The 259,411-nt window shown below is 37.3% G+C and overlaps 5 protein-coding genes across 11 annotated transcripts; 3 read left to right on the plus strand and 2 right to left on the minus strand.

Moving 5' to 3' along the window:
- Window positions 1-14,556: 14,556 nt before the first annotated feature.
- On the minus strand, window positions 14,557-33,450 carry LOC131427296 (uncharacterized). The gene is made up of 8 exons (XM_058590357.1): window positions 33,016-33,450; window positions 26,649-26,927; window positions 26,336-26,593; window positions 26,210-26,275; window positions 26,067-26,141; window positions 25,889-25,948; window positions 14,909-15,031; window positions 14,557-14,751 (listed from the first exon to the last, which is right to left on the minus strand). The coding sequence occupies exons 1-8, from the start codon at window positions 33,448-33,450 to the stop codon at window positions 14,557-14,559; spliced, it is 1,491 nt and encodes a 496-aa protein (XP_058446340.1).
- Window positions 33,451-74,283: 40,833 nt separating this feature from the next.
- LOC131425271 (clumping factor B) lies at window positions 74,284-177,615 on the plus strand. 4 transcript variants are annotated; one of them, XM_058587020.1, is made up of 8 exons: window positions 74,310-74,630; window positions 119,276-119,533; window positions 161,779-161,883; window positions 172,253-172,473; window positions 172,538-172,607; window positions 172,962-173,123; window positions 175,780-175,962; window positions 176,062-177,615. In XM_058587020.1, the coding sequence occupies exons 2-8, from the start codon at window positions 119,372-119,374 to the stop codon at window positions 176,125-176,127; spliced, it is 969 nt and encodes a 322-aa protein (XP_058443003.1). In that variant the 5' UTR covers window positions 74,310-74,630; window positions 119,276-119,371; the 3' UTR covers window positions 176,128-177,615. The 4 variants fall into 4 exon arrangements, with proteins under 4 accessions (XP_058443007.1, XP_058443003.1, XP_058443006.1 ...); XM_058587022.1 differs by lacking the exon at window positions 74,310-74,630 and adding an exon at window positions 74,686-75,256; XM_058587023.1 differs by lacking the exon at window positions 172,962-173,123 and having other exon boundaries at window positions 74,316-74,630.
- A 9,923-nt stretch (window positions 177,616-187,538) lies between these two features.
- Window positions 187,539-189,124, plus strand: LOC131425272 (mitochondrial amidoxime reducing component 2-like). The gene is made up of 3 exons (XM_058587025.1): window positions 187,539-187,930; window positions 188,002-188,866; window positions 188,920-189,124. Exons 1-3 carry the CDS (start codon window positions 187,921-187,923, stop codon window positions 189,023-189,025), a joined length of 981 nt encoding a protein of 326 aa, XP_058443008.1. The 5' UTR covers window positions 187,539-187,920; the 3' UTR covers window positions 189,026-189,124.
- Window positions 189,125-193,115: 3,991 nt separating this feature from the next.
- Window positions 193,116-200,159, minus strand: LOC131425273 (mitochondrial amidoxime reducing component 2-like). 3 transcript variants are annotated; one of them, XM_058587027.1, is made up of 6 exons: window positions 199,976-200,159; window positions 199,773-199,785; window positions 199,447-199,576; window positions 198,701-199,384; window positions 193,528-193,602; window positions 193,116-193,410 (listed from the first exon to the last, which is right to left on the minus strand). In XM_058587027.1, the coding sequence occupies exons 2-6, from the start codon at window positions 199,780-199,782 to the stop codon at window positions 193,302-193,304; spliced, it is 1,008 nt and encodes a 335-aa protein (XP_058443010.1). In that variant the 5' UTR covers window positions 199,783-199,785; window positions 199,976-200,159; the 3' UTR covers window positions 193,116-193,301. The 3 variants fall into 3 exon arrangements, with proteins under 3 accessions (XP_058443010.1, XP_058443011.1, XP_058443009.1); XM_058587028.1 differs by lacking the exon at window positions 199,976-200,159 and having other exon boundaries at window positions 193,528-193,560; window positions 199,773-199,967; XM_058587026.1 differs by lacking the exon at window positions 199,976-200,159 and having other exon boundaries at window positions 199,773-199,963.
- A 4,402-nt stretch (window positions 200,160-204,561) lies between these two features.
- Window positions 204,562-218,233, plus strand: LOC131425274 (vesicle-associated membrane protein 7). 2 transcript variants are annotated; one of them, XM_058587029.1, is made up of 4 exons: window positions 204,562-204,812; window positions 205,363-205,586; window positions 217,315-217,611; window positions 217,674-218,233. In XM_058587029.1, the coding sequence occupies exons 2-4, from the start codon at window positions 205,383-205,385 to the stop codon at window positions 217,893-217,895; spliced, it is 723 nt and encodes a 240-aa protein (XP_058443012.1). In that variant the 5' UTR covers window positions 204,562-204,812; window positions 205,363-205,382; the 3' UTR covers window positions 217,896-218,233. The 2 variants fall into 2 exon arrangements, with proteins under 2 accessions (XP_058443012.1, XP_058443013.1); XM_058587030.1 differs by lacking the exon at window positions 204,562-204,812 and adding an exon at window positions 205,089-205,302.
- Window positions 218,234-259,411: the final 41,178 nt, after the last annotated feature.

Raw genomic sequence — 259,411 nt, forward strand, 5'->3', positions numbered from 1 at the left:
TTATATGGACCACTATTTCCGAGACTTCCGAAACCGAAATTCGGGGAACCATATAGCCAAAATCGGTTCGTATGGCCAGCAACTAATCTGACCTACAAATTAGAACAATTTTGAGGTTAATTCGATTTTTTTTTGCGTTTTTTAAATCGTCGCATTTAATGACAGTGTAAAACATCTAGCTATAATTCCGGAACCGGACGTAGGATCCGAATAAAACTCAACAATTTGTATACGATTAGAAGGACCGGCATAGCCGAAGCCAGTTCGTTTGCTTGATATGACCTGCAAATTTTAAAAGTTTTGTAACCCATTTAAATAAAATTGTACGGTTTATTGCATCGTGGATCTGAATCTGAATATTTCTCGATCAAATTGATCTCTGGTTTTTTCCGGGACCTGAATCCAGGAACCTGCACGAAACCGGCTTATTTGGCCAGCAACTGATATGATTTACAAATTGAAAACCCTTTGGAGCTCAATTCAAGAAAAATCACGTCTTTGGTATCGTCACTCTTAATAACGGTGTAAAATTTCCAAAGCACATCTACCTCTAATTCCGCAAACCGGAAGTCGAATCCGAATACAATTTTTGCATTGAAATGCCTTACTCTTCACTATACGGGGCCGGATGTCAATTAAAAAAATACAAAAGTAGCCGCGTAACCTTTTTCTGTCATAATTTTGAGTGATAACAACTCAATAATTTGTTGATGGATTTATATCATTTAACTAACAACCGTTTCGGAAACATTTAACTTAAGCATGCATAATATCGTCGTTTCAGAATTTCAATTTCTTTTTACGAACCGATCACAGCAATCCATAATGATGTCATCCAACTGATTTCTCTAGTCACGGCGGACGGCTTCGAGCTTCACACTTCGCATTTCATTCAGTAGCATTTCTGCTGCGGTTGATATAGGCGGGTTTTGCGTCATATGCATGAAAAAATACCACATAGTTCTGCGCAGTATGAACTTTCGCTCAAGGCGGAATTTATAAATATATGCTTTGTTTCATGTTGCTGCCTAGTCGGTGGCTGCCTACGGTGTGTAAAAAAAAAATTTCAGAGTTGTATACAAGATACGACTGAACACATTGACATTGAAAATGAATTAATTCTTAGGTTCACTTAAAAAATACAAATGTTTAATAACATAACTAGAAACTTATTATAGTCAAAGCGCTTAGATTGTTTGCGAATGAGAAAATTGACGGTTAGATTGTTTCATAATAATTGATTCTACCCATTCCAGTAATGCTTATATGACTGACTTGATTTAGTTTGGATCATTAAGCAATCATTTGTTTCCGCAATACTGCGATTTTTTAGTAGTAAAAATTGTAAGCCTACTTGTCTTGTGGTCGGGAATAAGGAAACGTAAATATACGTGAGTCTGTGCAACTCTTTTATATTAAACCTGTGAGCAGAGCTGCTAATGTCACTATCAACTAATAACTTTGCACGATGAAGATTGGAAAGCTTTTGTCACTACAAATCACCATATATTGAGTATCTGAGAGCCGGTCTGTCATAACTTAAATTCTCTTGATATTACACTCACCAGGACGCTCATTGATTGCCGAAATGATTGATAATATCTCGATTTCTCCTGTCACTGCTTAATTACGATGTGACGAAATATTAATCAAACAGCATAAACAGCATAAACATTGAATTATATTCATTTACACCAATAAATTCCGAACTCCGATGACTTTTTTCAAAGAGCAATGAACTTTATCAATTTATGTTTATGTTAGTACTCTCATTGAATTTTTTTACTTCAACAGGGAATAGGAGAATGAGACAAAAAAGTCACCCTTCTTTGACTGAGTATACTTCTACTTAGTCATAGAACAATCGAGTATCTCATTTGAACGACTGAATGCAAAAGTCGGATAAGAGCAACTTAGTTTGGAAAAACCGTTTAAGTATTTTTGAATGCAAAAAATCGGATAAAAACATTGAGAGGAAAAACCAAACATAGATTTTGCAATGCAAGAATCATTTAAAACCATCTTTTTTGCAAAAACCGGACAAAAAAATTTTGATGTCAAAAACCGGACAAAAGCTTAGCCGGTTCATTCAAACAAATGTATTTATCCGGTTTTTGCATTCAAATTTTTTACCGACTGTCGCTGTGAACGAAGCATGGTTTGCTTGTTTGCTACGGGTAACTTGATCTATGCTGCGTTCCCACAGCGGCAGTTTGTGAAAACTTTGAATGCAAAAACCGGATAAATACATTTGTTTTGAAAGAACCGGCTGACCGGTTTTTGCATTCAAAGTTTTTCTGTCCGGTTTTTTGCAAAAAAGACGTTTTTATCCGATTCTTGCATTCAAAAATACTTAAACGGGTTTTCCAAACTAAATTTCACTTATCCGATGTTTGCTTTCAGCCGTTCATTTGACAGTCACTTTCACTATACCGATTACAGTTGACGATGATTTTAGTCAGGCCTGTGAGGCCGCTTTAAGAAAACTGTAACTATTATATTCTGAGTCTTCTGATGCGTTTTATTCCTGGTAGTCTAAATTTCTTCTAAGTGATTTTTGAAAGCAAGATTAAAACAAAATATTTTTTGTGATCAGATCACGTCAATTAGGTACATGATCATGATTTAGTTTAACAATAGTAGTTATCGGCTTATTCTGAAAGATAGTTTTTAGTGTTTTTACCACATTTGATGAAAAATAAGCATCCACAACTTTGAACTGGATCCATTTGCAAACCACCTTGTTGCTCTTGAATGGAGAATCCAGTATGCACGACCCCCGATTCATGAATACTTTTTCAATCGTACACTATTGAAGTAATGTATTCAAATCAAGTTAAATGTGGCAATTTCATCAACAGATCACCGAGATTCAACCGCTCTAAATTAGGTTCGAAGAATCTATGGCATATAAGTTTACATTAGTCAGCTAGCCACCTGATAATCAAAATCAATATCTAATCGATATTCAATATACTCAAGCGAAGAGCGATACTGTTTCTTACAAGACGTAAATTCTACCTACATTGATCTAAGCAGAACTTCTACTGATTGAAAAACCGTGCTAGAGGAATCAGTTGGATGACATCATTATGGCATGCTGTGATTGGTTCGTCAAAACATAGGTCGATTCAAACCAATTTTTCAATGGCATGCTTTTGAAACACTGAAACGGTGTTGTCATACATATTTATGTTAATTGTTTCCGAATCGATTGGTAGTTACATTCAATGTTGCTCGAATATCAAAAATACAACGAATGCCAATGATCATCGCTCGCTTCCCTTCGCCTTTGTTCGATAATCGTTCTGGTATTCGGACTTGTCCGTATATTCGGGCACGAACGAAGCCGACGCTACTTCGTTGCTCGCACGAATATCTATTCCTTGCAGTTGTTATTCGCATTGGACATACCCAAGAATGACTTAACGCAAATATGGAACGAATATTCATACAGCGATCATCGCCAAACCTATTTCGCGATGATCGTTCGTGCTGTCTTTGAAACAAGCAAATTAAGACGTTTCCCCTCGCACTATTACCATAGGCTTATGTGTATGTGATGAACCATATTCCAGCACTCTCCCATTGCTGCTACCCAACGAGATATGATGAATTTATTAGATAAAGAATGCTTCGCGAAGAATGGAAACCAACGATCATCGCAGTGACGCTATTCGAACCAATTCGAAGAATAAAATAAATGAACGAATGTATAAAACGAACATGCACGAACATGTATACCAGCAGCGAAGAATGTATTAGTATATTCGGGTTCTCTACGATTATTGCTTATTCGTTTTCACCCTTCTCTCTTTCATGCAGTGAATAGTTCAACGTTGTTCGAGACTGGCATATTCGAAGGCAGTATAATCACAGCGAGGATGCTTGAATGAATTAGTTACACGAAGAATATTTGCAACATTGGTTACATTATATAAATCAATCAACAAATGACTGAGTTATTATCGCTCGACATTATGACAAAAACCCTTCTTAATCCACCTAGTGGTGTGATAATGCCTTTCTCTTTTTTCATAAAAGTCTCATGAAAATATATTTCATACTTATATTAAATAATTTCGGATTCCAATTTTGACACCAATTGATTCAGATTGATTCGAGTAGTTCACAAAAGCATGCTTATGTCACAAAGTCAGCATCATTTTTCCAAACTTGTGCTTGACATTTGCGTTGCCTATTTGTATGAGAACAGTGATGCTAATCTAAAATAAAAAAAAGCCTTCTCAGTCCACTTAGTCACCATAGGGGGGAATACATGAAATTTTCGAAATCGAAAAAAAAATTTTAATGACAAAAGGCTTAGAATTGCATGAAACGTCGAGATTTAGTGTCATCTCGAAAAAAAATTTTTTTGAAAGAATCGACTTTTTGGGACTTGGAAAAAATATCAAAATTTCCCAGTCCCAGAAAGTTGATTTTTTCAAAAAACTTTTTTTTTTAGATGACACTAAATTTCGATGTTTTATCCAGTTTTAAGAGTTTTGGCATCAAAAAAAATTTTCGATTTTGGAAATTTCATGTACTCCCCCCTATGGTGCTTTTTCAAGATCGAAAATTGTCAAACCTTTAACACCGGGCAGCACCCCTTACGCATGTCTGATTTAGCTCAAATTTTGCATGAAGGCTTTTTTAGAGGTGCTGGAACTTTTGAGCACTAAAGCATAACGAAAATAGAGGTGATCCCAAAATTTTGGCACCCTTATAAACATAAGAGCGGTAAAAATCAACGTGTTTTGTCGGTTACGTCACATATACCATCATATATCTGGTACCAAAAGTCACAGCCATTTGATCTTCGAACTTGATCAATGGCCCAACAGTAGCTTTCAAACGAGTCCAAGTTTGTTAAAATCGGTTCAGCCATCTCTGAGAAAATTGAGCGTTTTCTAATATCTTCGAAAAGTGCACACACACATACACACACACACACACACACACACACACACACACACACACACACACACACACACACACACACACACACACACACACACACACACACACACACACACACACACACACACACACACATACACACACAGACATTTTTCGATCTCGTCGAACTGAGTCGAATGATATATAACATTATGGGTCTCCGAGGCTCCGTTCGAAAGTCGGTTTTTCCAGCAATTCTAATACTTTTCTATAGAGAAAGGCAAAATGATTACGCGGCTAGTAATTGACCCCCGGCCCCGTATAGTGAAGAGTAAGGTATTCTTAACCCTCAGGGTACGGACTGGGTTACCGTAACCCGAGCGAAATTTGAAAGAAGCGCCATACGAAGAGAAGTCGGCGAGGGGGGTCCGGACCAGGGGGGGGAAAAACTTATAGGTACACACTATTAGAGGCCCAAGCGGCAGAGTCAGTCTCCGCTTTGTGTCCGAGCTAGACACATATAAACATTGTGCTCGGGTGTGGTACACCCAGTCCGTATCGAACGTTACAAAATCCAAAATTTTCAAAAATATTAAGTTTTCATTTTCGTCTGTTTGCCGCTGAGGAATAAAAAGGTAAGTAAGAATACGTACTCTTTACTTAATTTTGTAGATTCTAACCTCAAAATAACGCGTTGTACATGGTGTAAGCGAAGTATTGTAGTAGATCTCAATCACTTGAACGTACGTCTTATATCGAAATCTTTGCTGCTCGTAGTGAATTATAACTCGTTAAATTTTGTTTTTTTGTAATTTTTTGTTAAAGAACACGCATTAAAAACATGGCAACGCGTCGAATCACTCGAAGCGTTGCTGCTCAAAGTAATTAATTTTAACCTTTATCATCATAAATCAACGAAACAACGTTTCTTCGCTAACTCGAAAAAACGCGTATTTTCATTTTTCAAAAAAAATATAGTTTTTGGAATAAATCAAAAAACCGTTATGGACATTTATAAGAACTACTTTTTACCTTTCAAATGCGAGTTATACAATGTTAATATTTTTTTTTTCAAAAAGTTACAGCATTTTGAAAAAAAAAACGTTTTTTACAAAAAAAAATCAAGACCCGTTCACATTTTTCATTAAAATTTTTTTTCAATCAGTTAAATGATTAATCTGACAATTCTATTATATTTTTGAGACAATTTCACACAAAATAAAAAAAAAATTATTCAAATTGACAAAGTACAGCTCGATATACACCCAATCAAAGTCGCCGGGTTAGGCTGACCCTGTCCGTACTGAACGTAACTTTTTTATAGTCCGTACCCTGAGGGTTAATACCAAAAGCTATTGGGTCATTGATCAAAACTCATATAATTTGACGAGAATCGATTCTTTTTTAAGACCGTAGATACATTTTGCATACCTTAGATATGATTAAATGGAAGGTGGATGTGGCAAGTACCTTTAAAAAGGGGGGTGTAATTTTTAGTAACAGCATGACTCCGAAACTACTGAACGGATTGCCACCAAACTTGGCACAGGTACTTCTTGCTCTTCAGAGATGGTCATAAGAATATTTCTAGGAGGAAGAGTGTGTAGCAAGTGTACTTTATAGGAGGGGGAGGTCTTGACAAAATTCATCTTATTTGACGAGAATCGATACTTTTTTAAGACATTTTGTAAAACTCGAACATGGTCTTAAGGGTGTTTGTGGGGGTTGATATAATGAGTGCTTCTAAAAAAGGTTGTTTAATTTGAAACTATTATGGTGGAGGATCAGTTTATAGGATAAATTGTTTACATGATCGAACATAAATGCGAAACAACTCAATAGATTATTACCTAACTTGGCACAAGTAATTTTTTCTGCAACCTATAAAGGATATTTTAAAGAGCAGACATTTTTCAACAGACACACATATTCATAACAACTAAAAGATGGTCGTATGTATATGTATACGAGTGAAAGGATAGTAAGTGTCGCTAATAAATAAGCTAAAAGTCAAATTGTTTGTATGTATCGGCAAAGTTCCATAACAACTCAGTAAACTCCAAAAATCACCAAACTTGCAAAGGTACTTTTTGCAATTCAAAGGTGACCACAAAGGGGCGTTTATTTGAAATTTTTTTTTTCATTTATCGACAAACAAGGGAGTGTGGGGAATTTAGACTAGAAGGAGGGGTTTTTGAAAATCAATTTTCATCTTCCATTTTTTGTAATACTGTAGCATTACCGAATAAATTAAGTATTGTATGGCCCCTCGCGTTGATGACCAACTCTCAGTATCGCATACAATTCTAAATAAATTCTCTCGAGAGCGCCATTCGAGTACTAATGAATATTATAGTACGCACTCTCACTCCGGACCTGGTTGACTGGTTGGAACTGAGTTACGTTCGACGGGTGGTCGCGACGCGCCCTATTAGGTTTTGCACGATGACGACACAAATGAACTGCCGATGAATCAAGTTCATCTTTGACAGTTGCCGTGTACTTGTTTTGTTTTGCGACTGCAAGTTAAAAATTGAAAAAATGACGAAAAAGTGCCTGTTAAAAGCGTATTCCACAATGAAAATAACTAAAAAGATTACGCTGTATGTTTTTTCTCGTCACTGCTAACCTCAATCGAATGAACACATTTTGACAGTCCAGCAGTACTGTTTGTAAACAGAGAGTTTTCTGTTTGTCTGTTAACAATTTGGATTCACTTCCGGTGAAACTCTCAACGGGTGAGCACGTTGCATCGTGTTAGTCCGGGGAAAATTCGAGTATTTCGCAAGAAAGAAAGGATTTTCAGCCGTACTTTGACGATTCGACGCAGCCACACAGCGAGATTTTCGCTTGTAGTCAAGTGAAAAGAAAGTCCACTGGACTATAAACGAAAATTAACTGGCAATATAGCCTTAGTTGCTGTGCCATCATTTCGGCGTCATCTCAAGTGAGGTGACGCCAACCAGAAAGGAAGAAGAAGAAGAAGAACAATTTGGATTAGACCATTTACGGTCCATATGACCTAAATAGAGTTTTGAAACATTTGCTCATGATTGGATACGGTTCGTTTTTGAGATTTATTAAATAAAAGTGACTAGTTCCAAAGTGTAAAGATGATTGTTTAGGACGTGTTCTTCGATTTTTGTTTAAGCTTGTTTGTAAACGGTTCTGCTGAACTGTCAAGGATGAATACTTGTTCATTTGCGACGTCACGATAAACAAATCTAATTTGTAGTAGGTTTCTTTTTCTTAGCTTTTAAACTTGATAATGCGATATACGGAGAAGAATATGTCTTTCTCTGGGGTTTAAAAGGGATCGTTCGGACTGACTCAAACTTCTTTGTTAGGAAGTCAATGCCCTGGGAACATTCGGGGGAGATTGAAATCGTATGCAGGAGAGATTCGGAAAACTTCGTAATTAATTACGTAGTTCCGGAAGGGAATATTTTACTCACGCTTAATCTGAGGACTCCAAAGATCTGACCATCCACTTTGTTCTTGATCGTGGAAGAGGCAGGAGTGGTTTAAATTTGTTCCGCGCCTCGATGTGTAGTTTTAGTGCCAAGCTATAAGGCAAGTTAGTGGCTCCGAGTTTATTGGAGCATAGTTAGTGTCGGTATTATCGATTAAAGGTTCTTCGTGCTGCAAAATTCCCGTCACATCGACCAACCAGTATCAACGACATCTTTTGACCCCACCATCTAGCTACAAAGTTCCCGGTGAACCGACTGGAAGAGCGCTGATCGTCAAAAGTCAACCACGCGCTAGGCAGGGAGCAGTAACCATCGCTTCGATCATTCCCGACACCAGATAATTACCGCGTGGAACGTGGTGAACGCAAACCAGAAATCCGGATCTATGCGGGCCCGAATCTGCCAGCAAACGACAAGGAAATCGCGCTGGCGTCCGTAAAGCAGTCAACGTTCGTCGGTCTACAGCATTGACCCATAAACCACGTAAAACCATGGTAGTGTGAGTACAAACCGTTTTCTTTCCTTGACATGCGCATGATCAATATATATATAAATATATATATATATATATATATATATATATATATATATATATATATATATATATATATATATATATATATATATATATATATATATATATATATATATATATATATATATATATATATATATATATATATAAATGGATGTAAGTTTGTATGTTTGTAACGCGATAACTTCGGAACTACTGAACGAATTGCCACCGAACTTGACACAGGTACTTCTTATATTTCAGAGATGGTTTAGGGAGTATATTTATATGGGAGGGAGCGTAGCAAGTGCCATAAACAAGGGGGGGTTAAGGAAAAGTTCATATAACTTGACAAGAATCGATACGTTTTGAAGACCGTAGAATCATTTTGCATACCTTAGATATGACTATATGGGGGGTGGATGTAGCAAGTGCCTTTAAATAGGGGGGTGTAATGTTTAAAACGCCATAATTCCGAAACGACAGAATGGATTGCCACCAAACTTGGCACAGATACTTCTTGCTCTTCTGAGATAATCAAAAGCGTATTTCTATGGGGGGAGGGAGCGTAGTAAGTGTTCTTAACAGAGAGAGCTCATGAAAATAATTGTCTAATTTGACGAGAATCGATACTTTTTTAAGACCATAGAAACATTTTGCATATATTAGATATGATTATATGGGGGGTGGATGTAGCAAGTGCCTTCAAAAAGGGGGGTATGATGTTTGTAATGGCATAACTCCAGAATTACTGAACGGATTGCTATCAAACTTGGCACATGTACTTCTTGCTCTTCAGAGATGTTCATAAGCGTATTTTTATGGGGGGAGGGAGCGTAGCAAGTATCATAACCAAGGAGGGGTCATGAAAAAAATCATGTAACTTGATGAAAACCGATATATTTTTTGAAGATCTTAGAAACATTTTGCATACCGTAGATATAGTTTAATGGGGGATGGATGCATCAAGTGCCTTTAAAAAGGGGGGTGTAATGTTTGTAATGCCATAGCTTCAAAACTAATTAACGAATTGCTATTAAACCTGGTAAATGTAGTTCTTGTTCTTCAGATATAATTATAAGAATATTTCCATGGGGGGAGGGAGCGTAGCAAGTGTCCTTAACAAAGGTGGTCATTAAAATTATTATCTAATTTGACGAGAATCGGTACTTTTTGAAAACACTTTTTGCACAACTTAGATAAGATTGTAAGGATATTCTGTTAGGAGAGGGTGTAGTAAGTGCCTCTAAAAAGGAGTGCAATGTTTGTAACGGCATAACTCCGGAGCTATTGCACGAATTGCTATAAAATTTGGTACAGTTATTTCTTGCTTTTCAGAAATAGTCATAAAGGTATTTTTATAGGGGAGGAAGCGTAGCAAGTATCATTAACAAGAGGGGTCAAGAGAAAAAATTCATAAATTTGACAAGAAACAATAATTTTTGAAGATCATGCAAACATTTTCCATACCTTAGATATGATAGATATGGGGAGTGAATGTAGCAAGTGCATTAAAAAAGGAGGATGTAACGACATAACTCCGACACTACTGAACGGATTGCTATCACACAATCATAGCAGCTTTCTGCTCTTCAGAGATAGTTGTAAGGGTATTTTTATAGGGGAGAGAGCGTAGCAACTATCCTTAACAGGGGTCATGAAAAAAATTATTTAATTTGACGACAATCGATACTTTTTGTGCAACTTACGGTATTCGTGTGGGGTGGATGTAGTACGTCCCTCTAAAAAGGGGAAGTAATGTTTGTAACGGCGCAACTCCGGAAATACTGAATGGATTGCTATCAAATTTGGCACAGATACTTCTTGCTCTTCAGAAATGATCATTAGGACATATTCAGGGGGGAAAGTATGTAGGAAGTGTCCTTAACATGGGGGGGGAGAGAGTCAATGACGAAATAGAATCGACATTTAGACTAGAATTTCAAGGTCGTATTTTTCTTTGAATAATTTCAAAGGATCTGGTTCCATTTTGCCGGGGAATTCAAAGAGCCAAGGGAAAATAATCTTTATCTGTCTATGAACGCGAGTGTATTTAAGTTTCAGCATAACTATGAAACAACTAAACGAATCGCCACCAAGTTTGGCTCATGTACCAAAGGTGGGAATCGATAGATACACTGCTCAGGCTAATCATGGAGATGATCTGTAGTAAGTTCACTGACAAAAGGGAAGTTAAATCAAAATAAGGTTATTTTGAGGGTAAGCGAGAGTAGCAAGTGCCCCGAACATGGAAAGTGTAAGGGAAAATTGATCGGGTTTTAGGAAAAATTGGTACTTCTTTACGAGTACAATATATTTCTAGAAACTGAGAGAGGTTCACAAAAATATTCTCAAGAGGAAGGGGAAAGTATTCTCAACATTGATCTGAATTGACGAAATCATACAATCAATGTGCATTTTATTATGTAAATTGAGAAAACTGTCGACTCAAGGTGATGGAAATAGGATTTCAACAACATTTGTATTAACTGAATCATTATTATATAGGTTTTCCTCTCCGATGAACGACCAAAATGGTTAAAACCTTGGTAAAATAAATTATATAAAATCATCATTCTATAGTACGAATGTAGTTATGATGTTAAACAACCTTTCGTTATAAAATAATCATTATCAGATGAAAAATTTTGAACAATTCATGATGTCATGAAATTTTTATAAAGAGGAGGCAGTAGCAAGTGATTATACCCATGGAAGCCAAAGGTATTGTAAATCGATTGTGACGAGTAAGTACGGAAAGACGTTACAAGCACATATAGATATGAAACTCGGAGGTTATTAAGAAGGTATTTATAGAGAGAACGGTATTTTAAATGTCTTTAACAAAAGGGTTTAAATATAAAACTGACCCAATTTGTCGAGAATAACATGAAGATTATGATTGTTGTGAGATCTGAGATGGAACACTGATCATTCGCAATCTGAACATGAACGGAGTATTGTTGAATCGGGTTGCCATCTAAGTTATGTTTCACTACAGTCGGAGTATTTCACTAAGCAGGACAACTTCGAGAGTTTTTTTCGACCTTCCCTTCACGAAACATTTCCGAGCAACGCCGGGTAATTCAGCTAGTATATATATATATATATATATATATATATATATATATATATATATATATATATATATATATATATATATATATATATATATATATATATATATATATATATATATATATATATATATATATATATATATATATATATATATATATATATATATATATATATATATATATATATATATATATATATATGATAACCCCACGTAATTAGTCACAAGGGCTAAATCACCACGATTTATTGAAATCATCTTAAAGCCCGGGTTCGAAAACGTTTATTTTTTGTCTGGTGGATTTCCTTTGCTGCCACCTGTGAAAATCCTAGGTCGGCGATGAGCTCGCCGTATAAGTCTGTACAACTAAACGCACGCACCTTACCCCCCGTCACTCATTTTCGGATGAATACCAGTCTAGGAATTAGGAAGCTTCGACAGTATTAAATATGCACTGAGAAAGTAGAGAGAGAGAGAGAGAGAGAGAGAGAGAGAGAGAGAGAAGTGACAGTAGCCAGATCAGTTCGTATACCGCACGCAAAGCTAGCTAACATGTAGAGAGTTTGGAGTTCGATCCCTACCAAGATTGACATATATATACTTTTCGTTTGTAATAAAAGCAGAATTTCGTTTGAGTATTTAAAATAGTGTTTAATTTTTTGTTAGCGGTGACTATTTATGGTATTTTCTGGTGAGGGATTTCTCAAGATATTCGGGCGAATAGATTTCGGATAATTTTTGTAGACCTACCCTCCCTAATCCCCTCGCGAGCTGGAGCCCTGTGGCTGCTAAAGTCTTTACCAGTGATGAAAAGCATCGTTTGAATGAATCTTCATTATTCGTTTGGTCTTACTGTAGCGATTTCGGTTTTCAGCGGGTGTTTTCGTCGGGGTGTTGGCGGACTATCAAGATTACCAGAGCCACGTTGGACCGTCTCGACCGGAACTCAGAAACAGACAATACCCGCCCATAGGAAGGGTCTCAATTAGCTGGGCAAACAAACCAGGCGTTTGGTCTCCTTAGGGAGTGACGCAAAAAATCATTCGCTAAATTTTGAAACGGGTCTAGTTCCAACGGTCTCAGGTTACAATACAAGAGAGGGAAAGAATTCATCTGCCTATGAATGCGAGTGTATTTAAGTCTCAGCATAATTACGAAACAACTAAACGAATCGCCACCAAGTTTGGCACATGCACCAAAGGTGGTAATCGATACTGTTTGATAAGCACAGATACTTTTTGGGACTCAGAGTTTATTAAAAAAGCATTTATAGAGGGAAAAATGTTTGAAATGTTTCTAGCGAAAGGAATCAAACATGAAACTGACCCGATTTTACAAGAATATCATGAAAATTATGATTTTTTGTGATATTTGAGATGGGACATTGGCCGTGCGCAATCTGAGCATGTGCGGAGTATTGTTCAATCGGGTTGCCGTCTAAGTTGTGTTTCACTACGCTCTGAGTATTTCAAAGAGTAGGACAATTTCCAGAATTTTTTTGCGGCCTTGCCTTCACAAAACATTTCCGAGCAACGTCGGGTAATTAAGCTAGTAGACTCTATAATTTTAATGAACCTCATAATCTTCAAGTGATTTATGCTGTGTCTGGTTCGTTTCACGATTGGGTTCTTCGTGTTTAGCAATGTGATGGAGTAATTACAACAGCGAGTACATTAATGATTGATCTTGTTAAAACAATTGTTTTACATTTTTCAATCGTTCTTGGTTAGTTGGTCAATTGGTCAGTTGCTACAGCACTACAAAGGGTAAACAATTACCGCGCCATGCGGCAGCCAGTAGGCCTACTCTACTGAAAACGTAAACCCTATTTTACGCAATTCTTCAATCAGCTCAACCGTCCCGGCAAAAAAGGCGTATAATGGACTGATGTAACCACGAATAAAAACATGAGGAAAAAAGCCCACGAAGTACATGCATTTACACCTTTTTTTCGAATCACTCCTGCTCATAACTCACCGCCTTCAGAAGGCAATACGAATGTAGTTCTGTTTGTCCATTTTCGTCCATGGCGATTGCGATTTACTACATTTCTCCTGTCTCTTTCGTGAATTGTTAGAAACGCTTCTGTTTGTCATAATTTCGTGTTATTTTAAAAGTAGACATAGCATATCTGAAGCACTCCAGCAAGGTCATTAAATCGACGATTTCAAATCAAGCACACACAAAATTTAGACACTCCGAATCTTAGACGACTCTGTCACCGTGAATTTAATTCGTAAAGGTGAGAATTATTAGCATCATCTGTCCGGAGTGGTGCGGAGTTTTACTGTCTAGCAGCTGGTGCACGTTTCAAGTCGTTGCTTAGCGCGAAGGTCTGGTCCAGCGACGTTCGTCAAATCGAACAAAGACCAAAAATATTGACGGTTTGCGGTTCTCGCGAAGTCAGGTGTACCCACAGAAAATAAAAGCAGAAAAACAAACATTGCCTTGACTTTCACTTTTTCTTTCCGTCCGTAAGGTAATATTAAATCACTTTGAGGCAGCTGGTATTGGTTTTCGCCTTTAAGCAGTCGCAACATTTATTAATCAACCACACATTAAACTACGAGTCTAGTGGAAAAGTACCACCTCTAATGGGTCGCCGCTTCACAGGGATGCTTACAGTCGCTGTCGGTGCTGCTGCCGGCAGACGATGCCCCGGAAGCGTCAGCCGAGCCTTGTGATGAACCGCCCGACGAACCGAGGGATGCATTCAGCACTAGACTGGTTACGCCGCCAACGATCGAAGAAACGATGTTTCCGATGAAACCGAAAAAGTCAGAGCCCTGTGAATTGATAGAGAGGGGATGATTTAAATCGATTGGAAAATAATTGATGGAAATTATTACGACACTTCAAACGTGTTCTCCAATAAATGCAAGTACTGTTTAGGTTGCGCACTTCGGCACGGTTTTAGGATCTAGACATTCATTGAACACTCACTTTACAATTATTACCGCATCCCTCCGCTTCGGAATCACCCTTACGTTTCGCTTCCTCCAGCCCAGAGAAGAAATTCTTTATGAACAACTCTGGCCTCAGCGGCAAATCTTCGTCTTCTGGATCCTAGAATAAAAGAGGTGTAATAAACTAACCTGTAGCTTACGGGTTTAAATTGTGGGACAAAAAAATACTGTTACATAAATCAATCAATCTTCGACGGCATCAATAGCGACTCATCGTACGACTGCTAAACGAAAAGAGCGCTGTGTGAAGTTTTGCACATTTTTACAATTTGCCCCCTAGATAAAGGTACGCAATAATAACCATTCAAAACAGTCTTCAATTTCACTATTACCGCATTATTTTAACCGACAGCGCCTTGGCGCCCTAGAGCTAATGCTGGCTGACCCCAGTCGGTGCCACGTGCTTATTTCTGCTCAACGGGGATGACGACCAACGATCAAAGTTTCGTCATTCGATCGTAAATTATGAGCACTTTTGGCGGGCGTCTTCGTCAGATTACTGTTTAATCCTATCTAGACATTCGCATTTATCAAGTGAAACAACCAACAGTAGGCTGAGCAGCATAAAAGAGAGAAGCATTGCAGATCGCGCTGGGTACGATCGATGACAAAGTAGGACATCATTCAGGAGATAATTACTTTCGATTCCGAACCAGGTGAAAATGACAGTTGTATGCTTCAGTTTAAGATCCAACCAATGGTAAATAATTTGATGAATTTATTTACTAATTTAACAGCCTGGAACTGAATAAATCGAATGCGAAACGGAGTGATATTCAATAGCAAACCTTTTCAGCAAACAGTGCAGCAAACATCGGATATGTTACAGTGGAAGTGAAAGCTTACCATTTGCCAAGCCGATTTGTTTATTATGTGGCTAATAAACATTGAATAATCTGAAGCATTTCAGCATGTTTACCAGGTGTAAGACTTTGTTGAAACTAACTCTTGGAGGAAATCGATGAAGTAATCGAACAGACTGGATTTTGAGACTTAGCATCCGTTTTCTTATATCTAGGGTTACCACCTAGACGAGCCTCGCCTGGCAGTGTCGGGTCTAGAGGTGGGTGCCAGGCTGCCAGTGTTACAAAAAATCTACCAGAAAAAACTAGAAGGATCAGCCCCTTTGGGGCTCTCGAACTTCTGATGTAGAACAAGGCTACCCAAAAAATTAAATGACTGGAAAGTTCTATAAAACATTTCAATCAGTCGTTATAATACTTTATTATCGATAATTGTATATCGATCTGTGCGAGCGTCACAACAACACAAACCTTTCAGTTTTTGTGTAAAAACATGTTTTAATGTGACGTTTCTGAATATGAAATAGCGCAGAAGTAAAACATGTTATTTCGCTTAAAACATGAAATCAGAGTTAAAACTTGTTCATGTTTTAGTGTGATCATAGTATAAAAGTTCGAAAATCACCGTTGCACTGTTGACCATCAGAACAACAATCAGAACAAATTGGCTCAAATGGCACGTTCCCCTTGATATTTTGAGATTTGTGCCGTTGCACTGTTGACCATACTTTGCATTTGTTTTGTATACGACGAAATTTTATCAGTAGCCGAAATGTATGCAATTATATATATGCATAGTGCACGGGATTTGATTATTCAACCACTTTGCACTAAATTTGATTAAAGTTTTGCTTGTGTGCAATTATTTTTATAGCGTTAAGTTTCGCTTGGCAAACCGTTATTCAGCGATTACGCAGTGATTCTGAGATTTTGATGAAAGATATAAAAATAGCTTTCTGAAAAAACGTGTTCCTTTAATAAAAATTGGAAGCTAATCCTGAGTTGGTAAACGACTGGACAATGCGCAATTCAGGCCCCAATGTGGTTCTTAGCCTCTTGTCCAGTAACTCCTATCCCTACCTCCCCACGGTGCCGGCTGGAGTACGAGGAACCATAGGAAAGATCGGGTAACCAACCCCGGTGGGACCTTGGTCGTATGCTGACAAGGAAGGGGGGGCTTGTCTTCTCTTCACAGAGAGCGAGCCTACCTGAGCGTCTGTTCCCCATGTTGGGTGGCAGCCAAACAGTGGTAGAATGTGCGTATTGAAGATCAAGGGCCGTTTCTTCAATTACAGCATCATCAACGTGCACTGCCCACATGAGACTAGACCCGATGACGAGAAGGAAGCATTTTACGCGCAACTGGAACAAACCAACAACAGGAATGGTAGTTCGAAGCACCTTCTTCCCTCGCAAAGATATCCACAAAGCCACCTGGAGATCACCTGATCAACATACGGAAAATCAAATCGACCACGTTTTCATCGACGGGCGATTCTTCTCCGACGTCATCAATGTCCGCACCTACCGCAGTGCCAATATTGATTCTGACCACTACCTTGTCGCGGTTTGTATGCACTCAAAACTATCGACGGTGCACAATACTCGTCGCAAAGGAACGCCGGGACTCAATCACGAGCAGTTACGTAGCATTCGTACTGCAGAGGAATACGCGCAACAACTGTAGCTAGTGCTACCAACGGAAGAGCAGCTTGGCGCGGCGACTCTTGAAGACGGCTGGAGGAATATGAGGTCCGCCGTGAGTAGCACAGCTGCAACCGCTCTAGATACGAGGTTATCGAATCGAGAAAATGACGGGTTTGACGGCGAATGTCAGCAGTTGGTCGAAGAGAAGAATGCAGCAAGGGCAAGGATGCTGCAACACCACACTAGAGCGAACGAGGAACGATACAGACAGGCGCGGAACAAAAAGAACACGGTTTTCCAGAAGAAAAAGCGCCACCAGGAAGACCAAGATCGCGAAACGATGGAACAGCTGTACCGCGCAAATGACACACGGAAGTTCTATGAGAAGGTGAACCGCTCACGTAGAGGCTACACGCCACAGGCCGAAATGTGCAGAGATACCAGTGGTAACCTTCTCACGAACGAACGTGAGGTGATCGACAGGTGGAAGCAGTACTATGACGAGCATCTGAATGGCGAAGCACAAGATACAGAGAACGGTAAAGGAATCAATCTGGGTGCACGCTCAGCCGACGACAGATTCCCAGCCCCTGATCTGTCGGAGATAAGTGAGGAGATCGGCAAGCTGAGGAACAACAAAGCCGCGGGCAATGACCAGTTGCCAGGCGAGCTGCTCAAACACGAAGGAGAGGCACGGGCTAAAGCGCTGCACTGGATGATTTCTAGGATTTGGGAGGAAGATATTCTACCGCAGGAATGGAAGGATGGAGTGGTATGTCCCGTCTACAAAAAAAAGCGATAAGCTCGACTGTTGCAATTACCGCGCAATCACATTGCTGAACGCCGCCTACAAGGTACTCTTCCAAATCCTTTGCCGTCGTCTATCACCAATAGCTAAGGAATTCGTAGGGCCGTACCAAGCGGGATTTACTGGAGCCCGCGCCACTACGGATCACATATTCGCGATAAGACAAGTACTCCAGAAGTGTCGTGAATACAACGTACCCACGCATCACCTATTCATTGACTTCAAAGCGGCATACGACACAATCGATCAAGAACAGCTATGGCTGATCATACACGAATACGGTTTCCCGGATAAACTGACGCGATTGGTCAAAGCAACTATGGATAGAGTGATGTGCTACGTCCGAGTATCTGGGACGCTCTCGAGTCCCTTCGAATCTCAGAGATGGCTACGGCAAGGTGATGGACTTTCTTGTATCTTGTTCAATATTGCCTTGGAATGTGTGATTCGAAGAGCGAGGATCGACACGAGTGGCACGATCTTCCGAAAGCCCGTACAACTTTTTGGCTTCGCTGACGATATTGATATTGTGACACGTAACCTTGATAAGATGATGGAAACCTACATTGGACTGAAGCTGAAGCTAGGCGTATCGGACTGGCAAAAAATGCGTCGAAAACAAAATACATGAAAGGAAGTAGCTCTAGAGAAGAAACACTACGCCTCCCACCACGAATATTGATAGACGGTGACGATATCGAGGTGGTTGACGAGTTCGTGTATTTGTGCTCACTAGTGACCGCCGATAATGACACCAGCAGAGAAATACAGAGACGTATTTAGGCAGGGAATCGTGCGTACTTTGGACTCAGAAAAATCCTCCGATCAAGAAAAGTACGCAACCGCACGAAATTGACCATCTACAAAACGATCATTAGACCGGTTGTTCTCTATGGCCACGAGACCTGGACTATGCTGGCAGAGGACCAACGCGCCCTCAGTGTTTTCGAAAGAAAGATACTGAGGACCATCTATGGCGGAGTGCAGATGGAAGAGGGAACGTGGAGACGGCGTATGAATCACGAATTGCAACAGCTGCTAGGAGAACACCCATCGTACGGACAGCAAAAATCGGACGTCTACGATGGGTTGACCATGTCATAAGGATGTCGGACGACAGCCCAGTGAAAATGGTTCTTGAATCTAATCCGACTGGTACAAGAAGAAGAGGAGCGCAGCGAGCAAGGTGGATCGATCAAGTGGAGGGTGATCTCAGAAGCATCCGTGCCTTGAGTGGCTGGCGACGAGCAGCCATGGACCGTGTTATGTGGGGACGTATGCTTGATACAGCAAAGGACACCCCAGGCCTATAGCTGTTAGGTAAGGTAAGTAAGCTAATCCTGAGCATTGAAGAGACATGTTTGATTCTTCCAACCCCGAAGCTTATCGAAGTCAACAAGCGAATGAAAACTACATTTGATCAAAGCAAGCCAATCAGATCATCCAATCGTTTTGTATCACTTCTCGTGACGTATGCTGCTTGATAGCAACCTTACCCCAGCATGTTTCATGTGAGACTGAAATATTAGCTATGATTTCGCTTATATTTATAGATTCGAGTGCTTCCGCAGTCTCGCTTTTGCTTTGATTAACTATCGTCTCCGTTCGGGAAGCCACTAAGCCAACAGATGTTTAGCAGACAATATAAGACACTGCTCGCTATTGATAACAATTGCATTCATATGTGCATAAATATGAGTGAATGTATCCATTCAAATCGATGCGTACAAATATTTCCAATCAGTTGGTGAAATAATATTACAAATCAAAACAAAATTGACTGAGCTGTAAGAATTCAAAACCTGACCACTTTCTGTACGTCTACTCTCTTGAGTTTCTAATTTGCAGCCTTGTATAGAAAACAAATCGAAATTTGTAGGTAAATAATCATCAGAATTTGTAGGTTAATATTTGTAACTAGCAATGAAACTGCGGTGTAATAGGAATGTTGTTTTGCCGTCGCTTTTTAACACTGTTATGAATAGGTAAATAATTTTTGCCCAGTAGGGATGGTACAAAGTATCGATACCTAGGGTATCGAGATACCGACATTTTGGGTATCGATACAAGGTTTCAAAAGGCAATAAAGTTTCGATACCTGTAAGTTTCAATTGATACTTGCGCAGCAATCATTTCAAAAAACCGCATATAAAAAGACTGCATAAAAAAAGACCTCAGTGTACATCGATGAAAAAGTGAGAATTGAAATTCTGCTGATTGGTTTCGTGACGTTGGCAATTATACTCTCTCATTTTTTCTATGAGAAACGAAAATGCTTTTTCTCTCTTCGTTTGTTCTGGTACAAACGAGACAGTGAAAATATCGAAAACGAGGCTGTTGGATTGGCTTCTTTCATTGAGAATGCGTGGCAATTTTAAGCTCTGGTTGCGATACTGTTAGTATCGAGACCAAAAACACCCGAATCTTGAAAGAAAATATTGATACCTCAAAATATCGACTCGGCATCGGACATCCCTGCACTGTTGTGAATAGGTAATTAATTTGTGCCCTAAGTCTCGACGAATGGATTCTTTTTTGCCTATAATTTTACCAGTTGGTTGAATTTGTGGGTATAAGTCATGGAAGAATTTTCGTTAGCTTCCTTTTATGAGCTTTCATATTTTCTCCAAGCATAAAATGAAAATTGAACATTCATAACATAACATACCGAATGGCATAAAATCAACTACCTTATTCTGTTGTAGTACAACCGCTTCGAAACATGATAACCACAACGGGACCCACTATTAAAATATTATCGTGCGAAAAAAGCGATAGAATTGCGGATAAACTTCGAGAGTTGCCTAATCAATAACAAAATTAACATTTTACTTCTTCTCTTTACAAAAAAGACGATTATATTTTGTTCAGTGAAGATTTTATGACGATTCATGATGGGAAAATTTTAAACAATTTTGATTAAAGTATTTTGATTTTAAAAGACGACTTGAAAAAAAATGTCATTTTCTTTTCCTTTTGATTGAAACATGCGGTCAATATATGAATAAAATCACACATATAAATATTAAGGAAAGCTTTCGTTCCTATCTGGAATCAGATTTCACAGTTCAAGAGTAATAAATCTTTACTAATCAGCAGATTATTGAAACAATAACTATGCGCATCTCCTACGCATTGTGAAATTTCTTGTAACTAAATCTAGAGTTAGTTATGTACAGTCCAAAAAAGTGAGGATAATAAGGTTGCACTCAGTTACGTGTCCATCATCAGGGACAACGCAATGATGGTATGGTTTGAGAATCCAGAAAGTCAACTAATTAACTGCCTCTAAATTGAAGATCTTTGTTCCCAAATAAAATTGTTGCCGGGCGGGGGATGCATCCGACGTGGTAACCCTATTTGTATTCGATAAATAGACCCAAACCTCCGTTTACGAACACTTTTTTTACGTCATTTCTTTTTACGTAATTCTTTTTACGAACCAAATTCCAAATAATATAAACTTTTTGTACGAGCCTACTTCGTAGAGAGGGATTTTTGCGTACAATGGAAAAGATTTCCTGCTCATTTATTTTCCATGGAAATATTTCTGGAACGGATTTAAAGATATGGCGACTTCCGATTCATTGATATTCTATAGAAACCCTTACAATATGGGCAGTTTTGGAACGGGTTTAATGAGTAGATGTATGAAAGTGATGTTTGAAGTGGTTCTGAATTCCAAGATGGCGACTTCCTGTTTCCATGAATACCTTGATATTCCTCAATAACCTGTATAATATGAGTATTTTCGAAACGGATTTGATGAATAGATGCTGAAAACTTTGGAAGCGATAACCAATATGTCGTGATGAAAGTAAAAAATACTTTTTGCCTTTCTCATATAGAAAGGTTATGCAATCACTGTGAAAACCGACTTTTGAACCGAGGCCCGGAGGGCCGAGTGTCATATACCATTCGACTCAGTTCGTCGAGTACGCAAAATGTCTGTGTGTGTATGTATGTGTGTGTATGTGTGTGTGTATGTGCGTATGTGTGTATGTAACGTTTTTTTGCATTAACTTTTCTCGGAGATGGCTGAACCGATTTTCACAAACTTAGATTCAAATGAAAGGTCTTGTGGTCCCATACAAAATTCCTGAATATTATTTGGATCCGACTTCCGGTTCCGGAATTATGGAGTAAAATAAGCCAAAAATTGTGAAAATAAGTGCACTAACTTTTCTCAGAGATGGCTGATCCGATTTTCACAAACTTAGATTCAAATGAAAGGTCTTGAGGTCCCATACAAAATTCCTGAGTATTATTTGGATCCGACTTCCGGTTCGGGAGTTATGGGGTAAAATGTGCAAAAAAAAGATAATATGTGTTTTAACTTTTCTCATAGATGGCGCGACCGATTTTCACAAACTTAGGTTCAAATGAAAGGTCCTATGGTCCCATGCGTTATTCCTGAATTTCATGCGGATCCGACTTCCGGATCCGGAAATATAGGGAAAAGTGTGTTAAAAATTGTACACCATCACTGAAAATGGGGAAAAACCTTAAAAAATTGTCTAAATCGACCTCAAATCAATTTCCAATTTGATGGTTTTTATCAGTAGACGGTCAAACAAACCGATTTCGGTTATTCTTTTAGGAATCGAAGAAAAATTTTGTTTTGCCTTTCTCATATAGAAAGGTTATGCAATTAGTGTGAAAACCGACGTTTGAACCTAGGCCCGGAGGGCCGAGTGTCATATACCATTCGACTCAGTTCGTCGAGTACGCAAAATGTCTGTGTGTGTATGTGTGTGTGTGTGTGTGTGTGTGTGTGTGTGTGTGTGTGTGTGTGTGTGTGTGTGTGTGTGTATGTGCGTATTTGTGTATGTAACGATTTTTGCACTAACTTTATGGGGTAAAATGTGCAAAAAATGAAAATATGTGTTCTAACTTTTCTCATAGATGGCGCGACCGATTTTCACAAACTTAGGTTCAAATGAAAGGTCCTGTAGTCCCATACGTAATTCCTGAATTTCATCCGGATCCGACTTCCGGATCCGGAAATATAGGGTAAAGTGTGTTAAAAATTTTATACCATCACTGAAAAGAGCGAAATACCGTAAAAAGTTTTCTAAATTGACCTCAAATCTTTTTCAATTGATAGTTTTTATCAGTAGACGGTCAAACAAATCTATTTCGTTTATTCTTTTAAGAATCGAAGAAAAATAAGAAGAAAGAAGAATACCACAGTATTATATATGATAGTTTGATTGATATGAGAAAGGCATCATTACACCACTAAGTGGATTAAAACAGGTTTTTAGATGTTATCCCGTACACTAAAAAAACTGTGATTTGTGTAACACTGAAAATAAAAATACTTCAAGAACACTTGAAGCTAAGGATTTATGTTTGAGGTCGCTTTTAAATATTAGATTATTACTTTCAGTTGTTCAATAAAATATTGATACCATACAATACGACTGTAACAATATACAATTATAATGAAAGCCACTCGAACTAATTTTTTAAACGTCTACTTGTTATGGTTGTTTCGAAATTATTCAAACAGTACACTATTTAAACAATATCGATGAACTGGTATCTACATTATATTGATGTTTGAAATGCGCCTAAACTTCATTTTTCGGTTTCTAATTATCAAATCCGATCCGATAATACCCATATTGTATTAGCACCTCAATCATCGTTTTATGGCATTTACTCATCAAACCCTTTCCGAAAATACCCGTATTGTACGTATCAGTAAACCGATATTCACCATCTTGGAATTCAGAACCACTTCAAACATAATATTCCGAAATCTACTCATCAAACCCGTTCCAAAAACACCCATATTGTAAGTGTTATTTGAGTAAACGAAGAAAAATACCATTTCCAATTCAATAATCTGGTTTTATTACGGTAGATTAAACCACTACTAGAAAATACCAACTCGTAAAAGGAAGTTCAATTAGGCAGGGCTTGCAAATTGAAGCTGCGAATATTAACGAAAGAGTTACACCATTTGAGCTATTCATACACATTCGTATGTTAGGTAGAATTCACAGCGCAACCCATGCAAGGAGAGCTGCTTCGTTCGTTCATTAGTTCATAAAGATGTGCGCCAGCTGATGAGTATGCTTCATGAGATTAGCATTTGATGGATGGTTCTCATATTGAAGATGACTATGAGAAAACTAGATTCATAATTTTCAGTTCCGATGAATATTAATTGAAAAAATATTGCTTTTAGTGTTTCTAGGATTTATACACAGTGTAAACTCCTAAGAAACAAATTGATCGTTTTAAAAACGGGCTCAAATGCGAAATTTATGCTATGCAATTTTTGAAACAATTTTGAAATGTGATCTTGGAGTAAAAACGTTATGTTAAAAAGTGATTTCTGTAAACCTACACTGAAAAAACATCCCAAACATTGCCTATATGACCTTGCTTCGCATCTTGTAGCACGAGGTGAAGTAAATTTCTTCATTCTCGTACAGTACTAACGAGAGTGAACGCTTCATTTCATTGCATTGCATGGATTGCTTAGTTCATGTATTAACTGAGACTGAGAGCATAAGCAATTTTTACAAGGGAACTGGTCTGCTCAGTAGCATGTACTCTCATACATCCAGTTTCTCTCTAACAGAGGTCTCTCATTCAGTTATGTCAAGCAAAGTGTTCACAGCGGGTGTTTTTGTTGCTTCGTTCGTTTGAGGATTCACAATACAAGCCCTGCAATTAGGTTTATACAAAATGATACGTACGTTTAGTAATCTCCTTTGCAAATGACTATTATTTAATAATTTTTCTCCCATTTAGAGGGAAGACGGATTTGGAACAAATTAAGCTCTCTAAATAGCACGAAAATGTGGTCAGCAACCTAGCCTCGAAATATTGAGTCATAATTAAGCTAAATAATGTATTTTACTCTTATCGAAAGGAAGACGATCTATAACAGTATATCGTGCTAGTAACTTTTCTAATTCGGAAACCTACCAGCTTATTCAAATTAAATTAAATTTGCTCACACAAGCGTTTTAGTTACCGTTCCCACAATTTACTTTTGTTCCTTGCAATTCTACTAATATCATTGTTTCCAGTCGTTGCTCTTGTTAGATCACAATCTCGATGTTGTCGCGAAGTATGCTTTCTGAGACGCATATAACACGAGGTAGCGCTATCAACAGTAAGGGTTCCTATAAAATGTCAATAAATCGGAAGTCGCCATCTTGGATTTTGAAACGACCCCTTTCTTGCACCCACTTATCACATACGTTTTGATTAGAGTGCCTATAACCAGAGTGGCGACATCTCATCAGTAATGTTGGCAACAATTCAAAACATTCCATTAGCTTTACATTGAATTGACAGGTCGTTTGCTCGTTTGGAACTGGGAGCTGTCATTCCAAACGAACAGCTGTCGCCACTCTGATTATAGTCACTCTAGTTTTGATGATGGCCGTATGATTCCACATTCATTACTCAAAACTTTTTTTACGAATAAAATCCCAAATAACGTAAACTTTTTTTACGAGCTACCTCCAATTACGAGCCCCCGTTTAGTTCGTAAATGGAGGTTTCGGTGTATTAGAAGTAACAAATACATTTTCGTTTAGGAAATGTTAAGTTTTCGTTTTTTGTTGCACGCAGTCGATTCATACGATGAGTCATAGAGTGCAACAGGAGGATTTTCTTTGAAAATCCGATTACTCTATTTACTAATAAATCATAAATAATATCAACTTACTGAGCTAAAAGCAGCAATCATCGCTCCCAACAGATTTCCAAAGAATGCACCATTGTTGTCCTAAAACAAGAGATCACAAGATGTTTATAACTAATAATTCCACTCAATGTTTTCAAATCTACACTCTCTAGACAACACTACTATTCGATATGCATCATTTCACAGAAGAAATGCTTACAGCGCCTCCTCCCGACAGTCCTTCCACGGCAATACCGACGTAGCTTCCCAGCACTTTGCCGAAGTTCTCATCACCCTGTTAAAATATCAAAAAATACATTCATTGTATAATATCAGTGAAGAATAGTCAATCAAAATACAAACCCCTAACAAACCGGCAATGAGTCCCGTTCCGGTACCAAGCAGACCAGGCACATCCAAACCGTCAGGCTGTGGTCAAGGAGAGACTTGTTAGATGTTTTTTGTTCGTTGTGTGGATATTGTTCTTACCCCAAACAAATTGGTGATTGCGGCTGACAGAGCTCCGACCAGTGCACCTACATCCGATCCCTCATCACCTCCACTCAAACTTGCAATCAGCCCTACCAGTCCGCCTGGAGGGGCCTCGTCGTCCGATTCCGATTCGGACTCGTCATTACCATCATCTAAGGTGACCGAAATGTCGTTTTGACTATCGTTTTGTTTACTATTCTTCTCTGTATCGTCATTATCATCTTGCCGTCGATGAAAAAGGGCTTCAATATTGTTCTAAAATATATTTTTCGCATGATTTTCAATATTAATAAATTATTTTATCGTCAACCTCTAAATTTTGCTGGTAAACGTTCTCGTAGAAACTATAGTTCGGCAGTTGAATGCCAACCATTTTTTTCAAGACAATTTGATCTATACTTTCCAATCCATCGTTTGTCTCCAAATATTGGATCGTGTTTTTAACTTGATTTGCAAGATTCTTTCGCATATCGCTAATGTGTCGACTCACTTCTCGTTTGATAAGCACAATATCGTAGTCGGTTTTGTTGGAGTTCGAGAGATTCGTTCGAAGTATTGTAATTCGTTCATCGGTTAATAATTTTTGTTTCTGAAAAATAGAGAACATTTTTTTCTGATGATGATTATTAGGATGATTTATATTATCATATAAAATATCGTTGAATAACTCAATGATGAAATGAAAACCGCGAAAATGTTACCCCAGAGACGGGACTCGAACTCGTAGCTAACTCCTAACCGGGGAAATTGTTTTACCAATTGAACTACCCTGCATATGAAAACACATGAAGAGAAAGTCCAATTGATTGGACGAAACTAAGCATGCTTCGCTGTACTTAGCCACCACGGTATTCACTTACAGTCCCGTATCGACGAAAACAAATTCAACAGAAACACATACAATGATCACGAGTCTATTTCTATCCATCTACTTTGCTGCACGATACTGATTCGAGACTTTTGTTTTTATCTATTTCGTTATCTACGGGGTACACACGATAGTTTCATGCATCGATTTAATGAATCTAGGGGGTAGTTTAATTGGTTAAACAATTTCCTCGGTTAGGAGTTAACTATGGGTTCGAGTCCCGTCTCTGCGGTAATATTTCCGCGGTTTTCATTACATCATTTTGTTCACATGTCAATTTTCCAATATGTTTTCCCTGTTAGATACTGATCATATTAAAACTAGCTCAAGATGACTATACGTCTTAACAAAGACTAAAAACAAATCGTTGAATAACTATTAACATTCAATCACGGTAGCAGCAGTTGAAAAAATGCATTTGATTCCTATAAAATTTATTATCAGTGGATGAATATTAGAGATCGTTCTAAACCAAAATTAGCTCTTGAACTCTTTTTTTATAACTTCGAGAACAGGTTATTGAAATAATCGATAGACTTATTTTCGATGGTTAGATCAATATGATTTCGCAAACAAGTCTTTTTGTAAAGTCAACTAAAGGTTACATGGATTTAAAACGAAGAATCATAATCGTGTCACCTGTTTTCAAATAATTATAATATCGTTATCCTTAAACGGTATCATGAACTCTCAGTTTTTAAAGATAATCCTCAAACGTTTTTACCAAAATGTTTTGAACAAGAAGGATGAAGATGTTGTTTCTCGTGAAGTGGTTAAAATGAACAATTTTACTTGTTGGAGAATGTTTTCAAGTTCGAGTTCAGCCTGTGGATTTCTCAATTTCAACCAATTAGCTATTTCCAACTCGTTTTCTATGAGGTAGAACCTTGCTGATGATGGCTGCTCGTCATAACAAAAAATAAAAATCTGCTTAATCCAGCAGTGAGATGATACCTTTTTTGGTGCCCTCGTCTTTGAATTAAAATTCCGAGAAAAATGCGTTTCGAATAAAATTGTTGGGTACCTTCCGGGATCGAACTAAATACCGGTAAAACTGAAATAAATTTATTTGACCATCATTAAAATCAGCAAACTGGATAAACTAGATTATTTATGTGAAATAGATATATTTACACTAATTTCCCTGTATCTTCTTCATTGAATGTCGATTTCTGAAGAAGTAAGAAGTTTTCATGGAATTTTAAGACCTTTCATTTGAATCTTAGGTGGAGGTAATCGGTGCAGTCACCTATGATTAAAATGAGTTAAATTATTTTCTGTACACTTATATTCTATATCCTTCCTTATATTGATGAGCTAATTAGAATGGTATATGAGTATAAGTACACAGTCTTTTTGGTGTTTAGGAACAATTGCATGCAACAGAATTGAAAATCATGTTTCATTTTGCTCCCAAACATTGCGTTACAGCGCTCAACACTGCTACTGCTGGAATAGGGGGAAAAGACGCTTACACAAAAATATCGGTATCTCAGTTAAAAATGGACAGATTTCCAAAATAGCTATTATCGTGTGGGATCTAAGTCTCGAAACATATTTTGTTTACAAGATATGTTGTAACATATATTGTAAAAAACTGAAAATTTAGCATAAAACTTCGTATAACTCGAAAAGTAAACATCCGATCTCAAAAATGTTCAAAATCATTCACGCCGACGAAACACCGATTATGCACTACGTTCTGGACCTCTAAATGAGGCTGTTGTACCGGAAGTTCATTCCATCGTTATGGAAAGTCGAAAAGTGGTGTTTTGAGAGACCGAGAAGATGTCAAAAAGAAATATACGATCTGTTTATACAAAATATAAGTAGGTTTTATGCCTGTAGAAGGAAGAGACCAAGAGAATTTCAGCTCCAGTTGGTTTTTAACTACTCCAAAATAAATATGGAACAAAAATTTGAAAAAGTATACCCCCAATTTTGCATAAACACTTCGGTATGAAAATATTGTTTATAAAGTGGGTACAGCGTTTTGTCACAACCAATCAAATAAACCTATCGTTGAAATGACTAAATTCCATGCATAGAAATTCGAATTTCTATATCACTTCCACCATAACCGCCGGAATTAGTCCCATGAGACTATGTTCTCTTAGACTGAAGCGTTTTCAAAACTAAGGAAAAATTGTTGTATAGAAGTGGTGTGGAAAAGATGGAACGCTGCTTGAGTGTTACTCTTCAAGTAAAATACATTGATAAAGAAAATCGAAATTAAAAAAAAAAAGAAGTATTATTTTCTTTGTCAGATCAGAGACTTTCAACCCACGTGTTAATTGATATAATAAAACTTTCAATTATTTCAATATTTTTTAAGAATTTTGTAAAGCATTCGGAATGCCCCACAATTCCAAACATAATTTAACACTCAATATTCAGTTAGAAATTAGCTGTCAATTATTTTTTGAAAGTCCGCAAAATTAACTTTTGGAATAACTTCAACACTTTCAAACTCAATTCCTAGTTTTTTTTATTTGTGTGAATGTTTTTTCGCTTTACCCGAAAGTATATCTTCTCTAGCTTTCTTTTCACGTTAAGACTTGAACAAAAAATAAATTTTAATATTCGGGGAACGTTTGATCAATTGGATCTATTTTTCGTCAGGTTATACGCAAAGTTTAAGACGCGCACATGAAGTTTATAACTGTGCCGATATACCTTGCGACCGTGCTTAACTAGGACGTATATAAATATAGTTTAAACTGCGAGGAGAATCAATTTGGTGTTTTGTTATTTTGGTTAAAGACTAGATAACGACATACTTCATACTTTGTAAGGCGTTGTTGTACGATTTCACTATCAAGTGATATCAAGTGATATTTTGCTAATATTACGGCTGGCTATTGAAAATAAACGGAACACATTGATTTAAATGTATTTATTGATAGCAAACCTCCCGACAGTTTTATGAGCTTGTGAAGGAATTTAGTATTTTAATAGGAAGCACATATTAAAACAAAACACGATAAATTTGCAACGTATTCCCGGTAGCCGGCTACCCAGAGCAATAAACACATGATGAAATTATTCGAAAATTTACTAACAAACAACCCCTTCCTGTGGTGCATGTGGAAATGCAGAGGATTCCTCGGCTCCTAGAAGCAACATGCATTGAACTAACAATCTTTCCTTCCCAAGTAGATTTGCAATCAGACGGCGTCGTTATTGATCAGCATGCAAGGATCAATGCGGTCTCTAATGCTGATGCTTATGCTAAACTAGTCTTCTGATGTAATATAGCAATTCTTCAGGAACTCGATAATTTCAATCAATACTGTTTTTACTCTGAACTAAAACATGATGATCAAATGTAGTTAAAAAATTAAAATCAACAAACACTTTAATCAATTAATACATATTCGTTGAAAAAATCTGCGAGTAAAGTCTGTGAAACAGGATAAGCAGAATATAATGGATCTTTGTAATATGATATGTTTCCGAAAGCCTCGGGTCTGCTACCCGCCATTAATCAAATTAAAGCAGAAGTAGATTTTTTTTCCAAATATCTCCTCAAACAAACTTTTTTGTTGAGTAAGCTAAAATGTTTGAAAAAAAATGTAGTAGGTAATTTTAAACATAATCGCGAGATTGACGTAGGACTGGTGTCGATAGGACTTTAAAAATGCGCATTTATGTTGGTGCATTGTTCTACTAATAAATTATCCATTGACGAAAAAGTAATGTAAAATCACATAAGATCTTTGTAAAATGCTCTGAATTCTGAAAAGAATCAAAGGTTACCATTTCTCCAACTTTCAACAAGGATGACAATTATTTTGACGAGCAAAATTCCGAACAAATCGGTTGCCTCTCGTTTCGCGAACGACGCACAAAGTAAATCTGCCACATGCTTGTGTGCCCTTCCCTACAGCGCTAACGTTCCGCACCAAGTCGAAAAGTGAAAAGAGGACGTCGTATGGATTAGTGACGACACTTTTTCCGATTAAAAAAATCGAGTTAATAAAATCCAATTAATATATGAGAAAATCCAATTAACTCTTTGCTTGATTCCATGTATAGACACTGAAAATGGTTTGGAACTAAATGATTTGACCGTAATTGCGGATTATAAAACTATCATTTATGGCCCTTAGAACTGTCGATTTGTATATGTATTCTCTCCGTTGTGTTCACACTTTAAAGAATTCTCTGCACTTGTTTGAAGCGAAAGCCGCACTGCAGACGGAGCGAGCAATGAACATAACAGATCAAAAGTTCAAAAGAGCGGTTTTAACGGCTACAAAAATAATAACGTATAGAATTGCAAACGACCAGAAGCTGGATAATGCAATCACTTTTGTTTGAAGCGAAACTAACACTGCGAATGTCCAACAGCATATATTCTCACAGAAGAAGTAATTATTAGTTTTCTGCGATTAGGCTGGATGAACGGAACCTTATATTGAAGTGATTTAGAAAACAAATCTGGTGTAATTGGTTACACTTTCGTGTTGTGAAATTTTGAAAATGCACCCAGGTGAGCTTAGTAAAGAAAGACGTAGTCCTACGTCAAAATTTTCCTTGTTACGCACGGCAGTTTACGGGTTTGAACAGAGCATTGCTGTAAAAGTGGCCGCAATATAAAGACGACCAAGTATTTTTGATTCATGACAGTACAAGATCCTTTGTTTCGAAAGTCGTAAATGCTTATTTGGACAAGCTAAAATGATAAGTTCTGTCCATCCCGTCATACGTCCCGGATATTGCTCTATCTGATTACCATTTGTTTAGATCCATGACGCATGGTTTGTCAGAGCAGCATTTAGAAAACTATGAAACGACAAAAAATTGAACGATTCTTTCATACAACCCTTTTCCAGAAATTTCAGAAATATCAAAGAATTCGACTTTCAATCATGCCAACCAACTGAACACTTGCAGTTCGTGCTCGTATCGCATCCGACACAGTCGAAAATTTCTTACGGTCGCGACGACAGAAACAAAGACAATACAGTGCAGTGAACAAAAGAAAGTACGAAATGGGCAAATACGATTTAACAAAGCCTACAAGGCCAAATTCAATTTGTATTGATTTCAACCGCTCAACAACTTCACCATCTAACCAACTATCAACTGCAATCAATGTACAAAGCACATCTACAGCAACTGCAAATGAACCCAAGACTGCGATCAACAATGAAAACAAGGACACGGAAACCACTCACAACTCCAACGATGTAGCAATGGATGATATGAGCAACGGACAAAATGACCTCCAATCTTTGGTAGAAGGAAATGGAAGCTCCTCTCCTCCTAGAAGAAAGGTGACAACGAGATCCAACATTAATAAAATAATATTATGTAACAAAAACATGGGTAAATCGGCCACGTAAAGCTATACGCAAATTGGCCTGAATAAAAATTGTTTAAAAAAACTGAACACTTCTTTCCGAAGCTAACGAAATCGCCATAGAATTAGTGTCACAAATATCATGCCATCATATGAACTTCTGTGTAACTTGAAACAAATTGGATTTAAACATTTGAGCTCAATTTTTTTCGAACACCTCAAATGATTAAACAAACTATCGCAGGCACTACGGCTTTCATTTCACTTTAACCAATATTTACTGCATCATTGGCACATGATTTGTTGAGTTTCCAGCAATGCAATTTAAACTAATTAAGTGTCTTGGATTCGGTTGGTGGAGAAATCCAGCAAGCTCAAATTTAAGCATAGCCAATGACAGAATCTTTCTCGACATCTACCCTTGGTTGGATTTTCTCAATTAGTTTCCCCTCATTCACACATTGCAAATCCACGCTTACGAAACGAATCCTAACTCCATACCTCGGCAAGCCTGCTCATTTCACGCTTGTACTGATCGTAGGACATTGGTTTCGTTGCTAAACTTAATGCTCCGTTCAAAATTTCCATGGCCATCTTATCCCGCTCCATCGTCCGTTCCATGGAGGCAATCTTTCGTGATTTCACTTCAATCTTTGACACATTGTAGGTTCTGCTCAGGTCCTGCAGCTGTCGTTTGAGTTTTTTCTCCATTTCCGCCTCACCCTGAATGGCACCGAATAAAATTCCAATGGTGGCAACACGTTTCAAATCACCATCAATCAACGAACGAACCGTGGTGAACTCAGATGTTCGATTCACTGGAGTCACTTTTGGTGACGGTACTTGGGTTATCACAGTTTGGGTGTGTGGAAAACATAATCCTCCTCGAGGATAGGCACTGATCACAAAAATAACAATAATCCACAGAGAGTTCATCACGAGAATGTCAACTGGCAAGTACTGGGAGGTCAGCTAACATGTGGACACTTTTTATATACTCCTATGGAACCGATCAACTTAGCCATCCCCAAGGATATGTTGTAAGAAATAATCAATGGGATGCTACATATCATTGTGCTAAAAGCGATGTCTGGTACCATCTAGTGTACCTCAGGAATTGCCCAAGTTTTCTAGGGATTCGCATGATTGAGCGCTAGCATGCGGAAACTCAAATTATGTACATGAACCGTGCAGTGAGGGCTCGCTTGAGCAAACTTGAAGGCCGTTAGTAGAACCCTCCAGTGGATTGCACGTGTCTTTCATTCATACACTTACCCAGAACGAAGGTTAACGAATGCATGAAACTAATGATGTTCGTTATGCAAATTCGAAGCTTTCAAATTAAATAACTTATTTTCGATATGCTTCAACCCAGAATTTAGAAAATTTTAGTAAAATCGATTGGAACTGGTCTGCGAACAGTTTGGGCATTTAAAAATGAACCCTTCGCGATCTGGCCAATAGTTTCCATTTTCGAAAGTGCGCTTGAGCTCAAAGTCATTTACATGGCCTGCTAACCGTGACCCAAGAACCAGGGAGGCTCACGCACATTTCAGCGGTGCTGTATGGAGATAAATCTCGGAGCTAAACTTGATTGGCGTCTATGCGAGGGCCCCAGGGAAAAGCGTGCATGCACTTTGTTGAATGCAATTGGTTTTTCTCAGTCATTTAACCGACATCATCTCCAACTCATGTGAATTTCAGCACACACATTGGATTCCACGAGAATGAATTAAAAGAAAGATAGTTAGATAGCCTTAGTTAGAAATTTCAACATCGTAAGCAACGTCCACCGAAGACCCGTAGTTCACAGTCCACAGAACGCCACTGACATACACCTAAGGGTTTCCGTTCTCGATTGGCGATGTCGCGAGTTCGAAATATCACGCAAGTCGATTTATCACGCAACGATGTCAACCGGAACAGTAGCATAGTTTGTTATTTATCTACATATAATAACAGTTTCTCGCAGCAATGCCACCCAAGACGCGAAAGACCCTAGAGTTCGAGGGTGTAGATAAAACTATAGTGAGCTTAATTGTATCTAAAATCAATAATACCGGGAAATCATTTAAAGTGAAACAAACTGTCCAATGACAGCCCGTAGAATCTACACTCTAAAAAAAGTTACAAAGCTTTCTTGTCAAGTTACACAACCCTTTTTCCTATAACAAGAGATTTATTGTCATATTTATGTATTTTACTTCTATTACACTAATCTGCATAACGATCAATCAACGCGATTACACAATACTAACTGTATAATCATGAAGCAATGTAGAATCAACTACTGAGTAGGAAGTTAGGAAGCGCTGAGTCGAATGGTACTATTGGTTTTATGATAACATAATTTTTGTTTTTACTATGACTTCGTAAAATCGAAACGAGGCGATGGAGCGAAAATGGCCCCTGAGTAAAAATTTCTGAAGTGCCCCCCCCATTTTTCACGAGGTAACCGATTTTACAATTTTACAATTTTACAATTTCGTCGATATTCGAATTTTTTATGCTATTTTTGGTTACATTAACATTTATATACCTTTTCATTGTAATGCTTTCTGAAACTCAAGTTCTCTTTCGAATTATACGATACTTTGCAATTTTTGTCATAAAATGACGAGAAAATTGTTTAAAAATGTTCAATTTTACTAAAATTTCTACTTAAATTTTCTAAAGAAATCGATATTAAAGTACCTTTTTTACGCGATTTTTGTTTCTGTTAAATGCTAAAATGTTGCATATGTTATTGGATTTCAAAGTCAACAAAAAAAATTTGTGTTCAAATAGGGTTTTTGAAATATTTGAATTTTTGTATACGCGCGCTGTATGCAAAGTGCACCGCGCGAACAAATCGGTATGGTGCGGCAGGGTTCGGTAGGGTGCGATGTCGTCAGTGTGATTGAAGCTAGCTTCGACAGGTTTGGACAAGTAGGCATGGAAAGTGATTTTTTGCCTTTCTCATCTCAGCTCGACAAACAGATGTCTGTGTGTATGTATGTGTGTATGTGACAAAAAATGTCACTCGATTTTCTCAGAGATGGCTGGACCGATTTCCGCAAACTCAAATTTAAATGAAAGGTCTTACGGTCCCATAGATCACTATTGAATTTTTTGAAAAATTGTCACTCACTTTTCTCAGAGATGGCTTGATCGATTTTCACAAACTTAGATTCAAATGAAAGGTATTATGGTCCCATAGATCGCTATTGAATTTTATATTTATCCGACTTCTGGTTCCGGAATTACAAGGCACTATGTGCAAATCTATGAAAAAAATCGCACTCAATTTCCTCGGAAATTTCTTAACCGATTTTTATAAACTAAGATGCAAATAAAAGGTCTTGAAATCTATCTATCTATCTAGCTTGTTTATTCGCATTACCAGATTGTTTTTAATACAAACTTGGGTTTCTGTAACAACCAACAGGTACATTTTTGAACGATCAGGAAAAATAAGGAAAAATATAAAAACTCTAAGAAAATAACAATAACACTAGGAAAATAATAGGTATGTTTACATCAGAAAACTGGAAAACATATTTTCTGATTCTTTACGAAAAAGTTATATTGTCTTTCTCATATATTTGATACGTTCTTATATTAGAAAAACACCATATCACAAAATGAATACTAGCCTTCGATAAACAATTTATCTACTGTTTCAAGAAAATTTGCTTCTATGTTAACAAGATTCAAAGATCATTCAAAATCATCACAAAAATAAAAATTCCCCGATTTTTTTTTCCAAACCGCTGTATCTGAAGAATGCTATAGCAATCTATTTTATTGGAAATTTAGCGATTTTTCGTAAAATTTTAAAAAAAAAACATCTAACAAAATTTTACATTTTAACAAAATTTGATTAATCAAGTTCAAATGGCTGTCACTTACGGTTCTGGTGATATAATGGTAACAGTGACGTAAACGGCAAGCTTTATTGCTGACTAATTTTCTCGAATATTGATAAACCGATTTCAATAATTTTAGGCTTCTTCGAGACTAATATTGGGTTGTGGATCGAGATAGAATATATGCAGATGCAGATAGAATATATGCAGATATAATCGGAAAAGTGTCGCAATCGACAAATAATTTTTTTTCCAATTCGCATAATTCGCGTTCAAATACATTATTGCTACACTTGGTTCGAGAAATGTTGCCGAATATGTGACCTAAGCAAGGTTGCGAAAAAATTGACATTTTTTTAAACTGTCGCCAAGCATAAGACAGTCACTGCCAACCAGGCCTTATGCACGCGCGCTCTTTATTTTGCGCTGAGACAAATAAATTCTCATTCTCATAAGACAACCACGCGCATGCGACGTACTTTTGCCGCTCTCAAGAGAACTCTTTGGCACATTTACGTACCGCACCAGAAACTGATGCACGCTTCGTTGTAAAGTCTCATCGCATTCTGCCAAGAGCGAGGCTCAAGCGCTTTCGTCGCATGAGATAGCGCGGCGCGCTCGCTTCATGCGATCTACGAGTGGTTTGTACGTTATTTTCATTCTCTTCATCTCTTCCTTTAGGATAGGACACAAGTCGCACGAACCGCTCTAGGCACGAACAAATAATAATAACAGCAGCTTTTACTGTGGCTCACATAGCACACAAGCTGCGCTCATAAAAAATCTCGTGCGCTGTCTCTTGAGACCAAAGCGCACGAGTCGCGCGCAGAAGAAAATGCGATGCTCTGAAATTTCAAGCAGCACATCCCGTTTCTATGTGCCCGCTACGCGTCTCTTACTTGCTTTTGGTTTGCTCTTTGAGTCGGTGCTCACGCTCACAGCAGTCAAAGCCACAGCGTTCGCTTTGTGGTAGTGTACGTACACGTACTGGATAAATAGCTGCTTTGTTTATTTTCGGTCACGGGTTTCGAGAATGTCACGAGCTCAAAATGTCATGAAATTTTCATAACGGGACTTTCATATTCGCTGTGATCGATCTGTGACGATAAATTGAATGCAAACGGCGGTGTTTCAATTTCAGTTTTGAAAAAATTCAATCACAAGCTCGTTCATGCAGATGTTTCAAAAATATTACAACTATTTACTTAAATTTCATACGCGAAGTATCAGGAGCGCAGCTTTTGCCTTTCTAGTATGACGCAAAGGCAAGAAATCTTACAGCAGAGGCAATAAGTTTTGTGCTCCTATTACTTCTACAATTCTGGCTCATTCTAAACGGGGTTTAAATGCTAAATGCTTGATCGGAGAAATAGGTAAAGCGAGAAGACTAGTGTTTGATGTACAGAGAAGATGTTTGGAAGTAAGGTACCGGTCGGGTGACGGCCAGGATGTAGACCATGTTCGATGTACGTGCTACTGTGTCTGACTGGCGTTTTAAATGACTAAAACATAATTCAGAGTGGCGAAATGGTAGCGCGTATGCACGGAATGCATAAGAACGCAGGTTCGAGTCCTGTCTCTGAACGTATCTTTTACCAATAAATCATCTTTTCTGTTAGTTTTTCATTCATTTGGCTTCTCCAATATATGTTTCCGCTCAGTCATTGCAAAACTTAATAAAACCTATTTTATTCCACGTAGTGGTGTTATTATCCTTTTCAATTTCTAACAGTTTTGACCCAAGTTAATGGGAATACTTCGTTTTTTTTTTGCATTTTCGCTCTAATAACGATTTAAAATAACCAAAAAATCTCGCCCTGTTGTTCCGGAACCGGAAAAGCGGTCCGAACAAAAGTCAAAAGCAGTCTATTTTCATGAACGTTGGGCCTTGAATTTGAATTTGTGAAAATCGACTCAGCTGTTTCTGAGAAAATGAAGAGAGTTCCGGTACTTACAAAACTGGAAACTGGGAACCGGTATATCTGAAATCGGTTTATTTTGCCAGCAATTATTTATATCGCTTTTTTGCAATTGTAATTTCATATACACTATCCTGTATCTCCTGAACCGGAAGCCACATCTGGATAAAATTTTACATCAACTTATGGCAATGTAATACATTTCATTTAAATTTAAGTTTGCGAACCGATGTCTGGCCGTTTATTAGAAATTGAAGTGATTTCCGGTTTGGAGTGTACGATCACTTTCCCGGTATTTCCATTAACGATGATCCGGTGTACTCAAAATCAACGTACATGGTCATCAACTATCCATACCTGCTTAAATGAATAATTGTACGGCTATATGAAAGTCGGATTGATTTTTTCCGAGTCATGTCGGTTGAGCGGTCCCTGAAAAAATCGAGTGCGCTTTTTCTTCATACATTTGCACATTTTATCCCGTTACTCCCGAACCCGAAGTTCGATCCGGGTATAATTCAATAGTAACCTATGGAACTAAGAGACCTCTCATTTGAATCTAAGTTTGTGAAAATCGTTTCAGCTATCTCCGAGTAAATCGAGTGCACATTTTTGTTACATACATGTATACATTTTGCGTACTCGACGAAATGAGTCGTATGGTATGCGACATTCGGTCCTCCGGGCCTCGGTTTAAAAGTTGGTTTTCAAAATGATTGCATAGCCTTTTTGTACAAGAAAAACAAAAAATGTTTTAATGGGACTGTGTCGATGACAAGATAAAGACATTATCATATCCCTAAGTAGATTAAGAATAGGTTTTTTTCTCTACACTGAATTGAATTGATAAAATAATATTTAAGTACATAGGTCATGCTAGTCTTTTGAAATTATAATTAATATCGGTTTTTCAAACCATGACAGTTCATTAGAAAAAAAAAACATTGAACAGCATTTATTATTTACATATAAATGAAATATAAGCCACACTGATAGACATTTTACTGGCACATGACAAATCGTACTGAAAAGAGCTTTAATGGTCTGCCATAGAGACGTATAATCAGGCACTCAATTAATGGTGCATGAAGGAGATTGCTGTCACCAGTTCAACTTGCCAACTGCACCTCTACTAAAGCGCCAAAACAATGTCGTTCTACTTGAGCGACGCACCGAGCTACATGCGGTAATTTCGTCGACAGTTTCATTCATTTTTTTTCCTTTCGAGGGCTTAATTTACAGCAGCTTGACGAATCAATGTCAGATTTATAGAACAGGATGAATGATTGAATCTTTGCTTTTTCTATTGCAGAACAAATTAAACTCACCCATGCTTACAATTGCCCAAGTTGTGGAAAAACATGTTGCAACAAACTGCAAACAAATCGTTTCTGAATACTAGTTATGACTTATTCGTGAGTACAAAATTTATTTTTATTAGTACTAGAAACCCGTTCTAAGCTACAAAGCAACTCTTTCAAATTGCAACATTGATTCAAAAATTATCAACAATAAATTATTTCATTAGCGCACATATTCTAAAGCTACTACCACTTATTGTCTGATATAAAATATGTGCATATTGGCCCTTTTCACAACTGATGCTGCTAGATGTGAATGCAAGTTTTGCTGCTAATCGGCGTGTCTTTTCACATGCACAACTACCTAGCCTGCATTGCAATTAACCCCGTTTCGTGATCTATGAAGATGCCACCAACAGAACAGGTGACCTTTCTTTTGATCCCTCGCAGCCGCTTCAAGACAAACCAACAGAGCTAGTTAGTTAGATGGTGCAGCTCTTTAGCTAATAATGAACACCATGCCAGAGAATGAGAAACCAATGAAGGAATATTGCATAATCGAGATATGCTGCTAGACTTCATGATTTGGCGTCAGTAAAGTGATATGATGGAGGGTTATAGTAAGTTAATGCAAGTTACCTAATTTGGGAAATAATGTTATTAAATCTCTGTATACATAATTACAACAAAACAATTTAAAGTAATCTTGTAAAAATAATTGTTTATTTCAGGTTCTCGAAAACAAACAAAAAAATTAGACATTGTACAATTACAGAATTTTTCTCTATCATTTGATTTGTGCAGTAACGCCTATTATATTTTCAAATTCCTCCAAAAAGCTCATCTTAATCTACTGTCATCGTTCGAATGGTTTTACCCGTGTGGGACTACAGGGGAGATAGAAATGCATTAGTGGCTTTGGCGAACACAAAATTTTTGCAACACAATTACTACAAAAATCTCATGCATTTGCCATATAAAAACTGAATTAAATAAGTAATTTCATACATGTGTCAATCTCAGTTCGCATACTTTCGATAAATTATTGGAAGACATTTAGTAAAAATCTCAACACTTTAGCTTCACGCCACTCATAAAAGCCTATGCAGTCGTATCCGGTACCTTTCTCTCATTTTCCATCCGGATCCCAAGGATTTTGCATCCTTCTCTGTCTTAGTCTTTCTGAGTTTTCGCTGTGTTTCTTCATGGATCAATAGGTTTTTATTGGGCGTAGTTCAGGGCAATTCGATGTATTCATGTCTTCGGGAATAACATGCATCAAATTACTGTTAGCATTAAGAAGAACCTGTTTTTTGGGGACGGGTATAGCGTGATGGGATAGTCTATGTCTATCACGCAGCCCACCTGGGTTCGATTCCCAACCCCGCACATAGGGCCAAAAAAAATTTCTGGTCCGAAGAGGCGAATGACCTTAAAGTGTTAAAACCTCTATAATTGAAACAAAAAAAAACCTGTTTTTATCCACCTAGTGGTGTAATGATGTTTTTCTCATATTACTCATATCATAACAAGTCGGTTCTTATGACGAGCAAAAAAACCGACATACAAATTATAACAGTTTTGAAACTAATTAAAAAGACTTTTTCCCTCTTTTGCTTTATCGCTTTTGGCGGCGGTATAAAATTTTTAACGCTTAACACAGTAGCTCTGGAACCAGAAGTCAGATCAAGAAGAAATTCCAGAGCTTTATATGGGACCATAAGACCTTCTACTTGAACCTAAGTTCGTGATATTCGATCAAAGAATCTCTTTGAGAATAGACCGAGTTCCATTTTTGGCGAATTTGAACATTATTTTTGGTGCTTCCGGAAGCAGAAATCGGGAACCGGAATAGCCGCAGTTTTATTTACAGGTCGTCTACTAACAATGACTAGCGATTGGAATAGTTTAGAACTCAGTATAATTTTTTTTGCGCCGCATTAAGTAACAGTATATCATTTCTAACACTCAAGCAAAGCAAAGTCTCTGCATTACATTCCTTTTGTGGAATTTTGGCCTTTCTGTTTCAACAGACCTAGCAACCGATATATATATATATATATATATATATATATATATATATATATATATATATATATATATATATATATATATATATATATATATATATATATATATATATATATATATATATATATATATATATATATATATATATATATATATATATATATATATATATATATATATATATATATATATATATATATATATATATATATATATATATATATATATATATATATATATATATATATATATATATATGTATATATATAAATATATATATATGTGTGTGTGTGTGTGTGTGTTTGTTTAGCCTCTCCCAAGCCGCACTGGCTGGCAGCGGTTTACAGAAAAAAGATGTTTCCATGTGTTTTGTCTATACATACAAATAATTTTAGTCCAGGACTCAGGTAGGTGTTAACTCAATCGAATTCCGATGACCCATTTTGTATACAGAGTAAATCGTGTTCCACCGTTTCTCTTCGACCAGCCCCGCCTAAATGAAACATTTCAGAATGACTTTCAATTGCAATTGGCAAGAAATCGTCGCGTACTTAGTTTATGTTCTTCAGTTTTATATAAATAATTAACATTTTCTAATCTTACCAATACTCGAGTTTGCATCCAATGTTTTATTTTTTACCGTATCAAAACCTTCAGTCTTCTGAACCAGCCAATTACACACTAATAATAAGAATAGAATTATTATTTTTACACAAAAAAGTTATTCTTACATATTAATTTTTCTTTATGCGTCAAATTATACAAGGATGATATGCAACATGCTAATTCATGAACTGCAACGAATGCTGAAGACGGTTTTCATGAAAGCAAGGTTTCCAAAATAAAATATACTTTTAATTTTAAATTAAAGTTTAAATATACTTCAGCAATAGGACGCCAAGGCAAAATACTTTTCCTATATAAAGAATTTTCAATAATTTTCGCGTTTCAAATGAATTATTACATACAAACCAATTCGCACCCTCTCATTCTGCTACTAACGCAGAAGGCAATAGCACCCAGTCGACTCCTTTCTATTGACCAAATGTCATTATAGACACACGGAGAGGTATGAGATAGAAACTTGTGAGCACTTAGTCCTCTCACTTTTTGGACGACCAGCCATTCCCGAGAAAAGTGATCGCACAAAAATGTGACATACACACAGACATTTTGCGCACTCAACGAACGGATTCGGATGGTAGATGACAATCGATCCTCCGGGCCTTGGTACAAAGATCAATTCATTGACATTCTGTCGGTTGCACTTATCGTAAAATAACTAATATTTTTCTCAATCGCAGAACCGTGTTTTACCAAAATTACACACCAGTAGCAGACATTCGTAGCCGCACCGTGATGCTGAATTATTCAAATCGATTGAAAACTCCAGGTCATTTGTTTACGGTGCTGATAGCTGCAGTGTTGTGTTTAGTTTTCTTTATAGCGTGTATGACATTGAACAAAACACGATGTATACATCGTAAAGGAGTGTTATGTTTTCTTCTCCTGTACCAGCACTTACCGGGTTTGTATCATCATTATATATGACGGTTTGAAAGTTTTGACAGACGGAAGTCGAATCCGGATGAAATTTCACAATAGCGTTGAAGATAATGTGAACTTTAATGTAAATCAGGATTAGTGAAAATCGATTCAAGCATCCATGAGAAATCGAAGTGAGTTCTACTTTTGTAGTTTTTCCTTCACCACTTTCAGTGCTTCCAGTATAGAAAACGGAAGACCAGTAGTACCGAATTAAGATTATAAACCTACAAACCAATACGTTCTGCAAACTTGAAGAATTTATGGGATTTGTACCTGGTTTTGATCATCGTTCGTGAAAAAATATTAATGAAATTGATTATTTTCCACTTATCACGCTTTAGTTTCTGAATCGGAAGTCGGATCCGGATAAAATGTACTACAAATTTTTAGGAAACTATAAGGTCTTTCATTTGAATCATAATTTGTGGTAATCAGTTAAGTAATTCCCGAGAAAATTGAATCCACATTAGGGTGGGGCAAGGTTGTATGGGAAAAGATGAAAAGGTATATTTTCTCGTAAAATTTTTCGGGTTCGTTTTGGATCCCATGAAAACTATGCAAAATTTAAGCTTGATCAAAAAAATTATATTTTCGCGCCTGTGTACAGTGGGAAAAAATCTATGAAAACCCGCAAAGAATTCTGTAACTCATGAACTAATTAAGATAGGTCAACAAACTAAAGCGTTTCTTGTGTAAAAATGTCCAAGGAATTCAAAGGAATGGTTTACAATGGCCGCACGAATCGCAATCCTGCTCGTTTTACCCCAAATGTTCAGCAGTTTTGGGGTTTCCTATAACATTCGCTCTGTACCTTGAAAAGAGGTCGAGTGCGGTATTCTGGAAAAGCCTACTTTCATGTAAAAAGTCTGGAGAATCGATTAGAAAAACCCACACTGGCCGCACGAAACGTTTTGGTGACTATTTTACCCCAATTCCTCCATTTCATGATATCTTATTGTAAATCGTCCTTAAATCTCGGTAAAACTTATTGGAAGTTTACTGAATCCAGCTTAGCTTATGTAAAAAAGTCTGTAGAACCGAATGGAAGAACCTACACTGGCCGCACGAAGCAGTAAAACGAGCAGGATGGCGATTAAAAACCATTCCATTAAATTTCTTGGATTTTTTTACCTAAGAAACATTCTTGTTTTTTGCCTTTTTCCATGGTTCTCGATTTCTTTCCGGGTTTTTTTCCCACTGTGCTGTAGTTTAAAATTTTTTAATGGGATTAAGTATGGGGAAACTAACTCTTCACAAAAAAAAATCGACTGGAGATCACTCTATAGACTCTAAAAATCAGTAATGTATTGTTTTCGAAATTTAACGAGCAAGAAAACCTTCCAAGACCGTAAAATAATCCGACATTTGTAAAAAAAAAGTTAATAAAGAAAAATCGTCACAAGGTTCGAATAATGGCTCATTCCGTAATATATCTAGCACCCTTTGCGACTAGTGATTGTAATGTGATTTGACTTTCTTTTATTATGCTACAACGGTTGATCTGAGTTGTTTGATGTGTTCACGATAGTTACTCAGCTTAGTATGAAGATTCTTTCTAAGTGACAGACCATGTTCCAAATCTCACTGTAAAGACACAACTGACTGACAAGACACGTATTCAGGAATGAAAAACGTGCTTAATCCACCTATCAGTGAGATGATACCTTTTTTTATCAATCCGCATGTGTTTTTTTTCATGAATATTCTTCGGTTTTCATGACATTATTTTAATGACCGTCGTTTTAAGCTGCAATTTGACATTTTAATCACTCATTACTCTATCTAAAAACGTTACAATCGATTAAACTTTTCATGATATGTCGAAGTGAGTTCCACTTTAGAATTTACGGTAATTTAAGGTACTTCCAGAGCCGGTATTCAGGAACCAGCATAAACTAAACCGATTCGTATGGCCATATGGCGAATAAATTGCAATAGTTTTGAGTCCAACTTTCAAGCTTTTCGGGATTATCATCTTCTATATCGGTTTGAATTTTAAAAATTCATCCTCCTGTAATTCCAGAATCGGAAGTCAGCATTGAATAAAATTAATTAATTTTGTGTGGGACTATAAGTTTATTTTAATTTGAATTTTTTTCTGAAATTCGATTTGGCTTTATTTGAGAAAACGAATGAGCTTTGAGAAACGATTCGATACTGGAGCCGGAATTCGAAAATCGGTGTAGCCGAAGTCAGACAAATTCACCTGATTAGTTTACATTTGTTTCAATATGTTTAAAAATCAGTATAGACATCTTTGAGAAATCGTAGTACGAGTTAAATTGTTGGGTGCCTTCCGAATCGAAAACTGAATACCACTAAAACTGAAATAAGTTTATTTGGTTGTCGACTATTCAAATCAACAAATCTTAGATGATTCTTAAATATCATTTGAATCTTAGATCGGTGTAGCCATCTACGAGGAAAATAAGTTACACAATTTTAATTTCGTTTCACATATCATCCTGTAGTTCCGGAACCAGAAGTCGGATCCAAACATAATTTAGGAACCTTGTTTAGGAGCATACGAATTTTCATATGAATCTGAGTTTGTAGAAAACGGTTGAGTCATCTTCGAAAATAAGGTAAAAAATTGAGTGAAATTATTTGTCACATACGCATTTGCTGATCTCGACGAACTGATTCAAATGGTATATGGGTGTTTTGTTCTTCCAGCATTTATTGCTGTAAGCAGTTTAAATCAATATAATTATGAAATTGTTCAGAATTCGGAAGTACTGCCATCTTTCCAATATGCCATATTCGAACGATTATGTTGCCAAAAACGAACCGTGCTAAAATTGGTCCGAGGCAAAATGTCATGAAAAATAATGCTGTTCACAGTATTTTTGGTACTTAGAAATTATTGTATGTAACAGTATAAAAAATCGTGTTTTACGTTGCTCCCAAGCCTTTCTTTGCCATACAGCGCTCAGAACTTCTACTGCTGGAATATGGGGGAAAAGTCGCTTACACCAAGAATTCGATATCTCCGTTAAAAATGGACGGATTTTAACAATCTATTACCGTGCGGAATCTAAGTCTGAAAACATATTCTGTTTTCAAGGTCAATTGTGACAGATACTGTCAATAAACTGAAAATTTTGACATAAAACTTCGTATAACTCAAAATGTAAACATCCGATCTCAAAACCATTCAATAGCGTTCTGGGTGACGGGGAGACCTTTCATTTGCGACTAGTTTGATCAAAATCGGTCCAGCCATCTCTGAGATCTCGACCTCTTAGTTGACAACACACATACAGACACACACACATACACACACACACACACACACACACACACACACACACACACACACACACACACACACACACACACACACACACACACACAGAGACATTTGCTCAGTTCGTCCAGCTGAATCGATTGGTATATGACATTCGGCCCTCCGGGCCTCGAAAAATTTTTCGAAAGTTTGAGCGAATTCTATACCTATTTTTTATATATATAAAAAAAGGTAAAAAATAACCTATTTGCTCAACAGGTGCATCTTCATGACAGAGCAAACCGTTTGTCGAAAAGTCTAACTGGAAAGGGGTACAGAAATTCCGAAAGTAAAACTCAACCAACCAGCCCCGCTCTTCGCCATTGATTTCCACGGATTGCTGACAATTCAGCTAAAGCTCATTTGCTTAGATATTAATAATCCATCTAATATGGCAACACGAACAACAATCTAAAGAATATAATCAATGCGATGATTCACTGTTTGATTACTTTCCGAGATTATACTGTTTCAGTAATAAACACTGCATTTAATGTTTTTATCGCTCGAAAAAATTTGTATCTTTAAATCAATCACTACAGCATTGGCCTTTCGTTGGAAGTAATTGTATAGCATAATTATTTTATAATACTGAGTGTTGGGTTGTTTTTTTCACAAAAAACAAAACAAATAACTGCGGTTACTTTATTTCAACAAGCGTTGGAAGCCACATCTGGATGATTAACCAGGTTTCGTTCTCATCAAACTGCTAATAATTCTGAGCATCGTTATTTCTCATACCATACTGGCAGCACGAGTCGAGGAAAAAGATGATTGTTCGCATTATTACACCTGTAACAATTTAGCTAGACAAAGATCGAGTGATTATTTCGCAACTCATTGGACCTGAGGCAGAGGTGTCCGCACTTCCGAGAGATATCTTACCTAATCATGATCGTAATCGGCTGCTAGTAGGTAGAATATGCTCCGAGTAATTATATCGATGGTTTACTGTATTCTGGCTGATCTATTCTAATACAGTAGACTCGTGCAAAACCATGCAGGTAATTAGTTCGCAGAAGCAGACCGATGGGTTTGCATGTGACCGGTACCACGGATCAATTAAACCACGCTTTGGTACCGCATCGAATTTGGGTCATGAAGGTTAGCTACCCCATATCGCCTCGGTGTCTAGCTCGGTTTTGTTGGTCTTCAACTGATCAGGTGTAATTGCTTGCGCACCTGAACTTCGTAAGTACAGCGATCCAATTTGTACGCAAACTTCACTCATACGTTTATTTCGCAGGGGTTAATGAGCCAACATGCAATAATCACTATTCACTGGTCCGGTGGGATTTTTTGACCATGTCCGAGGAGGTATAATGATTACGATTAGACACGAACAGAAGATCGGTTGTATTTTTGATATCGGCATTCTGCCTTTACCCTCTAACTCGGCCATTAGCTATTCAGTTCAAGACCTACCCGAGTGTGCCTTTCGCCCGCCACCGACGAGTGCGTTTCAGTACACCTTCTTGTCCGTTGAAAAATCTAGATCAGGCTCATGCAAGTTCTGCTCGGTTGGACAAAATCCGCCTTCGGCAGGAATTGAAAGTAAAAGTTCTGAATGTGCCGGCTAGTGTTGGCGTCTGCAACCTGTTTGACAGCTGCTCAGTCACTTGTCACACATTGGTTCCATGCGTGATCAAACGTGGTTATTATTTACTCCGAAATTCACTTAATTATTTGAATGAATTTATGTCTAATCGTATTTTTTCAATATTGCCGCAAATTACGTAAGCCAAATACCTTCAATCAACGTTGCGGATTAAATATCTCTATCTATTTCTTTGAAACACGTTACAGATAATCTTTGAATACATTTTTTTGGGATATCCTAAGTTAGCTCAAAACTATATGTACAGTATTTGAGACCTGCATTAACATACATAAACGTGCTTAGTTCACTTTATTAAATGGCCTCCGAAACATGACCGAAACAATTGGAGATCTCTTGGACACTCGATCTTGGATCGCCATTCTCCAGTCACTTTGCACTCTCGCCGCACTCACATCCTTCTCGATTGCACACATTCAAACGGTGCGAGGTCTGCTGCTGTACAACAAATCGCCCGAGAAAAATGTTCTGAACAGTGCTTAATTTCGTAGTGAGTTCCACAATTTGGTCCTTCTGAAAGGCAGGAATGAATTCCGTACAGCATCCTGATAGTTTCTTTCAATGAAATGCAAATCCGAAATGAAATAATCGACATTAAAACTCTATATGCTGCTATTTTTATAGTTGTTAGGACCGCCCATTAGTGGAAAAGCTACAAACAAAATCACGTTAAAAGAAACTTTTTAACAAAAATTGGATCAGTTTGGATTCTATCGCCACTGCGAGCAGATGTATTGAGTGTCGTTTGCAAAGCTAGTTTCGCTTCCGACAAGAGCGATTACTTCACAGCTGCTAGTCGTTTGCATTGGTGAAAAAACAACGAAAAGAGGACAACGGTGGAGAGCATCACGCAAAATCAGCCGTTCTAATGGCTTTAAAAGTTTTCTAAAGAACTATTAGCATTTCTTCTTCGCATATCGAAGGTAAAAATCTTCAGTTTAGTGTAAATCTAGAACAGTTTGATTAGATTTGCGCACTTTTCGCTGTGTAAAATTCACAGTAATCGAGATCAAGTGAAGCCTTCTATGTTTTTGCCAAAAATGTGAACAAGGGGAATGCTTGCATAATTCATGCAATTGATCAACTAATTGATATTCGGAAGTGTTAAGGATCATGTCAGTTGTTTTCGTTTTCACGACATCCAGTTATGTCTCTGACATTACCCACCCGCTTTTTTTTCTATTTGATCAACCCGATTCACAAAGATCACTTCTAAAGATACATCAGATTGAGAAATGAACAATGGAAACGATAGTAGGTAACTTTTTGCAGATTTTACAAGCAAACAGCAAAAATTCAAATTTAATTTTAAACAAAAACTTGTTTTGAATTCCACGCATCCAAAAAACAATGAATCCTCAGTATTCTTTCACTGAAAATTATCACAAAAAAAATGCAGAAATAAAACAAAAAGAAGAAAACGGATCAACAATTCAGCTCACTTTTTCTAACTTCATTCCTACAGACTTCCGTTTGGAGACGAAAATTGATATCAGTGGCTTCATTGTTAATTCGGAATACATAGGGGAGACCGAGGTTAAACCACCAAAGTTATCTATATCGTTTTGTAGCTTCAACCTTGATTTATAGAAATATGCATTAGTTTTCGTATCATGTCGCTATGAAGTCATAAATCAAAAATCCAAATTTTCGTGAGTCTAAGCCGGACACTTTATGGTGCTAAATACTTTCACACAGAAATGAAGAGCTTATACAGGGTGATTTTTTAAGAGCTTGAGAACTTTTTTAAACAATAAAACGCATAAAATTTGCAAAATCTCATCGGTTCTTTATTTTAAACGTTAGATTGGTACATGACATTTACTTTTTGAAGATAATTTCATTTAAATGTTGACCGCGGCTGCGTCTTAGGTGGTCCATTCGGAAAGTCCAATTTTGGGCAACTTTTTCGAGCATTTCGGCCGGAATAGCCCGAATTTCTTCGGAAATGTTGTCTTCCAAAGCTGGAATAGTTACTGGCTTATTTCTGTAGACTTTAGACTTGACGTAGCCCCACAAAAAATAGTCTAAAGGCGTCAAATCGCATGATCTTGGTGGCCAACTTACCGGTCCATTTCTTGAGATGAATTATTCTCCGAAGTTTTCCCTCAAAATGGCCATAGAATCGCGAGCTGTGTGGCATGTAGCGCCATCTTGTTGAAACCACATGTCTACCAAGTTCAGTTCTTCCATTTTTGGCAACAAAAAGTTTGTTAGCATCAAACGATAGCGATCGCCATTCACTGTAACGTTGCGTCCAACAGCATCTTTGAAAAAATACGGTCCAATGATTCCACCAGCGTACAAACCACACCAAACAGTGCATTTTTCGGGATGCATGGGCAGTTCTTGAACGGCTTCTGGTTGCTCTTCACTCCAAATGCGGCAATTTTGCTTATTTACGTAGCCATTCAACCAGAAATGAGCCTCATCGCTGAACAAAATTTGTCGATAAAAAAGCGGATTTTCTGCCAACTTTTCTAGGGCCCATTCTGCCATTCACTGGCGTTGCTCGTTAGTAAGTCTATTCATGATGAAATGTCAAAGCATACTGAGCAAATAATAATGCATGAAAATCATAACCTCAAAAAATCTGAGCAAATACCAATGCATGAAAATCCTAACCTCAAAAAAATCACCTTTTACAAGAAGGCGTTAAACCTATAGATACATTAACGAGCGGAAAGACTTTTAGATTTTTTCACTACATATAATGAATGTTTCTCTAAAATTTATAGTGAATCCAGTTTTAATAAACGAAATAAAATAAAACAGATATATGTATATCAATATTGAGGCATGTTTCAAGAATCCGTTAAGAATTTCAAGTCGAAAATTATGAGTCTGGCTTCGACACACTTTTTTGTCCGGTTTAGCTCCGCGAAGACAATTCATTTCCGAGACGCAATAATAATTTCATTTTCCATGCAAACTAATCTCTGGATTCAACACGAAATAAACTTTTGAAGGCACTAATCAGACTGTCGTTACGATATCAATAATTACGAAATCAAATATAACCAAAAAATTAGGAAATTAAGGTTCCCGACCAGAAAAACATAATTAATTTCTATTAATAAAAGTTGTAGTTTGTTTTTATATTTATACCAAAAACGATATATAATTGGAATGTACAGTTTTCCAATTCATAGATAATTCTTTTTAAATTGTACCAAAATTTTATTCAAAATAGTGGTATTTATTCATATATGAAATTATGATAACAAAATTTGGTGTTTTCAATATCATAGTGTAATTATGATTATTTTTCTCTTACTAAAATAACTTACTGCCATTTTCAATACTCAAATATAAACCAATTAAAATTCAATAGAAACATTTTACATAAAAATAATCTTTGATATAATCAGATACAATCGATACAAATGTCTGACATAAATCTTGATATTTTAAAAACTTTTAATTATTAATATCAAATTCACATAGGTTTTGTGTTATTTTTAATATGAACATTTGATACAATTTTGATAATCATATCTGTTCGGGAAACGTGCACGTGAATGAACACGTTTTACGCTAAATTGAATTGACTCGGCGTCATCCGGCTAACTGACGTCTGCCTGTCACATGATAGCGCGTTTACGGAGTTAATCCATTAATCGAAATAATAGCTGGTTTGCTACTTAATTTCACCTGGAATTGCAAATGACTATTTTTCGTTCATTTGGCTTTGATTCAGCATTCATTCCCGAATTAAGGTTTCATGCTCATTCCCAATCGCTAAATTGAAAAGTTGGTGCAAGTTCCATTTCAAATCTTTTGACTACTATTTTCGGTACTCGAATTGTGAAGTAAATTTAAATAGGCCTTTGTTTTGGGCCAGTTTTAAATATTTATTTATCTCTTATTTCAGGAATCGGAAGTCGGATTTGCCTAAAATTTCATAGCAGATGAGACCATAGAACCAACGGTGTTTGATTTTCTTCACATTTTGCCTTCGGCATTCGAGATTAAGTTTAAGAAAACTGGTTAAACTATATATGAAAAATCAAAAAGAGTTCCATTTTTTGAGTTTCTGGATATTATTTCTGGTTTTTTTAGTTGGCCAAGCCATTAGTTCTTACTCAAAAAGGTGAAAACCCTCTTCATCTTCTAGTTCCAACAGATAATAGAAATTCCAAATGATACATACTTTACTTAACACTAATACAAGATGTATCTAGTAATACACTTAAATATAATATAATTATATACCAAGGCTTCAAAATACATTCAATAATAGCTCAAGTCAAATGTTCGAGAGCAACACAAGATAGCTAAGTTAGACAAGGGTTCTAGCCAACCGGAGGACGAGGAAAGAGTTTTGTTTTGTTAATGGATCATCCTTTTTCGTTGGAGAGTGCAGCGTCCTTTTCCATCCTTTCCCTTTGCACATCGTCAGTGTTGTTGTTGTCATACATACTGTTTTGGTTGGTTTATGTTTTCTTTTCGTTTTCATTGTTATTCGCAGTCTCGGGATCATCGCTAGTTCCACAGTTTGTGCCTCATTGAACATTGATGTTATTTGCTAGTTAGTTCGCTGATGGAAGTATATTTGAAACAGGATTACTAGGTTCACTAGTAATCCGTTGCTGAATGAGTTTCCTTGTCATTGGTTGAAGTTGTCTTGTTCACAGTTACAGTGTGAGATTTACCGTAGTGAGCAGGTATGTTCACTGTTATTATTGTAAGTAACAAGCGATCTACAAGGATGTCTCCAGCCCTGTCCAAAACTCACGTAAGATGGAATCGCCTTAGGTAGTTGCATACGTAATACTCGCATGCCATATACTAGGGAAAAAATTCCACCACGCTTCCCTTTCGGTGGAAAGAATTTCTCCATACTGTGACATATTTTCTCGAACGTAATATTCAGTGACCTACGGGAGAAGGTCATGTACACGCACTTCTATTGCACCGTCTATCACGTTTATATAGGAATTTTAGGTTTAAACATAATAGAGACTGAGTTACGAGCGTTTTTGAATTGTATTTCATAAACATCTTTTACGTCTAGATGCATGCGTTTTTTTAGTAAGATTTCAATCTCGTTCTAGTTTTGCAACGCTTGAAATTGGTTGAATTTGGTCGCGAAGGCCAGATTTCAGGTATTTGTTCAACGTTTTTGCTCATTTTGTATACACTATTATTCGCTACATAACAGATCGGCTGAAAAGTTCGTATCGTTTCTATAAGAGGGCGCCACTAGAATTAAATCCATACCATTTTCAGTTAGTACCAACCTTCAAAAGATACGTGTATAAATTTGACAGCTGTCTGATTATTAGTTTGTGAGATATTGCATTTTGAGTGAAGCTACTTTTGTTATTGTGAAAAAAATGGAGAAAATGGAATTTCGTGTGTTGATGAAACACTACTTTTTGATGAAAAAAAGTGCCACCGATACCAAAAAATGTCTTGATGAGTGTTATCCAGACTCTGCACCGGGCGAAGCAACAATTCGTAAGTGGTTTGCAAAATTTCGTACTGGTCATATGAGCACCGAAGACGATGAACGGAGTGGACGTCCAAAAGAGGCTTACCGATGAAAACGTGAAAAAATTCCACAAAATGATTTTCAATGACCGTAAAGTGAAGTTGATCGAGATAGCTGACACCCTAAAGATATCAAAGGAACGTGTTGGACATATTATTTGCGAATATTTGGATATGAGAAAGCTTTGTGCAAAATGGGTGCCGCGTGAGCTCACAATCGATCAAAAACGACAACGAATTGATGATTCTGAGCAGTGTTTGGAGCTGTTATATCGAAATAACCGATTTTTTTCGTCGATATATAACAATGGACGAAACATGGCTCCATCACTTCACTCCGAAGTCCAATCGACAGTCAGCTGAGTGGACTGCACGCGATGAACCGAACCCAAAGCGTGGAAAGACTCAACAATCGGCCGGTAAGGTTATGGCGTCTGTATTTTGGGATTCGCATAGTATAATTTTTATCCATGGTATAATTTTTATCCATGATACATCTTGTTATTTTTTACTACCTTGAAAAGGGAAAAACCATCAACAGTGACTATCATATAGCGTTATTAGAGCGTTTGAAGGACGAAATTTCAAAAAAACGGCCTCATTTGAAGAAGAAAAAAGTTTTGTTTCATCAAGACAATGCACCGTGTCACAAGTCGATGAAAACCATGCTGAAATTGAACGAATTGGGCTTCGAATTGCTCCCTCATCCACCGTATTCTTCAGATTTGGCCCTCAGTGACTTTTTCCTGTTCTCAGACCTCAAGAGAATGCTCGCTGGTGAAAATTTAGAAGCTATGAAGAGGTAATTGCTGAAACTGAGGCCTATTTTGAGGCAAAGGACAAATCGTACTACAAAAATGGTATCGAAAAGTTGGAACATCGCTATAATCGCTGTATCGCCGCTGATGGCAATTATGTTGAATAATAAAAACGAATTTTGGCAAAAAAATGAGTGTGTTCTATTAAACGATACGAACTTTTCAGCCAACTGTTAATATTGTGTTTGTTTTTGTCGTCTCGACTGTAAGCGATTTTCGATTGTGTCGGATGAAGTGTGAACACAAACTCGTTTGAATTGCTTTGAGACGATGTACGATATGTATTCACAAAAAGTTGATATGCTATCGAGCATGGTAAGAAACGTTGAACATTTTTTACTTAAAACTATATGATCCGGATCCAGATGAAGTTTCATATAAATCTGTGGGATAACATTTTTTTCATTTGAATCTAAGCTTGTGAAAGCGGGTCTAGCCGTATCCGATAAATCGAACTAAGTACCAATTCTGAGATTTTGATTGCTTGAGTTTGTTTGGCCATTAACTAACAAGTTCAGTAAATTAGAATATTTTGCTATGTTAGTTAAACCAACAATATTTTAATTGAAAGAACCAAGGCCTAAAACAACAATTGCAATATTGTAGTTTTGCGATCTGCGGGTTCTTCGTGTAAGCGTGAATTGCTCAAAACTCAAAACCAATTGCACTTTATACCAATTTTTTTTTCGCCAACTTTCATAGTTCTTCAACAAAATCAGTAATATTAAGATGAAATGATATTTTTCATGTCAGTAAGGCCAAAACATTTCATTTACACACAATAACTGACCATATCTGATTATTATCTGCATCGAAATGTGACTGGACATTTTCGCCCATCCAGTTGTAGCTTTCGAACAGTATGACATTACGCACAGAAAGACCAGCGATCGCAAAACAACTAAAATATTAGTTTTTTTTAAATTTAATTGGTAAAAATCTGGTACAACTAATCGATTGTTGTTTTAACTAAACTGCATTTTTTTTATTTATCGTGCTGGCAGTTTGCACTTTCAAGGAAATACAAATAGTACCACTTTACTTTAGAAGTAAATTTTTAAGCGTTAGGCGTTTTTTGACATGAACTGTCCGAAAATACATTACTCGCAGATGAAATTAAAACATTTATACTGTAGGAATATTTAGGAGATGAATATACAAAAAATTCTCGCTTTGACAAAAATAGGCGATGCTGGATGGATCGATAGTCCGAAACCCAGTTAATTAATGGAACTGCTAGCTAAGCTTCTATGTCAATATTTATCTTCAGATTTTCGTTAGGTTTCATCTCCTTGCGGATTAATGTCATAATTATACGAAGAAATTCTTCTTTTGTTATCTGGAATGATGATCAATGATTCAAATAAGGCTTGATTCAATCTTCTTTCTTTAAAAGCATGCTTATTGTGCATGAGACCTTAGGCGAATACTCTTTTCAAGTCAACTTCCTGATTGAAGCTGGTAGCATTAATGCTGGATTGAAGATCATCCATTTTTTCAAACGTAACCTTAACAAATTGCAAACACCGTGACATTTCCACATCGCCGCTAGAAACTTTTCACCCGTTAATGGGTTGAATTCTAATAATTTTATTTGCGGAACAATAATACTGAGATGAATAGTCTTTTACATATTCCCCCAATTATAAAAGTACTCATTTTGTGTCAGCTAGAACTGCTTCAAAATCTGGGTATTTTTGATACTCATTAAAGAGTAGTTTCATTTAACCGTGTACGTAACTGACATAAATACTCATTTGCCATTGAAAATTTTCAATATGAAATGTTTCTGGTGAAATGAAGAGGATTTTTGTTCTGCGTTTTGCTGTCTTCGTTCTCCGCCAAGTGACAGCATTTGAATACAGCAATTTCGTTTACCTGAATGGTTATGACAAAATCAACAGATATGTTAGCTAAATTAAGAACATTTTATTTGAAACAACCAGGTCGTGAAACAACAATTGAAATATTGTAATTTTGTGATCTGCGGGTTCTCCGTGCGAGTGAAAATATTACTCTCTGCACTTTTTTCGCTCAAGACCAAAAGTGGCCATTTTCGCTCCGGTCTCCCCTACTTTTACTTATGAGAGAGGCATCGTTAAACCATTAGGTAAATTAAAGCTTAGTTTTTATTTAACCAAAGTTGGAGGGTTTTCATTGTGACGAATACATCATTCATATAACCAATTTCTGTCACTTCAAATGAGAAACTATTTAACCGCTGTCTGTTACACAATCTTTTATTCAGTTCTGAATCAATATCGTAATGGAAAAACCCGCAGTGCATCCCCGTGGCTGTCCATTCGATTCGAGGTGCAACTTCGGTTGCGTTGCGTTGCCTTATATCTCGATCCGGGTGGCAAAATCCCGTTCGGCTGGTTTAATAAAACTTTTGAGCCTGCTCTGCTTCCACAGCTATTTACCAGATCACCAGTTTTATTGAGTCATATTTAGCAGAATCTTGCATTTTCTGTGTGCTTGTGGTGCAATGATTACAAATGAGGATGTTAATGCGACCGATTATACGAAAAAGAGTATTACAAAATACTACTGTTTCGCACAATGAAAGCACACAGATTCTGTTCAGGCTCATAACAATGAATACTGGTTGATATAACAGATCAACTTCACCTCAACCAGGAAGCGAAATGAAGGCAGTTCAACGAAACAAGACTATAAAGAGTCCATTGGTCTTGTCCACAGAGCGGTTGCTATGCAGCAACGACAAACCCATAATGCAATTTTTAGGATGAGAACACGCTGGAAACAATTGGGACAACAAGCGTAAATTTACAAAGTAGAGTAAATTTCGAAATCACCGTTGTTCTTATTTTCATACATAATGCATGTTGATATTGTTTAATTCATTGTTGTTAAGCTGTGTCACTTACCCTCTGCTAGTTTTAAGTTATATCACTCGCAATGTCACTCATCAGCTAATTTGATTCAATCATATGTCAATTTTCTGTCTTTCATGGAATGTCACTCATCGGCCAATTTGTTCCAGTCGTGTGTCTGTTTGCAAACGGAGATCCAATCTTTACTTATAGCAATGAAAGGATTTCTATGAGCTGTACGATTGTTGCGACGCTGATAATGTGAACTCTATTTGGATTTTTCGAAGGCTTCACGATCGTTAAGTGTCAACATTACGATGTTTTTTTTCATCGGTGCGGGTGTTTCATTTTGTTCTCTTTTGTGGTGAAGTTTTGCAGTGATCAGCTACTGCAACTGAAAGTGCACTTCGAAATGATCGGATGACTTGCGAAAATCCTAAATGCGATTCTGAAATGTTTACCTTATTGTGTACACAATCACGATCAATGGCCAATCAAATTGCAATTAATGACTTGGAACTAAATCTCATCTATATCTGTCTATTTTGATGTTAACGACTAAATATATGGGTAATACAGCCACTCTTGTTGAAACTATTTATATTAAAAGCTGACACAAGGAGAACGACAATCGTATTAGAATTGGTAGATCATGTCATTTTATTCTTTGATTGACACGACTTCTAACTATAGCATCCGAATCGACCTTCTTTCGACCTACACTTACAATATGCTGTAGGTCACGACGGATGCTTTCAAATCGAAATTAGTTTGAAATCGCTCTAAATTATTGATTTTTAATAGTAACCACTTGTTCAGTCCATAAAGACTCCTAATCCAATTTTCATGCTACTATGCATGTAACTGCGTGACCAGGCTGTAACTAGTAGCCGGTTGCTAATTTATAGGAATTACCAAACGAGAGATTTCCATTACCTCAATTGTTGGTTTTCGTCTATTGAAAGCGGATCAATTTTATGCGAGTTACCACTACTGACACTTTGGCATTGACAGTTAAAACCGTGCAGCAGAACGAGGTTTAAAAATTAGCGGGATAATTTAATGAAAAATGGTTACACTGGAAACGATGTTTTTTTTTAAATAATAGTTTTAGTTTTTTTATTAGGCCTAAATTTTGCGTAGGCTTTCCTTATTCTTTTAATATATTTATTGATGACGTATTCAATAATGCCTTACGGCCGGGTGTAATATAAAAAATCGAAAAAGTTTCCTAACATTTTCTTGTCACAATTTTGAAGGCTTACAACTCAGTCATGTGTTGATGGATTTATATAATTAAACTACCAATCGAGTCGAAAACATTTATCTTAAACATGTATTGCAACTTCGTTTTAGTATCTAAAGAGTACACTATTGCGGAATCGGCTTTAATTGCTTTTGTTTTTGAGATTTAATCACAGAATACCATAATGATGTAATCCCAAGGGGAGAGTCGCTTAACACGAACTATATTGTGCCTCTAAAAAAACACTTGATATACTGTGAGTCTAAGTGTGCCACTCTGTTCCACATGAAACAGCTATTTGTCAAAACTGAGCCCTTTCTGTGCCGCAACTGTGCAACTGCATGAAAACGAAAGTCCCAATATTGATAAATGCACCAACGCATTGTGTTAATGTGTGATTGGCACATTGTTCTAAGCGTCCTCCCCTTGTGTAATCCTTTTATTTTTTAGCATGGCCGAAGGTTTTGATCGTTGCTTCTAATTCTGTGGCAGTTCTGCTACGGTTGGTATAAGGAGATTTTGCTTTATGCATAAAAAATACTACACCATTCCGCACATTATAAACTTTCGCACGAAACGAAGTCTATAAATACAGACTCTGTCACATATTGCTGTTCAGTCAAAGACTACCGTCATGCTGAGCGGATGGGTGGAATATTCGCTTTGTCGTCTGCAGTGCGGCGTTGTATGTGGTTATGCCAAGTATGTTAAGCATGTTATCGTTTGCTGTGTAGTCAGTGCTAAACTACACCGGTTCAGCACTAAAACAAAAATGGCGTAAGTGATTTGTAGATGGATTTATACTATTTAAGTAAGTAATACGCTCGAAAACCTTGAGCTCAAACGTGTATAGTAAAAGTATGTATTATTTATTATAAATTTAAAGTAGTGAATTGGCCGATAAATAATAATAAATAAATTGAATTAACTGATGTTTGAACGTGTTATTCACCATGGAAAAGCCAGCGATCTCAAAACAACTAAAATATTAGTTGTATTTTCTGAATTTGATTGCTGTTTTAACTAAACTATCATTTTTTATTCATCGTGCTGGCAGTTTAGCAATGACACCCAGCAAATACACGCACCACAAACGAGTAAGGAAACGTTTCAGTTGAGCAATGACATACACCCTAATCGGAAAATGAAACGTTTCAACGATTTTTTCAGTAGGAAACAAAACACACCAGATATCTCAATTAAACTAGGCGATAAAATTGTATATATATTTTCAAAATTAGTATTTCTTATGCAAATTTTTCTGTAGAATCGATTTATGATAGTTAGAATATCCGCAAAACTCGCTATCATGCCCATTTTGCTCCAATTCCTCTTTTTTCTGACTTTACTTTGAAAACTAACTGTGAAACTCAGGAAAAAATTCAATTCCACCAATCGGAAGGTATTCCTGACATGCTCAGTTAGATAAATGGATTGTTTCTAATAAGATTGACCGCAAACAACTGTACTCTGTTTTACCCTAGTCATCTTCTTCCGTGAATTTACAGAAAAAAAAGTCCTACTGATCGGTGTTTGGACCAATTTTGGTTAAACAATACAGTTCCATGTTTCGCATATAACCTCAAATAATAATTTACAGATAGTGTTCATGATCGCATGCTTCGTGCTACATCGTTTTACCCCAATTTTCCGACAAATATAATTTTATGTTGAATTCAGATTTACAATCCCGAAGCAGATCCAATATGACCTACCAATATTGGTTCATATTACGTGCAAAACATATGTGAGCCTGTTTAACCCGTTTTACCCCAATTTATCTCATAAGTCGTATTTCTGGTTAAACTTTCTTTCGCATACCGAAAGCAGGCTGATTGCGGTTGATGAAAATCGATTGATATTACGAAGAAAGACCTGAAAATTTGATGACAAATGAATTCAATGTGGAGCGAAATCTTAAGACTCAGTTAAAGGATAAATTGGGGTAAAACGGTATAACAATATTCGTGCGGTCATTGAATTTATTTGTAATCCTATTTTCAGATCTTTCTTCGTAATATCAATCGACTTTCATCAACCGCAATCAGCCTGCTTTCGGTATGCGAGAGAAAGTTTAACCAGAAGTACGACTTTTGATATAAATTGGGGTAAAATGGGTTAAACAGGCTAGTACTGTCATTCCAATTGTGTTTAATTGGATCACAGATGTTTTGCACGTATTATGAACCAATATTGATAGATCGCATTGGATCTGCTTTTGGATTGTAGATCATATTTCAACTGAATATTACAACTAGAAAAGAAATGGGGTAAAACGGTGCAACGAGTTTTCTGCTGTCAATAAAACTATATGCAATCGATTTGTTAGACTTTTTTACATCGGAAACACTGTATTCGCTCTTCTGCAAGTTCTTCGGTTTCATGTTATAGAGTTAAGCTTGAATACAATGCAGTATAAAAAGGGAACTTGGGGTAAAATTAACATGATAGCGTTTCTTGCGGTCCTTCTAAATACATGAAATCGATTTTACTGACCATTTTACATCAAAAAAGTGCTTTGTGGTCAGCTGTATCCATTTTTCCCCACTGTGCAATGTTTTAATTCACTACGGTCCTAGGTCCTAGATTAATGTGCATTATAATTGTTTTAGAAAGTATCACATGTATTAAAGAATGTAATCAATGTAATACAATGACTTACTATAGTTTGATGGTTAAATAAATAAATAAATAAAAAAAAACAAATAAATAAATAGTCATATTTTATGCAAAGAATTAAAGTGTCAACGCGATATTCTGTTGAGGGACATCCTGTTTTGAACTGACTTCGTGTACATTTTTTAGGGTACAGGTCAAAAGTACGGCTTGTACTACGATCTTACTATCACTACGAATCCATTTAGATTGAAATTTGAACAAATGACAAGTAGTTTGCTAGACTAGGCCAGTGCCTGATACTTTGAACCACCATCCAGCTGTATCCATTTTTCCCCACTGTGCAATGTTTTAATTCACTACGGTCCTAGGTCCTAGATTAATGTGCATTATAATTGTTTTAGAAAGTATCACATGTATTAAAGAATGTAATCAATGTAATACAATGACTTACTATAGTTTGATGGTTAAATAAATAAATAAATAAAAAAAAAACAAATAAATAAATAGTCATATTTTATGCAAAGAATTAAAGTGTCAACGCGATATTCTGTTGAGGGACATCCTGTTTTGAACTGACTTCGTGTACATTTTTTAGGGTACAGGTCAAAAGTACGGCTTGTACTACGATCTTACTATCACTACGAATCCATTTAGATTGAAATTTGAACAAATGACAAGTAGTTTGCTAGACTAGGCCAGTGCCTGATACTTTGAACCACCATCCAGCCTAAATATATAAACATATTATTATGATCACTGACGGCTTTTTCAGTCACAAATCACTAGGAAAACAATTTATTTCTTAAATTACTCGACCATTTTGATTGTCTGTGACTGTTATCGACCACCAAATACAAAGTTTCGTGACATAAACGTTAAGACTAAATTTCCCTTAAAGTAGTCATCCGAAAACAACCATAATGTCGGGCAGTTTAAGTAATAAATCGATACTGAGAAAACCGTTGAAAGTTTATCTTCCAGTCGCTACAACCATCACATATAAAAGGTGATTTTTTTGTTGGTATCTTTTTGGCAACACTGTTTTTGACAGATCACGCGTGAATCGTGTCTTGTGTCTTCGTCAAACTTGTTCAGTTTGGTCTGTAATTTAATCGTGAATGAGGGCAGGCAAAGTTGAAGGATGATCAACATTTTTATCGGAAAATTGTGTTCAGCGAAGAAGCTCATTTCTGGTCGAATGGTTACGTCAACAAACAAAATTGCCGCTTCTGGAGTGAAGACCAGCCAGAAGCATTTCAAAAGCTACCAATGCATCCCAGTAAAGTCAATGTTTTGATAATGATTATGGTCTGGTGACATTATTCGTGAAATACCGGACGAATCTTCATCGAAGTCCATCAGGAATATGGAATGAAACCTAGGAGCAAATTCAGCAGCTGCAAGATTCATATGGGTGGTTTATAATATAACTAAAACTGAAACAAACGTATCCCCAGCAAGCCGTTCTAGTTTTATTTATTCGACCAGTTCTTCTGTCAAATTTAAAACTGGTCTACGATGCCGTTCTATTTTTTGGATATTTGAAACACGAGTAAAACGCTGCTGGGGCTGCCAGTTTTTCTTGTTATAAAATCCAGATTTTAATTTTGTAACTGACATAAATTATGTATCTAGAACTAGAACACTACTGAATATGCCCTAAGGAAGCGTTGGCCGACTTCGACTCTTATGGGAAATTTCGAATAAGCGAACACATCCGCTAACTCCAACTAAACTGGGAAGCCGAACACAATTTTACAAGGCCGAATTTTCGGAAATAACGACGCAATCTACTGAGTTAGTATCCAATAATGACTTAAATGGAACTCAACTTCAATCAAGTCCCCAAATTTCTTCTCATTCACTAAAGAATGCGGGTGAAACTCTTGTCTACTGTCAGAATTTTATTCGCATGAAGAGCCCAACCAAAATGAAGGAAATTTTCTAAAATATTTTATCATCTTCTTTCTCAGTTATTCTTGGAGCTGAAAGCGTAAAATGCGAAGAAATTTTTGGAAATAACTAAAACGTATTCCGGTATGATCATAACTTAGCACTATCCAACAAAAAATCAGGAGGTGGAGTCTTCATAGCAGTATCAGGAATCAGAACAAATTGGCTCAAATGGCACGTTCCCCTTGATATTTGGAGATTTGTGCCTTGCCATCAATTTGTTTTTAACATCATTTTCCCGATATATAAGAGGGAAGGATTGAAAGGAAATGGTAAGGGTTGGACTAGGAGGATGGGAAAAATTGACGACACAAAAACACATAAAAGCAGAAGTAAATTCTGCACCCATAAGGGATGCTGAACAATCTGCTGAGGATCACATTTAGTGGAAGCAGAAGGAAATTCTGAACCTCTACGAGGTCCCGAACAGTCTGCTGTTAATAAAACCTCCAACCCCCGAGAGGATTTAGAGATCTTACAAAAGCGACACCATTCTGCACTCCCGGAAGAATGCAGAACGACTCGCAGTATGTACGAGCAGAAGTAAATTCGGTACCCCCCAGAGGATGCCAAACAATCTGCCAAACCCTATTTAAGGTGAATACAGAAGGGATTCATTCACTCCAGGAAGAACGATGAACCCTTCTGACTATAGCTCCTTACCACATTGGGTGAGAAACGAGAGAATATCCTTCAATTTTAGCTCCGCATACACAGACTCAACCATGTATGGAGAACCAAAAACCCGGATACGTAGCTGCGTCAATGCGGGACAGTTACATATCAGATGATATGAAGTACCACAATCGCATTCACACAAATCACACGAATAATACTCAGCACGTTGAATAGTAGCCATGTGATAATTGAGTTTGCAATGTCCAGTCAGAGCTCTGACCAGAACACATCAATGATACTTGGAGAAATGCAGTAGACACTTTGACATTTTCAGATCTAAATCTGGTAGAAATGCTTTTGTCTGAGCGCAAGTTTGCAAGCTGCGCCAGTAGCTGGCATGTTTGGATGCAGCCCAAGAACGTATCTTGTGCTTTATCCAACTAGTTGAAAGTGGTAAAGCTGGTTCAGGACCAACGAAATCATTCGTTGCACCAGCTCTAGCCAACTCATCAGCCCATTCATTTCCAGTAATACCAGAATGGCCGGGTACCCATAAGAAGTAAACAGCATTTGAAATGCTGAGGTCTTCAATTTGAGTTCGACATGCGATCACTAGATTCGACCGTGAGTCATTCGAACTGAGTGCTTTTAAGGCTGCCTGACTGTCGGAACAAAAATAAATACATTTACCACAGATCCTCTGCTGAAGTGCCGATTGTACTCCACACAGAATTGCGTAGATTTCTGCTTGGAACACAGTACAGTATCTACCAAGTGAATGAGACTGCTCCAGCCTATTTCACGACAGTAGATACCAGCACCAGCACGACCATTCAACAGAGAACCGTCCGTAAAACAAACTATGTGTTCATCAAGTTGTCGTTCCAGACAACCAGACAATCATTCCTAACGAAGAGGATAGCTCACTTTGAATGTTTTAAAAGGAAAACTGCATGTGAGAGTTAGGTCACTAGGAGCGAGTAAATACTCATCCCACGGAACCATTTGAGACCACAAGCGAGTGTGACTGGTAGCATATTCTAATGGGTTACTGTTCCAAAGCCCTGTAACCCTAAGACGGTATGCACAAGATAATGCTTCTTGTTTTAGGAACACATGTAGTGGTTTAATGCACAGTAGCGCCTCTAGAGCAGCAGTAGGAGTTGTCGTGAATGCTCCTGTCATCGCCATTAGGACCATCCTTTGGAGATGATTTAGCTTTGACTGAACTGTCGCGACTTCTCCTTTCTGCCACCATACAAGACATCCATATGCTAAAATTGGTCTAACGATAGTTGTGTAGATCCAATGAATATATCTGGGTTTGAGTCCCCATGATTTTCCAAAAGCTCGTCTGCATTGGCCGAAAGCCATGCAAGCTCTTTTAATCCTGAAATCAATGTGAGCAGACCAATTCAGTTTTGAGTCAAGAATAACCCCGACGTATTTAACTTGATCGACCACAGTGACCCCTGAACCAAAGAACTGCAACGGACGAGCTCCTGTAATTATCCTACGATGAGTGAAAAGCACCATTGATGTTTTGCCCGGATTTACAAATAATCCAAACCTGACAACACCATTGTTCAACAGATCGCAGGGCTTGCTGCATTAAATCAAAGAGAGTGTTAATGCTTATACCGGTCATCAATATATGATAATCGTCGGCAAAACCATAAGTCGGAAATCCAAGGTTATTAAGTTTCCTTAACAAACTATCAGCGACTAGGTTCCATAAAAGTGGGGATAGTACACCACCTTGAGGACACCCACAGACACTCAGCTTTCTAATCTCTGGCCTGCCGAAGCGATGATCAAAGAAGTTGATTGCTAAGCATTGCGTGTATCCAGTAAGGGAAAAACCCAAGATATTCCGTTCACGACTGCAATGTTTAACCTCCTGCAGCCATTCAGCCATCGGCACGGAAATACACCTTGACTTAGGAGTTCCTATTTTTGTGGCCTTTTACGACATGGAATAGGAAACCAGTGGATCAATTCTTGGTAAAAAATAATTCCGCCGGATGCCACACGGCTTACCTGTTTGGTGGACTTATACCACCGGTACAGGTGGACCGTAGCGTTATTCTTAGCAGTTGGGAAACCGCTACCGACACTACACGGCTATCTAGGCTGCTCAGAGAGGGAAGTTAACATTGATGGTCAACTTCCATGGATGGCCGAGCAGCCGGAAAATGCGAAGAAATTTTTGGAAATAACTAAAACGTATTCCGGTATGATCATAACTTAGCACTATCCAACAAAAAATCAGGAGGTGGAGTCTTCATAGCAGTAAATGTTGACTTTACATCCGACATATTTAAAACAAGTAAACACAAAGTATTTTAAGATGTTTGAACCAAAGCAATTATATCAGGAGAAAAACATATTTTTACCTCTCCCTGAAAATGCTAACAAAACTATTTCCGAGCTGTTCTTCCAAACCGTAGAAAATATTATGTCGAATATGAAACCAGAAGAAGTTACACATATACAGTGACTTTAACCAACCAACCAACTCCATATTTATGCATAACATGTCTCTCCCTAACGAAATAGAATACGAGGAAGTGCCGGAATTCCACAAAACAAATTTCGACGAAGTAAAACGTATACTAAGCACATTAAACTGGCAAAATATATATTTAGTATAGAAGGAAACGTAAATGAATTAGTGCCAAAATTCTATCTAATTATTAACCCTCAGGGTATGGACTGGGTTACCGTAACCCGAGCGAAATTTGAAAGAAGCGCCATACGAAGAGAAGTCGGCGAGGGGGGTCCGGACCAGGGGGGGAAAAAACTTATAGGTACACACTATTAGAGGCCCAAGCGGCAGAGTCAGTCTCCGCTTTGTGTCCGAACTAGACACATATAAACATTATGCTCGGGTGTGGTACACCCAGTCCGTATCGAACGTTACAATATCCAAAATTTTCAAAAAAATTAAGTTTTAATTTTCGTCTGTTTGCCGCTGAGGAATAAAAAGGTAAGTAAGAATACGTACTCTTTACTTAATTTTGTAGATTCTAACCTCAAAATAACGCGTTGTACATGGTGTAAGCGAAGTATTGTAGTAGATCTCAATCACTACGTCTTATATCGAAATCTTTGCTGCTCGTAGTGAATTATAACTCATTAAATTTTGTTTCTTGTAATTTTTTGTTAAAGAACACGCATTAAAAACATGGCAACGCGTCGAATCACTCGAAGCGTTGCTGCTTTGGAGGAGTTGTACAAGGAAAACGAGGAGGACAGCGTTACAGAGAATGACAGTGACACCACAAACGAATTTCCAGACATGACAGTCACGATCTTTTTTTGGCGCACATCTACGGTCCTCCGTGAAACTGGCACCAATGGTGAAAAATTGGTTTCACTGCTGAGTTCCCATCATACATTCATAATGCAAATGTCAAACCGTGAGAACCCTTTCGATTCGGTAGCTCATTTGTATATATTGAGATTTTATGGCACACTTTGGTTGAAATGATAACAATTCAATTAATCTCGCGCTCCACCCAGCGGTGAGTGCGGTCATTTCAGAAGGTACCGGGAACGAACCACATTTTTCAAAAATATTTATAAGCACATACATGTCTTTATTATTTATCTTTGGTGACACCTCTGAAACGACTCGATTATCTTCGAGAGCTGGCGTTGCAATTAGTTAAACCTACTTTGAATAAAAGATTGGCAAAACCTACTCTGAGAATAGGTCTGCGAAATACGATTGAAGAGTTTTTGGATTGGAATGGACATTCGCGATGAGTTTGTCGATAATAGACTTCCAAAGCAAAAGAGATGTAACTTATGTCCAAGTTCCTTTGACCGTATTATAAGTGCCTTAGATGTCATAAGGCGATGTGTAAAGAGCCCGTAGCGAAACTGTGCTGCGAGTGCGGCAATATTATGTAACATGACTTGTGTAACTTTTTAATAATAAATATTCGCCTTTAACAATTATGTTTGGTATTTATTTATATGACACTACTCAACAATATCTGAGAAACAATTTTTTTACGCTCAAAGTAATTAATTTTAACCTTTATCATCATAAATCAACGAAACAACGTTTTTTCGCTAACTCGAAAAAACGCGTATTTTCATTTTTCAAAAAAATATAGTTTTTGGAATAAATCAAAAAACCATTATGGACATTTGTAAGCACTACTTTTTACCTTTCAAATGCGAGTTATACAATGTTAATATTTTTTTTTTTCAAAAAGTTACAGCATTTTGAAAAAAAAAACGTTTTTTACAAAAAAAAATCAAGACCCGTTCACATTTTTCATTATAATTTTTTTTTCAATCAGTTAAATGATTAATCTGACAACTCTATTATATTTTTGAGACAATTTCACACAAAATAAAAAAAAATTATTCAAATTGACAAAGTACAGCTCGATATACACCTAATCAAAGTCGCCGGGTTAGGCTAACCCTGTCCGTACTGAACGTAACTTTTTTATAGTCCGTACCCTGAGGGTTAACAACTTAATTTGTGTTATCAATCTACAGAGCTACTTCGACATTTGCAATGACCTGAAAATATCAATCAAAATAGCAAAATCTTCGTGTGCCGAGGAATAGAATCTGTAGAAAAATGTAAAATTATTAGAGACCTAGGCGTAATTTTATACCACGTTCACACTGGCCGAAAATAACATGTTTTAACGATAGTAATATAAAGTTAAAACCGCACTGTTCACACTAGAAAAATGGTTGTACCTATCTGCGTTGCCAGGCCATTTTTTCAAAAATTTGTATTCGGTGCATAAATCTTTTTGTATCATATCGGTATCAATATCTCTTCTACATAAGTAGTAGAAAAGGAGCGAAAAAAAAGGTCCCACGACAACCTTTTTTCATATCTATTCAAGCTAAAAAACAAAATCGGTACTTATCTGGGTGATCCGTGAATTATCGGTATTTTGGGAGTACATATCTGCATTGTGGTATAGAGGACAAAAATCTGTATAAATACAGAGAAATCGGTATACCTGGCAACGTTGGTAGCAGTTTTCAGTTTTATTTTATTACAGGGTCCGGCACTCGAAGTGTAACCAACTTCAGACCGCTCGCGCAGCTGACGCACGGGCATCAGCTCTCTAGAAATTTGCTAAATGACAGTTCGGAGTTGTATTGTTTACAAGCGCAAGAAAGCATTTTGCCAAAAGTGAACGCGAAAAAAAAATCTTGACTTGAGAGAGCGAAGGAGTTGCTTCGTTTGGCCGAAAGCGGTCAATTTCCGAACATTGTATTTTCTGACGAGAAAAATTTTCCAATTGAGCAATTCGTAAACTCTCAAAACGATAGGGTTTACTTGACCGACCGTTCATACGAGAATTTGAGTCATCGATTGGTCACCAGGAGGCAGCACCCGCAACAGATAATGGTTTGGGTCGCTGTAACCTCAGATGGGCGCTCTCCAATCGTTTTCATCGAGCCTGGCGTCAAGGTAAATGCGACATATTATCGGGAAAGTATTCTGGAGGTTGCTTTGAAGCCGTGGGCAGACAAACATTTCGGTGGCAGACCATGGACGTTTCAGCAGGACTCGGCACCGTCTCACAAAGCTCGAGTGAACCAAGAATAGGTGAAAAACAACGTTCCGAACTTCATCTCGTCCACACAATGGCTCTCGAATTCACCAGATGCGAATCCAATGGATTATTCTCTTTGGGCCATTTTGGAGAGCAAAGTCCGAACTAAAAGATACACCAGTCTCGAAGCGCTGAAAAAAGTTATTGTCCGCGAGTGGGCCTAAATACCTGCAAGTCACATTCGGCAGCTTGCGATTCGTTTTTTGACCGTCTCAAGGCCATAGTCAAGGCAAAAGGTGGTCATATCGAGCAAAAGTGAATTGATTCTGAATTTTGTATTATTTTTACACATTTTGTACTTTGAATTAAGTAAAAGTAATTTTCCAAACTGAATTTATGGCCTTTTTAATTGGTTACACTTCGAGTGCCGGACCCTGTATGATTACATGGCTACTTTGATGGAAAACTGCTGTTGTTGAACAGCTTGTCAATTGACATAGTCGAAAAGTGACGGAAAATGCTAGCAGGGTTTACAGCTTTACTGACAATTATATCATGTTATTTCAATAAAACATGTTTTAATGTGACGTTTCTGAGTATGAAATAACGCAAAAGTAAAACATGTTATTTCGCTTAAAACATGAAATCAGAGTTAAAACTTGTTTTAACTCATAGCAGATAGGTACAACATAGTATTAGACTCAAAACTTACTTTCGTGGTGTACAGTATTTGGAAATAATTTTAACGTATTCCGGCTCGACCGAAATTTATCTCTCTGTCAGAAAAAATCTGGAGGTGGAGTCCTCATAGCCATTAACTCTTGCTTTACTTCTGAAAAAATTATTACTTCTAAATATAAAGAATTTGAGCATGTATGGGCCAAAGTCTCAATATTGGGAGAAGAACATATTTACTGCTCTGTCTACTTCCCACCCGAAAACGCGAACAAATTCTCTTTTGAATTATTCTTTCAATCTTTAGACACAATTATTTCGAATATGGAACCTGAAGTAAAGCTTCATATTTTTGGCGACTTCAATCAACGTAATGCGGACTTCATTTCTGACATTGAAAATGAATCAATCTTACTTCCAGTCGTAGGAGAAAACGAAACATTGCACTACTTTTTTGACAAAATTTCTAATTTTGGCCTACATCAAGTAAACTCCGTAAAAAATCAACAAAACGCATATTTAGACCTTCTTTTCACAAATTGCACAGAAGACTTTTGTGTGAATGCATCAAACCTGCCATTATGGAAAAATGAAGCATTTCACACCGCAATTGAATATTCATTATTTACATACAATGCATCCAGTCCCTACGACTTGGAATATGAGGAAGTGCTGGAATACAATAAAATTGACTTTGAAGAAGTCAAGTGTAGACTAAGTATAATAAATTGACGGAACATACTGAGTACAGAAGGAAATGTCGATGTCGAAGTAAACAAATTCTATCACATTATAAACAAAATATTAGTCGAAACTTTGCCCAAGAAAAGAAGAAGAAAAATCATAACAGCAAATTACCTGTATGGTTCAATTCACAACTAAAACATCTGAAAAATAGGAAACAAAAAGCACACAAAACTTACAAACAAGAAAAAAGTGACAGTCATCTTCAAAATTACTTAAACTTATGCAGTCAACTCAAAATAGCCATTAACACAGCACATGGAGAATATAACCGCAAAATTGAAAATGAAATAAAGACTTGTCCTAAGAACTATTTTAACTACACAAAAACTAAACTAAAAAGCAACAATTTTCCATCTCAAATGCACCTCGACGAACATGTAGGGCAAAATAGTACAGAAATCCGCAATCAATTTGCAAATTTTTTTCGAGAACATCTTATTCATAAACTGACCGTGACCGTGAATACTTCTCTTTCATACCTGTATTTTCCAACTCCATCTCTGTAAACTATCTATCAGAACATGACATTTCAACAGCACTGAAAAACTTAGACGCCTTAAAAGGGCCTGGACCTGACAGTATACAACCAATATTCTTAAAAAATCTTGCTGAAGAACTTACACTACCACTACTTTTTAACTTATCACTTAATAAATGTACTTTTCCTAAAGCATGGAAATCTTCCTTTCTTGTACCAATATTTAAATCTGGTGCAAAATCTAACTTTCGGAACTACCGTGGAATAGCCATTATATGATGTATTCCAAAAGTATTTGAAAAAATTGTAAACGAAAAACTTTTTCATCAACTTAAAAATGTAATAACAATCAAACAACATGGCTTTTTTAAAGGCAGCTCAACTACAACAAATCTCTTAGAATTTATGACATTCACTCTGAATGCAATGGACGCTGGCAACTACGTAGAAACTCTTTACACTGACTTGAGCAAAGCTTTTGACCGTATTGACATACCATTACTTCTACACAAACTACAAAAATATGACATAGAACATAGCCTTCTGGAGTGGCTTGAATCATACTTAACGAATCGTGTACAGGTAGTCCGCTTCCGAAACATACTGTCTGAAACAAATTAATGTAACTTCTGGCGTACCTCAGGGTTCTCACTTAGGGCCTCTCCTTTTCATTTTACATATAAACGACATTTCCTTCATACTCAAAAATCTGAAAGTGCTTATATATGCAGACGACATGAAACTCTTCATGGAAATTAAAAAATATCAGCGACACTGTAATATTCCACAACGAAATCAATCTATTCCACATTTAGTGCTGCAAAAGTCTAGTCCCACTCAATGTAAAAAATGTAACTCAATAGCTTTCAGCAGGAAAAATGAAACTATATCTATAAACATACATCTATGAAATCAACTTGTAGAAAAATGTAAAATTGTACGAGATTTAGGCGTAATCTTAGACTCCAAGCTCACTTTTGTGGAACACTACAATACCATAATCAATAAAGCAAATAGCATGCTGAGCTTTAATAAACGCTTCAGTCATAACTTTCAGGACCCATACACAATTAAATTATTATACAGTACATATGTCAGACCTATTTTGGTATATTGCAGCCTAGTATGGAATCCATACAATATTATTCACGAAGAACGCATCGAATCTATTCAAAAACAGTTTCTATTATATGCACTTCGTAAATTAAACTGGACAGCGTTTCCTTTACCACCATAAGAAGCACGCTGCATGCTCATCAATATTCAAACACTTAACGAACGCCGCGACCTTGCAATGCTTTATTTTATCAGCGACATTATTTCTCAACGCATTCAATCACCTTCTTTATTATCGACATTAAATTTTTATACACCTAGCCGTCAATTACGAGCCAGGAAATTATTTTTAGAGAGAAACACTAGAACAAATTATGCAAAATATAGCCCAATCAATCGAATAATGCGCCACTACAATCAATATTGCGAACATCTTGACCTTGGTATGTCCAAAAATGAAATGAAATTCCAGCTTAGTCGTAGAAATAATGCGTAGTATCTAAGAAAAAATATTATAAACCATTTATATGTGGTCTACATTTACTTGACGAAATAAATTTATAATACAATTGTCAATAAAGCTAATAGTATGTTGGGCTTCATTAAACGTTTCAGTCATAATGTCCAGGACCTTTACACAGTAAAATTATTATATTCAACTTATATCAAGCCAATTTTGGAATACTGCAGCGTAGTGTGGAACCCATGTACCTCCGAAAACGAAGAACGCATTGAATCTGTCCAAAAACAATTTCTACTGTATGCGCTTCGTAGACTAAACTGGACGACATTTCCTCTTCCATCTTATAAGGGGCGTTGTATGCTCATAAACTTACAAACACTCGAAGAACGCCGCAAAGCTACAATGCTTTATTTGCTTTCATAACTAAAATTTTATGCTCCTAGCTGCAAATATCAGAAATCCTCGATATTTTCGAAAAAAATATAAAACAAATTATGCCAAAAATGATCCTGTTAATCAAATGATGCGCTTTCATAACGAAAACTGCAAAAAATCGATCTAACTATGTCCAGGAAACAAATAAAAGAAAAATTAAAACCAAATCGTAGAAACAATGTGTAGCATATAAGAAACCATTGTAACTGTTTTTTTTTGTTTGTAGTCTACATTTGTTTGATGAATAAAAAATGAAAAAAATAACAGAGTGTGTGCTAAAATTGGACCTTGCGCGTGAGCCATCTAAAGCGGAGCCGCGGCCAACATTTGCATAAAATCATCTTCGAACATTAAAATATATTGATTGTTCGATCGATTCTTTTATCAATTCCTATACTTCTTAAAAACCACATTTTATCCCAATAGCTTCTTGAAGGCAAAACTAAAACCACACGAAGAGGAGCTCTGTTGTTTGGCGAATAGCAATGCAGCAATGTTCGTTGCAAAATAAATTTTATTTGTCATATCGATGTACATCGATGCCTAGCCAAATCGAATCAAGTTAAATCGACCTCCAAATACGCTCAAATGCGTTGGAGATCGTTTCTGATTATTAAGTAATCGCAAGCTCATTCAAAAATTTATTTTACCGGTGTTTTGAACTACAAATCAACACCAAAACGAAGCAAAACAAAACAAAACAGAAAATGCAAGTGCTCATTCGATGCGAACGGTGTTCCATTGAGCAATCGAATTAAAATCAACTTGGATCGGCCTGCCCCGATCAATCCATTGATCCAAGATAACCAAACATTTCCTAAATATTTGCAATTTTTATATTCACCCTCTAAAATTTGCCTAAGCTCACGTATACGTGGTACCTTCAAGCAGGCGTGAAAACGGTCATAAAATAGCTTCTGCGTCGACACCGATGATCGTGGTGTGGTGAATAACTTCGGCGATCATCCCCCACCTGCTTCACTGTTTCAAACAAGGGGTGGGGTGAGATTTCGGAAAGCTCATTCATTTGCTCGAAAGCTTCGCGACGGTCGGGCAAAGAGTTTTGTTTCCTTGCTCAACTTGCAGAGAAGTTCGCGACTCGGTATACCGCGTGTCCTATCACCTCCGACGGCCGAAGGTCCTCGTTTCTGAACCCGAGCAAGGGCCGAACCGTACCGCTTCGGCAGGTCATCGTAACGCTCGGTCTAAATCACCAACGAGAGCAATATATAGCATATACTACTTGTTTACAAACTGCTATTATTTTCCGCGGTTCACGTTTAGCATAGCATTCGATAGGCAAGTGTTGTGGAGTTAAGTTGCGCGCTGTTGCTGCTGCTGCTCTGTGCTCCCACTCGATTCGAAGATAGCTACGAAATAAAGCGCGCGGTGTGTACGGCAGTGAACATCGACGGACAGTAGTAGAAGATCAGATCGTGTGTAGTGTTGCGATCGGTGTGTCCCTTGCTGGTTCGCATCGCTGGGATTACTCTTGGAGTGTTTCTTCGGTGAATAAGCCAACCTTTCCTGAGCCAACCAAACCCTGTTCCGGGTGGAGAAGAAACCAAAATTGATGTGAGTTCCGAAGTCAAAGTCAAAGTTCCGAATATTACAGTGCACGGGAATCGAAGCGATCAAACGAAGAAGAACCTGTAGTGTACATCGAACTTCATTACGGACAAACCCGGTGACCCATAGGTTGGTTGCGTTAGGAGTTGTCACCAACAGAAAAGGAGCAAAAGCTTTTTCACCAAAAAGGATTGTGTGTGAGCGAGAGAGAGAGAGAGAGAGAGAGAGAGAGTGCGAGAGTTTCAGGAGAGTGTGTAAGAGAGAAAGAGAGAGAGCGAGAACAGTATAGTAAAGGAGAAGTAAATCGGCTCTGATCGTTGGCTAAGGAGTGAGGGGGGAAACACGTACCACCCAACCTGTCGTGATTTCGTGTGTGATTTCGAAACCCTATGAGCTGGTTCGAAGGAGAGGATACACATATGTGAATGGATTTGCTAATAGGCGATTTCAGAGTATTATACAACGTTCAATTTCGTTACCGCAATTGGGTGCAACACTGTTTTCGCTACTAGTTCCTTCGTAGCAGCGCCTCGTATCTTTTTCCGAGTAGCTGTCTGTTGTGTGTAATTTTAGTTCGGTTCTTCCTCTTGTTCGACACAACGACGGAATTCCCTAGCCTCCCCGCAAACCATGTAAGTACACGTAACAAATTCATGACACTTTCGAAAGCGTGATCAAACCTCGGATACAGCCTCGGTTTCGTGTAACCCGGTCCAAATTCGTCAAGGTCGTGGCCCGCGTAGCCATGCAACAAACCTCATATTATTACATCAGACGAGACTAACACATACTACTATCAGGAGGCGAACATATTTCCGCACGGTCGGAAAAGTTGAATTTCCGAACATGGCTGGCGGCAATCATCAGTTTGCTCTGATCCGATCCGATCCGGTCAGACACCCAACAATTGCGGTTAGCGTAATCGAATGCCGTTTTTCCTATAAACCGAAAGGGAGCCCCCAGTCAGCAATAGTGACATTCATTTTCACTTTCTGTGTGGCGTGCCATGGCTGGTGCTGGTGTCGATGACGGAACTGGGCCAACTCAACCAGGCAGACAGACGACAGCAGTACGAGCAGTGAGCGGGGATTTGTGCGTGGTGACAATCGCCACGCGCGTGACCAGTAAGCTATCCGACGGAAAGGCTTCATGTGAGACGAGACGACTCAAAATCGAGCCGTGATTTATGAAAACTGAACTGGGACTTAACATTTCCAAAGGTCAAAGTACAACGACTTTGATAGCCGTTGGATGATGTTTGCATAACATGTTGGCGCAAGCCCAACTGGAAAACTAGAACGGTTAGCTCAGTCGGTGTGTTGTCTGAATGTTTCAACATATTGCGGTAGGGTAACAGTACCCATATTTAACTCAGCACCCTAATTTAAATTATAAATTAGAGTGACGCCTGCTACGTTTGTCCAACGCATTGGATTTAAGCATGAGATGAAAATTAATCCGTTCTATTTGATATTTTCATATTAAATTTTTTGTAACATTTTTTCTAAGAGCCGAAAAAAAGATTTTCGTTTCAACTACATCACAATCTGGCAATCTGTAGGATGAGTAATAATCAAAATATTTTTTTTTTGTATCGACCTGTTGTACAATTAGCTCAGTTACAATTGTGATTTAGGTAGAAAATGATTGTTTTCTTTATAAAACAACAACAACCCGGCAAAATTCAGTATTCTCATTTTCGAATGTTAATAATATTCAAATGATTTACTGCACTTTACTCAACTTAGATATTAAACTGTACTACTGCATAGATATTAAACCCTTGAGGTGCGTAATTAGACGCTGTCTATGGAAACAATTAGAGCTTCTGAATACCTATACTTGTTTCTATATCACGTTCTACATACACACACACAATAATCACTTTCACACTTGAATCGTTAAATGTCTGAATTTCGCAAGAATGACTTATAACTGTATCAAACAAACCCTGATTTTCTCTTTGGATCTAACATGGTTAAGCGCTTAAAAATATACCAAAATGCTTGAAACATGCAGTAAATTATTTGTTGAAATGAGTCATTTTAAACGCTCGAATGAAATTACAAGATTTTTGTAAAGTGTAATAGTATAAATTAGGTTCACGAACTGAACCGTTTTCAAAATTTGTTGAAAGCTACACTCTTAGAAAAAAATGAAATTTACGCTTGACGTAAATTCAAGCATGCCGTAATTTCTTCGGTGATGACACAATATTACATCTTCTAAGATTTAGAAATAAATTTTGAGTTTGTATCGATGTAAGCTTCAGCTAAATTAACTGTGAAGTTAATGATATGATGCAGGGGTGGAAATAGACAATTTTTTTGATTCATAGTAAATAGAAATAGTCAGAATTATCTTTTCATATCACGTATTTATTGTAGATATTATAATGAATTTTTAAACGACTGATTTTTGATAAGATAAATTTTGTTTTTACTTAGAATTTAAAAAGGTCTTCAATTTCATTTCCCAAAATATAAAACATAATCTCAATTTTAGTTTTGTTACCGAATTTTTTAATTCACAGTGTCCGGTTTTTCGATTCACAATCGGAAATCTTGATTCACATTTTCATGCGAAAAATGGGCTTATTTCCACCTCTGATATGATGTATCTTTACATGCTTTCAATTGTGAACCTAAGTGAATCACGACACTCCTTTTATGAGCATTTATAGAGATGTAAATTTTGCTAAGTACACTCCAAAAAAATTAGAATTCTACAGGTGACTCAATCCCTTTTACGACCTAATTTGTCAAATGAATTAATATTAGATTAGCTTGAATTTCACTGGCTTCGACTGTAACTTGCATTCTGCTAGACTGTATGAATTGAAATGCACCTTTTACCAAGATGTATGCTTCTGTGGTTCAGCTGATTAACAGCCGTACTTTGCGATCCAATGATTATCGGTTCAAGTCGCGGCGGTATTCATTCTTTTTTGTTTCAATGAATTGAATGTTATGAAATTTTAGACACAATATTGAATGTTCTTCTACGTAAACTGCGACGATCCATTTATGTGCATCTAATAAGATGTAAACTCACAGGGTTTTTTTCTCGAAGTGTCTACAGTAGCAACGTTGTGATAAAAATATTTTGTGAATTTACATTTATTTTCATGCACATATTTGGAGCAGGTAATAGAATGGAAAGTTACATTACAAAACTAAGCGGTTTGTAAATATATGGTCTTGTTCAATTAAAAACTAAATTAATCTTAATGTAATTTTACATCAATCATGGTTTTAAATCAAGTGTTTGTTTCAACTGATGTCTATTTCATAGTACTATCGGTTTACATGTCGTATAAGTTTCATCTTTTCTTTCTGTGAAGATAGAACGGTGCTTAAAAGGCATTCTTCCTTAAACCCCTAAATGCAGTGGGTATGTAGATTTAACAATCATATAGCGACTTAACGCAAGAATCAGAAAAAAAAAACAACCTATTTTGGAAGATTTTAGGTATTTTTGAATGCAAAATCGACATAACTTCATTCAGGGAAAACTTTGTATTTTTCAGTGCAAAAAATTATCAACAGAACTGTTTTCGGTATTTGTATTTAAAACTTCATTGACTGCTTCTAACACTAAAACATTTTTGCTCGCCTTTGGGCATCAAAATACAATTGCGTTTCTTGAACTCAATATTGTTATCCGGTTTATGCCATTATAATATAAAACACACCTACATATACAAATTCTAATACCTTTCTATAGAGAAAGTCAAAAGGCTATACAATAATTTTGAAAACCAAGGCCCGGATATACAATTCGATTCAGCTCGACGACATTTATGTGACAAATATTATCACTCAATTTTCTCGGAAAAGGCCAAACCAATTTTCACAACTTTAGATTCAAATGAGAAGTTTTATGGTCGTAAAAAAGGTGCTGAATTAAATTTGGATTCGACCTCTGGTTCTGGAGTTGCAGGGTTTTATGCACTAAAAAAGGAAAAATAATACGTCATTTAGGAGGCAGCCAAATTATGTGCTAGGGCACATAACCGTTTTTTAATATTTTTACGTTTCGTCTTTGACACATCGGTGCAGAGAAGTTCAAGCATTCAGCATTCGGCAGTTCAATTTGAACTACTCTGCACTGGTGAGTTAAAGACGAAACATGAAAAATATTATTACGTCACTTTTCGACGATGGCTTAACCGATTTTCACCACCTTAGAGTCAACTGAGAGGTCTACAGATACCATAACAATATCTCGTTTTAAATTCAGATCTACACGGTACCACCCGCGATCCCATTTCAACCAGAATATTAGTTGATTTTCTGAATTCGATTGGTTAAAATTTGGTACAACTAATCGATTGTTGTTTTAACTAAACTGTCATTTTTGTTTTTCGATTAGCAGAAACGATGGTTGAAACAACTAATTTAACTGTTTGAAAAAAGTGCTGTCAATTAGTGAGGACACATACCTTTAAATTTCAACAAATATTTTAGTTGAAATAACTGGTGTTGTTATTGAAACAAAATTCTGTTAGTTGAAAAATAAATCGGTTTTATTTGTTTTAGACATTGCAAATAGTTGAATCAACTCGAACAATGTTATTGATTGGCGAAAATAATCAAAATATACTTACTGATACACGTCATGATCTATTTAAAATAAGTTCGGTATGTTGAGATTCATGAAATAAATATCGTTGTTAAAATATAAACAGTATTTTATATTGACATGTAATATCATTAGGGCTGGGAAAACCACCGATCACTGCTAATTTCAAGTGATCTTAACCAAGGAACTTACTTATGATTCGATCGGAAATGATTGATGTAGAAAAACCTAAAATGAATATTGAAAGATAATGCCTTCAAACGGTTGAACTAAAGTTATGCACTGATAATTTTAGTCGATTTATATGAGCTTGAGTGCATCAACCGCTGGGAATTGGAATTTTGCGACGGCAATTCAAACGCGCCATTCATTCGCAGCGCGTTCTGTTTGAAACCCTTCGCTCCTGTTACTTTTATAAATTAAATTCATGTCAAAAAGCGTTTTATTGTTAATGCACGAACATCATCATCGGTATCAAACAGCTGGAAGTAAAACAGTCTGTTGGAAGTAAATCAATGATCGAATTTGAAAATTGAAGCAACAAATTTTTGCGCATACCTGAAAGATTACGAGATTCATTAACATTTTCTAATTTGTCACCAAATCTTTTTCATCTTAAACAAGGTTAACTTTATCACAACACCGCTGTTAGATAAACACTTGTTATGGAATCATAAATTTCTCAAATCAAATGAACTCAATTTCACCAAACGCTTTAACCATCGGAGTTTGTTTTCATTGACATTTTGAAGCGACGCGAACAGATTTCAACTAAAAAAGTTGTTGATTTTGCATTGCGATTATTGTTTTGCTTTCAACTGTCTCCGGCATTTGACAGCATTCAAAACAACATATTTTTCAACTACTTGAATATATGCAAATCAAAAACCATTTTTTGAAATTAGTTAAATCAACTATCGCAAAAATCAAAAACTGCGATATCGCAATGATCGAAGAGTTCTCCGTGTAACTTCCGGTTCCGAGGATAGGATGCTTAGATAAAAATGTCAATTTAAAATTTTTTAAAGTAGCGATAAGTAGAGAATTTTTGAAACTGGCTAATAAATTTCTCTAGTTTGCAGATAACAAAACTCAAATTGGCCTAATAAACTCATTTCAAATTTTCATAAAAGCCAACAAAACTAATACTCATCCGATGGTTGAATGATCCGAATTCCACTTTACCGGTATTTAGTTTTCTGCTCCGGAAATGTAAATGACCAAAATCTCTAAAATCAAATTCGCTTCATTTTCTCAAACTCACAAAATTCATTCAAATGTAGTATTATGCAAAAAAAAAACTTCAAACTGACTCAAATGTATTTTTAATTTGTAGTATTTTTGTATTTGTAGTATTACTGAAGGGATTAAAACAGTTTTTTTTTCGTTCCGAAATACATAAAAAAACTAGGTTGCACTTATCAGATTTTTGCTAATAACCACTTATGGTTAAATTTATTCTGTCTGTTTCTACTTCCGGTTGTGGAGCTACCAAGATAGGCAAAATCTGAGGTATAGTGTTTGATTTTCAAAAAAAACACACAAGCGATTTGAGAAAATATATGAAATCTTTATTGGAATCGATAGAACGATCAATATAATTCAATGTTTGAAGATGATTTCATGCAAACGTTGACCGCGGTTCCGATTTAGATGGCCTATGCGAAAGGTCTAATTTTAGAAAACTCTCTTCAAAATATAGACCGGTATTTCACGAATAATGCCACCGGCACATAATCCACACCAAACAGTGACTTTTTTGGGATGCATTGGTAGCTATTGCAATGCTTCTGGCTGGTCTTCACTCTAGATGCGGCAATTTTGCTTGTTAACGTATCCATTGAACCAGAAATGAGCTTCTTCGATGAACACAAATTTTTGATAAAAAAGCGGATCTTCCTTCAACTCCGTTTTTTACTCTTTCTTTTTGACGACTAAGTCAATATTTCTTTTTTTTCTTTTTATGTGATATTCACCTAACCAGAGACCATTTTTGTAGAAACAGAAAATGAAAATTATAGAATAATAGTACTCAAGAGAGAGCAAGGATGTGAATATATAGAACGGAAAAGGAGAGACGTGACAGAGGGTCATTTAAGCAAGCAGAAATCTTTTAGTAACTTTTACCATCTACCAGAGGAGTCGGGCTTAGGCATCTGAACAATGCGAATCGCCCAAGTCTCTGGTATGTCGGAAAGTAGTGATAAAGGTCTTTTACCATTTACTATCCGAACCGGCAAAAGAAAAGTTACTAGAAGTTGTCACTTTATAGACAAAACTGAACAAGTTTTAAATTGACACAAGACACGATTCACGCGTGATCTGTTAACAATGTTGCCAAAAAAAACAACAAAAAACAGTTTTAAAACCTATTTTAATCTATCATTTTTGCTTCGTTACTCTCAATGGCTGATTGAAAATATAGACACAACCTATCCTGTAATTCCAGAACCAAAAGTAGGGCCCGAGAGAGAGTGAGACGTTTAGACCTTTTACACCTTCTAGATCTTTAGTTGAATCTGAGATAATAAAAATCGGTTGCAACATCTCTGAAAAACTTAAGTAAGTTCCGTTTTGTAGTCTGTGACCACTGTTTCCAGTGCTTCCGGAACCAGAACCTGAGAAGTGATATATCCGGAATCAAATTCATTGACCATCAACTATCAAAGCGTGCACAATTCAAGAATTATATATCCAATTCGAAGGATGTTATTCATTTTAACATCGACATATATGGAAACACACTTTTAATCTCGGCGAACGGTCCATAGGATTAAAATCGAAATAGAATAGACGATAATAATTAAATGCTTGATTTTTTTACTAATCACCCAGCAATTTCGGAACCGCAAGTCAGATTCGAAAAAAATGTCAGCGTGCGATGGAGAGCTATGGGAAATAATGACATTTCATCTGAATCTAAGTTTGTGAAAATCGGATCAGCCACACGGAACCACCCGTGATCCCAATTCAAACCAGAATATTAGTTGCTTTTCTGAATTCGACTGTCTATTCATGCAATGTTAACGATTTGCAATGATAATTAAAATATACTTATACGCTATGATTTTTCCAAATAAAAGTTCGATATGTTGAGACATATGAAATAAATATCAATGTTTAACATAAATTGAATATTATATTGAAATATAATATCGTTGAGTATTGTTTTTCGATGTGGAATTACTAAAAAATATTCATGCAATTATTGCACCGTATGGGCAGTGTAAATAAATACTTTACATCGCATCCTTTTGGACGTAAAGAATTTATTTGCACTGCAGTATGTATTATATAATTTTATTTAATTCATCCGATGAATGGTCTTAATGAATATATAATGCATTCAAGTTATAAGATTGTGGATCGTAACACTTTCTGTGCAAATTTATGTGTAGGTTCACCGAAATCGAAGAGATGTTCAACAGAGCCAAATGTAGAACTGATAAAAATCGACACGTTGGACTAAAGTGTTTTATACGTAATTTTGCCGCTCTTGCTTTGACACTTCAATTACAAGTGTCCCCACTTCAAATCACATTGAAATCTATAAATAATACACTTTCATTCCAGATTGATTATAAATATATGACACTTTATATTCAAATGGCTTGGCACTTGAAGTTGAATTGTTGGACAAGTGATGTGATGTGATGTGAAGTGAAGCCACCATCAGTTCAAGGACTTGCCAGTGGATGCGGGTAGACTTACAGTAGCCCCGATATGACTCATCAATTCACCTTCTTACTATAGCTGTTACCGAAAAGCGAACAAAAAGGGTTGGGCGGATATGTAAGTAGAGTCACTTACTCGTATTCCGCGGGAATAAAAGATGCTCTTCCAACCATAATATCTAGTGCATGGATGAAGCATATCGCTATACATGCTTGAACCCGCCTGATGGTTTGTTTGAGAAGGGCGCGTCAGACTCATTTCAAACCTTAAGAAGGAAACAAGTTTCCTTCAAGTGACTTGGGCTGGCTATCCACAATCCCTCGTCCAGTCATCAATTCGTTCGATGCCCTGATGCTCCCTTCCCTTTACGCCCCGTGCAAAATGTTTTATATTGATAAATACAATCAAACACAGTGTAATGAAATTAATATAATATAAAATGATATAATAGATTACAAAATAGTATAATATAACATGATATAATATAAAATATTTTAATTTAATGTAATATAATACAATGTTATATAATATAATATAATATATTATAAAACAATATATAAAATAACAGTTAATGTAGAGTGTCAGTTATGCTCTTCTATCTTCGCAATACTGCAGGAAGTAGAATATTTCTCTTCTAATAACAATAATATCCACATCTATAAAAATAATATATGTTATTATTATTGATGACAAATTAATAATAATAACAATAAATAATATAATGAAAATAATAATAAAAAACAAAATAATATAGTACAATGAAATATATAATAAACAACAGAATGAATAAAATGATATGTTGCGATATGCTATGATATTATATTACTTGAATTTATATGTCATTTCTCATCCTCTCATTCTGCCATCAACGCATTCCCTCGACCAATTATCACCACAGACACACGTGTAAACATGAAACAGGAACCAGTGAGGATCAAGCTCGCCTTGTGACGACCTTGATAGTTAGTTAAAAGATTACTTTAAAAATGATAACTTATAAGGAAAACAAATTTATATTTTGCGCAGAGGTACGTAGTACTACTCATAATAAACCCTATAATATAATATAATATAATATAATATAATATAATATAATACAACATAATGCAATACAATATAACATAATATAATAGAATACAATATAATATAATAAAATATAATATAATATAATACAATATAATATGATATAATGCAATGCAGTATAATACCATACAACATAGTATATCATAACATGAAATAGTGTAAGACGATAATATATGAAACAATATGCTATGATATAATATAACAGTTAATGTCGCAGTGTAAGTTACGCTCTTCTAATAATAATAATAATAATAATAATAATAATAATAATAATAATAATAGATGATGTAATAAACAACAGAATTATATGTTGTAATATACTATGATAAACATTGCACTTTAGGATGGGCTTCAACCTACAAGCCATTTCGCACCCTCTCATTCTGCTACTAACGCAGAAGGCGATAGCACCCAGTCGACGCCGTTCTATTGACCAAATGTCATCATAGACGCTCGGGGAGGCATGAGATAGGGACTTGTGAGGACTTAGTTATCTCACCATTTGACGACCAGAAGTTGAATTGTTGAATTGTTGGACAAGTACATATAAACTGATTCGAATACTTAAATTTTATCTGATTTTACATTCAATTCTCTAGTAGAATACTTTTCATATCGAATGCATGAAAACTTGTTATTGGAATGTCATCTTTTGAATAAATTGATTAAAATATTTTCTTAACATAATTTACATATTGAATTTTTCTGCGCCGCTCCAGTGAGTCCAAACCAATGAGACGACAGCAATCGGGATACGGTGGAAGATTTTGCGGATTTTTCCAGAGAAGGTTTCTTAGAGCAAGTCGAACAAATGTTTTCTACACGTGTTCAATTCGTAAACTCCAAGCTAGCTGATACGGACTCCAATCCATGTAGCATTATCAAGTGTAGGTCGAGCTAGTGAGCAATATAACGCCTTCAAACAATGTGAGACTTTAAAATCACGTCCAATTTTAGCAATAAAACTTGGTTGTCGAGTCGCTTTTGTAATAAATTCCGAACGATGCAAATTAAAAATGACTTTAAAATGCAGCAAAACACCGAGGTCAGTAACTCGGTTAACTCTTTGAAGCGTTTGTCCATCAATTTCATAGTCAAAATGTAATGGATTCAATATTCGGTGGAATGGTATGACCTGACATTTTGCAATGCTGACGATAAGCCAGTTCCTTTGACACCAGGTAACGAATGAGGCTTTTAAATAAGGATCAAATCATCAGCGTAAACTAATAAGATTGGAGTATGAAGGTAAATATTTCGAGTCGAAAAAAAAGAAGAGCAAAACAACAGTACACTTGTATCAGTATCACTTGCATCACTGGCCGAGCCAAACTATTATTTAACAGCATTGATTTCCTTTTCTCGAGCCAATGCAACTGACAATTAAGATAAATCATTATTTGAGATGGACATTTATCTCCTAATATTCAAACCAATTGCTTAGATGAAATTTTGATGCATACCTTGAAGATTAGGTCATTATTATTCATTAACATGGATTTAACGAAAACAATGAAGTAGACTTTATGTTTGAATCTAAAATGCATAGTCTCTGGGCACAAATTTGGTTGAGCACATTTTGTTATTTGCAACCTCATTAGTTTATGTATCACAGGACAAAGTACTATTTTGAATGTATTGTTTAAGCAGTAAACGTTTTCTAATTTAAGGCCATCGTCCAAGTACCATGCGCGCGGGTTGTTTTAGGAAATTTTTGATGGAAATTTTGAAAAAATTGCCAAAACCAAAAACATACAGACCTTTGAAATACTTTTATCTATCTACTGGGTGAAAATGACTGGAAAATTCGGAGGATTTTCCGAGTCTTATCAAAAATAGCTTTGAAAAAGGAGTGTTTTTGTGATCTTTCACAATTCATCTGGAAAAATAATGAAATTCATTGAAATAAAAAAAAATAATCCTGATAGCCGCTACCGAGAATTATTGGATCGCAAAGTACGTCTGTTAATCGACTGAGCCACAGAAGCACACATCTGCTTAGCTGATAAAATGTGCATTTAAATCCATACAGTCGCACCTGCCAGCAGAATGCAAGTCACAGTCGAAACCAGTGAAATTCAAGCTAATCTAACTTTATGTCATTACAAATGAAATTTTCAGTCATTGCTCAAATTAGGTCTTTATGAAATACATCGTATAAGGGTTTAAGTAATCTGAAAAATTCATAATTCATTTTCAGCATAAATGATTAATTCATTTTCAGCAGAAGTTTATAACAATAAATATGTTTAATTTATTTTATAACCAACGTTAACGTTACTTTGTAACTGATTAAAATCTTTGGCATGAGTTGTGTACTGCTTGTTCGGTTATTAAGCGAGAGATGCGAATGCTGATGTTTCAGATACAACAATTTACCAAATATATTTTGACAATCTCCAAATAGTAAATTCTTTGAAAAATTGCAGTCGTTACTTTTCCATTTTTGGCAAAATTTCTTGGGGTGCCGGTAGCCGAACACCTTTTTTTGAAATTTCCAAAATTAGTCACTTTACTAAATTGATAATAAAGTTTTCGAAATCAAATAAATCAACTTAGTTGCTCAATCAGTTGCTATAGCTACCCAAGTAGCAAATGTAACTTATAGAAATTTCAAGAGGTTCTACAATTGTTTTAGAATTGTTTTTTATGTTAGATATGTTCAAAAAGATTTTTAAATATATTAAAATCGGTTGTGCAACTTATTACTGTTAAGTTTTACAATACTACCCAAAAAATCACTATAGAACAATTTAAGGTACATCTGAAACAATTGTGCAGCAAATCACAAACTTGTCCACGTTGCACTAGCTGTTATAGAAGCTCAGCAAAAATGTAAAAACGAAGTAACTAAAACAATTGTTCAACTTATCAAAAATTTTCCAAATGGCTGTCATAATGGTATCGGACTCAATATATGCCGAAATGGCTGTATATATCTTGTGAAGAAAAAAATAATGAAATTATGCTCTTCGCAAGGCAAAAACTGATAAGCCGAATTGAAAACCTCGCAGTAAAAACTATTTTGCTACCGAGTCCACATTGTCTTGACTGTCTCATGAAATTTTAGGTCAGTGTGTGCAGATTTCTTCATTTTTAGAAACACAATTCGAAACTTGCAAATAAATTGTACCAGATTTATCTGCTTGAAATGAACGCAAAACTTGCCGACATGAGAATATTATCATAAAAGTTCCAGAAATACAGCATTACATATGCAATCAAAACAAAAAACAATGAGATAATTTGTAACCGGTTTTTATCTCGCGAAAAAAAAATGAACAGACCTGACATCACTTTTTAAAGATATTGAAAGAAAAGTTAAGTTCATCATAGTTACTCTCCTAGTTATATATTACCGCTTGAGCAACTTGTTTTCGCAACTAAAGCACACCTACAGTGCGTATCACAAAAATCGGGTTCACTAAGATGAATGACTAAATTATATTGTTGTTTAAGTCAACTAGTTTGATAAATATAAAAACAACTGTTTTGATAAAAATAAAAACAAAAATTTCTCTTTTTAATATTTACACGTTTATATTTCCATTTATTTAGGTAAAATAAATCATTACGTTGGGTGAACCATTTTCTTTTCAACACACTGTTACCCTCGATGCCATAATGGAAAATATTGAAGAAAAATTTATTCCAAGATTTTTCAGATTAATTGAAAATCAATATGATTAAAATCGTCTGAAAAGGTGTTTGATAACTTTCTTATGCATATTTGAAACACTCTCCCAATCATGTTCATTGAAAAGAATATATTGTTATTTTCATAGAAATTGATGTGCAATCATCAAAACATGTACATTCAAAGGCGCTTGAAAATTTCATGCGTACGAAGACATGTTTCACCATAAAAATGCAGTTCGTTGTCGATTTTCTATTTACTAAAACATGAAAGATCAATTCTACAATATGTAGTATTACCATTTATTTATGTGCAGAATATTTTTAAAGTTCCATGTTTGTGTTACGAGCAGTTGTTTTGAAAATCAAATCTGAAACTTATTAATTAGAGATTATGTTTGCTATTTTTTTGTAAACGTCAATTCAATTCTTGTTTACATTACGTAGTAGTTTCACAATCGTTTTTTCGCTGATTTAATTGTAGCATTTGTAATGGGATCAATGCATGAGTTTTTGTATCAGTTGCACAATAATTGTGAATAAATGTTCCCAACGACGGAGAACTTGAAGATATGTTGCACAACAAAGAAAAATTGCGCTTTTTTCATAACACAACAGTTACTAGAATAGTAATATAAACTAATTTGAAAAATTGCACTATCAGTAGAAAAATACAGGACAGCAACTTAACGTGCTACTTGGGTAAAGTAAAAGAGTACCGGTAACCAAACACTCTCTCTTAATTTTTTTCCCATGGTCGTCGCCATCATTTTATTTAATGTATCATGAAAAATGCAATTATTACAATATAGAAAATGCTATTATTATAATATAGAACTCACTCAAACTAAAGCAAAATTTTCCTAAATCATGTCAGTTTTATTCGTATTCATGACATCCAATTATGTCTATGACATTACCCACCCGTCTATCATTTTCAACGAATCACGCTGTAATTCAGAAACCGGAAGTCAAATATTTTTTTTAAATGGATCTTTCATTTGAATCAAAGTTTCAAAGAATCGATTCAGCCACCTTCGATAAAATCAAATGATAAAATTCGTCCCAACCACAAATAGCCACACACTCACACACAGATACTTTTCGAATGTTTCATGACACTCAGCCTTCCGGGCCTTGGTTCTGAAGACAATTATATTGAAAAATTTAAAAAAAATTTAAACTTTCGTTCACGACTTTTCCAACTGGTAAGTCAGGTTAGTAGATGCATACTTTTATTCGGAAGATTTTGATGATTCCCTCGTTTATCATAAAAAATCATAGTTTCATGTTTCACATATGATCAATTGTTGGCGTGTGCAAAAAAAAATTGTATATTCTGATAGCTATCAAATAACTTTTGTCCTGTAAATTGAAACTTTACACCAAATTTAATTTATCTTCTATCGTATTTTGTACCAACAAATATAAGCAAACAAATTTGAGATCTCCCATATTGCTTACTTATTGAGTTATTCATCGGAGCTATTTGCAGTTGCGAAATGATCATTTGAAACAGCATGCTTGGAAATACCCCGTCGATTCACATTCTATAACCTGCATTGATGCTGATTGATACCGACGCAGGTCACAACCAACCGTGCGCAAAAGTTTGTTTTGAAAACTTTTGCGCAGAAAAATCCAAATGCGTTTGTTTTGTACTCATTATATGCTTTCATCCGGCTTTCGCAATTCAATCATGTTTTAATGATATTTTTAAAAGCTTGTTACATTATTTCGATTTGTTTATTCAGCTTTTCATATAGTGAAGAAAGAATTTGCAACTATTGTTGATGTATCTAATACCATGAACATATTGATACTTGGTGGCAAAACTTTCTGTCTGATGGAAATACATACATGGGCATTGAATTCTGTACGTGATTTCAACGCACCTCTGCGGCGGCCTTCTCCGGTATCAATGTGCATTGGCTGCCGCAGCAAATGTTTGACTTGGGTAATTACCCAATCGGCCTGAAAAGCACTTGAGTTCAATTGTAACACATTGACAACGCATTAGTAGAACAACATTGGTAGAATACCGTTCCTTTGTTCGCGAGTTCAAAGTGACCGGAATGATTAGCTTTGTTTTCATCAACCGTCTGTCTGCTTGCTACTCCACGAGCTAGCTAATGATAAATTGTACCGATGAAAAAGCCGGAGCGAACTGAAGGATAAACTTTATCGAATGTTGCACATTAACCCAATAATGTTTTCGATATGTTTGAAATAGCCATAACATGGTTTTCTAAAACACTGAGCGTAGGCTACTGTAGTGCGAAAAAAAAATCAAGGCTTAGTATCTGTTAGTTCATTGTTTATGTTTTGTAGGTAAGTGTGAGCAACAATGAAAAAATTTCAACAGTTTCTTTGACAGCATGAAACGCAAATTTCTAGTATTCAATATCAGCAAAAAAACTACTCGACTAGTGAAGCGAAAAAATTGTGGGTACCGTACCCGAACTGAAACTTTTTATAAGAACAATAGAACTGTTTAGCTTGGTCTGTTATAGAATTTCTATGATCAGTGATTGATAAAGGCATTTATTTTAAAATAATGTACTGAAAACCTATTCTAACCCACTAAGTGGTGTAATGATGCCTTTCTCATATCACTTACATTCTCATAGCATCAACTAGCGTAACTTACAAATTGAAACAGTTCTCAGATCGGGTAAGCCTCTCTGAGTAAATGAAGTGAGTTCCACTATTTCCTACGGTTCCGAAACCTGTATCTCGGAGAAATCGACGTGAGTCGAGCATTTATACAACGATCATGGAGGAAATTACTTTTACGATTTTTGAACAATGACTGTCCAAGCAACCAAAAGTTCCACAATGGTAACTTCCACGTTCTTGCTGCTTAAAAGTTCACGCGGAACGTTTGAGAACATGAAAGAAAGATGGAGAGGTTTTATGCCTGCTGGAGAGAGTAAATGTAAATTGCAGCTCCAGCGGGCTTTTCTCTGCTCACAAGTAAATACATAAATTCTGCTTTGAAAGTACAGAACATGTTTGGCGTGAACTTGCTCTCTTCTTAAGGTTCTACTAACAATCACAAACATTGTTAAAAAACGGAAAAACAGTTTCTCCGCTTTCAGAGAAAAAAATTATTTAGAAAATTGAACTGAATAAACCGATATTTCTGTTTTGAAATTCAGTTCAACGATACAGAAGAAAACTTGCTTCTGTGTTTTGCGACAATGGTTGTTTTCCTGGAATTGTAAATTTCCCGTTAAGAAAACACGTGGTTATTTTTGACAGCTGGAAAGTATAGAATAAGTTTCGCGTGAACTTTCTCGCTGCAGAGATGTTGAGCAATGTATTCAAGAATCTACTTTAAAGTTCGTTCGGTTGCACCGTGCGAACTTTTAAATGTGGATAATTACTTAAAAATGGGTTGCCTAAAATGCTGTCAGTGAACTACGTGAGCTGCTTAAGAAGCGGGTAGTGTCTAACACTTTTGAAACATCATTTATTTGTTTCTTTATATTTTCTTTTCTTTATGCGTTTTTCTCGAGAGCAGATTTTGAAAGTCCGTGTCCATCGTCATTCGAAAACTACTTCATCATTTTTTTTCAAATTATGCACATACTTTCTATATGTGAAATACTAGACCGTTCGGTTTTTTGTAACTTTGGGGAGGTTTTACAGTTACCAAATGACGGATTTTTTCGTAAAAAATCATAGTTTTGACTTTAAACGACCACCAAAAATTAAAAAGAATTGAAAAAGAAAAACAAACAAAAACGTTAGTATCTAGAAAAATTTTGGATGATTTTGTTAAAAGCATTTTCGCCCAATTTGTTACTGTATTTGAATGAGCATGTCATACTTTTGATAACTAGAGCAGAATCAGACAGCGGCTCTTCATCGAAGTTTGCTTTCATTTTTTATATATAAAGAATATGCAATCACAGTAAAAACAAACTTTTGAACCACAGCCTGGAGGACCGCGTGTTCCAGTTATACGGAATTCTGTTTTCGATCCCGGAAGGTGTTCAAAAATTTGATTTGTAACACACAACTATTGTACAAAGATGGCCACACTGATTTTCGAAAATTCGAATTAAATGAAGTGGCTTACAATCCCTTAGATAAATTGACCTAACTTCGGCTACACCGGTTGACATTTCAGAGTGGTGTGTGCTAAAAACAAACTATTGAACAATAATGAATTAATAACCTTTTCCTTCACAAGATGGTGTAACATGGTTGATAACTGCACAAATGATTTTGCTCAAAGGTTCTGTTCAATTAGGTTGAATTCTGCGCTCTGTTTCACATGCTGGGTGGAATGATTAGCGAAAAGATTTCCCTGGATAAACAATTGAGGAATTGAGTCCCGTCTCTGAACTTTCATTTCTGGTATTCCTTTCGTGTGTTTTATGACCTGTTAAGGACTATTGAAAAATAAATGCAGAATTTTAAGTCTAATCCATTGCAATTACATTTGCGGCAATATAAAACATCAGTAATACAACACGTAGCGAATGTAAATACATAAAAAACAACAAATAGTAATGTAATATGTAAGTGAGAAGCATACAGCAATGTTTTGATTATTTATTTTTTCTCAGAACGCGTCATAACTACTAAATCAAAATCATTATCAAAAATATCCGCTTCTCTAAAAATGTATGATGATTAATTTGTGCATTTTTTGGTTTTTATCGAACTTTGAAGAAGGGTAATAAAGAAAACTCGAAGCTGTTTCTTCGTGAGTTTCACATGCAGGATAGTTTAAGGACAAAAATATGTTTATTTTTAATTTCACTAATTATCAATATCAATATATCAAAATTATACTATAATAAAATCCATAAAAAATTGAATTCTTTCTATTATTCCAAGATGGCGACTCTTTCTTTGTAAACCAATGGTCAGAAAGCAAAACGCAAACCAACTTTATATTCTGTTTTGGAATACGAGTGTCATACAGTTGAAAAAAACGTGGTATCAAGAAAAAGTCGAACAAAGTTTTTATTCGTGATTAATCGTGCCAGAGCGCGATCTCCTCTCTTTCTACAAACTTTCCGGTCGCGTAAACCTTCGCGACTAATTCTTTATCATTTCTAGGAGTACTTTCTAGCAATTTACGAACCATTCTTTTTCGATTTTTTCAAAATTGTTTTGAGGAACCTGATCTTATTTGGCGAAACGGTTTTCCCAGATAGGATCTAGTTACGGGTTCGAGTCCCGTGTTTGGGGTAGCTTTTTCGTGGTTTTCATTACATAGTTCGCATGTTATTTTTCCAAACTCTTTTTCCCGTTAGATACCAATTAAATTGATTGACTTGTGTTGTTTATTCACCATTTTCATTCAAAACTCGTACTGTAAAATATACTGTTTTTCAAAATCGATGTACTGTATTTTCTTGATTTTTATGAAAAATGTGCTGTTTTTTATTAAAAGAAATGTATGAGCGTTAGGTATGATGCATCATTGTTGAGGGATGTGTTTATATCAATTAATTATCATCACTTCTACCGGAATGATTACAAATTATGTTCCTTCAGTAGTATTGCAATGAAATACTCACATTCTTGTGGAACTATATTAATATAATAAAGGGTGATTTTTTAAGAGCTTGAGAACTTTTTTAAACAATAAAACGCATAAAATTTGCAAAATCTCATCGGTTCTTTATTTTAAACGTTAGATTGGTACATGACATTTACTTTTTGAAGATAATTTCATTTAAATGTTGACCGCGGCTGCGTCTTAGGTGGTCCATTCGGAAAATCCGCTTTTTTATCGACAAATTTTGTTCAGCGATGAGGCTCATTTCTGGTTGAATGGCTACGTAAATAAGCAAAATTGCCGCATTTGGAGTGAAGAGCAACCAGAAGCCGTTCAAGAACTGCCCATGCATCCCGAAAAATGCACTGTTTGGTGTGGTTTGTACGCTGGTGGAATCATTGGACCGTATTTTTTCAAAGATGCTGTTGGACGCAACGTTACAGTGAATGGCGATTTTGGCCATTTTGAGGGAAAACTTCGGAGAACAATTCATCTCAAGAAATGGACCGGTAAGTTGGCCACCAAGATCATGCGATTTGACGCCTTTAGACTATTTTTTGTGGGGCTACGTCAAGTCTAAAGTCTACAGAAATAAGCCAGTAACTATTCCAGCTTTGGAAGACAACATTTCCGAAGAAATTCGGGCTATTCCGGCCGAAATGCTCGAAAAAGTTGCCCAAAATTGGACTTTCCGAATGGACCACCTAAGACGCAGCCGCGGTCAACATTGAAATGAAATTATCTTCAAAAAGTAAATGTCATGTACCAATCTAACGTTTAAAATAAAGAACCGATGAGATTTTGCAAATTTTATGCGTTTTATTGTTTAAAAAAGTTCTCAAGCTCTTAAAAAATCACCCTTTATATAACAATTTCCCCTATAAGAAAATAAAGTAAGCTCAATTTTAATGATTTTGATCACTATTTCCGGTACTTCCGGAACCGAAAACTGGTATAGTGAAATTCGGTTCATTCAACCATCAACTAATATTACCTACAAATTGTAACAGTTGTGAGATAAACTTATAAGTTTTTTCCTACGATTTTCTATGACGGTTTGATATTTTGAAAACTTATCATCTTGTAATTTTAGAACCTGTAGTCGAACTTGGATAAAATTTAGCAACATTTTTGTAGGACTCTCAGGCCCTTATTACCGGTGTCACTACACGGTGAAAACCAAGTGAAGTGAATGTAGGTCCTTATTACGAAAGTCGCTTCTGAGACAAAAGTAATTACTTGAATGAACTTGATGTCATTATGAACATCACGCCACCAACATTTTGTTGAAAAAATATGAATCAATATGAAAAATTCGCTGTTCATCACATGGTTGCTTCCAAAACAAATGCTCTTCAAGTTGATATTTCTACACTAAGCATGATGTAACTCCGAAACCGGAAGTTAGATCGGAATAAAATCGGGGTACTCTTAGGTTGATGTCAGAGTGAGCGCAAAACGCGGACCGAAGCGAAGTGATTCAATGTGATGTACTGACAGCAACCTTAGGTTGTTCACAACGCTGTTTTATTACGTACGAGTTGATCTATTTTAGATCTGCGACTAAACCATGTCAATCACAACGCTGAGATCTAGTTCTATTTTTCGAGCAGAAATTTGAAACAGATTTAAAACTGCTCGACGAATTTGTTTCAAATTAATGAAAATTTGAAACACGAATAGAACACTGTTTTAAATGTCTGACGTGAGTGTGGGTAGCGAGATCTGGCAGGCGAAATGTCAAAGTGTCGAATGACATATCAGAAATTGTCAATATAAGCAGGAAATGTTTTGCACTGAATAATACAGTGTCATTTGAAAGCACTGTAGCTCACTATTATCGATATATTTTCTCTAGTAATTCGGGACAAAACTATAGTTTTATTCTTGACAGTTTTAATTTATACGTCAGCCTGACATTTTAAAACAGAAATCCATCACAGCGTTGCGAATAGTCTTATGGCATCTTAAGACATTTCAGTTCAATCTATGATAGTGTAATTCGGTTGAGTAATCTTCGGTAAAAGTGAACGATATAATTTTCATTTTGTAACATACATTGTAGCTAAAGCTTCCCGTAGCCTATGATTCTTCATTAGGATGACTAGAAACTTTAAAGACGGACTCTGTTTAAAATCCTTAAAGCTTGTTCGCACTATCCCGGGACGACCGGGACGTTTTTTTCCTCATCGGCGATGACTGAGCTGCCGTTGGTGCAGGAAAAAACTCGGCGAGGAATATCGGTGGCAACCAAATGGATTTTATCCCGGATCCGGGATTCCAATACATACACACGCCGGCAGCTCAGTCATCGCCGATGAGGAAAAAATTGTCCCGCACGGAGAACTCGCAGATCACGAAATTGCAATATTGCAATTGTTGTTTCACGCCCCGGTTGTTTCAACTAAAATGTTGTTGATTTAACTAACATATCTGTTGATTTTGTCATAACCATTCAGGTAACCGAAATTGTTGTATTCAAATGCTGTCTCTTGGCGGAGAACGAAAACAGCAAAACGCATAACAAAAAACCTTTTCATTTCACCAGAAGCGTTTCATATTGAAAATTTTCAATGGTAAATGAACGTCATTTATGTTAGTTACGTAGTGGTCGTTTTATGTAAGTGAAAGTATGCAGAAGAATATAACAGTTAATTGTAATACAAGTTTTCCATGTGTGAAATAGATATTCCTACAGTATAAATGTTTTAATTTCATCTGAGAGTAATGTATTTTCGGACTGTTCATGTCAATGTAATTAAAGCTTAGAAATTTGCTGCTAAAGTGAAGTGGTACTATTTGTATTTTCTTGAAAGTGTATCTGTAGCATTAGGTTTACCAGCGAGCCATTCTGCAAGTGAAGGAAAAATTTCCTAATTCCCTGTGGCCATTTTTCTGGTGAGTTCCCTTTTCAGAATTGAATTCTTTTGATGCATTTCCATAGCCTTTGTGAGTTTAGTGATAAGGATATAAGCAGTTAATTGTGTTGTTCAAGCAGTGAACGCTTAGCTGCCCCCCGAAGAGGCTAACAGTAAAAAATATTTATCGCAATTAGCGTCTTAAGTTCAAATAACTGAATAATTGGTTGAAACAACTGAGACATTTTTTTGCTTTCATGTATACAAGTAACTTTGCTGGGATTGTGTCTTTGTTCAATTGCACGAGTGACATCTCATTGAAACGTTTCATTGTTCGCTCAGGGTGTTTGGCATTACTCGACTGAAACGTTTCATTACTTGTTTGTGGTGCGTGTCTTTGTTGGGTGTCGTTGCTAAGCTGCCAGCACGATAAATCAAAAATTGACAGATTAGTTAAAACAATAGTCGATTAGTTGTACCAAATTTTAATCAATCGAAGTCAGAAAAACAACTAATATTTTAGTTGTTTTACGATCGCTGGCTTATCCGTGCGGATAGTCCCGGATGGTCCCGTCCCGGTCGTCCCGGTATAGTGCGAACAAGCTTTTATACTGTTCGCTTGTACGTTCAACTATCGAATATTGCTCGGTATCTAAGCGGTGCTCATAGAATCGAGTCGATACAATGCCGATTTGTTTGTTTTGCTCTTCGTCGATTTCCAGTTATAAAAAGTCGCGAGTTACTAATCGATCTCGACACACCACGAGTGCGACGGGAAGTATAGCGTGCTTTAACAATAGCAAATATCTTCAACGATAGGATTGACTGTCTCGTTTTGCTTAATGAAGTTATTTTTTATGTGTGATCCAGAGCTCTCCGTAACAATACATTTATTCGACTTCCTATATGATATACCAACTAAGACGCAAACGGTACTATTATCGGAGATCGTTCAACCGTTTACCATCTGGGTATGATTTTAGACTGCCTTGAAAAAGAATACGTACAAATTTTCTGAGTATTATTAGGAATTATCATTAGAAGAAAATTGTGTCGGTTGATTGATTGTAAACAAATTAATAGTTCGACTAATGAGATTACTCCGCAACTAGATTAAAGTCAGATATAAATAAACGATATAAATTAAAATTAACGTCCAATCTCGTAGTTTTTATTGGAAGTCAACTCTGTACCATCATCTATAACACAACAAAATCCGCTCAACATTTTCAATAGAAGCTTCGTTGTACATATCTTGAAAACAGTTTTCAGGCTTTCTTCACTGCTTTGAAAGTTTTTAGCCTCTTGGAATAACAACCAGTTCTTATCATAACCTTTCGAAAGAGTAAGTAAATTTCTTTAATTGAAACAGGAGGAACTCGAGAAAAAAAAATCAAAAACCAACAAGTTTTCAGCAGTGAAAATAAAAATTAATATCGAAACTGAGTAATGCTTCAACAGAATCAATTTGTTGGTAGTAAAAATCAAGTACAATCATCGATACCCTCCATTGCAGCTTCCACCGCCTATGGACACACTGTGCCAATATAGGCCTTGCGTTTTTTTCCCGTAGATGTCTACCTACATTCACACAGGCAAGATTCAAGAGTCATTTATTTGGCTTTTCGTTCGAGCTATTAACCTCAACTGCAGTGCCATTTAGAAACCACAGAAAGCCTTCCAAAGTTTACCACTACTCGCAACATCCTGATCACGAGGTGCACTATATCGTACCGTTTTCTCGATTAAGTAATCGCTTATACTGCTCATACTTCTCTGCTGACTACCACCAACCCATCGCCCCAAGTGTCGTCACTGGTTGGTTGAAAACAGAAAAAGAAAACCAGCTTTATATCAACGTGTTCGCAGTGCCACGCCATGGTGCCGGGCATCGCTTGCAGTGCAAAATCAGCTGTGCGCGTTCCTTTCTGATCTTTTTGCTAACCATCATAGTCTACAAAGTAGTGCTCACATCCTAATGCATCTCGCCACAGTGACGTTCTAATCACCTGTGGCTCGCCTCGTATCCGATTGTGGAATCTGGTCAGTGTGAACTGGTCTGAACATACTCCCCCACACACACGTCACATATGTACATAATATACTAGCGACGAGCCTTTTATGACCTTGCTGAGGTAACCTGGTGAGTCCGGGTTTCAGACAGACACTGATGAAATTTTCCTGCAAGCAACGTTGCCATCACGCTGCAGCTCCGAAGTAAGAGTGAAAGGAATACCGGTGCATTTCAAACCAGTCTCGACAGATTTGAGTTTTACCCAGGTGTTTTATGGTTTCACTGACTAACGATTTGTCCGATTTAGTTGATGTGTATTACCGAAGGGGCAAAAACAAAACTTTACACCAAGTTGTTTGATGAATGATATGAAAAAGGACGGGTGAAATGTATTAAAGTGTTAGAGCTAACAAAATAGAAAAAATATGTGAACGTTGAGTACGATGGCGAAAATTGATCGGCATTGCGTAAGCATCATTTCATTGAGTTCACGATACATTTATTGTGACAAAGATAGCCGATTTTTCAATTATCATTCCCCATGTCTGCTCTGTCTGAAACAATAAAAGCAAACAATTTTTTTTTCTACATTACTTGGTGTGGCCGACCTTCGACTAGACATACATGAATATGAATAATTTCTGCGTGTGCTGATATGATGGAGTTGTATGGCAAAGTTCGGTGGATAATAATTAAGAATTCAGTTATTATTTTAATCGCTCTTGATGCCGATAGCGCTAGCATCGAAGCTTGTGTGGTGTGGAAAACGTGTTAGCTATGCCCACCAAACAACGTACCAACCAATCCGGTCAGTACGAATCTACATTCCCATTGAAACGGCCTTTGCGTCCCTGACTGCTGCTGCTGCTGCGGCTTCGGCTTCGGCTTCGATTGCTGCTTGTGCATGTGTTTGCGTACAAATGCCGATTCGAAGTTGGGTGCCGTAATTTATCGAAACAGGTTCGTCACCTGCTGTAGAGCCGAACGATGGTCGTTCAAATCTTTTCCAATATACCTTAGGTGCGGTTCTGATTGACAGCTTACCATAATCAAGTCATTGCTAGAGCAACCAACGCCATGCTGCTTGACTACTTCACTTGTTCTTAGCCATTGCTGGCACATACTTCCGTTTGTCGAAATCGAACTAAACGAATTCAAACGGAAAGTCTGAAGCATTAAAACCTTCAAATAAGGTCATAAGGGTTAATTAATCAAAATTTCTTTCGATTATAAAGATTTTTGGCTTATATTCGTTAAAGTTTGCGATAAAACTACAAAACGTAGAATAGAAAATTTGTTCGAATTGCTGATTTGAAGGATGAACTACTAAACAAAAAATTAATTTCTTACCACAAAAAATCATATTCCATTTATAATCCAACGTTATCCAATCTGATTACTAGAACTCTGAACAAAGCACCTATTTAATACAAACTCAGTGTTAAATTGTGAATAAATTCAAATATTCGTAATTCGTCGAACCGAAATTTTGAAATTGCTAGCAAGAAATTTTTAAATTTCTAGCAAGAAAGTTTGTCTGCAACTAAAGAATCCGGAAACTAACAGGTTAAATTGAAGCGATCCTCCATCCTTTAATCAATTTTAAAAGGCGGGAGGGTAATGTCAGAGACATAACTGGATGACGTGAATGCGAATAAAACTGACATGCTTTTTCCACCCTTTCGAATATCGAAAATCGCACGTACTAATTGATTGATTGTGTGAGTTTTGAAAATTTTCAATGCTTCACTCGCATAATTGTAACGGTTCAGTTATAAGGCGGAAACCACGAGAGCAATGAACCACGGGGTTGTGCAGGGGATAAGATCGATTTTGTAAAAAATCCAATGTTTAAATTCATTCATAACTTGAAAAGGAATTAATTAATTTTAATAACCTATTTATCAAGCACGTCTCGAAAATATAAATTATATAGCGATTCGAAAGAATATCCACATATCGAAAACCGTCATCTTCGATTTTGGGAATTTCAAAATATAATATTTCACTCGCCAAATGTGGTCAAAAAGTAAAAGTATAATTTTTCAAAAAGTCATGAGAAATGTTAAAATATTATTGCTTTATACACTGATATGATATACACTTAACAAGCCAGATATTTTATGTGAACGTCTTACAAGCCAGTTTCAATTCCAGAGGAAAAAGATCCTTTTTGAATATTATTCAGTTCTTTTATAAAATGACGCATAGTTGGAATCAGCTAGGTGATGTACTGTTCTCATGTAAAATGTTTTGATCTGTAGCAAAAATGAACAATTTAGCAATATGTGCACGGAGAACCCGCTGATCACAAAATTACAATGTAGCAATTGTTGTTTCACGCCCTGGTTGTTTCAACTAAAATGTTGTTGATTTAACTAACATATTTGTTGATTTTGTCATAACCATTCAGGTAACCGAAATTGTTGTATTCAAATGCTGTCACTTGGCGGAGAACGAAGACAGCAAAACGCAGAACAAAAAACCTCTTCATTTCACCAGAAGCGTTTCATATTGAAAATTTTAAATGGTAAATGAACGTCATTTACGTTAGTTACGTAGTGGTCGTTTTATGTAAGTGAAAGTATGCAGAAGAATATAACAGTTAGTTGTAAAAAATAAATTTCCATGTGTTAAATAGATATTCCTACAGTATAAATGTTATAATTTTATCTGAGAGTAATGTATTCTAGGACAGTTCATGTCAATGTTATTAAAACCGCTTAACACTTAAAAATTTGCTGCTAAAGTGAAGTGGTACTATTTGTATTTTGTTGAAAGTGTATCTGTAGCATTAGGTTTACCAGCGAACCATTCTGCAAGTGAAGGAAAAATATACTAATTCCCTGTGACCATTTTTCTAGTAAGTTCCCTTTTGAAAATTGTAATCTTTTGGTGCATTTATATATTCTTTGTATTTTTTGAAAAAAAAAATCTCTTTCCATCTAGTGGTAATGCCTGATAATAATGCGACATATTCTTAGAATTCGCTGCAAAAATCATTCATGAATGGCATGAAAATGAGTGGTCCGAGAAGGCTTAAATTTGTGAGTCATACTAGTTGATTTGTCATACAAACCTACTTCGACGGTTCCCAAATTCAGGTAGAGGTCGAAAACTCCAAAATGAAACTCACAGGTTCTTACACTCGACTGAAGACGCGTTTTCTTCAATAATTCTGTTTTATAATGTCTATCAATTGTTTTACCACAACGAATATTTCTTTATTGAGCCTGTCAATTAGTCAAATTCAACCTTGAAATTAACAATTTTTAATTTTGGTACATAATACTCCTCGAAATAATAGCGGATGGTAAAGTTTGAAGACCTACGAAACTTTATTACTGCTCACTGATTATGTATAATAGCCTATCAATTATCTATTTGAATGTAATGATTCATTTGAGATGAAGCTCCATTCCTATGCAAAACAATTTGAGAATCACTGCATTACATGTTGAGAAACTTATTGTTTTATTAGTTATTGAGAGGTTGGGTTATAAATTAACCTGAAATTATGCAAAAAGCACATAAGCAATTCTTCATTTACATTTCGTCTTGGACTTGGTAGTGTATTAGTAGTTTATATTGAACTTCTAGCGCAACTTGGTAGTTCCTTATACACTATTAAGTAGGCTCAATGTCCCTGGAACAATATAAACTGCCTCATAACAAATCATGAGCATGATCCACAACAATATTCAATATTTCTCATAACAGTCCCTTGAAATGTCAAAATAGAAAAGAAAATACAACAACTGGTTGATCCGGTTGAAAGCACCTATTAGAAGAAATTATTACTGATCGAATTTATGTAATGCAAATTACTGAAGAATGGAGCTGATTTACTTAGATGGACAATTTAATACCACTTCACCTTATACACGTACATTCCACATTATTTCCCAGTCCATATAATTTCAGAATATCTAAGCACGTTTACAAAAATACAAATCATAAATTATTGTTGAGCACGAAATTTATTCATCGTGAATTCATTCGTCCACAAATGCATAACTTTACAAATGATTAAAAGAACAAAGATCACACAAGATCTTATTCTCGTTCAATTGAAACATTTTTTTTTGCCGATCGTTTGATTGATGATTTTCTCACAGATCAAGCAGATCGATAAAATACGCTCACAAATTCCCATAGCAAGTTTAAATCACTTTGCTATTATCATTGCGGTGCAGTAATTATTATATTGTACAATGTATCTAAGAACAAGTTCCAACGTTCAAATACACCTCTCCTCCGCTGTTTCGGGATGTGCGCAAACACAATTGAAGGTAATGTATCTAGCTGTCATGCACCTTTACCGGCAACCGTGTTATATGAGGTAATTGGCGATCCGAAATGAGTTCGCTTTCGTGATGATCTGTCGACCTGTTATTAGTTATTACACACCGAAAGTTATTGGTTGTTATACACAGACATTTTGTTTGCCACTTAAAATAAAAATAATTTAAATTTTTTGTAATGAGTAGCTGTCATTAGTGCACACATAAAAGTGGATTTTGTTAAGCAAAATACTAATATTTATATTTGAGTACTGCATGCACAAAGTTTTCTTTCACATTGAAATTCTCGCAACCATTCATTGTTGCTAAACAAATGTAATTACAGATCTTCCAAAAATCTACATCCAGTACTGAGTTGTAATTAAGTTCCTTTCTATAAATGAACTCATACTGCATACATACATAACTCTAAGAAACTAGTTGTCCTTAAAATTCTTTAGAAATCACTTGGATCCTTCAAGATCAAATGATAAATTATACATCGTAACAAATTCATCGTACTAATAAATCTACTAATGAGTTACGTGATTGATGTAAGAAATTACATTTCCTCATAGTGCACTGATTAAGATGCATATACCAGATTTGCTAGTTATTAATGCGATATTTTTTAATGGAAACACATGTTGAAGGCTCGAAAAAATTCGTTCAAAATAGTTGCCTTTGAAAGCTACGTATTTTTTCATCTTTCCATCTTATTCCACCAACTCTCGAACATATCGTCGAAAGAACTGTTTATCTTTTGAAGTAAAAATCATAATTCTACATCTTCATAACTACTGAAGTGCTGTTCAGCAAGTGCATGAGACATTGAAAGAAACCAAGTTTGGAGAGTATGGTGGGTAGGGCTAAACGTCGCATCTGAGTTCAGCACGGAGAATCTGCAGATCGCAAAATTACAGAGTTGCAATTGTTGTTTTTCGCCCTGTACGTTTCAACTAAAATATTAACCTAACATATCTGTTGATTTTGTCGTAACCACGTAACGACGAAATTGCTGTATTCTATTTTTATTTTATGTTTCATGTAAGTGATAGCATGCATAAGAATATGTAAACCAAGCTTTCCATGTACTGAATGATATTCATACAGTATAAATGTTTTAATTTCATCTGCGAGTAATGTTTTTTCGGACAGTTCATGTCAATGTAATTAAAAACGCTTAATGCTTAAAAATTACTGCTGACGTAAACTGCCCATACTTGCATATCAGTCCCATATAGAAAATCGGCATGTCGAGAAAAAGACGATCAAAATTTTATTTCCGAATTTTTTGATTTATTGTACTACTTAATTCTAAATCATGGTACTATTACATGAAATATCGGTAATACACTTTTGCTATTCCAATATTGCAACAAATGAAATGATTGAAATTTGCACTGAATGGGACTGATTTGCGGGTACTTTGCATATGGGACAGACATGAATTGATATTTTTTTCACATTTTACTGAACAAACCCTCAACTTTTATTGCAAATTCTGAGAGGATATTGAAGATAAGGAGCTGGGGTCCACTAGGAGATTGATAGTACCTATTAGCTCTCTCCGGACTGTACCAGCCTAGATGCCGTGTGGAATCCGGCGGAAAAAAATGAACCAAGAATAGATCCACTGGGTTCCTGCTTCCATGTCGTAAAAGGCGACAATTGCAGGAGTTTCTTTTTCCTTTCAGTTATCAGATATTTTCAATGTTTTACTTCTGATTACTCTATTTTACTAAATCATCTCTTTATTCAACCTATCAATTTCCGTCTAGCTTCGAAGAAAAGTTTTATTAGGAATGATTTCTTCTTCCATGTTATTGATTGTCTTTCAGGATTATAAAATGAATGATAAAAATCAACCATTGCGCAAATCCGTTTATATTACAAAGTTAATAACAGAGATAACATATATCGGTATATTGAATACATAGTAAAAAACACTTGATATTAATATTTCAAACAGTAAATTAATATTTTTCTCGGTAGCCGGCTGCCCAGATCAACTGATATAAACAATTAATTATTTTTAATAAATAATTAAAATTATAAAGCGGAAATAATAAAGAATCAAGACGCGTGTGAAATCTGTTGACCTTTGTTTGGTGATTTAAAATGATTTTATAATAACTGTTTAGAATAGTTCAATGCAATGAAATAACTTTTTTGTCTAAATCCTATTCGCTCGTTTATTTTGTATCACGTTGTTTCATTTATAAAAACGTGCTTAATCCACCTAGCAGTGAGATGATACCTTTTTTTTATCAATCCGCATGTGTCTTTTTTGCATGACTAAAAAAACGCGAAAGGTAGATGCATAAACGAGTGACTGCATACTCGACAGCCGGCTGTCCGGAGTTTTGTCAATTTCGGAGATTGACTGTTTCGTGCATTATTCTGCCAGCATAAAGTAACACATAAAACCATAATACTTTAAAACATTCTTGGTAGCCGGCTACCCAGAGCAATAAACACATGATAACATTATTAAAACATTTACTAACAAAGTATCCTCTCCTGTGATGCATGTGGGAATGCAGAGGATTCCTCGGTTCCTAGTAGCAACATGCATCGAACTAACAATCCTTTCCCTCCCAAGTAGATCTGCATTCGGACGTGGCCGGCGTCGGTATTGATCAGCATGCATGGTTCAATACAGTTTGCACAGTGTGAAACAATGTGTTATTCCCAAACATGTTACTTCAAAAAATCATTTTGCAATCTCAATTGGTCCAGATCAATAACGGAGTAGCAACACACGGGCGGTCTCTAATGCTAATGCTAATGCTAAAATTCTGAGAGGATATTGAGGATAGATTTCATTCCTCAAGCTAACTCAAAATTGGCGAAAATCGATATGGGACAGATATGCGAGTATGGGCAGTAAAGTGATTTTTGAAAACGGAATCAAAAAAGCTCTTCCAGCGAGCCATTCTGCAAGCGGAGGAAAAATTTCTTAATGCCCGTGTTCATTTTGCTGGTGAATTCCCTTTTGTTGCATTTCTATATTATCTTTGAGTTTTGTGATGAAGCTATAAACAGTAAGTTTCGTTGTTCAAGCGGTGAAGCTCGCTAAAAAATATTTATTGCATTAGGCGTCTTAAGTTCAAATAACTGAATAATTGGTTCAAACTACAGATTCTAATAGTAACAGACTAGGAAATACTTCTTAGAGAGCCAAATGAACCGTCAAATTCCCATACTCTAACATAGGAATTTGAGTGTTCGTTTGGTTCCCTAAGAAGTACTCGCCCGTCTGCTACTATGAGAGTTTTTAGTTAAAACAACAGACATTTTTTGCTTTCATGCATACAAGTAACTTTGTTGGGATTGTTCAGTTGCACGAGTGACACCTCATTGAAACTTTTCATTTTTCGCTTAGGGTGTATGTCATTGCTCAACTGTAACGTTTCATTACTCGTTTGTGGTGCGTGTCTTTACTGGGTGTCATTGCTAAAAAATGATAAATAAAAAATGATAGTTTAGTTAAAACAAGAATCGATTAGTTGTACCACATTTTAACCAATCAAATTCAGAAAAAACAACTAATATTTTAATTGTTTTGCGATCGCTGACATTTTCGTGAGAAATAATGTTTTTGATCGGACACACGTGCGGGTCGTTGTCGTACTGCACAATGTCTTTTCCATTTTTTGAAGGGCATTCTGTTCATTTTTCGAGCGAGGGTTGATTCAATTTCATAATTTGTTATTGGTAGCGATTAGCATTTCATCTGATTTGAGAAGCTCGTAGTACAAGATATCCACCGAATGCACAGTATTTTTAAGCGATTAGGTATCGCAATTGGTATCGGTGTTTGGCCAGGGTCGAACCAAGATTTCCAGCGCTTGGGTTAGCTCTTGAAAATAATAAATACCAACTATCTGTCAAGCAGAAAAATGATTCTGTGGCTAAGTCAGCAAACGGACGTTCTTTGTGTTTGAGTTATCCTGGTTTCATGTCGCGGTCGCTACCGTTTTTTGTTTTGTTTTTTATTTCATTGAGTTTTAAGGCCATGTAATTTCTAAACCACACAATTAAACACGTGCTTGCATGTAAATTTGCGAGAACTGCGACGAATGTGCATCTTATATTATATAAAGATATTTTTGATCAACGAATGTCTAAATTTCGGAGTAAGCCTTACCAAAAGCTCGCCATAATAGAAATTTGTTTTCTTTAATTGCTGTTGTTCGTTTTATAATACAAATGAAAGGTTTCGATGCGGAATTATATCACCAGTTATATAAAAATATTTTGTCTGTGAAGGAGCTCAAACAAATAAATATTATTCTTAAACAAAATATTTTCAAAATAGATTTTAGCAATTGAATATCTAGGAGACTAAAGCATAAGAGAAAAACATTATTCGCAAATGTCACGAGACAACGCGGAAGCATATCAAAGCAATTTTACAGCGCCTGTCATCAACCAAGGCCCACTTGGCTGGTCACAATTGTGACTGGTAGTTGAGACTCCGCGGAGAGAAGCAATTCGTGTGTTCGCTTCATTGTCGCCACAAATTTCTGTGGCTGTCAGCTTCGTCTATGGCTATCCCTCACGCTTCATTGTCCCGGGTCAATCACATTTCACCGTTTCGTCATCAGACTACGGGTGGCTTATTTGATATGTGCATTCTTCGATGACAAAAGCGTGAAGATCCCACAGGGTCAAACTTCAGCAAGATCTTTGACCCTCTTTCGTGACTGTTGAGGGTGTTTTGCAACCTTGGTCGAGGGGAGTCATTGCTGTCACTGTGAATCGCATATTTAACAGTATTAGTGCTGTCACAAAGCAGTAGCTTGACGTTACAATGCGACTTGATTTGCAATGTGAGGCGATTATATGATTTTTAAATTTAAAGAGCGTGGTTTCAATGATAAGTCAAAAACTTGAAGAGTGTTTTTACAATTCATTTGTGCAAATAAACCAGATAAGTTGATAGTAGGACTGAAATAAATTTATAAAAATTTTCAGCCGTCAAGACTGTTTAATTCGCAGTATAATTGATCGGTAGTTATCAGATTTAAAAAATTAGGATTAAGACCTGTTGCCGTCGTAACTGACTTGTCGTATCCAACTTTTTCTTTTCCAATGAGTTCAGACTGCAGCTCAGTGATCAACTCGAACTTCCTTTGTCTTTGCTCCACTTAATGATACTAATATTTCAATTCGACTCTCTTTGCCTTTCTTATATAGAAAGACTGTTCAATCAGTGTAACAACTGACATCTGAAGTAAGTATCAACTTATGTCGTTTTTGGATGATCCGAACGTTAACTAATAGCGTTTTCGTTTTTAACGGTGACACTACACCGGTGTAGAGTGGAAAAGAATATCTTGATTACACCTGAATTGGACCGAGTCACTGGTGCAGCGCTAAAAATCATAAACGGCATAAGTTTCCACCATAACTGCACTAAAACCGCTTGTGTCGAGTTTTTCTTTCGAAATTTATTCAACATCATTGAACTAACAAGTGAGTCAGTTTCGAATCTGATACTTATGAATATTGGGTTTGCTCACAACACTGTTGATTAATGGAGGCAGATTCAGTTTAGTAAAAACTGGTTAGTTGATAAAAAAGCTCTTGGCTAGTATCAGGTTTTTTAAGCTAAAACGACATTTTAATCATATGATTTTATGCTATTTATTACAATTCATACCAATTTTAATACTCCGATTATTCATTTTTCCTACCAATCAATACCGGTTTTCGAATTTTGGGCTTAATTTTATTTAACAACATCGTTAAAGACGCATTTGATTTGAAGGTATATCTTTTTGTTCAAATTTGTTTTCCTTTCAGTCCAACTATCTATATTTTTTGGCATAGATGAAAATCCAATCCTCGAATTGGTAGTGCCGAAATCGGTAACTGCATGTAAGCCAGTGTATTTAAATAAATTCTCTGAGTAATTCGTTTTGTGTTATTAAAAATGCCTTACCCTTCACTACACGGGGCTGAGTGCCAAATCAAAAATACGAAACATTGAAGGTTACTCGGTACCTTTTTCTGTCACAATTCTGAACGCTTATAACTTAGTTTGTTTGATGGATTTATATAATTTAATTGCCAATCGATTCAAAAACATTACCTAAACTTGAACATGTATTGCAACGTCTTTTTAGTATTTCAATAGTGCACCAATGAAAAATCGATTTGAATCGACCTATGTTTTCACGAGCCAATCACAGAATACCATAATGACGTCATCATCTTGATTGCTCTAACAAGGCTGACACTTTTGATCGTTGTTTCACACCTCGCTTTTCGTTCAGTAGCAGTTCTGGAATAGCAATAGATAGAGAAAGGCTTCGCGTTATGCATGAAAAAAATACCCCACTGTTCTGCACAGTAACCACTATGAACTTTCGCACAAAACAGGATCTATAAAAGGTTTTGCCACATTTGTTTGCTCAGTCAACGTCTGCTTTCATGCAGAGCGGATAGATGAAATATTTGAAAATGTCATTCGTTCTATAAATAGTTTGCCAAGCTACTTGTTTGGCAGTGTTGACTTGCACTCGGTACAGTTCGATGCACTTCGTAGAGAAGATTGCTTTTGCATTTTTCATGTCATCGTGATCGGTCGTATCTCATACACAACCCAGTTTTTTTTTTCTTTCGCGTGTTTCAATCGTGTTGAAGATGTATTCAGGAATATTATTCAAACTGTGAGCAATTTTCGAATGAAATGACATTCAAAATGCACTGGAATCGTAAAAATGTTTAGAATAAAAATCCGAATTCAGCATTATTTTTCTAGAGTTTCTAAGTAGTTCTTGTTGAGAACAAATATTTATCGACCGTATTTTCTGAACGTTTCGTCTTCAACTGATCAGTGCAATATAATTTATGTTGATTTGTTATGCCAGCAAACAGTTCAACCTAAACCGTTAAGCACCGTTTGCTGTTCGAAAGACACTTCTTCGTTTTACACCAAAGTACAATATCTTCTTTGATGTGTCGAATCAAAACATGTTTTTAAACTGTTACTGTCGATTCAGGTTTGATCTTTTTTTTCGTCTTAGACTCGTCAGTGCACTACAGTTTATGTTATTCCACCTAGCAGTTCAGCATAAATCGCCAAGCAGACGTGAAGTTTCTGCAATCTGCAAAACATTTTTTCTGTTATTCACCGAAATGCAGTGCCGAACAAAAACGAGTTTTCAACGTTTACTGGTTGATTCTGGTTTTACGAACGGTTAGATCCATGCTGAGTTATTCAGCGCCAGTCGTCAGAAAAATGTTCGAATGCAAGAACGAAAGAAGCGGTTATATATTTGTACGGCTTTTTCATTCAACGTTTTATTTATCTTATTCTTTTAAAAATGTACAAGGAACAGCTCTGCGGGGTTATTCGAACTGTTGACGTTGGACTACACAATCATTGACCTAGTCACAGCAAAAGTCCGTTTTGAATATTTTAGCAGCAATTTTTTGTGTGTTCCATATAAACTTATTTGGTTATACTCGACAAATTTTTTGGAAAATGTTTCCTTGGGAATTTTGGATGTTTTGAAAAGCTTAGTTTAGAAGTGTTGGTAATGAAATGTGCTCCATGATCGAGATCGTTCTGCGTTTTACCCGAATGCAAAAAAGGCGAATGGGTAATGTCAGAGACATAACTGGATGTCGTGAATACGAAAAATCTGGCACGCTAACATCACTTTTCCGAATATCAGTTAGTTGATTGATTATGTGAATTGTGCACGCTTTCCCCTTTTTCACTACTAGAGTTTGAAGCAATGCGCCTACATTAAAGTACAGATTAGTTACGTTAAACAGCTACTATTCTACAACTATATATTCCAAACTTGAAACAATTTCTTTTTAGTTTGCTAATATAGGCTAGGTACGACAAATTTGTAGTTTATTTTTATTGAAGCTGTGTGCGAAATGTTTTAGAGAGCCTACGGTGAGTCTGCTATGAAAAAAACAAGTGTTTACGAGTGGTATAAGCGTTTCCAAGATGGCCGCGAAGACGTTGAACACGACGAACGCTCCGGTCGACCCAGCACGTCAATAATCGATGAAAATGTGGGAAAAGTGGAAAAAATGATTATGGATGATCGCCGAATCACTATTAGAGAGGTTGGCATATCAGTTGGCTCATGCCATCATATTTTTTCAAATGTTTTGGGCATGAAACGAGTGGCAGCAAAATTCGTTCCAAAACTGCTGAATTTTGATCAAAAAAACAAACGCATTACCATCGCTCAGGAGCTGTTCAACGACGTCAACGACGATCCAAATTTACTTGAAAGGGTCATAACTGGTTATGAAACATGGGTGTACGGTTTTGATGTCGAAACAAAAGCACAATCGTCCACGTGGAAGCACCCAACGTCACCAAGACAAAAATCGCCGAGCTCAAAAAAACACGTCTACACCAGCCGCTACAAGACAGAATGTAAACAATGAATACAGCTGAAAATTTCACCATACATTACGGACATATGTACCAACACAATAAAAAAAAAATTTTGACCACCGGACTCTCCAGACGCGCGCAATTAAAACATTCCGGGAACTTTTTGAACAGACCTCGTATTTTCACACGACCCCATACTAGATGTGTTCAACATCATCACTTCCACTTTCGCATTGCCGTTCGTAATTGAATGTGTTAGTGACGGTGCAAATTATTTTAACTTTCATCTTGATGTATCTTTTGGTAGGAAATATTGAAAGTTTAATTAACTTTTAATGATTATCTGTGGCACTAAAAAGTGCCTTTGAATTGTCACAATCAACATGAAATGTCTGAAATGCACTGAAAAGTGCTTTGAATGGGTCTTGCTGGACTTTTTTGCTGCCTTTCTACCGGTTTTCGGTGTCATCGTGCTGACGGTATCTCGTGAGTTCAGAGTAGCTGCTTTAACTTAAATGACACTATTTCTCACATCACATTTCATTTTATACCTGCTACTGGCAGCGGTATACGGACAGCCCGTTTGCTAAAATTCCTTTCCTGTTCGCAGAACGGGAAACAGTGAGACCACAGGTCCTCGATGTTGCTCTCGTGTGTCTTGTTTCGGGAACAGTTGCCCAGCAAATGGTAGGAAAAATGAACCACTCGATTTTTATATAGATGCAGACATCTCGCGTTCTGATTGGCTGGTGCTGTCATGGGTTAAATCAAACAGGTTTTTCAATAGTGTACTATTGAAAAACTTCAATGTTGTTGCAATACACGTTCAAGTTGAAATTTTTCGATTCTACTGGTAGTTAGATTATATAAATCCTTCCACAGATCACTGAGCTATGACCTTTCAAAATACGAGAAAGGCAAACGCGCCTTATGAATTATCCTTTTGATACTCGTTTATACCAAACATTTCAGAAAATTTTAATTTTGAACTATTTGAGATTATGTCAGACAAAGGAAAATTTTATCATAAAATTGTGATCGTATTTCCGATGGCATGTAGCAAGAATTATGTTGATTCATTAGATACAAAAGGAGATATTCACGATCAAAAACTTATCACTCTCTCAGAGGGTAAATTTTGAAAAGGCGCCCCATAGTAAAGTAAGTCGTATTCACGACAAAACAGTAGAATTTCGGTGAAAATGTCGTTCGCTCTGCAAAAACGGCGCATAAAATAAATTTACTGTTGTGCACAACTACAAAGTGCAAGTCGGTTCAATACAGATTTTTGTGAAAGCAATTTTCTTAAATACGAAGACACGCATGGGAGAGCAGAATTGTTATAAAAATCATGAACTTATGTATGCGAAACTGACGTCTCTGCTAGAAGAAACCATGATAATACCTTAGAACACAGAAAAAATTATAGATCGGTCGTTATTACTTCAAGTTTCGACCTTCAATTATCTGAAATATATAGTTTTATCTACTCGGATCGATGCGTAGAAATCTTTTCAAGCAGTTGGTGCAATTCAATCGAAAATGTACAGAAAATCTATTATTTTTTGGTTTTATAAAATAAAACACAAGCGTAGTCCTACGACAAAAGATGTTCTGAACGATTTATGCAAAATCCATTGTCCAATTTATGCAAAATCCATTGTCCGTGAGAACAATTATCGACATTCGAAAGGACTAATGGAATCTTTACGATTACAATATTTAATTAAAGAACGATTTCATTTTTTAACGTGATTAATTGTTACTTTACTATGGGGTGCCTTTTCAAATTTCAGTCTATACAAGAATAAGTAGAACTATATAGAAGCATAACTTTTTTTCCGTATCATCGGAAATGTTGTCAATAATTTATGATAAAATTTTCTGTAGTATGAGATTATCACAAATAGCTCAAAATTTATGTTTTCTATCGCAAAAAGCTCATCGAGTAAAACCGACACATAGAAATACGAAATATTTTCAGTGATTGAGTGCAGTGGGCTTACAACATGTTTTGTTCGCTAGTAAAACATACACCAAACCACGAGTATTTTTAATTGACTAATATGAGAAAGAAACATTTGTACGTGTTGCTTAAAACGGTCAATTTAGTTATTCAGTTTATAATCAAAATGCTTTTGTAAAAAAATTTTCTCACACGGAAAAGCCAGCGATCGCAAAACAACTAAAATATTAATTGTTTCTCTGATTTTGATTGGTTAAAATTTGGTTCAACTAATCGATTGTTGTTTTAACTAATCTGTCATTTTTTATTTATCGTGCTGGCAGCTTAGCAACGACATCCAACAAAAACACGCACCACAAACAAGAAATGAAACGTTTCAGTTGAGCAAACACCTTGAGCGAACAATGAAAGGTTAAAAAGTCGGTTTTCACAGTGATTGCATAGCCTTTCGTTATGAGAAAGTCAAAAACGTATTCAAATGTACTTTAAAAATATTAATTTTGGCGTAAATCATTAGAGATATAACTATAGAAATTATTATACTCATCCATATTCTTATTATATTATTATTCGATGAATTAGTCAAAAATATGTTATTAAATATCTTAAATTCATAGTGCTTATACAGACAAGTTGAAAGTCCTTAAAAGTTATCACATATCTAGAGTTTTCAATAGCTTTGTCCAGTAACGCGACATAAATTCTGCTACTGGCTCGCTGTCAATATCGTTTAGGATATTGGCGATTCACAACATTGATGACGGCGTCGCAGAAAGCTGAGTTTCTGGTAAACTAGTATCTTAAATTTAGTGTGCTTATGTAGCATGTCGTACCTCGGGCTATTATTAACGACCACAGCGCATGTTACTTTTTGTAATGGAGCACTCGATGCGGACAACTTAGACGGCAAGCTCTTTTACGATGTACATTTATTAGCTTGTCAGTTTACGTGAACTTCATTGGCAGAGAATAACAAAGGATCGAAAGATCAAAACAAACAAGGGCAGCTGTAAATGCGCCGGTCGTAATTTAGTTTAGACATAATGGACGTTACATAGAAAAATATTACACTTGCGTTTCGCTAACTACTCCTTTCAAATGTGGTAAATTTATTCTTGAACAGGTCAATCACAATGACTTATTCTGCTTTTAGTTTGAATCTTATACCGTTTTCGATTATGGATCAGAGCAGCCCGAAAGCTGACCCAGAGTCGCCCAAACAACGCTTAATATGTTTGTTTTAGCAATCTGAGGTCGCTCTAGATCGGACTCCATTCGCGTAGTTTCGCTCTGAAAATTTTCTCGGGTCGCACCACGCATCCATGCAAGTTTGTTTATTTTTTTCTTTTTTTCATGAGGTGTTGTTTAGGGCGCGTACCACGTGTTCGTTTTACTCGGAATCAGAGTCGCCCGCGTCTAGGTTCAAAAACGAAAACGGTATTAGTGTGTTTTTTTTAATCGGTTTGCAAACACTTTGACAGAACTTCATAAATTTTGGTTGATACATCAATCATGATTCATCATGATGATGGTATTTAATCAAAAATTGTTGTCCTGAAACCTTCAAAACAAGCAAACAAATGAGACACTTGTGAAGATATATACGAAATTATGGAATTTTATTACTATTGAAAAAATGCACTTTTCACATTCATCATATTTACATATTTCCAAATGAAAGAGATACCTGATAATTTAATAAACAAATTGACAAGGATTTTATAGATTTGTTTCGAAACGGAAATCAAATGAACTATTACCCATGTCTTGAATTTGGAATCTACCTAATTCATGAATTTTGTCATGAACTTGGAATGCACCTAACTTTTAGCTTTGCAGGTCGCACTGCCATGAGAGAAGTGGTCGTTGCGGAGTGGCAAGTGCGGAACAATTGAAAATCAAAGGTTTTAATTGTCCCAGCCTGATAGCTTGAAAGACAAAAAATGCCAAGTCGATATAGTTGAGAGCTAACTCATCAAGTTCAACGAGTTGAAAGACCACATGGAGCGGGATGGGATGGAATGGGACGAATAGCCGAGCGCAAAGATAATCAAATTTGTTGGGCAAATTTCCGACAGGTTTGTCCCACCAATTAACAACTTTAGAAAAATAGAAGACCATCTCGCCTCGGTGGACATTTACGTAATCTTGCATTTGCATTCGAAAAGTACACTCATTGGGCCGCGGTATGGAACATTGACACCGTTCCTTGATACGATCATCGTACCAAGGCTGTTCGAATGAAATTATAAGTATTGTTCGCTCTTTTTTTTTTGTGTGTTTTTCAAGTGACCGCCAACCTTGAGGTGTAGTTAAGGTTAATTAGTCAACGGCGGCATCTTTAGCTAAATGTGATTAGATACAATATTTGAAATCCATTGCAGGATTCTTTCGTACATGTCTTGTTCACGGTCCAGCAGGTCTACTATGGGTTATGGGTAGCACTAGATAGTCAATAAAAGTTTAATTATTAATTCTAATCACATATATAAGCAGTGTTTGCTTGAGCGTTTCATAAATTCAGAGCTGTTCATTATGATAAGATCTCAATGCTTAATAGTTATTTTTATTATTGTTGTTGTTAATATGATGAAGATAAGTAATATAAACTCCTTTTTATTCGATTACATAGGTTTTAATCTTAAGATCATTCGCCTTTTCGGGACAGAGATACTTCCTGACCCTATACTTGGGGTTGGGAATCGAACCCAGGTGGGCTGCACGCAGCGACTTACTCATCACACTATACCCGTCTTTATAATGTAATCTATTGAGTTAAAATCGCTTAAAATTTGGCAACACAGGTTTTGGCAATCAACTTTGGGGTTGTGTCGCATTGATGAAATACGGTAGTGATTATATTAATGACGTCAACAACGAGCACGTTCCAGCGTAATGGTTTATTTAATATTTGCAATATTCAAATGTTGAAATCATACACGGAACTCGTTTTAGTTTATTGCTCATTGTTTAAGTCTCTCAAAGACTGAAATTGCTACAAAGATAATTAGTGTGTAATAGGCAATAATCACACTCCAGACTAGTTCATACTGAAGTAAATTAGTATTTTAGCACCTTTGCTAATAACTTTTGATGTGGAATTGTGAGGTTCTGTTTCGGTAGACTGCATAGTACAAAAGCAAATTCATTAATGAAATGAAGAATTAACACATGGATCAATAAGTCCCGAGACTAAAGCAGAGATGGCGCTCGTAGTAAACCAGTAACCACGTCTTTCTAGAGTACTAACCATTGCTTGAAACGGGTCAAAATTTTAAGTCGATCCGACCAGAAACAGCTGAGTTATCGAGGTTGGAGTAAAGTCGTTTTGTAGTTTGTTTAAAAAATGAAAAAAACGAGTTTCGTGTTTTGATAAAACATTGTTTTTTAATGGGTAAAAACACCGTGCAAGCGAAACAATGGATTGAAAAATGTTATCCGGACTCTTGTCCATCAAAAGCAACGATTTGTCGGTGGTTCGCCGAGTTTAAACGTGGTCGTACCGACACAAATGACGCGGAACGCTCGGGTAGACCTGTGGAAGCCGTTACACCGGAAAATGTGAGTGAAGTGACAAAAATTATAATGAAAGATCGTAAAGTGAAGCTCCGTGAGATTGCTGAGATGACACAGATATCATATGGAAGTGTACTTACTATCCTTCATGAAAAATTGAGCATGAAAAAGGTTTTTTCCATAGTGGGTGCCGCGATTGCTTTCGATGGAACAAAAACAGCAACGAGTCTATGATTCAGAAAGCAAAACAACAATGGCGAAATTGAACGAATTGGGCTTTGATCTGCTTCCCCACCCCCCATACTCGCCAGGTTTAGCCCTCAGTGACTACTGGCTCTTTGTTGATCTTAAAAAAATGCTCCAGGGAAAAAGATTTGGCTCAAATGAGGAGGTCATCGCTGAAACTGAGGCTTATTTTGAAGCGAAAGATAAATTTTTTTATAAACATGATATTGAAAAATTGGAAAAACGTTGGAACCATTGTATCACCCTAAAAGGTGATTATGTTGATGAATAAAAAAAAAATTTGCAAAAAAAAATGTTATTTCCATTGTTAGTCTCGGGACTTATTGATCCATGTGTTAATCCCTTTAAAATCAATATTGACTTGCTCCGATTTAGATGAAATTTTGAACACATCTTCAATATAAAAAAACCATGTTTTCCTCACTAACTCACGGCTGAGTTAAAAACAGAGGAACTTTTGAATCAAAACTTCTTGAAATCGTGGTAACTCGGAAGCAGTAATTCGCATAGCATTGGAGTGCTTTTTAGATTTTAAAAAAGCATCTCAATTTATATTTTGTATGAGAAACATCAATGAAAACAAATCATAATGAGTAGGAGCCAAGTATGGGTAGTATGGTACGTGGAGTAAAAGTTCTCGGCTGAGTTTCAAACTGTTTGCAGATACATCTACTGAAAAAATCCCACATTATTATCTGGTCCATCTGCTAATACAAATCTGCTGCATCTAAGTTTTATGAAACAATTGTGAGTAATCAAATGCTCCCTTCCGAACAAAAAATTACATACAGTGCTGCTCGAAATAGTAGACAGCGCTCAATAATTGTTCAGTAACATGTTATGTACTTGTATTCGGTTTGTTTTTAATGAACTTCACGTTTTCAGATAGAAAAACAACGTTCTTATATTACTACGGGGTAACATAGAAAATGTTTGGAGCTTTACATTGCCTTGTCAACTGACAGAAAAATAAAGATTAAAACCGAATTTTACCCATCGTCCTAATTTCTCAGAATTTCACATGAATTGGCCACTCGAAAATGGTGTAACATTTTGTGGAGTGGTAAGAGCAAAGTGTTATTATTTGGCTTAGATGGTAAGCGTCTGTTTGTCAGACGCCAACCAGATTATTATTTTTGGAATAATTTCCCATGAAAACGGTTAAACACGGTGGTACCAAAATCGTGGTATGAAGATGCACCTCTTTCATCGGAGTAGAGTATATTATCTGAATCTCTGACATCGTGGATGCAGTAAATTACGCGGTACTACAGTACAATATTTTGTTGTCTTTTTCACAGAAAGACATGCTCTCGAAAAAGAACTACCAACAAGACAATTTCGAGGAACGAGTGAAAGCATGGTTTTCAAGAAAATTGTTCCGTGTGATTAAAAGGCAGTCATAAACGCCTGATCTCAATCCGATCTAAAACCAGTGAAAAAAAATTTAAAAGATATATTTGAATCTATGCCGACCAATGCGAGGCAATTATGAACTGTTGCTCGCCTTACTTGGTCTGAAATGTCTAACCCATAACGTCAGTGGAGTTCTTTAACTCTATGCCTCGGCAAGAAACATCTGCGACCCAAAATAAAGAATGCAATACAAAGTCCTAACGAAAACTGAGAACCTCTAATAGAAAAAGTGATAATTTTATCGTTATCAGATAACTTTTTTGTTTCATGCTGCTATTATTTCGAACACTTCATTTATAAACTTTTTTAATTTTTAAACTTGTTACTTTTTCTTATACAAACTGATTTCATTGCTTTATAAAAGCCCAAGTTTATGTCTGCCAGTACTAATCTCTTATAATTAGTAGAAATTATGTAGTTCGCAAATAGAGGTTCAACTAATTTATTCATTGATTATGCTCTTACTTATGAGGATGATTTTAAAGAATAAAACTTGGTTAGTGCCTTTCATTATCGCTTATAAATATATTAGGAGCGTCTTAAGACAGCAACATAGGCCTGTTTCTGTTCTCGCTTTTTTTTTAATTATTAAATTTCTGCTCTGTGTTCTCATATAACAAAGCTGGTGACAAACTTATGTCACGATTAAAAAAATCCTGAAGTAATTTATTCCCTTCTATATAACGTCTATTTCTGTCCTCCTGCTTTGCATAACTATCTTGACGTCAGTATTCAGTTGACGTGTGTTCCCTAGATGAACGTAAGCTGCAGTCACTTTTGGAAGGATTTGGCAAATTAGCACTTTTGATCAAGGTCGTACCATCATTGCAGTCATTTCGGTTACTCACCACGGTCGTCAGTCTCGGTCACGATTCCGGTTTTAAGTCTTCAGTGAAAGTGACACGATGTAATATTTGTTGATGATGTGATGTTACTCAGTTAGAACAGTATTGATGATGAGGATTGTTGAATTATTAATGCCGTATCTCTATGTACCAAGTAAATACCAATTTAATATTCACTAAATATTATGCCATACATAAAAATTTCGTATGTAAACAAAGCATCTCGAAAATAAACGTGATCATAGCACGCTAGTGACCTTCAAACAGAAAGTGATCAAACTCGGAGGATTCCATTTCAATCGCTTGTAAGCTTGTTTGTGAATTTGCTGCTGAGTGATAGAAGATTGCAATGCGCGAGAGAAAGGGAAATCGAAAAAAAAGTAGAATTGTGTTTTGTGGTGATGTTTCTTCTCTGCGCCGTAATGACGATTCGATCGCGACTCATTGAAAACAGGTTTTCGCTATGTGAATATTGATTTCGTAACTATTCGGCCCGAAATCAAAACCCCAGACCAGGTGTCTTCTTCGTTCGCCCACATGGCACGCCTCGATCCTAAAACTGTGCCAATGTTCAGCTAAATTAACACTAATAAACATATTCTTTTTCTGATTTCGTTCACAGATTTTAGCTTGTAGTGTTCCTATTTATTACCTACGCGCACAGTCGTCTCTCCGCGGCCTTCGTAAAGCACTTGATAGCTAGTACCCCGAAATCGATATGAGGAACTTACTGATAGTGACAACCGTGATATGCAGTGCCCTGGTGGTGACGGTAATGGCAGTGCCAGTACCGGAAGCGCAACCCGATCCAGAACCTGCACCTGCACCGGAACCAAAGACCGACATAGAACTGATGAAAATACCACTAGACGATGATAAGGTAAGTGCGATACCAACCGATTGTACATTGAGCTTTGCCAGTCGGAATTAAGATACAATGAATAATCATCAATAACTGCACCGTCATGCCTAAAACTGATGAGTTGGAATCGGATGACCTTTCACTTTTACCGAATATTGCTCTCGGACTGAGAATTGTTTGAGATGAAGCAGTGACCATGGTATAGCCATGGTTTCGAAATAAGCTTTCTATATTCCAAATTCGACGTCAATTGAACCATAACAAGTTTTTTTTGCACCTAATGTTACTATTTCAAGAAGGGGAAATCCATTCAGTGGAAAAAAAAAACAATAATCTTTGCCAATCATATCCGCACAAAGGCAAACAAAAGAAAATGTGATGGCCAACTTTCAACTTTATTCTCCACAGTTCAGTCTCTTGCAAGTTGAGTTCATTGGAAAGGTTGTTGTTGTCGTAAAATAAACTCTGCTCAGTCATAAGTTATTCCAGTCAAAGAGGTTTTTTTCAATACTATTAGAACTAAAACTCAGAGAATCAATCCCAGTGAAAGACCCCAACTAGGTTAAAGCCGTGTATAAATAAACCAATAGTAATTATAATCAGAGAAGCTGGATTTAGTTAGTTCTTGAACTCAATGTGAAAGATTAAGACCAGGTATCGTCTATGATAGAGATAATCAGAGAGAATGGTAATTGTGAAACGAATGTTAGTAGGATAGCAGTTTGAACCTCTTCCGCTCTTTAGACTATACGTTGGATTTCAAATAGCCCCACAAAAAGTCTGGTGGCGTCATATCGGGTGATCTCCGGGGCCAGTCAAAATCACCGTTTTTTCATATGATTCGTCCGGGGAACCATGTTCGTAACAAATCGATTGTTGGTCGAGCTGTATGGCATGTTGCACCGTCCTGTTAAAACCAGCGGCCAATCAAACCATTTTCACGAACAATGGGTATCACAAAATCGTTTATCATGGCCGCACAAACACCAAACCAAACAGTAACTTTATAGTCTTATAGAGGTTGTTCCTCAATTAATTAAGGGTTTTCAGTAGCATAAAACCAACAATTTCGCTTAATAATCCATTCATTCAACGTAAAAATGTGCCTAGTTTGACATGATGAATTTTTATTAAAAGTTGACCTCGTTTTCGGCGTACAGCTGAACAATTTCAGTGCGTTCTTCTGGTGTGCACTGTTCCATGGTAAAATTGTCTTGAAATGACGCTTCCAACGCGGTATGTCATTAGTCGATCTGACAATTCTGTCAATAGTTATTGGGGTAATGCTTATACTTTAAATGGCCCACCCTGCAGTAGCAAGCTGAACCAGTTTGCAACGGTGTTTTTAGTTTCTCGTCAACGTTAGAGCAAATTCAGCAGCTGCATAGCTCATATGGGTGGTCTGTAATGTAAATGAAACTGAAACAAACGTATCCCCAGCAATCCGTTTTAGTTTTATTTATTCGACCAGTTCTACTGTCAAATTTAAAACTGGTATACATTGCCGTTCTATTTTTTATATATTTGAAACACAGATAAAACGCTGTTGGGGCTGCCAGCTTATCTTGTTTTAATTTCTAGATTTAAATTTTAAAACTGACACAAATTATGCATCTAGAACTAGAACACTCCTGAATATGACCTTAGCGTTATTCACTGGGACATTTGTTCATACGTAAAAAAGTAGTCACTAGGTGCTAAAGCTGAACTGTATGGTGGGTGTTCCCAACGAAAATCTCAGATGTCAGAGTTTTTTCGTGATAACTGTGCATTAAAGCTGAGGAAATTCATCAGTTAGAGCACTTTTCGTCAACCGATTTGGACCGGTTTGAATACTGGGCCTACCATTTTGCTCTTCGTCATGAATATTTATTTTTTCATTAATGTGCTAACCTCTCCTTCACTCATCGTAGACTTATAGACATTATTTACTGTACGCACTGATAGGCAAATGTCTACTGAATCAAAACAACACTTAAAATAACTACGCGAATAGTGTGAGTACAGATATGCTAGAGATCAAACGTGTTAGAACTTGACGATTTTGAAATATAAGCAAATGGCCCTTTAAATACCGAATTTACGAGAGTTGATTTCTATCATTCAAATCTAAAACTCAAGTAACTAACACGAATAACTTGAAAAAAACCAGTTTAATCACTTGATTAGTGGTGCATTGATGAATGTAGAGAATATAGGTGATTTCAGGTTTACTTGACCTCAGCTTCAATTATGTGGTCTTTCGCCGAGGGAAAAAGAAATCAGTATTTTAGTTTTATTTAAAAACATTTAGACCACTGTTTCTGAATGTATAAGTGCCGGCACGTTGAGCTTCAAACTTGATCAGTGTTCTATTAGTAGCTTTAAAACGAACCTAAGAGTAACGGGAAGAAAACGAGAAAAGAGAGTGTATAGAAAAATGAGTGCGTTTCGTCGATTACGCCGCTTTTACGATTTTTTCTCCGAACCGAAAATGTCTTTAAACTTGAAACTTCTCCGATCCAATATTAATTTCTAACGAGCCCAAACTCGTAGAAATCGGCTCAGCCATCTCTGAGAAAAATGAGCAGAAAGAACTAAAATGCGTTTTATCGGTTACGTCACTTATACCCTAATATCTCTGGAACCGGATGTGACAGCAAACTGATATTCGATAATCGTACGCAGCCCAAGTGTATCTTCTAATTAGTCAAAGCTTATTAAAACCAGTTTAGTTTAGTTCCGAGAAAATTTAGCAGAGAAATATCTTTGAAAGGTACACACGCAGACATTTTCCGATCTCATCGAGTTGAGTCTAATAATATATAGCAGTTGGGATCTCTGAACCAAAAACACGAACGCCAGCGCATTTCGACTACATGTTTGGCCAAGTTGATGCGAAATCGAGTGGGTTTTTTGCCGTGATTGGTAGGGTAAGGGCTGCCTATTTCATCTCAGCTCCAATTTCCATCTCATTCCTTCACCTCATAACTTTGAACATTAATCATATCTTTAAACGTACCTAAACAAAACTGTGGAACGTTTTAAAACATTTATTCTATGTTTTGCCACACTTTGCAACTGAAAAAATAGATAAAAAAAACTTCAACGATCGCTTTTTTCATTTAAAATAAATTCACTTTTTGATTTAGGAACCACTTTCGTCTGAAGATTTACAATTCATCATGTTTCTGAATATTTACTAATCGATTCGTCTCAAAACATGATCACTATTTCACATAATTACACCACTATTCAATGTTGGATGACTTTATAGTTAGTAATGTTCACTTTCCACTTGTTTATTCAACAATTAAAGATTTCTGAAATTACCTGATAAGCAATAAAAGCAATGAAAAATATGAGATGAAAATTTGCACTTAATTCACTTGATTGCGCTTTGTTTTCATCTCATTTCGTATCGCAAGGTTGCCAGGTTTTCTCATGATATTAAATAAAAAAATTTAATTTTCCTTCTTTAAATTATCATCAACAAGTATTTTTTGGTATCCGTGACATTAGTTTAATTATATCATTGATATTTATATATAAATAAAACTGTTTCAGATTCTAATATTACCAAATAGAGCGTGTTAAATACTAATCAAATAACCATTGTGGCAAATCTAGTAGCACTGGTTTCTTTCCGCTATACGTCACCATAACACTGTTAAATGTGTGTGTTTCATCGGCTGTGCACAGAGATGCCAGATATTTTTATAGAAAATTTGTATCTGCTCTATATGTTTTCACAAATAAAAGGAATCAAATTCAAATTCAAATCAAATTCAAATTGGTTTTAAATTTTAATGTAAATGTTTATCAGTGTTCATCATTAAACATTTGCACAAAAGATTTCCATTTTAACATGTGATTTGTCCGTTGATTAATAAACTTTTAAAGAAAAACTATAATCAAATACTAATAGATATTCAGAGAGAAAAGTCTAACGTTTTACTTCTCACTTTTTATGAAACTTTACAAATCTGTATTAAATTTAGAAAATCTGTAATCTGATTTAACGAACGCGAACGCAAAAATCTATACAATACAGATAAATCTGTATGAATGGCATCTCTGGTTCTACATTTTGCTTTTAGAAGGGCTAATGCCTAAATAGTAACAATTATTTTTTTGTTTTTTTTTAAGTTCTCCAAATTAACTGCAAAGTAAAATTTTAAATTTGAAACGAAAGGTAATGAAAACGATCAAAAAATTTAAAACGCCGAAATGATTCCAAACTGTTTTTGTTAATATCGTGTGTTGTGTCATAGTTGGCATTAGACCCCTTTTAAAGGAAAATTCTGACATTTTGAACCTGAGAGTGTAATAGTGCAATATTTTGGTTTTGATTGCTGTCGCCATTGCTAATTTATGAGATGAATGAAAGGCCAACGATAGGATGAATACAAAACCTTTGAGATGAAATTAGGAGCACAGTAGTGAACATATCATAAGAGTTTTTAGCTGATTTTTTAATTATTTTAATTTCGAAGGAATGTGGAGCAAGGCGAATTAAGCAGATATATGAAAAAATCGTAGTGATTTTGGTGGCTAAATCAGGTTTTTAAGGTAACGTCCTCACAAATGAGATGAAATAGGGAGCCCTTACCCTAGCTGTTGATGAAACCTGTAAACCTGAACCCAACGAGAATGTTCTGAAACAATCTGTAGATGTTCGATGGGTTGGGAAGGTCATGGCGTTGGTTTTCAATGATTGTCATGACCAGTGCGGTAAAATTTCATTTTCAATCGAATAATATAAGATGAAAATTAAATGTATGGCCACTGACCGTCAGTATGTCCCTACTAATTCATTTGACTTTTGCTGCCAGTCAGTTGAATAATCGTACATAGTCATTTGACGTTTTGCTTGCTCAGTTTCGAGTGCCAAGTAGTGTAGCTCCTTAATTGCCTTCGCTCTTGGTAGTAAGCAAGTTCGAACGAATAGAATTATAAATGGAGTAAAGTATTAAAAATGAAAACTAATAAAAAGAAGGACACAATTAATTTATGTGTATTCTGTGATTGATATTTCAGCTATCTGGTTTATCTTTCATCTGTTATCTTGAACCAATTCGAATGTTTACATGAACCTCATTTGAAGGCCGCTTTCACACTATTGAAAGAGATATTTTGTTACTTCAAGAGATCAACTGACGGTGGTTAAGCTGAGCCTCGATTGAAGAGAAACGATTGATGAACTGAATGCTGCCCGTTCGGGCTGTCAGCAAACATTGTGTGTGTCAGAGAGTGAAGTTTACTGCATAAGAGAGATCGTCAATGTGTTCCACGTTCAGTTTCAATTGAATTGAATGAAGTTTTACTGCACTGGTCATGGCAGACTTTTCGTTGGCTACCTCGAAAAAATGATAGAAGGCTACGAAACGGACTCACATGAGGTGAAAAAATTGTTCACTAAAATAAACAACTCATGGCTCCAATTGCTTATCCATCCTTCTCACTCGCCTGATTTAGCTCTATCGGAGCACCGGAGGGACTTTCTGGATCTTTCTATTCGGGCGGAATTAAATAGTTGGAATATCGATGAAATATCAAATTGTTTTTTTATTCACAAAAAAGTTGTTCACCACAACTAATATTTAAAAAAAAAATAGTACTACCATGTGAATTTCTAGGAAATCTAAGCATTCAATTAGTTTTAAGTATCTTATATACTTCAACAATATATTGATACTGAGCGAGATAAAGATTGATTAAAGATTGATAGCAAGATAAAAATATTGTCTCTATTGATTATATTTTTTTATGGCTGGGGTAATTAACTGTTGTCCCTAGAGGAATTTACTAGCCAATATAAAGAGGTAGCTGGTGAAAAAGATATCCTTGAAATTGACATTTGTAAATTATAATTCCAGAATCGAAAGTCGGATCCAATACTCAGGTCTTTCATTTGTATATAAGTTTTTGATAATCTTTTTAGCCATATCCGAGAAAAGTGAGTGACATTATTTTCACACTTTTGGTGCATATCGTCCTGTAATTCCGGAACCAGAAGTCCAATCCAAATGAAATTCAAGAACTTCGTATGGGACATTAAACCTTTTTATTGGAGTCTGAGTTTGTGAAAATCGGTTCTGCCATCTCCGAGAAAAGTGAGTGACAATTTTGATTACAGTCTTGTTCCTTAACTACCAAAAACATAAAATTTAATAGAGTAATCTTCCGTTCTGGGCCACTGGGAATGAAGAAATTTGTGCAAAAGATTATGAAATTCCGTAAGTGCTGTAAACCCAAGCGTGATTAAATTTTTATAATCAAGAATGAATTGTATAAGAATGGCGTAAATCTGTGTCGAACATACCCAGCCTTTCACGCAGAACGGTAAAATTACATTTTTCGAAATGAAAAAATAAATCAGAAGTCATGAATATTACATCAAATCTACTGTAATAACGTATCATTTTTCATGTTCGAATATGTCAGTCCTAGAAGAAATCGTTTACACGATTTTTTCCAAGTGTTTAGATTTCTGTTAAAGCAATAAATTTATTTTGTCATTCTCACTTAGAAAAAATCGTGTAAATTTACGTTTTCTGAGAATGACATATGGCTGCTTCAAAAATGCACATTTTTACGGTTGAATCAAGAAATGATTCTTGTGTTTTTAAATATTTTTAAGGATTGCAATGTGTAATTTTATGCACCAGTGTGAGAGCGGTGTTTGACACACACACCAAAAAAACTTGAATTTTACAGCTGACTCAATCCCTCATGCGATGTAATTCATAGAGACCTAATTTTTGACCTAATGACGGAAAATTTCATTTGTAATGAGTTAATATAAGTTCAGCTTGAATTTTCCTGGTTTCGACTGTAACTTGCATTCTACTAGCAGGTGCGACTCTATGCATCTAAATACATCTTTTACTAGCCAAGCAGATGTGTGGTTCTGCGGCTCAGTCGATTAACTTACGTACTTTGTGATTCAAAAATTCTCGGTTTAAGTCACGACGGTCGCTATCATTGTATATTTTTCTATTTCAATGAGTTTCATGTCACGGAATTCTGGACATAATATTAAATGTTCTTGCACGTAAATTTGCGTGAACTGCGACGCTCCATCTATGTGTATCTAATAAGATGTAAAATTACAGTTTTTTTTCGAAGTGTGTGGTATACATTGCCATCAAACCGCAATTAGCCTACTTTTCCAAAATGACTATCCCTCCATGTATTTACTATGCATAAGACCAATTATTACGAGAGTTATGAGTAAGGTGTTTTACATTCTGAACATTCATGGTGGTCCGAAAGCGATGTAGTGATGTTCTGCCAAATTTTGAATGGGTGTATTTTTGCACGCGATCCTGAAAATTGGTACCGACACACCGAACAAACACGTACATTACTTCACCGTTACCTGAGTGTTTAGAATCGCAAGCTTTGTTGCGATACTAGCGCAGTTGAACGATTCGTTAGCTAGCTGGTTGATGAACACTCGTTACCAAGCCGATTGCTTATCCACTTAACAACGGTCAGCGACGAGGAGGATCCACAATCGGTTAGTACACTGCCAAGTAGCATCACCATCATCACTCATTTCAAGCATGATGTAAACAGCTTATGTCGAATGCTATGGCATCACGTATAACTACTACCGCATCGTCATCCGGTAAAAGCGACGACAATGCACTTAATGGCAAAACCTGTTCTCTTTTGGCGTAAAACGAACAAACGCAACAACTGAATTACACCTTCCATATCTAACAGATCAGTTTTTTCTTCGTTCTGGCCAAGCGGAAGACTCGACTAATCGTTTCCAACAGAATCTACTTCAATCGATCTTGAATGTGTATGATAAACTCCTATTTGCTGACTACGCTAGTAGACTGCCCCGCACCACCTACCGCGCAGCCACTAATTGCAATCGACAGTCATATTTTCCCATCATTGCATTGTTCGAAGATGCCCGGAATTGAGCACGCGCTAGGCCGTAAATAATTATCCAAGGGTGAATTCTTTTTGCCGTGAGTACTGACATACCGAAAGGTTAAGGTCAATTCACACCGAAATTCGCAATCAAGTCCAAGTACGAATGACTCTTATAGTCGGTAATTTTCTATCATCAAACAATGTCTCATCGAACTTTTTTTTCGATTCGGACCCAAAACCACACGTTTTCACTTAAATGCAAGTCACGGACGCATTTTTTTTTGCTCCACAATTTGCAGTTGGGTGCGAACACATTATTGAGATAGTGGCCTAACGATAAGCTACTGTTGGCCATAGCAGAATGCGCAACCCTGTTCGGTAACGCGCACGCGCTCTTGTGCGGGGTTTCTAGCAGCGGTGCGTATGCGATCTATAGCAGTCGATCGCGGTTTATAGGTTGGTGGTTCGAATGCTAAACAGTCACGTTTGTAAACATAATAGTTCCAATGTGTAGTTTTTGGTATTGCTCCAACATGATGGAGGTGATGGCAATCATTGACCAGCTGATTTCGACAGTTGAACTTGGATGAGCTCAAGGCGATGTGCTGATGGCATTACCTTTAAAGGTCCACCACAGTGACTGGATTCCATTAATTTTCCGGTTAGGCTCATCATATGAGTATCTGTGTGAAATTTAAACAAACATTATATTTTAGTTCTCAGTAAAGTATCTATTTCGCATGCCACAAAATCCAGTTGCGATCAAAATTTTGCATTAGATTAAGTTTGCTTTATACTTACCGGTGATGTTGCCATCAATGTGTAGTGGAACTAATAAATTCGAAGCTGTGTGAGCGAACCAAGCTTTATAAAGACTGTCCCAGAAAGTATGGACGCACTTTGATTTCGCTGTAAAATTCACAAGTGTTAGATATTCAAATTTTATTCGATATACTGATAATATTAGACTACAACAACAGAATATTATTCTCAACATTTGCTACTTAGCGATTGTAGACTAGCTGGCGCACCTTCTTGCGAACGTTCCTCATTAAATTCCGTACAGACTTCTTGGCGACAAGTTTTGACACTTTTTTCCAATCTGTTGAATGGTGTCGGCTGCCGAGACATGTTTCCTAAGAATTGCCTTCGTTAATGCCCAAAATTCCTCAATTGGTCGAAGTTGTGGGAAATTTGATGGATTCATGTCTTTTGGGACGAAAGTGACATTTTTGGTAGTATACCATTCTACCGTTGATTTCGAATAGTGGCAAGAAGCAAGATCTGGCCAGAAGACAACAGGATCCTTGTGGCTTCGAATCATGAGTAGAAGTCGTTTTTGTAAACATTTCTTGATGTATATTTCGCTGTTCATTGAAGCAGTGGTGTTGAAAGGTTTTGAAATCTTACCGCAGCTACAAATTGCTTGCCAGACCATAGCTTTCTTACCAAATGTTTCGACTTCAATCGATGTCTCGGATTGGTTTAACACTTGCCCTTCTCGCACCGTATAATATAGTGGTCCCGGCAAGGATTTGTAATCGAGTTTCACGTATGGTTTCGTTGTCCCTGATTATGCAGTTCAAATTTCCAGCAAGAATCGTATTGTACAGCTTTCGAACCCTCGGCCTGATCGATGCTTGTTGTTTCGGACTACGTTTTGGTTGTTTCTGCTTCTTATAGGTTCGCAGATTCAAACGTTCTTTAGCACGAAGAACATTTGACTTCGAAGTGCCCACTTTTTTGGCCACATCCCGAACTGAAACCTCCTTCTTTTGTTCGAACGCCTTCAGTATACGTTTATCCAACTGAGGGTTAGAAGGACCTTTTTTCGACCCGTTTTCGGTTTATCCTCAAAGGTGTTATCCTCACCGAACTTCCTGATTGCATTTCGCACGGCTTTTTCACTTACTCCTTCCATTTTTGTTATCTTTCTCAGTGACAGTCCGCGTTCTGTGCAACATTTGTACACATTTTTTCGACGTTGTTCTGCTGAAAGTCCACGCATTTCGAAACAAACTAATGAAAACGAATAAACAACTGCACAAGTGGTTAGAGAAGAGTGTAAACAACAGGACGCAGCCATAAAAATTGACAGATTCTGAACCATTGCGAAATGGCAGCGGATTTTGGTTGCGTGCATACTTTCTGGGACAGTCTTCAGTAAACTCTAATTGATTATATAATGAGTGTATATTTCTTATATGTCATCTTATAAGAAATAATTGGATGTGTGTAATCCTAATCTACCAATGGAACTTTTACTTTCAATAAACGAGTGAAAATTATTATTTGTCAACAGTTACTTACTCAAACATAAGCCTGTGATATGTTTGTGGAACCGTTGGGAGCATTTAACAGTAATTTCATCAAAGCCTAAACATATCTCAAGTTTAATACAATCAGCTAAAGAAAAATCTTGGTCTAAAATTAATTGAATGCATTGCACCGAATTACCAAACTAGATGAATAGTGGTTTAATTAAGCATTTCTCGTACTTTGCATATACTCATAAATATTACTTAGCGATTAACCACAAAACTTTTCGTTCAATATTGAGCTTGATGACTAGATGACTCCACATGTATGCAGGGGAGAAGGATATGTAAGTTTTAATTCTAGTAATAGTAGTATTCGCGCGTAACTTAGTATGTTCCGGTTTCAAGATGCTCGGATACACTACAAAGCTCATGGACTTTCCGAGTAAACGTTTCAACAATATCCGATCCTGAAGTCCCGGAAAGTCTTGAAGTCATAGTTCTTATTCGTGGAACCTGAGGGAAAATTTTAAGCGCCTTTGCGGAATGAATATAAACTTTACCGCTATGGTATAAACGATTGAAAACCTTTTTTAATCTACCTAGTGGTGTAATGATGCCGTTATCATATTACTTATATTTACAAAAGTTTGTGAGAATCGATCAAATCATCTCTAAAAAAATTTAGTGAGCCTCGTTTTAAAGTATTTGACCACTATTTTCGGTACTTCTGGAACCGGTATAACCGAAGTCGGTTCGTTTAGTAAGTATTTAACCTAGACTAAAAATTAAATCAGTTTTGAGCCAAATCTAGAAGAATTTTACCCATTTTTCATCGCCGCTTTAAATGACGGTCTGCAACTTGACACCCATGAAAGCATTATGAAATTCAGCAACAACCTATGGGACTGAGTTTTTTTATTCTATGAGTGACATTATTTGACTCAAACTCACACAAATACATACACACACAAGGATGGCTTTTATCGTATCAAAGAACGCTCACTAGCAACTCTTCAACGATTGAATCAGTGCCATCAAAGAGAGACGGAAATCATCGCAACAACAAAAACCCGGAATGGTTCATTTAACATAGAATCGACACCAGTGCGAGAGCGAATTTCTCTCGATGACATTTCTGAGAATAAAAGGTTAGCACGCTGCAGTGGGGATCTTCTCTGAAGCAACAAACGGTCGCTTATTCTCGTTTCGCGATCCGATTCTATACAGGCAGTTGATAATTGCGATAGAATCATTTTACTATTGCCGCTTGTTCTAACTATGTGCATATAACCTTTGTATAAGTTGTATCTATGAAAATGTCTGTGAATGCTCTACACAAGGGTTTTAAAATATTGCAATTTAGTATGGGAATCATCAAGTTGAATCATCGATTCGATTTTTGGCGATAATTGTCAACTTGGAATTCTCTCTTGGAAATTCCAAACAGCAACGATCATTATCAGACTGTAATTTTTTTTAAATGGCGCGAAATACTCAGAGTATGAAGTGCAGCGAGGAAATGTAGCAAAATTCTCTCACGGTTCATGCATTGAGAGACTCGAGTTCTTGTTGCATTTTCTACCGGATTGAAAATGTTGTATACAATATAGATAGCAATATAGCAGCTTCTGTCAAGTTTTCGGCAATCACCAACACTGCACACACAGACATTGATCAGTTCGATTAACTGTGTCGAATATTACAAAACACTTAGCCCTCCGGGTCAACTTTCACTGGTCAATTTTTCAAGTGATCGTATAAGCTTTCTAAACGAGAAAGGCAATAAGTGTACTTTTATATAAAATCATCGTTATCATGATTTTGTGATAATATTTACAAATAGGTACAAATTGAATAAAAGATTTACAGATCTACATATTTTTCACCTGAAAACTGTAGATTTGTAATACCGGAACCAAAAGTCGGATCCGGATAAACTTTTCGGAGACTTTTTAATGAATTTTATGACCTTTTATTTGCTTCTTAGTTTGTGAAAATCGGTTAAGAAATTTCCGAGAAATTTTTATCATAAATTTGCATATATTTCCTTGTAATTCCGGAACCGGAACTCGGATCAAAATGAAACTAAGGAACTTTGTATGGGGCTTCAGGAATTTTCATTTCAATCTTAATTTGTGAAAATCGGTTCAGTCATCTCTGAGAAACGTGTGTGACTATTGTTTTTCTTTTTTTGGATCACATTACCTTGTTATTCCGGAACCGGATCGGGATAAATTTAATAGCAGTCATTTCATTTGAATCTGAGTTTGTGTAAATCGGTACAGCCATTTCTGAGCAGATTGAGTTTGTGATCTAGACGAACTAAGTCGAATGGTATATGCTTTCCAGGCCTCGATTGTAAAGTCACTTTTCACATCGATTGAATAGTCTTTCTATATGATAAAGGCAAAAATGGCGACAAGGGACGCGGACAGAATATTGAATAAAAACAAGAAAGTTTGATTGATTCCAAACTATTCAATTTTAAAACAGTTTTGCTTCAAATTTAGATGAATTTTTCCGTTTTCAAATTGTCGCTACAAATAAAGGCATGAGATTTTAAACTCACTAAACCTAGTAGCTCCGGAATCAAAAATCGGATACGAATGCAATTTCATTGCTTTGGGACTATAAGACGTGTCATATGAGAGTAATATTTTGGAAATCGATTTAAGCATCTGTTATGACGTTATTTCGGTTTTGAAGTTTTTTACCACTATTTTCGGTACTTCGGATTCAGGAACTGGAATCCGGTATTCCCGCAATCAATATAGTTGGTCATGAACTAACCAGGTGTGCTCAACTGAAGTTAAAAGTTAAAACAGTTAGGGTATTTCGTTCGATTTTTCGGCGTCAGGTAGTGAAACACGTTCAAGTTTGTTTTTTTTTTAATTCTGTTTGTAAACAGCAAGATCATTTATCCAAGATTTTATCCAGATTGTAACTATTGTCAGTTTGCTAGATTTATCTCTGTACTAGATCGTGTGCGCCAAATCAAAATATAGTAATGTAATCCTTCCATTATCATTATCAATTCTATGAGAAATCGAAGGTAATTTGACCATTATAACTGGTAATTCTGGAACTAAAAACTGGTATAACAGTGATCGGTTCCTTTGGTCATCAAATAACGAATTGGAACTGTAATAAGCTCAGTTTCAGATTTTTCGACTGTTGATCACCTCAAGGTAGTCATCTCAGACCCTATTTATTCTCCCTCTATTTAAACGATTTGAACCATTCGTTACAATGCCTGAAATTATCCTTCGCTGACGATTTGAAATTGTTCCATCTTAATAAAAATTTCGAACATATTAGATTCCTTCCAAAACAGTTGGATATTGTCTCAAATTAATGCGACTTGGATAGAATGGTATTATACACCTCCAAATGTTTCGTAATTTCTTTCAAGCGAAAACGTACACCAGTGTACTCAAACGAGAATCGACCGTTAAGGACTTAGGAATCCTATAGGATTCTAAACTAAATATCACGTCGTATACATCACCTTTGAGGCTTCTAAGTCACTCGGTTTTTCGTGTCACAACGGACTTTCAAAATATATGTTGTCCAAAGGCTGGATTGTTTTATTATTGAACATACTTCTGCCGCGCACTGGATTGTTTTATTATTGAACATGCATCAGTCGTCTGGACGCCTTATTACCGGTCCCCCGGTGAATGACCGATAGGTTAAAACCGGGCTAAAATAAACAACTAACTAACTAACGCCTTATTACAAACTAGCAACCCAACGTATTTAAGCTATTCAGTATAAACTTCTTCCTTTCGCTCTTCGTAGTCCCTAAAACTGTCTAAGCTATCAGAAACGCTGTAAACTTACCGATCTCGATCTGTTAGTTACTCATCGAGTTCTCCCCAGAACGATTTTCGTCGCAAATTCAGTACAATCTAGAACTGATTGCCCTGAAGTGTAACGGCAACTGAATGTCTAGATGTCCCTTCTCGTAATAGTCGATCTCATCACTTTCAGAGAATTCAATCTGCTCGCACTAATTATGGCTAAAGTTAACCTTTTTCCAGTGTGTGTCGTCTATTTAATAGATGTTCCCATCGTATTTGATGTTTTTCTGTTTCGTTCAAACTTCATGGCACAGTGGTTCGAAACGGGAAATTAGTGAGACAAAAATATTTTCGCTATTAAATATTATTTTGTTGCTGGTGGTTTCTTCACAAAAGTTGTTTGTGTTCAACTGACGAATCTTTTGATGTAAAAGATCATTAAGGTGGTTCATGTTTGGATTTTAAAAGAGCAAATCTATATTTAATTTCTTTTTGTAAATCCTTAACTATGTTTTTCATAGCAGGATCACGAGAACGTTGATATTGTCGTCGACGAACATTCTTCAACCGAATGAGCAGTTGAAGATTGTTATCGATGATAGGAGAATGTAATTTAGTTTCTAGCTTCGATAATGTAATGATTCAAATTATCTAATGCTGTGTCGATGTCCGCAGAATTTTCTAAGATAGTTTCATAATCCACATGATTTTCAATGTGAGATCTGTAATCCAACCAATTAGCTCTATGATAGTTGAATATATAACTAATTGGATTAATTATAGCTTCGTTGGAAAGTCTGAATGTTACAGGAAGATGATCTGAGTCAAAATCAGCATGTTAATCGGTTCATTACAAATGTGACTTTTATCTGTTAGAACAAGATCAATTGTAGAGGGGTTTTTCACGGAAGAGAAACAAGTCGGTTTACGGGGATAAAGAACTGTAAATAACCAGCATGTAGTTGATTATGAAGTATTTTACCATTACTGGGGAACGTACCATTTGAGCCAATTTGTTCTGATTCTTGATTCCCCTATTACGAAATATTTCGCTCCTTATCTCGTGGGTTTTTGCAAGTCGCCTTTAAAGAAATTCAATTGTTCGCCGGTGCATTGAAATGGAAATATGCACCAGCGATGAAATAAATTCCATGAATGGTTTCAACTTCGATTCCCAAGCTTTCAACAACTTTAGTATTGAAAGAATGTTTAATTTGCGTTGGACAATAATGGAAACTCCACCACCCATTACAGTAAGTAAACCGTCAAATCGATGAACCACATAATGTGGATTGCATTTCAATTTGACTTTTGGTTTAAGAAATGTTTCTGTTACTATGGCAATATGAATTTTGTGAACTTTGAGATAATTATAAAATTCATATTCACTCGATTTTAAAGATCGAGCATTCCAATTTAAGATGTTTCAATTATTATTATTCATCATTATTAAATTTCAAATTCATGATAATATTGTTGGCAAATTGCCACCCAACTTGAAATATTTCAAAAAGTGATGAAGTTGAATTCATTCGGATGATCATTTGAAAAAGCTGTTCTTGTAGGCAGATCATTTTATTTTCCACTATATCGTCTAAATCTAAAGAAGCGGCATTGTGGATTACAAGTAGATAGTTGTCTACCTGTTACGCTAGCATAACTGTCGTTAGATCTACCTGTTAATAAATTGTTTTATTTGGAAAACGAATTGAAAGGCGTACCTGCTTTTTGTTTCACATTCGAAGAAATACCTCAGAAGACTTAGGCGTGGCATTTGTATCGTTTTCTTAATTTTCAGGTATGTTATGTAAAGCTAAGGTCGATTGCAATTTTTCCCTGACATGACATTTCAAATAATTGGATTTATGATTTTCATCACAATTAGAACGTGAAAATTTTTCAGTGGTTTCATTCATTGGGCAGATGTCTTTCGAGTGCGATTCACCACAATTCAAACACCGTATGTTCATATGACAGTTTTTGCCACCATGGTCGAAGCCTTGGCAACGACGATATTTCGTAAAGTTATGTCCATTATGTCGTTTACATTGTTCCCAATAAATTTTTTATGGGGACATGAAACGTAGTTTGTAGTTTTTTATTTATCATTTTTCGAAAAAATGATGTATGAGACGCTTATAGGAAAACTATCGTTTTGCTGAAAATAGTATGTTGTTACGTTTTGGCGTTTAAGAGTTCAGGGGCTTTTACTATTCTTTGTAAGGCAATTTGAACACTAATTAGAATGAGTTAAAAAAAATACACCCTCCCAAATTTCTCTTCCAACTTTCCTTATTTTATGACCTTTCAGAAGCCGTATGAGATAAGCCTTTATCGATCTGGAATCTGATAATGTTTATATTAGAAGGTTGACTAGTTTTTGAAGAAAAAACAATAACTTTTGAATGGTAGCTTATATTCAAAGCCGAAATGTGCGCAATAATTAGCTTGACAAATCTTCAGAATTAGCTTGACAGATCTTCAGAAGACGCTTTTGAGAAGACACCAACAACAAAAAGATAATATTGAATAGCGACAATATTTTTGTCTTACTAATTTCCATTTTCGGACCACTGTGCATTGCTTAAATACTAGGTTTAGCTATGAGATTAGTTTTAATTATTTGTTAGATTATCGTAATCTATTGACATAAAAGATGAGGAGGTTTTGTGTGAGATAGAGGTTGTAGATTTCAGCTCGAGCCGGTTTGTCCTTGCTCCCGAATAGATAAATAAAAATAGCTTACAATCTAGTTTATTTTTTTCATGCTGGTAGTTTAACAATTACACACATCAACCGATTCAGCAATTCACTTGTCTGGAACAAGTAAATACACAATAATCGTTTCCGTGGTTTCATCCAATCATGTTTTGGCCGATCCCAAATTTAGACAGACCGCAAAGCTTTAATGGATCGTTGGTTATTAAAATTGGTTGCTAGTGGGACAACTACTAATATGTTCATCATATTACATTTTCAGAAACAAAAAACTTAATATTGTGGACATTTCGAATAAAATAAATATCTCTATGCTTGTTTTCGACTAATCAGTGCGTTAGCAGTTAATGGTGAACTGCTAGCGCAACTTAGCTAAACCGCTAAACAGATGTGAAGTTGATACTATTTGTAAAACACTACTCGTTTGCTCCGAAGTGAAATGTCTAACTTTGTTGACTTTTATTTTAAACACCCCATAACTCACAACTAAATGTAACGAACAAAAAATAGAATTTGTTCAGTGTCGTATGTCGTCTTGACAATGACACTGATAATAGGGAAAATCCAGTGAAGTGGCATGTAAGTGAAGTGAGTGTGAAAGTGAAAGTGAGAACGGTAATAAGGGCCTAAAAGAATTTACTCAAACTTTGAAGATAAACAGCAACAAATTATGAATCATACATATGATAAAATTTATAAAATTATCGCATTTCATAAGAATGACTTAAATCTGTGCCAAAATTACCTCTCCCAAAATCCAGGCGCACAAAAATACATTTGTCCGTTTTTTATTATGTGTTAAATCAATTGAAAAAAATAAAATAAAGTAAAAAATAATATCAAGTAAAGCTTGATAGTACGCTTGTTACTTTGAAAGCAACAATTATAACTTACTACAATAGGCGTTACGAAGCCTTCAATGAATTACCATGTACGACATGGTACGTAATAAGTGAACCAAGGATAACGGCGTAGCAAAATATAGTATAGTAGGTGTTTTTCTTGAACATTGTTCACTCACATTGTACTCTCATTTTCATTATTATTTGATTTACAAAAAAAAACTTTTCTTTTTAGATGACTTTATGAAAAATCGTGCTCTCATTTGTTCTGTTCGGTGACTTTCATTGTTTAATTTAAAAACACAGTCAGTGGTCGACGGTCAAAAGTTAATGCATGGACCGTAAAGTCGATACTCTTCCTACGCGCTCGTGAATTCAAAACTTACCTGGCATTGAACGGCACGAGCTCTGTTGGGCGGTACTTTTGGAATTGCGGTACAAACTTTCGAAATCCTTGAATCACAGCAAAGAAAATGATAACACTGCGTCTCGAATAAGCAGTACAGGTCGACACTCTACCGCGCACCCAACCGTATCGAAACAAGTCGCACCCAATCTTAATAATTTTCATTAGTTGATCTAAGAAAAAGTGGTTCAACTGCTACTCAAGCTAACGTTGGTTGGACTCTAAGACGTAATAGATATTAGAAGACCGGGCCGCAATGCTGACACGATCGAGAAAGCCGGTGCAATTCGTTCTACTACAATCCGCTACAACTACTTTTGAACCGCTGCAAAAATTTATGAGGGCATTGATATTTCATATACATCTTGTCCGGTTCGAGTCCTAACTTTGAAGGATTCTTAGAGTCCGTAAGATCGTATCACTAGCCATGCAATAGTCCTGTACACTACGGAGTCGGTCGGTGCGAAGATTTTTTAAACAAAAGATCAAGGCCCGCATCAGAATGTAGTACCCTCCTAGTTCAATGCAGATGGCGTTGATCTTTCAAGCAAGTTGTTGTATGTTCGAGCCCAACTAAGAAGAATTCTTGGTGTTAATAGGATCGTAGCTCTAGCCATGCAATGGTTTTATACGTAAGAGTTTGTTGAAACAGAGTGATCAAAACCCACAAAAGAGCAAGGAGTTCTTACTGAATAATACACATTATTCATTCTGAGTAGATCTAAACATAACACCTTATGAAAAATCTGTGTTTAGTGGCCTACTTAAAAAAAAGTTAAAGAGATGTGCGTGGAGTTGTTTTGAACATTTTCATGAAGATGTTTATCTGTGGAAATATAACGGTCCAATCTGCAAGAAAAGCATAAATTGGAATAAGAAGCTATAAAAATATTTGTGTTAGGAAATGGGTTTAGCTATAGTTTTCTATTTAATAATTGTTCGATGAATAATTCATTTGGACAATATCAAGGTCTCTTTTTACGCGGGGGATACCTACCGCGTAGAAAAACCGCATAACTTCGGAAATTCGTGTAAAAAAACCTCCGGAATATGTGTAAAAAAAACTTTAAAAAAAAATTTTCTGATGCCAAATATTTTAGAAATGCATGAAACGTTCAGATCTGTTGTAATCTCAAAAAAAAAAATTTGTGAGAATCGACTTTGGGATAAAGAAAAATTTTGAGACTTCTAAAATCGAAAATTTTTTTTTGATGCCGAAAAAAAATCGTGTAACTTTGGAAATCCGCGTTAAAAAAAACCGCGTTACTTCGAAAATCCTCGTAAAAAAGCCGCGTAAAAAAACCGCAGTGTAATTGTACGCATGAGAAAAAATCTAGAGATAGACCTCCCGACAGACGACTATCAAAAATTAATTGTTTCAGACAATGAGTTTCCAGCTGGAAGCACATACTGCATAGAATGAAAAGTCCCAGGCCTCTCACAGAAAAGGCGTGAATAGTTTCGAACCGTATATATTTTTTGTTGAGAACAAGCATCTAGATGGTCCAATACCAAATTTCATGACAATCTACTGTTTGAATAATAGTTCTAGTTTTCATCAAGCTATGGAAAAAGACGAGTTTTGTGTCCTGATAAAACAGCAACGGTGAAATTGAACGATTTGCGATACGTACCATCCCCCGTATTCTCCGGTTCTGGTCCCCAGCGACTATTATCTCTCGGTTGATTTTTCTAATAGTCGTATAAGCAAGTGACAGTTTCTCTTCGTTCACTTTCTCTTTCGATTACTTGAATGTGATTATAAAGTTTTTCTTGGATTTTAAAAGTTGAAGTTTTTGGGTATCATTGTATACAAAGAGTTGAGTGATAATCGTGAAAAACGCTTGGTAATTAAAAGAACAGAAAGTAAACAAAGAGAAACTGTCAGCACTGAGAAGGGTTGTTCAAAGCAGAAGTGAAACACTTAAGTAATCAACAGGTTTTATAGTTTTTATTTTTTTTAAGCAAATAAAAATGTGTATAAAAAAAAAAAGGCGGGTGGGTAATGTCAGAGACATAACTGGATGTCGTGAATACGAAAACAAATGACATGTTCCTTAACACTTCCGAATATCAAATAGTTGATCAATTGTATGAATTATGCAAGCATTCCCCTTTTCCACATTTTTCGCAAAAACAAAGAAGGCTTCACTTGATCTCGATTACTGTGAATTTCACACAGCGAAAAGTGCAAGAATCTAACCAAACTGTTCTACATTTGCACTAAACTGAGGATATTTTCTTTCGATTTGCGAACAACACATCCTAATAGTTCTTCAGAAAAATTTTAGAGCCATTAGAACGGCTGATTTTTTATAATGCTCTCCAACGATGCTTATTCATCCATCGAAATGACTGGCAGCTGTGACGTAATCACTCTTATCGGAAGCGAAACTAGCTTTGCAAACGGCACAAAATACATCTGCTCGCATTGGCGATAGAATCCAAACTGATTAGATTTTTGTTAGGAGCTTTCTTTTACGTGATTTCGTTTGTAGCATTTTCACTAATGGGCGGTCCTAACGGCTATAAAAATAGTCGCATACAGAATATTAATGTCGATTATTTTATTTCGCATTTGCAAATTTATTGAAAAAAAACTATCAATATGCTGTAGCGATTCATTTCCAGCATTCAGAAGGGACAAATTGCGTAATTCTCTACGATATTAAACTCGGAACATTTTTCGCAAAAAAAAGCTTCACTTGATCTCGATTACTGTGAATTTCACACAGCGAAAAGTGCACAAATCTAACCAAATTGTTCTTGATTTGCACTAAACTGAGGATAATTACCTGCGGTTTGCGAAAAACAAATCCTAATAGTTCTTTAGAAAAATTTTAGAGCCATTAGAACGGCTGATTTTTTATAATGCTCTCCAACGTTGCTTTTTCATCCATCGAAATGACTGGCAGCTGTGACGTAATCGCTCTTGTCGAAAGCGAAACTAGCTGTGCAGACGACACAAAACACATCTGCTCGCAGTGGCGATAGAATCCAAACTGATTCAATTTTTGTTAAGAGTTTCCTTTATGTGATTTCGTTTGTAGCTTTTTCACTAATGGGCGGTCCTAACGGCTATAAAAATAGCCGCATATAGAATTTCAATGTCGATTATTTCATTTCGGATTTGCATAATTTATTGAAAGAGACTATCAATATGCTGTAGGGATTCGTTTCTAGCATTCAGAAGGACCAAATTGAGGAACTCACTACGATATTCACCACTTTTGGAAACATTTTTCTTGAACGATTTGTTGTACAGCAGCAGCTATTTTCTTCTCTTCCTCAGAACGCGTTCTGATTGGCTGGTGTTGACATGGGTCAAATGAGATAGGTTTTTCAATAGTGTACTATTGAAATACTTCAATGCTCTTGCTATACACGTTTAAGTTGAAAAATTTCGATTCTATTGGTAGTTAGATTATATAAATCCTTCCACAGATCACTGAGCTATGAGCTTTCAAAATACGAGAAAGGCAAACGCGCCATATGAATTATCCTCTTTGATACTCGTTTATACCAAACATTTCAGAAAAGTTTAATTTTGAACTATTTGAGATTATGTCACACAACTGAAAATTTTATCATAAAATTGTGATCATATTTCCGATGGCATGTAGCAAAAATTATGTTGATTCGTTAGATACAACAAGAGATATTCACGATCAAAAACTTATCACTCTCTCAGAGGGTAAATTTTGAAAAGGCACCCCATAGTAAAGTAAGTCGTATTCACGACAATAAAAAGCTACTAACAATACCTTAGCGGAACATTTCCAGTGATAGCACTTCTAACAAATTCCCACATTACAAAAGGCAATAAAGGACGTGGACAAAATAAGCTCATGTAATGTAATTTTATGTGTTTCAGAATGTCAGAATGCGTTAAACATGTGTTAGATCAAATGTAAAAATGATCAGATGATCGATCTCAGATAACTTAAATTTGCATGATTTTTTCGACGTGTGTAGACACAAGAGCTGTAGTTGAACAAATCAGATAATGGAATATACAAATAAATAACAAAGTTCGATAAATTGAGCACAACAATGTCAAGTATTACATAGCGGGAAAATAAAAAGCCGGGTAGGTAATGTCAAAGATATGACTGGTGGGCGTGAATATGAATAATACTGACATACTTCTTTAACTCTTTCGCATAACGATAATTGTTCGTATTCGTTGATTAATTGTGTGTATTTTGCAACTTATTCTTCTTCGCTTTCCGAATGGTTTCGGTGCATCTATACTAATGGCGTTTTTCATTGAAAAACACTGGTGGCGTGGATTGCTCTGGTTTTGCATTTTCGAGTAGAAATCGCAATGAAACACCGTCAGAATGTTGCATTTCTGCTCGAAAGTGCAAAACCAGAGCAATCCACGCCACCAGTGTTTTTCAATGAAAAACGGCATAAAACTACGACAAATATTCTACCACATAATCAAATCTGGTGGAACAAACGAGAGCAAAAAATAATAGGGATACGAGTTCGGGAATGAAATTCTGGTTCAGAAATCAGTTTTAAAATTCAGGTTTGGAGTTCAAATCTAAAATTTAGTTTCAAAATCCAACCCAAAACTCAGCTCCCGAATGTACATCCAGAATTCAGAAGCTGAATGCGTTTACGGATTATCTGTTGTTGCTGGTTAGACAAACTCAGATTTTTTTTGTCGTGAATACGACTTACTTTACTATAGGCTACCTGCGCAGCTCCGGAAGCGCCACCATGTGGAGCATAGCGTCTACAGCGCGGTGCGCTGCATCGATCGCATGAAATGTTCAACAAAGTGTAATAGCTTACAAAGTTTACAATGGACTCTATTTTCTTCATTTACATAAACGCAACTGGAATTTTGAACACTTCTGTCTGCATTATCTGCAAAACCCAGATTTTTTTGCTGAGTTTCCACAAAATATTGTGAATATAAAAAATTAGGTGTAGGATTCGCTCGAATTTTGGGAGATTAACCGATGCAAGGAGGGCCATCCGATTCAGCTCGACAAACTGTTGTGTGTTGTTCACAAAGAGGTCAAAGGAAAGGTCTTCTCGTCAGCTAGTACACAACTGATTGGTTCTGCGATTTGATATATAGTGTAAGGGCTCCCTATTTCATCTCATTTGTAAGGACGTCGCCTTCAAACTCCGATTTAGCCACTAAAATCACTGTAACTATTTCATATTACTGCTTCATTCGCCTTGCTCCACGTTGAAAATTGATTCACATTTCTTGAAAATTCAACTAATATTTATAAAACAGCTAAAAACACTAATGATGTTTTCACTACTCTGCTCCTAATTTCATCTCAATGGATTTTTATCCATCCTATCGTTGATCTTTTATTCATCCTATAAATTAGCAATGGCGACAGCAATCAAAACAAAATATTCCACTATTACACTCTCACCCGCATTCGCATGGCTGCCAGATGGCTGAGTAAACGCTGCCAGCTGGAAAAATATGGCTTGCAGACATTCTGGTGACCGACTGCCTTACCGCTGCCAGATATACAACTCAAACGATACAACCGTACCCACCAGAATTTTTCCACATTATTATTATTGGTAAAAAAATTTACTCATAGAATTATCTAATCAATGGAACAGAACTTGCGGAGATATAAAGAACTATCTTTTAACATCATTTTATTAGTGAAAACAGATAGAACAGATATAGACTTTCTATGCAAAGTAATACATATTTTCTATGAAAATACCTGGCATCTCTGTGCACAGCCGATGAAACACACACACACTTCACAGCGTTGTGTTGGCGTATAGCGGAATGAAACCAGTGCTACTAGATTTGCCACAATGGTTATTTCATTAGTATTTAACACGTTCTTTCTGGTAATATTCGAAGCAGAAACAGTTTTATTGAAATATTAATATCAATAATATAATTAAACTAATGTCACAGATACCAAAAACATACTTTTTGATGATAATTTGAAGAAGATAAACAATTTTTGTTTTGTAACATTATGAGATAACTTGGCAACTTTGCGAAACCAAATGAGATGAAAACAAAGCGCAATCAAGTGAACGAAGTGAAAAACTTTCATCTCATATTTTCGAAGACTTTTATTGCTTGTCGGGTAGTTTTTTAAGTTTTTAATCGTTGATTAAACAAGTGACAAGTGAACATTACTAATTATGAAGTCATCAAGCATTCATTAGAAGTGTAAATGTGCGAAATAGTGATCATGTTTTAAGACGAATCGATTAGTAGATAATTAGAAACATGACGAACTGTAAATCTTGAGACGAAAATGTGTCCTAAATCGAAAAGTGAGTTTATTTTAAACGAAAAAATCGATCACCGAAGAATTTAAAACCATTTCTTTCAATAGGAAAGTGTGACAATAGCTTTTCAAATCATTTTAAAACATTTCACAGTTTGTTTCCGGTAAGTTGTAAAATATAATTCATATTCAAAGTTATGAGGTGAAGGGATGAGATGGAAATAGGAGCTCAGATGAAATAGGGAGCCGTTGCCCTACTTTTTAAGTTTTTGCCTTTCTCATATAGAAAGGTTATGCAATCACTGTGAAAACCGACTTTTGAACCGAGGCCCGGAGGGCCGAGTGTCATATACCATTCGACTCAGTTCGTCGAGTACGCAAAATGTCTGTGTGTGTGTATGTGTGTGTGTGTATGTGTGTGTGTGTATGTGCGTATGTGTGTATGTAACGTTTTTTTGCACTAAATTTTCTCGGAGATGGCTGAACCGATTTTCACAAACTTAGATTCAAATTAAAGGTCTTGTGGTCCCATACAAAATTCCTGAATATTATTTGAATCCGACTTCCGGTTCCGGAATTATGGTGTAAAATGTGCAAAAAATTGTGAAAATAAGTGCACTAACTTTTCTCAGAGATGGCTGAATCGATTTTCACAAACTTAGATTCAAATGAAAGGTCTTGAGGTCCCATACAAAATTCCTCAATATTATTTGGATCCGACTTCCGGTTCGAGAGTTATGGGGTAAAATGTGCAAAAAAAAAAGAAAATATGTGTTTTAACTTTTCTCATAGATGCCGCGACCGATTTTCACAAACTTAGGTTCAAATGAAAGGTCCTATGGTCCCACACGTTATTCCTGAGTTTCATGCGGATCCGACTTTCGGATCCGGAAATATGGGGTAAAGTGTGTTAAAAATTGTACACCATCACTGAAAATGGGGAAAAACCATAAGAATTTTTTTAAATCGACCTCAAATCTTTTCCAATTTGATGGTTTTTATCAGTAGACGGTCAAACAAACCGATTTCGGTTATTCTTTTAAGAATCGAAGAAAAATTTTTTTTTTGCCTTTCTCATATAGAAAGGTTATGCAATCACTGTGAAAACCGACTTTTGAACCGAGGCCCGGAGGGCCGAGTGTCATATACCATTCCACTCAGTTCGTCGAGTACGCAAAATGTCTGTGTGTGTATGTGTGTGTGTTTGTGTGTGTGTGCGTATGTGTGTATGTAACGTTTTTTGCACTAACTTTATGGGGTAAAATGTGCAAAAAAATGAAAATATGTGTTCTAACTTTGCTCATAGATGGCGCGACCGATTTTCACAAACTTAGGATCAAATGAAAGGTCCTGTGGTTTCATACGTAATTCCTGAATTTCATCAGGATCCGATCTCTGAATCCGGAAATATAGGGTAAAGTGTGTTAAAAATTTTATACCATCACTGAAAAGAGCGAAAAACCGTAAACAGTTTTCTAATCGACCTCTAATCTTTTCCAATTGATAGTTTTTATCAGTAGACGGTCAAACAAATCTATTTCGATTATTCTTTTAAGAATCGAAGAAAAATAATTTTGAAGAATACCACAGTATTATATATGATAGTTTGATTGATATGAGAAAGGCATCATTACACCACTAGGTGGATTAAAACAGGTTTTTGTAATTGCAATAATAAGATTGCATAGTTTCAAGCCATAGATTGTAAAAATCTATTCACTTTTAACAGAGTGCTCAGTGGTCCCAACCACATCAAAATACGTTTTCAGTTCTGATAAGGTATACGTTTCGTTAAGTTGAAGTTATTACACCTCTGTTGTGTGTCGAGATTTTTCGAAAATTCGTGTTGCAAACGTATCTTTTACCAACCGATCGTTAGCAATTTAATGTTGGTGAACCTTCAAGAAGTTCTTCGACGTGAAAGATCAACCGATTGTGTTTTATCGAGGAAGAAAATCAGCGTCGCTTTTATCAAATTCGTTCGGATCTGTGCTTGCTCCCGCGCTCAAGTAGCTTATACGTCATCACCATAAACAACGCTTTCGTTAAGTTTCTGTTTGTCACGAATCTGGTGTGAAGCGCAATGGCTAAAAAACAATGCGGCGAATGCAGAGAGGATGTCAACGATATTGAACCGATGCGTTGTGGTTTTTGCGAATCCTTCTTACATATCAGCCAAACTTGTTGCGGTATAAACGCTAGAGATTTGAGAGATTATTTTAATCTCGGAAAGCTATTACTTATATGTACACCATGCAGAGAAGAGTTAAAAGGCCGAAGCATTCGCAAGTATATTGCTGAGAACCAACAACCTCTACCGCCCGTCTCGATTAGTGATATTGATCTACCAGCGCAAGTCCAGGAGTTATCTAAAGCGGTTGTTGCTCTCAATAATAAAATAGACAATATGTCGGCTCAAAGACAGCGTATATGGCCAGCACCGACGGATACACCTAGGGGAACGAAACGTCGCCGAATGGATGATGATAAAACGACTATTCAAGCTCCTACTGAACGCGGCATAAACGAAATTGATTTCAGTGACCTGTCGGTTCGTTCTATTTTCACTAACGAAGAGAAGTTCTGGCTTTATCTTTCGGGGTTCAATCCGTTAATCACCGACGGTGATGTTCAAAAAATCTTATCCCGTTGTTTGAATATAGCGGAACCAACAGATTTCGTACGACTCGTACCGAAAGGAAAAGACGTCACTGGTATGTCGTTCGTTTCATTCAAAATTGGTCTAGATCCCAACTTGAAAACTAAAGCGTTGGATCCAGCATCATGGCCTGTTGGACTGCTGTTTCGTGAGTTTATACCTCACCCAAAAAACTACGACCGTCGAATACAACCCACCAACTCAGAGACCATGTAAACAGGCTTGTTTCAGTGCGTTCGGCAGATGACGGTGGGAACCTACGGGTTTCCACCAGAGGCGAGTATTATTCAATGAATTCATCGATTCCTACATTAAACGTTCCCGTGTTGCAGCATGACGATCCTGAAGACGCTGTGATATGGATATATTACCAAAATGTTCGTGGCATGAAAACGAAAATCGACGATATATTTTTGGCCTCGAGCGATTGTAATTACGATGTCATAATACTGACTGAAACCGGACTTGACGATCGCATTAACTCTCTGCAACTGTTTGGAACATCGTTCAATGTTTTTCGTTGTGACCGTAGTACCCTTAACAGTAACAAAACAAGTTTTGGGGGCGTTTTAATTGCTGTGTCACAAAAATACACCAGCTCAAAGATCGAAACAGTGAATGGTCAATGCTTAGAACAAGTGTGTGCGAGTGCCACTGTTAAGGGGAAAAAAATGTTCATATGTGGTGTGTACATCCCTCCTGATAGGAGTCAAATCGTCGAAGTAATAGAGGCACACATTTCCACTGTTATTGAACTAAACTGTAAGGCATCTGCTGATGAAACTATTCTTGTTTGTGGTGATTTTAATCAGCCTCGAATTGTATGGGATTATGGACTGGATGCCACGCATTGTTTTAACTCTTCTTCGCTGCCCGCTGCGAGTACGGCGCTGATCGATGGCATGGATTTTTTGAATCTTCACCAGTCGAACCAAAATAAAAATCATCTCGGACGGGTACTCGATCTAGTGTTTTGTTCCTGTGACCGCTCATTGTTTGTTGACGAGTGTGTAGCTTCGCTCCTACCCGTTGACCCGCACCATCCACCTTTAGTAATTTCGTTGCCCATTGAAGACAATAATTCACGACACGCAGCAAGTTCGGGAGACACACATTTACGGTTAAATTATAGAAAAATTGACTTCTCAGCTCTGATGGAATATTTGCAGAATTATAGTTGGACAACTCTGCGCGAAACGGATAATGTTGATGAGATGGCATCGTCGTTTTGTAGTACTATCTCCCGTTGGCTCAGTACAAATTTACCATTTGTTAAACGACCTATTTCTCCCCCGTGGGCCACATCACGTTTACATGATTTAAAGCGAAAGCGCAATGCTTGGCAGCGCAGACACCGTCGTTGGCGGAGCTTAGAAACAAAACAAAATTTCAAAAAATCGAGTGATGAGTACCGCAAAATGAATGCCGGTTTATATAGAGCTTACGTCATGCGAGTTCAAACGGATCTACGTAGGAACCCCAGGAATTTTTGGAACTTTGTGAATTCGAAGCGAAAATGTTCAATCATTCCTCAGAACGTTTGTTTTGACGGTGTGACGTCTGCATCAACATCAGACTCATGTGAGTTGTTTGCTAAATTCTTCGCTTCCGTGTTTACTGAGAAAGTGGCCTCCAACATCGAAGCTGAAGTCGCCGCATCATATGTTCCTGAAAACTTGGTGGATTTGCGTACAGTTATAATCACTCCCGAAATGATCAGTGCTGCAGCAAAGAAACTGAAGAGTTCGTACTCGGCTGGACCTGATGGAATTCCTTCTGTCGTTTATACTCGCTGTGCAACTGCTCTGCTCGAACCATTATGTTACGTGTTCAACAAATCGTTCGAGCATGGTATATTTCCAACGATATGGAAGCAGTCGTTCATGTTTCCAGTCTACAAAAACGGTGATCGAAAGGATGTGAGAAATTATCGTGGTATTACGAGCCTATCTGCTGCCTCCAAGCTATTCGAAATAGTTGTCAGCTCTGTTGTTCTTTCTCGTACAAAAAGTTATATATCAACCGATCAGCATGGATTTATGCCAGGACGATCCGTTAGTACAAATTTGCTCGATTTTACCTCGACCTGCTTTTCGCGTATGGAGGAAAGGGTACAAATTGATGCAGTATACACCGATCTAAAAGCGGCTTTTGATCGTATAGACCACCGAATTCTATTATGTAAACTGATGCGACTTGGTGCATCACACAAGTTCGTTGAATGGTTGAGTTCCTATTTGTGTGGTAGAGTCCTACGCGTACAATTGGGAACCTCAGTTTCATCCCCGTTTACGAATAAATCAGGAGTTCCGCAGGGCAGTAATATGGGTCCCCTTTTGTTTGCACTATTTTTCAACGATGCCGCTTTGCTGCTTGGTTATGGATGCAAGCTGATCTACGCTGACGATTTGAAGCTGTACTTAGTAATTCGTAATTATGAGGACTGCGTCCATCTTCAAGAACTGCTAGATGAATTTGTCGCATGGTGTCGACGAAACCATCTTGTGATCAGCATTGCCAAATGTCAAGTAATTACATTTCACCGAATACTTCGTCCATTAATCTTCGACTACAAAATTGATGGACAAACACTTACAAGAGTTGACCGTGTTAATGACCTTGGTGTTGTATTGGATGCAAAACTCACATTTAATCAGCATCGCTCTGCTTTAATATCTAAGGCAACGAAACAACTCGGATTCGTAGCTAAAATCAGCAGAGATTTTAAGGATCCACATTGTTTGAAGGCGTTATACTGTTCCTTAGTGCGACCATTGCTGGAAAATGCCAGTTTGGTATGGAGTCCATATCAACTCGTTTGGAACTTGCGGATTGAGCGTGTTCAGAAAAGATTTATTCGGCTTGCGCTAAGAGACCTTCCCTGGCGAAATCCCTTGGATCTGCCACCGTACCCTGATCGATGTCGCCTGTTAGGTCTTGACACACTGGAACGACGAAGGAAGATTCAACAAGCTGCGTTTGTGGCGAAGATTATCAACGGCGAAATCGACTCTCCAAAAATCCTGTCTCTCATCGACTTCCGGGTTTCACAACGAACTCTACGATCAACAGGTTTGCTACAACGAAGATTCCATCGGACATCGTTTGGAGCCAACGAACCTATTGCAGCGTGTGTTCGAACTTTCTCCCTAGTTGAAAATTTATTCGATTTTGGTGAATCATCGCATAAGTTTGTTCAGAAAGTGTCGCAATCCTCGATTTTATAACTTAACTTTATATTCATTAAGACTTTTATTGTCAGATGGAACAAGCAAACAAATAAACAAACAAATACATTGCGTGGTAGCGAATTCAAGACTTTTGAAGAATTACAGAACATGTTACTACAAAAAAATATGCCGAACACATGAGCCCTTTAAAGATTCGTTACTAAACGTAGCACTCTAATATGCGTTAGTTGTTCCTTAGTTGTTCCCAAAACCTGTTGGAAGGTGTAAAAATGTTCTTTCATTATTTCTATCGGAAACAAATGATAACGTACGAGTCTAAAATAAAACAATTACTGGTAGATAAAAACAGACTTGTCGTTTACGTCACTTATATCATCATATCTCTGGAACTGGTAAGGATAGCCACTTGATCTTCAAACTTCACCAATAACTCAATAGTAGCTTTCAAACGAATCTAAGATTATTTTAATTGGTTCAGCTTTCAACACACACAAACACACATACGCACACAGAGAAACATTTTCCTACCTCGTCGAGCTGGTCGTCTGATCGAGCTCGATCAAAAGTGGTTTTTTTCTATAATTCTATTACCCTTTATAGAAGAAGGCAGAAACATTGGTGCAAGAGTATGCAAATGTATGTAGTGAGGATAATACACATTTTCGCGCTGTAGCGAGCTATCTGTGCCCTTTGGAGAAACCCATTGTCATTTCGCTCTTCCTTGTTTTATTCCCTTCCTCAACGATTTACTAAGGAATTTAACGGATTGAAAGAGATTTTCAATAACCGTGCTATACTTCATCTGATTATGCAATAATATTAATTAAAATAGTTGAGTTTGACTTGTAAAACCATGGTTAAGAAAATTACAGAGTACCACGCTGACGACGCCAGCCATCACAAGGTGTCGCTTTAATCGCTATTTCGAGATATGCAGTTAGCCTATGGGGTGCCTTTTCAAAATTTACCCTCTGAGAGAGTGATAAGTTTTTTAACGTGAATATCTCTTGTTGTATCTAACGAATCAACATAATTTTTGCTACATGCCATCGGAAATATGATCACAATTTTATGATAAAATTTTCAGTTGTGTGGCATAATCTCAAATAGTTCAAAATTCAACTTTTCTTAAATGTTTGGTATAAACGAGTATCAAAGAGAATAATTCATAAGGCGCGTTTGCCTTTCTCGTATTTTGAAAGCTCATAGCTCAGTGATCTGTGGAAGGATTTATATAATCTAACTACCAATAGAATCGAAATTTTTCAACTTAAACGTGTATAGAAAAAGCATTGAAGTATTTCAATAGTACACTATTGAAAAACCTATCTCATATGACCCATGTCAACACCAGCCAATCAGAACGCGTTCTGAGGAAGAGAACAAAATATCTGCTGCTGTATAACAAATCGTTAAAGAAAAATGTTCCGAAAAGTGGTGAATATCGTAGTGAGTTCCTCACTTTGGTCCTTCTGAATGCTAGAAACGAATCCCTACAGCATATTGATAGTTTCTTTCAATAAATTATGCAAATCCGAAATGAAATAATCGACATTAAAATTCTGTATGCGGCTATTTTTATAGCCGTTAGGACCGCCCATTAGTGAAAAAGCTACAAACGAAATCACATAAAAGGAAATCTCTTAACAAAAATTGAATCAGTTTGGATTCTATCGCCACTGCGAGCAGATGTGTTTTGTGTCGTCTGCACAGCTAGTTTCGCTTTCGACAAGAGCGATTACGTCACAGCTGCCAGTCATTAGCATTGGAAAAAAAACAACGGTGGAGAGCATTACACAATATCAGCCGTTCTAATTGCTCTAAAAGTTTTCTAAAGAACTATTAGGATTTGTTGTTCGCAAATCGAAGGTAATTATCCTCAGTTTAGTGCAAATCAAGAACAGTTTTGTTAGATTTGTGCACTTTTCGCTGTGTGAAATTCACAGTCATCGAGATCATGTGAAACTTTCTTTGTTTTTGCGAAAAATGTGAAATAGGGGAATGCTTGCATAATTCATACAATTGATATTCGGAAGTGTTAAAGAACATGTCAGTTGTTTTCGTATTCACGACATCTAGTTATGTCTCTGACATTACCCAACCGCCTTTTTACACTTCACTTGTGGACCTCCATTTCTGTCTTTGCCGCTACAAATCATTACAATTATAATTCACAGGATTTAATCACAGGGTTGTTGCGGTCGCACCGATTTCGCGCGGTTTCTACATTATTTCACTTTAGCTCTAGAATTCACAACAGCAGGTTCAACATCAATTCCGAACCTAGATTACAGTTCCAAAATCTAGTTCCAGAATCCAAGGTCCGAATTCAATTTTAGCCTGCAGATTGTGCATTCAGGAATGAATTCTGAAACTAAACATGAAACTGAATTCAGGAATTAAACACTGGTTCAGAAGGCAGTTTAAAAATTCTGATATGGAGTTCAGATCTGAAATTTTGAAATCCAGATCTAGAACTCATATCTCGAATTTTGTTCCAGAATTGTTACTGAATCAGAATTTTTGATACGTATTCCGAACTTAAATTAAGGTACAAAATTCAGTTCCAAAATCTAGTCAAGAAACGAATTCCAGAATCCGGAATTAGAATTCAGTTCTAGAATCGTAGTTTTACCTTTTGAAACTGTGTTCTGGAACTAAATTATGAAACTAGATTCTGAAAATAAATTCTAAACCTAAAATTATGTTCAGAGTTCAGGTGGAATGGAGGTTCTGAATTAATTTCCCAAATTACCTGTTGAAAGATACTCACCCAGACGTCCAGTCCTGTCTAACGCACAAGAAAGAAATGATCGGTTTTCGATCATGGTTTACCATGGTAAAGTTAAAAATAGAGATTAATATTCGCCTGATGAATTTTCCTCATTGGTTCCAAAAGTTGGGTTTATTCACGGTTATCTGACACTATTGAAAACTGAATCATAAATTATTTTCCATATTTCTGATGGCATAGAGAAAGAATTATGTTGTAGCGTTTTGAACAACTCGAGATATTCCCGATTTATTTCTACCTATTCTTCTACAGGGCGAATTTTGAAAAGGCGTCCCATAGTCAGTGACGTACCGAGAAAATTTGGCGCCCGGGGCAAAATAAGATTTACCGCCCATCGTTGGTTTAGAGCAAAAACAAAACTTAGCTCCATCTCCGGAACGATGACTCAGACGAGCAAAACAAAAACGGTCCCAAGGTTTAGCTTGACGCCACCCTAAAAACGTTGCACCCGGGGCGAATCGAGTACCCCCTTCGCCCCCTCCCCTAGATACACCACTGCACATAGTAATGTAAGATGTCTTCACGTCAATGGTTTTGGGAACGCCTCGCTCGAATATCGTGCGTTTTAATTTTCGACTTCACGCGGATTTCGCGCGTTTTGCTTTTGAAATTTTTAATAACAACCCAAAAGAGCACAGAATTTGTTCGATTTCTGTTCTGAAGAAAAAATTACATCCAAGTTGGCATAATTTTGTATTGTAGAACTTGACCCCGTCGCAACTCGAAATCCATTCTTGGAGCAAATCGTAATAGGTTGAATATGACATAGCAAAAATGTTAAAAGTAATATTATTACCGGGTACCAAAAAACGTACTGTCAAACCCATGAGAAATTTCTGTATAGATTACTATTATTTTTCTCTATTTGAAAAGTCTGTGTTAGATAGTTTTTCTAATAACACGACAAAATGTGCTGCTTTTTGCTATTTTTAATCATTATGTTTTTACTAAACTTTATCTTTGAATAAACAGCCAGGAGATGTATTTTCGGCTGGTGTAATACTGAACTTAATGTTTTGAAACATTATACATTATAGTACACTAGTATACATTTCCAAATGAATAGTCGGTTCGATTCCGACAGTGATTGTAACTCTTTCATCCGATTGTAACGAACCGTAGAATTCTTATTTCGTTAGGTACTGGGACAGGATAAGAATATACTATGTATCTCTCTGAGGGTTAATTTTGAAAAAGCCGCCCAATAGTAAAGTAAGTAATATTCACCACTAAAATCCAAAAATCAAGTTCTACAGCTTATAACTTTCATATGAATCCTATTTGAAATTTCAAAGAATATTTATCACATTCTCTTCTGTTCTGGCTACATTAGCCGAGTGGCTTTTCAAATTCACAACAGGGATCCAAAATAAAAAGATGCATTTCTTCTTGGAAAAAGATGCTACCCAAGTAACCACATGCATTATATCACTGCACATTTACACCTCTATTTTTACATTGTTAATGTATAATTACACTAATCCTACATACTTTAAAGCAATGTGCATTAAATTTGCATTCAAAATGTAACTTACAACAACATTCCCCCGGGCTATACATCGACATTCAAAACTATATTTTGATGCAACGAATCTTTAATAACAGTGCAAAGCAATTGAATAGCTGCAATAAATCAATCTCTTGGTATTGATAAAAAGTGAAGTAGCTCTATAATTTAAAATTCATTCAGTAATAGCCGTTCAACCGAGAAGGTTGTGTATAGAAGCGTACAGTTTAATAACGCTGGTTGGTTTACACGCGTTAAATACGACAACGGTTGAACTACAGGTAGAGACCTGTTGGCAGCAGCCGTGAAAACGTATAGTCGTGCTGCATAAGAGAGCCCTAGTGCTGGGCCAAGCTGGTGAAGGAAACAACAAAGGGCGTTTCCCAAACTCTACCCAGGCCGCAATATACAGCCACAAGTGCTGAGCAGGAGAGTGCAAAGGCACATCGAAGAGGAAGAGTGCAAAGGCACATAGAAGCAGGAGAGTGCAAAGGCACACCGGTGCGAAGGCACTTCGGTGCAGAAGCATATCGGTGCGGAGCACTAGGAAGAAGGAGACAAGACAACTCGGTCTTTCCACTGCCATACAACACGCAGGTATACACCGGTGACCTGCGCTGGTTACAGCTGGCGAAGACGAAAGCAAATCGGAATTCGAGTGGTGCTGGATGTCAGGTAGCAGTAGCATCACATCCAACAATCAGCATCCAACAAGAACATCTAGAGCAACGAGGATCTACACGGCAGTGCAACGGAGATAGACAACAATTTCAAGGTAGAAGTTTTTTCTTTTCCTTTTGATTGAGTACTGTGTAGTGTTGGTTTCAAATTTTATTTTAAAGTTTAGTTAAAAATTTTAATGTAATGGATGAATCCATGGACGTAAATCCTAGCATGAATCCGATACCCCCACGAACGAAAAAATATCAGGAGAGCTCTTCTGGGCCTTGGATAGTCTTTTTTAGACGTATATCAAAGCCATTAAACATTTTTCAAATTAATAAAAGTTTGACATCACGATACTCTTCAATCAAAGAGATCATAAAAGTAAATAACGATAAAATTCGTGTTGTGGTAAATAATTTGAAACACGCGAATGATATTGTCTCTTCGGAACATTTCAATAAAGAGTATAAAGTTTACATACCCTCCAAAGATGTCGAAATTGACGGTGTTGTTACCGAAGCGAGTCTTTCGGTAGATGATTTACTCAAGCATGGTGTTGGTCGTTTCAAGAACTCTATGCTTGAGGGTGTGAAAATACTGGAGTGCAAACAACTGTACTCAGTAGTTCATGAAGAGGAAAAAAAAGTTTATCGCCCATCAGACTCGTTTCGAGTGACATTTGCCGGGTCTGCGTTGCCGTCCCATGTCTATGTCGATAAAATTCGCCTCCCTGTTCGGCTTTTTGTTCCAAATGTAATGAATTGTACGAACTGCAAAAAATTCGGCCACACAGCTACTTACTGTAGTAATAAACCAAAATGTATTAAGTGTGAAGGGCCTCATAAAGATAATGATTGCAACAAGGAAATTGAAAAATGTATTTATTGTGGGAATAGTCCTCATGATGATATTTCAGTATGCACTGCATTTAAAGTGCACAAAGACAAAATTAAGCTTTCTTTAAAAGCACGGTCTAAGCGCACATATGCAGAAATGCTTAAAACGGTCATTGATGTCCCCCCTTTGGAAACCGAAAACGGGTTTTCAAATCTAGAGGAAACAGAGGACTCTGACTCTGACGAAAATAGTGAAGGTAATTCGTTTATCACTACCCAAGGGTCAGTTAAGAGAAAGAAGTCTTCCTCCAAATTACCAAAAAAGACACCTAAAATTTCATCTTCAAAAAAAGATCCCCGTGTTAAACAAAAAAAGTCAAAACCAAAGACTGTGCCTCCTGGTTTGTCAAATTCACAAACCAATCCAGGATCTAGTACAGAAAAAGATAATAATCCAGTGGGCTCCATTTCACAGCCACCAACAGGATTACTGAAGTTTTCGGAAATTGTTGAATGGATTTTCTCAGCATTCAATATATCTGAACCCTTAAAGACCCTCATAATGGCATTCCTTCCAATAGCTAGAACCTTTTTGAAGCAGTTATCAGCTCAATGGCCAATTGTCTCAGGTTTTGTATCTTTTGATGGATAATTTATCACCCGTCGCAAATGATACAATCACTGTCCTGCAGTGGAATTGTCGAAGCATCATGCCAAAACTTGATTCATTTAAAATTTTATTGCATAGTCAAAAATGTGATGTATTTGCTTTATGCGAAACATGGCTTACTTCAAACATAGCTTTAAATTTTAATGATTTTAACATTATACGTCTCGATAGAGACTCTCCGTATGGTGGAGTGCTTTTGGGAATTAAGAAATGCTATTCCTTTTATAGATTAAACATCCCTTCAACTTCTAGTATAGAAGTTGTTGCTTGCCAAATAAACATTAAAGGCAAAGATATTTGCATAGCTTCGGTTTATATTCCTCCAAAAGCACAAGTTGGACAGCAACAGCTTAATGAAATGGTTGAAGCCCTTCCTGCACCACGATTGATTCTGGGGGATTTAAATTCGCACGGTATTATGTGGGGTTCCGTTTACAATGATAGCAGATCATCTTTAATACAAAACATTTGTGACAATTTTAGCATGACGGTATTAAATATGGGTAGCATGACACGGATCCCAAGACCTCCGGCACGCCCAAGTGCATTAGATCTATCTCTTTGCTCAACATCAATTCGACTAGATTGCACCTGGAAAATACTGCCTGATTTACACGGTAGCGATCATTTACCAATCATCATCTCAATTAGCAGTAGCAATTGCATTGCTACTTCCGCTAGTATTCCATATGATTTGACAAAAAATATCGACTGGATTAAATACCAAAGTAGAATCTCTAGTATTTTGAATTCAATGGAAGAGCTCCCTCCACTTGAAGAATATGACTTCCTCATTTGTTCGATTCTGGAGGCAGCAGAACAATCCCAAACTAAACGCTTTCCTGGGCCAACGACTAACAGAAGGCCTCCCAACCCCTGGTGGGACAAAGAGTGCTCAGAGGCTAAACTCGCAAAACAAAATGCTTGCAAGACGTTTCTAAAAAGGGGAGGAGGAACTCCTCAGAATTTTGAAAAACTTATGGTTTTAGAAACCAAGTACAAGAGCATACTTCGAGCCAAAAAATGTAGCTATTGGAGACATTTTGTCGAAGGTTTGTCAAGAGATACCTCAATGAGCACTCTTTGGAACACGGCCAGACGAATGAGGAATCGTAACGTGGGCAATGAGAGTGATGAATACTCGAACCGATGGATATTTGACTTTGCTAGGAAAGTTTGCCCAGATTCTGTTCCTACGCAGAGCATTATACGGGAATCTCCTCCAAATAATGGTTTTATTAATAACCCATTTTCAATGATGGAATTTTCTATAGCACTCTTGTCTTGTAACAATAACGCCCCTGGGTTGGACAGAATTAAATTCAACTTGGTGAAGAATCTGCCCGACCTCGCAAAAAGACGTTTGTTGGAATTGTTCAACAAGTTTCTTGAGCAAAATATTGTTCCACCTGACTGGAGACAAGTGAAAGTTATCGCCATTCAAAAACCGGGGAAACCAGCTTCCAATCACAACTCATATAGACCCATTGCGATGTTGTCCTGCATCAGAAAATTGTTCGAAAAAATTATTCTACGACGTCTCGACACTTGGGTCGAGACGAACGGTTTGTTGTCAGATACTCAGTTTGGCTTCCGTAGAAATAAAGGGACGAATGATTGCCTTGCATTACTTTCGTCTGACATCCAAATTGCCTTCGCTCAAAAGCAACAAATGGCATCTGTATTTTTAGACATTAAAGGAGCATTTGATTCAGTTTCCATTGATGTTCTTTCAGACAAGCTTCACCAAAATGGACTCCCAGCGGTTATAAATAATTATTTGCACAACCTTTTGTCAGAGAAACACATGCATTTTTCACATGGCGATTTGGCAACACTCAGAAATAGTTACATGGGTCTCCCGCAAGGCTCATGCCTCAGTCCGCTCCTCTATAATTTTTACGTAAATGACATTGACAGCTGTCTAGTAACCCCATGTACACTAAGACAATTGGCAGATGATGGCGTGGTTTCAGTTACTGGACCCAAAGCTATTGATCTGCATAAACCATTGCAAGATACCTTAGATAACTTGTCCGATTGGGCTGTTCATCTTGGTATCGAATTCTCTGCGGAAAAAACAGAGCTGGTCGTCTTTTCAAGAAAGCATGATCCCGCGCAGCTTCAGCTTCATATGATGGGAAGAATGATCCAACAGGTTTTGACTTTCAAATACCTTGGGGTGTGGTTTGATTCCAAATGCACGTGGGGAGGACACATTAGGTTTCTGATAACAAAATGCCAACAAAGAGTAAATTTTCTTCGAACAATAACAGGATCTTGGTGGGGTGCTCATCCGGAAGATCTAATAAAATTGTATCAGACAACGATACTTTCAGTGATGGAATATGGATGCGTTTGCTTTCGTTCCGCTGCAAACTCTCATATTATCAAACTGGAGCGAATTCAGTATCGTTGTTTGCGAATTGCTTTAGGGTGCATGCATTCGACACATACAATGAGTCTTGAAGTTCTGGCGGGAGTTTTTCCATTAAAAGATCGATTTTGGGAGCTTTCATCACGCCTGCTAATAAGATGTGAGGTGCTGAATCCCATGGTAATTAATAATTTCGAACGACTAGTCGAGCTTCGATCTCAAACAAAATTCATGACAGTATATTTTAACCATATGTCACAGGAAATCAACCCTTCAAGATATATTCCTATCCGTGTCAGCCTCCTAAATGTCCCTGACTCAACTTTATTTTTCGATACATCCATGCAGCGCGAAGTGCGTGGAATCCCGGATCATCTACGTTCGACGGAAATCCCAAAAATATTTTCAAGTAAGTTCAGGCATATTGACTCTGAGAAAATGTTTTACACGGACGGATCGCGAATTGAAGAAGCGACAGGGTTTGGTATGTTCAACAATAATGTTTCGGCCTCATTTAGGCTTCAAGAACCTGCATCTGTTTATATAGCAGAGCTAGCAGCAGTTCATTATAGTTTGAGTGTAATCGTCACATTAATTCCAAACCATTATTTCCTCTTCACAGATAGTCTGAGTGCAATTGAAGCCATTCGCTCAAACATGTCTGGCAAGACTGAACCGTTTTTCCTGGGCAAAATAAAACAGTGCCTGAACGACATATTGAACAATAATTATCTAATCACTATAGTCTGGGTCCCGGCTCATTGCTCCATTCCTGGCAATGAAAGAGCCGATATTTTAGCCAAACGTGGTGCTATTGAGGGTGAAATTTATGAGAGACCAATTGCTTTCAACGAATTCTATAGCTCGTCTCGCCAAAGAACACTTGCCAGCTGGCAAGCTTCTTGGGATAAAGATGATCTGGGTCGGTGGATGCACTCAATTATTCCGAAAATATCGACAAAGGCATGGTTCAGGGGACTGGATGTGAGTAGAGATTTCATTCGTGTGATGTCCAGACTCATGTCCAATCACTACACGTTAGATGCACATCTCCTTCGAATTGGGCTCTCCGAGACTAATCATTGTGCTTGTGGCGAAGGTTATCGAGATATTGATCATGTCGTTTGGACATGCGTGGAGTATCGTGATGTCAGATCTCAACTAATAAATTCTTTGCGTACCCAAGGTAGACTATCCAATATCCCAGTTCGAGACATTCTTGCTTGTCGTGACCTTTCATACATGAAACTTATTTATCATTTCATAAAGAAAACTGGAGTTTCAATTTAATAAAGGCCCCTTTCAAGACTTAGTTCTGATCCCAGCTGCGTCCATGAGTTCAACCAATAGCTAAATTAGAATAAAAATAATGTAATGATACAAACAAACTCGAAACAGTTTATGAAATTATTAACAAAATGTCTGAAAATAACAGCTTATTTTATAATTTATAGAAGTTAATCGTTTGGTTCAAATAATATTTCCGAGTAGATTTCATAATTAATGACGAGTTACCTAAGATGATATTTAAGTAATAAGAGAATATGTTTTAATAAATGCAAAACGTTGTGACTATGTTAGAATTAAATTAGGATAAGAATATTATGTAAAAGTGATGCTACGGCGAAGAAAAACTTATGTAAACTGCCTTAAGAAATAAACGTATTTATGGAAAAAAAAATAATTTAAAATTAGTCTTAGTTTACCTTTATTTTCCAATATGTGTCGGTAGTACAGAAGTAAAATGGATTACCGAGGAAAATTATCCTTTTACTTACTTCGAAACATTCGAAAAAAACACTGTAAACTGTAAATAACACGGAAGAGTTTCATGCATGACTATCTTCCGTAATCAATATTTCTCAAAACTACGTACAAATACTCGCTGAATGCATTGAAAAATACATGAAATATCTTATTTTCCAAAACCCTTAAAAATTTTCTATTGAAATATATGCGGGTCATGACGCCCGATCTTGGAAAACAAGAAAAATATACATTTTAAATTACGCGAAGTGACTATTTTCTGAACATAGAGGCAGGATGATCTTAAACAACAGGTGAATATCCATCAAAACAACGGATTAAAGCTCGTGACAACCACGGGGCAATATGCACTCTCATAGAGCTTCTTCTTTTTATTTAAAGAAAGCTCTAGACTTTTCGTTGACGAAATATTTGCCAGGTGGAAGATGAAGTGGCCAAAATACCTCTATTACCCTACTACTTGAGCATTTTGCCTCACACAATTCGGGCCATTTTGCCCCCAAAAATATGAGACGATAAATTTGACGATTTTTCTTTAAAATTGCAAATACATCGTCTGTATAAGAACTAATTTTAGAAACCCGAATGATTGGCAAAGAAGTTCACTGGTTACAAAATTGAAATCGTCTTCCTCACCCTAAAAAATTACTATGGAACGAACATCAAAAATTGCTTATAACAGAGACATAATTGTTTTTTTTTAAAGTTCTCCAGATATGATTGAATCATCGCTACCAAAATTTTATAGTAATCTGTTGTTATGGCGGACTTTCAGTTTCATTAAAATTTCAGTGAAAAAAATTGGTAACTTTTGAGAAAAGCAAAAGGTGCATTATGCCTCGGGGGTACGTTTTACCCCATCTTCCCCTACATTGCACATCATAAGCTCACACTTCTTTTTTACGGAGCTGATGCCTTTTGCTTGCTTGTTTTGTTCATTATCTACTGTTTTCCTTTCGATTTTCATTTTCTTGGTCAGCCCCCGTCCCCCGGGCTGGTGCGTTTTCAAACCCAAACTGGTTTTTTTTTTCGAGTGTTACGAAATTGCCCCTCAGTGGCTACTGCAGTTTTTGGAGGTTACTAGTTTATGGGGGTATGAAAGCTATGAAGCCAAAATAAGGTAAAGCTGAAAGCAAACCTACAAAAACAAAAGTTTACTTGACCGGCCGGAACGGAGCATTATTATGTCAGACGCATTGGAGAGTGTTATCGAATGTACGCAAGCTTTAGGCACTTACGGTGAGCATTCGGCTTACATGTTTAGTACATATCAAGGACAGGAAACTCAATAGATTTGAAAACGATGATGGTACCCAATCGTTTCCGAATGTATGATCACTTAGAAATTCACCTCATCGGTACACTGAGTGAGGACCTCGAGGAACCCATTGTAATGCTTTGAGTGGTCTGAAGTAGTCTGGTACGTGCGTCAGTGTAGTACGACTAGTCGAAAGACTGCTCGAATCACTCAAACGGGTCATTCAAAAGAAGACAGCAATTACGTAAATGTTGTACCACATGACAGTTATGGACATGCACTTTGTCACTGACTTTTTTTTGTCATTTGACTAGTTAAATTTATGTGACTAATAGCACTTGTACATTTTGTTTAACCTTGCCATTTGTTTTTTTTTACCTTTTAGGAACTAGACGTCATCACACTGGTCGACTCCGGTGATCAAAAAATAAACGAGCGAAACAAGCGAACGATCGGAATTCTACGGGAACTGTTCCCAACATTGTCTCAGGTGAGTGAATACTAAACCAAATCCTCACTAAACAGTACTCCTCATGATCGAACCAATCGTTTCCTTTCGATTGCCTCATTCTCATTTTAAAACCTTCGCCATCGTCGTCGTTGTCGCCGTTGTTCGCTTTGTCCACTAACTTACGACCTTATCCACCCTGTGCAGTACCACCCGAGATCCTGAGCGATGGCAGCCATGAAACTCCACCCAGCCGAAACCATTACCTTTTGGCATCTACGATGTGAGCTCTGAAGTGGTTATAATTGAAACAATTATATTGCCACCATGAAGTGTTGCGGTTGATTCAATGGTGCGAAGCAAAACTCCAAAAAAAAAATGGAACTCTCCTCCACTGTGCCAATTTAGGACTGATGGGGAAAGCCAGAAAACGTTTCATTACTGCGTGTCGGTTTGCGGTCACGCACATGATCTTATGACTCATTATGACTTATGATAGATAGTCGTTACAAATGCCTTTCGATTAAAGATTTTTTGATTTGGAGAGCTCCTTATTATGTATATTGCTAGTATTGATTCATTTTGAATTCACTAGGATATGTTGCCATTAATTGTTCTTAGTATTTTTGTATAAAACCTGACAGCCTTATAGTTACTTACTCAATTGTCAAAAATAATCCTGCTAGAGAGCATAATTGTTCTTGACGATTCGATAGTTATTTTCAGATACTGGAAAATATCTCGCAGATTAAGACGAGCTTTGATTTTATTAAATCATTTCTGTGTGAATTGTTTTTATACTATCGGTTAAGGGAAATACTTCAACATAAAGTAAGAATTTATTGTCAATCGAAGTAAGTTTTTCTTGAGATTTTTCTAACGCAGTTAGTATATTACTTCCAAATCCAAATAACTTTCCATGTGTCCAATTTTGAATTGGCACACAGTTTTAATCAAAATTATCTACCTTCAAGAAACAAAGCGAAATAGCTAACAGCCTAAACATACAAAAGAGATTTTTTTATATAGAATAACGGCTCCCTATTTCATCTGAGCTCCTATTTCCATCTCATCCCTTCATCTCATAATTTTGAACATGAATCATATCTTTCAACGTACCTGCACCAAACTGTGAAATGTTTTAAAATGTTTATTTATGTTTTTGTCACACTTTACCATTGAAAAAAATGGGTTTAAATCCTTCAGCGATCGTGTTTTTTTTTTATTAAAAAAATTCACTTTCGAACTTAAAGTCTATTCGCACTATTCCGGGACGGAACCATCCGTTGCCGACGGTGCGAAAAACTTGGCGAGAAATATCGGCGGCAACCAACTGGATTTTATGCTAGATCCGGCGTTCCAATACATGCACACGCCGGTAGCTCAGTCATCGATGATGAGGAAAGAACAAACGTCCCGGATCGTCTAAGATGGTCCCGTCCCGGATTAGTGCGAATAGACTTTTAGGAAACATTTTTGTCTCAAGTTTTACAGTTCGTCATGTTTCTGAATATTTACTAATTGATTCGTCTCAAAACACGATCACTCATTCACATAATTAGTAATGTTTACTTTTCATTTGTTTAATCAACGATTGAAAACTTCTACAATGTAGGTTATAGGCACTAAAAATCTTCAAAAATATGAGATGAAAATTTTTCTTTAAAGTAACATCAACAAGTATTTTTTTGATATCCGTGATTCGTGACATTAATTTCATTATACTATTGATTTTTATATTTCAATAACACTTTTTCTACTTCGAATATTAGTAGGAAGTTCGTGTTAAATAATAACGAAATAAACATTATGGAAAATCTAGTTGCACTGGCTTCATTCTGATGATGTCAACATGACGCTGTTAAATGCATGTTCAGGAGTGTTCTAGATACATAATTTATGTCAGTTCAAAAACTTAAACCCGGAAATTATAAGAAAAGAAACTGGCAGCGCCAGCAGCGTTTTACTCGTGTTCTAAGACAAGACCTGACAACTGGGGGGGCTGCTTTTGTTCCAAAATGGACCAGTTTCTGATTGACTGGTACGCGAGCAATGGTGCCAAGTATAAAGAAAATCAGAAAACAAGTTTATAAAAATCAAGCCGTTTTTCTTTTTAGTGAATTAAAGTGTAACCAAAAAAGATTTTTTAAATTAGTGTAAACTCGAAAGTGTGTATTTGAAACACGAGTAAAACACTGCCGGGGCTGTCAGTTTTTCTTGTTATAAAATTCAGATTTCAATTTTGTAACTGACATAAATTATGCATCTAGAACTAGAATACTGAATATGCTCTAAGTGTGTGTGTTTCATTGGTTGTGCATCTGGTATTTTAATATTTTTAAAAGGGCCAATCAAGATTAATCGAAACGAAAAGAACCACGAATAATAATAATAATAAAGATTAATTTTTAAAAGTCGAATTGATTCCATACTTATTCTAAAAATATCGTGTGTTGTCTCACAGTTGGCATTAGGCCCTTTCAAAAAGAATTCTGACATTTTGAACATGAGAGTGTAATAGTGCAATATTTTGTTTTGATTACTATCGCAACCGCTAACCTATAGGATGAATATAGAACCAACGACAAGATGAATAAAAACTACAAGGATCAGCCTCATGGGGTATTTCGAGCCATTGATGTGAAACAAGGCAACCAAAAATGTACAATCAAATAGACCAATCAATCGTCACACTTTTGAATTCGCGAATGCACGAGAGACTGCTTAGATTGAACTTTATTAGGAACCAAAACCGAACACGCGAACCCAGAATATAGACTCTATTTGTCGTGATTTGTATTTGTTTTATAGTTGACGAAATTACACCAATAGTCCAAATGTATGCAATTATATGTTTGTACACGATACGGATATCGATATTTAAGCTTCTCTTCGCCAAGCTTGTGTTCAAGTTTTGTATGCAAGTAGTTATTTTTATAGCGTTTCTCTACCATTACTACCATTCTGCGATTTCGGTTGAAGCGATAAATTTTTTCTCATTATCAATCGAGTTCATCTTATATAAATTGGAAATTAATCTTATGCACTCCAAATTTACCCTGGGGTAGTTGTCAATTTCTCAGGCGAAACGACATAACATGAAATTTCATCCGAACTTGCATGACACAAGATCAGAGCATACCAATCAAAGCTTCAAGTTGTTTTATGGATCTTTTCATCTTGCTGTCTAGCAACAACCTGCCGCTAGCATGCTACACGTAGGACTGAAACGTTAGCTATCCCGATCAGATGATAATAACAGAAATATAACAACTGGAGTAATTTATTTCAGAAATATTTTTTTTAACAAATCATGAAATATTTTTGGCTGGAAAGCTGTTAAAATAACAAAAATCATAACAAAAAAGACTCTGGCGGAAACAAAATCGTAACAGATTTTGAAACGTTCGTATCACAATTATTATTGAATTTGATATAACTACAGAAGTCCGAAAGCAGAAAGTTATAACAATAGTTGTAATAAATTAAATAGCATATTTAACACAGAAAAAATATATCAGAGCTAACTTTTAGCATCGTTTCAATCCAAAACTGTTGAATGATTTTTTTTTTAACAAATGAATAATTTATTTAGTGATCTGGTTTCTTGTTTAAGTTTTTTGAAATCTGTTTATTATATTTCGATATAAAACAACAGAAAAACTCTTTTTTTTTCATGAGTCTTGCAAATGAAAATAAAATATCATAGCTGATTTTGTTATTATACTGTTATCATAAGTTTTACCTTCAACTGTTTTCATTTGTTAAATATCTCAAAATAACACAAGTTGTTATACATATCCACTGTTGATATATTTGTGTTATGATTTTGTTATGTGTATCTGATCGGGATTACTTCGCTTATATTTATAGATTCGCGTGCTGCCAACAGCTTCACTTTAGCATCGATTGACCAATCTGAGCAATGCTTTCCCTTTGATATATCGCTTACTCCTTCAAAACCGTCGACTATGGCAGGGAAATCCAGTATGCCGGAGATTTTTTGCAGACAAAATAGGACACTGCTAGTTATTAATCAACATTTCAATGATATACAATTAAAAAGACATGGCTATGAACATTCAAATCAATACGTAGAAATATTTCCATTCAAATGGTGACACAATATCAATAATTGATACAAAATTGACTGACCTGTAATTGTTCCAAACCTGACCACATTTCTACGTGTATTTTTCTTGAGTTTCTGTTTGCACCCCTATATAGAAAACAAAAATGTGTTCCACATTATGTCATACTTCTTCCATGATTTACTTCTTCGGATTATATCAAATTAGAAACGCTAAGTTTCATTTTTGAGAAGATGGATAGTTATAATATCTCCAATGTTATAGTAATACTCAATCCTCCAATCTACGTAGTATGGTGGCCAGAAAGCTTCTTCTAGACTCGACCCAACCGGATTTCCGCTCGTGAAGGTGGCTACTAATTACTTGGCTCCTCTTTTATGTAAAGGGTGATTTTTTAAGAGCTTGAGAACTTTTTTAAACAATAAAACGCATAAAATTTGCAAAATCTCATCGGTTCTTTATTTTAAACGTTAGATTGGTACATGACATTTACTTTTTGAAGATAATTTCATTTAAATGTTGACCGCGGCTGCGTCTTAGGTGGTCCATTCGGAAAATCCGCTTTTTTATCGACAAATTTTGTTCAGCGATGAGGCTCATTTCTGGTTGAATGGCTACGTAAATAAGCAAAATTGCCGCATTTGGAGTGAAGAGCAACCAGAAGCCGTTCAAGAACTGCCCATGCATCCCGAAAAATGCACTGTTTGGTGTGGTTTGTACGCTGGTGGAATCATTGGACCGTATTTTTTCAAAGATGCTGTTGAACGCAACGTTACAGTGAATGGCGATCGCTATCGTTCGATGCTAACAAACTTTTTGTTGCCAAAAATGGAAGAACTGAACTTGGTTGACATGTGGTTTCAACAAGATGGCGCTACATGCCACACAGCTCGCGATTCTATGGGCATTTTGAGGGAAAACTTCGGAGAACAATTCATCTCAAGAAATGGACCGGTAAGTTGGCCACCAAGATCATGCGATTTGACGCCTTTAGACTATTTTTTGTGGGGCTACGTCAAGTCTAAAGTCTACAGAAATAAGCCAGTAACTATTCCAGCTTTGGAAGACAACATTTCCGAAGAAATTCGGGCTATTCCGGCCGAAATGCTCGAAAAAGTTGCCCAAAATTGGACTTTCCGAATGGACCACCTAAGACGCAGCCGCGGTCAACATTTAAATGAAATTATCTTCAAAAAGTAAATGTCATGTACCAATCTAACGTTTAAAATAAAGAACCGATGAGATTTTGCAAATTTTATGCGTTTTATTGTTTAAAAAAGTTCTCAAGCTCTTAAAAAATCACCCTTTATAACACATATTATTTGCTATTTACCATATGCGTGATTTGCACCATTGAAAAAATCGCAAGGTTTCGTTATTTTATTAATAAAAATGAGGAAAACGTTTCTCAGAGTCTTAAACTACGTTGCTCATCGATCAAGTTTCCATTTGCTGCAATTACAGCACGGCTGGTCCTAGTTTGCTGCTTTACTTGAATTCTTACAAAATGTGAACTGAAGGACTCTGCAAGAAATCGACAACGTTAATGAAATGGCATTCTTTTCCTGTAACACATTATTTTAAGGGCCATGTTCAAGTTAGCTCTCCACGTAAATTAAAACGGATGCTTGGTAGTGCAAACATCGTTACTGACATAGTTCTGAATTCAAGTTCCAGTGAAAATTATCGTAAAGTTATCTCGGGTTTACCTACACTCTTAGAAAAATATAAATTTACGCTAAATTCAAGTATGTCGTAATTTCTTCGATAATGACACAATATTACATCTACAAACATGTAAAATTAAATGTTGCGTCTGTATCGGTGTAAGTTTCAGCTAAATTAACTATGAAGTTAATGATATGACCTATTTTCACATGCTTCATGTAAATTTACGTTTCGATTGATGTACATAATAGAAGCGTCACAAATGATCTAAATTTACATCCCAAGAAATGTAAAAGTATGTCATGTGAGTAACTACATAGCTAATTTAATAAAATTTGGCATTAAACTATATCGAAAACACACATTTGATTGCTAATCGATGTTATATCAAGTCTTCACTTCTCAAACTACGACATGCTTTGTTTAACGTCATGTGTAATTTTATAAATTTTTTAAAGTGTAAAAATCATGTGAATTTTCGTCTTCTGAGACCGACATTCTCGAGTAAAGTTAAATGTCGGCTTGAAAAGCTGGGTATGTTTGATACATTTGAATCTTGTAAAATCTAGTCATTTTGCCAATTACGTTATTGTGAATTGTATCATATGTGGATTTTCGTCACATGTAAATTTTATATTTTAGCTACGTACGTACAAACTGATCATCATCCAAGTTCCAAACATTTTTGGACTTTTGTAAACTCATCCATTCCTTCAAAAGTTTGTGTCGATTGTGTTGAATCCAGATCAACCTTGGGCACACGTGATATGTTTGCAAAGTTTTTTGCCTCTGTGGTTGAGAATACACCGCAATGGATGTTCCTGACAATTTGACGTATTTTGGGATACTCTCGATATGATTGTTGCCGCAGTAGAGAAGTTGAAACGATCGTGATCAGCCGGACCAGTCATTGTGCTTCTGTTTTAGCTGATGCTATGTGCACTATATTTAACAAATCATTTGAGCAGTTTACTTTTCCGGTGACTTGGAAGCAGTCTTTCATGTTTCCTACATACGAGAGCGGTGATCGTATTGATGTGAGGAATTATCAAGGCATAACAAATTTATCTGCTTCATCAAAGTTATGCGAAATAATTGCAAGAACCAAGGTATATGCGCTAAAAATTGTACTAAAAATTACACCTCTATCGATCTGTACGGATTTATGTATGGTCATTCGGTGGGCACAGCTCTCTTAGACTTCAACTTGCAGAACTTCGAGTATGGAGGATTGAGTACAAGTTGCTTCAGTATACACTAATAGCAGCTTTCGACCGAATTGACCACCGAACACTTTTATGCAAGATGTCGCGGCTGAGCGCAACACAAAAATTTATTCACTGGTTATGCTCTTATTTATATTGTAAGCTATTGCGAGTAAAGCTCGACTACTGTGAATTATCTCCATTCTCAAATTGATCAGGGTTTCCTCAAGGTATCAATATGGGTGCTTTTTTGTTCTTGCTGTTCTTCAATGACGCGGTTTCGCTGCTTGGTGTTGGCTGCAGATTTCAACAGCCACACGGCAACTAGGATATATTGCCAAGATCGGGCGGGGCTTCAAACATCTGCATTTTTAAGACAGTATATTGATCTTTGGTTAGTCCTATGTTTGGTAATAGAACTAAAAATATATTATTATTATAAAAATTAGGAAATATTAACCATTTCGTCAATCTGGGTCGAAACGAAATTTTACTTAACTAAATCGCCCGAAATTTAATAAATTTGATCATTACGATTTCTAGTCATGTTACTCCTGAATCGGAATCCAGTTGGAAACCGTAGCGAATTCCGTGTCAAATTTCGAACTTTTCAATTAGGTTTAATTTCGTTTTGTCTTAGATTGACGGAAAACTGTCCGTGAAACTGAACTATAGGGTCCTTAACAGCTCAGCCAATATTATTCGTAATCACGACATCCAGTTATGTCTCCGACATTACCATCCCGCCTTTCATTCCAATTTTCGATTGCATGAGATCCATGTCTGAATTTGTTATAGTGGTTTCTGGTTTGCTCTTTGTGCGTTCCAGAGACGTTAAATTGCTCAATAATGAAATTTATGGCTGTATTTTACTGAAGCTTCCGTGATAATAAAGTGATTGATGAACTTGTCGATATTGTTTGCTTGCGGGATTGCATTTAAAGCAAAGAATTTTTGACAAGTCAGTTACAGCAATCGATCTGAAGCAAAATGTGGTATATTCGTAACATTCAGTATAAAACAGCTCAAGCTTTTCACAGTACACACAGTACGAAGATAGAAAACTGCATCAATTTAATTTATTTTAATTCTTAAAAAGAAAGTAAACAATCCCTGATAAAGCTTCACTCAATTCGATGTTCGACAGGAATTAATCACAGCTCTTGTCCATTCAAATTTATATAGAAATAAATTTCGCTCGAATTCAATGTCGAATCAAGCTACCTCGCTAAAATGAGTCCAAATTAATTCCACATCGAATTTATACATGCAAGAAAAGAATTTATTTAATGTTTTCTTTTTTGGTAGCGATAAATATTCATATATAAAAAATCTCAATTGATAGTTCCAGGAACTTTAACAAAAAAAGGTATTCGATTCGTCTTCCGTAAAGTCGTGCACGTCTGACTCAGATTAGTAAAAACATATAGGGGCTGTGTGGAGCCAAAAAGAAAAACTGGACCAAAACAGTCAATCGACGACCGGTTAGAGGACAAACGGGCAAAAGCACCCGCGAAGGACGGCAACTAGTAGCGGATACTGATTGACGAGCTATGGTCAGGGAGAGAATGGAAACAACTTTCATTTTTATCCACCTCACTACTCTAGTTCAAACCAGTCAGTCTAGATAGTAGAATGTTCAACCATAAGATGCAGAGCAGAATCTCCTATTATTGCCGCCAAACATTCCGAAGTTTTTAAGAACAGCGAACGTACTTGACATTTTCGTTACTACCAACTCACGCCAGTCATCCATAGATGTCACTCACAAATGTTGCATTACATCTTATATTCCTCCTGTCCTGATAATCCATCTCATCATATATCGCTTTTAAATTCACTTTAACTGTATAAACTTGTAAATACGCGCTTTTCTGAACTCGATTCCACACCTATATTTTCCCTAGATTCTGGATCAGAAAATCCAGATGATCACGTCCTATTTGTTCCGCACACTGGGACCGATTATCCTACGCAGCGGTCTAGGAGGCGGAGGCGGTGGTGCTAATACCGGCGGTCGCGGTACTGCCGACGACGATTTCGATGATGATTTTGATGATGATGATACCGATAAGAACGTGTCCAGCGATAATAGCCGCAAAGTGAGCATTTCGCTGCCGACCTTCCCACCGAGCAGCGATGACGATGATGATAAGCCAAGCAGTACTGACAGTACCAGTACTACTACGGCAGACGATAATGACATTCGCAAGCGATCAGTAGTTGGAGCTAGTCTTCCTAGCGCAGTGAATTCCCTAGTTTACTCATCACCATCGTCATCATTATCGCTGGGGAAGTCGAGTAGTGAGGCTGTCACAACGGGTTTCAGTGAAACCGTTGCTCCAAGCACAGCAATCAACAATGGTGACTCGAGCGCCGAACAAACGCCCACTACTACATTAAAAGCACAAGAAAACACCGATTTCAATTTGGTATGAGACTTCCAGCCGTAAATCAATTGCTAGAGGTCAGCTAGACAGTAAGCAGTAGCGTTCAACCCAGTATACAAAAAAAACGAGATGGTTCATTTGAAGACTGGCAACGGCAGTAATTCTACTCATTACATCAGGATAAAACGCCATCTAGTATATAGCAGCAGAACTCACCTTCGGAAAGCATTCTTTTAGTGTAGCTCTCTCTCTCTATTCTCCAGAGCTCTCTCCTCTCAATCGTTCATTCCCTGGTTCATTGTTTTGTATGTAGTTTCTCAGTGTATGCCATTCACTGCATTTGTAGATTAACAAACATTTAAGCATGACCGATTCTGTCATAGCTGCAGTTAATATTTGGTAACCAAAGCATGCAGTATCATTCCGCTTGTATCATACATATTGCTTTGTTTGCATTAGCTTGATGGTAATTGACCACCATTGCTCTCAATCTCCCGTACGTTCAAGAAGACTTGGTATGGGAGCGCTTTCTCTTTCTCCTAATTTCTCATATTCAACCTTTCGCTTTACTGTGTTGCATCGCTCATTTCCCAAGTATTACTTCTCTTTCTGTACCCTGCAGAGTGCTGTCTAGAGTGTCCATAAGATCTAGCTGATGCGTGACTATCTCATTCTATGTTTCTACAACTCTGTTTTCTCACGTCTTCATCTGTGTGTCTTCGCGAAGCCTATGATTTCCTCATTTTCCAATTTTTACCACAATTTTATACATTATAATATTTCCTGTATTACATCTAATTAATACTGAATACCTAGTATCGTGTTACAAAAATCTAAATTTTAAACATATTCAACCATTTGATGCTCATTCCATCTTTCTCATCCCCGATTATCTGAATATCAAATTCCACCTAATAAACACCATACCGTCCGACCAACCTCGATACACATACCTGTTCCATTCATCGTGTCCACATATGTGTATGTGCGTGTACTCTGTGTCCTGGTGTATGGCCAATCCGAAACTCTCCGATTTCTCTGGTGGATTGAACGACAGATCAACAGTAACTCCGAGAACCTGAATACACTGGAATCGCTGGATCTGGCTGGTTTGAGTGACACTCTAAACGCGATTCGAGTAGCTCGTGCTACCGAGCAGGATACAAAGGCGGTAGCAGATGTCGAAGATCAAAAGGGTGCCGAATCGTCCGCCAAAAGCTCGGCACTTGATGAACTGTCGCTGGATTCCGACGGCAACGACGAAGATCGTAACAAGAGGTAAATCTCCAATAATTGTTTTCATGCATGAATAGTCTGACTGACTGTTGGTTTACTTTTGCAGATTTTTGTCTTTTGGTGGGGGTTCGAGCGGAGCCGGTGGTTCCGGAAATTTCCTATTCGACATCATCCGTGTAAGTATGGACCTAATTTAACAGCAATTCAGCTGACCAGTGCTTCTCATCCGGTTGACAGCTACAGTAAGAATTTGTCCCCCTTAGATTTCTTGGAACTTAGAAAATTGACTCTTTGACACAGTTTTGTTTTTTCTCTTCTCGTTCTATTTTATGCACTCAAAAAATATACAATGATTACCTTGTGCACACTTGATAAAACCAACTTACATATCAACTCACCACTTTCCGACCGTGACAATGCACCAACTGTCAAACCCTGCAAACTAACACATCTCCAATGAACCAAATCAAACAATACCGAAATGAAAAACGAAATTACAAACACGCACACAAACTAAATTCCACGATCAGCAAACAGCCGATCGTGCCGCACGTGCTGCTGGAACCGTGTATCGGGTCGTCGCAGGCACCGAGTCACTGACGACCAACCATGATAAGAACGCTAATGACGAAGGACGACTTTCCACCACTAGCTCCTCCTTCACCACCGCTAGCTCTTCTAGCCATTCTGCGGTAATTCTTTTGTTATCGTTTAATTTTGTTCTTTTCTATCTCTGAACTGTCAACCGCTATCAAATGTCTATCTCTCCTGCAATATCCACCACTATCAGTATATAATCGCATTTGTAGTATGTTTTCCTTTATTTGTTTTATTTTTAATTACCTTGGTCTCCTAACGTTATTTTACAAATGTTTGAAACCCATAAATTGAACGGCTTGTGATATAAAAACGTTAATTTCGAACATGTTTATTGCATGAGTCGTTGTGAAAAATTCTAAAATATAGGGCAACGGCTCCCTATTTCATCTGAGCTCCTATTTCCATCTCATCCCTTCACCTCATTACTTTGAACATGAATAATATTCTACAACCTACCTGAACCAAACTGTGAAATGTTTTAAAATGATTATAAAAGCTATTGTCACACTTTTCTATTGAAAGAAATGGTTTTAAGTTCTTCGGTTATCGTTTTTTTTTTCATTTAAAATAAACTCACTTTTCAATTTAGGACACATTTTCGTCTCAAGATTTACAGTTCGTCATGTTTCTGATTGTCTACTAATCGATTCGTCTCAAAACATGATCACTTTTTCGCACAATTACACTACCATTGAATGCTGGATGACTTCATAATTAGTAATGTTCACTTGCCACTTGTTTATTTAACGATGTAAAACTTAAAAAATTACCCGACAAACAATAAAAGTCTTTAAAAATATGAGATGAAAGTTTTTCACTTAGTTCACTTGATTGCGCTTTGTTTTCATCTCATTCGGTTTCGCAAAGTTGCCAAGTTATCTCATATTGTTACAAAAAATAAATTGTTTTTCTTCTTCAAATTATTATCAAAAAGTATGTTTTTGGTATCCGTGACATTAGTTTAATTATATTATCGATATTAATATTTAAATAAAACTGTTTTCGCTTCGAACATTACCAGAAAGAGCGTGTTGAAAACTAATGAAATAACCATTGTGGCAAATCTAGTAGCACTGGTTTCATTCCGCTATACGCCAACATAACGCTGTGAAGTGTGTGTGTGTTTCATCGTCTGTGCACAGGGATGCCAGGTATTTTCATAGAAAATATGTATTACTTTTCATAGAAAGTCTATATCAGTTCTATCTGATTTCACTAATAAAATGATGTTAAAAGATAGTTCTTTAGATCTCCGTAAGTCATTGCCCCATTAAATAGATAATTCAACGAGTAAATTTTTTTACCAATAATAATAATGTGGAAAAATCCTGGTGGGTACGGTTGTATCGTTTGAGTTGTATATCTGGCAGCGGTAAGGCAGTCGGTCACCAGAATGTCTGCAAGCCATATTTTTCCAGCTGGCAGCGTTTAGTCAGCCATCTGGCAGCCATGCGAATGCGGGTGAGAGTGTAATAGTGGAATATTTTGTTTTGATTGCTGTCGCCATTGCTAATTTATAGGATGAATAAAAGATCAACGATAGGATGGATAAAAATCCATTGAGATGAAATTAGGAGCAGAGTAGTGAAAACATCAATAGTGTTTTTAGCTGTTTTATAAATATTAGTTCAATTTTCAAGAAATGTGAATCAATTTTCAACGTGGAGCAAGGCGAATGAAGCAGTAATATGAAACAGTTACAGTGATTTTAGTGGCTAAATCGGGGTTTGAAGGCGACGTCCTTACAAATGAGATGAAATAGGGAGCCCTTACCTAATTCAAATAAATTCTAATCGGTTTCCATGAATTGCAGAATTTGACGCATACTAATATGTGTATATCACAAACGAAATAATGTTCTCATATGACGTTTTTCAAAGAAAATCACCAGTGTCGTGGATTGCTCTAGTTTGACACTTTCGAACAGTAGTGGAATCTCCTGACGGGATTTCATTTCCATTTCTGCTCACAAAACCAAAACAATCCACGGCATCAGTAGAACTAGAACAGTAGAATTCACAACACGCAAAGAAAGATTTCATTGACTACTTGTAACGAATCCACGAGTTTATAAGTTATGAAACACGTGGAATCTGTCGAACGTGTTGGGGAATGTCTTGCGTAGTATGATGGTGTTCTAACCCTATCTAATATTTTCTGTAAACTTCCGTTCCATGAATTTAAATTTTGTTTATAACTGCTTTCTCTTTCCGTTTCTATCAGAAACCGGTTGAAAAGTGCTTGAAATATGCTACATCACGCCAGTTTGGCATGCCACAACGATAATCCTCTGTCAAAGTGTCAAATTTTGTACATAACCCGACCAATTTTCCTTCCTCTATTAAACGATCTATTTCGAGCACTTTTCAATTTTCTATACAGGTTCTGTTAACATTTTTTCCTTTCACTTTTCTTAAAGTAATTTAAATTTTATTGCTTATTTGCTTTTTTCCTTCTCCTGGTCACAAACACCACGATGACAAAATGACAGACGATTGTTGAATTGCTCGAGATTATGAAAAGTAAACAAACACAGGCAAACCGAATAGTACTGAAAAACTGACGTGAGAAGCGATTTCGTGTTTTATCATTTACCACACCCGTTCCGGTTCAACCTCACTCCTGTCCGACTAATCTGCCGTTTGTTTTTAACCTTAATATTATTTGTTTTCATTAGCATACAGTCAGATGTTGCCTTTTCGAGTAACGTTTATCTTCTTTTTTTGAAAAAAAAAAAAAACGAAACAGCTCGTCTCGGGTAGTTCTGGAACCGAGCACAGCGATGAAAAGGCTAATTCCCCAGATGATCACGACAATGATCATGAGCTCGGCAAAGGTGACGGATATACTGAAGGTATTCCTGGACCGGTGACTCGCCTGTTTGTACTTGCCAACCGTGGCCTCTCCAATTTGATCCAAGATCTTATCCTGGTAAGTATTCAAGTACTCTTGCTCACGTGTAGTTTGAGTAGTAGAAATCCCATCTAGATCACTATTTGTAATACGACGACCTTATCGATTTATTTGCAGCGAATCGCACAAACCAGTGAACGAGTGGTTAACTTCAAGGCACGTCTGATCACATCACTCATCTAAGCCAGAGATCCTCGCTCACATACACACTATCCTCTTCCCATCTCGTATTGAATCACACCATTGACTACAGAATCACTTAGCTAAATCTTAGTTCGTTTTCTTTCTCGATTAAACAGCAAAAACAGTCAATTCCTCAGTATGTAGTTAAAAATTTGAATGTTTTTGTGTCTAAATACTATTAATTTCGGTCGCTCAGCACAGAGTATAAGTGCACTCATGTAACTAAGAAGGCGAAAACAAGCCGAAAAATCTGCTTCCTAAGATAACACAAGTTGGTTATGGTTAGACTACCAAACTGAAGACGAGGGTGTGCGTACTAGCTCAACATTCTACCTAAGTATAAAAAATATAGTACTATAAAAATTTATGGAATGCGACAAATTGTATAAGGCTGGAAACGGAAACTTGTGTTAGCATATATTATACTTTACTTCAATCATCAATCACTGTCACTACTGCAGTTATAGTCAATAATACTCTCTTCAGTGACTTACCTCTGTAATCGGGTTGCACTGCCAAACCCAAATTTTATGAAAGCATGTCTTTGGGGATCTCTTTTGTTTTATAACTGCCAACAAATGTATTATTTTTACGCAACAAATTTCTGATATTCGCGTTATTGACCGAATGCTAGAACCTGCTTCACTAACACAAATCTTCACGTATCTTTCAAACACCGGATTTGCTCAAAACAAGGTTGTGTATATATTTGTAATCTAACTTTAAATATTCCTATACACTCCAAGTAAAATTGGTCATTTGAATGACTTTCCTCTAAGGTCTATAATGAACTTTTTCGCTTGCAGCAACTCTTTCCGCTTCTTAACATTAACTAAACTGCGCCACGGGAGAACATCAATATGTGTTTTGTTGTAAATATTATATCTAATTCTGCATACTTTCGCTGATTTGAATCTATTTTAGTTTGGTTTATTTTATTTCATCTATCTTTTTTTTTATTTGCATGATTGAGAGAGAATGCAATGAATCTGCTACTACTATGTAAGAGAAAGAGAGCTAGGGTGTAGGAGAGAATAAGAACTATATTTTCTGTCACGTATAATTGTTTCTTCCAAAAAATATAGAACTTGGTGAATTTTCAAAATCAAATTTTTCATCATTTAGTAACTATTGTAAATAGAGTTTATTCTCCATTTTATCATTTCCTTCTGTTGTTTTTATTGTATTAAAATTGTAAGTATCTTGGATAAATAAAGAAAATTTTAAAAATTATTTCACGATATGATACTACAAAAATAAAACCACTCAAAGCAAACATTAATAGGCGGAAGGAAACAATGATAACAAGTAGAGTTAAAAAGTGATTTTGAGTTGCTTTGGCAATGTAATTCGTAAGATCATAGACAACTTCATAGGGATGAATGACATATGTTTCAAAGCTAAAAATTTCAGTCATTTGAACGGGTGGCTGCTTGTTTAGACAAAGTAGAAAAAATAAATTGGATATACGATTATGTATTTAATAAACTCCTCCGGAAAAAGTATTTTTTACTGAAAGAAACATCCAAATTCGTCTGCCGTCTAAAAGTTAACAGAGCAACTGAAATTCATGTATCGTATGAAATCGATGAGCATCAGCTATGAAGAAGTTATGTTGCTTACATGACGATACTTTAGTTTGTACATCATCGATTCACCGATAGTGACAATCGTACATTCTATTGAGCGGTGCAATGTCTTCGACAACTTTAAAAGCACGAGAAACTACGATGACAAAGACGCGATTTGTGACGCAATTGCCCCATATCTTTGCTGAATAGGTAACGATAACTGTTCTCTTTTTGAGCCGTTTCAAATAAACAAATGAATGGAAATAATTTTAGAACGACAAATACAATTACGAACACGGTATTCGGGATCCAAAGTATTTTTTGTCTCGTAATTTCAAATACATCTGACAGAAAACGTTTATTTTTTCAATTAGAAACCTGTTTGGGAATCATTTCTTTAGGAACGTATATTTTCGTGAAAAGTTATCATCCAACTGCTAGCGTTCAAAATAACCCCTACTGTGGAATACAATACCAGAGAGTTTTCTTTAACATTCACTGGAAACACCTTTTTACTTGAAAATACTACAAGGATCAGCCCCATGGGGTTGTTCGAGCCATTGATGTGGAACAACGGCAACGAAAATTTTCAATGATCTACAATCTACATCTGCACGAGAGTCTGCTTAGATTGATCTTTATTAGGAACCAAAACCGAACACGCGAACCCAGAATATAGACTCTATTTGTCGTGATTTGTATTTGTTTTGTAGCCGACGAAATTACATCAATAGCGTAAATGTATGCAATTATATGTTTGTACACGCTTGCGATACGGATATCGATATGAAAGCTTCTCTTTGCCAAGCTTTTGTATGCAAGCAGTTATTTTTATAGCGTTTCTCTACCATTACTACCATTCTGCGATTTCGGTTGAAGCGATAAACTTTTTCACATTATCAATCGAGTTCATCTTATATAAATTGGAAATAAATCTTATGCACTCCACATTTACCCTAGGGTAGTTGTCAATTTCTTAGGCGAAACGACATAGCATGGAATTTCATCCGAACTTGCATGACACAAGATCAGAGCATACCAATTAAAGCTTCAAATCGTTTTATGGCACTTTTTGTCTTGCTGTTTAGCAACAACCTACCTCTAGCATGCTACGCGAAGGACTGAAACGTTAGCTATAATTTCGCTTCTATTTATAGATTCGCGTGCTTCCAACAGCTTCGCTTTTGTATCGATTGACCAATCAGGGCGATGCTTTTCCTTTGTTATATCTCTTACTCTTTCAAAACTGTCGTCTATAGCAGGGAAATCCAGTATGCCTGAGATTTTTAGCAGACAAAATAGGACACTGCTCAATACTAATCAAAATTTCAATCATTTATAATTGAAAATACGTGGCTCGATCAAGGGTGGCAAAAACTCGCTCATAAGATTTGATTTTTTCTATTCATCAGTTCACCACATGATTTACGATGCAATCCGAAAAATGATGGTAAAGATGAAAATCATCGCTGATTTAAACAAACACACTCACCTATACAGAGCACCGCTGACATAAAATTATGATGGTATTGATGGTTCTCAGTTTTGATTTCATATCATTTAACTCTCATTCCTAGTTTTAAAAAGTGAGTACTGAGTTTGGCATCCCTGTACCGAGCTACACCGGTGAGTGTATTCTTAAACCACAGAGCTGCCAACACAACCCAGATTTTCGGTTTTGTTTTTGCTGGTACTCAAAACGAACACGAGCATTAACGTACGAAAACAAATGTCGAACCGTAGTGTGATGTATAGCATAAACGATTGAATTTCATGTCTCGAGCTAAACACAACTGGCTACTGAAACGAATGCGTTCTCCAGCATGCGAGAACATGTCTTGAGAAATGGATTGAAATGGCATCGATTCGAACATTGGCCGCCCATGGCAACTCTGGTGGGCGGGGAATACAAGCGAGACAGTTTCATAAGAATCTGATTCAATGTGTTGATGTACAAACACATCAAATCACAACTCACAAATCGTCTCTCAGTGGGTTCTAATATTTGATGAGTCAGCGCTCATCTGCTGATTGCTTGACACTACGATGTTGAGACGATCTTTTCTCTATACAAATGGTTACCCAGTTACTCAACTCGTTCAGCGATGCTTTTGAAACCGATTTGCAGGTGAGCTGAACTCGGTGATGATGAAGTACTGAGTTGATTATTGCCAGCCCTGGGCTCGATACATTCAAATCGAAGCTTAGAAATATTTCCAATCAAATGGTGACATAATATGATTAATTGATACAAAATTGACTAAGCTGTAAATGTTCAAAACCTGACCACATTTCTACGTGTATTTTTCTTGAGTTTCTAATTTGCACTCCTATATAGAAAACAAAAATGTGTTCCACATAAAAAAAAACTTTTAAATCCTAAATTTAGAAATCCATATAATTGTGTCATGCTGGACACGCGACTTTTATTGCTTCAATCTCAATTAACTATTGTCAAGTTTGAAAATCGAGCTTCAAATATTCTGATATGTTCAACTGGTTCTGAAGATTTGGCTGCGATTGGTAAGAAATATGACCTGGAATACAACAGTCCTGTTGAAAATTATTAAATGATACGTAAACACTTTTGATAACAGATTGTAAAGATAATTTTATTCGAATTCAATTCGTCAAGTCTAAATACTAACAAAGTACATTATCGATATATTAATCATTTCATGCATTATATTAACACTGCCCTACTGATAATACAATGTACACCGTACATGCAGCATATAAGTATACCCAAAGGCGAATGTCACATTGAAACTTTCACTATAAAGCTTTCATAACATAGTTTCGTCACAGGCGGTAATTGTATTGTAACACATGGATCAATAAGTCCCGAGAATAACAATGGAAACAACATTTTTTTGCAAAATTTTTTTTTATTCATCAACATAATCCTTTTAGGGTGATACAATGGTTCTAACGTTTTTCCAATTTTTCAATACCATGTTTATAAAAAAATTTATCTTTCGCTTCAAAATAAGCTCCAGTTTCAGCGATGACCTCCTCATTTGAGCCAAATCTTTTTCCCTGGAGCATTTTTTTAAAATCAGCAAAGAGCCAGTAGTCACTGGGGGCTAAATCTGGCGAGTATGGGGGGTGGGGAAGCAGATCAAAGCCCAATTCGTTCAATTTCGCCATTGTTTTCATCGACTTGTGGCAGGCTGTTTTTGTTTCATCGAAAGCAATCGCGGCACCCATTTGGAGAAAACCTTTTTCATGCTCAATTTTTCATGCAGGATAGTAAATACACTTCCATATGATATCTGTGTCATCTCAGCAATCTCACGGAGCTTCACTTTACGATCTTTCATTATAATTTTTGTCATTTCACTCACATTTTCCGGTGTAACGGCTTCTACAGGTCTACCCGAACGTTCCGCGTCATTTGTGTCGGTACGACCACGTTTAAACTCGGCGAACCACCGACAAATCGTTGCTTTTGATGTACAAGAGTCCGGATAACATTTCAATCCATTGTTTCGCTTGCACGGTGTTTTTACCCTTCAAAAAACAATGTTTTATCAAAACACGAAACTCGGTTTTTTCCATTTTTTAAACAAACTACAAAACGACTTTACTCCAACCTCGATAACTCAGCTGTTTCTGGTCGGATCGACTTAAAATTTTTACACGTTTCAAGCAAAGGTTAGTACTCTAGAAAGACATGGTTACTGGTTTACTACGAGCGCCATCTCTACTTTAGCCTCGGGACTTATTGATCCATGTGTTATATTCGCATTGTATATTTTAAGTCCATGGGTGCCCTTTACTGTATCAAGCATGCGTCTCAGTCTAACTCGGTCAATGGATGCTTGTCACCAGTCACTTGAAGCACGAACACTTTGTAAATCGACCTCCTCGATTGATCTACCTTGCTAACTGCACTCTTCTTCTTCTCGTTCCAAGGACCGTGTTCACTGTGCTGTCGTCCAGTATTCTAATGACACACCCAGCCCATCGTAGCCGTAAAATTTTAGTGGTCCGTACGAGAGTTGGTTCACCAAACAGCCGTTGCAATTCGTGTTTCCTACGCCGTCTCCACGTTCCGTCTTCCATCTGCACCCCACCATAGACCTTTCTTTCAAAAACACTAAGGGCACGTTGATCCTGTGCCAACATAATCCAGGTCTCATGGCCATAGAGAACAACCGGTCCAGTGAGCGTTTTGTAGATGGTCAATTTCGTGTGGTTGCGTACATTATTTGATCGAAGAATTTGTCTGAACCGCGTGAGTACGCACTATTTCCTGTCAAAATACGCCTCTGAATTTCATTATCCGCGTTCACTAGTGAGCTCAAATACACGAACTCGTCAATTACCTCGATGTCGTCTCCGTCTATCAATATTCGTGGTGAGAGGCTTAGTGTTTCTTCTTTAGAGCCTGTTCCTCTCACGCTTTTTTTTGCTTTCGACGCATTAATAGCAAGTCCGATACGTTTAAGTTCAGCTTTCAGTCCGATGTATGTTTCCATCACCTTCTCAATATTACGTGTAACAAGATCACCGTCGTCAGCAAAGCCAAAAAGCTGTACGGAATTGTGGAAGATCGTAGCACTCGTGTCTATCCTCACTCTTCGAATTGCACCTTCCGAAGCAATATTAAACAAGAGACAAGAGAGTCCATCGTCTTGCCGTAGCCCTCTCAGAAATTTGAAGGGATTCGAGAACGTCCCAGACGCTTCGACGTAACACATAACTCTATCCATTGTTGCTTTGACCAATCGCATTCAGTTTGTCCGGAAAGCCGTGTTCGCATAATCTGCCATAGCTGCTCTAGATCGATTGTGTCGTATGCGGCTTTGGATTGAATGAATAGGTGGGAACATTGTATTCACGACACTTCTGGAGCAACGATCCGTTGTGGTGCAGGCCTTAGTAAATCCCGCTTGGTACGGCCCTACGAATTCCATAGCTATCGGTGATAGACGACGACAAAGGATTTGGAAGAGTACCTTGTAGGCGGCGTTCAGCAATGTTATTGTGCGGTAGTTGTAACAGTCAAGCTTATCACCCTTTTTGTAGATGGGACATACCATCTCCTTCCATCCATTCGTGCGGTCGTCTCTTCGTCCCGAATCATAGAAATTATCCGGTGTCACCTTGCAATTGGTCATTGCCAGCAGCTTTGTTGTTCCTTATCTTTCCGATCTCATTAGTGTTGTGCGCCGTAGATAGTTTTGAACGCATACAAACCGCGACATGATAGTGATTCGAATCTATGTTTGCACTGCGGTAGGTGCGGACATTGATGACATAAGAGAAGAATCACCCGTCGATGAGAAGGTGGTTTTGTGGATATTTTTTACGGGGAAAGAAGGTGCTTCGGATTACCACTCCTCGGGAGACTGCAAAGTTCAAAGATGTCTCCCGCCAGACACTGTTACAGAGAAATCATGTCAATTCTATGGATGCGCAAAGCTGCTATTTTGGCGCGCACGAATTTGACATTTCTCTCACCTACTTGTACGTACTATATTCAATGCGAACTCGCCTGAGGGCGTCCTAATCGCAAAAAAGTTTGTCGGTTACGAATGGTACATAAATTGTGAGAGCTAGATATTTTGATAATATAATTTCTTTACTCCAGGCCTGTCGTCGATGACGAGTTTTACATCCCGTCGTGGGTAGCTGTCGTAGGTCAATGTGGTAGAAGCAGGTGGGGCAAACACAACTCGTTTGTGTTAGTAAAATTAAGTTTTCTTTAGCAAGCCAAGTAAAACTAATAACCACGTGCTTGCTTTCGTCACACCGTTCGGACTATTTGGCATTGAATCAAAGCATGCTTATTTTTCATGTATGTCGTCATACCGAACTATGGAAGTATGCCATGTGGTCTGCCCCACCTGTTTATATCACATTGGTCGTATGTCTGCTTCTGTTGGGCATATAATGCTTCCAAACCAATGTAAGTACTGCTTAGCACACGCGACCCAACTAGCTCAATTAATTACAATCTCAGGTTCGGCTACCGTTTAAGGGAGGACTCGATCAACCCGAAACTTACCGGTTAACAAAGCGAACTTATGGAGAAATGACTCTGAAAATGCGTTCTGACTCTGAATAAAAAAATATATTTTTACAATAGGTTCTTTTATTGAGGGATTCCAAAATTTCAGTACGGCGGTGTACGATGAACGGTGGGGCCCATTGATGAACGATGAAGAGAGAAAGGAAACTGGCATACCTGGTGAATTTTCGGCGACGTCTATATTTTTTGTGCTATCGTTTGAGAAGTACAGCTGTGTTGGCAAACACTAATTCTTGATCACCAAAAGGGAAATCAATCTAAGCCCCAACACCTGATATAGATGTTTCGGGGTGGACGCAAAATGTCTTAAGGTAGGCACGATATGTTAAGCAGTGGGCCCGTAATTTCTCTAACGATAGCGTTTACAAACTTTTTTTTAAATTTTTTTTGGTAAATATTTAATAGTGTTAGTACTTTTACTTAAAAGCTATGTTAAACAAAAATACAAAATTTGATTTTAACAAAAATTGATAAAGCTAATGACAGTCTTTACAGAGCCAGAATAACAAAAAACAAAATTTAATTAACTTAGAAAAAAAGAGAGCCTCTCTTTGGATTATTACTTTCTCTTTCGATCATCACGAAGCCATTATAAAAATTTCTTCAAAGTTTTTAATATTCATCGGAAGCATCAGCGAAGACTTGAAAGTTATGCGAAGAATTCAACCTGCGATATTAAATAATATCACATTGAATGTTTCAAATTACTCGATTAATTTGAAAATCGAATATTAGTTTTATGCTAATCAATTAAATTTGTCTCTATTATCAGGGTTATTAACCGATTACTCGATTAGTCGATCGATATTACGACATCCCAAGTTGTATCGAGTGGGCTGTCATGTTTACACTCAGGAAAATTGAGTAGTGAAAATCTTATGATGCATCGAAAATTACCAAAATCACAATTTCATAAGATTTACATTGAAAATATACCTATGCAATATACATCTCATCTATCACTATTATAGTTTTCATATGAACAAGTTATGAATTCCACAATATATGAGAGAAGTTATGTTAGTCGTAGAAATTTCGCACAATGTTCCTAAAAATGTCGTACGAATTGCATAAGGTTTTTGATAGGAATTCCAACTTTCGTGACTTCATTAAGGCAGTCTTATGATTCGCATACGATTTTCTTGTGGCTAAAAACAATACGAAATCAATTTGAAATTCCATATATTTTTTTGCCTGAGTGTAGATAATGACTTGAAAACGGGCTGCTTGGAATGCTATTTATAAATTTTGTAGGCTGCTTAATCCAAAACACCGAACTTTTGGTTTCTTGGGAGGTTTAGGAAATTACCACGTTTAACCACCGATACAGATATCAGTAAATTAAAAATATAAATTACGTCGAAATCTCAATAAACAACCGAAATTAAACCAATTGTAGAACGGTTTCTTTTGTAATTGTGTGTTATATTCCTTGTAGTTTCCTTTTTTAAACTGACGAATATCTCGACAATCGAATTTTTGTTAACAGCCAGTAAGCCACCTGACAACATCCACTTTCCATAGTTCTTACTCGCATCTCACCCGACACAGTCGAAAATCGTTTACGGTCGAAACAACAGAAACAAAGACAATACAATGTACAATAGAATGTACGGAATGGTCAAATACGATTTAACAAAGCCTGAAACTTGGCCTACAAGAACAAATTCAATTTGAATAGATTTCAAGCGTTGCAAAGTTAGACCAGCAGCAAATGAAATTGAAATCTTACTTAAAGAACGAATGCATCTAGACGGTAATAATGTAAGTGAGATTCAATTCAACAAGCCGTCTAACTGTGTGTACATTATGTTTAAACGTGAAAGCGATGCACTTGCATTCGAGGTGCACAGCGTTGAGTGTGACAACATTAAATACAAAATCCCTGTGCACATGGTGAACAATGCCATAGAAGTACGCGTGCATGACCTTCCCCGCAGGCCAGCGATAAGTTCGTTCTGGAGAATATGTCGCAGTACGGTGAAATTCTTTCTATCGAAAGGGAAGTATGGTGGATTTTTTCCATCCATCCATCCGGCATCCGAAATGGTGTGCGAGTGGTACGTTTGCAACTATGTAAGGCAATTCCATCGTACAACATTCGTGGTCAAGGTGGGACTCATCCGTGTAAAACGCTGATTACCTATGAAAATCAGCTGGTTACATGTCAGTTTTGTGAACAACCTGCACACTACGGTAAACCTTGCACTGAAACTGCGAAAAGGACATCTTCAACCAAAAACAAGGTCAACCGTTCAACAACGAAAACTAGTGAGCGCAGTACTTCTGTTCAGAGCTGCTAAATGTCACTATCAACGAGCAACTTTGCACGACGAAGATTGGAAAGTTTATGTCACTGGACTGCTGCCAACCAGGCTTTACCAATCGTCATATATTGAGTGTCTGAGAGCCGATCTGTCATAACTTAAATTCTCTTGATAAAATACTCATCAGGACGCTCATTGATTGCCGATGCGATTGATATTATCTTCATTTCTCCTGTCACTGCTTGATTACGATGTGACTAAATATTAATCAAGCAGCATAAACATTGAATTAAATTCATGTACACCAATAAACTCCGAAATTCAATGACTTTTTACAAAGAACAATGAACTTTATCAATTTATGTTTATTTTAGTACTTTCATAAAATGTTTGTACTTCAACAGGGAATAGGAGAATGAGAGAGAGAGAACAAAATGCGTCACCTGTCTTTGACTGAGTATACTTCTACTTGGTCATTGAATTATCGAGTATCTCGTTTGACAGACAATTTGATCGTACCGATTACAGTTGACGATGATTTTAGTCAGTCTGTCAAGGTCATTTGACATGACTGACAATTTGCAGCTCTGCTTCTGTTTCACCATCAAACCAACCAGCAACTGCAACCAATGTACAACAAGGCGCATCTAAAGCAACTAGCAACGAGCTCAAGACTACGAACAACAAGGAAAACGAAACGTAGACGGACATCAACAACAATACAACCGATAAGGCAATGAATGACGAGACGAGCTACGAACAAAGTGCCCCTCAACCCTCGCAGAAGGGAAATGGAAGCTCTTCTGCTCCTAGAAAAAGAGTGACAACGAGATCGACATCAAAAAATTCTTTATTAAAAAATCGGCTAATTCGGCCACGTAAAGCTTGTACGCAAATAGGCCTGAATAAAAATATCTCTTAAATAAAATAAACATCCACTTTGAAGCGAACCATTGCGAAGAGAGTATTTATTTTAACACCAGACGAATGAAATTTTTTTCCTTCACTCTCATGACGAACTCCCAACGTGTATTGAATTCATCAGAATTACTTTTCAAAGTAAATATGGCTTATTGGCCGTTATCAAAAACACAACGCGAAAATTTATCCTTCTCACGAACCATACGTTTTAATGTTATCTGTCAGATTAGGAATACCAAGAATTTCGTAGCTCAAAAGATCGCTTATATCATTACTAGGTTTTTCAAGACTGCAAATTTATACCTAGATTAAGCAAAAATCTTAGCGTGATATAAATTCTATAAAAACACTTAGCTCAAGTTTGTGGGAGGACATATGTATATATAATTCTGTAACTCTGAACATAAATGTTAATTAATTCGTTAGGCACACCAGTAAAAAAAACCCTGTCCAATCAAGGAGTTCAAACGACTTTTTGTGACCTTTCAGTGTTCAGTGTGATCAGTAAGTACACATAAAGGTATGACTGTGTTTTGATTAACGCTTCGCACAAACACGCCAAAACATCAATTGTAAACAAATTACGATTCTGCGCAGTAAGGTAGAATAGCTATATTTCTCCATATCAAGAATCGCATATTGGCGGCTGAAAAATCAGTATGAAAAGGGTAGTAGTACAATAAATAGGATGGGATAGTTTTATATCCAAACTATAGTTTACAATTCAAAATTTAGATAGATTGTAACTTATTTATACATAGAGGCGACAATCGAAATATTCTTTTAGCCCCATTCACACAACCACAGCCTAAGCAGTTTTGCTATAGCTCCGGTCGAAAACAGAATTAGCCGGTAGTGACTGATAAAGCAGAGTTCACTCAGCTGATTGTCTTATGTGTCGCAGAGTCTAGCTTTCTTATCATCTACGTAGAAACTGTTCAAGTGTAATTCTGTGATTGAAATATTTGCAGCTACCTCCAACGTCGAAAGGACAATGTTCTCTAGTAAGTAACCGTTTTTCAAAGTGGTCTACATATGTACCAAAAAACTAAGAATATTCTTATTTGATTCAAAGAGTTGATCGAGGATTTTTCGTCGGTCAGCACGTCCAAGCAGGCTCTAATAGTGACGGCTGGACTGGGAACCATAACAGCAACCGTCGTCAGTGCGTACTATCTGAAGAAGCGTATCGACAATACTCCACCTAAGCAATGGCGCAAAGTAGGCGAAATAAACGAAATATTCGTTTACCCTGTCAAGTCCTGTGCTTCGATCAAAGTAAGCCGAATCGCCTGCTCCGATATCGGACCGCAGCGAAACCTGTTAAGAGACCGCATATTTATGGTTACTAATTTGGATGGTAAATGGGTTACTGCTAGACAGAAACCAAAGATGGTACTTATTCAGCCATCCTTCGACGACGGATATGAACAATTAACCCTTGCAGCTCCCGGAATGGACGATATTTCGATTGAAATTAAACAATTGTTTGACCTGGAGTCGTCTGGGAGCGTGGTTTGGGGTGAAACAGTGCCAACTGTGGATTGCGGTGATGAAGTGGCTAGGTGGTTATCTACTTACTTATTGGATAAAGTCGATGGATACCGACTTAAGTTTTATCCACTGGATAAAACCTCCAGAAAGAAGGAAAAAGAAGACAGTGGTGCTTTGCACGACGAGACTAGCTACATGTTATTCAATACAGCTACTGTTGAAGATTTAAACACCCGACTGGATCAAAAGGTGACAGCATTGCAGTTTAGGCCAAACTTTGTAGTTAAGGGTCCACCGGCTTATGCCGAAGATAACTGGCGCTGGGTGAAAATTGGAAACACCGTGTTCAAATACGTAAAACCGTGTCTGAGATGTGTTTTCACGAATATCGATCCCGATAAAGGAGTTAGCAATCCGGAAGGGCAGCCACTGAAAACTTTGAAAGAGTAATAAAATCAAAAATTAAGTTGTTCTATCATATTGAAGCGTTTCTTTTCAGGTATAGAAGAATACCAGCGCTTGGGGAGTCTCCTGCTTTCGGTATTCATCTAGGATTGAGGAAGTCTGGCGAGGTTAGTCTGGGAGATTCGGTGTATTATGCATAGTTACAAAGGAACTCCGAAAACTAAATTACAATGAAATAAAATAAATTTGTTACATTCTGTAACCATTTAGGTTACAAATGTTTTTCGATACACCATGTACACTCATATTTGGATTTTTGGTTCAGTGATTATAAGTTAGTATAGGGATTCTGATAGATTGGTGAACACCCCTAGGGTGGGGTGAGTATAACTCAGATGGTCGACAATGAACACGAATCTCAACAGGTGGTAGTGTGGGCGGTTGGCTGCAATGGGGTGAACGGATAAAGGAGGAACAAGGAGAAAATGGATCTGAGTGATTGACAGGAAGAGTCTGTACCATGATCAGGGAGAGAGATTTCAGCCGTGGAAGCGAACGGTTCAGGAAAAAAAGATCCTAGACGTGTGAGAAGCGAAGAGTGTACGGTGAAATCGGCTGTGAAAGCCCTGGTGGCGGAGTACCTTCTTGGACTCCAGCTAAAAGTAAAGGACCAGTCAATTTGTGTCTGTCTCGCCCTGATCGGCTACCGGCCGTCACGGCTAATCGTAATAGGAGAAAGCAGACTGTCGTCGCGGGTCCATCGGCAATTTGGTCAAGGATCGCTCCTTCCCGCTAATTACCAAGGACGACCACGTGGCTTGCGAGCCCGCTCGACTATTGGCAACGGCATCGGAAGAATATTTGACGGTCACATTAGTCACCACCTGGCAGCAGTATTAGCCACCTGACATTGTCTGGCGCTCATAGATGGCCGGGATAATCGGTCTCCGCCAGACAAAATCACCTCCGTTACGGCCACCACCCCTCAGACGAGATCAGTTTGTAGAGTAGTAAGTAGCAATAAAATTGTAATTGGGTTTAATCACCGGAACCGACAATCTAGATCCGAACCCCCCCCCCAACTTTTAACGACCCTGGGACCCGAGGACTAAAAGAGGCCTTGAGTGCCCACCCCGAAACGTCCATACCAGGTGTTGGGGTTCAGGCGACATCCTTTCTGGATCCGCAACCAGAGCATCCTCGGGGGCTAAGAGTAGCCGCTATTCTAAACGGTAACAATTCTTGTTATGTAAAAAGAAACAATTATAGAAAAATAATTTTACAATTTCAGTTGAATGATCACTTAATATCTTGATATCGAATATCATGGCTCAATGACCGAAACAATATTTAAATATATAAATATATTAAATCTAAAATGGTGAAAACGACAAATAATGGTTTGTATATATCTTCTGTTTAAAACATGACGCCTAAATCCAAGGATTAAAACACTAACTTGTGTAAGAAAGTTTAGGCGGAATTGCGTGAAATAAAAAAGGTTTTGAAGGGATTGCACGAGATTAAAAAAATTTAACAGGAATTACGAGAGTTTGAAAAATTTAACAAGAATTAAAAAAGTTTGGGAGCGGTTGTTCGGGTTTAGCAAATTTATAAAAGTGGAACAGGGATTTAAAAAGCTTAGGAAGAACCGTGCAGGATTAGGCGAGACTATTTCGGATTACATTATGTTGTGTAGAGAAGCTTGTTACGGTCGAAACTCAGCTTAAAACGAGCGAAGAGTGAGCGAGTATGAGGAGAGAAATCAACCTCAGTATTTTCCAAGATTGACTACATCGGTCGATTGGCGGTACCACAAAATACACCTTTGCTTCTGATTCGTTTGCTAGTTGTATTTGAACTGAACTCTGCTCTACTGATTGTTACATAATTTCCGTATAACATTGATTAAGCCATGTATATGTTTTAACGAAAGAACACCAATGAAAGGAACAGTGGAAACTGAAACTAAGCAAGGTTTGTATAAACTTGTTTTGCGAAACTAAATTACTCTAACCAGCAACACATTAGTTTATTTGTCTGAGTTAGTCCCGAGGTTAGAATGGCTCGCATATGAACTGTGTGTAAAATTTGCTCAATCAGCGTGAAGAATACTTGCAGATGTCTCCATGATCGACACTATTTTGGTAGCCACATTCACTTCACGCAAAATTTTCGTTTTGCTGTTGGTTGAATTGTCAAGTTTATTTTTGTTTTATTCCGATTGAATTCAAGTTTGATTTGAACGACATCGAAACAAAGTGTGAGAGTGGGAGTGTTCAAATTCCTGTAGTTGAAATATTACTACAACAGACAGGAGATCTTTATTATCATTCTGGAACGCAGAGGAACATTTTGACAAATCGCGACGAATAGTCGAGTAGGTGACAGTATTGAGACTTTTTGCTCACATCATATGGTAAATTTGGAATTTACACAGGATTTTGAGCTTCTCTTTGTTTACTTTCTCTTTTGTTAATAACTGCCTAATTTTCACTTTTGCTTACAAAAATAATGAAGATATAATCAAAAAAGAAAGTAAACAAAGAGATTGTCAATTATTTTTAGGCCCCTTTGGAATGTTAACGTCGATTTGTGGGGTAAAACCACTGTCATAAATGAGAGAGACATTTGCCTGTTGAATAATTTGTAATGTCGGTTTACATCAATTTATGTCTACGTTATTAAAATATTGTCAAAGAAACAGCACGACGAGCTTTTTCCAGTGTTATGCTAATTATGCTTATTTCCTCTAGTCAAAGACATCATATTAACAAGATATCCAGCTCTCACATTTCCCGAACAAATCATTGGCAACAACATTTTTTGCGAGCATGGCGCCCTCAAGCGAGTCCGCAAAGAATCTCGTACACAGAAGTAGGGGAGAGAAATGCCAAATTCGTGCGCTCCAGAATAGCAGCACTGCGCACACATACAATTGACATGATATGTTGAATGTGATGCCGTGCGATGGCGTTGCTGAACTTGAAATTGATTTCACTTCAAACTGACAGGGTCTGTCCTGGGGAGAAGGTCTTGATCAACTGGTTCATTGCTCGCATTTCCATTTCTGTATTTCGATCGAATGTAAAAATTTCCACTCCCGTTTTCGATCGACTTTGTATGAGACTGCTTCAGTGCATCTGTATTTTGCGTCAGCAGTTCAACATAATCTGCTGATGCACTGAAGAGTCGAGGACGAAACGTAAACATGCAAAATGGTTTTGTGCGCCCAATGTTGCAAATATTCTTCGTGTAACTAATTCATTCATCGATCTTCGCCGCGAATATGCTTCTATTACTTACGAGACGGGCGAACAACGTTGAACTATTCACTGCACGAAAGAGAGAAAGGTGAAAATGAATAAGCAATAATCGTAGAGAACCCGAACATACTAATATATTCTTCGCTCCTAGTATACATTGTGCATGTTCGTTTTATACATTCGTTTGTCATTCGTTCATTTACTTTACTCTTCGAATTGGTTCGAATACACATAAGACTATGGTAATAATGCAGGGGGAAACGTCTTTATTTGCTTGTTTCAATGACAGCGCGAACGATCATCGCGATTTAGGTTTTGGCGATGATCGCTGTATGAATATTCGTTCCATATTCGCGTTAAATCATTCGGGGTATGTTCAATGCGAATAACAACTGCAGGGAATAGATCTTCGTGCGAGCAACGAAGCAGCGTCGGCTTCGTTCGCACCCGAATATACGGACAAGTCCGAATACCAGAACGATTATCGAACAAAGGCGAAGGGAAGCGAACGATGATCATTGGCATTCGTTGCATTTTTGATATTCGAGCAACATTGTGTGCGCCTAGCATAAATTTGGGGGTAAAAATAAACTTTTTCCCCTTGAAATTATCACAAAAATAAATAAGCTTTTTGAAAAAGCATATATTGCCTTTGGCTTCTTCGAGCAAACGTTTCTATTTCGCTGGAATTTTTAATAAAAGGTTTGTAAATCTTTATTCTGAAGCGAAATCTGCGAGAGGAAATCCATATAAAAATGTGTTAGTTGCTGATGAAGTGTGGGGTAGTGTAAATAAAATGAAACCAAATTATTTTTACTAGCAGTTTCCAGAAAAATGGAAAAGGTTTCATTCAAAGTTTCTACTTTTCTTGAATTGCCATTCTAAGCAGAAACGACTGATTTGTTTCATTTTCAACTACATGGTAGTTTTATCTAATCAAATCCGGAGCTTGTTGTTATGCACACATTGAATTAAGTAATGCTGGGGTTGTCAGCTCGTTAGTTCTTCGTATAAGGGAAACATGTAATGGATTTTTAAATATTACAAATTCATTTAATGATTATGATTGCTACATTTTTCGAAAATAATCACAATTTTTGTAATTGCTTTTGCCGTCGAATTGAACAATTCGAAAAATCACTTAACCAGAGTTTTTAGTTATTTACAGTGTGGAAAGCTGACCTAGAAAACTTCACAGTGAAAAAAAACACTAGCATCCAACAAAAACGGGCTCTCCAACGCGTACAATTCCTTGCTTTTTTACGCCCATTTGCATGCCAAGAACAGGATTATCACCAAGATACGACCTTCGGCGATATCTGCAATGATTCAACGAAATGAGATTTTAGAAGACGATGTTTGAATTAATATTATGTTATTTTGTCATTTGTCATATTGTCATACTTTTCTTTGATTATATCCGTTCCAGTACTTACTTTTTGAGTGTTTTCAGTGGTTCTGAGTTTGTACTGGGTATACCGGTTTCCGGATCCACGTTGATGAAAATGCACCTATAATTATAAAAATATAGAGTTACAAGTTTATAATGTTAGAATCCTTGCGTTTATATTACCAAATATTATTAAATCCAAGATTGCCAGAGGAAAGAAATTAAATGGTTATCACATGTGAAAGTCATACATAAAAGTCTTTTGCTATATTAAAATGTATCTTTTCAAAAGACAACATCGTTGGAATATTTGTAAATAATGAATGTAAAATACAGAAAAACTGTAATATGTACGTATGAGTATCATCAGTATTGCACAAATAAAATTTTTTGGATGGAATTTCAGCAGCGCTCATCTTTTGAATAAAATCGCGAGAAACGCACAATTATTACCTTAATGATAAATGTTCAACCAATTATGGGTGTCTATTTTCTACAGTGAGTCTTAAATCTACAATTCAGAGCCAAATAATACGACTCCAAATTGTAGAATGAAGACTGATTGTAAAAGCAGTCAGATACTCATAAAAACAAAATTTTCAGCGGTTCTTATCTTGAACCATCGATTTTCCACTTCACAAATGGAGTTCTCTTTCCTACGAATAAATGCTTCAAAATCCTGCAATTTTGCCTGAAAATTCGGATTCTACAAAAGTCTCAATCTAAGTAATACAGAGAACTATAAAAGGGCGAAACTCCCATTCCTTTTGTTTACGTAAGTTTCGCCCTCCGTGTTCCATGCCAACAAACAGGGCGATACTTCTGTTGGCACCACTGGACAGTAGAAATTGGCATGTAGGAAAGCGATATTGATTGAACGTCAGAATGACATTTCGTAGATGGAAAGTGTTAAAATAAAAAGTTTAGCTCAGCGAGGTGCGAAAAGTTTCATAGACTCATTTTGATACAAAGTTTTAATCCAGTTAGTTTCAAACACTAATAACTGTGCCCTTTGAAGTAATTTGGTAATTGTAATATTATAACTTTATTAATTTAATTAAGCATCTTCATTATATATACACATAAAGGTTTTATTTGATAATTTGATTGCGGAGAAGTGTTCAAAAAAATATAACTACGAGTTCCTACATTTATTCTTTGAATTATTTCGAGTTTCAAGAACCGAATGCTGCATGATGAGCTTCTAATCCGCGGCTTCGATGTCGTAGGTGCTTTGTTGGACGGGACAGAAGTTGTGGAAAAGTGAGCATCGAGCGGCTACCTTCTACCAGAGCTGTGGCACAGCCAACGTTCTACGAACGGGATTTGTAGTGTTTTGTAAGATGCGCCAGCGCGTGATTGGGTGGCATCCAAAAAGTGATAGATTGTGCGTATTGAAGACCAAGGGCCGTTTCTTCAATTACAGCATCATCAACGTGCTCTGTCCACATGAGACGAGACCCGATGACGAGAAGGAAGCATTTTACGCGCAGCTGGAACGAACCTACGACAGCTGTCCACGGCGGGATGTAAACTTGTCTTCGGCGACATGAATTCTCAGATAGGCCGGGAGGCAATGTACAGGCCTGTGATCGGGCTGGAGACGTTCTCATCGACGGGCGATTCTTCTCCGACGTCATCAATGTCCGCACCTGCCGCAGTGCCAACATTGATTCTGACCACTACCTTGTTGCAGTTTGTATGTGCTCAAAACTATCGACGGTGCACAACACTCGTCGCACAGGAACGCCGGGATTCAATCTCGAGCAGCTACGTAGCGTTCGTACTGCAGAGGAATACGCGCAACAACTGGAGCTAGTGCTACCAACGGAAGAGCAGCTTGGCGCGGAGACTCTTGAAGACGGCTGGAGCAACATAAGGTCCGCCGTGAGTAGCACTGCTGTAACCGTTCTAGGTACGAGGTTATCGAATCGAGGAAGTGACTGGTTTGATGGCGAATGTCAGCAGTTGGTCGAAGAGAAGAATGCAGCAAGGGCCAGGATGCTGCAACACCGCACTAGAGCAAACGAGGAACGATACAGACAGGCACGGAACAGACAGAACACGGTTTTCCGGAGGAAAAAGCGCCACCAGGAAGACCAAGATCGCGAAGCGATGGAACTGCTGTACCGCGCAAATGATACACGGAAATTCTATGAGAAGTTGAACCGCTCACGTAGAGGCTTAACGCCACAGGCCGAAATATGCAGAGATACCAGTGGTAACCTTCTCACGAACGAACGTGAGGTAATCGACAGGTGGAAGCAGTACTATGACGAGCATCTGAATGGCGAATCACAGGATACAGAGAACGACACAGGAATCAATCTGGGTGCACGCTCAGCCGACGACAGATTCCCAGCACCTGATCTGACGGAGATAAGTGAGGAGATCGGCAAGCTGAGGAACAACAAAGTCGCGGGTAATGACCAGTTACCAGGCGAGCTGGTCAAACATGGAGGAGAGGCACTGGCTAGAGCGCTGCACTGGATGATTTCTAAGATTTGGGAGGAGGAGATTCTACCGCAAGAATGGATGGATGGAGTGGTATGTCCCGTCTACAAAAAGGGCGATAAGCTAGATTGTTGCAATTACCGCGCAATCACATTGCTCAACGCCGCCTACAAGGTACTCTCCCAAATCCTTTGCCGTCGTCTATCACCAATAGCTAAGGAATTCGTAGGGCCGTACCAAGCGGGATTTACTGGAGACCGCGCCACTACGGATCACATATTCGCGATAAGACAAGTACTCCAGAAGTGTCGTGAATACAACGTACCCACGCATCACCTATTCATTGACTTCGAAGCGGCATACGACACAATCGATCGAGAACAGCTATGGCAGATAATGCACGAATACGGTTTCCCGGACAAACTGACGCGATTGATCAAAGCAACGATGTATAGAGTGATGCGCTACGTCCGAGTATCTGGGACGCTCTCGAGTCCCTTCGAATCTCGGAGAGGGCTACGGCAAGGTGATGGACTCTCTTGTATCTTGTTCAATATTGCCTTGGAAGGTGTGATTCGAAGAGCGAGGACCGGCACGAGTGGCACGATCTTCCGAAAGTCCGTACAACTTTTTGGCTTCGCTGACTATATTGATATTGTAACACGTAACCTTGAGAAGATGACGGAAACCTACATCGGACTGAAAGCTGAAGCTAGGCGTATCGGACTGGCCATAATTGCGTCGAAAACAAAATACATGAGAGGAAGAGGCTCTAGAGAAGAACCACTACGCCTCCCACCACGAATATTGATAGACGGTGACGATATCGAGGTGGTTAACGAGTTTTTGTAATTGGGCTCACTGATGACCGCCGAAAATGACACCAGCAGAGAAATATAGAGACGTATTTTGGCAGGGAATCGAGCGTACTTTGGACTCGGAAAAACCCTTCGATCGATAAAAGTACGCCACCGCACGAAATTGACCATCTACAAAACGCTTATTAGACCGGTTGTTCTCTATGGCCACGAGACCTGGACTATGCTGGCAGAGGACCAACGCGCCCTCAGTGTTTTCGAAAGAAAGGTACTGAGGATCATCTATGGCGGAGTGCAGATGGAAGACGGAACGTGGAGACGGTGTATGAATCACGAATTACAACAGCTGCTAGAAGAACCACCTATCGTACGGACAGCTAAAATCGGACGTGTACGATGGGCTGGGCTTGTCATAAGGATGTCGGACGACAGCCCAGTGAAAATGGTTCTTGAATCTAATCCGACTAGTACAAGAAGAAGAGGAGCGCAGCGAGCAAGGTGGATCGATCAAGTGGAGGGTGATCTCAGAAGCATCCGTGCCTTGAGTGGCTGGCGACGAGCAGCCATGGACCGAGTTATGTGGAGACGTATTCTTGATACAGCAAAGGACACCCCAGGTTTATAGCTGTTAGGTAAGGTAAGGTAAGTTTCAAGAAGTAAGTTATAAAGAATGAAATGAATTTTATAACTAAAATTAAATCCTAAAAACTAGGGTTTGATAAATAACAGTACGGTTTACGAATTAAGGATCACGTGCTAGATAGAAGACTATCGTTACTAATAAATACACAATTTACAGTTTGAGCTGCGCCACAAGAAAACTGCTTCAAAAAATTGGTTTACTCATAGTGATCCGAACAACTTCAATTTCTTGAAAGGAACTTTTGCAAAATAAAAAATTTAGCATGGTCTGAACACAACGTTGATTGCGGTGACATTAGCAAATGTTCGTCAGGCTGCTCTTTCAAAATTTCATAAACAGTTTATATGCGAGCCAGTATATTATAGTATGTTAAATGAGGCTATACTGTTTGCGGTGTGTGCTAAAGTACAAAAATATACAAATTTTAAACCTTTGTGTGAAGAACAAAAAAATGTTAATTTCCAGATGTTCAATGATGCTTATAAAACGTGATGATACTAATACGCTCTCGAAAATATAAAATATATTCTTTAAATATTGGTCAGTTTTATCACAAAAAAACAGATATACAGACTTATATGAGAGCTGTGTGTAAAATTTGCTCATTTGGCGTGGCGAACACTTGCAGATATCATCACGATCGACACGAGGTGCCACCACGATTTGAGTGTCGCTTTCATAGAGCCACAATTTTGGGGGGAACATTCACTTCACGCTAGAATTTTGTTTTGCTGTTGGTAAAAATGACAAGTTTATTTTTGTTTTATTCGAACTCTCGTGTGATTTATGCGACATGAAAATAAAGTTGTCTTCAACATTTAGGAAAATTGTGAGATAGATGTTAAAAATGTTTGTAGTTGGAATATTTCTATAACAGGCAGGAGGATTTTGTAATCATTCCGGAACGTAGTGGAACGTTTTAAAAGATCGCGGGGAATAGTCGAGTAGGTGGAAATAGTGTTTCCAACATATAGCAAATTTGAAATTTACACAGGATTTTGAAAAACAATTATTCGAGCCAGTATATCTGTTGTCTGTGGTTTTATCGTAAGCATCATCCAACCATATATTCACAAGCATGTTACGAAATACATTGCTCATTGCTCGGTTCTATATGTTTCGTGTACAAAATAATCTCGCAGAATGAAACGCAATGTATGAAATTATGTACAATATTCTTGAACTTAATGCTTAAAACTCGAGTAATAAGCAATCTTTTTTGTAATTTTTCAAAAAGACCTATCATACTATATACCCAAATCATATGTTGGTATCGAAGTATTAAACATGGGATCCATACTAACCTTGTGCATGGTTTGATATTCCGGTAGATAGTTTCACCAATCTTAATCCACTTCCAGTTATCCTCCTCGTATGCGGCTGGGCCTTTTACAACAATGTTTGGTCGGTACTGCACAGCCGTTACCGGTTTCTCTAGTCTGGAATTCACATCCGCGATAGAGGCTTCGGTCAGAAGCATGAAGCTAGTGGAGTCATGCAGAGCACCTGAATCCGTTTTGGTTAGGTTGACGAAGATTTTATTCTTTTCTCGCACCTCTCGGCTAGAGTACTCGTACGGATAGAACACTAAACGTAATCCAAAATCTTCACTCAATAGAAAACGAGAAAGCCATCGAGCGACCTCTTCTCCACAATCCACAGCTGGAACTGTCTGTCCCCAGACGGAAGCCTTGACCGGTTCTAATGCAAACAAACGCTGTACGTCGATGCTTATGTCAAGCATGCCTGGTGCTGAAAGCGTCATCGTTTCATACTTTTCGTCGAAGCGTGGTTGTACCAACACCAGAGTTGGATAAGTTCTACCGGTGATGAATGATCCATCGCTTTGGATTACCATAAAAATGCGATCTCGAAGCAACTGTATCCGTGGCCCAATAAGTGAACAGTCGATCTGTTTCACACGAATCGAACCACATGACTTTATCGGGTAGATGTTGAGATCAGTGACCTCACCAACTCTACGCCATCTGAATGAAACAATTAGCACAATTAATATAATATCTCTCTTGCTTGACAAAACGATACTTACTGCTTCGGAGGTAGACTGTCCAAATGTTTCTTCACGCAGCGGTAGGCAGCATATCCGAGCAGGGTGGTGGCACCTATTCCTACTGCGATAAAAATGGCTTTCCTAGAGCCGGAGGATTCTTCGAATAGTTCTATTTTCAAAAGAGAAACTCTCGTAAAAACTGAATCTTTGGTAGTTTTGATGAGATGTCAGATAATTTTATACGTTACGACCAATTCCATTATGCGAGATGATTTGAATGATAAAAGGAAGAAATGGAATGACTAATTTTGGCTAAATTTCATGATGTTACTAGTGAATTAAACAAACGTTCTCAATTAACTTACTCGACAACATATCCTAGTGATTTTCACGACGATCGAAGTGAGATACACCGAATGAAACATAAAACAATTAGACTACGTTCTAACCAAGCAACAATTTGTTGATATGGCTTAGATAAGGTGATAAATGAAGGAATACCATGAATAAGATACCTTCATATCAGTGCACTAATCGAGATACGCTGTAGCTATTGTTGATTTCATACCTGTCAGAGGTGAGTATTGTTCAGTTTCGAAAATGATTCCAAGTGGGAATTATAATGAAAAGAAAAGAAGATAAGAACACTTTATAATTACTTATCACTGTTTAACAAGTTTATTTAATTTATACTGATGGAAACTAGACACACTTGCGGCGTTTAATTTGTTTATGTTTTATTGATTCAACGGAAGTAAATGACACAAATACTGATGGTACACTCAAAAAATTTTCTCCACACAAAAATTATAACGAATTCCGGCGGTGAAAAACATCTTACATTCATGAATGCTTTTGATTCGATAAATATTTTTGTCAATAGTATATGTGCGTTTTTCAATTTTATTGTCCACTTCCATAATTTTTATTTCGTCTCATTTGTACAATTTACTAAGCCAAGTGAGTTATTTTCTTTGAAATTTGGCTATCCGTGTTTTTTAAACTATATAGCTTTAACGCTTGTTATTTTCGAGAATCTTAAAAGCACTTAACTTCAGTTTTCATTTATTTGTATGCAAATCGGAAGTTTAAGAACATCTCAAGTTGTGCATCATATTTTTTAAAGTAAGCGTCAGTTAAGTTCACCGATGGTAATAATAAAATGCATAGTGTCGACCATGACAATGTTACTTAAAAATTTCTGTTGTAAAGGAGATTCTATTCTTCGAACGCAGAACGGAGTACTGAGTTACGTGTGCGCATAAAGAAATCTCTTTCTCGGTACATAGTCTTTGGTTAACACGAAAAATAGTTGTTCACAACCCAAGTTTACCTACAAATAGCTGCTCCAAAACACACCATTAATTCTAACTAAACCATCAATTGCAATCAATGTAAAACTTAATTAATAATAATAATAATAATTACTTTTCGTTTGAAAATTACGGCTTATTCATCTGCTGTAACAGTAAAAAAAACATATTGTTTAATTACCCAATTAGTTCGGTGATTTTTTTTTACATTTTTCTTGAATTCTTTAGGCAAGTAGCTACATAGTAAAGATAATTCCACCATTCATTATCAATAACTCTTGGTGAGTTTGGAGCTTTCCCTTTAATAGAGCTTTCTATATTGAAGGCTAAACAATTGATAAAAGAGAATTGTCAGATATTTCGAGATAAAAACACAACTCTGTTTTCCATTATGAAAGCAAACTAATCTACTTGCGTTTGTATTTGGATATCAGGTGCCGCAAGCTCTATTATTTTTGACAGATCGCCATTTTTTCGTTTGTTATTTAGAATAAAGTATTATAATATGCTTCCCTCAAGAAAACATTGAGATATTTTCAAATGTATTAATATATTTTCTTCAAGAATGTCGATATTTCTTTGGAATACGGCTGAGAAACATAATTTTAATGATTCTGGTGGAAGTTTGTAGAAATGTGACTGTTATGAAATAACTAATATATCGAAGATATGGCTTTGTTATAAATAGATACACTGCTAAAAATTATTTACTGAATAGCAACCGTCTATTAGACGTTTCATAAGGGTAATATGCTTATTTAGTCGACGCAAAATCTTCAATTGAAAAGCTGCTTGTTGCTTTTTTTATTTTTTTCATGTTTTGCAGACAACTGCCAAACTTGTACAGTATTGTTTTTAGCCACAAGAATATCGTATGCAAATCATAAGACTGCCGTATGAAGTTACAAAAAATTACAATTCCAATAAAAAGCCTTACGAAATTTATACGAAATTTTCTGGAACATTGTGCGAAATTTCTATGAAAAACATAATTTCTCATATATAGTACATATAGTATAGAATTCATAAGTTGTTAGAGGTACATTTTTCATATTGATCTTTTGATAGTGCTAGTGATGAAACCTTTAGTTTAGAAAACTCGTGTATGCCTAAAAAATGAAGAGAGCGTTTAAGTCAACCCGTGGACAACTTGACAGCTCCCATACATCGAGAATATAAGTAAAAGTGTTGGTTCTCTGGTTCCACAATGGCGTCGTAAATAGAATAACATTTGGAAATAACGTATCTGTTTTTCGACAACCTGCGGTTTAAATTTTTGTATTTAAATAAGTAAAATAAATTTTGCTAGCCTTTCTTGACATTTATAAAATAATTATGATGATTAGTTACTATGGTTTAGTATAAGTATAATGTTTCTCTTTTCATTAATAGAAGATTTAAAAGTGGTTCATCACATTTCAATGAACAATGAACATGAAGTAAGGTATTCTACTGAATCTTGAAGAACAATAGTACTAATTTGCAAATCAAGATTAAATTTATGGATCTCTTATCTTTATCCGAGTCGTTAGAAGATCATCCAATGATACCAAATACTCCTACAAATGCTACTAATTCCTTGCGTTTTCATTGATACGACTATATACGTTAGGTACTCTTTAGTCACATATCACATTTCAAAAATCACTTAATTTCTAACTCTATCAATCACTATCAATAATTATCTTTTTAGACCAAAGAGAAGACGTTGGGCAGAGTCAATTAAAATATAGAAAGATTACAAAATACGCATGTTTGGAGATTTATGACGTGTGTTATTGATAAGTTTGTTGCAATGCAGCGCTGTTAGAAAAATTTGCAATATTTTGATTTCATTCAGGAGTTCTTGCATGAGTCACAATATGAAAATTACGCTCCTTTTAAATATATTGCTGGATGCATACACAGTGACCGTAAATAACGTAATGAAGTACTGGTTTTTTTGTAATCGTTTTGTTTCGTGATTCATTGCACCCGAATTGTTCAGGTACACTAGCGCCGTCCTGAATTCAGTGGAACACATATGAAACAGGCTCATTTCTGTCAGGTTGTGTGTGGGTTGGTTTAAGTGCTTTATAATTTTTCTCCTAACTCTTAGTGGAACAAGCTATGCAAAACCAAACCCAGTCAGTTTCGAGAGAACTAAGTTTTCAGCTTAGTAACACTGTCGCACTGCATAGCATTTAGAAATTATGTTAAATGTATCACTCACATGTGAGAATACAGTTCATTTGTTCTTTTTTCGCTCACAAATTTGACAATTTTCTCCATAACCGCACGCACGAGTTCTAATCCTAACTGTTCGCAGAAAAGTACGTCGTCTATAATTTGTTTGCAATATTTGGGAGCTGAATAAGTTGGTATTAAAGTAAATTTGTCAAGACTGTAATCTACTAATATACGTTGAAAGTTAAAACATTGTTTAATGGTTAAGCAAATAACAAAATTCAAAATATATACATAGCTACTACATAGATTCTCCCACGTTTGTTTAGGTTCTGTTGCAAAAGTTTTTTAAAAAATGTGTGTACTTTCCGAAATGGGATCAAGTGTGGCAACACTGCAAGCCTTCACGATTGGAAGGTAGTAATAGAATGAAAAGGTGGTAATAGAAAATGTCAGAGCAGTTATTCAACACTTCCAACTTTTCAAAAGGGCGTTAATTTGTTCCTGCTTTCCAGCTGAACCGACTATCACGCATATGTGTATATTGAAGAATCCAGTCAACTCTTCTGCGAACTCGGCGCTGCTCAAGCGGCGAGCTTTGAACTAAGCAATGGTGATAATTTTCAGATTTTGCTTAAAGATTCGAAAAAAATGACGGGTTTTATTTTTTTCTTATGAATCAAATACAAAAAGGTGTGAAAATTTGGTAACAAAATCGATCATTAATTTTTCAGTAACTTTCCGCGGAATGTTTGATTGATATTTAAAAAGAAATCGTAAGATGAAATATCAAAGAAGTGGCGTTTGGTACTGTTTTCATATGTGGGATATTCTTTGTTTTTATGGTTGGATTTTGAGATTAATTGGTAAATTATGATCAAAAGTTGTTTTATTCATCCATTTTCTCATGTTTTATCATCTAAATCAAATCTGTATGTGAACTGAAAATTTCAAATTTCATCCGAGATTTTCAAGTGTATAGGACAATTTTAAATCATATGTTTGATGACTACACGTGCATAATCATTTTTTCACCCATATTTGTAGTTTTGCCATCTGCATTCGTTCAAACTCAAGTAAATGGAAAAATTCGTCAAAAATTTTTCTAATACATGGGATATGTCAAAACAATCACCATAACGCTATCTCGTGGTGATCACGCTGATTGGATTGTTCAATATAATTCGGATCAAAAATATATTTTGCTTTACTACCTGTTTGATATGTTTTTAATTATACTCTCTTATAGAATTCGCTAGTTTCGACTTCTTTTGGAGAGAATACAGAACAGAACTCTTTGTTCATTCGTTGAGAAAAAATGGTTTCGCTACACGATAGAAATGACTTTGTCTAGTTATCTGAATCTATCATCTGAATTCGACTCGACCTGACATCACTGATGTATACAGTGTGCAGAGAAGCCAAGTTTTCAGATTTATTAAAAAAAAATATAAATTTCTTTTTAAAAAGATATTTTGTCACCAGTAAACTCAGCAGATTTGCATGGTTTTTGCAGATATTTTTATATCCGTAATTTCTAAAACTGTTTTAAATTGGCTGATTTCAAAATGCAGGAACTTACGCTCAAATTTTATTTCCATTTTTGTTCATTTCTAAAAAGAAAACATTTGATAATATATCTTGGCATCCCTTACTATCAGTGACAGAGTGATTTTTATGAGCAGAATACACAAAAAGCTGCATTTCGATTAAAAACAACATACATCTCGGATAGTGTTGTGGTGTTCTCAATGCATTTTAATTATTTGTAATCTTCACGTATACCCCTAAGAGTGTTGTGTATGTTACAACTTTTGCAGTGTTCCATTTAAAGTTTGTTTTGCAAGGAATGAACCAAATGCTGTGAGGATTCTGTATTTGTTGTATCTTTGCTGAATAGAACTGTTGTTTTCCTTACCGTTCTGTGTAAGTAAAATCGACGAAACGGTGGCTTCATTGAAGAATTGAGAGTTCCAAACAGAGGACGATTACATTTATTATTGCGTTTGATTCACCCTTGGATAAATGAATGCATTGTACGACATTTTCTGATGCATTCTATGTCGGTACTAGAACTAGTTTCGTGGTAGTTTCAGTCGAGGCAATTTGCTATACTGATAACAACATGAAATATGATATTTATTTTTGCATGATTGAGCTGAGCCAGTCTTAGGGTTGCCAACTGTATGAGTCATACTGGTCTGTTTTAGAACATCTATTCTGGAAACCCTAGCCTACATAACTCAACTTATGAACTTGTATGGCTTTGGCTGTAGGCACTTGTGATCGCATTTGAATGGCCAACACCGGTAAACAATATTATTAAATTGTTTCCGAATTCTTAAAAGAATTTTGTTCTTCAATCGCCACTAGATAATTGATGATAATTTCTGTTTAATAGTGTTCTTTCGAGAGAGTATGCTGTGTTAATCGTATTACCATATCAGTTTGTTTATAATTTGTTTGTTTGTTTTAGCTAACGACTTCCGATTCAGGATGCCGATCCTATATAGCGTGGTCACACGAGGACCGACGGTGCTGGCCAAGTATGCCGAGTGTGTTGGAAACTTTGCCGAGGTGACGGAGCAGATCATACCCAAGATCAAGCTGGACGATCACAAACTGACTTATTCGCATGGAAACTATCTGATTCACTACATTTGCGAAAATAGGATCATCTACATGTGCATTACGGATGATGTAAGTACGAGATGGGAAATGTTTCAGTTTTTTTTCTGGTAATTGAAGTTATGATTCACGTGATGAATACGTTAGTTGAAAGAATTTTTGTCGTAGAAGTTTGATATTAATAGGAAAAATAGTCGATCATTTTTCTACCTTTTCTTAGGTTGTTTGCTCTTTATAAGATTAGTTTGTTCATCTTCAGTCAAATAGGGATAGCCTATTTACTCCTTTTGCAATGCAAAGAAGTTGAATATTCTCAGACCATACTGCGTTTAAACGATTGTGGTTCCATGGGACTACTAAAGTGCAGTACCCAAAAATGCCAACTGTATTTGAAAGATTTATGTGCATTTCGCAATCTGTTACCGTTTCTTACGAAGACGTTTAACGGATCACGAGAAAAAAATTTCAGTTATTACCGTAATTTATTGAACATCTCAACGCATACAATCAAGCCATTGAACTTTTTTACTACTGTATCATATTCGATTTAAAAAAACTTCTTCTATTTGATAGATTTGTGGCAAGCTAAAAGAATATAAAAAAGATAAGAAATGTGTTAGTCAACCTCAGTGGTCTTATTTTTTTCTCAACATTGTTCCATCTATGCAGTATCCAAAGTAATCTCTTCCGTGTTCTTCAATGTTACTTATGCTTTATATAGCAACGAGTTATCAACACTGTAAGCATCGAAATGAAATTTCCTTTTTGTTGTCAGTGGCGTACCGAGGAAATTTGGCGCCCGGGGCAAAATAAGAGTTTTGCGCCCCCATCGTTGGTTTTGGTTTAGTGAGCAAAAAAAACAAAACTAAACTTCATATCCAGAAAGCTGAGCGGAACTTGGGCGAGCAAAACAAAAAAAAAGGTCCCAATGATTACTTTGCTGCCCCCTAAAATTGTTGCGCTCCGGCGAACTCCCCCTTCCCCCCCTTAGAAACGCCACTGCTTGTGACGTCACCTCATCAAATGAGTTTGAAAGAGCAACTTTGAACTATATTCGGATGCCGCATCAACTCGACCAATTGTTGGCATCTCCTTCTCAGATTTCAGGCGGTGTTGAACCAGGAAAAATCGAGTAGTCTAAGTGTATCCCTAAGTTAATTTAGACTAGCCTTCTCGAAATCATGTCATTTCTTGAAGATTTTGTGTGAATGGAAGGACTCACTTCCCATCATTTTCAATCCAACAACACTTACGGCAATCGTTTAGATTGGGATTGTTGCCATATCAAATCTAACGAAGATGATAATGTCGGGTCTTGGTGGATGGATTGGAAAATCACACACATCTTCTACAGTATTTGTCTGCTGAGTTTTTTAACTATGTTATTCGTATGCCGTAAAACTCAGTAGATCTTTGAGGTTTCCCTGAAAGGTATATCAAGCGACCAAAATATTAATGAATTTAACAAAGAATTAAAAGAATTGCTTGGTTTTCATCCCTTCCAAGCAATATATATGAAGATCTTTTCTTAATCCATCTAGCGGTGTGATAATGCCTTTCTTTTTCCGTTCCAATAGTGAGTCTATGTTTGTTTTTCATTTCTAACACAAACTTATGTATATTAGTTCTAATCTATTCAGAATGATTCGGGAAACGCATTTTGCCTTTCTCATATAGAAAGGTTATGCAATCACTTGAAAAACCGACTAGTGAAAATTGTCATATAAGTGTCATATACCATTCGACTCAGTTCATCGAGCTGAGCAATGTCTGTGTGTATGTATGTGTGTGTGTGTGTGTGTGTGTGTGTGTGTGTGTGTGTGTGTGTGTGTGTGTGTGTGTGTGTGTGTGTGTGTGTGTGTGTGTGTGTGTGTGTGTGTGTGTGTGTGTGTGTGTGTGTGTGTGTGTGTGTGTGTGTGTGTGTGTGTGTATGTGTCAAATAATCTCACTAGGTTTTCTCGGAGATGGCTGAACCGATTTCCACAAAATTAGATTCAAATGAAAGGTCTTCCGGTCCCATACGAAAGTCCTGAATTTCATCCGGATCAGACTTCCGGTTCCGGAGTTATAGGGTAAAGTGTGTTCAATATTGTACATCGTCACTTAAACCGGCGAAACAAAAAACGTAAAAAAAATTTCTAAACTGGTCTCAAAACTACACAAATCGATAGTCATTATCAGTAGGCAATTAAACAAATCGATTCCGGCTATCCCGGTTCCCGGTATCCGGTTCCGGAAGTACCGGAAATAGTGGTCATATATACCAAAATGGATCTCACTCACTTTTCTCAGCGATGGTGTGACCAAATTCCACAAACTTAGATTCAAATGAAAGGTCTTCCGGTCCCATACGGAATTCCTGAATTTCATCCGGATCCGACTTCCGGTTCCGGAATTATAGGGTAAAGTGTGTTCAATATTGTACACCGTCACTTAAACCGGCGAAACAAAAAACGTAAAAATTTTTCTAAACTGTTCTCAAAACTACACAAATCGATAGTCATTATCAGTAGGCAATTAAACAAATCGATTCCGGCTATCCCGGTTCCCGGTATCCGGTTCCGGAAGTACCGGAAATAGTGGTCATATATACCAAAATGGATCTCACTCACTTTTCTCAGCGATGGTTTGACCGATTTCCACAAACTTAGATTCAAATTAAAGGTCTTTCGGTTCCATACGGAATTCCTGAATTTCATCCTGATCAGATTTTTGGTTCCGGAGTTATAGGGTAAAGTGTGTTCAATATTGTACACCGTCACTTAAACCGGCGAAACAAAAAACGTAAAAATTTTTCTAAACTGTTCTCAAAACTACACAAATCGATAGTCATTATTAGTAGGCAATTAAACAAATCGATTCCGGCTATCCCGGTTCCCGGTATCCGGTTCCGGAAGTACCGGAAATAGTGGTCATATATACCAAAATGGATCTCACTCACTTTTCTCAGCGATGGTGTGACCAAATTCCACAAACTTAGATTCAAATGAAAGGTCTTCCGGTCCCATACGGAATTCCTGAATTTCATCCGGATCCGACTTCCGGTTCCGGAATTATAGGGTAAAGTGTGTTCAATATTGTACACCGTCACTTAAACCGGCGAAACAAAAAACGTAAAAATTTTTCTAAACTGTTCTCAAAACTACACAAATCGATAGTCATTATCAGTAGGCAATTAAACAAATCGATTCCGGCTATCCTGGTTCCCGGTATCCGGTTCCGGAAGTACCGGAAATAGTGGTCATATATACCAAAATGGATCTCACTCACTTTTCTCAGCGATGGTGTGACCAAATTCCACAAACTTAGATTCAAATGAAAGGTCTTCCGGTCCCATACGGAATTCCTGAATTTCATCCGGATCCGACTTCCGGTTCCGGAATTATAGGGTAAAGTGTGTTCAATATTGTACACCGTCACTTAAACCGGCGAAACAAAAAACGTAAAAATTTTTCTAAACTGGTCTCAAAACTACACAAATCGATAGTCATTATCAGTAGGCAATTAAACAAACCGATTCCGGCTATCCTGGTTCCCGGTATCTGGTTCCGGAAGTACCGGAAATAGTGGTCATATATACCAAAATGGATCTCACTCACTTTTCTCAGCGATGGTGTGACCAATTTCCACAAACTTAGATTCAAATGAAAGGTCTTCCGGTCCCATACGGAATTCCTGAATTTCATCCGGATCCGACTTCCGGTTCCGGAATTATAGGGTAAAGTGTGTTCAATATTGTACACCGTCACTTAAACCGGCGAAACAAAAAACGTAAAAATTTTTCTAAACTGGTCTCAAAACTACACAAATCGATAGTCATTATCAGTAGGCAACTAAACAAACCGATTCCGGCTATCCTGGTTCCCGGTATCTGGTTCCGGAAGTACCGGAAATAGTGGTCATATATACCAAAATGGATCTCACTCACTTTTCTCAGCGATGGTGTGACCAAATTCCACAAACTTAGATTCAAATGAAAGGTCTTTCGGTTCCATACGGAATTCCTGAATTTCATCCTGATCAGATTTTTGGTTCCGGAGTTATAGGGTAAAGTGTGTTCAATATTGTACACCGTCACTTAAACCGGCGAAACAAAAAACGTAAAAATTTTTCTAAACTGTTCTCAAAACTACACAAATCGATAGTCATTATCAGTAGGCAACTAAACAAACCGATTCCGGCTATCCTGGTTCCCGGCATCTGGTTCCGGAAGTACCGGAAATAGTGGTCATATATACCAAAATGGATCTCACTCACTTTTCTCAGCGATGGTTTGACCGATTTCCACAAACTTAGATTCAAATTAAAGGTCTTTCGGTTCCATACGGAATTCCTGAATTTCATCCTGATCAGATTTTTGGTTCCGGAGTTATAGGGTAAAGTGTGTTCAATATTGTACACCGTCACTTAAACCGGCGAAACAAAAAACGTAAAAATTTTTCTAAACTGTTCTCAAAACTACACAAATCGATAGTCATTATCAGTAGGCAATTAAACAAATCGATTCCGGCTATCCCGGTTCCCGGTATCCGGTTCCGGAAGTACCGGAAATAGTGGTCATATATACCAAAATGGATCTCACTCACTTTTCTCAGCGATGGTGTGACCAAATTCCACAAACTTAGATTCAAATGAAAGGTCTTCCGGTCCCATATGGAATTCCTGATGAATTTCATCCGGATCCGACTTCCGGTTCCGGAATTATAGGGTAAAGTGTGTTCAATATTGTACACCGTCACTTAAACCGGCGAAACAAAAAACGTAAAAATTTTTCTAAACTGTTCTCAAAACTACACAAATCGATAGTCATTATCAGTAGGCAATTAAACAAATCGATTCCGGCTATCCTGGTTCCCGGTATCCGGTTCCGGAAGTACCGGAAATAGTGGTCATATATACCAAAATGGATCTCACTCACTTTTCTCAGCGATGGTGTGACCAAATTCCACAAACTTAGATTCAAATGAAAGGTCTTCCGGTCCCATACGGAATTCCTGAATTTCATCCGGATCCGACTTCCGGTTCCGGAATTATAGGGTAAAGTGTGTTCAATATTGTACACCGTCACTTAAACCGGCGAAACAAAAAACGTAAAAATTTTTCTAAACTGGTCTCAAAACTACACAAATCGATAGTCATTATCAGTAGGCAATTAAACAAACCGATTCCGGCTATCCTGGTTCCCGGCATCTGGTTCCGGAAGTACCGGAAATAGTGGTCATATATACCAAAATGGATCTCACTCACTTTTCTCAGCGATGGTGTGACCAATTTCCACAAACTTAGATTCAAATGAAAGGTCTTCTGGTCCCATATGGAATTCCTGAATTTCATCCGGATCCGACTTCCGGTTCCGCAATTATAGGGTAAAGTGTGTTCAATATTGTACACCGTCACTTAAACCTGCGAAACAAAAAACGTAAAAAAATTTCTAAACTGGTCTCAAAACTACACAAATCGATAGTCATTATCAGTAGGCAACTAAACAAACCGATTCCGGCTATCCTGGTTCCCGGTATCTGGTTCCGGAAGTACCGGAAATAGTGGTCATATATACCAAAATGGATATCACTCACTTTTCTCAGTGATGGTGTGACCAATTTCCACAAACTTAGATTCAAATGAAAGGTCTTCCGATCCTTTACAAAATTCCTGAATTTCGTCCGGATCGGACTTCCGAATCCTGAGTTATAGGGTGCGTACTAGAAGAGTTTGTGTGTCATGTTAGTGGGTGGCCGTACGAACCGACTTCGATTATACCGGTTCTCGGGTTCCGGTGCCGGAAGTGTCGTTCTCGTAAGGATGGCTTACGCAATCAAAGCACTGTTTTATTCTGTATGTTATGCATAAACAATCACTTGGTTTCTTTCAAAAATCGAAGAGAAAATTTTTGAATAGAATACCACAATATTATATGTACATGAGAAAGGCATCATTACACCACTAGGTGGATTAAAACAGGTTTTTCTGTGCTTACGCCGCTTATTTGGTAACATTCACAGAACCGAGAGTATTAGCAGAAATACATTTAGATTTGATCATAAGAAAATGGAATGCGGATATAAAAACTTGAAATTTTCGTTAACACTACTTATAAAATTATATTCGGATCTTTTCTCTGCATTCGGCTCGAACATTCTTCGTTAACTACAATCGTATATCAGGAATCGCCGTTTAGCTGTTAAAATTGATGATTACGTCTCCGAAGAATTCTTAGCACCATCCGAAATTCCACAAGGAAATCGTTTCGGACCTTTAATATCTTTACTTCAACTATATAATTTCAGTTCGTGCTCGCATCTCACCCGACACAGTCGAAAATCGTTTACGGTCGAAACAACAGAAACAAAGACAATACGCAAGTGAACAATAGAGTGTACGGAATGGTCAAATACGATTTAACAAAGCCTGAAACTTGGCCTACAAGAGCGAATTCAGTTTGTATAGATTTCAAGCGTTGCAAAGTTAGACCAGCAGCAAATGAAATTGAAATCTTACCTTAAAAACGAAAACATCTAGACGCTAATAATGTAAGTGAGATTCAATTCAACAAGGCGTCTAACTGTGTGTACATTATGTTTAAACGTGAAAGCGATGCACTTGCATTAGCTTCGGTTAACAACGAGATGCACAGCGTTGAGTGTGACAACATTAAATACAAAATCCCTGTGAACATGGTGGACAATGCCATAGAAGTACGCGTGAATGACCTTCCCCCGCAGGCCACCGATAAGTTCGTTCGGGAGAATATGTCGCAGTACGGTGAAATCCATTCCATCGAAAGGGAAGTATGGCGGAATTTCTTCCCCGGCATCCGGAATGGTGTGCGAGTTGTGCGTATGCAACTACGTAAGGCAATTTTATCTTACATCATTTGTGGTCAAGGTGGGACACGTCCGTGTAAAACGTTGATTACCTATGAAAATCAGCTGGTTACATGTCAGTTTTGTGAACAACCTGCACACTACGGTAAACCTTGCACTGAAACTGCGAAAAAGACATCTTCAACCAAAGACAAGCTCAACCGATCAACAACGAAAACTAGTGAGCGCAGTACTCATGTTTCACCATCAAACCAACCAATGTACAACAAGGCGCATCTAAAGCAACTAGCAACGAGCTCAAGACTACGAACAACGAGGAAAACGAAACGAAGACGGACACCAACAACAATACAACCGATGAGGCAATGGATCGACGAGCCACGAACAAAGTGCCCCTCAACCCTCGCAGGAGGGGAATGGAAACTCTTCTCCTCCTAGAAAAAGAGTGACAACGAGATCCACTTAAAAAAATTCTCTATTTTTTTTGTTTCAATTATAGAGGCTTCAACATCTTAGGTCATTCACCTCTTCGGACCAGAAAAACTTTCTGACCCTATGTGCGGGGGTTGGGAATCGAACCCAGGCGGGCTGCGTGAAAGGCATCGACTATCCCATCACGCTATACCCGTCCCCCAATTCTTTATTTCAAAAATCGGCTAATAGGCCTGAATAAAAACGCTGTAAACCTTTCTCTGGATGGTCCTCTTCTATCGTTTGCTGATTACGTCAAAATCTACTGCAACATCCGCAACTCAGAAGACGGAGTCTTTTTCCAAATGTAATTGTTAAGCTTCGTTGAGTGGTGTAAAGTGAACCGTATGACAGTAATTCCCGACAAGTACTCTACTATTACGTTTACGAGAAGAAAAGATCCACTCCGATTCGAACACTTTCTGGAAGATTCCCTTCTAGGCAGATCGACTAGCGTTAATGATCTCGGTGTTCTTCTCGATGAACAACTGACATTCAAGCAGCATATCAGTTACATTTTAGCTAAAGCTTCTCGTACCCTAGGATTCGCAATGAGGATGGCTAGGGTTTATGTCTCTTCCTTGACACCTTGTGCTTATGTCTGAAGAAAGACTGTCATTTGTTTTGATTTTGAATATGAATATGCAAATGGAGCTCAATAGATACTTTTTGTAGATGTTTTTGACATGTCGCATTCTTGTCACAATTCAAGTGCATACTCAGGATTCAACGGTAAACAATTTTTGGTGGTTCGGTGGTCTAAATACAGCTTTACATTTGGCTTATTCTTATATTTAATTTTTTATTCCCGAACATATTTTCATATCTTTTCAAAAATGTCTTTTCGGGAGTCTTGAGACCGGTTCCAGTACCCTCGGGGAAGGTTGTCCAAATGATTATTTCATTCATATTGAAGTGATTTAGTAAATTTTGCACATTTCAGATTAAGGAGTGTATCGAAAATAAGCTATTCACAAGTTTTTCTTTTAATTTATAATAAAAAACAATATTTTATTCAAACTAAAAATTGATCCTGTGGGGACAGTGATCGTAATTTCAAATAGATTCGCGACATTTTAGTTCTAAAAGAAGTAGTTTTATTTTCTGTAATTCTGAAACGCGTGATTGCGAACTTGTACTAACTGGCTCGTTGTTTTTCTTTCGGAGTCTATCGTTTTTCTCTCTCTCGGAAGGATGGCAACAGGGTGGCTCGTAAGCAGCACCACAATCCTTCATTCATCGAGGTTAAACTTGAGCATAATAAAAAACCGGAGGAAATTTAAGTTATTCTTACACGAATTTTCGAACTTTTGATCAAACGCTCTTCATCAAGCTCCGGACAAGTGTTGCATCGCATGTTTTGGACGCTTGAGCCCACATTTTTTTTGAACTCCTGCATGTTCTTAGCTACCTTACCAGTATTCTTGAAGACCCTCTTCACGATTGCCCAGTAACGTTCGATGGATCGAAGCTGAGGGCAATTTGGTGGATTGATATTTTTTTCAACGAAATTTATACCCTTTTCCACAAGCCAATTGGCATAGTGAGACGACGCTAAATCCGGCCAAAACAGTGGAGGTGTACTATGCTTCTTATATAGAGGCAGCAATATCTTCTGGAGACACTCAGCTCGATAGATTTCGGCATTTATAGTCCCGGTAGTGTAAAAAATGATTGACTTCAAACCACAGGAACATATTGCTTGCCATACCAGTACCTTTCGACCGAATTTCTCCACTTGAATCGACCTGTTCGCATCGCTTACATCCTTCCCAACGACGACAGTAAAGTATTTTGAACCTGGAAGAGTTTTTGAGTCCTGGAAGGGTCTCATCGTCCATCAAAAAGCATGCATCCGGACACTGCAAAAGACGCGAATACAATTTCCGGGCCCTTGTTGCTGCTCGCTTGTTCTGTTCTATACATCGTTTCAAGATTTTCTGTTTCTTGTAGGTCTTCAGGAGATTTCGCCTCATGATACGCTGGATCATTTCGACACTCGTTCCTGCTTTTTTGGTCAAATCACGTATTGACATTGATTTGTTCCTCATGATTAGAGACACCACTTTCTGGTCCAGTTTCGGGTTGGATGAACCGTGTTTTCTGTCTCTTCCTGGTAACTCATCCAAAGAATAGTGTTATCCAAACTTATTAATGATGGTTTTAACACTGCCATGATAAATTCCAAACCGCTCCGCCAATTTCCGCATAGTAATCTCACTTAGCCATGTGCCCAGAACACTAACTTTCACTTCCTTTTGAAAACAGCCAAACGATGTTATGCCAACTATTTGCGAAGTGTGCAGAGGAAATTAAAATCTATCTTCCTTCGTCTATGTACTACAACGATCAACCGACTTCTAGCTTGCAAGAAATCTGCAACATGTTTATGCAAAAATTCTCTGGGGTTTTTTCTAGAGATATTTTAACAACGGATCAAATCTCCCAGGCAGCACGGAACGTTCCTGTTTTGAGTCAATCGTTGAATTTCATCAATGTTGATATTAGCTCTGTCCAAAAGGCTATCGTTAAAATGAAGTCTTCATATTCTCCTGGACCCGATGGCATCCCCGCTGTCGTCTTGAAGAAATGTTCCAGTGGTATTGCAACACCCTTATGTCAACTGTTTCAACAGTCACTCACGACTGGAGTATTTCCTGTTGTTTGGAAATCTTCTTATATGTTCCCAGTGCACAAAAAAGGAGACAGGAAGAATATTGACAACTATCGCGGCATTACCTTACTTAGTGCAATTCCTAAGTTGTTCGAACTGGTTGTTCTGGAACCCATTTTCAATCACTGTAAGCAATATATCGTAGAAACTCAGCACGGATTCATGCCGAAACGCTCAACTGCTACTAATCTATTAAGCTTTACGACGTTTATAACAGATGTCAAACGATTTTCAAACAGATGTTTTATATACGGACCTCTCCGCTGCTTTTGACAAAATAAATCACGCTATTACTATCGCCAACCTGGACCGACTGGGTTTCGGTTCCTGTATTCTTCAGTGGACTGAATCGTACCTCTGCAATCGACGGTTGGCGGTTAAGATCGGTGATAATGTATCTAATGATTTTTTTGCTTTTTCTGGCATTCCACAAGGCAGTCATCTCGGACCACTGATTTTCCTCCTGTACTTCAATGACGTGAACTTTTTACTGAGTGTCCCACGATTATCATTTGCCGACGACCTTAAGTTATTCAAAATTATTAAGACAACTAAGGATGCCATTTCCCTCCAGAGCCAACTAGAAATTTTCTCGGAGTGGTGCAAGATTAATCGAATGACATTAAATATCAGTAAATGCTCGATCATCACGTTCACACGGAAAAGAACACCTATACGTTTCGACTATTGTCTCCGAGGATCTACGATAGATAGAGTCACATGTGCCAAGGATCTTGGGGTTTTTCGTGACGAACAACTGAACTACAAGTAACATATCTCGTACATTGTTGCAAAAGCTTCACGTTGCCTGGGATTTGTAATGAGAACTGCTAAGCACTTCACAGATATCTACTGTTTGAAGTCTCTCTACTGCTCGCTTGTACGTTCAACGCTCGAATATTGTTCGGCGGTATGGAACTCGCTTTACCTTAATGGAAATATCAGAATCGAATCAATACAGCGCAGATTTGTTCGTTTCGCTCTTCGCCAGTTGCCATGGAATAATCCTCATCAGTTGCCGAGTTATGAAAGCCGCGGAGTGCTTATCGGACTCGATACACTGAAGGTGCGACGTGATCTGTCCCGTGCATTGCTAATCGCCGACGTTTTGTTGAACAATTTCGATTGTTCAGCACTTCTTTGTCAAATAAACATAAATGTTCGCGCACGAGCTCTTCGCAACAACAACCTCCTCAGAATGCCTTTACGTCGCACTAATTATGGAATCAATGTCGCCATCATTGGATGGCAACGTTCTTTCAATGCTGTTTCGACGGGATTCGATTGCCATGTCCCGCGCAGTCGAATTAAAACTAGTTTCCTCAATATACTTAGAAATAATCATTAGGACCATATTTTGTCTGTTGATTATGTATATTAGTTAAATAAATAAATAAAACGCGAAATTTTGAAAACGCAGAATTTCAACCGCATAAACAAGTAAACAAACGAAAGCTGACAGCCAAACGCACAGCATGCTGTGATCTGAGCATAAAAAACCATCACAAATACATGCGTACAACACAAATGTATGTGGATAGCATATTTTCGATACACTCCTTATTTTATTAAAGCACGTTAACTAATTAAACAATTTAAAATTAAAATTGACTAGCCACGCAAAATATTTAGGCTTCTATGTCTTCAATATACATTCAATGTTATGACTGTGTTTCAACAACTGAAATTATAGTGAAATATCAAACACTTCAAGTAATTTTTCAATAAATGATTTTACAAATATACACACCACAAAATCTGTATACTGCATATCTTATTTATAACATTTCAAAGGTATAATTGTTAGATTATGTTTATTTCCCACATACAGGGCTTCGAAAGGTCCCGCGCTTTCATGTTCCTGGCAGAAATAAAGAAGAAGTTCATCCAAACCTACGGTCTAACGGTGGCGACCGCCATTGCCTATGCCATGAACACCGAGTTCTCCCGCACCTTAGCCTTCGAGATGAAGCACTACAGCGAATCACGTGACATCGATGCCATCAGCCAGGTACACGGACAGATCGGAGAACTGAAAGATATTATGGTGAAAAATATCGAAAACATTACAAACCGGGGCGAACGGCTAGAGCTGCTTGTAAATCAGACCGAGAACTTGAGAAATAATGTAAGCGATTTTAACGTACACATGCTTCGCGAGATAATCTATCTTCTTCTCTTCCATTGAAGTCTGTGGCATTCCGACAAACATCCCGCAATCTGGCACGAGCGATGTTCTGGCGTAGTGTTCGGATGTACTGTCTGATCGCGGCCATTTTGCTATTCGTTATCTACATTGTCGTTAGCATGGCATGCGGTGGATTACTTTGGCAAAACTGTGTGCGCAGTGGCAATACCAAGGCACCGGTATCTCCAACTACTCCGCCATCGCTGACTGACGGGCTGCTGTAGACTGCTGTTTCTTCTAGTCTCGAAGACGACACTAGACAATGGTTGACCGATTTACTGCTTACTTCCGAACGGGATCGAGGATACTCCTTTTTGTGCAGGACTAATGTGATACTTGCATGCAACAGAATCAAATAAATCCGTAAAATGTAAACTTTTTATAGACTCTTCAACGTTTGAGCATTGAGAAAGGGTAAAAAATTGAGACCATTAGGATTTTGCGCTCTTCATGAATGAAAATTGTATTCAGACATGAGTGCTAATATTCGAATTTGTTTCCACTATCATTTAATCTATATATTAGAATATGCGTAAGAATAAACAAAACGTTATCTGAAAAACTATATGTATTTTTTTCAAACAGAACAACACGAAAAACACTGACAAGGCTAACGTTTAAAACATCTGTGGCGAGAGAAATCACGTAGTCGTCAGTTGTAGTGCCACTGGGAAGAATGTAGTCGGTTTAAACGGAACCAAAGAGAAAACAAAAGTGTAGAGTGTCCACTTGAGACACGACCGTTTCCACTCACCTGTGCTGTCGTCATGTGCTGCATATTCAAACCGTAGCACAAATTAGCGTACTTACTATCTCTATCATTCATGGTTTACTATTGGTACTACCATAATGATACAGATGTTTCACGGGCAACACAAAAAGAACCATTGCGTGTACGATGCTAGAAGATAAAACTGACTGAAGGCGTAATGTTATTTTATTATGGTACATTCATGTTAACATATGGTCCAGTCTGTTTGATGTTATAATTAGTTGTTTAGTGCATTTAGAGTTTCACCTTCTTTCAGAATTTCTACAAAAATCGTAGTAATTTTAAATTGGTGCGATGTTCTCTATTTATAGATAAAATTATAGATTCAGCGCTCTGCAGTTTTCTTTCATTCGACATTTTTTACAATTTTTTATTCAGCATCTAAACTAGTAAAGCAACTGAAATTTTCCTGAGAGCAATTTTTAGTTCAGGGAGTCCTTCTCCATTAAATCATATTTTGTCCTTTCGATTTACGGATAACATCTACATTTTAGACTCAGTGATTCCCAAACTGGTCCTTATAGCCCAACAGTGGGCGCTAGATTATTTTTTGTGGGCAGTAAACTCGAAATTGATCAAAGCAAATGTATTCATGACATTTTTTTATAGACGTAGAATAGTTGCCAAGAAATCATAGATAAATCCAGGATCAAGATAACCTATTAGTTGCAAATATGATAACAATCAACATGGAATCATCAAATCATTAATTTTCCAATGAACGTTGAATTCAATTTAGGAATTTATATTCTACAATATTTTTTTTTTAAGTCCAGAAGATAGAAAAAAATTGTTTCAAAAATATGTAAATATGTTTATTTGTTGAAGAATGGCATGATTTTGTTGAAATAACAACGAAAATTTTAATTTCTGTCAAATTTTCTGAACGATTTTACGAGTTCTGAGTGCATTGAGTTAGCGCTCCCAATATTATTCTACCGGACATAGGTCTGACGTTCGTAGCCTGGGGGTGTTTCTCGCGGACCCACAAGGACCGAAGGATGCGGCCAACATGGATAGTCGCCTGCTGAAAGCTGAATACTCGAGAATCCGCTACCCCGATACCACATTACATAATGATACTATTCTAGTTTTAAGTTAGTCGTAATTAAGATTAGTAAAAACCCTTGGCATCTTAGAGCTTAAGCAGTGTGCCTAAAAAATTATAATATTGAATAAAAATAGGTCTGACGTGTTGGTTCAAGTCCTTGAGCAGTACGTTTTTCGTGGAATACCATTCCTTGACGAAATGAAATCCGGTCAAAACAGAACGGAGCACTTGTACTGCTTTGCGATCAACTTCATTTCCTTATTGCACGATGTGGAGTCATCCCATTCTTGTAAGTCGACAGTTCTGCTATTTTTAATTCGAAGCACGGCTGCAGTCGGCATACCCTTCTTTCTAGCGACATTTTGGAAGCAGAAATTAGGGGTCGGGTCTTCCTGGCGTTTAACAAACGTCCTCCGAATACATTACTAACAGTTAGTTTGGCTGCATTCATCAATTTCGACTACTTTACGGGCGAGTAGCTTGGATTTTCGAGATGCACGAACAAAATATGGTCAGGAATACTACGCACATTCAGAAATTGCTTAGATAACTTTATTTCGAGATTGGCGATATCATAAATTTTCCTGTTTGTCAATATGTCGAGATAATTGTTAGTATAATACTTCACCAATACTTACCTTACCTAACAGCTATAGGCCTGGGGTGTCCTTTGCTGTATCAAGCATTCGTCTCCACATAACTCGGTCCATGGCTGCTCGTCGTCAGCCACTCAAGGCACGGATGCTTCTGAGATCACCCTCCACTTGATCGATCCACCTTGCTCGCTGCGCTCCTCTTCTTCTTGTACCAGTCGGATTAAATTCAAGAATTATTTTCACTGGGCTGTCGTCCGACATCCTTATTACATGCCCAGCCCATCGTAGACGTCCGATTTTAGCTGTCCGTACGATAGGTGGTTCTCCTAGCAGCTGTTGCAATTCGTGATTCATACGCCGTCTCCACGTTCCGTCTTCCATCTGCACTCAGCCATAGATGGTCATCAGTACCTTTCTTTCGAAAACACTGGGGGCGCGTTGGTCCTCTGCCAACATAGTCCAGGTCTCGTGGCCATAGAGAACAACCGGTCTAATGAGCGTTTTGTAGATGGTCAAATTCGTGCGGTGGCGTACTTTTCTCGATCGGAGGGTTTTTCTGAGTCCAAAGTACGCTCGATTCCCTGCCAAAATACGTCTCTGTATTTCTCTGCTGGTGTCATTATCGGCGGTCATCAGTGAGCCCAAATACACGAACTTGTCAACCATCTCAATATCGTCACCGTCTATCAATATTCGTGGTGGGAGGCGTAGTGTTTCTTCTCTAGAGCCTCTTCCTCTCATGTATTTTGTTTCTAACGCATTTATGGCCAGTCCGATACGCCTAGCTTCAGCTTTCAGTCCAATGTAGGTTTCCGTCATCTTCTCAAGGTTACGTGTCACAATATCAATATCGTCAGCGAAGCCAAAAAGTTGTACGGACTTTCGGAAGATCGTGCCACTCGTGTCGATCCTCGCTCTTCGAATCACACCTTCCAGGGCAATATTGAACAAGATACAAGAGAGTCCATCACCTTGACGTAGCCCTCTCCGAGATTCGAAGGGACTCGAGAGCGTCCCAGATACTCGGACGTAGCACATCACTCTATCCATCGTTGCTTTGACCAATCGCGTCAGTTTGTCCGGGAAACCGTATTCGTGCATGATCTGCCATAGCTGTTCTCGATCGATTGTGTCGTATGCCGCTTCGAAGTCAATGAATAGGTGATGCGTGGGTACGTTGTATTCACGACACTTCTGGAGTATTTGTCTTATCGCGAATATGTGATCCGTAGTGGCGCGGGCTCCAGTAAATCCCGCTTGGTACGGCCCTACGAATTCCTTAGCTATTGGTGATAGACGACGGCAAAGGATTTGGGAAAGTACCTTGTAGGCGACGTTCAGCAATGTGATTGCGCGATAATTGCAAAAGTCTAGCTTATCGCCTTTTTTGTAGACGGGACATACCACTCCATCCATCCATTCCTGCGGTAGAATCTCCTCCTCCCAAATCCTAGAAATCATCCAGTGCAGCGCTCTAGCCAGTGCCTCTCCTCCATGTTTGAGCAGCTCGCCTGGCAACTGGTCATTGCCCGCGGCTTTGTTGTTCCTCAGCTTGCCGATCTCCTCACTTATCTCCGACAGATCAGGGGATGGGAATCTGTCGTTGGCTGAGCGTGCACCCAGATTGATTCCTGTGTCGTTCTCTGTATCTTATTCAGATGCTCGTCATAGTACTGCTTCCACCTGTCGATCACCTCACGTTCGTTCGTGAGAAGGTTACCATTGGTATCTCCGCACATTTCGGCCTGTGGCGTGTAGCCTCTACGTGAGCGGTTCACCTTTTCATAGAACTTCCGTGTGTCATTTGCGCGGTACAGCTGTTCCATCGCTTCGCGATCTTGGTCTTCCTGGTGGCCCTTTTTCTCCGGAAAACAATGTTCTGTCTGTTCCGTGCCTTTCTGTATCGTTCCTCGTTCGCCTTCGTGCGGTATTGCAGCATCCTCGCCCTTGCTGCATTCTTCTCTTCGACCAACTGCTGACATTCGCCGTTAACCAGTCATTTCCTCGATTCGATAACCTCGTACCTAGAACGGTTGCAGCAGTGCTACTCACGGTGGACCTTACTTCACCAACAAAGTTGTACTATTACGAAGTCAAAGTAAGGTAATTTACAAGGTGAGCTAAATTACAAATCTACATTTCTGACGGCTGTATTTAAGATGATGTGGAATTTGATGCGAAATTCAGAATATATATGGAATTTTTAGAAAAGCTTTTAAACACCTATGAATAATAAACATATACCTAAGCCATACTTTGCATAACACACCAAATGTTCAGACTGATGGCTGAGCTGAGCTGAAGTGGATCGTCCGTAGTTGCACTTCGTGATTGAACGAATGAGTGGAAATGTACAATGAACCAAGAAAATGAAGCTTGGGAGAAGCAAATCATTTGCACTGTATATACCCACTCACTCATAACTTTTTATTAAATGATCAATAACGACGCTGGCTACGACCAAAGGCTGTGCTACTGAGGGAAAGGAAGGAATGTTAGTCCGATACTCGTTGTTTCTAGAGACCGCGGGTACCACTGTATCTCCACGAGCATCACGGGATAGGAGATTTGTTAGTAGGGAGGGAAAGAGATCCGGATATGTTTTGGTAAACAATATGATCTCAACAAAACCTGATTTTCGATATTCAGGAGAAATATAATATGTAAGAAAAATATAAAATATCTCCAAGGAACGATTTCACCAGTATCCCTTTTCTCCTGCTCGCTCTGCTGTCAGCAACGCGAGATGAAACACGACCACTGAAATAAAATAAAAACACTCGCGAATGGGTCCGCTACAGACCAACTCTAGACCTTCAGTCTGAATGACACGATCGACTTGTAAACTTTCACGCATTCCATAGAAATCCGACAACACCGACAATGACATGCAGACGGCGCTTCGATTGGTTAACAGGTTAACATCGTTGAGTTTTGGTTCGGTAAATTCACAGTATCCGACGTTTGAGCATCTTTAGTTTCGCGGATCAAGGGGCTGTCCATAAAAGACGTCACGCCGCAAGGGGGAGGGGGGTGTTTCATAAAACGTGACCTTTTGTGACAGGGGGGAGGAGCGAAGGTTTTTGGAATGTGACATCCAATATTTTCAATGAGCGCATTTTTGAAATCCTAATTATATTACTGCTTTGCCCTATTTCCTGAAAAAATCTCCACAATAAACGTTTACATTCTATAGGAAAACGTGTATTTGTAGATATAAAAGCTTTTTCTTGTAAATTCGGAAATGAGTTATGCAGGAAATCATTTCTGTTGTGATCAGCAAAAGTGCACGGAGGAGCGAGTAAATTAGCGAAATTAATAAATTTTGCCTAATATGAGTAAAAAAGAAAAAGATGCCTTCAAACAGTTTAACTTAAGATGTGCACTGACAATTTTTTCAGTAATTTGATTTTCTAGCAATGATAATAGTGTAATTTGAAAAAGGGCGGGAGATCAACGATTTCAGACGTAGAACATGTCATGTCTTATCTTGATCATATGTGATTTTACTCCACCAACATAAAAGCTTATCGAATCATCCAATGATTGAACTTTCACTGATCAACTAATAATGAAAAGATTCTCCGGCAAAGATCTCGTTTTGATGAGGTTTTGGTCTTTATTTTCTCAGCCCTGTAAGCTACACTACGGAAATATTATTCTTTACCTAAAACAATAATATATCTGTGTACCCCTAGGAGGAATAAAACAGATGATTTAAATGTTTCATCAATTCCAACCAAATACTTTTGTTAATTTATATAATTGATATTAATAAAATAATTCCGATGATTTTGTAGATTTATGGATATTTTTTAATCTAATGACAGCATGTAATAAATCGATTTTTCCCTCATATTTGTATGGTTTGTCATACATATTGAGAATTTATTGAGATGAATTTTATTTATTTTGAATTCGTGACACGTGACATAGGGGGGATGGGGGGTCTTTGCTTCTGTGACAATTTGAGACAAAGGGGGGATGGGGAGTCAAAAATCGTCAAAAAAAGCGTGACGTCTTTTATGGACAGCCCCCAATATTATTCAATAAATAGCACTCTCAGCCTCCTGTCATTCTAAAAATGGTATTTTAGAGGAATCGGAGTGCGTTCCAATTTAAAGTTTTTGACTGTTTCTGGTACTTCCGTCATCGAAATCCGATTACCGATAAAACTGATATGATTATCATTATCTGAAAATTATAGAAATTAGCCAATTTGAAGGAATTCGTAACATGGTCACATGGTCACTTATGAAAAAATGCTTTTGAAATTGAAATTTTTAAACTAATCACCCTGCATCTCCGGAAACGGAAGATGTATCTGAAAAAAATCAGGATTCTATGACACTATCTTAACTGGTACTCTTCGGCGCGAGAAGACAAATCCATATCTTTTGATTACTTCAGGAAGTGTGGAAATGATTTTATTTTTATGAATTAATAAGCATCGAATACTACCATGTGTTATTATTTTTTGTGAAAATTTTTCAATCGTCATATGTAGAAGATTGTAGATTGTACGACTTCTACCGCCAATCACATTATTTTTCTAGTCATTGTAAACATATCTCAAAAACTAATAAATCAATTAATTCCAATAGCCAGCTTGTGAACGAAGGATTTTGGGAAAAAAATCGTAATTGCCAATGATCCGAAAAAAAATTATATACAAATATTGATTTTTTCGGGAAAACATTACCAATCATAAAGATTTTTTTTCGAAAAATCCTTCGTTGTTGCATTTAAGGGGCGGGTAGTCTTTTTCATATAGAAAGGATATGCAATCACTTGAAAAACCGACTAGTGAAAAGTGTCATATACCATTCGACTCAGTTAATCGAGCTGAGCAATGTCTGTCTGTGTGTGTATGTGCCAGATAATCTCACTCGGTTTTCTCGGAGATGGCTGAACCGGTTTTGACAAACTTAGATTCAAATGAAAGGTCTCGAGGTCCAATACGGAATCCCTGAATTTCATTCGGATCCGACTTCCGAATCCGGAATAATAGGGTAAAGTGTGTTACATATTGTACCCCTGTCACGTCGGTATCCGGTTCCGGTTTCTCAACGATGGTTTGACCGATTTACACAAACTTAGATTCAAATGAAAGGTCTTCCGGTCCCATACGGAATTCTTGAATTCCATCCGGATCCGACTTTCGGTTCCGGAGTTATAGGGTAAAGTGTGTTCAATATCGTACACCGTCACTTAAAATGGCGGAACAAGAACCGTAAAAAATGTTATAAACTGGACTCTAAACCGTTATTCCCAATCTTAGGGTCAATTGAAAGGTCTTGTTATCCTACCAAAAAATACTGCATATTTTCGGATGCAACAAATCGTAATTTAGAGTGCGTACTAGTAGAGTTTGTATGTCATGTTAGTTGGTGGCCGTACGAACCAACTTTTATTATACCGGTTCTCGGGTTCCGATGCCGGAAGTGCATATAATAGTGATCCCACTTCGTTTTTTAAGGATGACCTACGCAATCAAAGCACTGTTATATTCTGTATGTTATACTAGTTAATGCACAAATAATCTCTTGGTTTCTTTCAAAAATCGAAGAGAAAATGACTTGCTGCAGCTAGACGAACCCTTTTGGTTTACCACATGTGGATTTCGGAAGATGTACTACACTAGGATGATAACGAATAACGTTGTGTATTGGTTGAGATAATAAATGATACTGTCCTGCTATTTAGCAGTTCTGTAGCCTATAACCTACTCCGGAAGTTCATGACTATGAATGTGTTCATTTTATTACAGTTCAAGGTATAACTATATATGTATATCGAGAAGTTCATTTTGGTAAGATTGTCCTTAATCCTAAGCGATGACAAATGCAATTCAATTATAATTATTATTTTTACTCAACACCGCCCCCGTTGAACTATCAGGATCAATATATTTTGGAAATGTAAAATTTATTTCTTAACGGAAGTCACTGGTTCGCTGCTTGATGATCCCTTTGGTCGATGTTCTGATCCTCCCTTCCGAATGCCTCCTTGTCCTCCGCCACTTCTATTGGAAGAATGCATATTTCGGTTATTGCTCGAGTGAAAATCCCTCTTGCCGTTTTCACTTTTATGACCCTGACCCGACCATCGCTTCCGGGTGTGATTTCGACGATCCGCCCTAAGTTCCACTGAAGAGGCGGCAAGTTGTCTTGTTTTAGTAGGACCAGGGCGCCTTCTTTCAAAGGGATGATTGATTCGCTCTGCCACTTGGGTCGCTGGTGAAGCTGGCTGATATAGTCGCGAGCCCATCGTTTCCAAAAATCTTGAACGATACGTTTCATCTCCTGGAAGCGACGAAGACTACTGAATTTAGTACTGGTTAAATCTGGTTCCGGAATCGAGAACATGGGTTCTCCTATAATAAAATGTCCTGGGGTCAACGCTGAAAAATCATCGACATTATCTGACAAAGATACTAATGGCCTTGAGTTTAGTATGCTTTCAATTTGGATTACCACAGTGCTCATCTCGTCCAAACGGAGTGATTTATGACCAAGTATACGTCGAAAATGATACTTGAAGGATTTAATACCTGCCTCCCACAGTCCACCAAAATGTGGAGAGCGTGCTGGTATATGATGGAATGTAATCCCTTGTTCCAGGCAAAAGTTATTCCATAACTCTGATTTGAACTGTTGAAGGTATTGTAATCTCAGTTCCTTAAGTGTACGGTCGGCGCCTATAAATGCGGTTGCATTGTCGCAATATAAGTCTGTAACTCGACCACGTCGACCACGAGCGCTTTATCGCTTAATAGCATTGATGCAGGATTGTGCAGAAAGATCGTGTACAATTTCAAGATGAATGGCTTTTGTGGACATGCATACGAAACATGCCAGGTACATCTTCACAGAAACACCTCGACCTGATAGAGCACGAACAAGAAATGGACCACAATAGTCCAACCCTGATTTGAAAAACACTCTCGATGGAGTAATTCGTACCTTTGGAAGGGGTGCCATTATTTGATTCTGAGAACAGGGATTGCATCTGAAACATTGTATACAATTTCTCACAATATTACGTGCCAAGTTTCTGCCGCGTAATGGCCAAAAACGTTGTTTCATGGTAGAAAGAATTGATGTTGGACCTCCATGAAGGGTTTGTAAATGAATGGAACGAGCGATTAATGTGGTTAATCGATGACCAGCACCAGACCGATCGTTTTGTGTCGAGAGGAGCATTCAAGTTTTCTAACCTGCCTTTGATTCTCATTAATCCATGTTCGTCTAACATAAGATTAAGACCTTTGATTAATGATCTAAAATTCATTTCGGAATTACCCAAATCACTATTTTCACCTTTCAGTTTTTCTATTTCCTTCGGGAACGACTCAGTTTGGGCCACCCTTATGAGAGACTTAAGAGTATTATTAATCTCTGCTGCTCGTAGTGGTTGGAAATTTCGTTGATTTTTCGGAGATAAACAGTTATTTGCAAATCGGAAGCAGTATGATACAACTTTCAATAATTTTGAGAGTTCTGAAAACCTATCAAAAATATCACTATCGAATTTATCAAGTTGAGTTGCAACTAAAGTAACTACCGGTCGGCGCTCGGTAACTACCGAGTCACCTACGACATCTTCTGACAGTGTAGTAGGCCACTTCTCTTGAGGTTGCAAAAGTATAAGAGGTCCGTGCCACCAAAGTTCGTCGTTAATTATTCCCAGAGGACTTATTCCACGAGATATTTTATCTGCCGGATTTTGATCGGACGCGATATGTCGCCAATGATGACCCAGTGATATTTTCTGAATTTCCGAAATACGATTGGATACAAAAATCTTCCAAATGTGAGGAGGTGAACTAATCCAATGCAGGACTATTGTTGAATCAGTCCAAAAGTTAACAACACCTGAAAAGTCAGTGGTATTCAACACTTGCTCTACAAGTCGACTCCCCAAGAGAGCTGCACAGAGTTCTAGCCTGGGTACGGTCATACCTCGTAATGGCGAGACACGCGATTTTGCGATCAAGAGATTGCTATGCATCTTTCCATGGTCATCAGTAGACACTACATACACGCAACTACCGTATGCGCGCTCCGAAGCATCGCAAAAACAATGTATCGTATAGGTTTGTTGAGTCAGGACACGTCGAGGTACCTGTAACTGAGCTAGACTAGGAATTTGTTCTCTATAATCATTCCACCACAATGCCTCAGTAGCAGGCAAATTTTCATCCCACTCATAATGTCTTGCCCACAACTGTTGAACAAATATCTTTGCTCGCACAATAACTGCTCCTACCAATCCCAGCGGATCGAATAATTGAGCCATTTCTGACACAACCAACCTTTTAGTGATTGTCGCTAATTTTGGGAACTTTGGGATCTTAAAACAAAACTGATCTTCATCTGGCTTCCATAGAAGCCCGAGGGTTTTAACAGCTGAGGATTTGTCGATTTCTATTTCCATTGGCATTTCTATTAAGTCCGGGTTTACCAACCGTAGTACACGAGAGTCATTAGTACACCACTTTCTAAGAGTAAACCCTCCCAACCGTAGTAAATTATCCAATTGTACAGTAGATTCTACTGCCACTTCCAAATCGTCGTTTCCTGCTAAAGTATCATCGACGTACGTTCGCGATTTGAGAATTTTCGCACCCAGAGGAAATTTCTCTCCCTCATCTTCAGCGAGCTGATTCAATACGCGCGTGGCTTGGAAAGGGGCACAATTTGTACCATAGGTTACCGTTGTTAAACGATAGGTTTCAAATGGAGATGAGAATTCATTTCTCCATAGAATTTGAAGCAAATTTCTATCATTTGGGTGTACCCAAATTTGACGGAACATTTTTTCAATGTCCGCAATGAACACGAATCTTGGCATCCGAAAATTAAGCACGATAGATAAAAGTGTGGGCTGTACCGTTGGTCCAGCGTATTGAACATCGTTTAAAGACAATTGATTGCATCCCTTGCATGATGCATCAAACACAACCCTTGTTTTGGTTGTGGAACTATCGGGACGTTGTATGGCATGATGTGGGAGAAAGAACGAAAAATTACCTGGACGATACCCGGTTTCCATGTGTCCTAGTCTGGCGTATTCCTCCATAAATCGACGGTAGTCCTCGTGAAAGTTCGGGTCTGCTCTAAAGCGACGCTCAACCGATTGCATCCTTCGTTCGGCGATTGGAACACTATTTCCCAGCAATGGCAAACGATCTTCTCTTCCCGGCATTTTCACCATATATCGTCCGAATGGATCACGGGAAACGGTTCTACGAAAGTGATCTTCACAAAGTTCTTCTTCCCGAGTAAGCTGTTGATGCTCATTAATTCGATCTAGCTCCCAAAAACGTTGTAGCATACCATCAAGATTGGATCCTGTGCTGATAATGCAAATTGACGGCTTATTACCCGACGACGCATACATGCCAGACACAATGTAACCGAATGCGGTTCGCTGGAAGGATGGATATTCATCAGATAAGTTATGACTTCCACTTTCAATCAAACGGAAAAAGAACTCAGCTCCTAATAAAAGGTCAACTCCTGCACTGATATTAAACTTTGGGTCAGCCAGTACTAACTTGCTAGGAATATTCCATTCACTAACATCGATATTTTTACTTGGCAGTACCGCTGGAATTTTTGGTAACACTAAACAATTCACATCAATACAAAATGCCTTAATGCGAGAAAACACTTTCAATTCAACCATTTCCTTGACACAAATCCTTCCGGGACCAATGCCTACAATTTCCATATTGGTTTTAACCCGTTTGAAACCGAGTTTTCTAGCTAACGGTTCTGATATAAAATTGCACTGCGAACAATTATCCAACACGACGCGAGCGAAATGAAACGAACCGGTAGTATCCTTAATTTTGACCACCGCTGTCGCTAAGAATACTTCAAAACCATTTCGTAATGGATGAGGCTTAAACGAATTGACAACTGACTTTGTTGTCGAGCGCAAATTCACGAAAAACGGTTCACTATCACTCGGGAGAAGCGTGCAGAATGTTTGCGGAACGTTGGGTACCGATGATCGCGAAGCCATGGGAGAAGAATTACACTCTTGGAATGAAGATCGCGTCGGTTTCTCCACTTTATTCGAATATGAGTGACCAGTTGCCATGAACGTGTTAGTGCTACCATTACTATTCGCGGGCACTTCTGGATTTGATGGTAAGTGTAACATTGTATGATGACGATTAGCACATACACTACAACAGATCGAGTTGCAATTTTTTGCAAGATGGTATCCGTTTAAACAATTTATACATAATTTGTACCTTTTTGCCACATTAAATCTTTCTTTTGCTGATAATCGCTTAAATTGATCGCAACGATAAATAGTATGACCCTGCTTACACATGGGACATTTATTAGAAGGCTCGGATATTACGAAAGTAGATTTTATTTTCGGGTTTAGTTTTACTTCTTGCGCGGATGAGCTAACTTGAGATAACTTTAACGACTGAAGCGTCCGGGCTTGTTTCCGAACGAACGCGACGAGTTGCTCGTAGGTTGGCCTCTCTTCTTCATTACACAAACTCTCCCATTCTCTAAGAGTGTTTGTATCTAAACGTCGACTCAGTCCTTCAACAAGTACTGAATTCCAATGCTGTTCCATACCCTCCAACTGATTTAAAATACTAACAGGACGATCGAATTGATCTACTAATTCCGATAAATTGAGAGCGGACTCTCGCTTCAATGCGGGGATCGAGAATAACGCGGCGATATGTCTTTTTATCAAGAGGTTTGGATTGTTGTACCTTTTCTCAAGTAACCTCCATCCAATAAGATAATTGTCCGATGACATTTCAAGAGATGAGATTATTCTTTGCGCCTCACACCTAAGAGATGCTTTGAGATAGTGTAATTTCTGTACTGGTGTTAGTTGAGTATTACTATGCACGAGTGACTTAAAAACATCTCGAAATTCTATCCAATCATCCGGGTTCCCTTCAAATTCCGGAATTTTGATTTCGGGAAGGCGAACAGATTGATTAACTGGACAGGGGTTCGGAAGTTCTCTTGGAAAATTACGAATGTTTTCGCGAGGTAATTTTTCAAGGAGAGACGATTTAAGCCCAACAAACATATTGTGAAAAGCGATACGTTCATCTGTCAATTCTAATTCAGAATGATCTTCGACGTCTAAAGATTCGATTTCATCTTGAACTTCAGAGAATTGCTTCCAAAGATCGTCTAACAATTCCAATCGCACGCGAACTTGCGGAGTTTGTGCTTCATGAAATTCATCATTGAATGATTTTATCAAATTGGCAGAACCTAAGATGGTCGCCCTTTTACGATTCAAAATCTTCAAACGGTTAACGGTTGGACGACTTTTCCTTTTGGGAGTCATCTGACCGAAGCTACGATATAATAGGTAAGGAATTGTGACTATTACGTACCTTTTCCGATGTACCAACGAATATGTTCCACGTGCTCTACGATATAGTAGACTCCGGGCGTTGCCTTCAAAATGACGATATTACAAGATGTCCAAAGTTGCTCTTGTGTTTTTCAAGGATACAACGTAGCGAGGGAAATTAGTGTTCCTTCTGGCTCTGGGACACGGTGATATGGATACGATGGAAGAATCCAAACGATACGAGATAAGCTTCTAACCTCCAAATCCAATAAGCACTCTGCCGATGGCGTAAGTCGTGCCCTTTCTAGTAGTAACGAGTCGTAATAACACTAGGTCTGCACAGCCTTAAGTTAACAGAATTTAGGCCCGGCGACACGATTCCCGGGTTTCGGCACCACTGTTAGGAATTGACTAAGACTTGCAGCAGCTAGACGAACCCTTTTGGTTTACCACGTGTGGATTTCGGAAGATGTACTACACTAGGATGATAACGAATAACGTTGTGTATTGGTTGAGATAATAAATGATACTGTCCTGCTATTTAGCAGTTCTGTAGCCTATAACCTACTCCGGAAGTTCATGACTATGAATGTGTTCATTTCATTACAGTTCAAGGTATAACTATATATGTATATCGAGAAGTTCATTTTGGAAAGATTGTCCTTAATCCTAAGCGATGACAAATGCAATTCAATTATAATTATTATTTTTACTCAACAGTTTGAATAGAATACCACAATATTATACATGAGAAAGGCATCATTACACCACCGCGTGGATTAAAACAGATTTTTTACTAAAAACGTGTTTAATCCACCTAGCAGTGAGATGATACCTTTTTTTACCAATCTGCATGTGTTTTTTGCATGAATATTCTTCGGTGTTTAAGTTTTCATGACATTATTTTAATGACCGTCGTTTTAAGCGACAATTTGAGATTTTAATCACTCATTACTCTGTAATGTCGAAACTGCAAATCGGATCGAATTTAAATCTAGAAGTGTGATAATCGATTAAACATGCCATGATATGTAAGTTCCACTCTAGAGTTTACGGTAATTTAAGGTACTTCCAGAGCCGGTATTCAGGAACCAGCATAACCCAAACCGATTCGTATGGCCATAAAACGAATAAATTACAACAGTTTTGAGTCCAACTTTGAAGCTCAATCGCATCTTCTATATCGGTTTGAATTTTAAAAATTCATCATCATGTAATTCGAGAACCTGAAGTCATAATTGGATAAAATTAATTAATTTTTGTATGTATGTATAAAATTAATTAATTTCGTATATAATTTTATTTTAATTTGAATTTTTGTTTCTGATATTTGATTAGGCTTTTTTGAGAAAACGATTGAGCTTTGAGAAACGATTTTATACTGGAACCGGAATTCTAAAATCGGTATGGCCGAAGTCAGATAAATTCACCTGAATAGCTGTATAGTTTACATTAGTTTCAAAATATTTGAAAATCAGTGAAGACATCTTTGAGAAATCATAGCACGAATTAAATTTTTAGGTGCCTTCTGAATCGACAAAAAGTTAATTTTTTTTTATCGGCTATCCAAATCTGCTAACCCGATAAACCTGATTAATTTATGTGGAATAGACATTTTTATACCAATCACCCTGTATCCCCTAAACCGGAAGTTGGATCTGATATCTTCCGGTTTAGGGGATACAGGGGATCTGGTTCGTTTCACATATCATCCTGTAGTTCCGGAATCAGAGGTCGAAACCAAACATAACTCAGGAACTTTGTTTGGGAGCATACGACTTTTCGTATGAATCTGAATTTGTAGAAAAGAAATTTTCCGAGAAAATTGAGTGAAATTATTTGTCACACACGCATTTGCTGATCTCGACGAACTGATTCGAATGGTACATGGTTGTTATGTTCTTCCAGCATATATTGCTGTAAGTAGTTTAAAACAATATAATTAAAAAAAAAAATCTGCCATCATCTGGTTTATATATGTCATATTCGAACGATTATGTTGCCAAAAACGAGCCGTGCTGAAATCGGTCCGAGGCTAAATGTCATGGAAAAGGATGCTGTACACAGTCTTTTTGGTACTTAGAAGCAATTGTATGTAACAGAATAAAAAATCGTGTTTTCCGTTGCTCCCAAGCATTGCTTTGTCATACAGCGCTCAAAACTCCTACTGCTGGAATAGGGGGAAAAGTCGTTTATACAAAAATTTCGATATCTCCGTTAAAAATGGACGGATTTTAACAATCTATGGCTTGTTGGATAGGTATTATCGTGCGGAATCTAAGTCTGAAAACATATTCTGTTTTCAAGGTCAATTGTGACAGATACTGTCAAAAAACTGAAAATTTTGACATAAAACTTCGTATAACTCAAAAAGTAAACATCCGATCTCAAAACCATTCAATAGCGTTTTGGGTGACGGGGAGACCTTTCATTTGCAACTAGTTTGATCAAAATCGGCCCAGCCATCTCTGAGATCTCGACCTCTTAGTTGACAACACACATACAGACACACACACATACACACACACACACAGACATTTGCTCAGTTCGTCGAGCTGAATCGATTGGTATATGTCATTCGGCCCTCCGGGCCTCGGAAAAATTTTCAAAAGTTTGAGCGAATTCTATACCTATTTTTTATATATATAAAAAAGGTAAAAAGGGCGTTTTTTTTCGTGCAAAATCGTAGTTTTCACTTTGAACAACCACCAAAAATTAAAAAAATTGAAAAAAATCAAACAGAAACGTTGGGGTCTAGGAAAACATCTACTCTATCTATGCTGCTTTGATTTGTTGACTTTTTATCAGTCTGCGCTAAGATACAGTGGACAGCGCAAATCATGATTTTTAAGAAGCGTTCTCGAAAATTTCTCTTCACCGACTTATTTCTCAATATTTTTCCACGAAAAAAATACAAAATGTTGTTACAATTACAAAGTCGGGCTCACAAGTTGTATGGCGAATATTTGACGAAGTTTTCCTGCGTGAGAATGAACCATGAATCTTATGTGGTGGGAGATTACAAGCAGCTTCCCGGAATCCAATTTTATATTGCCATGCCCAGGAACGGCGTAGAGAAGCTTTTCAGGACGATGAATAAGGCCAAGTTTCCCAAAAAAAGGCGGTTGAGTAATGTCAGAGACATAACTGGATGTCGTGAATACGAAAAAACTGACACGCTCCCATCACTTTTCCGAATATCAGTTAGTTGATTGATTGTATGAATTGTGCAAGCTTTCCTCTTTTTCACTAATAGAATTTGAAGCGATACACCTACATTAAAGTACAGATTAGTTACATTAAACAGCTACTATTCTACAACTATATATTCCAAACTTGAAACAATTCCTTTTTAATTTGCTAATATAGGAAGCTAGGTACGACAAATTTGTAGCTTATTTTTATTGAAGCTATGAAGTTCGAAGATATCTGATTCTTCTCGAAATTTCAGTACGAGACAATTGCAATGGCCTGGTCTGAAATGTATCTACGATCTTCGGTATGCAAGAGTGATTCTAATAATAATAATAATAATGATAATACAGATTAATCTGTATATATGGCAACCCTGTTTCGCAAGGCATATTTTCACACGACCCCATACTAGTATAAAGATGTGTTCAACATTCGCTTTCGCATTGCCGTTCGTACTTGAATGAGTTAGTGACGGTACAAATCTGCCATCTTTTCGATGCCATCGTGCTGACGGTGTCTCGTACGTTCAGAGTAGCTGCTTTAACTTAAATGACGCTATTTCTCATTTTTTTTGTCGTGAATACGACTTACTTTACTATGGGGCGCCTTTTCAAAATTTACCCTCTGAGAGAGTGATAAGTTTTTGATCGTGAATATCTCCTGTTATATCTAACGAATCAACATAATTCTTGCTACATGCCATCGGAAATATGATCACAATTTTATGATAAAACTTTCAGTTGTGTGACATATTCTTAAATAGTTCACAATTAAACTTTTCTGAAATGTTTGGTATAAACGAGTATCAAAGAAGATAATTCATAAGGCGCGTTTGCCTTTCTCGTATTTTGAAAGCTCATAGCTCAGTGATCTGTAGAAGAATTTATATAATCCAACTACCAATAAAATCGAAAATCTTCAACTTGAACGTGTATTACCACAATATTGAAGTTTTTCAATAGTACACTATTGAAAAACCTGTTTGATTTAACCCATGACAGCACCAGCCAATCAGAACGCGAGATGTCTGTATCTATACAAGAGCATCCATATAAAAGTTGAATGGTTCATTTTTCCTACCATTTGCTGAGCAACTCTTCCCGAAACAAGACACACGACAGCAACATCGAGGACCTGTCGTCTCATTGTTTCCCGATATGAATGCACGAAACACCGTCAGCACAATGACACCGAAAAAGGCAGCCAAAAAGTCCAGCAAGGCCCATTGCCGAAACAAGACACACACGAGAACCATCTCAGATCTCAATATTTCCTACCAAAAGATTCATCAAGATGGGAGTCCTACGGCGAAGAAAAACTTATGTAAACTGCCTTAAGAAATAAACGTATTTATGAAAAAAAAAAGATGGGAGTTAAAATAATTTGCACCTTCACTAACACATTCAATTACGAACGGCAATGCGAAAGCGAAAGTGATGATTTTGAACACATCTTTATACTAGTTTACAAATATGCCGTGCGAAACAGAGTTGCCACAGATCAATATGTATTTTTGTCGCGATTACTTTAGTATGCGGCCGAAAACAAAAATTGTTAGAACAAATGTTTCCACTTGATTTGCGCATTCTACTTTCCAGGCGTATCAGAACTGGCTAAACTTAAAGCAATTCTAAATATTTCTTTATCACAGTGATGTGGTCATCCTGAAAAGGACGGGGTTTTCAACGGATGGCCAGCTGCAGATGGCGAGGGATGATTTTCGTTTTCGTTGTCATGGGCAGCGTTACCGGCCAATTCCAACACTTCGGTAACCAAGTACTCCATCACTGCCGCCAGATAGACCGATGCACCAGCACTGACACGCTCGGCGTAGTTCCCCTTCCGAGGCAAACGATGGATTCTGCCGCCAACTGGGCACTTCAGACCAGCACGGTTTAAGCGGGACTTTGCCTTGCCCTTAACTGTTCCTCCTGTGTGCGTGTTTCTGCGTAAAAATTCCACAATACGCTGTTAACTGCAACGACCACCGTTCTGCGTATAGGAAAGGAATTCTAACAAAGGGGACGTCCGTCCACCGCTACTACTAGCACGTATAAAAGGAAATGTGATGTGAGAAACAGCGTCAGGATTCGTCATCTAACACTCGATGTGGATAGACGAATAACCTACTACGACTAATTTCGATTTTGTTTTATTTTTTATTCGCAGTTGTCTACCTACCCAAGCTATGGGTAGAAACCGCCATAGATCCGAGAAGGATCCAAAGGATGCTAAGCGTCTGAAGCCAAGTGATGTACAGGTAAACGACCGTTTGCTGAGTAAAAACCAATATGCTGATCTGCCAGTTGATGTCGAAGAGGAACTGCAGAAGAAGGAAAAAATGCCGCCTTTCTACCTGAAGGGCTTCCCACCAACTCTACGCTCGGATTTCAACACACTGATCAGCAAAGGACTACAGGCAACAATCCGTTTATGTACTGAAGGCTACAAAATAACTGTTCCGGCTTTGAACCACTACAAAGGAGTGGAATGCTATTTGAAGCAGACAAAAGCGGAATACTTCACACACGATATTGCCGCCAACAAACCTATGAAGGTTGTACTTCGAGGACTACCCGACATGATGGAAGCCGAACTAAAGCAGGCACTGTCGGAGGCTGGACTAAAGCCTTTGATGGTGTTTAAAATGAAGCGACATAATACGGACAAAAAGTTTAGAGATCAACTGTACCTGATTCATCTGGAGAAGGGCTCCATCACCATGAGTCAACTGAAAACGATTAAATCGTTATTTCACATAATCATCGAATGGCAAAAGTATAAACCGGTACATCGGGATGTCACACAGTGCACGAACTGTTTGAACTACGGCCATGGAGCGAGGAATTGCCACATGAAAAGTCGGTGCGGGAAATGTGCCGAACCACACAATACCAATGATTGCCTACTATATGACATCGCTGTAAAATATGTGAACTGTGATGGCGACCATCCATCTACTAGTAAATCGTGTCCCAAACGTGCTGAGTTCACAAAAATTCGACAACAGGCGTCCCGCAAACAATCAACGCGCAAGAATGTTCCACAGAAGGATGAAGTTAATTTCCCACGGCTCCCACCGAAGAGGGATATTCCGAATTTGCCGCCACTTCCTCGCAGCAATCCAAAAGATTCAGCCGCTGGATCACAAAAAGAATCTTCCTCAAGAATCCCTCCTGGATGGGGCAATAATCAACCACAAGCAAAGGATGACTCTGGTGATTTATTTTCTGCTGAACAACTGATCGTCATTTTTGAAACAATGACAACAAAACTACGAAACTGCAGAACGCGGTTAGACCAAATCAACGCCTTAGGCAAATTCATCATCGAATATGCAATATAATGAGTTGGTTATAGTAAATTGGAATGCTTGCTCACTCAGGAGCAAACCTGCTGAATTGTCCGACTTTCTTCAAGAGAAGAATGCCGATATTGCTATTTTAACTGAAACTCATCTTAAACCTGAAATTTCTATTTTTATTTCCAATTACAGGATTCACAGGCTCGACAGGGCAACTACCAGAGGAGGGGGAGTTGCCATTGCCATTAAACGATCCATTCAGCACAGGCTTCTGTCAGCCTTTAAATTGCTCATAGAAGCCATCGGAATTGAGATTACAACGACGATGGGACCCATCATCGTCATTGCAGCGTACTGCCCCAAACAAACCAATCTTCGAGATGGTACGTGTGCATCATTGAAGCGAGATCTGGCTATGCTCACTCGACGACAGAACAAATTCATCATTGCTGGGGACCTGAACGCACGGCATGAGCTGTGGGGAAACAGAAGACAGAATCGAAACGGATTCGTACTTGCCGAAGATTACGAAGCTGGACAGTACAACATCCTCGCTCCGGATCAACCAACGCGACTTTCCAGATCGGGAGTTCATTCTATTTTGGATATATTCATCAGCAACATCGCCGTAGACAGCTCTCCGATTGTCTTCAACGAGCTATCTTCCGACCACTTTCCTGTAATATTGACGTTGGGATTTTCACCAGAAACAGTGCCTATTCAACCTCGGAGGAACTATTATCGCACCGATTTGGTCCAATTTCAACAAATCGCCGACCAACATATTAATATCGATCTGCCACTTGATTCCCCGATGGAAATCGATGCGGCCCTATCTTCCTTCCAGCATTCAATCACAGTCGCTCGTGATAGGACGGTTCCAGTACAACATATGCCAAGTTCCTCTCTTCAAATCGACAGTGTCACCAAGAAACTCATCCGACTTTGAAATATCTACCGGAGGCAGTATCAACGAACTGGCATCCTAGATAGGAAGACTTCTTATAACAACTTAACTAGGATAATCCAGCAAAGGATATCTGAGCTTCGCAACAGGAACTTCCAGCAAAAGCTTCGAGAAATTCTCCCACATTCAAAGCCCTTCTGGTCCTTAACGAAGGTGCTTAAGAAAAAACCGAAGCCTATTCCTCCTCTGATGTCACCCCAGGACGCAGCTGAAGGAATACCTTTAATCACACCAGTAGAGAAGGCAAATGCGCTAGGCCAGCAGTTTGTGTGTTCTCACAATTTAGGACTTAACATTGTTAGTCCATATGAAAGAGCCGTTGCTGATAGCGTAGCTGAGGTTGACCAATCAGACAGCTTGGTTCCTGAGGAAAGTAGAGTCACTGCGAATGAGCTGATGGCTTTTGTGAAAAAATCCAAAAATATGAAGGCCCCCGGTTTCGACAACACATTCAACATTGAGCTGAAACATTTGAGTATTCGCTCATTTGTCTTCTTAGCTAAAATTTTTAACAGGTGCTGGGAGCTTGGTTACTTCCCTTCAAAGTGAAAGTTAGCTAAAGTTATCCCAGTTTTGAAACCGGGGAAAGATCCTTCTTTTTCCAAGAGCTATCGGCCCATCAGCTTACTCTCTGCCCTATCCAAGCTGTTTGAAAAGTCAATACAAAGGCGAATTCTTGCTTTCGCAGATGAACAGGATATTATATTTCTGGAAGAACAGTTTGGGTTCCGGAAAGGAAGATCCACCATCCACCAACTCACAAGGGTTAACAACGTCATCCAGCAAAACAAATCAGTGTCCAAAACGACTGCCATGGCAATATTGAATATTGAAAAGGCATTCGATAATGTGTGGCACGATGGCCTGGTGTTTAAACTGCATCGGTATAATTTTCCCATGTATCTTATTAAAATTATCAAAAATTATCTTGCAGATAGAGCATTCCAGGTTTCTCTGAATAATGCACTTTCAGAATGATTTACTATTCCTGCTGGTGTACCCCAGGGAAGTATCCTAGGTCCTATTCTATACAACATTTTTACATCAGACATCCCACCTCTTCCGGGTGGTGGTGTTCTGTCACAATTTGCTGATGATACTGCCATTCTTTACAAAGGTCGTGTCATTAATGCTCTGAAGAATAAACTACAGACAGGTCTGGACGCTCTAACTGAATATTTTACAAGCTGGAAAATTGTGGTCAATGCAGCAAAAACTCAGGTCATCTTGTTTCCACATTCAAGATCTCCAAAACTTGTTCCATCAGACGAATGCAGAATACGATTCGGTGATGAGGTCATTCAATGGTCCGATGAAGTTATCTATCTAGGACTCACCTTTGACAGACATCTGATATTCAGGTCACATGTTGACAAAATCGTTCAAAAATGTAGCATACTCATTAGGTCTCTGTATCCGCTGATTTGTAGAACATCTAATTTGTGCCTGAAGAATCAGATGGCTGTCTATAAACAAATCATCTACCCCGCAATTGAATACGCAGTCCCTGTTTGGCGGGGCTGTGCACGAACACACAAACTTAGACTTCAGCGCATTCAAAGTAAGATCTTAAAGATGATTCTAAATCTACCCCCTTGGACAAGGACTAGTGAAGTACATAAGATGGCCTCCCTGGATATACTAGAACAAAAATTCGAACAATACTGCACGAAATTTGAAGAGAGGTGCTCAATCTCTGAAATACAAATAATTCAAAATTTGTACGTATTAGGTTAGGGATAGTTATAAGTAGGTAGATATTTTATTAATAATTAAAATAAATATTATGATTAAACATTAGCATGTAAAACAAGAGTAACTAAAACACCTATTATTAATAACGAATCGTATGAACAACAAAGATGAAAGGCCGAAGGGTCAAAACACTTGTACTGTAAAATGTTGATGTAATACACAAAATATAAGATTAATAAACAGATATTTATGCAAAAAAAAAATGAGAAATAGCGTCATTTAAGTTAAAGCAGCTACTCTGAACGTACGAGACACCGTCAGCACGATGGCATCGAAAAGATGGCAGATTTGTACCGTCACTAACTCATTCAAGTACGAACGGCAATGCGAAAGCGAATGTTGAACACATCTTTATACTAGTATGGGGTCGTGTGAAAATATGCCTTGCGAAACAGGGTTGCCATATATACAGATTAATCTGTATTATCATTATTATTATTATTATTAGAATCACTCTTGCATACCGAAGATCGTAGATACATTTCAGACCAGGCCATTGCAATTGTCTCGTACTGAAATTTCGAGAAGAATCAGATATCTTCGAACTTCATAGCTTCAATAAAAATAAGCTACAAATTTGTCGTACCTAGCTTCCTATATTAGCAAATTAAAAAGGAATTGTTTCAAGTTTGGAATATATAGTTGTAGAATAGTAGCTGTTTAATGTAACTAATCTGTACTTTAATGTAGGTGTATCGCTTCAAATTCTATTAGTGAAAAAGAGGAAAGCTTGCACAATTCATACAATCAATCAACTAACTGATATTCGGAAAAGTGATGGGAGCGTGTCAGTTTTTTCGTATTCACGACATCCAGTTATGTCTCTGACATTACTCACCCGCCTTTTTTTTTTGCATAAATATCTGTTTATTAATCTTATATTTTGTGTATTACATCAACATTTTACAGTACAAGTGTTTTGACCCTTCGGCCTTTCATCTTTGTTGTTCATACGATTCGTTATTAATAATAGGTGTTTTAGTTACTCTTGTTTTACATGCTAATGTTTAATCATAATATTTATTTTAATTATTAATAAAATATCTACCTACTTATAACTATCCCTAACCTAATACGTACAAATTTTGAATTATTTGTATTTCAGAGATTGAGCACCTCTCTTCAAATTTCGTGCAGTATTGTTCAAATTTTTGTTCTAGTATATCCAGGGAGGCCATCTCATGTACTTCACTAGTCCTTGTCCAAGGGGGTAGATTTAGAATCATCTTTAAGATCTTACTTTGAATGCGCTGAAGTCTAAGTTTGTGTGTTCGTGCACAGCCCCGCCAAACAGGGACTGCGTATTCAATTGCGGGGTAGATGATTTGTTTATAGACAGCCATCTGATTCTTCAGGCACAGTTTAGATGTTCTACAAATCAGCGGATACAGAGACCTAATGAGTATGCTACATTTTTGAACGATTTTGTCAACATGTGACCTGAATATCAGATGTCTGTCAAAGGTGAGTCCTAGATAGATAACTTCATCGGACCATTGAATGACCTCATCACCGAATCGTATTCTGCATTCGTCTGATGGAACAAGTTTTGGAGATCTTGAATGTGGAAACAAGATGACCTGAGTTTTTGCTGCATTGACCACAATTTTCCAGCTTGTAAAATATTCAGTTAGAGCGTCCAGACCTGTCTGTAGTTTATTCTTCAGAGCATTAATGACACGACCTTTGTAAAGAATGGCAGTATCATCAGCAAATTGTGACAGAACACCACCACCCGGAAGAGGTGGGATGTCTGATGTAAAAATGTTGTATAGAATAGGACCTAGGATACTTCCCTGGGGTACACCAGCAGGAATAGTAAATCATTCTGAAAGTGCATTATTCAGAGAAACCTGGAATGCTCTATCTGCAAGATAATTTTTGATAATTTTAATAAGATACATGGGAAAATTATACCGATGCAGTTTAAACACCAGGCCATCGTGCCACACATTATCGAATGCCTTTTCAATATCCAATATTGCCATGGCAGTCGTTTTGGACACTGATTTGTTTTGCTGGATGACGTTGTTAACCCTTGTGAGTTGGTGGATGGTGGATCTTCCTTTCCGGAACCCAAACTGTTCTTCCAGAAATATAATATCCTGTTCATCTGCGAAAGCAAGAATTCGCCTTTGTATTGACTTTTCAAACAGCTTGGATAGGGCAGAGAGTAAGCTGATGGGCCGATAGCTCTTGGAAAAAGAAGGATCTTTCCCCGGTTTCAAAACTGGGATAACTTTAGCTAACTTTCACTTTGAAGGGAAGTAACCAAGCTCCCAGCACCTGTTAAAAATTTTAGCTAAGAAGACAAATGAGCGAATACTCAAATGTTTCAGCTCAATGTTGAATGTGTTGTCGAAACCGGGGGCCTTCATATTTTTGGATTTTTTCACAAAAGCCATCAACTCATTCGCAGTGACTCTACTTTCCTCAGGAACCAAGCTGTCTGATTGGTCAACCTCAGCTACGCTATCAGCAACGGCTCTTTCATATGGACTAACAATGTTAAGTCCTAAATTGTGAGAACACACAAACTGCTGGCCTAGCGCATTTGCCTTCTCTACTGGTGTGATTAAAGGTATTCCTTCAGCTGCGTCCTGGGGTGACATCAGAGGAGGAATAGGCTTCGGTTTTTTCTTAAGCACCTTCGTTAAGGACCAGAAGGGCTTTGAATGTGGGAGAATTTCTCGAAGCTTTTGCTGGAAGTTCCTGTTGCGAAGCTCAGATATCCTTTGCTGGATTATCCTAGTTAAGTTGTTATAAGAAGTCTTCCTATCTAGGATGCCAGTTCGTTGATACTGCCTCCGGTAGATATTTCAAAGTCGGATGAGTTTCTTTGTGACACTGTCGATTTGAAGAGAGGAACTTGGCATATGTTGTACTGGAACCGTCCTATCACGAGCGACTGTGATTGAATGCTGGAAGGAAGATAGGGCCGCATCGATTTCCATCGGGGAATCAAGTGGCAGATCGATATTAATATGTTGGTCGGCGATTTGTTGAAATTGGACCAAATCGGTGCGATAATAGTTCCTCCGAGGTTGAATAGGCACTGTTTCTGGTGAAAATCCCAACGTCAATATTACAGGAAAGTGGTCGGAAGATAGCTCGTTGAAGACAATCGGAGAGCTGTCTACGGCGATGTTGCTGATGAATATATCCAAAATAGAATGAACTCCCGATCTGGAAAGTCGCGTTGGTTGATCCGGAGCGAGGATGTTGTACTGTCCAGCTTCGTAATCTTCGGCAAGTACGAATCCGTTTCGATTCTGTCTTCTGTTTCCCCACAGCTCATGCCGTGCGTTCAGGTCCCCAGCAATGATGAATTTGTTCTGTCGTCGAGTGAGCATAGCCAGATCTCGCTTCAATGATGCACACGTACCATCTCGAAGATTGGTTTGTTTGGGGCAGTACGCTGCAATGACGATGATGGGTCCCATCGTCGTTGTAATCTCAATTCCGATGGCTTCTATGAGTTGCAATTTAAAGGCTGACAGAAGCCTGTGCTGAATGGATCGTTTAATGGCAATGGCAACTCCCCCTCCTCTGGTAGTTGCCCTGTCGAGCCTGTGAATCCTGTAATTGGAAATAAAAATAGAAATTTCAGGTTTAAGATGAGTTTCAGTTAAAATAGCAATATCGGCATTCTTCTCTTGAAGAAAGTCGGACAATTCAGCAGTTTTGCTCCTGAGTGAGCAAGCATTCCAATTTACTATAACCAACTCATTATATTGCATATTCGATGATGAATTTGCCTAAGGCGTTGATTTGGTCTAACCGCGTTCTGCAGTTTCGTAGTTTTGTTGTCATTGTTTAAAAAATGACGATCAGTTGTTCAGCAGAAAATAAATCACCAGAGTCATCCTTTGCTTGTGGTTGATTATTGCCCCATCCAGGAGGGATTCTTGAGGAAGATTCTTTTTGTGATCCAGCGGCTGAATCTTTTGGATTGCTGCGAGGAAGTGGCGGCAAATTCGGAATATCCCTCTTCGGTGGGAGCCGTGGGAAATTAACTTCATCCTTCTGTGGAACATTCTTGCGCGTTGATTGTTTGCGGGACGCCTGTTGTCGAATTTTTGTGAACTCAGCACGTTTGGGACACGATTTACTAGTAGATGGATGGTCGCCATCACAGTTCACATATTTTACAGCGATGTCATATAGTAGGCAATCGTTGGTATTGTGTGGTTCGGCACATTTCCCGCACCGACTTTTCATGTGGCAATTCCTCGCTCCATGGCCGTAGTTCAAACAGTTCGTGCACTGTGTGACATCCCGATGTACCGGTTTATACTTTTGCTATTCGATGATTATGTGAAATAACGATTTAATCGTTTTCAGTTGACTCATGGTGATGGAGCCCTTCTCCAGATGAATCAGGTACAGCTGATCTCTAAACTTTTTGTCCGTAGTATGTCGCTTCATTTTAAACACCATCAAAGGCTTTAGTCCAGCCTCCGACAGTGCCTGCTTTAGTTCGGCTTCCAGCATGTCGGGTAGTCCTCGAAGTACAACCTTCATAGGTTTGTTGGCGGCAATATCGTGTGTGAAGTATTCCGCTTTTGTCTGCTTCAGATAGCATTCCACTCCTTTGTAGTGGTTCAAAGCCGGAACAGTTATTTTGTAGCCTTCAGTACATAAACGGATTGTTGCCTGTAGTCCTTTGCTGATCAGTGTGTTGAAATCCGAGCGTAGAGTTGGTGGGAAGCCCTTCAGGTAGAAAGGCGGCATTTTTTCCTTCTTCTGCAGTTCCTCTTCGACATCTACTGGCAGATCAGCATACTGGTTTTTACTCAGCAAACGGTCGTTTACCTGTACATCACTTGGCTTCAGACGCTTAGCATCCTTTGGATCCTTCTCGGATCTATGGCGGTTTCTACCCATAGCTTGGGTAGGTAGACAACTGCGAATAAAAAATAAAACAAAATCGAAATTAGTCGTAGTAGGTTATTCGTCTATCCACATCGAGTGTTAGATGACGAATCCTGACGCTGTTTCTCACATCACATTTCCTTTTATACGTGCTAGTAGTAGCGGTGGACGGACGTCCCCTTTGTTAGAATTCCTTTCCTATACGCAGAACGGTGGTCGTCGCAGTTAACAGCGTATTGTGGAATTTTTACGCAGAAACACGCACACAGGAGGAACAGTTAAGGGCAAGGCAAAGTCCCGCTTAAACCGTGCTGGTCTGAAGTGCCCAGTTGGCGGCAGAATCCATCGTTTGCCTCGGAAGGGGAACTACGCCGAGCGTGTCAGTGCTGGTGCATCGGTCTATCTGGCGGCAGTGATGGAGTACTTGGTTACCGAAGTGTTGGAATTGGCCGGTAACGCTGCCCATGACAACGAAAACGAAAATCATCCCTCGCCATCTGCAGCTGGCCATCCGTTGAAAACCCCGTCCTTTTCAGGATGACCACATCACTGTGATAAAGAAATATTTAGAATTGCTTTAAGTTTAGCCAGTTCTGATACGCCTGGAAAGTAGAATGCGCAAATCAAGTGGAAACATTTGTTCTAACAATTTTTGTTTTCGGCCGCATACTAAAGTAATCGCGACAAAAATACATATTGATCTGTGGCAACTCTGTTTCGCACGGCATATTTGTAAACTAGTATAAAGATGTGTTCAAAATCATCACTTTCGCTTTCGCATTGCCGTTCGTAATTGAATGTGTTAGTGAAGGTGCAAATTATTTTAACTCCCATCTTTTTTTTTTTTTTTCATAAATACGTTTATTTCTTAAGGCAGTTTACATAAGTTTTTCTTCGCCGTAGGACTCCCATCTTGATGAATCTTTTGGTAGGAAATATTGAGATCTGAGATGGTTCTCGTGTGTGTCTTGTTTCGGCAATGGGCCTTGCTGGACTTTTTGGCTGCCTTTTTCGGTGTCATTGTGCTGACGGTGTTTCGTGCATTCATATCGGGAAACAATGAGACGACAGGTCCTCGATGTTGCTGTCGTGTGTCTTGTTTCGGGAAGAGTTGCTCAGCAAATGGTAGGAAAAATGAACCATTCAACTTTTATATGGATGCTCTTGTATAGATACAGACATCTCGCGTTCTGATTGGCTGGTGCTGTCATGGGTTAAATCAAACAGGTTTTTCAATAGTGTACTATTGAAAAACTTCAATATTGTGGTAATACACGTTCAAGTTGAAGATTTTCGATTTTATTGGTAGTTAGATTATATAAATTCTTCTACAGATCACTGAGCTATGAGCTTTCAAAATACGAGAAAGGCAAACGCGCCTTATGAATTATCTTCTTTGATACTCGTTTATACCAAACATTTCAGAAAAGTTTAATTGTGAACTATTTAAGAATATGTCACACAACTGAAAGTTTTATCATAAAATTGTGATCATATTTCCGATGGCATGTAGCAAGAATTATGTTGATTCGTTAGATATAACAGGAGATATTCACGATCAAAAACTTATCACTCTCTCAGAGGGTAAATTTTGAAAAGGCGCCCCATAGTAAAGTAAGTCGTATTCACGACAAAATTGTTTTGGCAGGTAATATGCAGCTATGACCGAACAAACCAAAGCTTCATCACAACCGGAATGGTAAACAAATAAATATATTTAAAGAATGCCTAGAGACGCGATTATTACCATTCCTACGCAGCCACGACGCACTCTCACTATTCTGGAATGAATTGACATCTTGTCACTACGCCAAAGATGTTTTGGAATGGTACAAAGCGAATGGAGTCCATGTGGTACCGAAACAGGTAAATCCACCTAACTGTCCGGAGTTGCGATCTATTGAGCGGTATTGGGTTCTCCCAATGTAAACAACAGGCTAAAACTATAAAAAATTCGAAAATCTTGGACGAAAGCAAATTGAAAAATTGATCGTAGAGAAATGTTCACAGACCCTAATGGTTGAAGTAAACTCAATAGTTTGTAGCTTCTTCATGCAGCCTAACGAAATAAATGTGATTAGTTGTAAGATGATAAATAATGTACAATAAATGAATAATATAACAATAATAAGACACACATAGCTGCGGGTACGAGAAAAAGAAAAGCATTGGAGCACATGCTTTGTTATGTTTGTAACAAAAATGTTATCGTAATATGTGTAAAATTGTTTATTGTTAAGGCTGTGCTCCAAAACACGATATCGAAAAACAATCAATCGATTAATTCAAAATACAGATCAGTTTTTCATTGGTATAGCTAGAGCGTGAACAAATGGATTAGCAAACAATTTTTTCTGTAAGATTTTCCATTTTTTTTTTTCTAAAAAAGCTAAATTTGTTTCGATTTTTTATGTTTTGTTTTATTATGAAGAATGAAAAAAAAAACAATTTTGAATCTTAGAATTTTCCGCTCCCTTGAAAAAGTCCGGTCCCGGGGGATTCCTCCATTTCCCCCTTCCTTCTCGGCGGCCCTGCAGAGAAATAAGTGTCAAAAACTTCGAAGAGCCAATATTGTGTTTAAGTAAATTTTAATCCAATACTACAGGCTGCAATTTGTTACGTTGTTTATGCTACGTGGTATACTAATCCTGTGACAACGATCAGCAAATTAATTTAGAAGGAGAGTGCTTTCTCAAGCAACGTTGAGCTATTAAGTCACATAACAGTACAACAAATTGAATTGCACTATTCACAATACTTAATTAGGGATTGAACAGATCGGTTTAGGGATTTTCCAGTAAAGTTTTCGCTCCATTATCAAACGAGAATGCAGTTCAGGTGTTGCTGTATTCAATATTTTATGCTTACGGAAAGGCGTTGATGATTTTCTACTCATGCTTCCTCCATAAAGTTTTTAAAATGCCAAAAGCGAATAAAAACAAAACAGTCGGCTTACAGTGGCACACAATGCCACTTCAGGAAAAGTCAAGTATAGAGCCCCTTTCACCCTCCCCTTTCGATGGTTTCACAAATGCAGGAGCATTTCTTCAACAATCTCGTACCAAGGAATGACGAGAGGACCACCCGCGGCACGGCGGCATGAGTTATTCAGTGCACGTTCTGCAAACAATTCATACGCAATTTTCCCGCCAACTGATTGTAGTTCAACATTGTGGGGATAAGGTGGTAATTCCATCCGAATCTACGATGTGAAATCTGGTGGTAAAGATAGTTAGCGAAGTTTAGTCTCTACCAGGGACTGAACATTAGAAACTACGCATATATGTTTACAAACACCGTCATGCTGCAGGGATTCCTAGAAGAGGTCTGCTTCCTCCTCACCGTTTCTCAGTCGGCAGTCTGTGTGTACGCTTTGGTGAAAGACGCGGGAAATTCCGTCGAAACAGGCTCGGAATCGCAATTACATAACATCGTAGGGAAGTAGGATCCCTTTTTCCTTGTTTTGTTCGTTGTTTTGCACATAAAACCGCTGTGCGCAGTTAAAAATGGAATTCAATCTGGCATATAAGTTGATGGTGGAGTTCTGCGGAAAGACTCTTCCCTTCGTCGCTCATTTTCACGGGTAGAGGAAACGAAATACGACTGGTTTAGGGACTGGTTCTAGAGAAGCAGGATGCTTTCCAGGTATTGCAGTGAACGAGATGAAAAATTTGGCATTGTTTACATCTCATTAAGCAGTCATTACTGCAGTAGTTTATCTCACGAAATTGCGTTGAAATTATGAAAGTTGCTGTCTTTGTTTTGGAAGATTATACAGAGCAAATTGTTTATGATTCAGTAGTAGGTTCAGGATGCTTCATTCAAAGTAGTTGTTTGCGAAAGCTATGCATTTTTTTCCATCTTTCCACCAACTCATGAATATCACGTAGAAAAAGGCGGGTGGGTAATGTCAGAGACATAACTGGATGTCGTGAATACGAAAACAACTGACATGTTCCTTAACACTTCCGAATATCAATTAGTTGATCAATTGTATGAATTATGCAAGCATTCCCCTTTGCACATTTTTCGCAAAAACAAAGGCTTCACTTTTTGTTGAGAGGCTTGTTTCTACCTGATTTCGTTTGTAGCTTTTTCACTAATGGGCGGTCCTAACGGCTATAAAAATAGCCGCATTCAGAATTTTAATGTTGATTATTTCATTTCAGATTTGCATAATTTATTGAAACAAACTATCAATATGCTGAAGGGACTCGTTTCTAGCATTCAGAAAGGTCAAATTGCGTAATTCTCTACGACATTAAACTCTGGAACATTTTTCGCAAAAACAAAGAAGGCTTCACTTGATCTCGTTTACTGTTAGTTTCACACAGCGAAATGTGCACAAATCTAACCAAACTGTTCTAGATTTGCAGTAAACTGAGGATATTTCCCTACGATTTGCGAACAACAAATCCTAATAGTTCTTTAGAAAACGTTTAGAGCCATTAGAACGGCTGATATTGTGCAATGCTCTCCACTGTTGTTTTTTCCCAATGCTAATGACTAGCAGCTGTGACGTAATAGCTCTTGTCGAAAGCGAAACTAGCTGTACAGAAGACACAAAACACATCTGCTCGCAGTGGCGATAGAATCCAAACTGATTGAATTTTTGTTAAGAGATTTCCTTTTATGTGATTTCGTTTGTAGCTTTTTCACTAATGGGCGGTCCTAACGGCTATAAAAATAGCCGCATACAGAATTTTAATGTCGATTATTTCATTTCGGATTTGCATAATTCATTGAAAGAAACTATCAATATGTTGTACACTCTTAGAAAAAATGAAATTTACGCTTGACGTAAATTCAAGTATGCCGTAATTTCTTCGGTGATGGCACAATATTACATCTACTAACATGTAAACATATATTTTGCGTCTGTGTCGATGTGAGGTTCAGCTAAAACAACTGTGAAGTTATTGATATGACTTATCTTTAAATGCCTTGTATTGTGAATGTAAGTAAATCGCGACGCTCCTTTTATGTGCATCTATAAAGATGTAACATTTTTTAAGTGTGTAGGGATTCGTTTCTAGCATTCACAAGGACCAAATTGAGGAACTCACTGCGATATTCACCATTTTTCCCGGACGATTTGTTGTACAGCAGCAGATATTTTGTTCTCTTCCTTAGAACGCGTTCTGATTGGCTGGTGTTGACATGGATCAAATGAGACAGGTTTTTCAATAGTGTACTATTGAAATACTTCAATGTTTTTGCTATACACGTTTAAATTGAAAAATTTCGATTCTATTGGTAGTTAGATTATATAAATCCTTTCACAGATCACTGAGCTATGAGCTTTAAAAATACGAGAAAGGCAAACGCGCCTTATAAATTATCCTCTTTGATACTCGTTTATACCAAACATTTCAGACAAGTTTAATTTTGAATTATTTGAGACTATGTCACAAAACTGAAAATTTTATCATAAAATTGTGATCATATTTCCGATGGCATGTCGCAAGAATTATGTTGATTCATTAGATACAACAATAGATATTCACGATCAAAAACTTATCACTCTCTCAGAGGGTAAATTTTGAAAAGGCACCCCATAGTAAAGTAAGTCGTATTCACGACAAAAAGGCGGGTGGGTAATGTCAGAGACATAACTGGAAGACATGTATACGAATAAAACTGAGATGCCTCTGTCACGCTTCCGAATATTTAGGTTTTTTTCACTACTTGTTCTGATTCGTTTCCAGAATTGTAACGGTGTATCTATACTAAATCTGAGGCATGACTCATTGGCGACAAACATATCCTGTCACACAAACAACGTTTTAATCGTTTTCAACGTTTTGCTTAAAAACGAGATTAAAATAATTTCACAAACATTTCATTTGTTTAATTTGAGAGCTGATTTCTGAACTTGAATTTCGTACCTGAATTGATGAATAGAATTCGGTTCCGAAATCTAGTTCCATAACCCAAGTTCCGAGTTTTATTCGCTCATACAGACTCTGAACCGAAACTCTGGAAATCAATTCTGGAACTGATTTCAGTCATTGAATTCTGGTTCAGAAGACAGTTGCTTAAATTCTGGTTAGGCCTTCAGATCTATAATTTTGTTCCAGAATCCCGATTTAGATTTAATATCTCTATTTTTTCCAGAAATCTAAAGTCGAATTCGTGAACTAGAATTCTGCCCACGAATTCAGAACTCAAATTAAATCTTATTTTTTTTATAAATATCTGTGAAAAATGTGATTTTCGAGAACCTGCAAAAGAGTCATGTCTTCAGCATATTTTATAAGTCTGCAGATTAACAGACAAAATTACCACATAAAAATCTTCGTCCGGATGCGAAAATGCAAGCAAGCATTAGAAGTTTTCTTCATTGTTTCCAAAAGCTCGAGAAAATTATTTTTTTGAGTAATTTATGGTTATTTCACATTGTTGGAAATTCAATCATAAATTGCTGGTCATATTTCTAATCGCATGGACAAAGAATTATTTAGTTGCGTTTAGTGCAACTCGAAATATTCACTATTGAGTTCTACCCATTCCGCAGGGCAAGCTTTAAAAAGGGGGCCCATAGTAAAGTAAGACGTATTCACGTCAAAATGTTCTTCTTTTAAAGCGTTCCAGGCATGGAGCCATTTTTCCACATCCTAATGACTAGTGAAGTGCTGCGCAGCAACTGCGTGAGGTATCGAGGAAAACAAATTACAATCGAACGGAGCCACGTCGGAAGAGAATGGTATGTGGAGTTCAGAAATGATGTTCTTGACCGTCTTAGCTGTGGAGTATTATCGTGCAGCGAAATGACTTTCTCATGTTTTGTGAAGCATTCTGGTCGTTTTTCGAGCAATACTCGATTCTATTCATCATTTGCTATCGGAAAAGATAATCTTCTTTGATAAGCTCATAGTACAAGAAGTCTTTTTTATCCAACCAATTGCATAGCATCGTTTTCTTTCCGATGTGATTAGATTTGGCAGGTGATGTCACAACCATCGACACATGATTATCCAATCAGGGTCGACGCATGATTATCTGCCCTTATGATTATCAAAAGTTTGCTAACGGTTTCTCGCTTTCCCTGTTGTCTATCGTTCAGCTCATGAAGAATCCATTTTACCACCTTATGAATAGACAAACAGAAATGGCTTTGTAACTCTAACGTTTTACCTCGCCGCAATTTGTTTTTGAGTTTCGGGGTTGTCTTAGTTCAACTATTTTTGCAGTTTGGTCGCTTCAAAGTTTTTTGGGTTGACCACACTGCCCAGACTTGCATATCAATCCCATATTAAAAATCGACAAGTTGAGAAAAAGATAAATACATATTTCGGGAATAATTCGCTTTCTTCCGGTACTGTGATGATTGATCCTTATACTATTGAATCACATTCGTTATAAACTTTTCATTTGTAATGATATATTGCATTTTTTGTCATTCGTTTATATAAAATCTGTTACGCAGTAAGATGGGACCCATATGCAAGCACTTTAGTTAACGAACGAAAAGATACTCGCATACCGGTTCCATATTAGCATGCTATACTTCTCTCGCACGTGGCAAAATTTCATGTTTGATTTTCCATTCGTGTGAAACTTTTGATCCATCGATATAACTAGGTTTGTGATATCATATCAGGCCTTGATGCAATTGAATTGTATGGTGATGACTCTTCCATGGAAGACAGCTCAAACAGTGACTTTGTAGGTTTCAATGCCACCAACACGCGAGAGAAATATTCTATATCGGTTATATTCAAAGATAATTTATCTTATTACATTATCTAAATTTTTACATGCACTGCCAGCGCTAAATATTGTTACAGTGACCAGAAAAAAATTAATGCAACCTGTTTATTTTTTAGTTACTAACACGTGATTTTTGATGTGTTGGACAGATATGCCAGTACTTTCCATATGGGACAGACCCGACTTGATATTTTTTTCAAATTTTACTGAACTAACCCCAAATTATGTTTGAAATTTCTGAAAGTAACGTAGACATAGAAGTTATCTTTCGGGCTTATTCAAAAGTGGCCAAAACCCATATGGGACCGATATGCGGGTATGGGCATCGCAGCGTTGTAAAATGTAAAATTCAAATATTAAGCTGTTCGGTCGTGAAGGTCTTATTGAATTATGTACTAAACTAATATCGTTTTTCATTGAAAATATTCGTGGAGTGTTTTGCTCGATTAGGGCACTTTTCGTGCAGTCAAGTAATCAAAACAATTGCACTGTGTTTCATTGATTTGCATCGCACGAAAGAAATGCACTTTCGAGACAATATGCGGGCTCCCCTTTTTCTTTTCCGAGCAGCAAGCGTGCAAACTTAACTTCACAAAAACGTTTCATTGAACGACTTTCAGGACAAAATACTGGCACTGAGCGAGTGGGATCAATGAAAAACGACATAAGAATAACCATACATTACAGCAAACATGAAGATTGTACGTGCGTACTAAATGCAATGGGGTTGAATTTTTATTCAGGTTGATTGGAATTTTTTAAAATGAATTTCTGTCATTAGGGTTCTACTTATAACTCAGGAAAGCTGCCAATGTTCAAAAATGCTAAATTAGTTCCTCCGCTACTGCTTGATAAATCTTCAAAGATGCATCTTCAACAAACTGATATTTTTCTTTTGAATTTCCGCTCAACGACTGCGGAGAAAACTGATTTCTAAGCTGGTAAGGGGAGGGGGGATTTATGTTGAAAGGATAGAGAAAAACTTCATTTCCAGGTGTGGAATTCCACAATTTTTAAGGTGTGGAGTTCAATATACTCCCAAAAGGGCTTTCGCCGCCCTTGAGTAGTAGCATCGATTGATAATAATGAGAGTAGCCGCAAAAAAAATAGTGATTATGTGCCCATAGCACAAAAACAGCTTTTAGCCAAACTCCTTCAATACTATTTATGATCGAATTGTTCTAGTTTTACCTTTTTTGAAAGTATAAAATGGTATAGAATAGAATTCGCTCAAACTTTAGAAAATTTTTCTGAAGCCCGTAGAGCAGAGTGTCACATACCAATCGATTCAGCTCGACGAGCTGAGCAAATGTCCGTATGTGTGTATGTATCAAAGTCGAGATACATGACTGACTAAGTCTCAGAGATGACTGACTAATTTTGATCAAACTAGTCGCAAATGAAAGGTCTCCCCGTCACCCATAACGCAATTGAATGGTGAGATCGGATGTTTACTTTTAAAGTTTTATGTCCAAATTTTCAGTTTTTTGACCAATCATCAACAGAATTTGTTTTTAAGGGGCTGGGGTCCACTAGGAGATTGATAGTACCTATTAGCTCTCTCCGGACTGTGCCAGCCTAGATGCCGTGTGGAATCCGGCGGAAAAAAAATGAACCAAGAATAGATCCACTGGGTTCCTGCTTCCATGTCGTAAAAGGCGACAATTGCAGGAGTTTCTTTTTTCTTTCAGTTATCAGATATTTTCAATGTTTTACTTCTGATTGCTCTATTTTACTAAATCATCTCTTTATTCAACCTATCAATTTCCGTCTAGCTTCGGAGAAAAGTTTTATTAGGAATGATGTCTTCTTCCATGTTATTGATGTCTTTCAGGATTGTAAGATGAATGATAAGGATCAACCATTGCGCAAATCCGTTTGTATTACAAAGTTAATAACAGAGATAACATATATCGGTATATTGAATACTTAGTAAAAAACACTTGATATTAATATTTCAAACAGTTAATTAATATTTTTCTCGGTAGCCGGCTGCCCAGATCAACTAATGTAACCAATTAATATTTTTAATAAATAATTAAAATAATAAAGCGGAAATAATAAAGAATCAAGAAGCGTGTGAAATCTGTTGACCTTTGTTTGGTGATTTGAAATGATTTTATAATAACTGTTTAGAATATTTCAATGCAATGAATCAACTTTTTTGTCTAAATCCTATTCGCTCGTTTATTTTGTATCACGTAGTTTCATTTATAAAAACGTGCTTAATCCACCTAGCAGTGAGATGATACCTTTTTTTTATCAATCCGCATGTGTTTTTTTTTGCATGACTAAAAAAACGCGAAAGGTAGATGCATAAACGAGTGACTGCATACTCGACAGCCGGCTGTCCGGAGTTTTGTCAATTTCGGAGATTGACTGTTTCGTGCATTATATTGCCAGCACAAAGTAACACATAAAACGATAATACTTTAAAACATTCTTGGTAGCCGGCTACCCAGAGCAATAAACACATGATAACATTATTGAAACATTTACTAACAAAGTATCCTCTCCTGTGATGCATGTGGGAATGCAGAGGATTCCTCGGTTCCTAGTAGCAACATGCATCGAACTAACAATCCTTTCCCTCCCAAGTAGATCTGCATTCGGACGTGGCCGGCGTCGGTATTGATCAGCATGCATGGTTCAATACAGTTTGCACAGTGTGAAACAATGTGTTATTCCCAAACATGTTACTTCAAAAAATCATTTTGCAATCTCAATTGGTCCAGATCAATAATGGAGTAGCAACACACGGGCGGTCTCTAATGCTAATGCTAATGCTAATGCCAATCATCAACAGAATTTGTTTTTAGACTTAGATTCCCCACGGTTATTGCTATCCAATAAGCTTGTTAAAATCCGTCCATTTTTAACGGAGATATCGGTAAGCGAGTTTTCGTCTTATTCCAGTATTAGGAGTTTTATGCGATTGATGATAAGGCGATGTTCCGGAGCAAAGTGAAACACTATTTTCAGTACTGTTTGATGCAATTGTTTCTTAGGGCTGTCCATAAAAGACGTCACGCCGCAAGAGGGAGAGGGGTGTTTCATAAAACGTGACCTTTTGTGACAGGGGGAAGGGGGGGAGGTTTCTGGAATGTGACGTCCAATATTTTCAATGAGCGCATTTTTGAAATACCTAATTATATTACTGCTTTGCCCTATTTCCTGAAAAAATCTCCACAATAAACGTTTACATTCTATAGAAAAACGTGTATTTGTTGATGTAAAAGCTTCTTCTTGTAAATTCGGAACAAAGGGGGGATGGGGAGTCAAAAATCGTCAAAAAAGCGTGACGTATTTTATGGACAGCCCTTAGCACCTAAAATACTATGCACAGCACCCTTTTTCTGATGTTTCGATTCTAGCACAGCTCGTTTTTGGTAACATAATCGTTCGAACATAACATGTGTATTAAAAAGATGGCAGTATTTTCAAATTCAAAACAATTTTATATTTATATTGATTTATACTGCAACAATAAATTGCTGGAAGAACACAACTTCTTACAGCCTTATACCATTCGAAGAGGTTCGTCGAGATAAGAAAATTTCTGTGTGAAAACTAATTTTATTAATTCTCGGAGATGGTTTAACGGATTTCTACAAACTGAGGTTTATAGGAACAGTCCTTCCCATATAAGGTTTCTGAATTTCATTTGGATCCGACTTCTGGTTCCGGAACTACACGATGATATATGTAATGAAATTAAAATAATGTCACTCATTTTGCTCGTAACTGGCTGAACCGATTTCGTACATCTAACATTCAAATAAAAGGTTTTAATGTCCCTTAAAAAACTGCTTGTTTTCCAATCATAACCGAATTCCGGTTTCAGGAGATACAGGGTGATTAGTGTAAAAATTTCACATAAATTTATCGGGTTTATCGGGTTCACAGATTTTGAGAGTCGACGACCAAATAAACTTCTTTTAATTTTACCGGTATTCGGTTTTCAATCGCGGAAGGTACCCAAAAATTTTATGTGGAACGCGATTTCTCTAAGATGGCAAGACGGATTTTTAAAAATTTCGAATCTAATGAAATGGTTGACTATCCATTAGGCGAATTTAATTCCCGAATTCCGTTTCCGAAACTATCGGGAATAGCGAAGCTAAAAGAAGGCCAAAACGAATTTGATAATCAAAAATTTAAATTAAAATAAACTTATGGTCCCATACAAAATTGGTGAATTTTGTCCGATTCCGACGTCCAATCTTTAAATTAAGGGGTGATTAGTTTTTTAAATTCAAACTGTCATAGAAAATGATGCAAAATATATTCAAAGTTGGGCTCAAAACTATTTCATCATAATTTTAGAGATGATGTATTCAAAGACTCATTCTTACTCGAACTAAAGATATAAAAATAAAATACTATTAAAATTAAAATACTATTAAAATTTATCCAATCTAGTGTAAATGTTAATTTGCATGGCCTTTTTCCCCGCAGTTGCAGCCACAGTTCAACCAAAAAGTATTTTTTGTCTGTTTGCAATGGAATAGTTATTAGCATGCAATGAACCAGTGTCGCAGATTCGTGTGGGAACAGTATGCAAATGATAGTGTAGTTCCTGCAGACGCTTTATGGTTCCGCAAAAAAAATTTTTTTTCTTCTAATGATAGATAGAAGAAGAATCTGCCTTGTTTGTACAGTCATAGTGAGGATGGTCTCGTATTTTATCATCACATACAAACGGCGTAGAACATGCATCCACAAGCATCCTTTTGCCTGTCGTTTCAAGTTTGAAGTTGCCTGGCGCTGAGGCGTAACGAAGCGTCAGGAGGGGAGCTGATTGAAGTTAGCTGTCAGGGGACGGGAGGCTTTTCAAGTGCTACGAGGCGTCATAACAAAAACACAAGTCCGACATTGTTAGTTTCTGCTACTCTACCTATTAACTGTGGCGTTGAACTGTGTGTTCAGCACACCAAGGTGAATTGATAGAACAGTGCAGCTCCTCCCAACGCACAAGAAAGCACTATCCATCAGTTGACACTGATGGACCTACCTGTGTTGGATGCAGCGAATTGCTTACCACTCGGAAATGCTAATGCCTTGCAGGATAAGGTTGAAGGGTGCTCACTAGGTCGTATCGCAATCGCCGCCCATCCGTGAGGTGAATGCGTTTTTCCGCTTGCCTCAATAAACGAGATGAGGGACGCTGGATGGAACGAATGACGGGAAGACAACATAATTTTTTTTTCAACAACTCTTCGACATAGGCATCATTTGACCGCAGTAGTAAAAGCAGTCTATAGGGACTGCATTACTGCTACTGACTCGTAGTCCCCCTATTTTGGTACTAATCTAAATACTGTGACAACAACAACGTTTGTGTGTGTGTGAAAAGTTCAAGTGGCGCGTGATTAAGTGAACGCAATTCCGAAAACGATGACGACATGATACTTCTAACTTCTCGCTGCGTTGTCAAAGCAACAATCCCGGCATGCTTCATCGAAGACAACGATGAGTTTCTTACGCTAGAGCACGGGGTGCACTGGAGAAAAAAGAAGCATTCCATGGCGGTTGTTGAGTAGGGACGAGGCTTGGGCAAAATGCAGCCGGAAAACGTAAACAATACGTAAAAATACTTTAACATTCTTCCAGTTTTCAGTAAGTGGCGAATCGAGCGAGGCATAAGGAAAATGTGTCGCTTGTGTGACGTAGCGAGAGTGATGCTCATGCTGATACTCTCGTGAGAAGCATTTGGTCGATATTGAACTGTATCGACAGACAGTTTTCTCAGAGAATTTTCTTTCGAAGAATGGACTATGTCCTTTGCTCTCAGTATAAAGCATCGTCAACGAATATCTTCAATGTACATTATTCGAACGGCTGAATGCAACATTCGGTGAAGTGTAACTTAATTTGGAAAACTCATTTAAGTACTTTTGAATTCAAAATCCGGTTAAAATCATTCAGTACATAGACCTGACATGGAATTCTTAGTACAAAAAATCGTTTTAAAACATCTTTATTGCATTTTGACGGTTCTAAAATGTTTTTAGTCGGTTTTTTTATTTAACATTTTTGAGCCGACTGTCTCTGACAAACGCAGAATGGATCTGTCCGCCCGCTCCATTTGCAGTGGCAGTTCGTCCAGAAATTTTTATTGAAAAATTTGCTTAAAAACGAATATACGAAT

The sequence above is a fragment of the Malaya genurostris genome, chromosome 1 (genome assembly GCF_030247185.1).
Source record: "Malaya genurostris strain Urasoe2022 chromosome 1, Malgen_1.1, whole genome shotgun sequence".
Taxonomy (NCBI): domain Eukaryota; kingdom Metazoa; phylum Arthropoda; class Insecta; order Diptera; family Culicidae; genus Malaya; species Malaya genurostris.

Coding starts and splice junctions, on each gene's coding strand:
- LOC131427296 (XM_058590357.1), bottom strand. CDS start 33,450: ATGAACTCTCTGTGGATTATTGTTATTTTTGTGATCAGTGCCTATCCT. Junction 26,594..26,648: donor TTTACCAGCAAAATTTAGAG/GTTGACGATAAA, acceptor AATATATTTTAG/AACAATATTGAAGCCCTTTT. Junction 26,142..26,209: donor TCATTGCCGGTTTGTTAGGG/GTTTGTATTTTG, acceptor ATATTTTAACAG/GGTGATGAGAACTTCGGCAA.
- LOC131425271 (XM_058587020.1), top strand. CDS start 119,372: ATGAGGAACTTACTGATAGTGACAACCGTGATATGCAGTGCCCTGGTG. Junction 172,474..172,537: donor GACGAAGATCGTAACAAGAG/GTAAATCTCCAA, acceptor TTACTTTTGCAG/ATTTTTGTCTTTTGGTGGGG. Junction 172,608..172,961: donor TCCTATTCGACATCATCCGT/GTAAGTATGGAC, acceptor TTCCACGATCAG/CAAACAGCCGATCGTGCCGC.
- LOC131425273 (XM_058587027.1), bottom strand. Junction 193,603..198,700: donor AATATCAAACCATGCACAAG/GTTAGTATGGAT, acceptor TTATAATTATAG/GTGCATTTTCATCAACGTGG. Junction 193,411..193,527: donor CCACTGAAAACACTCAAAAA/GTAAGTACTGGA, acceptor GAATCATTGCAG/ATATCGCCGAAGGTCGTATC.
- LOC131425272 (XM_058587025.1), top strand. Junction 188,867..188,919: donor CCACTGAAAACTTTGAAAGA/GTAATAAAATCA, acceptor GTTTCTTTTCAG/GTATAGAAGAATACCAGCGC.
- LOC131425274 (XM_058587029.1), top strand. CDS start 205,383: ATGCCGATCCTATATAGCGTGGTCACACGAGGACCGACGGTGCTGGCC. Junction 205,587..217,314: donor ACATGTGCATTACGGATGAT/GTAAGTACGAGA, acceptor TCCCACATACAG/GGCTTCGAAAGGTCCCGCGC. Junction 217,612..217,673: donor CCGAGAACTTGAGAAATAAT/GTAAGCGATTTT, acceptor CTTCCATTGAAG/TCTGTGGCATTCCGACAAAC.